The 288,358-nt window shown below is 48.7% G+C and overlaps 7 protein-coding genes across 19 annotated transcripts in view; 3 read left to right on the top strand and 4 right to left on the bottom strand.

Moving 5' to 3' along the window:
- Positions 1 to 8,290, top strand: part of STX10 (syntaxin 10) — a 30,260-nt gene extending 21,970 nt beyond the window's left edge. The window contains exon 8 of the mRNA XM_075346635.1: positions 7,947 to 8,290. Within this exon, the coding sequence (XP_075202750.1) occupies positions 7,947 to 8,029 (83 nt within the window). The 3' untranslated portion in view covers positions 8,030 to 8,290. The remainder of the gene's footprint in view (positions 1 to 7,946) is intronic.
- Positions 8,291 to 18,235: 9,945 nt separating this feature from the next.
- On the bottom strand, positions 18,236 to 46,475 carry NACC1 (nucleus accumbens associated 1). Of its 5 annotated transcripts, none has more exons than XM_075346622.1 (7): positions 46,369 to 46,475; positions 45,840 to 46,032; positions 34,124 to 34,973; positions 33,272 to 33,469; positions 22,894 to 22,999; positions 22,714 to 22,811; positions 18,236 to 22,541 (listed from the first exon to the last, which is right to left on the bottom strand). In XM_075346622.1, the coding sequence occupies exons 3-7, from the start codon at positions 34,962 to 34,964 to the stop codon at positions 22,288 to 22,290; spliced, it is 1,497 nt and encodes a 498-aa protein (XP_075202737.1). In that variant the 5' UTR covers positions 34,965 to 34,973; positions 45,840 to 46,032; positions 46,369 to 46,475; the 3' UTR covers positions 18,236 to 22,287. The 5 variants fall into 5 exon arrangements, with proteins under 5 accessions (XP_075202737.1, XP_075202734.1, XP_075202736.1 ...); XM_075346619.1 differs by having other exon boundaries at positions 34,124 to 35,027; positions 46,369 to 46,474; XM_075346621.1 differs by having other exon boundaries at positions 33,272 to 33,466; positions 34,124 to 35,027; positions 46,369 to 46,473.
- Positions 46,476 to 87,313: 40,838 nt separating this feature from the next.
- On the top strand, positions 87,314 to 136,265 carry TRMT1 (tRNA methyltransferase 1). 5 transcript variants are annotated; one of them, XM_075346616.1, is made up of 17 exons: positions 87,314 to 87,378; positions 89,542 to 89,736; positions 89,849 to 89,904; positions 91,108 to 91,301; positions 91,721 to 91,908; positions 92,453 to 92,568; positions 92,694 to 92,806; positions 93,017 to 93,165; positions 93,253 to 93,336; positions 111,329 to 111,398; positions 111,474 to 111,608; positions 111,794 to 111,876; positions 112,945 to 113,053; positions 113,953 to 114,029; positions 114,141 to 114,260; positions 114,796 to 114,907; positions 115,005 to 115,183. In XM_075346616.1, exons 1-17 carry the CDS (start codon positions 87,371 to 87,373, stop codon positions 115,158 to 115,160), a joined length of 1,965 nt encoding a protein of 654 aa, XP_075202731.1. In that variant the 5' UTR covers positions 87,314 to 87,370; the 3' UTR covers positions 115,161 to 115,183. The 5 variants fall into 5 exon arrangements, with proteins under 5 accessions (XP_075202731.1, XP_075202732.1, XP_075202729.1 ...); XM_075346617.1 differs by lacking the exon at positions 115,005 to 115,183 and adding an exon at positions 135,147 to 136,265 and having other exon boundaries at positions 87,341 to 87,378; positions 89,513 to 89,736; XM_075346614.1 differs by having other exon boundaries at positions 87,341 to 87,378; positions 89,513 to 89,736.
- MAN2B1 (mannosidase alpha class 2B member 1) lies at positions 135,295 to 152,528 on the bottom strand. Its single transcript, XM_075346613.1, is given in 25 exon segments — positions 135,295 to 135,599; positions 137,572 to 137,674; positions 137,751 to 137,900; positions 138,153 to 138,389; positions 138,567 to 138,647; positions 138,768 to 138,855; positions 139,434 to 139,535; positions 139,614 to 139,732; positions 139,834 to 139,951; positions 140,200 to 140,297; positions 140,371 to 140,559; positions 140,856 to 140,972; positions 141,769 to 141,876; positions 142,148 to 142,257; positions 144,055 to 144,133; positions 144,213 to 144,333; positions 144,624 to 144,706; positions 144,785 to 144,901; positions 144,989 to 145,134; positions 145,452 to 145,584; positions 146,876 to 147,069; positions 147,151 to 147,324; positions 147,992 to 148,094; positions 152,380 to 152,406; positions 152,408 to 152,528. Coding segments are annotated over 25 exon segments (2,982 nt in total). The 5' UTR covers positions 152,465 to 152,528; the 3' UTR covers positions 135,295 to 135,471.
- Positions 152,529 to 156,171: 3,643 nt separating this feature from the next.
- WDR83OS (WD repeat domain 83 opposite strand) lies at positions 156,172 to 163,952 on the bottom strand. Its single transcript, XM_075346612.1, has 4 exons — positions 163,808 to 163,952; positions 156,655 to 156,760; positions 156,388 to 156,485; positions 156,172 to 156,298 (listed from the first exon to the last, which is right to left on the bottom strand). Exons 1-4 carry the CDS (start codon positions 163,855 to 163,857, stop codon positions 156,232 to 156,234), a joined length of 321 nt encoding a protein of 106 aa, XP_075202727.1. The 5' UTR covers positions 163,858 to 163,952; the 3' UTR covers positions 156,172 to 156,231.
- Positions 163,953 to 163,961: 9 nt separating this feature from the next.
- WDR83 (WD repeat domain 83) lies at positions 163,962 to 175,183 on the top strand. Its single transcript, XM_075346611.1, has 10 exons — positions 163,962 to 164,086; positions 164,229 to 164,350; positions 165,471 to 165,591; positions 165,950 to 166,055; positions 167,236 to 167,284; positions 167,384 to 167,510; positions 167,696 to 167,763; positions 167,959 to 168,067; positions 171,551 to 171,665; positions 174,987 to 175,183. The coding sequence occupies exons 2-10, from the start codon at positions 164,248 to 164,250 to the stop codon at positions 175,137 to 175,139; spliced, it is 951 nt and encodes a 316-aa protein (XP_075202726.1). The 5' UTR covers positions 163,962 to 164,086; positions 164,229 to 164,247; the 3' UTR covers positions 175,140 to 175,183.
- A 22-nt stretch (positions 175,184 to 175,205) lies between these two features.
- LOC142304328 (deoxyhypusine synthase-like) lies at positions 175,206 to 268,959 on the bottom strand. Of its 5 annotated transcripts, none has more exons than XM_075346606.1 (19): positions 268,873 to 268,959; positions 265,489 to 265,948; positions 263,749 to 263,885; positions 244,607 to 244,735; positions 242,813 to 242,925; positions 229,109 to 229,200; positions 228,698 to 228,846; positions 226,271 to 226,384; positions 225,905 to 225,994; positions 225,760 to 225,825; positions 182,564 to 182,773; positions 181,950 to 182,063; positions 181,744 to 181,865; positions 181,573 to 181,669; positions 181,409 to 181,495; positions 181,171 to 181,276; positions 180,830 to 180,933; positions 178,685 to 178,810; positions 175,206 to 175,666 (listed from the first exon to the last, which is right to left on the bottom strand). In XM_075346606.1, the coding sequence occupies exons 2-19, from the start codon at positions 265,898 to 265,900 to the stop codon at positions 175,568 to 175,570; spliced, it is 2,367 nt and encodes a 788-aa protein (XP_075202721.1). In that variant the 5' UTR covers positions 265,901 to 265,948; positions 268,873 to 268,959; the 3' UTR covers positions 175,206 to 175,567. The 5 variants fall into 5 exon arrangements, with proteins under 5 accessions (XP_075202721.1, XP_075202722.1, XP_075202725.1 ...); XM_075346607.1 differs by having other exon boundaries at positions 268,853 to 268,917; XM_075346608.1 differs by lacking the exons at positions 175,206 to 175,666; positions 178,685 to 178,810; positions 180,830 to 180,933; ... (4 more) ...; positions 181,950 to 182,063; positions 182,564 to 182,773 and adding an exon at positions 221,433 to 222,063.
- Between the last annotated feature and the right edge of the window lie 19,399 nt (positions 268,960 to 288,358).

Here is a 288,358-nt window from a genome sequence, read left to right as displayed (position 1 = left end):
ATTTTGGGCATAAGGACATACATTACATCTGGATCCCCCACACCTATAAAAACCTTTCACTTGCAACCAATGTTGTTTTCGGTTTACTGTGGGGAAAATAGGCTGGGGGAAAGCATGTTTCCCATGATCGACCTCGTCTTTCCTCACACGTGCAACCATTTTTTAGTACCTTTCCCAGGATGTCATCCTGATTGACAACAGGCAAATATTTGAAAATTATTGCTTTTATTTGCTGAAAATGAACACTATGTGCTGTAGAGAAAATTAATCTCTGATTTATATCAGAATGACCCCTGGGAAGATGATGGTTATTATAAAGTGCATTCTGTCTAGAACAATTCCGTACGACATTGCATGTGTGATTTAGGGCAGTAGTGCAGTAACCTCTCTCTTTTAATGTTTTTTTTTTATTATTATTAAACTCTCCCGATCAAAGCTAGCATCACTAGAACATAGGCGTCTTGCCCGCATGAATTCTCCATGTGGTATTGCATTAATTGTGTGACGGGGATGATTGCTTGAAGCAAGGAGTAGAGTATTACCTGCGATTTCTTTCCTATAAAGACAAGAATTAACTGATTTTGTAGAAGGATCACCAGTGAGTGTAATATCCAAAAAAGAAACTTGTGGGCCACCATGACTATAGGTAAAACTTAAATTTTAAATCATTTTGGTACAGAAACTCCAAAAAGTGAGGCACGGCCGCCATGTCGCCCGACCAGACAAAGATCAAGTCGTCTACATAGCGGCCGAACCAAACTATGTCAGCGAAAAATGGATTGGTATCAGCAAAGAGAACTAACTCCTCCTACTAAGCCATATATACTATAGCTAAAGTGGGGGAGAATTTCGAGCCCATCGGGGCGCCCTCTACTTGTAAGAACATAGAAGAATCAAACATGAAAAAATTGCTCCTGAGTAGATAATTTGTGACTTCCAAAACATAACTGATAAATTTAGTACATTACATTACTACAGTAATAACAAAGTGTATAGTTGGCAAAGATCACAGAATGTCTTTAAAAATAAATCTATCTTGAAACATAATCAAAATGGGCCTGAGTTTGACAATAGCGCTAGACATGTTTCGTTTTCTTCATCTGATCATGATTCCACTGACTATGGCTCAGATTTTTCATCTGCTGATCAGGGAGCCATACCAAAAAAACGCCTAGCAAAAAACGGAGTGGTAGACGAGGAGGTAGAAGATCCTCTAGGAAACATCAGGAGGAAAAATCCACCCAGAGGTCCGAAGAAGAGATATTAAATCAATGGCCCAGTGTATGCATATTAACCCCTACTATTCTCTCAAATACTCAGATGAACAGTCCCTGCTAAAGGGTTTAATCTTTTTAAACTATTAGAGACGTGAACAAATTTGCGCGTCTCCTTACGCTTAAGAGACATTTCTTTAAAGAGGAAAATGATTCTATGTCTGCGCCTGTAACTAATGTCATTGATGATGATTCTTCTGATTCCATTGTTCAGAAAACAACAGACGAGATTTTACAATCTGCACTGCTCGCCTTGGAAAGCCTGCATAGTGAGGGCAGCTCACAGCCTCCCCTTGTTTGCTTTGATGGTAATTTGCAATACAAAAATAATACATATTATCCTTTGGAGGCTCGTGTTCCATCGCTGGATCTCTTTTGAGTCCTTAGTTGAGAGGGATCTAGTGAGGTTGCATGAGGAATCCTTTACAGATAATCGGTTCAGAAATGTTGATTAAAAATGAATTTAAAGCATTACATGAATTGCAGCACAATAAAAACATTGTTATACGCCAGAGTGACAAGGGAGGCTGTGTGTGACAAGGGAGGCTGTGTGGTTGTGTTGGGAGTGACAAGGGAGGCTGTGTGGTTGTGTTGGGAGTGACAAGGGAGGCTGTGTGGTTGTGTTGGAAGTGACAAGGGAGGCTGTGTGGTTGTGTTGGAAGTGACAAGTGAGGCTGTGTGGTTGTCTTGGACTTCATTCTTTATGCCACACAAGTCATGTCTATTTTGTCGAATTCTAGAACATATGTACGCCTTTCTAATGATCCCTCAGTGAAATACAAAGAGGACTTAAAGCGGTTAGTGGAGGAAGGTATTGCACTAAATTTTTTTTGAGTCTAAATATAAAAGTTTTTTTGCCTGATCATACTGTAACTCCCATTTTTCATGGGTTGCCAAAATTACACAAAGACATCTTTCCTCCTCCACTGCGACCCATAGTTGCAGGGATAGATTCCATGAATGAGAGTATTACCGTATTTTTCGGACCATAAGACGCACTTTTTTTTCCCCCCAAATGTTGGGGGAAAGTGGGGGGGTGCGTCTTCTGGTCTGACTATAGGGCTGCGGCCGGGAATGTGGGTGCTGCGGTGGAGCGGGCCATCGGGGGCACGAGCAGGCTGCAGCAGCGCCGGCCGTGACCACGTGGGCCCGCTCATTACATATGCACACCCATCCTCCCGCCCATCATCTCTCTGCGAAACCGGCGCTGACAGGTGGGCGGGGTGATGGGCGGGGGGGGTGCACGCATAATTAACAACCGGACGTGATCACCCCTGGCAACTACAGCCTGGAGTGATCATGTGCGGCTGTATTCACTGCCCCCCGTGCATCATTATCAGCGCTGGGAGCAGTGAATCAGTGTACTCACCCGTCACCGTGTGTGGAGCCGTCCCCCTGCAGCATCGCGCAATGTCTTCCTGTCTGTGCTGGTCAGCTGATCTGGACACTAGCGGCGCGCACAGCGATGACGTCATCGCTGTACGCGCCGCTAGTGTCCACCAGCTCAGCTGAGCGGCACAGCCACAGACAGGAAGACATTGATTTGCGATGCTGCAGACAACGGTGACGGCTCCACATACGGTGACGGCTCCACACAGTGACGCTGCAGCTGAGACAGAGATCGGTGCTTCAGGGAGTGAGGAAAGGTGAGAATAAACGTTTATTTTTTTTTTTCTGTGCCACAGGCCATATACCAGGATGGGGGTACTTCATGAGCAGGATGGATGGGGGTATATCATGAGTAGGATGGATGGGGGTATATCATGAGTAGGATGGATGGGGGTATATCATGAGCAGGATGGATGGGGCTATATCATGAGCAGGATGGATGGGGGGGTATATCATGAGCAGGATGGATGGGGGGTATATCATGAGCAGGATGGATGGGGGGGTATATCATGAGCAGGATGGATGGGGGGGTATATCATGAGCAGGATGGATGGGGGGTATATAATGAGCAGGATGGATGGGGGGGTATATAATGAGCAGGATGGATGGGGGGGTATATAATGAGCAGGATGGATGGGGGTATATCATGAGCAGGATGGATGGGGGGGTATATCATGAGCAGGATGGATGGGGGGGGTATATCATGAGCAGGATGGATGGGGGGGTATATCATGAGCAGGATGGATGGGGGGTATATCATGAGCAGGATGGATGGGGGGGTATATCATGAGCAGGATGGATGGGGGGGTATATCATGAGCAGGATGGATGGGGGTATATCATGAGCAGGATGGATGGGGGGGTATATCATGAGCAGGATGGATGGGGGTATATCATGAGCAGGATGGATGGGGGTATATCATGAGCAGGATGGATGGGGGGTATATTATGAGCAGGATGGATGGGGGGGGGTATATTATGAGCAGGATGGATGGGGGGGTATATTATGAGCAGGATGGATGGGGGGTATATCATGAGCAGGATGGATGGGGGTATATCATGAGCAGGATGGATGGGGGGTATATTATGAGCAGGATGGATGGGGGGTATATCATGAGCAGGATGGATGGGGGCATATCATGAGCAGGATGGATGGGGGGTATATCATGAGCAGGATGGATGGGGGGGTATATCATGAGCATGATGGATGGGGGGGTATATTATGAGCAGGATGGATGGGGGGGTATATTATGAGCAGGACGGATGGGAGGGTATATTATGAGCAGGATGGGGGTATATGAGCAGGATCATATACAAGGCAGGAGGATCCTTACCAGGATGGGGTACCTTAGTAGAGGATTTGGGGACATTACCCCCATAACAGTGTCAGCAGCAGATCCTCTCCCCATAACAGTGTGTCATGACCATATTTTTTGGTTAAAATTTTATTTTCCTATTTTCCTCCTCTAAACCCAGGGTGCGTCTTATGGTCAGGTGCGTCTTATAGTCCGAAAAATACAGTAATTCATGGCTGGATGGTGTTTTACAGCCATTAACCCATAGAGTCCCTGGCTTTCTAAAGGACACCAGTGCAGTGCTGAAATGCTTTGATAATTTTGTTTGGCAACAGCATTATAGATTTTTGACATTTGATGTGGTGAATTTATACTCCGTTATACCCCACCAACTAGCGGTACTGGCTATTGGTCACCATTTGAGGAAATACGGTAATTACAGTGAGGAATTTATCAGTTATGTTTTGGAAGTCACAAATTATCTACTCAGGAGCAATTTTTTCATGTTTGATTCTTCTATGTTCTTACAAGTAGAGGGCGCCCCGATGGGCTCGAAATTCTCCCCCACTTTAGCTATAGTATATATGGTTTAGTAGGAGGAGTTATTTCTCTTTGCTGATACCAATCCATTTTTCGCTGACATAGTTTGGTTCGGCCGCTATGTAGACGACTTGATCTTTGTCTGGTCGGGCGACATGGCGGCCGTGCCTCACTTTTTGGAGTTTCTGTACCAAAATGATTTAAATTTAAGGTTTACCTATAGTCATGGTGGCCCACAAGTCCCTTTTTTGGATATTACACTCACTGGTGATCCTTGTACAAACTCAGTTAACCCTTTCAGCCCCGGGGCACTTTCCGTTTTTGCGTTTTTGTTTTTTGCTCCCCTTCTTCCGAGAGCCGTAACTTTTTTATTTTTCCGTCAATCTTGCCATATGAGGGCTTGTTTTTTGCGGGACAAGTTGTACTTTTAAATGAAACCATAAGTTTTACCATATGGTGTACTGGAAAGCAGCAACAAAATTCCAAGTGTGGAAAAATTGCAAAAAAAGTGTGATGGCACAATAGTTTTTGGGATCATTTATTCACGGTGTCCACTATATGGTAAAACTGATGTGTGGGTATGATGCTTGAGGTCGGTGCGAGTTTGTAGACACCAAAAATGTATAGGTTTACTTGTATCTAAGGGGTTAAAAAAAATTCACAAGCTTGTCCAATAAAAGTGGCGTACGTTTTGCGCCATTTTCCGAAACCCGTAGAGTTCTCATTTTTTGGGATCTATGGCTCAGTGATGGCTTATTTTTTGCGTCTCGAGCTGATGTTTCTAATGGTAGCATTTTTGCGCAGATGCTATTTTGATTTTGATCGCCTGTTATTGCATTTTGCGTAAAACTTGCGACCAAAAAACGTAATTTTGGCGTTTGGATTTTTTTTGCCATTACGCCGTTTACCAATCAGATTAATTGATTTTATATTTTGATAGATCGGGCATTTCTGAACGCGGCGATACCAAATATGTGTATATTTTATTTTTTATTTTTTTAACCCTTTAATTTTCAATGGGGGGAAAGGGGGGTGATTTGAACTTTTAGGTTTTTTGTTGTTTTTTTTTAATTTTTTAAAACTTTTTTTTTTTTTTACTTTTTTTATTTTATTTTATTTTACAAGTCCCCCTAGGGGGCTATAGCGATCAGCAATCCGATCGCTGATCGCTATCTGCTGATCACAGCTATACCGCTGTAAACAGCAGAAATAGTCACTTTCTTTTTTACTCTGCTCCGTGCCGAGGAAAAAGGAAAGTGAAACTTCTTAGCAGCAGGCGTCATCACATGACCCTGTGCTACGATGGCAACCACCGAACGTCACGTGACGTCCGGAGGGGGCGACGGTAAGTAGAAAACATGGCCGCGCGCATATAGATCTCGCTGCCAGACTTTGGCAGCGAGATCTAAGGGGTTAATGTTCCGGGTGGAATGCGATTCCACTCGGAACATGTAGGCACACATGTCAGCTGTTGAAAACAGCTGATATGTGTGCCGATCCACGCCACCTGCCCGCGGCAGGGGGCGGGGCTTACAGGGACACGATCCATGACGGAAAGATCCGTCCATGGTCGTGAAGGGGTTAAAAAACAAATTTCCAGGAGGTATGAATTATAGAAATGATTTATATATTATATATATATATATATATATATATATATATATATATATATATATATATATATATATATATATATATATATATATATATTGAATAGAAAAAAAAGGGAAGGAGGGGAAAGAGGGAGGGAAGGGAAGAAGGGAGAAAGGAAAAAGAAAAAAAAAAAAGAAAAAAAATCTCCCTTTTTTTTTTTCTCTCTCTCCCTCCCTCCAATGTGTTCAGTCACACAGTTCATTGCAATGAGATTAAATATGACTTGCTCTATGTCGTTGCTGAAATACTATTAATGGTACTTTATATGAGATACTCTATAGTATGGTGTTTCACACAATCCCTTCCCCCTTCTTTTTGTCCAATCCTACTTTTTGTTTTTAGTGTGTGATTTTTAATCATGTGTTACTGATTGTCTCTAACTATATTGTTGATCTTTACCTATAAATGTCTAGAGCTCACTAAAAATGTTAGCCTATGACTAAGGACGCTCTTTTGCGTCGGAAACGGGTCAGGGTCTTCTGAATATGGATGGACTTTTTTAACACTTTTTTAACACTATGTGAAAATAAAGAAAGAAATTATTTTACGTTGGTTGTGCCGATTTATTTTTTCCTCTTATTCAAAATATATAATTAAAGTAATCAACCATCAATTAATGATTACAAGTTATTTGAGCGATGAGGCAAAGAAAAATGCAAAACCTAAATGGTAAAATTACTATTTTTTTTTTTTTTTCCATTCCCACCCCCCACCCCTAAAAAAAAATATAAAATTGTTTAAAAAAATAAAACTAAATGATGGTGTATATGCCCTAAAAAAACAAATCCCATATACAATGGAACCTTGGATTAAGAATAACTTGGTTTGAGAGCGTTTTGCAAGAAAAGCAAAGATTTTTACAAATTTGTAACTTGGTTTAAGAGCAATGATTTGCAATAAGAGCAAATCCTCACCGCGCACACGTCTGGTTCTGTCCATTCACCGCACTCTGATCCGCTCTGGAGGTAACTTTCTGTACTTATATGCTTTCTACTGTACACAGTACAACATTGCACAGTACACTATATAGCATGTCTATCAATTTGCTTTTGTGGATATAGTATTGTACTGTCTTATTGATAACCAGTGCAGCACATTGCTTGTACTGTACCTCTCGCACACCAACAATTCTATTGTAAGCTAATGTGCAGTTTATGTTTTTACTGCACTGTACAGTATTTGTATTAGTGTACTGTAATAATTTTATATGAATACATTTTGTATTACTGTAATTAGTTTGTAGAAATGCAGTAAATATTTTTGGGTTCTGGAACGAATTCTCTGTGTTTCAATTATTTCCTATGGGAAAAGTCGCTTTGATATAAGAGTAACTTGGTTTAAGAGCACACTCCCGAAACCAATCATAATCGTAATCCAAGGTTCCACTGTAGCTATAATAAAAAAAGTTGATTGAATAAAAAAAAACCTTTGCTCACCTTTTTAATCCCCTGTTGTTACCATTGCTCTCGCTCTCTATCTTGCCCAGCAGTGATGATGTCATGTACAGTCACATGATTGCTGCATCCAATCACTGACCGCCAAGGCTAGTGAGTGGCTGCAGTGATCACATGACTGTACGTGACATCATCACTGCAGCAAAGTAAACCCAGAGCAGCGGGGAGTACAGAACCGGTGGGGAATTTAGCAGATTGGTTCTTTTAGCATTGTACCTGCTTTTTTTTTTATTTATTTTTTTTTTTTCATCTTTCTAATCCTGAGAGAATCCTAAAATCTATGCATCGGTGTGACCCCTCTTTTTATATTGGAGTAACGGCAGATGTTTCTCTCCTCCGCAGACCGCCGGCAATGGTGCGCCATCATCGCCCTGGTGGTTATTCTTTTTATTGTACTGATTCTGCTGCTCACATTGCCATCCTGAAAGGACGTCCCCCACCCGAGTGATCGGAGCCTCGCGGTGCGGTGTACATGGAGACTGCAAGTTACACGGGGACGGAAACGTATTTCCCTCTCTGGAAAATGAAGATGGATTGTGCCTTTCTGTAAGATGCCAAACGATTGTCACTCGCCTGCTGATTTATACGGCGCTAATACAATTTTGACAAATTGTTTTTGTCTTGTTGGTTAAATCTGTGACTTGTCCATCAAATTCTTAAAAAAATAAATAAATAAATAAAAAATACTGACAGTGGGGTAACCAGCATTTTGCCAGAGGGGAGAAGCTACAGCCAGTCATGCATTTTCCCTGAAGTGGCCACTTAAGGGGGAAAGGTAGTATTATACAGGGAACCATTCATATTAATGGTCGACCGACTAATATGGCAACAGCACAAGTCCACCATTCTGTACAAAGTGGAGCGGGATCCCGAGCAGGAGATGCCGGGCTTGTGCCCTAGTAGGGTATGTAAGACAATATACTATCTAAACTTTTGACTAGTTGTCCCCCTCAACATGTTATCGTGTTCCTATGGGCATGATAACATAATTTGCAACAGCTATCATCAGCTTTCTGCAAATCGCGCACATACCCGTGACTTTCTTTTCCACAGGTCATTGCGCCTCTGAAGCCGAGTGTACGCTCCCTAGCTTTAGAATCGTACAGCGCGGGTGAAGACCACAATAGCAGCAACTCCTTCCCAAGCAGTGTACAATGACAAGCAAAAGGGTAACAATATTTTGACCCTTTGACTTTCAGGCTCCAACTACAGCTGTGAGCGTGAGACGACCTTCATTTTATAGACAATTATCTTGGCTATCTCATACAGAAATTTCACTTGCAACTAATTAGCATATGATTAGTTATGCAGATTCTTGTCAGGTCACTGCATTGTTACTGTTTTGCTCCTTTTTCTTTCTGTATACTACAAATTACAACCTGTCCTCACATTCCCTAATAGCTCAGTGTGTTATTAGGCTTATTCCCAAGTGAAAAGTCTCTGGGTCGAATTGAGGAGCAGCCATGAGGAAGATTTCACAAGGAAAGAGAAACATCATCATCCGGCTCATCAATAGTGGTCTCTCTGCCAAGAAAATTACCAAACAGCATCATGTGAGGCCATGACAGTAGGAGGAATAAGATATGAAGTCCGTCCATCCATTCAAAAGCCAAGAGGTAACGTCCAGGAAAATATCGGAGTCAACAAGTCGTCTCTTCACATAGTCGATCAATTCTGGTGACACCCGGCAGTGGAGGCGGCTCGTATGCTTCATAATAGTGAGATCATAGACGTCCATGAAAGCACCGAGCGGTGCGCGTTACACAAAGCTGGAATGGTGGCCGAAAAAAGGTGAAGAAGCTTCTACTTCAATATTGTTATAAGAAGCGTCGGCTCGAGTTTGCAAAGAAGGATGAAAAGTTGAAGATTGGAAACAGGTGATTTGGAGCGATGAGATGAAAGTCAATGGACGGCTCTGATGGGGGCAAAGGGTCTGGAAGACACAAGGGAAAAAGAGGCTAACAGATCCAGAAGCTGTAGGAACTGTCATGTTCGGTGGAGGAAGCCTGATGATATGGGGGGTTTCACAGCCAAAGGTGTTGGATACTTGACCAGTAGTGATGGCGGTCTCAATGCTGAGCTCTATGTGAGTATCCTACAACACAAGTTTCTTCATACACTTGAGTACTATGGGTATGAAAAGGACGACATAGTGTTCCAGCAGGACAATGACCCCAAGTATACGGCGAGATTGGAGAAGAAATGGTGCAATGACAATGAAGTAGAGGAGCTGGATTATCCCCACAGTCCCCAGACCTCAACCCAATCCAACACTTGTGGGTGAAGAAATAGCTGTATACATCCCCAAGTGAGGCGACCAGTATACACAGACATTGGGAGCGTATGGAAGACCTGGGATTAGATTTCAGTCTAGATAAGCTGGAATCTGCTCGAGAGCCCAGAAGGATTCAGGCAGATATGAAAACCAAAGGTGGATTTACAAAATACTAACAAAATAATAAAAATAAAAGTTTAATTTTTTTTTTAGGCGCAAAACAGTAACAATGCAGTGGCATGACAAAATGAATCAGAATGAGATAGCCAAGATGATTGTCTATAAAATGAAGGTTGATGATGAGATATGGAGCTTGAAAGTCAATAATTCAAAACATTGTTACCCTTTTGCTTGTTAGTGTTTATGCCCCCAGCCTCTTCATTTTGATACAAGTAAAATATATCTTTGTACCGTGTTAGCCAGTAGAGATAAAAAAAAAAAAAATTTGTCACGAACAGCCGGGGAAGTCCCTCAGAAATCCGCAGCTGTTCACTGATTTGTTACACACGACTACTCTCTAGCGCCCCCCTTGTCTGCAGGCCACTTTTGGTACTGCAGGACAATGCATAAGATGAGGCTGCTGAGCTGATAATGCCAAATATTGGAGGTCTCACAGCAAGGGTAAATGTATATCTCTGATTCCTGCTAATGGAATATTTATATACCTCGGTACCCTTAATGATAGCACTCCAATAATTCTATGCAATAACAATTTTTTTTTTTTATCCCAGCCTCTTCAGTGATTTACAGTTAGGTCCAGAAATATTTGGACAGTGACACAATTTTCGCGAGTTGGGCTCTGCATGCCACCACATTGGATTTGAAATGAAACCTCTACAACAGAATTCAAGTGCAGATTGTAACGTTTAATTTGAAGGTTTGAACAAAAATATCTGATAGAAATTGTAGGAACTGTACACATTTCTTTACAAACACTCCACATTTTAGGAGGTCAAAAGTAATTGGACAAATAAACCAAACCCAAACAAAATATTTGTATTTTCAATATTTTGTTGCGAATCCTTTGGAGGCAATCACTACCTTAAGTCTGGAACCCATGGACATCACCAAACGCTGGGTTTCCTCCTTCTTAATGCTTTGCCAGGCCTTTACAGCCGCAGCCTTCGGGTCTTGCTTGTTTGTGGGTCTTTCCGTCTTAAGTCTGGATTTGAGCAAGTGAAATGCATGCTCAATTGGGTTAAGATCTGGTGATTGACTTGGCCATTGCAGAATGTTCCACTTTTTTGCACTCATGAACTCCTGGGTAGCTTTGGGTGTATGCTTGGGGTCATTGTCCATCTGTACTATGAAGTGCCGTCCGATCAACTTTGCGGCATTTGGCTGAATCTGGGCTGAAAGTATATCCCGGTACACTTCAGAATTCATCCGGCTACTCTTGTATGCTGTTATGTCATCAATAAACACAAGTGACCCAGTGCCATTGAAAGCCATGCATGCCCATGCCATCACGTTGCCTCCACCATGTTTTACAGAGGATGTGGTGTGCCTTGGATCATGTGCCGTTCCCTTTCTTCTCCAAACTTTTTTCTTCCCATCATTCTGGTACAGGTTGATCTTTGTCTCATCTGTCCATAGAATACTTTTCCAGAACTGAGCTGGCTTCATGAGGTGTTTTTCAGCAAATTTAACTCTGGCCTGTCTATTTTTGGAATTGATGAATGGTTTGCATCTAGATGTGAACCCTTTGTATTTACTTTCATGGAGTCTTCTCTTTACTGGTGACTTAGAGACAGATACACCTACTTCACTGAGAGTGTTCTGGACTTCAGTTGATGTTGTGAACGGGTTCTTCTTCACCAAAGAAAGTATGCGGCGATCATCCACCACTGTTGTCATCCGTGGACGCCCAGGCCTTTTTGAGTTCCCAAGCTCACCAGTCAATTCCTTTTTTCTCAGAATGTACCCGACTGTTGATTTTGCTACTCCAAGCATGTCTGCTATCTCTCTGATGGATTTTTTCTTTTTTTTCAGCCTCAGGATGTTCTGCTTCACCTCAATTGAGAGTTCCTTAGACCGCATGTTGTCTGGTCACAGCAACAGCTTCCAAATACAAAACCACACACCTGTAATCAACCCCAGACCTTTTAACTACTTAATTGATTACAGGTTAACGAGTAAGACGCCTTCAGAGTTAATTGCAGCCCTTAGAGTCCCTTGTCCAATTACTTTTGGTCCCTTGAAAAAGAGGAGGCTATGCATTACAGAGCTATGATTCCTAAACCCTTTCTCCGATTTGGATGTGAAAACTCTCTTATTGCAGCTGGGAGTGTGCACTTTCAGCCCATATTATATATATAATTGTATTTCTGAACATGTTTTTGTAAACAGCTAAAATAACAAAACTTGTGTCACTGTCCAAATATTTCTGGACCTAACTGTATATACAGCAGTAGCAGCATCTCCTATGTGATTTATATAATAGGTGAAAAAAGTATTGAACACACCCATTTTTTAAGTAAATATATTTCTAAAGGTGCTATTGACAAATTTCTCACCAGGAGTTGGTAACAACCCATCCAATCCACACAGGCAAAGAAATCAAACCATAGATGTCTAGAAATTGTGATATGTAATATTGAGAAATAACAGAGAAAAAGTATTGAACACTTACTGATATTTAATCTATATATATAATTGCCTTATTCTGACTGTCTGTCTTACTCCAAAATTGTGTCACCGTGAGAGTGTCGATACAGTGACAACTGTCGGATTGGCCGCTGGGCTCGGCCTGGCCCCGCCCCCCCCCCACGGATTGGCCGCTCGCCTAGGCCTGGCCCCGCCCCCCGCATGGATTGGCCGCTCGCCCCGGCCCTCCGCACGCATCGCCCGCTCCAGCGTACACCGCTTCCTTTAGTTACCCGATGTGTATCATGGTTACCAGCGTACACCGGCTCCCGGTACACGTGCAGGGAGCCGGCATATGCTGACGCCTCGCCCGCTCAGCCCTGCCCCCGGCATACGTTGCCACGCTGGGACCCGCCCCCGGCGGCCCCAGCATGGGGGATGGGGCACGATGGGGGGTGTGCAGCATGTAGGATGGAGCACGATGGGGGGGGGTGCAGCATGGAGGATGGAGCACGATGGGGGGTGCGCAGCATGGAGGATGTAGCACGATGGGGGGTGCGCAGCATGGGAGATGTAGCACGATGGGGGGTGCGCAGCATGGGAGATGTAGCACGATGGGGGGTGCGCAGCATGGGGGATGGAGCACGATGGGGGGTGCGCAGCATGGGGGATGGCGCACGATGGGGGGTGCGCAGCATGGGAGATGGAGCAAGATGGGGGGTGCGCAGCATGGGAGATGGAGCACGATGGGGGTGCGCAGCATAGGGGATGGAGCACGATGGGGGGTGCGCAGCATGGGGGATGGAGCACGATGGGGGGTGCGCAGCATGGGGGATGGAGCACGATGGGGGGTGCGCAGCATGGGAGATGGAGCACGATGGGGGGTGCGCAGCATGGGAGATGGAGCAAGATGGGGGGTGCGCAGCATGGGAAATGGAGCAAGATGAGGGGTGCACAGCATGGGGGATGGAGTACAATAGGGGGTGCGCAGCATGGGGGATGAAGTACAATAGGGGGTGCGCAGCATGGGGGATGAAGTACAATAGGGGGTGCGCAGCATGGGGGATGAAGCATGATGGGGGTGCGCAGCATGGGGGATGAAGCACGATGAGAGGTGCGCAGCATGGGGGATGGAGCACGATGAGGGGTGCACACCTCCCCCCAAAACACACACACACCGCCACACGCGCACGGCACAACACACCACACACACACACACACACACACACACACAGGGAACCACAAACACCGCCGTACACAGACACCCACACACACACACACACACACACACAGACACCCACACAGACAATGCTGCACACACACAACACACAAACACCGCGGCACACACAAATACATTGCACAAAATATACCTCCCCCCAAAACACATACACACCCACACAAACCGCGCAACAAACACAGCACCACACACACACACAACGCTACAGACACACAGCGCTCCACAAACAACGCAACACACAAACAACACCGCTCTCACCCCCCGCCACACCCAGACAACACCCAGAACATTTACAGCGCCCTACACAAACACTTGGCAACTACACACAACAACATCTATCTATCTATATATATATATATATATATATATATAACAAAAATCATACATTAACTACACAATACGTAAATTCTAGAATACCCGATGCATTAGAATCGGGCTACCTTCTAGTACTTCATATAAAATCCTTTGTTGGTGATGAAGCTTCAGGACGCCTCCTGTATGGAGACACTAGTCACCTGCATTGTCAGGTGGGATTTTGGCCCATTCTTCCACACACTCTTCACATCCTGCAGGTCCCGGCTTCTATGATCTTTAGAAATATATTTGCTTAGAAAATTGGTGACATATTCAATACTTATTTCACCCACGATATGTTATGTTTCAGCTCCAGTGTCTTCTATGTGACGTACTGTATATACTGCAGCCCTCCCATTGCTTGAGTTCTATAAATGTAAGGTAGTGATGGATTTCCCACTGTGAAGAGTCATGCAGTGTAATATACAGGCATGGCCAAAAGTGTTGGCACCCTTGAAAGTGTTTCATTTGATACTCGTTCCAACTCACCTGTGGCTAGTAACAGGTTTGGGCAATAAGAAAATCACACCTGAAACCAGATATAGGGGAGAAGTTGCCTCAATGTTTGTATTGTGTTTGTGTGTGCGCCACACTAACATGGAGAACAGAGAGGAGAAGAGAACTGTCCGAGGACATAAGAACCAAAATTGTGGAAAATATCAGCGATCTCAAGGTTACAAGTCCATCTCCAGAGATCTTGATGTTGCTTTGTCAACAGTGTGCAACATAATCAAGAAGTTTACAACCCATGGCACTGTAGGTAATCTCCCTGGACATGAACAGCAGAGAAAGTTGATGAAAGGTAGCAACACCGGGTAGTCTGGATGGTGGGTAAGTAGCGTCAATCAAGGTCCAAAGAAATTCAAGCTTTCCTGGAGGCTCAGGGTGCATCAGTGGCAACGCGAACTAGCCGTCTACATCTGAATGAAATGAAACGCTATGGAGGAGACCCAGGAGGACCCCACTGCTGACACAAAGACATAAAAAAGCTGGACTGCAGTTTGCCAAAATGTATGTGAGTAACCAAAATCCTCCTGGGAAAGCGTCTTGTGGACAGATGAGACCAAGATAGAGCTTTCTGGTAAATCACATTATTCTGTTTACTGAAAACATAAGGCCTACAAAGAAAAGAGCACAGGACCTACAGTCAAATATGGTGGAGGTCAGAGATGTTTTGGGTTGTTTTGCTGCCTCTTTGCGCTGGATGTCTTGACTGTGTGCAAGACATCATGAAATCTGAAAACTACCAAAGGATTTTGGGTGGCCAGTGTCAGAAAGCTGGGATTGTCTCCTAGGTCATGGGTCTTCTAGCTGGACAATGACCCCAAACACTTCAAGAAGCCTAGGAAATGGATGTAAATAAAGTGCTGGAGAGTTCTGAAGTGGAAGCAGAGTCCGGATCTAAATCCCATTGACACCTGTGGAGAGATCTGAAAAAATTGCTGTTAGGAGAAGAGAAGACGCCTTCAAATATGAGACCTGAGCAGTTTATAAAGAAGAGTCCGAGATTCCAGGTGAGAGGAACGCAAATCTTGAAAAGCAGTTGTGAGAAGCAACTTCATCACTACCACCCAACATCACAGCTGCACCGACGAGAATCAGCTCCAGCCTCCACATTAGGGGCGAGTTGTTTGACCAAATATTTTTATTTATTATAGGACCATTTATTCCATGGCGCTTTAGGCTAGTTTCACACTTGCGTTGAATGGTATCCGTTGCATTGCGTTGTGTGATGGATGCAACGGATGTGTTGCATATAGTGGCACAACGGATGCAATAGATCGTACAAAACAACGGAATCCGTTTTGATTTTTTTTTTTTTTTTTTTTTTTTTACAGTTTTACCGGCAGCAGACTATTGTGAACGATCAGCTGATCGCTCCCAGTAGCCGACCGCCGGGTGATCAGCTGATCGCTCCCAGTAGCCGACCGCCGGGTGATCAGCTGATCGCTCCCGGCCGCCAGGTGATCAGCTGAGCGCTGTCACTTGCCGGCCGCCGGGTGATCAGCTGATCGCTCCCAGTAGCCGACCGCCGGGTGATCAGCTGATCGCTCCCAGTAGCCGACCGCCGGGTGATCAGCTGATCGCTCCCGGCTGCCGGGTGATCAGCTGATCGCTGTCACTTGCCGGCCGCCTGGTGATCAGCTGATCGCTCCCTGCAGCCGGCCGCCGGGTGATCAGCTGAGCGCTCCCTGCAGCCGGCCGCCGGGTGATCAGCTGAGCGCTCCCTGCAGCCGGCCGCCGGGTGATCAGCTGAGCGCTGTCACTTGCCGGCCGCCGGGTGATCAGCTGATCGCTGTCACTTGCCGGGTGATCAGCTGATCGCTCCCTGCTGCCGGGTGATCAGCTGAGCGCTGTCACTTGCCGGCCGCCGGGTGATCAGCTGATCGCTCCCTGCAGCCGACCGCTAGGTGATCAGCTGAGCGCTGTCACTTGCCGGCACCCGGGCATGCCGGCGGGCGCTTAGCTGAACGTTCGGCCACCGAGAGCCAACATAAAGTTTGTGACTTAAAAAAAAAAAAAAAAAAAGAGCATGTGCAGTGAAATCCAGAGGATTCCACTGCTCAAAACAACGTTACATGCTGCGTTCCTCCCGCTGGGCGGGAGCAACGGAGCGTCACCCAGCGGAAGCAACGCAGGTCCTTTTGGTACAATCCATCAACCACACAAGTCTATGGGAAACAGTGAATCCGTTAACGGATTACGCTGTTTTCCAAAAGGGCGGATTGTAACGGAAGGAAAACAACGCAAGTGTGAAAGTACCCTTACAAGTGAAAAGGGGTATACATAAGAGACAAGTACAACAATCATGAACATTGCAAAAACAAATACAGGAGGAAAGAGGACCCTGCCTGCGAGGACTCAGTCTACAGCGGAATATCACAGGATAATTTAAGTTTAGAATTTTGTGTGGCCCCAAATGATGTTATAAATATCCAAATAACCAAGAAAAAAAAGGTTCCTCGCCCCTGGTCTAAAACATATAGGGGACTCCCCACTGTCTGCCCAACAGATGATGTTGGCAATAGATGGCGGAGCAGAGTGCACCTTTGCATGGAGTTGTGAGATATCCCTATTGGCGAAAACTATAGTGCGGTCAACATCTATCAAATGTGTATAGAGGCTTTAGTATTTATCTTTCAGCTATCTCGGAACACCAAGCAGCAGATTTGGACACCGATGTAATTTGTTGCTATACGTTTTGCACTTCTAGCCCTTTTGGTGACTTGTGTTGTCATCTAGGAGTTCAATGTACAGAAGACTTTGTTCTAACGGCTGCAAGTCACCTCAGACCCACGATCAAGAGGCACATGCAGTAAATGCACCAATAACTGCCCATATAAAAGGCACCTAAAAGGACATCTCCAGAGCGCCACTTAAAAACCTCTTAAGACGTGGTCGGTGGGTAAATTCAATTTTCTATCATAGAATTTCTCAATTCTATTTATCACCTTCATTCCCTTGTAGGCTGGCTCCATTTCTTTCAATAAGGAACAGAGTATAACATTTGAATATCTGAAATCCTTTACTTAATCCCTGCCATCCTCTATTTCGTCCCTGACATCCTTTACTTCTTTCTTGCCATTGTCCGCTTCCTCCCTGCTGTCCTCCACTTCCTCCCTGTCCTTTACATCCTCCCTGCTATCCTCTACTTTTTCCTCTCTCCTTACCATTCTTCCTGCTATCCTCCATTTCTTCATTATCCTTTACATCTTTTCCCTGCTATCCTCCACTTCTTCCCTGTCCTTTACATCCTCCCTGCTATCCTCCACTTCTTCCCTGCCATCTTCCACTTTCTCTCTGCAGCCATCCACTCCCTCCCAGCTGTCCTTTATTCCCTCCCTTCCGTCCTTTACTTCCTCCCTACCATCCTCCACTCCCTCCCTGCCATCCTCCACTTCTTCCCTGCCATCCTCCACTTCTTCCCTGCCATCCTCCACTTCCTCCCTGGCCTTTACTCCCTCCCTGCTGTGCTCCACTTCTTCCCTGTCCTCCACTTCCGCCCTACTGTCTTTTACTACCTTCCTGTCCTTTACTTCCTCCCTGCCGTCCTTTACTTTCTCCCTTCCTGACTATAAGCGTTGATGGCTATGATATGAATGATAGGAGTAGTAGTTTCTTTGAAGGGCAGATCCAGATTAGCGACATCAGGAAATAAAACGATAACACATTTTCCTATTTTGTTAAAAACGTTTATTAATGTTTTCAGATTTTTTTTTTTATTTTTTCCATAATGTGCAATGCTCCTGTCTCACAGTAAAAGGGAACACACAGCGATATCTTGGCACTTAAAGAGAGCAGAAGGGAACGGGGACATGTAAAGTGAGCGATCTGGAAAAAATTGAGACAAAAAAAATATTCCCCACCCGCTGCGCATTGGCCAAAGGGGGGATGGGGAAGGTCTGTCAAGCATCTGCGATTCACAATCAATAGTGTGCAATTAGTGAAGTTGGTTATGGCAGAAGGAAATATGTATTTTTTTTAGTTTTTTTTGCTTTTCAATTTTTAATCTTCTACAGTTAAAAAATAAAATTATTAATAATAATAAAAAAAAAAAATCACCAGCCCAAGGGGCAGGGGAAAAAAAAACAAAGCAGTGGAAAGTGTGCAGCCCTCCTCTCTGCTAGTGTAGCATTCTAAAGTTTACCAGTCTGTCTGTGAAAATGCCATTAAATATTGCCAGCTAACAAGGGAGGAATCACTTTTATCCTTCATCAAAACCATATTTTATAGGTAAAGGGGCGTAGTACCTTCTGGTAGCCACTAGATGGTGTACTAAAGTTCTGCATAAGGTAAACTGCACCATCTAGTGGCTGAAATCCGGTACTGCGCCCACTGGCTTTTCTATAAAATACAACTTTAAAAACGTGAAATCTCCCTTTTAAAAATGACTATGGTGAGAATGTGGTCTCTGAATATCCTACAAAACGAAAAAAAGAATAAGTCAGCCTAAAAAATAAGAAAAAAAAGGGGTATATACATTGTGCCACCCCATGCACTTCTGTATATACACATACACACAACGGATTTTTTTTTCTTACCCCGAGGGCTGCTTCTTTCAGTCTCTCCATTCCCACCCCCTATTGCCTGCAAAAATATTAATTCAAATATTTACATCCCATTACAGCCCTACTACATGGGAAGAGAGGGGTCACTATATATACATATACACATATATATGTACATCGAGATCATGCACGCACAGGCGAGGTATAGTTCAGACTCGTCGGCAGCCCTTGTACTGAATTAATCCGTCACTGTATATTGAGGATTGGTAAAATACCCTTGTATACCCCCCTCCCCTCCCCCATACAGACAGTATTCCTTAACACACAATGGGTTATACATGATGGAGGGGAGAAGATAAGAATCATGGGGGAGCGGTATGTTTACACCGCTCCCATCAGCGTATACAGTACGTATACCGTACGATTGTGCCATATAGTTCCCTCTCTATCCCAGAACCTAGAAACTACAGGCCTCCTACAGGATAAAGCTATCCACATATTTACAAAAATAAACACGTAATCGCACGCCCCAGCAGGGGGCGCTGTGCAATGACACACCAACTCTCCCATAGGACTCAAGAAAGGGGGGAGGGGAATCAAGTGGGATTTTGCGTATAGTATTTAATATAAAAGCACCAATCATTGGTCATAGGGACAAGGCTGTTGGGTATACAGCAGAAGAGACTTATAAGGAACACTCCTTACAAAAACAGCGCCACTCCTGTGTACAGGCCGTGCCTGGTACTGCAATTTAGCCCTATATATCCAGGAGAGTAAACATGATTTGTAATGTCAAGGTAAATCCTACAAGCCGCTGACTTTAAAGCTTATTGTTTGATGCATTATTCATCAAGGGGCTGATGATCTCAGATTGCTGGCGGTCTGACACCCGATATTGGTCAGCTTGGGAGTCCAAAAAAATGTATATGGAGCCGTACATCGTACAGTGGTCGCTCCAGGGTACTAAAGCTCAGCCCTATTGGCCTGAATGGGAGCTATGGAGCTGTGCTGAGCTACACCGCACATTGGCCGCTCCTGGTACTACAGCTCAGCCCTATTGGCTTGAATGGGAGCTACAGAGCTGTGCTGAGACCGCACAGTGACCGATCCTGGTACTAAAGCTCAGCCCTATTGCCCTGAATGGGAGCTATGGAGCTGTGCTGAGCTACACCGCATAGTGGCCACTCCTGGTACTACAGCTCAGCCCTATTGGCCTGAATGGGAGCTACGGAGCTGTGCTGAGCTGGCTACATACACTTTTTACATCTAAGATCTGAAAACAACTATCTAGATGTCAGATTGAAAGGTTAGTTCATCAATAATGTGAGTCTGGACAATCCGTTTAATTAACCCCATAAATATTTATGATAATCAGAAATGGTGGTGTCCTGGAGATAAGATGCCCCCCGCCCCGCCAGGGCTCCTGAGTTGTTATAGGAGAGCGGGTAATGGTTAGGGGCACAGCGCCCCGGCCTGGCATGAATGGAAGCGCCTTACTCTATGTCTGCCCGTTTCACCGGACAAAAATCACCCCGACTGGACACGGCTGACATAGTGGAATACTAAAACAGTCTGAACCGCAGAAGCTGACGCTCCCACCTACACGATTAAAGCCGCTCTACATACGTACATAGCAATTAGTGTGTGTCGTCTACTGTAAAAATCAATACTTCTAGGGAAATCGCTTAGAAATCCGCCTTGTGCTACCATCATGTTAACGAGCCGTTTAATGTTACATGCGCCTAATAAAAAAACAAACAAAAAAAAAAATAAAACACTGGGTAATGTGAGAAACCACCTCCAGGGGGCGACCTAATCCATCATGATAACATTACCGGGTGCTCGTCCTTTATAACGGAGGGCAGCCAATATGTGGGCTCAGGTGTGTAGTAAAACTGAAGGGTAGGGGGTGAGGACAAGGTTTTTTTTGGGGGGGGAGGTGGGCGGGGGGAGAGGACAAGGTTTTGTGGGGGGGGCGAGGACAAGGTTTTGTGGGGAGTGAGAAGGAGAAGGGGTGGGAGGGTGACTAGAAGGGGTGGGAGGGGTGAGGAGAACGCGGGGTGAGGAGAACGAGGGGTGAGGAGAACGAGGGGTGAGGAGAACGAGGGGTGAGAGGGTAAGGAGAAGGTTTTGGGGTGAGAACAAGGTTGGGGGGGTGAGGAGAGGGGCAATCCAAATTCTTCTTATTATTATTATTATTATTATTATTAATGGGTGACTACGCTGGCCCGTCCCACCTAATAACATAAGCTACAAAAAAAAAAAAAAAACACTTTACTGGGAAAGCTAGTCCGTCCATAATGCAATTATCAGAATACCTGCCCCCCATAAACTTCTAATACCATGCTAGAAAAAAAAAAATCTAAGTGAACCCCTCCCCACCACCACCCAAAAAAAAAAAAAAGATGATCACACAGACAAGACAAAACAGGAACAGGGGGACACTAAAAAAATAAAAAATGTGCAATTAGTAGCTGTGCAAATAAATTGTCCGCGGCCACCAATCGAATTTTGGTCGCTCTGGACATAATCATCTAAAGCATTGATCTCCCGTCTGCCGCTCTCTGGCCGGAGCCAAACTACAACCCCCATCATGCTGGGTGTTGTGGCGACACCGGCGCGGACCCTCCGGGTGCTGGCGGCGACCTCCTTTCCAGTGCGCACGTGGGGAGAGGGTACAGGGGGTTATTTGGGGATTTTTTTAAATGTAGCAAAGTTATTAAAAAAAACAAAAAAAAAAACAAAGTCTCTCTTGTCCCAGGAGCTGGGATATCAGAGGGCCGGTGAGATTACGGGGGCTGTACCCCGGCTGCACCATACGATAATGCAGAGTATTTACAGGTTCCCCCCCACAAGCGTTGGATGACAGCGATGGCGAGTATCTCTATACACTGATAATGGAGGCGCTATATAATGACGCTGCGTAGTATACCTGCAGGCGGATAATGGAGACGTGGCGCTGTATAAATGAGTATCTCATGCAGCAGTGTATAGTGATCGAGTCCCTCCGCACCTCTCCCGAGGTAGTGCAGCAGCGTACAGTCATACTTAGCACCACCTACTATGGCGTACAGACGACAGCCCGTCTCCTGGGCGCCATATTGTCCTTCCTCCCTCCCCACCTTGTTGTGCACAAAGGGGGAGGGATGTTTACAATTTTTTTTATTATTTTCTTTTTTGGGAAAGGGGTTGGGGGTGGGGGTTTTCGTGCAAAAGGCCCCATCAGGGCATTCCCTCTCCCGGCTCAGCCTCGAAGCCCGCACTGTGATCTGCGGGGGTGCCTCCGCCCATCAGGTCTGGCTCCATTTTGCCGGTGTCATTAATAAAGGATGTGTAGGCGTCTCCTTCGGCCATCAGCAGCTTCAGTTTGGGGATCCAGCTCTTGCGCACCACGCGCCGGGCGTTCGTACACATGTCCGCTGCGATGGCGTTCATCTCACTCTCCTTGAAGTTCGGGGCAAAATTCTGACAGTAGACTAAGAAGGAAAAAGAGACGTGGAGAGGTTTACAATCGGTGCAAGGACAGATGGGGGCTGTGATGTGGCCACGTGCTGAGCCACGAATAGACAAAAAGTGTGTGGGAAGAGAGAAGACGAGTGGGTGGCCTGCAAATAAAAACATGGCTGACTACACGGAGATGGAGCTTACATTTCACGGCATGCAGCACCCGGCTGTCCAGGGGCTTCCTGCTGGGGTCATTGGTGGAGGAGCGGATCCCGGTGCCGCAGCTGTTCGCCAGGGTGTTCCTGAAGATAAACAAGTTGCAACATTTACGGTTCCAGAAGGTGGGGGGCAACTACTTCTATGTATAAGGGGGTCTCCTCTTACCTATCGAAGAAGGACGCCAGCAGCCGGCGCAGCAGCACCTTGTGGCGCGTCCCTGCGCTGATGTGACAGTTCATGAGTTGAGCGCGGGTGATAAACACATTGGTTCCTGAAAAGTGAAGGAAAGAGATCAGAAGTTGTCAGGATGCGGGAGGGAAGAGCAGGGGGAATTACGATAGATAGATAGATAGATAGAGATATATATATATATATATATATATATATATACACACACACACACACACACACACACACACAGAGTGCCTACAAGTAGTATTCAACCCCCTGCAGATTTACACATTCGGAATTAACTTGGCATTGTGACATTTGGACTGTAGATCAGCCTGGAAGTGTGAAATGCAGCAAAAAAGAATTTTTTTTTATTTTTTTTTTAAATTGTGAAAAGTTTATTCAGAGGGTCATTTATTATTCAACCCCTCAAACCACAAGAATTCTGTTTGGTTCCCCTAAAATATTAAGAAGTATTTCAGGCACAAAGAACAATGAGCTTCACATGTTTGGATTAATTATCTCTTTTTCCAGCCTTTTCTGACTAATTAAGACCCTCCCCAAACTTGTGAACAGCACTCATACTTGGTCAACATGGGAAAGACAAAGGAGCATTCCAAGGCCATCAGAGACAAGATCGTGGAGGGTCACAAGGCTGGCAAGGGGTACAAAACCCTTTCCAAGGAGTTGGGCCTACCTGTCTCCACTGTTGGGAGCATCATCCGGAAGTGGAAGGCTTATGGAACTACAGTTAGCCTTCCACGGCCTGGACAGCCTTTGAAAGTTTCCACCCGTGCCGAGGCCAGGCTTGTCCGTAGAGTCAAGGCTAACCCAAGGACAACAAGGAAGGAGCTCCGGGAAGATCTCATGGCAGTGGGGACATTGGTTTCAGTCAATACCATAAGTAACGTACTCCACCGCAATGGTCTCCGTTCCAGACGAGCCCGTAAGGTACCTTTACTTTCAAAGCGTCATGTCAAGGCTCGTCTACAGTTTGCTCATGATCACTTGGAGGACTCTGAGACAGACTGGTTCAAGGTTCTCTGGTCTGATGAGACCAAGATCGAGATCTTTGGTGCCAACCACACACGTGACGTTTGGAGACTGGATGGCACTGCATACGACCCCAAGAATACCATCCCTACAGTCAAACATGGTGGTGGCAGCATCATGCTGTGGGGCTGTTTCTCAGCCAAGGGGCCTGGCCATCTGGTCCGCATCCATGGGAAAATGGATAGCACGGCCTACCTGGAGATTTTGGCCAAGAACCTCCACTCCTCAATCAAGGATCTTAAGATGGGTCGTCATTTCATCTTCCAAAAAACAACGACCCAAAGCACACAGCCAAGAAAACCAAGGCCTGGTTCAAGAGGGAAAAAATCAAGGTGTTGCAGTGGCCTAGTCAGTCTCCTGACCTTAACCCAATTGAAAACTTGTGGAAGGAGCTCAAGATTAAAGTCCACATGAGACACCCAAAGAACCTAGATAACTTGGAGAAGATCTGCATGGAGGAGTGGGCCAAGATAACTCCAGAGACCTGTGCCAGCCTGATCAGGTCTTATAAAAGACGATTATTAGCTGTAATTGCAAACAAGGGTTATTCCACAAAATATTAAACCTAGGGGTTGAATAATAATTGACCCACACTTTTATGTTGAAAATTTATTAACATTTAACTGAGCAACAAAACTTGTTGGTTTGTAAGATTTATGCATCTGTTAATAAATCCTGCTTTCTCCATCGTTTCATTGGGGGACACAGGACCATGGGTTATGCTGCTGTCACTAGGAGGCTGACACTAAGTAAACAGAAAAAGTTAGCTCCTCCCCAGCAGTATAACCCCTGAGCCAGAGGCGGACTCAATCAGTTTTTTGCTTAGTGTCGTAGGAGGCTGATGTGGGCCGACTGGGCCCTCTTCAGCCACTTGATTTTTTGCGTATATTTTTTCTTTTTTCTCTCGGCGACGCTCGTCGCTCTCATCTGTTGGAATTTTCTTTTTCTGCAGGTATCGTTTCTCTACCTCAGCCCTCGTGGGTACCGCTCCCCTGGGTCGCAGAAGCTTGAGTTCTCGGGCCCTCTCCCCCGTCCAATTCCACGGTACCACTCCCGGGTTGGCACGCTGGGCTAATCCTTCCGGGGCACCTCCTATTCACCCTGCGGTATCACCCCAAAGGGTGCAAGGACATACAGCAGGGACTGGACCTCACAGCGCGTCTGGATGATGATGGGGCCCGCAGCGCTGCTTCAGGGGGCTCCCTGCCCCCACCGGCGTCCACCATCCCTGCCTGCCTGCCTGCCTGCCTGCCTGCCTCATCCTTCTGCGGTCCGCAGCCTGCACACTGGCAGAGGCTACGCCGCCGACCAGGTAGGACACCCCCTCCTACTTTCCCCCCAGGCGGTTACAAAATATGGGCCCCGGTCCGGGCCTACTCACCGGGCGCCCCGGCCACGTCCTCTCCCAGCGCTGGAGTCCGCACTACGGCCGGTGCACGGATGTCGCTGCCGCGCCGCCGCCCCCACAGGTAGAACCGCCGGTTTCTACATAATCCGGCGCTGGCTGCTTCCTTTTAGGCTCCGGCCTGGGCCTAGTCACCGGACGCCCCGGGCCGCATCGGGCGACAGAGCGCACGCACTGCCGCCATCCGGTCTTCGCAGCTGCGCCGCAGCCACCGGACAGCCGGCCGGTACACTCCATCCTCCGGCAGCCTTCAAAATTTAGGCCCCGGCTTCGGCCTTGTCCCCGGCGTCCTAGGCCCGCCTCCTGCCGCAGCGCGATTGGCCGCCGGCCGCTCAATCTCCACCCTCCTCCCAGCCCCAGGCATCACAGGAGGGGGCGGTGGAGGTTTTTTCCCGCTCTCCTCGGCCCCCCCCCCCCACTCCCACCCCAGCATTCATTTTAAAAAAAAAAAAAAAAAAGAGACTGATTATAGCAGTCTCCCTAGTCTGCGGATTGCTGAGGCTACAGCAACCACTCATAGGGGGGAAAAGTAGCCAACATTAGCCACTGAACGGTAGTGGTTGTTCTGTTTTTTTGTCATGGGCTCAGTTTATTTCAATATGTAAATTGCTCTTTTTATTCTTAGTAAGGACATACTTTTTGATATTTACAAAAAGTACATGGTTGCATTCTAGACTCCCCCTTTTTTTTTTTTTTTTTTTTTTCTCTTTGTGTTCAAGGTTATTGTTTGAGTCTGCAATATAAGTTCTAAATAATGGAAAGCTGGAAGTGGTTTTTCTATGTACATATATATATATATATATATATGTATATATATATATATATATATATATATATAGATTATGTATATTAACTCTTACGAGCTCTTATTCGGGTTCTTGATTTGCATAAGAGGTACAGTTGGTTTAGGGCTGTTCTCTCAGTTATGAATTGCCCCGAACGTTGTCACATTAGTACTCCAGCTTCCGCGGGCCCTGGCACTGCACGCACCGGTATCCCGCACCGGCAGGCGGGTTGCCGCTCTCTCTCTCAGACCCCGCATACCCGTGCTGACGTCCCTCGGGTGGGTGCGCATGCGCTGCGCCCCCGGGCTGTCGCTCTGCCGTAACCGTCCGCAAGACTGGCGCCTTCCCCCCCGGTGAGTTGGGTCCCGTACTAAGGATCTTTTCCTCTGCCCAAGGCGGACCCGCCAGGTCTCGTCTTCTGCGCTCCCAGGGTTCACCTTACTCCTCAGGTCCAGACTGCCTCTCCTCTAGTAGTCTTTCGACCTTTCGGGGATGGCCCAGGCGTTTCCACCTCTGCTGGACTTCGAGCAGGAGTACCGGGATGTTTGGCGCATGACTAATAGCCGGGTAAGGATGGTGAGTCAAGCCTTAAAGGTACGGACAGTCCTTCTCTACGTGCACGCACCGGGGGAGGTGAGTCCCGTACCAGGGACCTCACCCGCTGCTCGAAGCGTACCCGCCAGGTCTCGCCTTCGGCGCCTCCCCCTGGTTTTTCCTTCATTCCCAGGTCCAAAGCTCCCGCTCGTCCAGAAGCCTTCCGACCTCTCTGGGGATGACCCAGACGTACCACCTCTGCTGGATTCCGGGCAAGCGCCGAGCTTCAGCGCATGACGATTAGCCTGGAAGATACGGTGAGTCAGACCATAAGGCCAAGGATAGTTCTCTTCTCCTCTCTGAGCACACAGGTCTCCTTGAAGACTTTTCTAGAGGACCCAGGATGTTTGTCAGTGGACATCCAATAGTTCGCAGAGCTACTGCTCCTTCACAGACATCAGCCAGACTGGACGTTACCAGCGGTAAGTCTTGTTATTCTCTTTATTCATTCTCCAAGGGGCTCCGGAGAGAAGTGGCATGCCCCCCTGCGATCGACTCGCCAGGTTGCCTCTTGGCTGATCATCCCTAAGGTGACGTCTCTCAGGGACCACACGGTCTCCCTACGCAGAGGACTACATTCCATATCTGCCGATCAGAACTGGTTGACATCTTCGGTAAGTCCCTTCTCATCATAGCCCTGGCACTTTCACAGCTTCACGGTCTGAGCCTATAGCAGCAGTGTGACCACACGTCGAGGCCTCATGCCTCAGGAGCGGGATCGCGGAGGCGACATCTAAAGAGTCGCTGACCTTCCTTCCGCCTTTAGGTGAACATACCTTCGGACATAGGTTAGTCCAGTGGATCCCCTAGACTACGTGAGGGAAGTGTGCATCTCTCCATAGGCTACGTGAGGGAAGGGCACATCTCTTCCCAGCATCGGCCCAGACGCTCAGGATCGTCGCCTTCACCGCTCGGCTCCTGTCCGTTCGAGCCGCAACCGTCAGGGCGCCTCTATTTCTCATCGTCATTTCTCGCTACTAGGGCAGCTGTTCCACCGGTTGGAGTCCTTTCAGATCTCGGCCCGGTAGATCATCCCCTTAGGCATGTTTTTCGAGTCCGCCATGGGAAGTTACTCTTCACGCTGGAGTAGTTTTTCCTTCCCCGCACCAAGTTAGGTTCGATACGTTACTCCGCAGCGGCTGGGGGAGGTGATAGCGGTGGTACACTTACCGGTGTTCATCCTTGCCCTTCCAGAGGTCCCCACTGAAGAACGGGGATAAGTAACCTCCGTCGGCCCCGGGGGATCCGCCTTTCCCTTCCTAGTGGACCAGCTTTCGTGTCCGGTCCCTGGGAAGATCCCCTCTCCGTCTCCTCTGGCGAATAGCATCAGCCATTACCAGTCTCCTATGCTAGGGTGGGCTTGTCCACTTTCCACAGCACGATCCCTAGGAACACCCCCTATGTGTGGTCTCCCCTTCAGCATTCCAGGATTTCAGATCCATCCGGTTAGACTGGTTACGTTTTCTTCACTGGGGCGAGGTTGTTCCAATCAGGTCCCAGTCGGACCATGCCACAGCGGTGGCGTGCATCATCCACCAGGGAGACGCAGGAAGTGTCGTGAATAAGGAAGAGGTCAAGAAGATCTTGCTCTGGGCCGGATCTCGCGCTCTCTAATCTCAGCAGTCCTCTTCCCTACCGTGGACGTTTGGACGGCCGTTCTTTTCTCAGCAGGAGGGGCCTCGCCTAGGCAGAATGGCTCCTCAACCGGGTAGTCTCCAGCCAGATCTACGACGAAGGAAGACCTCCAGTAGTGGTCCTATTTGCCCCCCGATCCAGCTTCTAGTCAACGGCGCACCTAGGGTGCCCCCCTTTTCTGCGCTAGGTGACGACGCCCTCGCCCGGCTGTGAGGCCGGTTCATTTTTTCATTTTCTTGGGCATCTGCCTACGGCTTCCCATGATCTCGAGCTTCTCAAGAGGGACCGAGGCAGAGGGTGGCTATGGAGGGGCCCAGGCGAGCATAGTTCACAGAGGTCACTCAATCCACTCGCAGAGGCCCTGTGTCGCTTTCCAGACCGTCCAGTTCTTCCGTGTCGAGCCCGCTCTGACACCAGGACTTAGAAGCCCTAAGTTTCCCGACCTTAAGAGCGGATCCCGGGTTCTTGCTCGCACAGGCCGGTTGGCAAGAAGGATGCAGACAATGTTGGAGACCGGGGAGCTGGTTCCCTCGAAAATGTATTACCACACGTGTGGCATTCATCCGGGGGGTAAAAGAGCACATCTTCTTTCCTCTCTCTTTCTCGCTCCTTTCCTGCACTACTGCCATGCTGACAGTCAGATCTGGATGCGGCTTTCTAGCGCGTCCCTCTAGGGGCCTGGTGTCGACGCGGTCATTTCAGTTCAGAGGCTTATCACTTATCGTCCCACGACCAAGGTGTTTCACGCAGAGAAGCGTCCATCTGGCTCAGCGGTATCGCCGTCCACTAGTGACGTGGGACCTTAATCTAGCGATGGGTTCACCTCACGGCTCTCGGTTTGAGCTTTTCCGAGGGCTTCTTACTCCCACATGTTTGGATAGGTGGGCTCCTCGTGACCGTCTCCTTGTCTCAAGGGGCATCAGGGCGGACATCTCTCTCTTGTTGCCTTTGTTCCCCCCCTGTTTTTCCAGGTCCTCCAGTAGGGCAAGGGGGGTGCTCCGGCCGCTACCCTCCCTTCGGTCCAAGGCAGCCCGCCTTCCTTCCAGATAAGGTGTTTGGAGTTTCGAGTTCGGTTCTAGTACCTTCTCTCAGCCTGAAAAGAGCCTAGTCCGGACCGCACTTTTCGGTATACTCAGACAGTCAGTTCATCTTTCAGGGCAGTTCCTCTTTTCAGCCGGTCCCAGGAGGCGCATGCTGGCGCCCAGGGCTAAGATTTCCATAGAGATCCTTCCGTCATAGGTGAAGCCTATCGCATGGAAAACGGACCTCCGCCGTTTTTTTCTACCGTCCAAGGAGGGTTTCTTGGATGATTGGACTACAGACGTTGACGGACCGAGGTCTGCCGAGCCTCCTACTGGTCTAGTAGGCAGACCTTTCCTAGTTCCTATCAGGTCACACCCAAGCTTTGGCAGTGGCCAGTCTTGCCGTTATCTTTGCGGGCGGCAGTAGCACACCTGTAACAAGGTAGGTAATTGTAGGTCTGGGTCAAGCCCGACTGGAGGTAGCGGTTTCCTACCGATCTCCGGTGATGGTTCTCTTCCCACCCAGGGACTGCTTTTGGACATCCCATGGTCCTGTGTCCCCCAATGAAACGATGGAGAAAGATAGATTTTTGTGTACTCACCGTAAAATCTCTTTCTCTGAGTCTTCATTGGGGGACACAGCACCCACCCTGCTTGTGTTATGTTTGAGTTACATTTTACCGGTCTGTTGCCTCAGTGGCCTTATTCCCAGGCCATTGGTCGCACGTCTATTTGGTTAAGGTTTTTTCCTTGTCTTATTCCGGATTGTTTGGTTCTCCTCCTACTGCTTGTGCACTAAACTGATTGAGTCCGCCTCTGGCTCAGGGGTTATACTGCTGGGGAGGAGCTAACTTTTTCTGTTTACTTAGTGTCAGCCTCCTAGTGACAGCAGCATAACCCATGGTCCTGTGTCCCCCAATGAAGACTCAGAGAAAGAGATTTTACGGTGAGTACACAAAAATCTATCTTTTGTTTGAAGTTTGCAGGCTCTAACTTATTTGCATCTTATCAAACCTGCTAAATCTGCAGGGGGTTGAATACTACTTGTAGGCACTGTATATATTATATATATACACACATACATACAGTGGAACCCTGCTTGACGAGAACAATCCGTTCTGGGACTGTGCTTGTTAATCAAGGTACTCGTTCAGCAAAGCAAGATTTCCCATAGGAAATCATTGCAATGCAGACAATTCGTTCCACAACTTCTAAAATGTCCCATCCTGGTGCCCTATTCTATCATTCCACACACAAACACAAACAAACTCACAAACAAACGCGCACATATTATGCTCACCTTACCTTCCGTTCCATCGCCGGTCTGCTGGGACTTGCTGTTCTCTGGTACGGGGCCGGGCTGTGTAACGCGTTACCATAACGACGAGGCAGGAAGTTCCCGGCCAGAGCGCTGACGTCAAAGGCAGAGCCGCTTGCCTCTGATTGGCCAGCGCTCTGCCTTTCATTAGCAGTGACAGGAAGTTCCTCCCTCGTCGCTATGGATACAGATACACAGCGTGGACTGGAGCGCAGCAGCGCACTACAGCACCCAGGAGGCCGGCGATGAAACGAAAGGTAAACATATTATGTTATATTATATACTCACCTTACCTTCCGTTCCATCGCATGCCTCCTGGGTCTTGTAGTTCGCCGCGAGGACGTCGCGAGGTACCCGGGAACTACAAGAACCATGAGACCGGCGGTGGAACGGAAGGTAAGGTGAGCATAATACTGTATGTGCGTGTGTGCGTGCTTGTGTGTTTGTGCGTATATGTGTGTGTTTGTGTGGACTGCAAGTGCGGGTCAGAGTGTGGTGGATGGACGAAACCGGAAGTGTGTGCGGTGAGGATTTCACTCGTACAGCAAAGCTTTCTCGTAAAGCGGGTTACAAATTTACAGAAAGCTTTGCTTGTTAAGCGAAATTCTCGTTAAGAGGGTTACTTGTTATGCAAGGTACCACTGTAATATTATATAAATATTTATATATATATTTATATATATAATATTACAGTGGTACCTCGCATAACAAGTAACCCTCTTAACGAGAATTTCGTTTCATTGTATCATTTAGCTTTGATTGTGTGCGCGTGTAAAATATATATATATATATATATATATATATATATATATATATATATATATATATATATATGCGCACACAATCAAAGCCAAACGATACAATGCACAGACAAGTAGTGCCAAGGGTCCTAAATATCACTAGAGAAAAGCAAGGACTAAAATATAACTTTTACTATGTACCTATAAAATCATTCAAAGACAAAACATAGAGTGCAGTGCAATAACACAAACAGCAAGTAGAATAATTATAGATCTCACCCGATCCTTCTCCAAAGTGGACCATGCACCACCAGATGAGGGTAAGTATACAAAACTAGCCCCTGTCCTGCCCCATGTAAATGCTTCCGCCGTGACAAGGGCCACACCAAAGAGTAGTTACTGTCCCCAATATCAATCAGAACCTACACTTGGGGGCTGCCCTTGTCACGGCGGAAGCATTTACATGGGGCAGGACAAGGGCTAGTTTGGTATACTTACCCTCATATCTGCCAGCAACTCTTCCGACCTGTGTGAGTCCATCTATCTGGTGGTGCATGGTCCACTTTTGGAGAAGGATCGGGTGAGATCTATAATTATTCTACTTGCTGTAAATGCACTGCACTCTATGTATTGTTTTTGGATGATTTTATAGGTACATATTAAAAGATAAAAAGAATGTGTGTGTGTGTGTGTGTGTGTGTATATGTGTGTATATATATATATTTCTCTCTCTAGTGATATTTAGGACCCTTGGCACTACTTGTCTGTGCATTGTATCGTTTGGCTTTGATTGTGTGCGCGTATATATAATATATATATATATATATATATATATATTAGTAGGTGGACAAGGTGGACAGTATATGTACTAGGGTTATCAAACATGGTGTAAAGTGGAACAGACTCAGTGTCCCTTAGCAACCAATCAGATTCCACTTTTCATTCTTCACAGACTCTTTGGAAAATGAAAAGTGGAATCTGATTGGTTGCTAAGGGCAAGTGAGGCAGTTTCACTTTACACCATGTTTGATAACCCTATTACACATACTGTGCACATACTTTTGGACCACCGTGTATGTGTATATATATATATATATATATATATATACATACACACACACACACACACACACATATATATATAGACACGCATATATATATATATATATATATATATATATATATATATATATATATATATATATATATATATATATATACATATACATACCCTCGCTGACTGCAATTTTTTATTCCTCCAATGTCCCCCATGTGCTGTAAGGCAAACCCTGCACACATACAAAGCTGGTCTATTGCACGGCAGATCAACACCAGTTACAATTCCCAAAGCAGAGACTTAAAGGGGAACTTCTGCCCTGAATTTGGCCTTTCTGCACCCCTGACTCACTTATCGGCCCCTCCATGAGGGTTCAGCGGCAGCCTCCCAGGGGAGCAGGTCCTATACCCCGATAACCAGGCACATAATGGGGCCACAGCAGTACAGCGTGCCTAAGGATAACCTGATTTGTGCTGCATAAACCACAGGAAGCAGATACTTTCTTTTCCTGAAATGCTCTGGTGTTTCTGAAACACTACAGTTAGAAGATCTGGCCGGGGACCGTAGGGCGAGACGACACCAGTCCTAGCCGTCTTCTCCCACTCTGCTAAAGGTGCGAGACCTGTGAATCCCCCGGAGCAGTGAGCGCGCGGGGGACGGTGCCGGGGTGTTTTCAAGAACGATTCCCCTAGCTGCAGTCGTACAGCCGGGCTTGGATTGAGTGGCCGGGTGACCGGCTCCCCACGTCCCCCTGGGTCAGTACCTGTCACCAGTTCTATCTTCTCTGCCGGGTCTCCTTCCTCGTACAGTTTTGGATGGCAGCGGTTGCCGATCTGACTGATGAGCTCCGCTGGAAGGGTGGCCAGGTCCTGCTTGACACGGACGCGGTTCCTGGAGTCTGAGAAGACGGGGTCCGGCAGAGCCTCCACCTTCTCAGCTGAAGAATTCAAAGAATATTCTACTGACAAGAGGATAGGTACACGTTATATCATACAGCAGGGGGGATATATATATACAGACACCGCCACACATACCCCCTAAACCCAGAGAACATCCGCCGGGTGTACATGGCACCAATAGAGATTAAAACTATCAGTATAGACTATAATGTATAAAAAGGCTGAATTATACTTCAGAGCTGACATCATTACTAACCACCAAAACTAAATGTCTTTGTGTAACCCCCTCTACAAATCCGTCCATCTTGTTTGGTAAGTTTAGTAAATGAGTGGGGTCTGACACCCGTTACCCCCATCTATCAGGATGTCTGCAGGTCCGGTGCGGCCTGATGTACACAGAGCCGAAGCAGCACAGCGCCGCATACCATATAGTGGCCGCTCTCAGGTACTGCAGCTCAATGAATAGTAGCTGAGCTGTAATACCCAAGAACGGCCACTATATAGTGTGCGGTGCTATAACCATCCAATGCTGCACACAGGGGTGACGTGGCTGACCCCACCGATCTGATATCAATGATCTATTACCCTCATGATAAGTTAGCAATGTCTAAGTAATGGTCACTTCTATTCCCAGAATGCATTGCTGAGCAGAATTATGATTGCAGCTCTGGGTGGGCGTGAGGAAGAGGATATATAATGCACACACAGGCTCTTACCAGTTTGGTTTACGTTCATCATGCTGTACATTGTATACATATTGCATATCTGCCTGTATTGCTCCTCGGTGCCGTCCTCTCCGACCTCTTCCTCCTCATCCTCCTCGTTGTGGTAAGACCCCGGGCTGTCACTTGTGTATGCGCTGGACGTTCCTGGGCTCGTCCTCTCTGACCCTAGTGGGGCCACGGCTCCGGATGGCCCTCCGACCGCTCCTTGAGAAAAGCGTGGCACTTTTCTACTCGCCCCTCCGGCCTCTTTCTGCCCCCCGTCCCAGAGTCTCTTGGCCACTGGTGTGCACTGCACCGAATCGGACTCTTGGGTCTCTGTTTTCACCCGGGGTGGCCGGGACATATTGTAAGAGGATGACGATGACAGCGAGGCCACCGCTGTGGCTGCTGCCGCCACTGCTGCCGCCGCCGCTGGGCTGGGGGGTTCGGAGTTGGGAGCTTCTTCGGGGTGCAGACCTTGGGAGTCACAGCTGGGAGAGCTCACCTTTAGGAAGAACTCTGTCCCCTTCTCCATGATCTCCTGGATCTGCAGGAAGCCGGCCGTGTACATGAGGAGGAACTGATCTCCTACGTTCATGCTGAGCCGCCCGGTGTAACAGAAGCTGAGGATCTGCTGGAAGGACTGCGGCTGGACCGACCCGGGAAGCTCCACCACCGGGTTCTTGCTGCTGTGGAAGAGGTCCCTGAAGTAGGAGCTGCTCGCTGCCAGGACGGCCCGGTGGGCTTTGAACTGGTGTCCGCGGACCACGACGGCGACATCACAGTACAGGCCCTGCAGCCGCTGCTCGTTCAGACACTCCAGGATACTATTCCCAAAGTTTGGGATCTCCATTTGCAGAGTCTGAGACATGACAATAGATCAGGGGGAGAAAGTGAGAGACGGAGGATATAGAGGCTGCGGGGGGAAGGGAATAAGAAAACAAAAGTTGAATAAAAAAAAAATTAAATTAAAATATTTAAGATAAAATATAAATGATGACTGTGACGAGAAAGACATCTTTCTAATAGGCTTGTAGCTTTAGCTTGTTCCCATTTTCACAATCAGTAGTTGCTGTCACCCGGGCCGGTACTGGATCCAGATAACAAGCCTCGGCACAGGCACCCGGCCCGGTACTGGATCCAGATAACAAGCCTCGGCACAGGCACCCGGCCCGGTACTGGATCCAGATAACAAGCCTCGGCACAGGCACCCGGCCCGGTACTGGATCCAGATAACAAGCCTCGGCACAGGCACCTGGCCCGGTACTGGATCCAGATAACAAGCCTCGGCACAGGCACCCGGCCCGGTACTGGATCCAGATAACAAGCCTCGGCACAGGCACCCGGCCCGGTACTGGATCCAGATAACAAGCCTCGGCACAGGCACCCGGCCCGATACTGGAGCCGGATAACGACCCTTGGTACAGGCAACGCACCCGGGTCATCACTGGAGCCAGATAACGAGCCTCGGCACAGGCAACGCACCCGGGTCATGACTGGAGCCAGATAACGAGCTTCGGCACAGGCAGCACCCGCGGGTCATTACCGGAGCCCCGTTAACAAGCCTCGGCACAAGCAGCGGTGGCAGCTCCCCCCTCATGTTGTCTACATTATTAAAACAGTTATGGGGGCACGGGGCATCTCCCTAGCTCCAGGACTGGCGCTTGGCTAGTCTGGGGCCCCCACAACTCAGACTGACCACCACTTCCCTATTCAGCTACACCAGTAGGAAGTTCACAAAGCTGATCCCTTCCCCGAAGATGGACACGACCACACATCTGACCTGTGGGTGCACCACTTTAATGTGGTGTTCAAGGTAAATGATATAATTTAACCCCACAGAAAAAATGGGCTCGGTCCTGAAGGCGTATCCCAGTCTCCAATTATCAGCTATCCACTATATAGGTCAACACTGTGACATAAGTGGGGGCCTCACTAGTCACCAGAACAGGGCTTCTTAGGCTGCTTTCACACATCCGGCTTTTGCAATGCGGCACAATCCGGCACTTTGCAGGAAAACCGCAACCGGTTTTTTTTGCTGCCGGTTGCGTTTTTCCTGCATAGACTTTAATTAGTGCCGCATTTTGCCGCATGGGCTTGCGTTCGGTCCGGTTTTTGCCGCATGCGGCAGATTTAGCCGATGCGGCGGCCGGATGGAACGTTCCCTGGCACGTTTTTTGCTCCGGAAAAAAAAAACGCATCGCGCCGCATCTGGCCGATGTGGCGCTTTTCCCAATGCATCCCTATGGATGCCGGATGCGGCGTGATGCGGCAAAAGCCGCATCCGGCCGCCTCATGCGGTTTTTGCCACTGCGCATGCTCAGTAGCATGCCGCAAGCGGCAAAAACCGGACCGGCCGCATGTAAAAAACTTATGCAAAGGATGCGGTGTTTTCACCGCATCCGTTGCATAGGCTTCACAGCCGGATTGAGCCGCAGTGCTCAAACCGGATGTGTGAAAGTAGCCTTACTCCTGTTTTCCCTGGGCCGCATGACCACCAACCTAAGGATGTGAATGGTGCAGCTGGTCCTACACGCTCCTAGTCGCCCTACTCACTGAAGAGGCAGCCAAGAATGGAGCTGCAAGGAGTGCGTGCGACCGGCCGCTCTATTCACTTCCCCCTGGATTCGGTAGTATGGCCGGGGCAGAACAGGACACTCGAGCACTCCATTGTAACGATCAGTGGGGGTCTCACTCGAGCTGATCGACCCCACCCTGCATTTCGATTTCAACAGTACACAGATACAGTTGAAAACAATGGTAGAATGGGACGTCACCTGCTCTCAGCGCCATCAGTCAGCCCGAGTCTCTGCACAGCAGGCGCAATGTCATCACTGCATCGCTCCTGATGTGTGGAGCCTCAGGCCATAGTTCCGGGCACCAAATCGGTAAATATAGGCAACTAGGCGAGGGACAGGCGTCCTATTGTGTGAGCAGGAGCGTCATACTATGGAGAATGGGAGGGTTGGGGGGGGTGGATGAGAGTGGAGGTATGTCATTACACATGGCGCCCCATAATTTCTATGTACACCCCAGGGTAACAAGAGGGTACATTTCAATGAAGATCTCTGCTGGTATCCTGTGAATGAAAAGCTTCTTTATTTCGAGAGCTCGCACTCATCCAGTGATGACCTCGCAGGAAGAAAGGAAGGTTCCCATTCACCACCAGCAAGCAGAGATCTCGAAAATGACGATAAATTTACACAGAATATATTAGGAAGTTGCAGAACATTTCTTGGGTTTGTGGATGATCTTGGCATAGTTTCTTTTGAGATTGGTGACCTAATCTACTACTAAGGGCAACACCCCATTAATTAGGGGCCTTCACACAGAGAATCACAAAGGTAGGTCTCATACAGTCATATGAAAAAGTTTGGGCACCCCTATTAATGTTAACCTTTTTTCTTTATAACAATTTGGGTTTTTGCAGCAGCTATTTCATATATCTAATATCTGATGGACTGAGTAATATTTCTGGATTGAAATGAGGTTTATAGTATGAACAGAAAATGTGCAATCCGTATTTAAACAAAATTTGACCGGTGCAAAAGTATGGGCACCTCAACATAAAAGTGACATTAATATTTTGTAGATCCTCCTTTTGCAGAAATCACAGCCTCTAGTCGCCTCCTGTAGCTGTTAATGAGTTCCTGGATCCTGGATGAAGGTAGATTTGACCATTCCTGTTTACAAAACAATTCCAGTTCAGGTAAGTTTGATGGTCGCCGAGCATGGACAGCCACTTCACATCATCCCACAGATGTTCAATGATATTCAGGTCTGGGGACTGGGATGGCCATTCCAGAACATTGTAATTGTTCCTCTGCATGAATGCCTGAGTAGATTTGGAGCGGTGTTTTGGATCATTGTCTTGCTGAAATATCCATCCCCTGCGTAACTTCAACTTCGTCACTGATTCTTGCACATTATTGTCAAGAATCTGCTGATACTGAGTTGAATCCATGCGACCCTCAACTTTAACAAGATTCCCGGTGCCGGCATTGGCCACACAGCCCCAAAGCATGATGGAACCTCCACCAAATTTTACTGTGGGTAGCAAGTGCTTTTCTTGGAATGCCGTGTTTTTTTGCCTCCATGCAAAACGCCTTTTTGTATTACAAAACAACTCAATCTTTGTTTCATCAGTCCACAGGACCTTCTTCCAAAATGTAACTGGCTTGTCCAAATGTGCTTTTGCATACCTCAGGCGACTCTGTTTGTGGCGTGCTTGCAGAAACGGCTTCTTTCGCATCACTCTCCCATACAGCTTCTCCTTGTGCAACGTGTGCTGTATTGTTGACCGATGCACATTGACACCATCTGCAGCAAGATGATGCTGCAGGTCTTTGGAGGTGGTCTGTGGATTGTCCTTGACTGTTCTCACCATTCTTCTTCTCTGCCTTTCTGATATTTTTCTTGGCCTGCCACTTCTGGGCTTAACAAGAACTGTACCTGTGTTCTTCCATTTCCTTACTATGTTCCTCACAGTGGAAACTGACAGTTTAAATCTCTGAGACAACTTTTTGTACCTTCCCCTGAACAACTATGCTGAATAATCTTTGTTTTCAGATCATTTGAGAGTTGTTTTGAGGAGCCCATGATGCCACTCTTCATAGGAGATTCAAATAGGAGAACAACTGGCAAGTGGCCACCTTAAATACCTTGTCTCATGATTGGATACACCTGCCTATGAAGATCAAAGCTCAATGAGGTTACAAAACCAATTTAGTGCTTCAGTAAGTCAGTAAAAAGTAGTTAGGAGTGTTCAAACCAAGAAATTTATAAAGGTGCACATACTTTTGCAGCGGTCAAATTTTGTTTAAATGCGGATTGCACATTTTTTGTTAGTACAATAAACCTCATTTCAATCCAGAAATACAGTCAGGGCCAGAAATATTACTCAGTCCATCAGTTATTAGATATATGAAACTGAAATAGCAAAAACCCAAATTGTTATAAAGAAAAAAGGTTAACATTAATAGGGGTGCCCAAACTTTTTCATATGACTGTAAGTGATGAATTAGGACTAGGATATGTCGTTTATGATCGGTTGGGGTCCGACTTCTGGGAGCTCCAACAATAGAGAATAAAGGGGTGGCAGCTCTGCAACCTCAGACCCCCGCCATGCAGGTAAAGTTAGGAAAGGGACGCCGCTCTAACATCAATCAGTGTTAGGACAAGTGGTGGTTCCAGAGCTCAGACCTCCCCCGATCTTAAAAAGACGACTAGAGATGAGTGAAAAGTGTGGGGTAATACACACACAATGTGGCAAAAGCGGAGCTGCGGATGCCGGCTCCCATCCATAGGCCACAAACTACTGCTGCAGCCACTGGACCTGGGCCTGCACATGCATCCGCTCATCTCTAGTTCTGGCATATTCCATCCTCCTATGGCACTTCAGCTGCTGGGAAACTACAACTCCCAGCATGCAGTAGACTGCTGACCCCTGTGAGATCAGGGTCTTGGTAACAGTATGGCAATCCCCTTCAATCCTGTCTCAGAGACCTTGTTGCCAATATAGGCTTGTGCAAGGGCGCAGATCCAAACCAAAGAGGAACTCTATGTTCCACAGGCTCCGGCATAAACTATAGGGACTGCTCCCTGTTATAGGGTAATGTGGGGAGATATTACACATTACAGGGACTTCATATATTGCAGCAAAGATCCCATAAAACAGGTACAGACAGGAGCCCGCCGGCAGCTGCCACATTATAAGTTATTACACAGCGGCCTCTTTATATGGGGATCCTATAGGTAGTCTAGGGAGGGGTGCCCTATAAAAGATGAGGTCTGGGCTGGCCTTTTACGTGTATCACACGCCCTGAACGATATAAGCCCAGATATTAACCCCCTGTATGATATAACCCTGTAAAATAATCCTGCTGTATATTTCCCTGGTTATTACATTCCTGTAAGATATAAAACTGATTACTACTCCCTCTTTATGATACAACCCTGGTTATTACATCCCCTATGATAGAACCCCACAAATTATACCCCCTGTATCACAGAATCCTGCACATTACACCCCCAGTGGGATATAGCCCCGGTTATTACACCCCCAGTGGGATATAGCCCCGGTTATTACACCCCCAGTGGGATATAGCCCCGGTTATTACACCCCCAGTGGGATATAGCCCCGGTTATTACACCCCCAGTGGGATATAGCCCAGGTTATTACACCCCCAGTGGGATATAACCCCGGTTATTACACCCCCAGTGGGATATAACCCCGGTTATTACACCCCCAGTGGGATATAACCCCGGTTATTACACCCCCAGTGGGATATAACCCCAGTTATTACACCCCCAGTGGGATATAACCCCGGTTATTACACCCCCAGTGGGATATAACCCCGGTTATTACACCCCCTGTGATATATAACCCCGGTTATTACACCCCCTGTGATATATAACTCCGGTTATTACACCCTCTGTGATATATAACTCCGGTTATTACACCCTCTGTGATATATAACTCCGGTTATTACACCCTCTGTGATATATAACTCCGGTTATTACACCCCCTGTGATATTTATTACACCCCCTGTGATATATAACTCCGGTTATTACACCCCCTGTGATATATAACTCTGGTTATTACACCCCCTGTGATATATAACTCCGGTTATTACACCCCCTGTGATATATAACTCCGGTTATTACACCCCCTGTGATAAATAACTCCGGTTATTACACCCCCTGTGATATATAACTCCGGTTATTACACCCTCTGTGATATATAACCCCGGTTATTACACCCCCTGTGATATATAACCCCGATTATTACACCCCCTGTGATATATAACTCCGGTTATTACACCCTCTGTGATATATAACTCCGGTTATTACACCCTCTGTGATATATAACTCCGGTTATTACACCCTCTGTGATATATAACTCCGGTTATTACACCCCCTGTGATATTTATTACACCCCCTGTGATATATAACTCCGGTTATTACACCCCCTGTGATATATAACTCTGGTTATTACACCCCCTGTGATATTTATTACACCCCCTGTGATATATAACTCCGGTTATTACACCCCCTGTGATATATAACTCTGGTTATTACACCCCCTGTGATATATAACCCCGGTTATTACACCCCCTGTGATATATAACTCCGGTTATTACACCCTCTGTGATATATAACTCCGGTTATTACACCCTCTGTGATATATAACTCCGGTTATTACACCCTCTGTGATATATAACTCCGGTTATTACACCCCCTGTGATATTTATTACACCCCCTGTGATATATAACTCCGGTTATTACACCCCCTGTGATATATAACTCTGGTTATTACACCCCCTGTGATATATAACTCTGGTTATTACACCCCCTGTGATATATAACTCCGGTTATTACACCCCCTGTGATATATAACTCCGGTTATTACACCCCCTGTGATAAATAACTCCGGTTATTACACCCCCTGTGATATATAACTCCGGTTATTACACCCTCTGTGATATATAACCCCGGTTATTACACCCCCTGTGATATATAACCCCGATTATTACACCCTCTGTGATATATAACTCCGGTTATTACACCCCCTGTGATATATAACTCCGGTTATTACACCCTCTGTGATATATAACTCCGGTTATTACACCCCCCGAGATATTTATTACACCTCCTGTGATATATAACTCCGGTTATTACACCCCCTGTGATATATAACCCCGGTTATTACACCCCCTGTGATATATAACTCCGGTTATTACACCCTCTGTGATATATAACTCCGGTTATTACACCCTCTGTGATATATAACTCCGGTTATTACACCCTCTGTGATATATAACTCCGGTTATTACACCCCCTGTGATATTTATTACACCCCCTGTGATATATAACTCCGGTTATTACACCCCCTGTGATATATAACTCCGGTTATTACACCCCCTGTGATATTTATTACACCCCCTGTGATATATAACTCCGGTTATTACACCCCCTGTGATATATAACTCCAATTATTACACCCCCTGTGATATATAACTCCGGTTATTACACCCCCTGTGATATATAACTCCGGTTATTACACCCCCTGTGATATATAACTCCGGTTATTACACCCCCTGTGATATATAACTCCGGTTATTACACCCCCTGTGATATATAACTCCGGTTATTACACCCCCTGTGATATATAACTCCGGTTATTACACCCCCTGTGATATATAACTCCGGTTATTACACCCCCTGTGATATATAACTCCGGTTATTACACCCCCTGTGATATATAACTCCGGTTATTACACCCCCTGTGATATATAACTCCGGTTATTACACCCCCTGTGATATATAACTCCGGTTATTACACCCCCTGTGATATATAACTCCGGTTATTACACCCCCTGTGATATATAACTCCGGTTATTACACCCCCTGTGATATATAACTCCGGTTATTACACCCCCTGTGATATATAACTCCGGTTATTACACCCCCTGTGATATATAACTCCGGTTATTACACCCCCTGTGATATATAACTCCGGTTATTACACCCCCTGTGATATATAACTCCGGTTATTACACCCCCTGTGATATATAACTCCGGTTATTACACCCCCTGTGATATATAACTCCGGTTATTACACCCCCTGTGATATATAACTCCGGTTATTACACCCCCTGTGATATATAACTCCGGTTATTACACCCCCTGTGATATATAACTCCGGTTATTACACCCCCTGTGATATATAACTCCGGTTATTACACCCCCTGTGATATATAACTCCGGTTATTACACCCCCTGTGATATATAACTCCGGTTATTACACCCCCTGTGATATATAACTCCGGTTATTACACCCCCTGTGATATATAACTCCGGTTATTACACCCCCTGTGATATATAACTCCGGTTATTACACCCCCTGTGATATATAACTCCGGTTATTACACCCCCTGTGATATATAACTCCGGTTATTACACCCCCTGTGATATATAACTCCGGTTATTACACCCCCTGTGATATATAACTCCGGTTATTACACCCCCTGTGATATATAACTCCGGTTATTACACCCCCTGTGATATATAACTCCGGTTATTACACCCCCTGTGATATATAACTCCGGTTATTACACCCCCTGTGATATATAACTCCGGTTATTACACCCCCTGTGATATATAACTCCGGTTATTACACCCCCTGTGATATATAACTCCGGTTATTACACCCCCTGTGATATATAACTCCGGTTATTACACCCCCTGTGATATATAACTCCGGTTATTACACCCCCTGTGATATATAACTCCGGTTATTACACCCCCTGTGATATATAACTCCGGTTATTACACCCCCTGTGATATATAACTCCGGTTATTACACCCCCTGTGATATATAACTCCGGTTATTACACCCCCTGTGATATATAACTCCGGTTATTACACCCCCTGTGATATATAACTCCGGTTATTACACCCCCTGTGATATATAACTCCGGTTATTACACCCCCTGTGATATATAACTCCGGTTATTACACCCCCTGTGATATATAACTCCGGTTATTACACCCCCTGTGATATATAACTCCGGTTATTACACCCCCTGTGATATATAACTCCGGTTATTACACCCCCTGTGATATATAACTCCGGTTATTACACCCCCTGTGATATATAACTCCGGTTATTACACCCCCTGTGATATATAACTCCGGTTATTACACCCCCTGTGATATATAACTCCGGTTATTACACCCCCTGTGATATATAACTCCGGTTATTACACCCCCTGTGATATATAACTCCGGTTATTACACCCCCTGTGATATATAACTCCGGTTATTACACCCCCTGTGATATATAACTCCGGTTATTACACCCCCTGTGATATATAACTCCGGTTATTACACCCCCTGTGATATATAACTCCGGTTATTACACCCCCTGTGATATATAACTCCGGTTATTACACCCCCTGTGATATATAACTCCGGTTATTACACCCCCTGTGATATATAACTCCGGTTATTACACCCCCTGTGATATATAACTCCGGTTATTACACCCCCTGTGATATATAACTCCGGTTATTACACCCCCTGTGATATATAACTCCGGTTATTACACCCCCTGTGATATATAACTCCGGTTATTACACCCCCTGTGATATATAACTCCGGTTATTACACCCCCTGTGATATATAACTCCGGTTATTACACCCCCTGTGATATATAACTCCGGTTATTACACCCCCTGTGATATATAACTCCGGTTATTACACCCCCTGTGATATATAACTCCGGTTATTACACCCCCTGTGATATATAACTCCGGTTATTACACCCCCTGTGATATATAACTCCGGTTATTACACCCCCTGTGATATATAACTCCGGTTATTACACCCCCTGTGATATATAACTCCGGTTATTACACCCCCTGTGATATATAACTCCGGTTATTACACCCCCTGTGATATATAACTCCGGTTATTACACCCCCTGTGATATATAACTCCGGTTATTACACCCCCTGTGATATATAACTCCGGTTATTACACCCCCTGTGATATATAACTCCGGTTATTACACCCCCTGTGATATATAACTCCGGTTATTACACCCCCTGTGATATATAACTCCGGTTATTACACCCCCTGTGATATATAACTCCGGTTATTACACCCCCTGTGATATATAACTCCGGTTATTACACCCCCTGTGATATATAACTCCGGTTATTACACCCCCTGTGATATATAACTCCGGTTATTACACCCCCTGTGATATATAACTCCGGTTATTACACCCCCTGTGATATATAACTCCGGTTATTACACCCCCTGTGATATATAACTCCGGTTATTACACCCCCTGTGATATATAACTCCGGTTATTACACCCCCTGTGATATATAACTCCGGTTATTACACCCCCTGTGATATATAACTCCGGTTATTACACCCCCTGTGATATATAACTCCGGTTATTACACCCCCTGTGATATATAACTCCGGTTATTACACCCCCTGTGATATATAACTCCGGTTATTACACCCCCTGTGATATATAACTCCGGTTATTACACCCCCTGTGATATATAACTCCGGTTATTACACCCCCTGTGATATATAACTCCGGTTATTACACCCCCTGTGATATATAACTCCGGTTATTACACCCCCTGTGATATATAACTCCGGTTATTACACCCCCTGTGATATATAACTCCGGTTATTACACCCCCTGTGATATATAACTCCGGTTATTACACCCCCTGTGATATATAACTCCGGTTATTACACCCCCTGTGATATATAACTCCGGTTATTACACCCCCTGTGATAAATAACTCCGGTTATTACACCCCCTGTGATATATAACTCCGGTTATTACACCCCCTGTGATATATAACTCCGGTTATTACACCCCCTGTGATATATAACTCCGGTTATTACACCCCCTGTGATAAATAACTCCGGTTATTACACCCCCTGTGATAAATAACTCCGGTTATTACACCCCCTGTGATAAATAACTCCGGTTATTACACCCCCTGTGATATATAACTCCGGTTATTACACCCCCTGTGATATATAACTCCGGTTATTACACTCCCAGAATCCTCTACTTTGGACTTGTCTCCAGTTTATAGACGAGGACTCCTCTGAGAATGGGATAAATAAAGATGGCGGCGCCGGATCATCCCTGAGAACACACAACATAACAGGACACTCACGTACCCGGGTGATGGGTCGGTCCTCCTGCTCTCACCGCGGTCCGCTCCCCCCGGTTCCCGCTTGCGGTGCTCGGGTCTTAGCGGCTCCGGGAGCAGCAGCGGCGGCCATTCATCGCCAGCAAGGGGAGAGCGAGCGAGCGCCGATCACAGCACAGCCACAGGGGAGACACAACGAGCGCCGACCACAGCGAGCCAGACTATGGGAAGAGATAGGAAGGCATCATTAGCCAAGCGCCGAGAGAAGCGAGCCAGACAGAGGGAGGTGGAGGGGGAACAGACGGCGAGCAGGGGAGAGCAATCGAGCGACTATATGAATGAGGCGAACTGTAGACACGATCGATGAATAAAAATATATACCGGGGGGTAAAAAGAAGCATGAATGACGGGTAAAGACGGATCGTGAGCGCGGGCGGGAGGGGCGGAGCGATGAACGCGGGATGGCTTAATAAGCGGGCGGCTACGGACAGGACGGGCACGTCCGGCGGCCACCGCCGCTCAGGAAGAGGCGAGAAAGGGGCACGCACGAGACGTACCACGGAACCGATCCCGGGATCACGACGGAAGGATGATCCGGTGCTCAGACGGCGGCTCGGAGCCCCAGACTGCGGGTCACATAGGCAGGGGAGAGAGAACGAGCGCAGATACAATCGACCAGACAGACTTCCCAGGAGGCAGAATGGATTACCGAGCCGAGGCCAGCTCAGGACCCGCACCGCAGGCGGAACGAGAAGATGACCGAGACATCGAGCAGACTGCATTCCCGAGAGGCGGAGGGAACAGAACGCCGAGCGATCGAGCAGACGACGAGGCAAATGGGCAAGGGCGAGCTAAAGGAGCGCCGATCTACAGAGCAGACACCCAGGGGAAACAAATAGAGCATCGAGCATCCGAGAATAGACAGAAAGGAAAATATGCAAACAAAGGCGTGAGAAGTGGATGGCCGAGCGATGAATCCAGGCAGCGAGGACTGCAGGCACAGGAGAGGAGCAGCGGCTCCTATGGCTGCTCGGCAGGGCATGATAGGCTCACTACAGAGATGGGGACAATAACCCTTTCATTGAGGGATTTATTACTTTTCTTTTTTTTACTTTTGCAACTCCATATTTTAATCTTAATAATAATTTAACATTTATATGGTATCAATATATTTAATATATATCTATAACGTATATGGCGTCACTTTATGTGCAGCCGTTCCACCTTTTTGGGCCACATATAAGTGAGTGTTATTGAGTTGCGCAAAAAGATTTTCCGTCCGTTAGCCCAATGGCCACATTGCTGCTCTGTAGGGTCCTCCGAGCCTCCTCCTACCTCATTGCTGCTCTGTAGGGTCCTCTGAGCCTCCTCCTACCTCATTGCTGCTCTGTAGGGTCCTCTGAGCCTCCTCCTACCTCATTGCTGCTCTGTAGGGTCCTCTGAGCCTCCTCCTACCTCATTGCTGCTCTGTAGGGTCCTCTGAGCCTCCTCCTACCTCATTGCTGCTCTGTAGGGTCCTCTGAGCCTCCTCCTACCTCATTGCTTCTCTGTAGGGTCCTCCAAGCCTCTGCTACCTCATCGCTGCTCTGTAGGGTCCTCTGAGCCTCCTCCTAACTCATTGCTGCTCTGTAGGGTCCTCTGAGCCTCCTCCTACCTCATTGCTGCTCTGTAGGGTCCTCTGAGCCTCCTCCTACCTCATTGCTGCTCTGTAGGGTCCTCCAAGCCTCTGCTACCTCATCGCTGCTCTGTAGGGTCCTCTGAGCCTCCTCCTAACTCATCGCTGCTCTGTAGGGTCCTCCGAGCCTCCTCCTACCTCAACGCTGCTCTGTCGGGTCCATGAGCCTCCTCCTACCTTGTCTGATTAGTAGCATCAATGGCACTGGACCTGGCCGACAGATCAGAAGTGGCGCCCTCGAGAGGCCAGCAGTGAGGACTGCTACTGACTACTGATGTGTTGTCCATTAGAATGGAGTCCTGCAAATGGTTTTATGCAACTCTACTTTGTAATTTTCTTTTGCAGCATGAATAAAAAACAATGTGTAGTTTTTTATTTATTGTTTTATTATTGTAATGCTCCTTTTCACACTAAATAACCTGGCACATTAATTGTTTGGATCGTTACAATCATCAAATACCTGATACAGCTGCTCTTAGACTCAGTTCACATGTTGCACATTTTTTTGTGTTGATTGTCCATACATAACATCCTCAGCGTTTTACAGCAGCAGCAAAGTGGACGAGCTTTAACTTAATCTTATCCGCATGCAGCACATTCTCTTTTTTTTTTCTTTTGTCTCCTAAAATATGTATCAAGCACAATTTCTCTTTCAGAAACGCAACTTTTTTTTTGCAGATTTCCTTTATGCCCTTAAATGTGGACCCTAAATCTGAAGGGTAAACTGCAAGCCTGACATTGTTGTGTTACTAAATATAAGAGTTTAATGTGCTCACCGTGGATTAGCAGCAGCCTCGTATATTGATGAGAACGCCAAGCCACCTGTTGGCAGGGCAATAAGTACAAATCAAGACAAAATTCAGCCGCCATCCACTAGTAAAATCCAAAAAGGTTTCTTTATTCAAGTCATTTTAAAAGGCAAACATGGGGACAGGGCAACAAGTTGACACATTTTGACTCTCAGCGAGTCTTTTTTTTTTCTTTTTTTTAAACTCGTTTTATTAAAGGGTGTTTAAATAGACAGAAATACTTTGTTTCAGATATAAAAGAAAACATAGGATCAAAACATTGAGATTTAGCAATCCAGTTTGAAAGATATTATATATATAGTTCAGTACACATACACTACAGTTCAAGAGTTTGTGGTCACCCAGACAAATTTGTCTTGTCCATGAAAAATCATACTTTTATTTACAAATGAGTTGCATAATGAATAGAAAATATAATTCAGACAGTGACGAGGTGAGAAATAATGATTTTTACTTGAAATAATAATTTTCTCCTCACACTTTGCTTTCGGCACAGAATGCTCCTTTGCAGCAGTTCCAGCTTTGCAGACCTTTGGCATTCTAGGTGTTAATTTGCGGAGGTATCTGGAGATATTTCGCCCCATGCTTCCTCCTCTCACAAGTTGGATTGGCTTGATGGGCACTTTTTGGTACCATACGGTCAAGCTGCTCCCACAACAGCTCTATAGGGTTGAGGTCTGGTGACTGGGCTGCCACTCCATTACAGATAGAATACCAGCTGCTGCTTCTTCCCTAAATAGTTCATGCATAATTTGGAGGTGTGCTTTGGGTCATTGTCCTGTTGTAGGAAGAAACTGGCTCCAATCAAGCGCTGTCCACAGGGTATGGCATGGCGTTGCAAAATGGAGTGATAGCCTTCCTTATTCAGAATCCCTTTTACCTTGTACAAATCTCCCACTTTACCAGCACCAAAGCAACCCCAGACCATCACATTACCTCCACCATGCTTGACAGATGGCGTCAGGCCCTCTTCCAGCATCTTTTCAGTAGTTCTGCGTCTCACAAATGTTCTGTGTGATCCAAACACCTCAAACTTCGATTTGTCTGTCCATAACACTTTTTTCCAATCTTCCTCTGTCCAATGTCTGTGTTCTTTTGCCCATATTAATCTTTTCTTTTTATTAGCCAGTCTGAGATATGGCTTTGTCTTTGCCACTCTGCTCTGAAGGCCGGCATCCCGGAGTCACCTCTTCACTGTAGACGTTGACACTGGCATTTTGCGGGTACTATTTAATGAAGCTGCCAGTTGAGGACCTGTGAGGCGTCGATTTTTCAAACTAGAGACTCTAATGTACTTGTCTTGTTGCTCAGTTGTGGAGCGCGGGCTCCCACTTCTCTTTCTTTTGTGGTTAGAGCTTGTTTGTGCTCTCCTCTGAAGGGAGTAGTACACACCATTGTAGGAAATCTTCAGTTTCTTGGCAATTTCTCGCATGTGATATCCTTGAACAAGAATAGACTGTCGAGATTCACATGAAAGTTCTCTTTTTCTGGCCATTTTGAGAGTTTAATGGAACTAACAAATGTAATGCTCCAGCTTCTCAACTAGCTCAAGGAAGGTCAGTTTTATAGCTTCTCTAATCAGCAAAACTGTTTTCAGCTGTGCTAACATACTTGCACAAGGATTTTCAAGGGATTTCTAAACATCCATTAGCCTTCTAACACAGTTAGCAAACACAATGTACCATTAGAACACTGGAGTGGTGGTTGTTGGAAATGGGCCTCTATACACCTATGTAGATATTGCATTCAAAACCAGATGTTTGCAGCTAGAATAGTCATTTACCACATTATAATCTATAGAGTGTATTTCTGTTTAATTTAATGTTAGCTTCATTGAAAAAAAATAAGGAAATATCTAAGTGACCCTAAACTTTTGAACTGTAGTGTATATCTTAATATTCTCATAATGAGTAAGCTAGTCTGTCACAAACTCTTTGAACATTCCCTCGGTTACTACACAACCCAAGAGTGAACTTAAAGAAACCAGAAATAAACCCAAACTTGATACAAACTGGTGTGGACCACAGAGAACATTATCACTGGATAAGTACAAAGGATACATAGCGAGAATGCAATCACCATATTAAGGGCTTACCAGGTCTCTCATCTGTGACCAGAAGCCCCGATACGTTTCCCTCCGGTCAGAGGCGAGTTCAGCCACCCCTTATACCATATCACACTTCTGCGGACAACCTCAGTGCTCGCTTACCATTAGTGGTAACAATATTCCCCTGTGATGTGTGTATTTTAAGTATAGCAGGGGAGCTATTATTTTGGTGGACTAGAAACGCAAGGCAGCTACTCGATTGGTTCCCCTGCTCAAAATATCTGTTTAGTAAAAAAAGAGCACTTACCATCCGACAGGTCATCCACAAACTTCCTCTCCCTAGAGTTATACTATCTGCCAACTCAGTCTCCTCCCTGGCTGCATCCCGTTTAATGTATGATATGGTGGAGTGACAGCAACCCCTTAGGCTGCGTACACACATCAGTTTTTGGCCATCAGGCGCAATCCGGCAGAAAACATGAAAAACCGCATCCGGCGTCTGTTGACGCCAGATGCGTTTTTTCCCCCCATAGACTTCTATTAGCGCTGGATTGCGCCAGATGGCCTTGCGTTCCATCCAGCTTTCGCCGGATGTGGGAAAATTTGCTTGTCCGGCGGCCGGATGGAACGCAGAGGTGGACGTTTTTGTGTCCGACAAAAAAAAAGTATCTCGCCGGATACGGCGCCGTACAGCATGTTTTATAATGGAAGCCTATAGACGCCGGATCCGTTTTTTGTTTCTGGGCATTCCCAGATGGTGTATAAATAGTCTCTCTCTCTCTGTCGGTCGGTCCGTCGGTCTTTCTTTCTGTCGGTCAGTCTCTCCCTCCCTCCTTTATACTTTATATCACGGCTGTCACACTGCTCTGGCGGCTTCTCTTTTGAAAATGCCGGCCGCTCATTATTCCATCACGTATTCACTGCTTCTCCCGCCCACCCGGCGCCTATGATTGGTTGCAGTCAGACACGCCCCCACGCTGAGTGACAGCTATCTCCCTGCAATCAATCACAGCCGCCGGTGGGTGGGTTTATATAGTGCAGTAAAATAAATAAATAATTTAAAAAAAACGGCGCGCGGTCCGCCCAAATTTTAATAATAATAATAATATATAATAATATAATAATAATTTTTATAGCCAAGGTAAAGCCACACAGCTGATGGCTGGTACTCTCAGGATGGGGAGCTCCACGTTTATGGGGAGCTCACCTCCCTAAAAATATCAGCCAGCAGCCGCCCGGAATTTCCGCATCCATTAGATGCGACAGTCCCGGGACTCTACCCAGCTCATCCCAAATTGCCCTGGTGCGGTGGCAATTGAGGTAATAAGGAGTTAAATGGCAGTTTATAGCTGCCACTCAAGTCCTAGGTTAATCATGGCAGGCGTCTCCCCGAGATACCGTCCATGATTAACCTGTAAGTGAAAGTAAATAAACATACACAACGAAAAATCCTTTATTTGGAATAAAAGACAAAAAAACCTCTCATTTACCACTTTATTAATCCTGAAACACCCCTCCAGGTCCGACGTAATCCACACAACGCTTTCAGCTCTGCTACATGAAGCTGACAGGGAGCGCCGTAGAACACGAGCGCTATGTGTCAGCTCCACGCAGGAACTGAAGTGAGCCGCGCTGTCACCGGAGACTTCACTCAGGTAGTGCCAGGGTGTGTGCGGTGTTGATGATGAGTGCGGTAGTGCCGGGGTGTGTGCGTGGATGATAGGGGTTGTAGTGCTTGCGTGTGTGCGGTGATAGGGGTGGTAGTGCCTGCGTGTGCGGTGACGATGAGTGCAGTAGTGCCGGTATGTGCAGTGATGATGGGGGCAGTAGTGCCGGTGTGTGCAGTGATGATGGGGGCGGTAGTGCCGGTGTGTGCAGTGATAATGGGCTCTCTCTCTTTCTCTCTCTCTCTCGGCATGAAAAAGGGGGGAAAAAAACTGATCCATTTTTTTGCTGGATCCGTCGCATCCGTTTTTACACAATCTGCGACAGATCCGTTGCATCAGGCACACGCCGGATTGTGCCTGATGCCAAAAAACTGATGTGTGAACATAGCCTTAAATATGCCTTAAATGCATCCCAAAACATCAAATGATTTTCTCCATTTTCATTCTCTAACATAAAGACATTAATTTGATCCCAATATAACGCATGGATCTATGTAGCACCGCATCTCCCCAGTTTAGCTGCACAGATATAAGGGAGTGATCAGACACTGCCCGGGTCAGATGGCTAATATTAAGGATCAGCGAGCAGGTCCTGGCGTTCCCACACATGTAATCAATTCGGGATAAGGAATTCTTGAGTGTCTTAAGTGAATTCTTTCAGAACTGGATTGTGAAGTCGCCACATATCCACCCAACCGGTGTCCTGTAAGAAATCGGCCAGTTTAGTGCGAGGTGTCTGTGAAATCGCAGAAGTATTCGATCCAAATCTATCCAACTCAGGATTATGTATCAAGTTAAATCACCCATATGACGCGCCCACGGAGTCGGGGGTTACTCGTCGCCGGGCCGCGGTGCTTCTCCTGAGACGCCACGGTGGCCTTGCACGATTCCGTGACCCCAGGTGTCAATAAAATGGTTGGGGATGGAGAAGATGGGGGTAGGTGCTTGTGACGCCACCTGTAGTGTGCGGCCAGTATTAGCCGCCGCTGCAAGACTGGGGTGGATGACTAGGCAGCTCGGATGATTCAGCTCTCCACAGGCAGAGCTACAGTTAGGTCCAGAAATATTTGGACAGTGACACAATTTTGGCGAGTTGGGCTCTGCATGCCACCACATTGGATTTGAAATGAAACCTCTACAACAGAATTCAAGTGCAGATTGTAACGTTTAATTTGAAGGTTTGAACAAAAATATCTGATAGAAATTGTAGGAATTGTACACATTTCTTTACAAACACTCCACATTTTAGGAGGTCAAAAGTAATTGGACAAATAAACCAAACCCAAACAAAATATTTTTATTTTCAATATTTTGTTGCGAATCCTTTGGAGGCAATCACTGCCTTAAGTCTGGAACCCATGGACATCACCAAACGCTGGGTTTCCTCCTTCTTAATGCTATGCCAGGCCTTTACAGCCGCAGCCTTCAGGTCTTGCTTGTTTGTGGGTCTTTCCGTCTTAAGTCTGGATTTGAGCAAGTGAAATGCATGCTCAATTGGGTTAAGATCTGGTGATTGACTTGGCCATTGCAGAATGTTCCACTTTTTTGCACTCATGAACTCCTGGGTAGCTTTGGCTGTATGCTTGGGGTCATTGTCCATCTGTACTATGAAGCGCCGTCCGATCAACTTTGCGGCATTTGGCTGAATCTGGGCTGAAAGTATATCCCGGTACACTTCAGAATTCATCTGGCTACTCTTGTCTGCTGTTATGTCATCAATAAACACAAGTGACCCAGTGCCATTGAAAGCCATGCATGCCCATGCCATCACGTTGCCTCCACCATGTTTTACAGAGGATGTGGTGTGCCTTGGATCATGTGCCGTTCTCTTTCTTCTCCAAACTTTTTTCTTCCCATCATTCTGGTACAGGTTGATCTTTGTCTCATCTGTCCATAGAATACTTTTCCAGAACTGAGCTGGCTTCATGAGGTGTTTTTCAGCAAATTTAACTCTGGCCTGTCTATTTTTGGAATTGATGAATGGTTTGCATCTAGATGTGAACCCTTTGTATTTACTTTCATGGAGTCTTCTCTTTACTGTTGACTTAGAGACAGATACACCTACTTCACTGAGAGTGTTCTGGACTTCAGTTGATGTTGTGAACGGGTTCTTCTTCACCAAAGAAAGTATGCGGCGATCATCCACCACTGTTGTCATCCGTGGACGCCCAGGCCTTTTTGAGTTCCCAAGCTCACCAGTCAATTCCTTTTTTTCTCAGAATGTACCCGACTGTTGATTTTGCTACTCCAAGCATGTCTGCTTTCTCTCTGATGGATTTTTTCTTTTTTTTCAGCCTCAGGATGTTCTGCTTCACCTCAATTGAGAGTTCCTTAGACCGCATGTTGTCTGGTCACAGCAACAGCTTCCAAATGCAAAACCACACACCTGTAATCAACCCCAGACCTTTTAACTACTTTATTGATTACAGGTTAACGAGGGAGACGCCTTCAGAGTTAATTGCAGCCCTTAGAGTCCCTTGTCCAATTACTTTTGGTCCCTTGAAAAAGAGGAGGCTATGCATTACAGAGCTATGATTCCTAAACCCTTTCTCCGATTTGGATGTGAAAACTCTCATATTGCAGCTGGGAGTGTGCACTTTCAGCCCATATTATATATATAATTGTATTTCTGAACATGTTTTTGTAAACAGCTAAAATAACAAAACTTGTGTCACTGTCCAAATATTTCTGGACCTAACTGTATGCCCCATGGATGATGGTGGTGGTAGAAGTCTCTCAGATGCCAATAGTGCTGGGGGCACCGGTAATAACAGGTCGACACAAGCGGTGCAGTTCAATGTCTCTTTACTGACTGCTCACACCTGCAGCTGTGGGAAAGTGCCGATCCCTGCTGAGATGGGCTCCAGCCGATCCCGGATACTTTGGAGGTTGCGACTGGCGGTCCCTTGTGTTAGTCTCCTTTCTCTTGTCTTCCTCCGCCCCAGCTCCTGGGCCATGAAACAGGTCACGGGTGCCTGCTGCACTCCCCGTGAACCCTGGGATTCCTCTTCTTTTCCTAAGAACCCGGGTCAAGCTTCCAGCTCCAGACCACGCGCCCCGAACTGTTCGTGGTTTGCTGCCCCTCCCAAGTGCGACCTCACACGGACACTGTCCGGTGCAGACTGCCTATTGTGTGTCTCAGGACACTGTCCGGTGCAGACTGCCTATTGTGTGTCTCATGGCTCCTAACTTCCCCTGGTGGAAGCCCCGCCTCTCAGGTTACTGACTAGTGGGCATGAGGTCCCATACCTCGTCATGGCTACCCCAGCTCTTACCCTAGCCCGGTCCCAGTAACAGAACCCCGGTGTTATGTGTTGATTGTGGTGTTACCGGGGGTGACCTCCTCCGCATCCAAGATGAATACTGCACCTTTAGTAAGGTTCATTACCCTTGCTCGACTGAAGTCTCAGGGGCGCCACACATACATATAAGTATGTCTTGTGGGAATTGTGAGGCAAATTTTACTGCTTCATGCAACAGCGAGAGATCATCCGTAGGAAGAAGATACTGTTCCATCAAGACCACCATGATGTTATCAATATATGCCTGAATGAAAATATATCTGCTCTCTGAATCCTTTTGAATTCTGCCCTCTTCCCATCTCACCGACCTATGAACCATCACTGAGACACCCAGGAGAATGAGGTGTGGACCGAGTGAGACGACCACTGGATCCAAGGCTTGCTGATAAGTTTCACAGTGTCTGGGTGCAGGTGGGTTTCCTGTAGACAAATTATATGATGGTTGGCTTTCTTTATATGGGAGAATACCGCATTTGGCTTCTTAGGGGTACCCAGTCCCCTTACATTTCAACATAGTATCTTTAGTGTCATGGGTCTAAAACTTAGAACTTAAACACAACTAAAATGTGACTGGTCTAAATCACACAAGCTTCGTCCGAGACTCTAAGGGGTACTTTGCACGCTGCGACATCGCTAGCCGATGCTGAGCGCGATAGTCCCCGCCCCCGTCGCAGATGCGATATCTTGTGATAGCTGCCGTAGCGAACATTATCGCTACGGCAGCCTCACACAGACTTACCTGCCCTGCGACGTCGCTCTGGCCGGCGACCCGCCTCCTTCCTAAGGGAGCGGGTCGTCGGGCGTCACAGCAACCTCACACGGCAGCCATCCAATAGAAGCGGAGGGGCGGAGATGAGCGGGACGTAAACATCCCGCCCACCTCCTTCCTTCCGCATAGCTGGTGGAGGCAGGTAAGGAGATGTTCCTCGCTCCTGCGGCTTCACACACAGCGATGTGTGCTGCCGCAGGAACGAGGAACAACATCATATCTCCTATTGGTGTGACATTATGAAAATGACCGACACTACACAGATCACCGATTTACGACGCTTTTGCGATCGTTTATCGGCGCATCTAGGCTTTACACGTTGCAACGTCGTTACCGGCGCCGGATGTGCGTCACTTTCGATTTGACTCCGATGATATCGCAGTAGCGATGTCGCAATGTGCAGAGTACCCCTAAGACCTGTAACAGGCAACAGTAAGGGTTTGTAACGTAATATATACCGGTATGTGTGATGTATAAAGGGCAACGGGGGTAATCCAAAAGAGGAGCCCGCTCCGCCTCAGAAAACAGCCCCAGCCATGGTGGTAGTTGGGCTGGTACCCTGTATGCCCTCTCCACAGCAAAAGCAGGGGACAGCTTGGCATCTGGAAGCATCTCATGTAGCCATGATTCTGCAAATGCACAGGGGTCCCCACCTTCTGCACGCTCCGGCTTGCCCAGAATGCGTAGATTATTGCGGCGCAGTCTGTTTTCCAGATTCTCCGCTCTCAGGGCCCACATTTCAGCTGCCTTTTCCAGGGAGACAAGCTTCTCGGATACCGGAGCCGCCACATCCTCCAGCACAGAGACCCTGGATTCAGTCTCCTTCACCCGCTCCCGGAGGTTCTGCAGGTCCAGACAGAGGAAATCCACATCATTCTTCACCTCATCTATCTTACTGGTGAGGGACGCTGTAGAATCTTGTACGGCAGACAGGAGTTGCGTCAGTACCTGCTTCAAGGTTGGTTGCTGCTCCTCACTGCTCACCTCCATAGCCACCGCTCCCCCAGCTCTCTCCCTCTCACCGCTTGCAGCAGGGGATCTGGTGCCATTTTGGCTGGTAGGCTGCGCAAACTCCCGGAGCTTCTCTGCCACGGTACTCTGCTTCCTTCGGTACATTACCGGGCTCTGTATCCTCCCCGGGGCAAAGGAAGTAGGATAGAAGTGCTGGGTGCCCGATTTCGGCTAAAAACTGTTAGGAAGCGGAGCCTCTCCTAGATACGACTGCTCATGCCGGCTACAAGCCACTCGCAGCGAGTCTTAAGGCCGCTTTACACGCTGCGATATCATGACCGATATCGCTAGCGTGGGTACCCGCCCCCATCGGTTGTGCAACACGGGCAAATTGCTGCCCGTGGCGCACAACATCGCACGGACCTGTCACACTACTTACCTGCCCTGCGACGTCGCTGTGACCGGCCAACTGCCTATTTTCTAAGGGGGCGGTTCGTTCAGTGTCACAGCAGCGTCACTGAACCGCCGCCCAATAGAAGTGGAGGGGCGGAGATGAGCGGGACGAACATCCCGCCCACCTCCTTCCTTCTGCATTGTGGCCGGGACGCGGGTAAGGAGAGGTCCCTCGTTCCTGCGGTGTCTCACAGAGTGATGTGTGCTGCCGCAGGAACGATGAACTACATCGTTACTGCAGCAGCAACGATATTCAAGAATGGACCCCCATGTCACCGATGAAGGATTTTGCACGTTTTTGCGACGATGCAAAATCGCTCATAGGTGTCACACGCAACGGCATCGCTAAAGCGGCCGGATGTGCGTCACAAATTCCGTGACCCCAACGAGATCGCTTGAGCGATGTTGCAGCGTGTAAAGCGGCCTTAAATCGTTGATAATTGAGTTATGATTAAGAGTCGCTGTGAATCGAAACGCGTCAACTTTTTGCCCTGTTCCCATGTTTGACTTTTAAAATGACTTGAATAAAGAAACCTTTTTGGATTTTACAAGTGGATGCCGGCTGAATTTTTTTCTGGATTTGTACTTATAGTTATGTTGCCTTTGTAGGTTCGGTTCCACAACAAAAACATACATAACAAGACATGCAAGTGCAGATTTTAGATGAATCTGTATCGATTCTTGGTCTCTTCATTTATATTCTATTTAATGCAGTATTACTGCGGTATTGATACCCCAGTACAATTTTTTTTGTGAGATCAAGTGATACGAAGATACCTATATTTTAGTGTATCGACTCAAACCCATACAGAAAGAAAAAAAGAAAAAATATACTAAAAAAATCTTCTGTAGAGACTATTTATTATTAAAAAATTATGTTTTTTGGTATGATCACAATCTGAAAAATAGTATAAAACTATTCAACCCCTTATTGTCTGACATGTAGATACATTTTTGGTCTCTTAATCTATTTATTTATATTTATTATCCTATATTTATGCACTAGCACTTTTTTCATAAATTTTAGATTTTTGCAAAGACCATCCTACACATACAGACATATCAGGGGTTGAATACTTTTTCAGGAGACCAACTTCATAGTTTTTTTATGATATTTATATTGTGAACCTGCATGGACATATTATGTATTACTTTAAAGAAAAAAAAACACTTTGTTTGCCCAGGATATTTTTAAATCATTATCCATCTTTTTGATTTGATTTTAATGTTGTATGTATGTTTAATAAAGAATAAAGAATTTAATGTTTTGATATCTTGGGTCATTTGAATTTTTGGAAGTTCTGGTATTTGGTGACCCTTACAAATTTGTTTAGATAAGCTGGTGATTTTGGCATCGGACTTGCGACCATCTAATGGGCAAGGGGCTTCTTACTGTCTCTTGTTTGCATATGTTGGGCTAGAATAGGATTGGGTAGACTTATTTCAACATGACCAGTCCCTTTGTTTGGACTGGAGACAATCCGCTGCCGGAGGTTCACTCTCCATGCAGAATACAAGCACTGAGCCTCAGGATAGGTCATCAATATTGGATCGGTGGGGGTCTGACATCCAGCAGCCCCACCATTAGTGGTTATAAACAACAGACACATATTGCATGGAACTGAACAGTGCACCTTTATTCATTCTATAGTGGCCACTGCTGAGTACAGCAGATCAGCTCCTATGTAAGACAATTGGTCATAAATATTCAATTCTCAGGCATCTTTTAGGGTACTCACACTTGCGTCGTTTGGCATCCGTCACAATGCGTTGTGTGACGCATTTGATGGATGCGTAGTAAATAGTGTGATAATAAAGGCAACGGATTCCTGTGAAATAACGTGGTGTGTTAGTTTTTTTAGCCGAGAGAGAGAGCCTCCATCATCACCGCACATACACCGGCACTACCGCCCCCATCATCACCGCACACACCGGTACTACCGCCCCCATCATCACCGCACACACCGGTACTACCGCCCCCCTCATCACCGCACACACCGGCACTACCGCCCCCATCATCACCGCACACACCGGTACTACCGCCCCCATCATCACCGCACACACCGGTACTACCGCCCCCATCATCACTGCACACACCGGTACTACCGCCCCCATCATCACCGCACACACCGGTACTACCGCCCCCATCATCACCGCACACACCGGCACTACCGCCCCCATCATCACCGCACACACCGGTACTACCGCCCCCATCATCACCGCACATACACCGGCACTACCGCCCCCATCATCACTGCACACACCGGTACTACCGCCCCCATCATCAACGCACACACCGGTACTACCGCCCCCATCATCACCGCACACACCGGCACTACTGCACCCATCATCACCGCACACACCGGCACTACCGCCCTATCATCACCCCACACACCGGCACTACCGCCCCCATCATCACCGCACACACAGGCACTACCGCCCCCATCATCAACGCACACACCCCGGCACTACCGCACCCATCATCACCGCACACACCCCGGCACTACCGCCCTCATCATCACCGCACACACTGGCACTACCGCCCCCATCATCACCGCACACACGCAGGCACTACCGCCCCCATCATCACTGCACACACCGGCACTACCTCAATGACATCCCTGCTGACAGCGCGATTCACTTCAGTTGCTGCATGGAGCTGACAGAGAGCGGTCATGGTCTGTAGCCGCTCCTGTCAGCTTCATGTAGCAGAGCTGAAAGCGTCGTGGGACCTCTGTGGATTACGTCAAACCTAGAGTGTTATTTGGGGATTTTAATAAAGTGGTGAAACTGGGTGTATTTTTGTGTCTTATTTCAAATACAGGACTGTATGTGTTTATTTACTTTCACTTACAGGTTAATCATGGGGGTGTCTCATAGACGCCTGCCATGATTAACTTAGGACTTAGTGGCAGCTATGGGCTGCCATTAACTCCTTATTACCCCGATTGCTACCGCACCAGGGCAACCAGCCTTCAGCCGTGTGGCTTTACGTTGGCTGGTATCAAAATTGGGGGGCACCACACACCGTTTTTTTAAATTATTTATTTATTTATTGTACTGCACGATATAGACCCACCCACCGGCGGCTGTGATTGGTTGCAGTGAGACAGCTGTCACTCAGCGTGGGGGCGTGTCTGACTGCAACTAATCATAAGCGCCGGTGGGTGGGGAAAGCAGGGAATACGAGATGGAATAATGAGCGGCTGGCATTTTCAAAAGAGGAGAAGCCGCTAAAGCAGTGTGGCAGCCGTGCAGCGCCAGTGCCCGTGATCGGTGAGTATGAGAGAGGGGGTGAGAGGGAGAGACCGATCGACCAACAGAGAGAGATAGAGAGAACAGGAGTGATTTTAAACGATTTAGATCGTTCTGCTGGACATGCTGAGCATGCTTAGTAGAACGTGACGGAATCCGTCAGCGGATTCCGCCGCTTAGCGCGTTGCGACAGAATCCGCCACCATAGACAATCATTAGACACCTTCCAACGGAATCCGCCAAGGTGCGTTGTTTTAACGACACCAAAAACGGCACATGCTGCATTTCCTCCGCCCAGCGCTCAGTCAAAATAATGCCGGCCAGCGGATGCAACGCAGACACTTGCGTCAAAGTGCGTCAATACAAGACTATGGAGCTATTTTCCATAGCTGCGGATTGCAATGAACGCAAGTGTGAAAGCACCCTTAGCGGTATAATGTTGCTCCAAAACTGAAAAAAAAAAATAATTCTGCCATTGTTCTTTTTTTTCTTTATGGCATATAACATATGGTGAAAAGAACTTGGTTGCATGATTCTTCAGGACGGTACAATTTTATTTTATTGCTAAATCAAGAGAAATAAGAGCAGAATACAGGGAAACTCACTAAAACATATACATTTTAAGGTCTCATTAAAAGGTATATACATTGGGTGAAATAAGTACTAAACATGTCACCAATTTTCTAAGTAAATAGATTTCTAAAGGTGCTATTGACATGAATATCTCATCAACATTTCTCACTGGAGCCTTCAGTAGTTTATAAAATCTTCTGTAACCAATGTGATCAGTATATTTTGCACCAATAAGGTTATGACGGTCTTGTGACAGCTCACTGGTTTTACTCATCATGAGATGTTTCTTGTGCGGAACCTTGAAATTGAGACACCTTTTTATAGGCCATCAGTTGCACCAGCTGATATTATATACTAAGTGGCACAATTGCATTCTAATTACTGTGATTTCAGCTGGTGTATTGACTTTCCATGGCTTTCTACACCTTTATTTCTTCATGTGTTCAATACTTTTTCCCTGTGTTATTTCTCATTATTACACATAATTTGTGGACCTCTAAAGTTTGAAATCTTTGCCTGTGTGGATTGGATGGGTTGTTACCAACATCTGGTGAGAAATTCATGTCAATAGCAGCTTTAGAAACATATTTACTTAGAAAATTGTTGATGAGTTCAATACCTGTTTCACCCGCTGTATAATAAATTAAAAAGTTAGAAAAGCTAAAAATACGAAGACACATTAAAAAAATGGTGGGGGAGCCAAGAGAGTAAATGCCAACAAGTGAATAATGTAATATTAAGCTGGGGAACCATTCATAGAATGTACAGTATGTTTATTCTTTTGATAAACAAGAAAAGCTCTAAATAATAGGTAAAGGAAAGAGAGCAAGTATTAGCGGTCACTGTTGACAAAGTGAAATCACCCCGATGAAAAAAACAGATTCCACAAATACCTGAAAAAGTATAGAAGCATAGTATGGTCACAGGTGTGGGTGACGAAGGACCCCTGACAAAGCTTTGGTGAAACGCGCGTTGGGATGGTGGCTGAGCCTTTACATTGCTTTTATAAGATTTTTTTTGCCATTTCTTACATTGAACGGTTTTCTATGTAAGTTTTTTTGTGGCAAGCTGGGTTTTTCTTGATGCAATTTAGCGGTACATGTGACATTTTGATATTTTTTTTGTGATACGTGTGGTGAACGCTGACATTTTGTGTGTTTTTTACCTTTATGGTGTTTAGTGTATGGAGTAAGTACTTTTATATAGAATTTATAGATTTGAACAATTATTTTGTTATGAATTAAAAAATAAAAGAAATTGAGTCTTTTAATTTTAATGTTTAGTCACCTTAGGGAGATTGATCCTTTGATAGCTTGCTCTATCTTCTGCAGTGTATATTCTGTAGTGTACAGTAAAGGACGGTTTCCCATGAAGCTCAGTCTTTGGCTCAGCTTCATAGGAGTACCATGATGGCCTCCAGAAGTGTCAGATGTAGTAAAAACCTATTGAATGTGTTATCTGCTCCTGTTGGGTTTAAGGCTGGTTCATACTTGCCAACACTACACTTATATTAGTGGCCATAAATGGTAAAGGCGGCAAAAATCATGAGCAAATATAATTAAAAGATGGACGCGGGTGCCAATAGTTAGATCCCAATTGATCTAATATTTTGAACCAATATCTCTACCCGACCTCCACCGCTCCTCCGTAACTGTCTGCAGCCTCCGAGCTTCTTCTTTCGATGGGGAAATGGGAGTGGGGCGCAAGGAGCAAAAAAGCTGAAGAGATAGATGTAGGGTATTGTCTCTTCTGGCTCAGATAAAACAAAAATCCTGGAGCCAAATGGCGCCCCCTGCTGGAAGAGGAGGTCAGAAGACTAGCGGGGAACACGGGCAGCAGAATGGAGGATTACAGCAGATATCAGATGCCAGATTAGAGGGATTTCAGTTCACATTGATTATACTTGAACATTTCCATAATCTTCAGGCAAACGTTCCCACGATGAGTATTTGGAGCTTTCCATGTTGCAGGATTTCTGCGCTATTAAATTAAGTTACTAATTTTTTATTTATTTATATTTTTTTTTTATTGCATTTTTTTTGTCTCTTTTTTATGTCATATTTTAAATAAAGCTGCTTTGTTTTAGATACTTTCTGGTATTTGGCTTTGATAAAGCTTTATTGATAAAGTCATGTGCAGATGTAGCAAGGGTGTCACGGCCCTATGTGATCTCAGGGGGGGATCTTGGATCAGAAGGTCACAGCGTATAGTTAATCGCAGATTCTATTTAGCGCCCAATCCTTGTTTACCCTAAGTTGGAGCTTATTTAATTCTATCCGATGTTAAAGGGGTTAAGGTTCCTTTTTAACCTGCTATGATTAAACAAATAGTTGTAATCTCAGCTGCAACCACTTCCTTATGCTATAAATATCCACTACTCACTATGTCGGCTATAGTTCATTCTATACTGTCTACTTTGAAGGAGCCTGTTTCTGGAGAAGCTGAGGTGTTGGTTCCTGTTGCAGCTGAGAAGTTTCCTGCTGGAGAAGCTATGGAGTGCTTTTTGTTGTGTCTTTCCCCACCTGTTTGTCTTATTGCAGTTTGGAGAATAGCGTCTCGCTGGCCTTCACACAAGGTAGTTCGAGTTCAGGGCCAGTGAAGGCCTAATCACGTGATGGCGCATGTTGAGAAGGACCTGTCTAGGGATGTTAGTAACTGCAGGGATCAGCCTCAGGTGAGTGTTAGGAGGTGACCCCGCTCCCCTCTCCCATGCGCCAGGGCCTTCTGTTGTATTGCTTCCATTGATTTCCCATTTGTCTTAGGTCACTTGTGGTGCCCCTGAGGCTTCGGTTTCCATAGGCTACTGCTCCTCACTTAAGGTGCGGTACTCATCCCAGGTCTGGAGGAGGTTGGTACCGGTTCCACATCCATTCTTTCAATACAAACAGTAGGTTGTCCTCCCCACTCTGGACCGGGCTAGGGTCGGGTCTTAAGGTTGTCTACCAAACACTGGCGCTTCTATCCACTAGAGACAGGGACCAACGGGAGGAGCCACCACCAAGGGGGAGCTAGGAGCACAGACACACTGTAGAGAGTTAGCTAACGGAAGCGGACAAGACAGGAGCTGGCTACCGGTAGCTTCTGTGGGACATAGGAGAAAATAAGGTATGCTCCCTGAGAACCGACGCAGTTTAGGGTGCAGAGCCCTCAGGTGGAGTAAACTTCTAGTTGCGCCACCAGAATCTGCTGGACAGGGGGATTTCATGTCCCTCTGGCCACCACAAGATCCCAGAGCACAGTGGCAAATAGAGCCTAGAGTCACGATCATGGTCAGGCCCCACAAAGGAACTCGTGCTGCCGGCAAACTGGACGGGAACTAAAAGACAACAACAGGGGACCCTGTGTAGCTTGGGGACCCACACACACAGTGGAAGAAGGAAGAGCCCACAGACAACCGCACCGGTTCTGACCTTTCGAAGGATCCGGGATCGGCTCAGGCCCATCATGGCAGAGACCAGAAATCTGTGGGTGGCTATAATACAGTGAGTAAAGACCTTGAACCGCAACCACTGTGTCAACTTGTCCTTGCCGACGCTGTCGCTCTGCGCTTCGGCGCCTATGGCCACTACCACCACCATCCTCCTCCCCTGGGGCCTCGCTCTACCTGTGGGGAGCCGAACCATCTGAGCTGCGACACCATCCACCCCAGAGAACAGCACCCGCAGTGATGGCGCATATCACAGGTGGAGTCACGAGACAACTACTCCCAACATCCTCAACCCCTTCATCCTCATCATCCCACCATCCTTCATCCCTTCGTGGACACCTCGGGGTCACGAAACCGGGCAGGGCCACCCGTGACATCACCGGCCCGGTGATGAGTATTTCCCAAGACCACGTGTAGTGCTTCACTCTCACCGTGAGTCCTCTTGCACCCGGTATGATGGCGGATTACATAAGTTTGCAGTGCATACAAGTCAATGGGGAAAATCTACAAAAAACAACAATATTTATCATAAGATAAATTGACATTGTGGATTTCAGACAAGCACTGCAAGACAGGTTACATTGCATAAAAAACATAATAATAATAATAATAATAATAATAATAATAATAAAAAAGCACACCTTTGTATAAATGCCATCCACTTTGCTGGAATTGTAAGCTGCTGCTATTTTTGTGCAAGGAAAATACGCACCATCAAAAACTCATTTTGGGAACTAAAGGCCGCTTTACACGCGTCGATATGTCGTGCGATCGCATGTGCGATTGCACCCGCTCCCGTCGTTTGTGCGACACGGGCAATTTGTTGCCCGTGTCGCACAAAGTCGGTAAACCCCATCACACGTACTTACCTTCCAAATGACGTCGCTGTGGGCGGCGAACATACTCTTCCTGAAGGGGGAGGGACGTTCGGCGTCACCGCAACGTCACACAGCGGCCGCCCAATAGAAGCGGAGGGGCGGAGATGAGCGGGACGTAAAGATCCCGCCCACCTCTTTCCTTCCGCATTGCTGGCGGGACGCAGGTAAGCTGTGTTCGTCGCTCCCGGGGTGTCACATGGAGAGATGTGTGCTGCCTCGGGAACAACGAAAAACCTGCATCCAGGAAATTGATCAATATTTTGAAAATGAGCGACGTGTCAATGAGCAACGATAAGGTGAGTATTTTTGCTCGATCGCAGTCGCTCGTAGCTGTAATACGCTACGATATGTCAAACGATGCCGGATGTGCATCACTACCGACGTGACCCCGACGACATATCGTTAGATATATCGTACCGTGTAACGGGCCCTATAGTATAAAGTTTTCTGATATAACAACTGATGTCTCAGTATTAGAATCCATCCCGAGGACCTGGCCCCCCACTATCCCTTTACTTTGCACGTTGCGACATCGCTACTGCGATATCGTCGGGGTCAAATCGAAAGTGACGTACATCCGGCGCCGGTAACGATGTTGCAACGTGTAAAGCCTAGATGCGCCGATAAACGATCGCAAAAACATCGTAAATCGTCAATCTGTGTAGCGTCGGCTATTTCCATAATGTCGGGTCGACCGCAGGTACGATGTTGTTCCTCGTTCCTGCGGCAGCACACATCGCTGTGTGTGAAGCCGCAAGAGCGAGGAACATCTTCTTACCTGCCTCCACCGGCTATGCGGAAGGAAGGAGGTGGGCGGGATGTTTACGTCCCGCTCATCTCCGCCCCTCCGCTTCTATTGGCCGCCTGCCGTGTGATGTCGCTGTGACGCCGCACGACCCTCCCCCTTAGGAAGGAGGCGGTTCACCGGCCAGAGCGACGTCACAGGGAAGGGAAGGCCGTGTGAAGCTGCCGTAGCGATAATGTTTGCTACGGCAGCTATCACAATAGATCACATGTGCGACAGGGGCGGGGACTATCGCGCTCGGCATCACTAGCATCGGCTAGCGATGTCGCAGCGTGCAAAGTACCCCTAACTGTTTATGCGACGTCACTTCTTTTAAGATCTATGGAGCTACAGAAATGGCTGAGAAACAATATAAAGGGCATAAAGAAAAAAAATACACAGGATATTGAATGGAAAACGGAAATCACTGGCCAGTACACCGGTTACAAGAGTGCAATATATACCGTAGATGCACATTCACATTGCGGCCATTAACAAGACAAAGCCAAGAATAAGAACAATGAATAGATATCTGCAGTAACTAAATAAATTGTAGGAATACATGTAAATAACATAAGGTACCTTGTGTTTGTCACCATTTTGATCAGGAAAGTGTATGAGCCATCCCACAGCAACAACGTGTACCTAATCAGGACAAAAAAGACTGATGGCACTCCCAAAACTGCAATTCGAGCAGGTGCATAACTGAACATGACATAAAATGACAAAAATAGAGACAGTATAACTCCGAAATGCTAAAGCATCAAAACCATGACTAAAGGTGGCTTTACACGCTGCGACATCGCTAAAGCGATGTCGTTGGGGTCACGGAATTTGTGACGCACATCTGGCCGCGTTAGCGATGTCGTTGCGTATGACACCGATAAGCGATTTTGAATTGTCGCAAAAATGTTCAAAATTGCTAATCGGTGACATGGGGGTCCCTTCCCAATTATCGTTGGAGCTGCATGTACGATGTTGTTCCTCGTTCCTGCAGCAGCACACATCGCTACGTGTGACACCGCAGGAACGACGAACATCTCCTTACCTGCGTCCTCCGGCAATGAGGAAGGAAGGAGGTGGGCGGGATGTTACGTTCCGCTCATCTCCGCCCCTCCACTTCTATTGGCCGGCCGTTTAGTGACGTCGCGGTGACGCCGAACGGACCTCCCCCTTGAGGGAGGGATTGTTCGGCAGTCACAGCGACGTCGCTGAACAGGTATGTGCATGTGACGCTGCCATAGCGATAATGTTCGCTACGGCAATCACCACATATCGGCCGTACGACGGGGGCGGGTGCTATCAGATTCGACATCGCTAGCCGATGCTAGCTATGTTGCAGCGTATCAAAGCCCACCTAAGAATATGAATATGCATTACTACTAAAGGAAATCTAAGAAAAATGGAGATATTTAGCATACAAAAATGGCCATTTTAATATCTGCCCACTAGCCACAAATAAACCCAGAGAGAGGCTTCAGTTCAGAGTAGGTACCCATTTACGAGATACGCCTTGATGTGGCTACTGGGCAGATATAAAAATGGACAATTTTGTATGCTAAATATCTGAATTTTTTCTTAGATTTCATTTTGCAGTAATGTATATCTATGTTCTTGATTCATGGTTTTCATGCTATAGCATTTCACATTGCAACTGCCTCTTTTTTTTGTACTAAATCAGGATAATAATAATAATAATAATCTTTATTTCTATAGCGCCAACATATTCCGCAGCGCTTTACAATTCAGGAGGATCATATACAAACAAGTAACAGTTATAGAAATACAATATTTAGAGGGAAAAAAAGAAAAAACACAACCCTGCTCGTGAGAGCTTACAATCTACAATGAGATGGGGGGGGAGGCAAGGTTCAAGTGTTTATTTACAATGACAATCCAACCATCTCACGGCCATGGGGGATAGATAATGGTTTCCTGGACCAGTTGGCCAGAGCCTTGAGATGCCTTTGGGTGCCATGCAGTTTGATGTGGAGTTATGTTGTGAGAAGTTGTAGAGGGACTATGTGAATCGAATCTTCTGATTAGGGAGTGTGATAGGCCGCCCTAAAAAGATGCGTCTTTAGGGTGCGTCTGAAGCTGAGTAAGTTGGGATTTGTCCTAACTTCTTGGGGTAGAGCGTTCCAGAGGGTTGGTGCAGCTCGGAAGAAGTCTTGGATCCGGGAGTGGGAGGTTCGAATTAGTGTGGATGTTAGTCGAAAGTCGCTTGCAGAGCGTAGAGAACGGGTGGGGTGATAGATAGATAGGAGGGTGGAGATGTAGGGGTGTGCCGCACTGTGGAGAGCTTTGTGGGTGAGAACAAGCAGTTTGAATTGGATCCTGTGATATATGGGCAGCCAGTGCAATGACTGGCACAGAGCAGAGGCATCCGAGTAGCGGTTAGCCAGATAGGTGACCCTGGCTGCTGCATTAAGGATGGACTGTAGAGGAGAGAGTCTAGTTAGGGGGAGACCAATTAATAGAGAGTTACAGTAGTCAAGGCGAGAGTGGATCAGGGCCACGGTGAGGGTTTTAGTCCCTAACTCTAGCATTTCACCTCGCCATGTGCCAGTAGGCCTCAAAATAAATGAAGGGCGAGGATCTGACTGTGTGTCCAAAGCCCAAAAATGGAAAAATACTGTAAATATACAAGGTACACAGCCCAAAGGAGAGCACACTCTTGTATCTGGTACATTTGTGGAAGGGCCATCCCCACATGGGCTCTCCAACTTATCTATTTAGCTTTTTATAGCTTGGATTTGCCTTTATTTAAACATTTTATTAAAATTATTCACCCAGTGCTAACCATTACAACACAGTAGGAAAACAATATCATACAATTTACAAGGGTTTTTTGGAGAGATTTTTCTTGAAAAAAATTTTTTTGAAAAACTTCTCCTTAAAAAGTTTTTAAATTTTTTTTATTTTTATATTTTTATAAATATAGAGGAGCTTAGGACAATCACTAAGGGGTACCTAATTCATCCTAAGGGACCTGTCCCTGCTTACCAATGGAGGGTAAGACACCCTAGCTTTTCGGGCGCCCCCGTTCCACGTCAGCTAGCTCTCTCTAAAACCCTGTAACAAGAGTGGGTCAAAACCTAGTCCAAGTTGTTTGTCTGGGTTGGGGTTCAGGAATACTGTACTCACACACACTTATATTTGAGAGAGGAACATAGGCGTACAGATTACACACAATTAAAGTAACGCAGGAAAGAGAAATTTAGACTTGTATTAAACAGATGCTGTATCTTTAACTATAATTCCAATGTTTCCTATGTATAGAATAAGGGGTACTTTGCACGTTGCGACATCGCTCCTGTGATATCGTCGGGGTCAAATCGAAAGTGACGCACATCCGGAGCCAGTAACGATGTCGCAACGTGTAAAGCCTAGATGCGCCGATAAACGATCGCAAAAGCATCGTAAATCGGTGATCTGTGTAGCATCGGACATTTTCATAATGTCGCACCAATAGGAGATATGATGTTGTTCCTCGTTCCTGTGCCAGCACACATCACTGTGTATGAAGCCGCAGGAGCGAGGAACATCTCCTTATCTGCCTCCACCGCCAATGCGGAAGGAAGGAGGTGGGCAGGATGTTTACGTCTCGCTCATCTCCGCCCCTCCGCTTCTATTGGCCGCCTGCCGTGTGACGTCGTTGTGACGCCGCACGACCCGCCCCCTTAGGAAGGAGGCGGGTCGCCGGCCAGAGCGACGTCGCAGGGCAGGTAAGTGCGTGTGAAGCTGGCGTAGCGATAATGTTCGCTACACCAACAATCACCATGATATCGCAGCTGCGACGCGGGGGCTATCGCGCTCGGCATTGCTAGCATCGGCTTGCGATGTCACAGCGTGCAAAGTACCCCTAAGTGTCAGTATCTGGTACAAAGATCCTAATAGGTTCATAACCTCAAAATATATACAGAAATGACCATGAAATTTTTTTTACTTCAAATATTCATTGTGTGCACTATAAATCCGGTCACCCTCATTATTTCAAAAGGGGTGTATTCGCTCAGTTAATTACAGAGGAATCACATATATATATATATATATATATATATATATATATATATATATATCCAATGTATAGATACAGTACGTATAACATGCTATGCACGCCTGATTTTGGTTTGCAATATATTCCTCCTGTTGGTAGCTGTTTACATCCAGTTGCCTCACCCTCTCCACAGGCATTGCTGATAAAGCACCATACTTGGATCTGGTCCGCCTTTATCAATGGTTGCTGTCTGGCACTGGGAGGGTCAGTTCTGATATAGTCCTGGTATGTGTGGGGCTTGCTCCACATGCTGGGACCTGGGCTGGCCTCTATCCACAATTGCCTCTTTTGCAACATAGGAGCGGTTATATATACAGGTTACAGGTATGTGTGCTCCATTATGGTTCTGCTTTTATCTAGGAGGCCGCATGGCACATGAAATACAGAATATAGTGTAGGACCCCCCTATTGAGATTTGCTGTGACGTTGGCAGGTGTAGCAATATGTATATGCTGTATGTCCCCTAGGGGCCTCTAGGGTCTCTCTTCTTGTATGTGTTTACAAGCAAGTGGGAACTCGCTGGTACTGCAGACAGTGCAGGCAGCAGAGAGATGTTATGGCTGACAATACCACCTAATAAATAGCCTGAAGATCTCCACTGAGTGTGATTACTGAGAGACACAACAACAGAACAGGCAGGGGTGGCTCAAAGAATTGATCAATTATTTGATAAAAATCTCATTTATATTACAGTACAGTTGGAATAAATCTGTGAATTTGCACTTTTTATATGATGCATGCCATTTTCAGATCGATCCCAATTCATAAGAAAAGTAAAGGTCCCGTTACACGCAACGACGTATCTAACGATATATCGCCGGGGTCACGGATTCTGCGAAGCACATCCAGCCAGCATCGTTAGCGATGTCGTTGTGTGTGACATGCACGAACAACCGTTAACCATACCTCCCAACTTTTAAAGATGGAAAAGAGGGACAAAGTTTGCGGCAAATTTTTAGGCCACGCCCCCTAACCACACCCATTTCACAGTCACGCCCATATCCACTCCCCATCCACACCCATTCAGCATGGACACGCAGGCAGCCGGCGGGCCTCCAGCATGGACACGCAGGCAGCCGGCGGGCCTCCAGCATGGACACGCACGTGGCCGGCGGACCTCCAGCATGGACACGCAGGCGGCCGGCGGGCCTCCAGCATGGACACGCAGGCGGCCGGCGGGCCTCCAGCATGGACACGCAGGCGGCCGGCGGGCCTCCAGCATGGACACGCAGGCGGCCGGCGGGCCTCCAGCATGGACACGCAGGCGGCCGGCGGGCCTCCAGCACAGAGAGGCGGCCGGCCGCCCGCACAATGAGGCGGCGGGCCGCCCGCACAATGAGGCGGCGGGCCGCCCGCACAGACAGGCGGCGGGGGGCGCCCGCACAGACAGGTGGCGGGCCGCCGCACAGAGAGGCGCGGGCCGACCGCACAAAGAGGCGGCCGGTCGCCTTCACAGACAGGCGGCGGGGGGCGCCCGCACAGACAGGCGGCAGGGGGGGCGCCCGCACAGACAGGCGGCGGGGGGCGCCCGCACAGACAGGCGGCAGGGGGGCGCCCGCACAGACAGGCGGCAGGGGGGCGCCCGCACAGACAGGCGGCAGGGGGGCGCCCGCACAGACAGGCGGCAGGGGGGCGCCCGCACAGACAGGCGGCAGGGGGGCGCCCGCACAGACAGGCGGCGGGGGGCGCCCGCACAGACAGGCGGCCGGCCGACCGCACAGAGAGGCTCCGGCCGGGAGGGGAGGGGAGGGGAGGGCAATCAGCGCTGGGGAGATTCTACATACCTTAGCAGCAGCACAGAGACAGAGACTAGTTTCGGGCAGCGCGCTCCTCTCTGTTCACGTGTTAGGATGGTAGGAGGGAAAAGCAGGGAGGCGGGGAGAGAGTGGGTGAGCGGAGCCCGGGAGACGGCCGTCCCGCTCGTGGCAACGGGACAAACAATGTAAAGCGTGATAGTCCCGCTGTATCCGGGACGGTTGGGAGGTATGCGTTAACTATGAAAAATACTCACCAAATCGTCCATCGTTGACACGTCGTTCATTTTCATAAAATCGTTGATTGTTGAGGGCGCAGGTTGTTCATCGTTCGCGAGGCAGCACACATCGCTGTGTGTGACACCTCGGGAACAACGAACTACAGCTTACCTGCGGCCGCCGGGAATGAGGAAGGAAGGAAGGAGGTGGGCGGGATGTTACGGCCGCTCATCTCCGCCCCTCCGCTTCTATTGGGCGGTCGCTTAGTGACGCCGCTGTGATGCCGCACGAACCGACACTTTAGAAAGGAGGCGGTTCACCAGCAACAGCGACGTCGCTAGGCAGGTAAGTCCGTGTGACGGCTCCGAACGATATTGTGCGCCACGGGCAGCGGGATGCCCGTGATGCACAAACGACGGCGGCGGGTACGCTCGCTAGAGATATCGCAAGTGATATCGCTGCGTGTAACACCCCCTTAAGGGTTAGAGCAAGACACAAAAAACATCATGTGATCAGTTAATTGAAAAATGCTCCGTCTCCATACGCTATAGGGTTAAATATAAACAACCCAGCTATATGTGGGACCGCTGGTAAGTCGTTCTGTGTGACTGGGCCTTTACAGACCGTCCTGATTAGGTACACCTCATCATGCTGGCCTGACTTTGATGCTCTTGATTGAAAAAATGACAACCAAGTACCCTATTTGACTTACATGTATTACATTATATACAAAAAGTGAGTACACCCCTCACATTTTTGTAAATAATAGAATATTTATTATATTTTTACATAGGATAACAGTGCAGATCTGACCCTGTGATACAATATACAGTAGTCAATGTACAGTTTGGTGTCCTCTACATAACTCAACACAATGGCATTAATGTAAAAAAACACTAAAAAAAAAAAGTTTCACATTGTTATGAAACACCTAAAAAAAGAGGAAAATTCTGCAACATTAAAAATCCATAGCATGCACTAAATTCATTTTGTATTTTTATCCGTATGTTGAGGCTTCTGAAATCCCATATTTTATGTGTTGTACTGCAAACCAATGATGTGCAGTGACAAATCCACCAGTCACCCCAGTATTACACCCCAGAAAGGGTCCTCCGTGGCCCTTGGATACAGTATTTGGGTGCCATGATCCCAAGGATGCTGCTTTTTAGGGTGATTTTCAGCACGTCCTATCTACAATCTGTGTATATTGTTAAAGGATGTGAATAAATTAACCATTTTCTATAACCACCCAATAATCCAGAATCTAATTTAAAAAGCTGAGTGTATGTATGTATGTATGTATGTGTGTGTGTGTGCGTGTGTGTGTGTGTGTGTGTGTATTTGTGTGTATGTACAGTGTGTCCGCTAAAGGACTCTGCACCGTCGCATATACAATCATGAAATTTTGCACAGACACCCCATTTGACTCAGGGAATGTCATAGACTATGTTTTGAGGGGAAATTTTAACCCCGCACTTTACAGTTATTTGCCAAAAAACTGTCTCCATTAAAGTCAATGGAGATACTTCTGTGATGCCCTGGGCAAGCCAGGGGTCACAGGCCATAACACCACCACACCCTACACCCCAGTTAGGAACACCAAGGCTAACCAAAAATCTTTGTTGCCTTCCTCCAGGGGGTGGGCCAGGCGGTTGGCTCCGCCCACCGAGGAGTTCACAGCCCTGGAGGCGGGAGAACTAGGCAGATCAGTTTAGGAGGAGGAAGTAGAAGGAAGTGGTAAAGGAGGACAGTGAGAGGAGTGACAGAAAAGGAACGGTTTGTAAAGCCTGAAGCTGGTCCGGGTGTGTGCCCCGGACAGAGACAGCAAGGTCAGCAGACGGCGGTGACTGTCTGCAGGGGTGGCTGTTTGGAGGTTGCCGAAAGGACCGCGGACGGGTGGTGGCCCGGCGGTACCGGAGCGGTATACGAAGAACAGTCAGCACCAGTGGCAGGGGCCTTTCGGATCCCGGCAAGGCTAGGAGTCGCCGTGAATTTGCCAAATCCGTTAGTGAAGGGGACCTCTGGGTCTCCCAACAAGCAAGTCCCGATTGAAGGCAACAGTCCAACCGTTACAGAGAGACACCGCCACCGCCAGGGCACCAGTTTCTCAGGGCCAGCGCCTGTGGGCAAAGTAGGGCTCCTCCGGCACATTTCCAAGTCGGGGAACGGGTTACCGGTGGGAACCCATCGCCACCATCATCATCTTAGGTGCAGGAAAAGGGACCGTCACCGTCAACTACTGGGGAAAGCAAGTGCAGCCGTCCGTGGGAACTGTCTTTCCAGCCGTGTGTTTTACCGAGAACTGTGTCATCGTCTCAGGCTGAGTGAGTACCACAGTGCCGCAAGGCACAGCGCTGCCCCCGCATCCCTGCACCCCACCAAGCCCAGCATCACCCACCTCATCACTGGGCCCCGGGACAACTACCCCCTACCCACGGAGGGGAGAACCAACAACTTTGCTGCTCCCTGTCATCAGTCCCCGGGATCCCCATACAGAGCAGCGGTGGTGTCAACAAATCACCACAACCGTGGGTGGCGTCACGGACAATAAACTATCTCAAAAACCAATCTCCTTTCACTCACGGGCGAGGAGCGCCGCTCGAGTCCCCGGGATCCGGCCCATCGCTCGAGCCACCGAGCAGCAGCAGCAGGCTGCGGCAGCAGCAGGCTGCGGCAGCCGCAGCGGCAGCCGGACCCGAGCAGTGGGAGAGCGCGGCGTCCCCTCCTCCGCCCGCGACAACTTGGCGTCACGAACAGGATCTTACCGCTCTGCCGTTGGGTAGAGGTGCGCCTTGTGACCGCCGGAGGTATCCGGCCGGAAAATTTCAGAAGTCGCCATCTTTGGCGCGAAAAGTTCCCGCTCGAGCGTCTTCTCGAGTAGTAGAGGCGCGAAGGCCAAAACCCCGCCCTGATAGAGGAGGGGCCGGAAAGAGGCTGAAGGAGACGGAATGGCGGATAGCTGCATGTGAGCACGGCTATAAAAGCAGGGACGCCAGGACCCTGCAGCCATCTTGTTCCTGGGAGAGGCCGCCAGCAACATGTTCATGCCGTCCCGCAGCACCGTAGCCCCCGCGCCTGGAACCGCGGCGTGGGTGGAGATCCGGACCGCGCAGCTCTACCAGAGGCTGCAGGTCAAAATGCAGCTCCTCATGGAGGAGTGGGAGACCGACATGGCGGACGTCATAGCGACCGTGCGGAGACGCGAGGAGGAAGCGGAGAAAGGGAGGGTGAGTGACCCACGCCCCGATGCCCTCGAAGGGCCGGTCATCGCGGCTGCGGGACCCGGTCCAAACCCTCTCCCCCTGCTGCCTCCTTCGCCACCCGTTCCGGAAGCAGTGACCCCGCCACTAGGCCCGCTACCACCGCAACCGGTAGCGATACCCAGCATGTCCGCCCAGGCGGACCGACCTGCAGCCGGAGCCCGTAGTCGACCGGAGGTGCTGCCCTGGAAAGCCCCGAAAACCGAACCGGAGGCGTCCCCCAAGAAAGTCCCCGAGCCGGAGCCGATGACCCGCTCCGTGCCGAAGGCCCAACCGTGGAAATCCCCTGTGCCCATCCCCCACACCTCGGCTGAGCTTGCGCCGGGTTGCCGATGCAAGGCAGCGTCTAAGGCCAAGTCACCGCGGGACCTGATGCCCAGAGTACCAGCAGTGGGCAATGTCCAACAGGTCTCGCGGGGCCCGACCCGTGCGCCGGAGCTCGCAGCAGCGCCGTACTGGGACAGGGAGCTGGTACCGTTGGGCCCGGAGATTGAAGAGAGGGAAAGAAGGAAGGCGGAGTTGGTGGCCCGTGCAATCCGGGAAAAAGAGAGCCTCCGTCAGGCAACTTTCCGTGTCCGGGGCCCGCTGTACGAAGGGCAGGTGAGGCGGTTTGATGTCCGCCGAGGCTATGGGTTTATATATGAACCGGGCCTGGAGGCCGAAGTGTTTATAGCCCGGCGGGATGTAAATGCCCACCTGCCTGAGGAGCATCACGGTCGTAACCTGATGCCGGGCGACATCGTGCAGTACACCCGGCACTGTGGGGAGAGGGGGTGGTTCGCGCTGGATGCTAAGTTAAGGGGCAGCCAGGAGTCCCGTGTGAGCGCCGCGCCCCCTCCCTCAGGTGATGGTGAGGACTCTGAATAACGGCAGCGGAGCACCGTTGCACCGTCCCCGTTGGGACCACCAGTCTGAGTATGTTTACAAGTTGAAAAAGGTTTTGCAAAAATGAGAATGATAACCGAAGATTTACCTGATTGTCTACCGTGATTAGAAACCGGCCGTTGCCGACACCGTTGTCCCCGTGGGGACCCTTCAAAAAAAAGCTGTTTGCATAGGAACTCCTATGGACAAGCCCGTGAACTTGCAGGGCAACCACAAACGTTAAGTGGCTTGTAAATATAAATCCGTTGTTGCAGCTAACCGTAACTGCCTCCGGAGAGGCAGGTTGGAGGGAGGGCCCGCAGTGGAGCAGGCTGGGGCCCAGCCACCACAGGAACCGGTGGCTACCCTCTGGAGGGGAAGGACAGATCCCGCTCGGGTAACTTGTGCAGGACTGGGGTCAAGGGGTGCTGCCTGGGTTTTAGGGGCAGCATCAGGGCCAGGTTACTTGGGTGGGAGAGAGTGGCAGCCGCAACCGTTTAAAATGTTTGCAACGTTTAAGTACCGAACCTCCCGATGTGGGATGATGTCATAAGTTGTATTATGTTTACCTTTTATATATTTTTCAGAAAATAAAACCGGTGTTGGACGGGCAGCCCGCGGACGGGCTGCATTTTGCTAAGGGGGAATGTGACGCCCTGGGCAAGCCAGGGGTCACAGGTCATAACACCACCACACCCTACACCCCAGTTAGGAACACCAAGGCTAACCAAAAATCCTTGTTGCCTTCCTCCAGGGGCTGATGTCCACACCAGGGGGTGAGCCAGGCGGTTGGCTCCGCCCACCGAGGAGTTCACAGCCCTGGAGGCGGGAGAACCAGGCAGATCAGTTTAGGAGGAGGAAGTAGAAGGAAGTGGTAAAGGAGGACAGTGAGAGGAGTGACAGAAAAGGAACGGTTTGTAAAGCCTGAAGCTGGTCCGGGTGTGTGCCACGGACAGAGACAGCAAGGTCAGCAGACGGCGGTGACTGTCTGCAGGGGTGGCTGTTTGGAGGCTGCCGAAAGGACCGCGGACGGGTGGTGGCCCGGCGGTACCGGAGCGGTATACGAAGAACAGTCAGCACCAGTGGCAGGGGCCTTTCGGATCCCGGCAAGGCTAGGAGTCGCCGTGAATTTGCCAAATCCGTTAGTGAAGGGGACCTCTGGGTCTCCCAACAAGCAAGTCCCGATTGAAGGCAACAGTCCAACCGTTACAGAGAGACACCGCCACCGCCAGGGCACCAGTTTCTCAGGACCAGCGCCTGCGGGCAAAGTAGGGCTCCTCCGGCCCATATTCAAGTCGGGGAGCGGGTTACGGGTGGGAACCCATCGCAACCATCATCATCTTAGGTGCAGGAAAAGGGACCGTCACCGTCAACTACTGGGGAAAGCAAGTGCAGCCGTCCGTGGGAACCGTCTTTCCAGCCGTGTGTTTTACCAAGAACTGTGTCATCGTCTCAGGCTGAGTGAGTACCACAGTGTCGCAAGGCACAGCGCTGCCCCCGCGTCCCTGCACCCCACCAAGCCCAGCATCACCCACCTCATCACTGGGCCCCGGGACAACTACCCCCCACCCACGGAGGGGAGAACCAACAACTTTGCTGCTCCATACCATCACTCCCGGGATCCCCATACAGAGCAGCGGTGGTGTCAGCAAATCACCACAACCGTGGGTGGCGTCACGGACAATAAACTATCCCAAAAACCAATCCCCTTTCACTCACGGGCGAGAAGCGCCGCTCGAGTCCCCGGGATCCGGCCCATCGCTCGAGCCACCGAGCAGCAGCAGCAGGCCGCGGCAGCCGCAGCGGCAGCCAGACCCGAGCAGTGGGAGAGCGCGGCGTCCCCTCCTCCGCCCGCGACACTTCTCTTTCTTGTCTATGATAAAAATTTAAAAAGAACGGACCCGTTCGACAATTTGTGGGGTTGGCTCAGATGCTAGTGATTTTGTATTGAGATGTATTCTCCCAAACTCTGTTCAACTGTTTTTGTCTATTTTGCCAACTGACTGCTTTATGGTTTGTAAGGGTCTGCTGTATAAATAAAGAATTTAAAAAAAAAAAAAAGTCAATGGAGATGGGAGCCAAGATGCAGCTAGAACGTCAGAAGAATGTTGGCGTCACAATGCAGCCAGGTGAAGAGACAGACAGAGACAGAGACTGACAGACAGAAACAGACAAAGAGACAGACAGACCGGGAAAGAGACAGAGAGACAGACAAGGAAAGAGACAGACAGGAAAAGAGACAGACAGACAGGGAAAGAGAAAGTCAAGGAAAGAGACAGACAGGGATAGAGACAGAAAGACAGGCAAGGAAAAGAGACAGACAGGGAAAGAGACAGACAGAGACAGGCAGACAGACAAAGAGGCAAACAGACAGATAGACATAAAGAGACAGACACAGACAAAACAACAGACAGGGAAAGAGTCAGGGAAAGAGACAGACAGAGACAGGCAGGAAAAGAGAGAGACAGACAGGAAAAGATATAGAGAGACAGACAGAGACAGACAGGGAAAGAGACAGAGAGACGGAAAGAGACAGACAGAGAGAGAGACAGACAGAGTCTGTGAGAGAAACAGAGAGACAGTTACTATCCCGGGCAATGCCAGGTACTACAGCTAGTATTTGAAAAACTGGCATGTAACAAGTCATTGAAGCCAGATAGAGGAATGTGATCAGATCACCTGGAAGGAGACGATCTCAGAAGCCACAAACACGTCATCAAGAAGACCTGAACACAAAGCAAGACACCAACACTGTACATAATATAGAGGAGAGAATAATTGGACCAGATGGTATTAGGAGGATGACGTTTGTACACTTCATGCCTTATCATATGGGCATTATATGGTTTATATCATATGCACACTCATTTCAGACGCCGCAGCTTATTACGCACTAATTCCACTTTATATCACAGAGGCACTGATATTTAGGGATCATATCACTTATTATTGGGCACAGGATATTGGATTAAATTCTGTTTTTAGTTTTTTCCTTCCCAGAACTTTTTTATTTTACCATCCACATAGACATTTAAGGGATTGTGTTTTGTGGGACGAGTTGTACTTCTAAGTGACACCATTCATTTTACCACATAGTGTAATGTAAAATTGGAAAAAAAAAATTCCAAGTGATGTGAAATTGTGAAAAAAAACAATTCTGACATGATTTTGGGATTTTTTTTTTACAGTGTATATTGTGTGGTAAAAATGACCTGGCACTCAGGACACTTACGGTAATAAACTTGTCCAGTTTTGTGGGTGTTTTTTTTTTTTTTTTTCATTTAGAGTTAGAAAAAGTAAATCAGAGAGTTGTAAAAAAAAATAAATTAATAAATTAAATAAATAAAAAAATAAATTTATTGTGTTGTCATTTTCCGAAACACATAACATGATCTTCTGATTGGTCAATAGCGCTGTGTGAGAGCTTTTGTTTCTGCATGGAAACCAACAATTATATTGACACCATTTTGGGATCTTTTAGATCTTTTCATAGCTTCTTAAAACATTTATTTGCAGTGCGGCGGCCAAAAGAAAAAAGCAACATTGCCGCTTTGAATATTTTTTTCTGTTTACGGTGTTTACCCATTGGGTTAATTTAATATTTGGATAGATCAGACTTTTATGAATGCGGCAATACAACATATGGATTTTTAAAATATTTTTTTTTACATTTTTTTTACTTTTTATTGTTATGGTTGATCCAATTGTCTGATCGATTGAACGATACAAAGCAATATCGCAGTATTACTGGATATGGTAAAAAATCATGGTTTCCTTTGAAGCTCGGCCACAGGCAGGTTTCAAAGGAGCACTGTATTGACACGTACTGAGGTCGCCGGCTGTCATATTATCCCATCAGCAACCCGCAATTACGTCACGGGTGCCAATAGGCGCTTAGAATGGCACACCCCCATGCCGGCGCGTGTTAAATCCAACTGTTAAAGTTTGACAGTGGGATTGAACAGGTTAAAAATCGCTGGCGGATCTCTGCTCCACCCACAATTGTTAGAGGCAGGTTGGCTCCATACACCCCCCTCCGACTACTGCCGTACATGTTCAGCAGATATTGTGAAGAGGTTAATGGCCAACACTTAAAAGGGCTTGTAAAAATAACAACTTTGCTTATTTAGTTTACTGCTTAACAAGAATGGAAGAATTTTTAATTCTGTTTTGTAATGAATTAAGGGGGAGGACGGCTGGCCCAAACTGTACAGAAGTAGTTTGCCTCTGCAGCACTGGAGTAAGGGACACCAAAGCTGGCCGATTCCAATGATCCAGACAGGGCCAGATCAGCGCTTACAAGCTGTGTTGGAATTAATTTGTAAGCACTGAGCTCCTTGCCTAGATGACCAGTCTCCACTGATAGACTGCAGTGGTAGCAAGCAACAACGGCAAGCAGCTCAGGGTTTACAAGGTCTTTCCAATAGAGCTTGTAAGTGCTGCTCTGAATAGTTGGATGAGGCTAGTGTCAGCGTGCCTGCGCTGCTCCAATGCTGCTGAGGCAAGGTTACCTCTGCATTTGACCTCAGAGAAAGAGCAGTTCAGACCAACAGGGCGGTGATACCTTTGATCTGAACTGTCAATCAATCAGCAGTGCACCAGCTCTCAACAAGCAGGAAGCAGGCAAAAGAGGGGTGCACTCCTGAAACTAAATGAGACAAACCCTTGAAAGGGAATCTGTTACCAAGTTTTCGCCACCTAATCTGAGAGCAGCATAATGTGGATACACAGACCCTGATTCCAGCGATGTGTCACTTACTGGGCTGCTCAGTGTAGTTTTGATAAAATCACTGATTAGTCAGCAGTGGATTCTCATTACAGGACTACTTGGTGTGCATCAGGTAGTCCAGCATATTCATCAGCTCTGTATAACTGCTAGAGAGAAAACGTTGATTTTATCAAAATGACAGCGAACGGCTCAGTAAGTGACATATCAAATGCATTTTTAAGGACCATTTGGCTGCTATACGTCAGAAATTTTTTTATTAAATTAATTTCTGTATAAATAGTCTTGTCTACTGCGCTTGTTTATAATGAAGCGAAAAATAAGATCTGTTAGGTTTTTTTTGTGTTTGATTACGTGAGTTTTGCCGATTTTTTTATAAAATCACATCCGCTTTGTTTGGACGTTAAAAATCAATGGAATTTCTGTACATAAAAAAAACAAACCACGGCATTTACCCTACCTGTGATCATGGTGCAACTGTCCAAGCAAAGTGGATGTGATATCATTAAAACGCTGCCCGCTGTGCGTCTATAGACACCACTGAACTGAGAGGTATTGGTGTATTTTTTTATCTCTAAAGGCTTCTATGTGGAGCCTGAAAAAAAAGGATTTAAAAAAAAAATATAGTCAACAATATGGACCCATTCATATTACTATAGGGGGCCATAAACTACCGTAATTAATATTAAACAACAAAAGAAGACATAACGTGTAAGGCCTAAAATATTTGATTTTTATTTACAGTAAATGACTTAAAACCCAATAAATAGTGAAAAAAAGAAAGAATATGGTGATACAGGTATAGGGACCAGACGTAGGGATGTAAATACAGCATTTAATGGATATACAGATATCAATTGTGACCAAAAAAGGATAGAAAAGCCCAGAGTATCAGAACTATGTTAAGGATATAGACTACTGCCCTCATGCAATGTAAAGATAAACATAAATATTTAGCTGATTAGGTACTTACTATAGAAGTGTTAAACTACCAGTGTGCAGATATCCAGAGAAAAAAATGTATCAATAATAGATCTATTACACAATTAAATTAATAGATGGAAGCCTATTTATAAAGCTGTACAAGGTATCAATGTATAATATTGCACAACTGCGGCTGAAAAAGTCACCATAAGGTAAAACACATGGAAGGTTAAAGGGAACCTGTCAGGTGCAATATGCCCCCGGACCGCGAGCAGTTCTGGGTGCATATTGCTTTTGTAGCGCCCCTGAAGCCATCAGGGAGCTACAAGGTACTGTATCTCCACCAGGATGCAGGGCCTACACAGAAGATCAGTGCCAGTAACACACAAACACTCCAGGTAATCCCAGTTTTCCCCAACAATGCCCCATACAATGGTACAAGGCTAGGGTTGGACCAATGGATGGCCATCCAGAGGTGGAGCCAGTCCAGTTCACTAGACAACCAGTTGGAAGGGGCAGATAGTAGACAGTCAGACAGTGTGAGGAGACAGTGGAAGTGAGCATATGCACTGCTGAGTGCCCAGGCGGTTAGTTGCCGGTGGTGTACGGTGGAGTACACCCGGAACTACGTACCAACGGGGTACAGGACCCTAGGACAGGCAGAAGCTCCAGGCAGGCCTGATAACACCTGCACAGTGAGGGGACCATCAAGGACCTCACTGACCTTGAAGTTCGGGACTCAGTAGCAAAGGGAGAACCGGGGACAGGACCATAGACTCCAACCCGACAGGGTTCACGCTACCGTGATATGGACTGCAGTGAAAGACCACCAGAAGGGGAACCCCAGCTGCTCTACGCCACGGGGACCCACCAATCAGAGACAGGTGCAGGGGAAGAAGCCACCAGGTCACTAAACCGGCACTGGGACTAAGGGGACCTTTAGGTGAAACCAGCCGGCATCGGGTGACCAGTTACCACTAGAAAGTGAGTAAAGAACCAGTTGCACTGAAACCCTTGTGTGGACTACCTTCTTCTGACACCTGTCACACTACCTACCCTCTGGGTCCCGGCCCTGCTTGCGGAGGGCCTATCATCCAGGCTGCCACTAACAACAGTCCCAGTAGTGAACATTGTGCAGTGGCGGCTCTATCTACATAGCCGCAACACCGCAAGTGGCGTCACGTGTGAACATTATTCTAATCCCCTGTAAATATTCCCCTTTTTAAAAAGCACCCAGGGCACGGGAGCGGGCAACGGCCACCAAAGTGACATTCCCGTTATTTACCGCCCGGGACCGAGTACCCCAAAACCCTGGGCGACACAGTATTCCCTGCCTAACCGTCCCTCTATACACTAGCATAGATAAAGAGATCTTTAGAAAAAGTATTTCTAAAGATCTTTTATCTTATGCTAATGAGCGCAGGGACTAGTCCCAAGGGAGTTATATCCCCCGACTAACTGTCCTCTTAGCATGTTAACGTGCCCACAGGGGTGTACTAACATGCTATTCAATGCAGTCACGAGCGGTGCCATGTGTACCTGTGTTCGCTGTCAACACGCTTCTGAATGCTGAGCACTTCCGGTCATGCACACTAGCCCTCTCTGAAGCCGGGACATGTACACCCTGCTTCATACTTGCGCATGACCAGAAGCGCGGTCACAGCAAACACAGGTACGTTTGTCACCGCTGGTGACGCTGCATTGAATAACATGTTGGTAGGCCTCTGTGGGCGTGCTAACATGCTAAGAGGGCGGCTAGTCGCTGGATATAACACCCTTGGGACTAGTCCCTGCGCTCATTAGCATAACATAAAAAATCTTTAGAAACACTTTTTCTAAAGATCTCTTTATCTCTGCTACTAGAACCAGGCAGGGATTAGCAATATGCACCAGAACTGCTCGTGGTTCTATATATATATATATTGCACCTGATTTCTTTCTTTGTCTTAAAGGGAGCCTACAGTATGTCTATGTGGATGAGACAAAATGTAGCTCAGAAGCTGATCTACAGTTGCACTCAAAAGTTTACATACCCAGCAGATTTTTTCCTTTCTTGGCCTTTTTTCAGAGAATATGAATGATAACACAAATTCTTTTTTTCTACTCATGGTTAGTGGTTGGGCGAAGCAATTTACTGTCAAACTACTGTGTTATCTCTTTTTAAATCATAATGACAACCAAAAACATCCAAATGATTCTGATCAAAAGTTTACATACCCCAGTTCTTAATACCATGTATTGAACTCTCTAAGATCAATGACAGCTTAAAGTCTTTTTGTGGTAGTTGTGGATGAGGCGCTTTATTTTCTCAGATGGTAAAGCTGCCCATTCTTCTTGGCAAAAAGCCTCCAGTTCCTGTAAATTCCTGGGCTTTCTTGCATGAATTGCTCGCTTGTGTTCTCCCACAGTGGCTCAGAGATATTGAGGTCAAGAGACTGAGAGGGAGGCCACTCCAGAACCTTCACCTTGTTCTGCTGTAGCCAATGACAGGTCGACTTGGCCTTTTTTTTTTTGGATTGTTGTGATGTTGGAACATCCAAGTACATCTCATGCGCAGCTTCTGGGCTGCTGAGTGCAAATTTGCCTCCAGTATTTGCTGATAATGTGCTGCATTCATCTTTCCTGCAACTTTGACCAAGTTTCCTGTGCCTTTGTAGCTCACACATCCCACATCATCAGCGATCCACCTCCATGCTTTACAGTAGGAATGGTGTTCCTTTCATCATAGGCCTTGTTGACACCTCTCCAAATGTAACAATTATGGTTGTGAACAAAAAGTTTGATTTTGGTCTCATCACTCCAAATTACATTGTTCCAGAAGTTTGGAGGCTTGTCTCTGCACTGTTTGGCGTATTGTAGGGGAGATACTTTGTGGCATTTGCACAGTAATGGCTTTCTTCTAGCCACTCGATCATGCAGCCTATTTTTCTTCCAGTGCCTCCTTATTGTGTATCTTGAAACAGCCGCACCGCTAGTTTTCAGTGACTCCTGTATTTCAGCTGATATTATATGTGGGATTTCTTTCCATCCCGAACAATCTTCTTGGCAGTTGTGGTCGAAATTTTTGTTGGTCTACTGGATAGTGGTTTGGTTTTTACAAAGCCCCAGTTTAAACACTGCTGACTGGCATTATCAATACCTTGGATATCTTTTTGTATCCCTTTCCTCTTTTATACAGCTCAACTATCTTTTCCTGCAGATCCATTGATCATTCTTTTGCTTTCCCAATGACAATCCAGAAACAGTGGCTGGATGAAAGATGCAAGAGTCTGTCTGGATCCCAGAAACTCATTCAGCTTTTATGCACACACTGATTACAAGCAATTCAAACCCATTTGTGTCAACCTCTGTGCATGTTATCAGGCTAAAATCACCAGGGGATGTGAACTTTTAATCAGGGTCATTTGGGTGTTTTTGGTTGTTATTATGATTTAAAAAGAGATAACAGTAGTTTGACAATAAATGGCTTCACCCAACCAATAGTCATGAGTTGAAAAAATGATTTTGTGTTATCATTCATATTCTCTGAAAAAAAGGCCAAGAAAACGAAAGATCTGCCTGGGGATGTAAACTTTTGAGCACAACAATGTATGTAGTCATTACAAGTGACAGAGTAAATGCTAGATAAAGAGGCAAAGCCACATGAGCTGAGCGCACATAAGAATAAAAGAGGGATGTTTGTCATGTCCGTCTGTCCCACCGTCTATGAGAGCTTTGTTCTGGCTCTCATAGACTTGTATTGAGCACTTGTGATGTAACTTTTGACTTCCGGCCTTCCGAAGTTCCAGGCACAAGATGGCAGGACCGGCGTGGCGTCGGTAACAGGTGAAGATGCCGGAAGGTGAATGTATGACCGGGGACTTCGATTTATAGCGCCATTCCAACTCTGAAAGAAAAATAAAACTCTGGTGTGGTGCTTTAACACTGCAGCCTGTGCCTCATAACTTTTGCCGCTGCCTCCCATGCTACAAGTTGGAAGTTCAAATCATGGGTAGACTAGACTTCAAGAAAAGAGAAGACTAGTCGAGCCAGTGTTTCTGTTTACAGTGCACAGACCCCAGAGGAGGAAGAACTATGGAGCAATAAACAAAAACAGTAAAGACTTCGCTGACAGTGAGTGACAGTCGGGACATAGCCCTGACCTTCTGGGACGTTTCCTCTAAATTGGGACTGTCCGACTGGTTCCGGCATGGTGAGGAGCTACGCCAAACTGGTCATGCTGGATGATGTTGCCGGCAATATAACCTTCACCGTGGAGTCTCCAGACTCTTTCCCACCTATCACATGGGCTCAGGGTGACTCTGCCATCATCTGTGAAGAAAACGGGACATCAATGGTGGACCTGACAATTCTGGTCTCCTCTGGTAAATGCCAATCAAGCTGCCCGATGCTGCACTGTAGATACAGGTCCGACTACAAGACGTCGGACCCTCATGGAGTCTGTCTGACAGTTTGGACACTAGTGGAGGTCATTTTGTAGGGCTCTGGCGGTCTCGTCCAAGCACAAAGGAGCGGACACCGGTCCTGCTGGGCTGATACTTTACTATAGGTCGTTTCCCTGAGACAAAATCCGCAGTGTGGCCCTAAATGTGAAATTTATGTGTGAACAGTCCCTTGAAGCTCTGAAGCCACAATAGATCTGTACCAGTCTCACCGCCATGTGTGGGGTGTAATAACAGTGACGTCTATGTGGCCGAGCAGCGCGATTGTGTAATGTCCGATAATCAGATACTTTTGGGGTCCAAAACGTGGCAGATAAGCAGGATTTTCCAGTATAAGTATATATGGATGATGACTAAGCCCCCGGGGTGCGATACTGACACATCAATCACATTCAGGACCTCTGCCTCACATATGGACACCCTCATGTGATGTTCCAATGCTTCAATGACTATTCCAGTCAATGTTTGGGCTGTGCCAGGGTAGAAATGACTGTATAACGAGACACAATGATTTCAGCTTTCTACATGCTGGCACCTATGGTTCTACAAGAGGAGTAAGGTGCAAAATACACACACACAAAGATATATACATATATTGTAAATCGCGCTAGAAGAAAGTTTGATCCTCTTCGAATTCCGTCGCACTCCAATTTGATTGGTTAGAAGGTGTCACGTGATGCGTCGGCAGCCGCGGGGCAAGATGGCGGCGCCCTGGTGAGCATGCTGCAGTAAGTGGCAGAGAGGTAACTGTAGGAGTGGGCGTAATGGGGGCGACTGTAGATATCGGGGGGCAAAGTGAGCGTGCATAGCCCGAAGGGAGGGGGCGGGATAACCTGCGTGCTCCAATCCAGAGAGCCTCAACCTCTCTGTGTCCAGGAGTTGGAAACCCAGAACTCCCAGCATGGACTGATAACCCTCAGCATGATGGGAGTTGTAGTGTAGCAACAGCTTGAAAGCCACAATCCGGAGAACCCTAATTTTTTATATATATATATATATATATATATATATATATATATACACACATATATACATACTTTCAGCTAATACACGCGCTATATATATATATAATATATTTCTAGAATCTCTAATAACCTGTATCCATGGCAACGAGGAGACGCCGTACACTCCGTCCAGCTGCGGTTCTGATTCTTCCTCTGTTGTGATCTACGTTCTTCGCTCCTCATCTTTCCACGCGGTTTAATTGTAACTATTTGTTATATCCCCTGGACATTGTTCCTGCTGCACACAGATCCATTGGTCGATCACGGCCGGACAGGAGGCACAAGTGCACGGTAGCAGCAAACGCTGCTAATTCCAGGCTCCTGCTGTTTCTTATACAATTTACTCCTTTTTTTTTTTTTCCTTCTCCATTTGCACCCAACAAATGACAAGTAATTTCTCAGTGCAATAAAAGGAAATGTGAACACTGACCTGCAGCCATTATAATCTACGTAACAGAAAAATGAATAAAATCCCCCCATAAAAGTACAGAAAAAAAAGTTTGTACTTACCATTAGTGGTTCACAATAGCAATATACTTCCAGATGCAGACTGGTCCCAGGGATGAAAAGCAAAATAATAATATAATATTTATTCATTTATATAGCGCTATTAATTCCACAGCAATTTACATACATTGGCAACACTGTCCCCATTGGGGCTCACAATCTAGGTTTCCTATAAGTATGTTTTTGGAGTGTGGGAGGAAACCGGAGAACCCGGAGGAAACCCACGCAAACACGGGGAGCACATACAAACTCCTTGCAGATGTTGTCCTGATGATCAGGCACTCACACATCGGTCCTCCATTCTCTGGGGGATGGGGCCTCAGCTGCAGAGTATTAGTCTGCTGACTGACCACGGGTGTCTTGATCCGAACTTAGCAGCCAGCGTCTTTCCGCACCAAATTTCCTTCAGGCCTCTTTCACACATCTGTGCATTTAACGCACATGTGACAGTCCTTGGTCAGTATGTTTGTCCATGTGTATGTTCTCTGTGTGACATGTGGATAGCATACGGACAGCATGAGTTGGTATAATTACCTGTCCCGCCGATGCTGCTGTTAATTCCGGGTCCACGGTCACTGCAGTGAATATGCATGAGGCATAATGAGAGGGACTCGGAAGCAACAGCACCACTGGAGACAGGTAAGTATAATTTTTTTTTTTTTTTTTTAAAGGGACAGGTCTTTTCTCCAGTACGCAAATGCATATTTTATCTGTATATTTTCATCATTTCATTCAAGTCTGGGGAAAAGAACACAATTAGGGCTCATGCGCACGTTGCCGAATTTCATGCATTTACGCTGCGTATTGCACTGCAGCGTAAATGCATGCGACCTGCGTCCAATGCACAATCTATGAAGATTGTGCATGAGACGTCCGCATGTTGCGTTTGAGAGCGCAGCGATTTGGATGCCAAAATTTTGTTCCAAATCGCTGCGTTCTGAAAAGCAACATGTCAATTATTCCGTGCGCTTTGGTGCAGCTCCTGCTCTGTCTATGGTGGGGGCTTTTTTTTCTGCAGAAACACCACATTCATTCTGCAGTGTTTTTGCAGCGATTTGACGCGCACATGTGCTGTCAAATCCCTGCAGAAATTTCTGCAGGGACACGACGTGACGTGCGCATGAGCCCTTAAAATGCACATTTACCGCATGAGAATTTGACATGTTGCAGTTTGAAAGAAAAAGGCACCGCAGGTTAATTTCCACAACGTTAACAGATATCAGCGTGGGCATGAGATTTACAGACATCTCATCCACTTTCCTGGAACTAATAGAGAGCTTCACAGAGAATCTCCAGGAAGATTCCCCCTACTGCTATAACCAATGCTACTACTTTTTATTTCCCCATCCAGGTCCATCTGATGATCTCTATCGCTTATAGGCTCCATTCTTTTCCACGGACGCTTTCATCCTTCATATTTAAATACCTGACAAGGATTCCCCGTACATTCACGATGGAGGGGGCTGCACCCACCCAAGAAGAGACTGTTATCACAGAGGGGAAAGCCAATGTCATCTATCCCAGCGCCAACCAAGTGTTTTATAACCCAGTGCAGGAATTCAACAGAGACCTGACGTAAGTGGACATCTGCCTGCAGGGATTATATATATGTATCATGTAGTCAAGGTATATATCGTAGTTTATAGAGGTCACTGGTCTGCATTATATTCTTCTATTTTATCTGCAGATGTGCGGTCCTCACAGAGTTTACTCGTATGCAGCTGGCGGAGAAAGGCATCGACCGTGAGTATGAGGTTTCTGCAATGCTCTAACACATGGAGGATTTACTGCAGGATTTGGCTGGGCACCCCCATCCTCCACATGTATATACGCACGGACATTTACATGCATATTCACATTGAGCGCACGTACATGCAAATGCACACAAGCATTGTCACTGTATATCCAGTTTATTTACAAATTTGTGCTGTTTTGTTTTAAAAAGAATATGATTATTGTGGTTGTTTTTTGTTATTTTCAGTAATTTGATAGTAAAAAACAAACAAAAATCCAACTTTAATTTTACCCCTAATGTACAGGTATTTAGAGATGTATATGTATATAGAGATGTATCTATATGTACCTGTACAATATGCCTGTAAAGAAGAAGAAGAATACGGTTTAGATCTTTAGGTAAATCCTTCTCTTGCGACTTATTAATAGGCTTACTGCCTGCCATGCTAGAGGTTGTGAGTTGGTTGTGAGTGCTCCCTCGGTGTGGCCGAGCAGTTCGGTGCTCCCTCGGTGTGGCCGAGCAGTTCGGTGCTCCCTCGGTGTGGCCGAGCAGTTCCCAGCTACTTGTTTTCCATGTGAAAAAAAAACAAACAAAAACACATTATTCACATTCAGGTCTGTTCTGACCCATGGTAAGGTTTAGTTTAGCTACCATCCTGATTTGGGTACACCTTGTCGCGGTGGGATGGCGGTATGCTTTTTTGATTAAAAATAGTGTTTACTAATAAGTACCTTATGTTATTTAGATGCACTATTGCTTTTTACTTATTTTTAGCAGGTTATACGTCCATGTTATTTTTCTTAGATTTTTCTTTTTTTAACGGCCGGGTGTAAACAATCCCTTATAATTTGTTCTTACTCTGGCTCATTCTTTCGATTTTGTTTTCCATCTATTTCCACCCTCCGCGGTCTCCTGTAACATCAGAGCTGTCAGTCAAGGAATGGAGGGCGGTGAGAGATGAGAAACATGTAGGTGGGAAAGTGCACTGAACTGGTTGGCCACATCGAGGGTGCACCGAATCCACGTGCTTGGTTTGAACAGTCACTCAATGTTGACAGACTCTCCTTAATTTATGTCATTAAGAACTACCACAAATTTGCTTCATTGACAATATGAGTACTGGTTCTAGGATTGCGTCCTGCACATTTTGGGTTGGATGACTGTCCCTGTCTCCTTACACTTATGTGTCTGTATCTTCCTGTGCTTTGCAGTGTTGGTGCCGGGGGAGAGGGAGCAGCACAAAGTGGTGGTGGATCTCTCAGATAATGGAGAGGACTGTGAGACTCCCGCCCCTGAGGAGACTCCCGCCCCTGAGGAGACTCCCGCCCCTGAGGAGACTCCCGCCCCTGAGGAGACTCCCGCCCCTGAGGAGAGACGCACGGTGACTGTAGGAGAGGCCTGTCCGGTGAGTGCTCCATTATTATAGCCGGAGGGCGTCTACAATGTCAGTGCCCAATTATCTGATCACCAAATGCCACATTGTTCTTTTTACCTTTAATGTTTTTTTCCACTGATTATTTTTATTATATATTAAAAATGGACCCATGGGGGTAATAAGAACAAAGAACTGGAAACTCACCTATCCTCCGATATTAGATGGGGGATGTGCAGTGCGGTTAGGTTAACCCTTTACAATAACAGCTGTATATTTTAAGAAATTGCTCTGGGCAACAAGTAATATGGCCGCCATGTAGCTTCCACATGGGTTGTCATTTAGCTTTCCAAATGGCTGAATAGTAAAGCATCCTAGAAAAGCAGGCGGCACCACCAGGGATGAGTGCACTTCTCTCAGCCTAATTTCTGAGCTATGTCTCCCTCTGTCAGGAGGGTCTGCGGGTCCTGGAGGGTCTGGCAGCTTCTGGGCTGCGCTCCATCCGTTTTGCCCGGGAGGTGCCGGGGCTGCGGAGCATCGTAGCCAATGACTTCTCTGCCAGTGCGGTGGAGCTGATCAAGAGAAACATACAGTTCAACGGCGTGGAGCAGCTCGTGACGGCCAGCTATAGTGATGCCAGGTGAGTACACGGGGTTAACGAAGCAAATAATAATTTATCCAAAAATGGCAGACGGGGGGGCACAGTTTTTGGAAAGGGGTCCATGCTTTTTTGGTAAAGCTTATACAGTGGTTGCAATTGGGGACAGTATATTCCTGCCCCTATTTTTACCTGCTTGCATGGGGCAAGACACCCATTTGCTGACTCCTAATTGGTGCTGGGGAGGTCTATTTTTGATGGGGGCACAAGACCCCTATTGGAGTGCAGGTGAAGTATTGCTTACCTGCTATCGCAGCCATTGCTGTGGGACAGTGCAGGGATATTTTGGACTCTGCCTGAACCAGTTATTACCCGGGCACATTGTTAGTATTGATAGGAATGTGGCTATGTTGCTGACTCACCCTGGAATTAGGTATAATTGCTGTTTATTCCTCATGCAATGGGCCCTACTTTCCGGCTTTAGATTGTACCTATTCCTGCAGCCACCACTAGGGGGAGTGCAGACCCCACTGATCTCTGCAGTAACTGCTCCCTCTGGTGGTGACTGGGTGTCATTTCCATGTAGGATGCTGATGTATAACCGTATGGGGAAACACGATCGCTTCGATGTTATCGATCTGGATCCCTACGGCAGCCCCGCCATGTTCCTGGATGCAGCGGTGCAGAGTGTCGGTGAAGGAGGTAGGGGGCGCTGTTTGATCCAGGATCCCTTCCATTTGTGCTGTGAAGTTATAATGGAGGAGCATAAATCCTTACAGCCATTCTGTGTCATAACCACGGCGTTATGTATTCTCTCCCCTCCACAGGGCTGCTCTGCGTTACTTGCACTGACATGGCCGTGCTCGCAGGTAACAGCGGGGAGACATGTTACGGCAAATACGGCTCCATGTCCCTGAAGTCCAGATTCTGCCATGAAATGGTGAGATGCGGCTGTGTGCATGGCATGATTTGTAATATTACATTGTGGTCCGGTTTATTTTTTTTCAGACTTTTTTGCTTCCCAGTGTTTTTTTCCCTATATTAAGGCCACTAGGTGGCGCTGTCTATGGAGAATATAATACCATTCTGCACTTCTTTCATTCTCGCACTACATTGTGCATGATGTTCCTATATTTTCCGCCTTCTCCAGGCCCTGCGGATCCTTCTACACAGCTTAGATCTCCGCGCCAATTGTTACCAGCGTTACATCATCCCTCTGCTCAGCATCTCTGCCGACTTTTACATCAGAGTGTTTGTGCGAGTCTACACGGGTCAGGCCAAGGTAAAGATGTCCGCCAGGTGAGTGCTGCTCTGGAGGGTGCAGAATTGCATTTATAAATAAACACCAGATAAACCCCTAATCCCCCCCCCCATTTATCTCCATAGTAAACAAGCCCTGGTATACCATTGTGTGGGCTGCGGAACGCACCATCTGCAGCGCATGGGGAGAGCCGTCGCTCATGGAAACAAGTGAGTTGACTGGAAAATCACTGGGAAATTTGCGAATGTTACAGAAATTACATGAGGGAAGTGAATAAGGAGACCCTAAATATCCTCGAGTTTTGAGGAACGCCTTTAAAGTGTCTTAGCCCATGGGAAGCCTTCCCATCACATAGACGTCACACATCGGACCCGGCTGTCAGGGACTTGTGGATGGAAAACACTCGAGAAGCTTCTAATCGCTTGATCGATTGTGCAAAGCGCATTTTTTAACAGTGCCCATAGGATGGGGTGTGATTGTGAGGTGCCAATGGGTTGCCATGGCAGTGAGACCTATTGAGGCCTACTGTGCCACCATATTTGTACTCCCATGAAGCCTGGTTATAGAGACGAGAGGTCGTCAGTTCTTCTGTATACTGCAGCGATATTCCAGTATATAGTACAAGTCATCAAAAGTCCCTTAGAAGGACAAAAAATAAAATAGAATTTTTGTAAACATTTTATTTATAATCTATAAAAAAAAAGTTTATTTGTCCCAAATTTTCCTTATCCAAAAATAATAATACTTAAAAAGGAAAAAAATATATAAATAAATATATAAGAAAATAAAAAAATAAAATTGAATACATTAAAAAAAAAAGAAAAGTAAAATGTGTGTGTGTACAGTGATATGAAAACGTTTGGGCACCCCTATTAATGTTAACCTTTTTTCTTTATAACAATTTTGTTTTCTTTTTCGCTCCTAATTGGGAGACCCAGACAATTGGGTGTATAGCTACTGCCTCCGGAGGCCGCACAAAGTACTACACTCAAAAGTGTAAGGCCCCTCCCCTTCTGGCTATACACCCTCCCGTGGGAGCACGGGTCCCCCAGTTTTTTGCTTTGTGCGAAGGAGGTCAGACACGCACGCATAGCTCCACTGTTTAGTCAGCAGCAGCTGCTGACTATGTCGGATGGAAGAAAAGAGGGCCCATACAGGGTCCCCAGCATGCTCCCTTCTCACCCCACTTTCTGTCGGCGGTGTTTGTTAAGGTTGAGGTACCCATTGCGGGTACGGAGGCTGGAGCCCACATGCTGATTCCTTCTCCATCCCCATTAGGGCTCTGGCTGAAGTGGGATTTTACCGGTCTCCAGGCACTGAGACCGTGCTCCATCCGCAGCCCCTGGAGAAGCCGCTGGATATGGAGCTGAGTATCGTCAGGGACAGGGCCCTGCTCCGTCAAGGTACTCTGTGTCCCCGTGCATACGCGCGCACACCGCAGCATTGCTGGATGTGTTAGTGCGCCGGGGACATCAGCGCTGCTGCGCTTGTGCCATTTCCTCACTACAGCTCAGCTGAGTGGGTAGACTAGGGCGAACGGTCGCGCCAGGCCGCTGGGGTCAGTCGCACTGCGACACTGCTGTGACTTGTGGTGCGCCGGGGACTTCCGCGCTGGCCGTGCATATTTCACGGCCGCGCTTATTACTACAGTCCCCGGCTTTTGCGGCCTAGTTTGTCTCGTTCCCGCCTCCGCACCTGCCAGTCAGGAGGAGGGCGGGACGCTGTATAGAGCATCAGCGCTGAGGGCTGGAGTCTTTTTTACATACTCCAGCCCTCACACTAGGCACAGGGGGACGCAGTTTCCCGCACTTTTGTTTGGGCACGCCCACGGTCCGCCCCTCTGCACACAACGCCGGCAGCCATTCCTGCCTGCACGCTGAGCTGCAGAGGGAAGACTGGGAGACCCAGACACGGGATTCTGCGGCCTCATACCCGCTGTTCAGCGGGCGGTAAGCAGCCCTCAAGGGCTCACCCCCACTTGTGCCGTTTGTGTACTTGGTATTTTGTGTTTGCAAATACTTTGCACTGTGCGGTCGCTGGTGTTTTTTCTCGGCTATATACCCTCCTAGATTACAAGGAGGCAACAGCATGTCGTCCGCAAAACGCAAGGGTGCCAAGGCACAGACGTTATATGCTGCCTGTACCGCATGTGGGGCTGCTCTACCGGCAGGTTCCGCTGACCCCCATTGTGTGCAGTGCTCGGCCCCTGTGACACTTGCACAGCCGGGGCCTCTGCTAGACGTGACCCAGGGGGTTCCACCTGTGAATGCTGTCCAGGTGACAGGAACAGAGTTTGCAGCTTTTGCTGACAGATTGTCTATGACTATGTCTAAAATTCTTGAAACATTACAGTCTAGACCAGTTACTCAGACCATGGACACTGTTGAATCATTGCTCCCTGGTCCCCCTCAGCTGGAACACTTCCGTGCTCCAGGGGTGTCACACGCACCCCAGGGTGACGACTCTGACTCGGACGACAGTCCCAGACAACCCAAACGGGCTCGCTATGAGGGGCCCTCAACTTCGTCTCAATGGTCAGGATCCCAGCGGGATGAATCTATGTGTGATGAGGCGGATGTAACTGATCAGGATTCTGATCCTGGGACCGCTCTCAATCTAGATACACCGGATGGTGACGCCATAGTGAATGATCTTATAGCGTCCATCAATAAGATGTTAGATATTTCTCCGCCAGCTCCTTCTGCGGAGGAGTCAGCTTCACAGCATGAGAAATTCCATTTCAGATATCCCAAGCGTAAATTAAGCTCTTTTCTGGACCACGCTGACTTTAGAGACGCAATCCAGAAACACCACGCTTATCCTGATAAGCGGTTTTCCAAAAGGCTTAAAGATACACGCTATCCTTTCCCCCCTGACGTTGTCAAGGGCTGGACCCAGTGTCCCAAGGTGGATCCTCCAATCTCCAGGCTTGCGGCTAGATCCTTAGTTGCAGTAGAAGATGGAGCGGCACTTAAAGATGCCACCGATAGACAGATGGAGCTCTGGTTGAAATCCATCTATGAAGCTATTGGAGCGTCGTTGGCGCCAGCATTCGCAGCCGTATGGGCACTCCAAGCTATTTCAGCTGGTCTTACACAGATTGACACGGTCACACGTACATCTGCTCCGCAGGTGGCACCATTGACCTCTCAGATGTCTGCATTCGCGTCTTACGCGATTAATGCTGTCCTAGACTCTACGAGCCGTACGGCGGTGGCGTCAGCCAACTCCGTGGTTTTACGCAGAGCCCTGTGGTTGAGAGAATGGAAGGCAGATTCTGCTTCCAAGAAGTGCTTAACCAGTTTGCCTTTTTCTCGTGACCGACTGTTTGGTGAGCGTTTGGATGAAATCATTAAACACTCCAAGGGTAAGGATTCATCCTTACCTCAACACAGACAAAACAAACCCCAACAAAGGAGGGGTCAGTCTAGTTTTCGGTCCTTTCGAGGCTCAGGTAGGTCCCAATTCTCCTCGTCCAAGAGGACTCAAAAGGATCAGAGAGGCTCAGATTCTTGGCGGACTCAATCACGCCCAAAAAAGCCAGCAGGAAGAACCGTTACCAAGACGGCTTCCTCATGACTCTCAGTCTCCTCTTTCCGCATCCTCGGTCGGTGGCAGGCTCTCCCGCTTTGGCGACATTTGGCTGTCACAGGTCAAAGACCGTTGGGTGAGGGACATTCTGTCTCACGGGTACAGGATAGAGTTCAGCTCTCGTCCTCCAACTCGTTTCTTCAGAACTTCTCCACCGCCCGACCGGGCCGATGCTCTGCTGCAGGCGGTGGCCGCTCTAAAGGCGGAAGGCGTGGTGACTTCTGTTCCTCTTCAAGAACAAGGTCACGGTTTTTACTCCAATTTGTTTGTGGTACCAAAAAAGGACGGATCGTTTCGTCCCGTCCTGGATCTAAAGTTGCTCAACAAACACGTAAAAACCAGGAGATTCCGGATGGAATCTCTCCGCTCCGTCATCGCCTCAATGTCTCAAGGAGATTTACTAGCATCAATAGACATCAAAGATGCTTATCTCCACGTGCCGATTGCGCCAGAGCATCAGCGTTTTCTACGCTTCGTTATAGGAAGCGAACACCTGCAGTTCGTAGCGCTACCTTTCGGGCTGGCAACAGCCCCTCGGGTCTTCACCAAGGTCATGGCAGCAGTAGTAGCAGTCCTGCACTCGCAGGGTCACTCTGTGATCCCGTATCTGGACGATCTACTGATAAAGGCACCCTCTCAAGAGGCATGCCAACACAGTCTGAACGTGGCACTGAAGACTCTCCAGAGGTTCGGGTGGATTATCAACTTTTCAAAGTCAAATCTAACCCCGACCCAATCACTAACATATCTTGGCATGGAGTTTCATACTCTCTCAGCGATAGTGAAACTTCCACTGGACAAGCAGTGCTCGCTGCAGACAGGGGTGCAATCTCTCCTTCAGAGCCAGTCGCACTCCTTGAGGCGCCTCATGCATTTCCTAGGGAAAATGGTGGCAGCAATGGAAGCGGTCCCTTTCGCGCAGTTTCATCTGCGCCCCCTACAATGGGACATTCTCCGCCAATGGGACGGGAAATCGACGTCCCTCGACAGAGACGTCTCCCTCTCTCAGACAGCCAAGGACTCTCTCCGGTGGTGGCTTCTTCCCACCTCATTGTCAACAGGAAGGTCGTTTCTACCCCCATCCTGGGCGGTGGTCACGACAGATGCGAGCCTATCAGGGTGGGGAGCAGTGTTTCTTCACCACAGGGCTCAGGGTACGTGGACTCAGAAAGAGTCCACCCTTTTGATCAATGTTCTGGAAATCAGAGCAGTCTATCTTGCCCTTCGAGCCTTCCAACAGTGGCTGGAAGGCAAGCAGATCCGGATTCAGTCGGACAATTCCACAGCGGTGGCGTACATCAACCACCAAGGGGGAACACGCAGTCGGCAAGCCTTCCAGGAAGTCCGGCGGATTCTAACGTGGGTGGAGAACACAGCATCCACCATATCCGCAGTTCACATCCCAGGCGTGGAAAACTGGGAAGCAGACTTTCTCAGTCGCCAGGGCATGGACGCAGGGGAATGGTCCCTCCACCCGGACGTGTTTCAGGAGATCTGTCGCCGCTGGGGGACGCCGGACGTCGACCTGATGGCGTCACGGCACAACAACAAAGCTCCGGTTTTCATGGCACGGTCTCACGATCACCGAGCTCTGGCGGCAGACGCCCTAGTTCAAGATTGGTCGCAGTTCCGGCTACCTTATGTTTTCCCACCTCTGGCATTGTTGCCCAGAGTGCTCCGCAAAATCAGGTCCGACTGCCGCCGCGCCATTCTCGTCGCTCCAGACTGGCCAAGGAGGTCGTGGTACCCGGATCTGTGGCATCTCACGGTAGGCCAACCGTGGGCGCTACCAGACCGTCCAGACTTGCTGTCTCAAGGGCCGTTTTTCCATCTGAATTCTGCGGCCCTGAACCTGACTGTGTGGCCATTGAGTCCTGGATCCTAGGGACCTCAGGTTTATCTCATGAAGTTGTTGCCACCATGAGACAGGCTAGGAAACCATCCTCCGCCAAAATCTACCACAGGACGTGGAAGATATTCCTATCGTGGTGCTCTGCTCAGGGAGTTTCTCCCTGGCCATTTCCATTGCCTATTTTTCTTTCCTTCCTGCAGTCTGGGTTGGAAAAAGGTTTGTCGCTTAGCTCTCTTAAAGGTCAAGTCTCCGCGCTATCCGTATTTTTTCAGAAACGCCTAGCGCGACTTCCTAAGGTACGCACGTTCATGCAAGGGGTTTGTCATATTGTCCCCCCTTACAAGCGGCCATTGGAACCCTGGGATCTGAACAAGGTTCTAATTGCTCTCCAGAAGCCGCCTTTCGAGCCTATGAAAGAGATTTCCTTTTCTCGGCTTTCTCAGAAAGTGGCTTTTCTAGTGGCGGTCACGTCTCTTCGGAGAGTGTCAGAGCTGGCGGCGTTATCTTGCAAATCTCCCTTCCTGGTGTTTCACCAAGACAAGGTAGTTCTGCGTCCAATTCCAGAGTTTCTTCCCAAGGTGGTATCTTCCTTTCATCTCAATCAGGATATCACTTTACCATCTTTGTGTCCGCATCCAGTTCACCAATTTGAAAAGGGTTTACATCTGTTGGACCTGGTGAGGGCACTCAGGATCTACATTTCCCGCACGGCGCCTCTGCGCCGTTCGGATGCACTCTTTATCCTGGTCGCTGGTCAGCATAAAGGGTCGCAAGCTTCCAAATCCACCCTTGCGCGGTGGATCAAGGAACCAATTCTTCACGCCTACCGTTCTGCTGGGCTTCCGATTCCTTCTGGACTGAAGGCCCATTCTACCAGAGCCGTAGGTGCGTCCTGGGCATTACGGCATCAGGCTACGGCTCAGCAGGTGTGCCAGGCGGCTACCTGGTCGAGTCTGCACACTTTTACCAAGCATTATCAGGTGCATACCTATGCTTCGGCAGATGCCAGCCTAGGTAGACAAGTCCTTCAGGCGGCGGTGGCCCATTTGTAAGAAAGGGCTGCTTGACAGCCCTATCACGAGGTATTCTTTTACCCACCCAGGGACTGCTTTTGGACGTCCCAATTGTCTGGGTCTCCCAATTAGGAGCGAAAAAGAAGAAGGGAATTTTGTTTACTTACCGTAAATTCCTTTTCTTCTAGCTCCAATTGGGAGACCCAGCACCCGCCCTGTTTTTCTTAGGGTATTGGTTTTTCGGGTGCACATGTTGTTCATGTTGATAAGTTCTGTTCTCCGATATTGTCTATCGGATTGAATTTGTTTTTGAAACAGTTATTGGCTTTCCTCCTACTTGCTTTTGCACTAAAACTGAGGGACCCGTGCTCCCACGGGGGGGTGTATAGCCAGAAGGGGAGGGGCCTTACACTTTTGAGTGTAGTACTTTGTGCGGCCTCCGGAGGCAGTAGCTATACACCCAATTGTCTGGGTCTCCCAATTGGAGCTAGAAGAAAAGGAATTTACGGTAAGTAAACAAAATTCCCTTCTTTTGCAGCAGCTATTTCAGTCTCATATATCTAATAACTGATGGACTGAGTAATATTTCTGGATTGAAATGAGATTGATTGTACTAACAGAAAATGTGCAATCCGCATTTAAACAAAATTTGACAGGTGCATAAGTATGGGCACCCTTATCAATTTCTTGATTTGAACACTCCTAACTAGTATTTACTGACTTACTAAAGCACTAAATTGGTTTTGTAACCTCATTGAGCTTTGAACTTCATAGGCAGGTGTATCCAATCATGAGAAAAGGTATTTAAGGTGGCCACTTGCAAGTTGTTCTCCTATGTGAATCTCCTATGAAGAGTGGCATCATGGGCTCCTCAAAACAACTCTCAAATGATCTGAAAACAAAGATTATTCAACATAGTTGTTCAGGGGAAGGTACAAAAAGTTGTCTCAGAGATTTAAACTGTCAGTTTCCACTGTGAGGAACATAGTAAGGAAATGGAAGTACACAGGTACAGTTCTTGTTAAGCCCAGAAGTGGCAGGCCAAGAAAAATATCAGAGAGGCAGAGAAGAAGAATGGTGAGAACAGTCAAGGGCAATCCACAGACCACCTCCAAAGACCTGCAGCATCATCTTGCTGCAGATGGTGTCAATGTGCATCGGTCAACAATACAGCGCACTTTGCACAAGGAGAAGCTGTATGGGAGAGTGATGTGAAAGAAGCTGTTTCTGCAAGCACGCCACAAACAGAGTCGTCTGAGGTATGCAAAAGCACATTTGGACAAGCCAGTTACATTTTGGAAGAAGGTTCTGTGGACTGATGAAACAAAGATTGAGTTGTTTGGTCATACAAAAAGGCGTTATGCATGGAGGCAAAAAACACGGCATTCCAAGAAAGCACTTGCTACCCACAGTAAAATTGGGTGGAGGTTCCATCATGCTTTGGGGCTGTGTGGCCAATGCCGGCACCAGGAATCTTGTTAAAGTTGAGGGTCGCATGGATTCAACTCAGTATCAGCAGATTCTTGACAATAATGTGCAAGAATCAGTGACGAAGTTGAATTGTTTGTAAGCAGGAATGGTCAAATCTACCTTCATCCAGGATCCAGGAACTCATTAAAAGCTACAGGAAGCGACTAGAGGCTGTTATTCTTGCAAAAGGAGGATCTACAAAATATTAATGCCACTTTTATGTTGAGGTGCCCATACTTTTGCACCGGTCAAATTTTGTTTAAATGCGGATTGCACATTTTCTGTTAGTACAATAAACCTCATTCCAATCCAGGAATATTACTGAGTCCATCAGTTAGAAATAGCAAAAACCCAAATTGTTATAAAGAAAAAAGGTTAACATCAATAGGGGTGCCCAAACTTTTTCATATGACTGTATATTTATAACTCTGGCCATGACAGGGTTTTGATGTGGTGGCCCTTCATCCACACATTGATTGACCTAGCTGTGTGGCATGGTGCATTGTCCTGCTGGAAAAAACAGTCCTCAGAGTTGGGGAACATTGCCTGAGCAGAAGGGAGCAACTGTTTTTCCAGGATAACCTTGTATGTGGCTTGATTCATAAATCCTTCACAAAGTTTTATCTGAACAATTCCAGTCTCTCTGAAACATCCCCAGATTATCATCATCACTGATCCTCCACCAAACTTCACAGTGGGTGCATAACACTGTGGCTTGCATGCCTCTCCAGGTCTCCGTCTAACCATTAGATAACCATATATATATATATATATATATATATATATATATATATATATATATATATATATATATATATATATACAGTGCCTACAAGTAGTATTCAACCCCCTGCAGATTTAGCAGGTTTACACATTCGGAATAACTTGGCATTGTGACATTTGGACTGTAGATCAGCCTGGAAGTGTGAAATGCAGCAAAAAAGAATGTTATTTCTTTTTTTTATTTTTTTTTTAAATTGAGAAAGGTTTATTCAGAGGGTCATTTATTATTCAACCCCTCAATCCACAAGAATTCTGTTTGGTTCCCCTAAAGTATTAAGAAGTATTTCAGGCTCAAAGAACAATGAGCTTCACATGTTTGGATTAATTATCTCTTTTTCCAGCCTTTTCTGACTAATTAAGACCCTCCCCAAACTTGTGAACAGCACTCATACTTGGTCAACATGGGAAAGACAAAGGAGCATTCCAAGGCCATCAGAGACAAGATCGTGGAGGGTCACAAGGCTGGCAAGGGGTACAAAACCCTTTCCAAGGAGTTGGACCTACCTGTCTCCACTGTTGGGAGCATCATCCGGAAGTGGAAGGCTTATGGAACTACTGTTAGCCTTATACGGCCTGGACAGACTTTGAAAGTTTCCACCCGTGCCGAGGCCAGGCTTGTCCGAAGAGTCAAGGCTAACCCAAGGACAACAAGGAAGGAGCTCCGAGAAGATCTCATGGCAGTGGGGACATTGGTTTCAGTCAATACCATAAGTAACGTACTCCACCGCAATGGTCTCCGTTCCAGACGAGCCCGTAAGGTACCTTTACTTTCAAAGCGTCATGTCAAGGCTCGTCTACAGTTTGGTCATGATCACTTGGAGGACTCTGAGACAGACTGGTTCAAGGTTCTGTGGTCTGATGAGACCAAGATCGAGATCTTTGGTGCCAACCACACACGTGACGTTTGGAGACTGGATGGCACTGCATACGACCCCAAGAATACCATCCCTACAGTCAAGCATGGTGGTGGCAGCATCATGCTGTGGGGCTGTTTCTCAGCCAAGGGGCCTGGCCATCTGGTGCGCATCCATGGGAAGATGGATAGCACGGCCTACCTGGAGATTTTGGCCAAGAACCTCCGGTCCTCCATCAAGGATCTTAAGATGGGTCGTCATTTCATCTTCCAACAAGACAACGACCAAAAGCACACAGCCAAGAAAACAAAGGCCTGGTTCAAGAGGGAAAAAGTCGAGGTGTTGCAGTGGCCTAGTCAGTCTCCTGACCTTAACCCAATTGAAAACTTGTGGAAGGAGCTCAAGATTAAAGTCCACATGAGACACCCAAAGAACCTAGATAACTTGGAGAAGATCTGCATGGAGGAGTGGGCCAAGATAACTCCAGAGACCTGTGCCGGCCTGATCAGGTCTTATAAAAGACGATTATTAGCTGTAATTGCAAACAAGGGTTATTCCACAAAATATTAAACCTAGGGGTTGAATAATAATTGACCCACACTTTTATGTTGAAAATGTATTAAAATTTAACTGAGCAACATAACTTGTTGGTTTGTAAGATTTATGCATCTGTTAATAAATCCTGCTCTTGTTTGAAGTTTGCAGGCTCTAACTTATTTGCATCTTATCTATATACACAAATACAAGGTTGGTATGACTGAAATCATACTGATCCAGAGAATCTCATTACCAGGTCATTTTTGTTGCACAATAAATGCTCCCACCCCCCAAAAAAAAGGTGAAATTGCATTTTTTAGGTGGGGGGTTTCCACCATACTTGGAATTTGTTCCACTGTTCTTCATTGTGTAATATGGTAGTATAAATACTGTCATGCAATATTACAATTCATCCCACAAAAAAAAAAACAAGCTCTCGTACAACGATGTTGGCGGGAAAATAATAATGTAATGGCACGTGGACGAAGGGAAGAGAAAAAAAACTAGAGTGCATAAAAAAAGCCTGAGCATGCAGAGGTTAAAGCGTAACTAAACTTTGAAAAAAACTTTTGACATGTTTGAAGAATAAGTTCAGATTTGTTGGCCGGTTTCTGATATGACGGGCAGAAGAAGTCTGATATGACGGGCTGATCCCCGGAGCGGCGAGGTTGTCATTGTGAAGGCGCAGGGGCTCTACAGAACTGCTCATGGCTCTGCTCACCCTCCAAGGGTCAACCGAGCAGAGATAAAGGGGGTCAGCTATCATCCGAGGGTTTATGGCAGGGTGGATAAAAATCTTGATTTTTTTAAAAAAATCAAAAAAATCAGATTTTTTTGATTTAAATCAGATTTTTTTGATTTAAATCATTTGATTTAAATCAGATTTTTTAATCAAGTCGTACACAAGCAAAACTTTGTCTTTTTGCAAATCTAATTGTTTTACACAAATAAAAATATTAAAACAGTTGATTATGAAACCTAATAATTTTTATTTGCACTATTAAACACTCAGAATTGAACTACAGAGAGTAAAGGTCCAGTCACACTAAGCAACTTACCAGCGATCCCAACAACGATAGGGATCGCTGGTAAGTTGCTAGGAGGTTGCTGGTGAGATGTCACACAGTCAGACGCTCCAGCGATCCCACCAGCAACCTGACCTGGCAGGGATCGCTGGAGCGTCGCTACACGAGTTGCTGGTGAGCTCACAAGCAACCAGTGACCAGCCCCCAGCGCCGCGTGGAAGATTCTGGGCTTGGTAACTAAGGTAAATATCGGGTAACCAACCCGATATTTACCTTGGTTACCAGTGCACGGAGCTACACGTGCAGAGAACAGGGAGCACCGCACACTGAGCGCTAGCTCCCTGCTCTCCTAGTTACAGCACACATCGGGTTAATTAACCCGATGTGTGCTGCAGCTAAATGTGCACAGAGCAGGGAGCAGCGCACACTGAGCGCTGGCTCCTTGCTCTCCTAGTTACAGCACACATCGGGTTAATTAACCCGATGTGTGCTGCAGCTAAATGTGCACAGAGCAGGGAGCAGCGCACAATGCTTAGCGCTGGCTCCTTGCTCTCCTAGTTACAGCACACATCGGATTAATTAACCCGATGTGTGCTGCAAGCTACATGTGCACAGAGCAGGAGCCGGCACTGACAGTGAGAGCGGAGGAGGCTGGTATCAAAGGTAAATATCGGGTAACCAAGGACAGGGCTTCTTGGTTACCCGTTGTTTACATTGGTTACCAGCCTCCGCAGATGCCGGCTCCTGCTGCCTGCACATTTAGTTGTTGCTGTCTCGCTGTCACACACAGCGATCTGTGCTTCACAGCAGGACAGCAACAACTAAAAAATGGCCCAGGACATTCAGCAACAACCAACGACCTCACAGCAGGGGCCAGGCTGTTGCTGGATGTCACACACAGCAACATCACTAGCAACGTCACAAAAGTTGTTCGTTAGCAGCGATGTTGCTAGCGATGTTGCTTAATGTGACAGGGCCTTAAGTACTTTTTAACAATAGCCTATCTCTAACGTTTGAAGTAAGCAAACATCTTCAGTGAATACATCAGTCCTTTAACCCCATTACGACCGCGTTACGTTTTAAAACGGCACTAAAAAAGGGTACTTATTCCTTTCTGCCGTTTTAAAACGGCGGTCGGAAAAAAGGGTCTAGCGCCCCCCAGAGTCAGAAAATTTCCGGGGTCTCAGCTGCCGGGGGTAGCTGAGACCCTGGAGATCATGATTCGGGCCGGTTTTTCCGGTCCCCGCTCACCTGATGACCGGTATACACCGTATACCGATCATCAAGTTATAGTAAATGACCGCGCCGGTAAAAAATCATTTATCTCCCATCTGGCATGATCAAACATGCCAGATGGGAGATAAATCTTTTTCCCGGTTCCCTCCGGTCCCCTCGGTATCCCCAAAGTGCCCCCCCCGACCCCCAACCCCCTCCCGAAAATCCAAGATGGCCGCGCGCACCGGCGATCACAGCAGCGCGCCGGCCGCATTTACACTGTTCCTATGGTTTCTGTCGTATGTGCCATAACACATACGACAGAAACCTGCTCCCTAGGCCCTGCCGGGATCCCCCCTACCCCCCCCCTGGTGTTCCCCGGTGTCCCCCGGTGTCATACATACCTGTCGCAGCTCTGATCCCCCGCGGCCCCCTCCTCCGGCTCCTTCTCAGCAGACTCCGGTCACATGTGCAGAGCGCAGCTGTCAGCTTCCTGTGTTCAGGACGCTGGCTGCTCAGCACTGTGCAGCTGTGACCCGGGGAGGGTGGGTGCAGCTTTTTGCACCCACTCTCCTCAAATGGAGGGTCTGCCCTCCTAGAAAATGGGGGATACGTTCCCTGAACGTGTCCCCCATATTCTAGAAGGTCCAGAGGCGACGTGGGACATCCAAATGGATTATAGTGGATTTTTTTTTTCTTTTCAATAAATTGGTCAATCAGGGAATGTTTTGGGGAGTGTTTTTTCAAATAAATTTTTTTTTGTTGTCAATTTTTTTTCTTATTACTGTCAATTAGTTATGTCGGGTATCTGATAGACGCCGTGACATAACTAATTGCTGGGCTTGATGCCAGGTGACATTACACACCTGGTATCAACCCCATTCATTACCCCGTTAGCCAACGCACCAGGGCGCGGGATGAGCTGGGGCGAAGCGCCAGAATTGGCGCATCTAATGGATGCGCCACTTCTGGGGCGGCTGCGGCCTGCTATTTTTAGGCTGGGAAGAGTCCAATAACCATGGCTCTTCCCATCCTGAAAATACCAGACCCCAGCTGTCAGCTTCACCTTGGCTGGTGATCTAATTTGGGGGGACCCCACGTTTGTTTGTTTTTTTTAATTATTTATTTATAAATAATTAAAAAAAAAAAAACAGCTTGGGGAGCCCTCCAAATTGATCACCAGACAAGATGAAGCTGTCAGCTGTGGTTTGCAGGCTACAGCTGTCTGCTTTACCCTAGCTGGCTATCAAAAATAGGGGGGACCCCACGTCATTTATTTTAATTTTTTTTTTTTTTTTTTTGGGCTAAATACAAGGCTAGGCATCCTTTAGTGTCACATGAAAGGCACTAAAGGGCGCCAGCTTAGAATATGCAGGGGGGTGGGACGTTATATATGTTTGACATCTATCCATTCATCCACTGTAGCATTTTACGCTGTGTGCCCACAATCAGGGTTTGCAGCGTTTTGGGCGCAGAGTGTTTTCCCTGCGTCCATAACGCTGCGTTGTGCAGTAGAAGCACAGTGGCAGGATTTTTAGAAATCCCGTGCCCACTGTGTTTCTTTTCTCCGCAGCATAAACCGACCTGTGGCGCAGCTTCCCGAGCCTCAGCATGTCAATTTATGCTGCGGAGATGAGTGTTCTTTGCAGGTAGAATAAAACTAAAGTCCACAGCAGCCTGAACCCAAATCGTGGGCATGGGCAGCTGCGTTCTCCCGTGGACAACACTCACATTTCTGCAGGAGGCTGACACTGGGTACTAGACGCCGTGTCGCTGGATCATGGCCACATAGCCTAAAGGCTACTTTACACGCTGCGATATCGGTCCCGATATCGCTAGTGTGGGTACCCGCCCCCATCTGTTGTGCGACACGGGCAAATCGCTGCCCGTGCCGCACAACATCGCGCAGACGCATCACACATACTTACCTGCCCGGCGACGTCGCTGTGACCGGCGAACCGCCTCCTTTCTAAGGGGGCGGTCCGTGTGGCATCACAGTGACGTCACTGAGCGGCCGCCCAATAGAAGCGGAGGGGCGGAGATGAGTGGCCGGAACATCCCGCCCACCTTCTTCCTTCCTCATAGCGGCCGGGAGGCAGGTAAGGAGAGGTTCCTCGTTCCTGCGGCGTCACACATAGCGATGTGTGCTGCCGCAGGAGCGACGAACTACATCGTTACTGCTGCAGTAACGATAATCGAGAATGGACCCCCATGTCACCGATGAGCGATTTTGCACGTTTTTGCAACGATGCAAAATCGCTCATCGGTGTCACACGCAGCAACATCGCTAATGCGGCCGGATGTGCGTCACCAATTCCGTGACCCTAACGACTCCGCATTAGCGATGTCGCAGCGTGTAAAGCCCCCTTAACAGTGAGAAATTTGTTGCTACAGCAACATTTTTGTGAAGTACCTGTGGATTCAAAATGCTTACTATACTCCTGAATAAAATCCTTGAGGGGTCCAGTTTCCAAAATGAGGTCACTTGTGGGGGGTTTCTGATGTATAGGTACCCAAGGGGCCCTGCTAATGTGACATGGTGCGCGCAATTTACTTCAACTTTTCCAAAATTCAAATGGTGCTCCTTCCATTCCAAGCCCTCCCATTTATCCAAACAAAGGTTTTTGGCCACATGTGGGGTATCCCTGCGCTCACAAGAAATTAGATAACAACCTGTGGGGTACACGTTTTGTTGTTGCCTCTTGAAAAAGTGAAAAATGTGTCGCTAAATCAACATTTTTGTGAAAAAAATGAAAATTTCAATATGGCAACCTAAGCTTATCAAATTCTGTGAAGTATTCGTGGATTCAAAATGCTCAATATACACCTAGATTAAAGCCTTGAGGGGTCTTATTTCCAGAATGGGGTCACTTGTGGGGGACCTCCACTGCTTAGGCACCTCAGGGGCTCTCCTAATGCAACATGGCGTCCGCTATTGATTCCAGCCAATTTTGCAGTCAAGTTGCACTCCTTCTCTTCTGAGCCCTGTAGTGTGCCCAAACAGTTGATTTCCACCACATACAAGATATCAACAAACTCAGGAGAAATTGCGCAATAAATTTCATGGTGATTTATTTCCTGTTACCCTTGTGAAAAAAAAAGCTACCTGGTTGAAGTAACAATTTTGTGGTAAAATTTTATTTTTTTATTTTCATGGCTCAACGTTATAAACTTCTGTAAAGCACCTGGAGGTTCAGGGTACTCACCAAACATCAAGATAAATTCCTTGAGGGGCCTAGTTTCCAATATGGGGTCACTTGTGGTGTTTTTTTGCTGTTTACGTACCTTAGGGGTCCTCCAAATGCGACATGGTGCCTGCAATCTTTTTCAGCCAAATTTCCTTTCCAAAATTCAAATATTGCTCCTTCCGTTCCAAGCCCTCCCATTTCTCCAAACAAAGGTTTCAGACCACAAGTGAGGTATCACCGCGCTCATAAAAAAGTGGGTAACAAACGTTGGGGTCAAATTTTTGGAATTACCTCTTGAAAAAGTGAAAAAATTGATGCTAAAGCAACATTTTTGAGAAAAAAATGAAAATTTTCAATGTGACAACGTAACGTTATCAAAATCTGTGAAGTACTTGTGGATCCAAAATGCTCACTATACCCCTAGATAGAAGCCTTAAGGGGTCTAGTTTCCAAAATGGTGTCACTTGTGAGGGGTTTCTGCTGTTTAGGTACCTTAGCGGACATGTAAATGCAACATGGTGCCCGCAATCTATTTCAGCCAAATTTGCTTTCCAAAATTCAAATATTGCTCCTTCTGTTCCGAGCCCTCCCATTTGTCCAAACAAAGGTTTCTGACCACATGTGGGGTATTGGCGCGCTCATAAGAAAGTGGGGAACAAGTTTTGGGGTTCATTTTGTTGTGTTATTTCTTCTAAAAGTGAATAAATTTGGGGTAGAGCAACATTTTAGGTAAAATTTTATTTTTTGCTTTTTTTCATTCCACTTTGCTTTAGTTCCTGTGAAGCACCTGAAGGGTTAATAAACTTCTTGGATGTGGTTTTGAGTACTTTGAGGGGTGCTGTTTTGAGAATGGTGTCACTTTTAGGTATTTTCTGTCACTTAGGCCTCTCAAAGTCACTTCAAATGTGATGTGGTCCCTAAAAAAATGGTTTTGTGAATTTTGTTGAAAAAATGGGAAATTGCAGATGAACTTTGACCCCTTCTAACTTCCTAACCCCAAAACATTTTGTTTCAGAAATTGCGCTAATGTAAAGTAGACATGTGGGAAATGTTATTTATTAACTGTTTTGTGTGACATAACTCTCTGGGTTAAGGGCATAAAAATTAAAAGTTTGAAAATTGCAAAATTTTCAAAATTTTCATCAAATTTCCGATTTTTTCACAAATAAAAGCAAAAAATATCGTTCTAAATTTATCACTATCATGAAGTACAATATGTCACGAAAAAACAATGTCAGAATCACCGGGATCCGTTGAAGCGTTCCAGAGTTATGACCTCATAAAGTGACACTGGTCAGAATTGCAAAAAATGGCCTGGGCATTAAGGACAAAACTGGCTTCGTCCTTAAGGGGTTAAGCCTACTGTTTATTTAGGACTTTTAATAGGAAAACCAGTTGTCCTGCTTTAGCAGTTCCTAAGCGGCTTCGGACTGTTGTGTGCACAAAACCAAATGAAGACCTACCTATTGCCATATAGTAAAACAAAAAAGATTTTTACTTACTTTGGGGTCCCCCCCTCACCCTGGCGTTAGATCGTTGCCCCTAGTTTCGTCCGTGTAACTATGGGCGCACATGCACACTGCTCTCACTTCTCATTTTAATCGTGATTTATATTAAAAAAAAACCTTTTGATTTAAATCAGTGATTTAAATCATGATTAAAATCATGATTTAAATCGATCCGATTTAAATAGAAAAAAATCTTTTGATTTAAATCGTGATTTAAATCATGATTTAAATCGGCGTGATTTAAATCAATCCACCCTGGTTTATGGTCCATCATTTCAGTGATAATGGGGTGTCCAGACCCAGACGCCTACAAATCACAAGTTTTGATATATCAGAGTGTCAAGGGAGGAATTTTGGTGAAGACTGCTAACGGAGTTTTCGTTTGGGATATTCAGAGACTGTGCCGTATTAGCTGTATATCAGTGCCAATATATCAATTTATATAAGACAATGAACACACATCTACATTTTGATTATTTATATACACAGATATTCTTATTACGTTTGAACAAACAAGCTATAGCTTAGTGCCACCTCCACAAGAGGAACATGTTAACATTTTGTCAATGTTTATTTACTCCTTAAAGGGGTTGTCATTTTTTTTAAATCTTTGTTTTCTTGCTTAAATGCATGTATTTTGGAGTGAAAAATATTTTTTTTATAATTGAGTTTCATTTAAAAAAAAACCCAAAACATTGTTGCCTTCTGTAGCCTGTGCATTGCACTGTGTATTGTTGGCTGAGTTAACTGAGCATCTGTCAGTGAGCTCGTTCTAATGTTCTGGCTGCAGAGTTTCTGATTCTTATCTGACTTTTTCTGAGCTCCTCTCAGCTGAGATCACATCAGTATTGAATGTCAGGGGAAACAAAGAGCCTGCAAAAGCAAAATGGTGCAATATTTTGAATGAAAACTAATTGGAAACATGTTTTAACTCCAAAATAAAATGTCTCCAAAGGTGGACAAACCCTTTTTAAGACTTCCTTCTGTAAGAAAACATTTGGTGAAGGTATTAAAATTAGAGGAAATTTCAATCCTATTGAAAAGCATTACCACTAGCCTGAAATGGCTGATAACAGGGAGCAATAGCGAACTCAGATAGGAGACTGCAGATTCCTAATAGACGTTGGTGCTGTAGTTAATGGATGTATCATGTCTCACTGAGCAGTATGAAGTACTCGGCTGGGACCGGACCTCCTGTAGGAACGAGCTGCGAGTTTTGCCATCAGAAGCATCAGGTAGGGAGACCGCCCATTATGTGGCGTCCACCGGTCCTGCACCTGCCCCGTGTGACACTGTGCTTGTGTTTCAAGGTCGGAGGACCCATCTGGGCTGAGCCCCTCCATGATGTAACTTTTGTACAGAAACTTCTGACCGCGTCGGAGAAAAACCCAAAACGCTTTAAAACTTCGGACAGGATAGAGGGAGTGCTGAGCATGGTGACTGAGGTCAGAGAGCGCCCCCTTCTGGCCATTGTTTGTACAGACATGCACCTGCCACTTCTTTGTTATTAGGTGTAATGTAAGATTTGCCATACAGAAGCATTGGGAAAGCTGTTTGTCCGGCTATTCCTGGCAGAGCGATAATTCTCTCACCTGTCAGCTGATGGCATTTACACTTCTCTTCTCATCAGGAGCTGAATATCCCATTATACTACACCCTGGACAACCTGAGCAGCACCATCCGCTGTAACACTCCCTCCCTGCTGCAGTTCAGGTGAGTTTCTGATTTCCTTGCATTTCCTACATGCCTTCTTTTATGTTTTCAGCAGGGCTTGTGCAGCTCCTTTTATGTCTGCGTGCAGCTCCTCTTATGTCTGCGTGCGGTCCTCTTACATCTGCGTGCGGTCCTCTTACATCTGCGTGCGGTCCTCTTACATCTGCTTGCGGTCCTCTTACATCTGCTTGCGGCACCTCTTATGTCTGCGTGCCGCTCCTCTTACGTCTGCGTGCCGCTCCTCTTACGTCTGCGTGGGGCTCCTCTTACGTCTGCGTGGGGCTCCTCTTACGTCTGCGTCCAGCTTCTCTTACGTCTGCGTGCAGCATCTCTTACGTCTGCGTGCAGCATCTCTTACGTCTGCGTGCAGCATCTCTTACGACTGCGTGCAGCATCTCTTACGTCTGCGTGCAGCATCTCTTACGTCTGCGTGCAGCTCCTGTTACGTCTGCGTGCAGCGCCACTTACGTCTGCGTGCAGCGCCACTTACGTCTTTGTGCAGCGCCACTTGCGTCTACGTGCAGCGCCTCTTACGTCTGCGTGCAGCTCCTCTTACGTCTGCGTGCAGCTTCTCTTACGTCTGCGTGCCGCTCCTCCTACGTCTGCTTGCAGCATTTCTTACGTCTGCGTGCCGCTCCTCCTACGTCTGCTTGCAACATCTCTTACGTCTGCATGCAGCTCCTCTTACGTCTGCTTGCAACATCTCTTACGTCTGCATGCAGCTCCTCTTACGTCTGCGTGCAGCTCCTCTTACGTCTGCGTGCAGCGCCACTTACGTCTGCTTGCAACATCTCTTACGTCTGCGTGCAGCGCCACGTGCGTCTGCGTGCAGCGCCACTTACGTCTGCGTGCAGCGCCACTTGCGTCTGCATGCAGCGCCTCTTATGTGTGCGTCCGGGTTTCAGACACTGCTTCATATGGGCATTGTTTTCTCGTCAGTCAGATATCAAGTCCTTGAGTTGAGATGAATAAGACATGTGCATGATACCTAACGGGCATTTATCATTTAGCCACCTCTGTCAGTTCTGAGTGACGATACACAACCTCTTTTAACCCCTTATCTTCCAGGTCGGCCCTGCTGCATGCCGGGTACAAGGTCTCACTGTCTCACGCCTGTCAGAATGCAATAAAAACCGACGCGCCGCCCTCCGTTATCTGGGATATAATGAGATGTTGGGTAAGGGACTCAACATGTATCTCTTCACCTGCACAAATTTTTAATGGGTTTTCCCTTCCCTGGGCTGTCCTTCACAATTGTGGGGCTAACTAGGTGCCATTTTATTGTAGCCCACAGCTGTGTTCTGAGCTACAATTTTACCATCACCTTTCAAATAGTGCCCAGGGGTGAGAAAATAATCAGGGGCAGTGATAGTGAGTACAGGTCGGGCAGCCTGACATTGCACTACTACGACCAGGCTACCAATCTGTTCTCACAGCTGGAAGTCCCCGCCACGGGGCTGCTCTGAGCTCCAATGTTGGTGAGCTGAGCAGCTCCGAGCTTGCTGCTGAGCTCAGTGATCGACTGCAGCGTTGACTATGCAATGTTCATGCTGCAAGCAATAACAGTCACCAGGAGCAGCGGTGGAGAGTCAACCCTGGACCTGGGAAAGGCGAGTGAAGCACAAAAAATATATATCTGAAGGACAGGGGACAGGAGTTTTCCGAAACTGGAAATCCCTTTTAAAAATGTTTCTACCACCGACGATATCCTGCACTTTTATCTGTTACCGGGAAAGCTGGGTGACGACCAGTATGGCCTTTATTATTGGGGTTTTCTGGGGTCTTAATAATATAGGGACCTTCCAAGTTGGGTAGATGTCTCGGTGATCACCTCTTCTGCCCATATTGATTGTCAGCAAGCAAATTAGCTGCTGCAGAACCTCTTCAGCAAGAGAAAGGAGAGCTTCAATATTAATGAAGGAGTCACACAAGAGTCCCATGTGAAGCCATATTAACAAAGTCAGGACCTTTGACCATTCCTATTGACCTGACATGGAGCTATATACCGGAATATCAGGATATAGGGACCATAAAGTGCCAGATTATAGAGTTCTAAATAGATTCTATCCCTAATAGGAGCAACTGAATCCAGTTAAAAGGGAGAAACTTTCGGAGACGAGCCCGGCCCATCACATCCTCGGTACAGAGCCCAGGTAGGTGTGTGACATAACGGGGCTGTAGAGTATAATCTCTGATGGCCGTTTCTTATAACAGGAGACCCCCCCCCCCGCCCTCCCCATCTCTTCTGCGTTAATTCTTTGCAGGATTGAGGCCAATTTTGAAGTCAGACAGGACGCAAATCCGAACTCACGGCGGATGGGGCTAAAGAGGTTCCAGGAAAATCCGGAGGCCAACTGGGGACCAAAAGCCAGAGCCAAGGCCGGGTAATTACAGAGTCCGGCACGTCGGTCTAATGGTGGTGACATAACTGCTGCTGCATCGGTTGGGCAGGGCTCAGCCGCTGCCATGCTGGGTACACGTAGTGTGAGGGTAGCCTGGGCTATAGATTATTTGTTTAAATGTAATAAGATTATCTGTGTATGTTTATAATCAAAGTATAGATGTCATTGCATAATTATCTGTGTGTCTATATGACAATTGCACAGACGCCATAATGTATCTGCGCAGATAGATAATTTGGACCCGTCCTTTGGATTTGCCCTGAACAAAGACTCCCTTAGCAGTCTTACCTAAATTTCTCCCTTGACACTGGCACACAGCTCGTAAACTAGGCCACGTAATGATCGTGAGTCACATCACGTCTCCAGTCACATCCAAAGCTGCGCTCCAAAATCTATTACAGTACAGCTCCTAGCCAGTGGCTCTCCAGCTGAGGATGATGAGGGTTGTAGTTTTTTCTTCACAGTCCAAGGCTCCTAGTATTGTGTCTTACTAGAATCACTGAATTGTCTCCTGCAGGGGAGGGATATCGACGTCTCTGGACGAGAGGAGGAAACATAATCAAAACAAGAGAAAAGTCGCCCCGGAAGAGCCGAGCCTCAAACAGTTCACGTGCAAGAAATACAAGCAGGTGAGTGCTGAGACTTGTGGTGCGAGTACCTGATGTGTACGGTCATAGGTAGGTGCTGAGAACCACAGCCTCCAATACATTATATGTACCCCAGTAGTACTCATCCCCTGCCAGCAGAGGGCACTGTAGAGACCGAGCGGCTGAAGGAGCAGCCGTGTGCAAGAAAGGAATGTCACAACTTACCCGAATTTTTAACGCAACGATTCTTCAGGTCGGTGCGATTTCCGGTGGTACTAAACATGTAGTCAGATAATAAAAATGATTAATAAAAATTATGAACTTAAAAAAAAAAAAAAAATTACAGATCTCTGAATTTTATTTTTTTTTTGCGTGGCCAGCTGTAGTTTCTATTGGTCTTTTTGGAAACATACGTATGTCGTCTTTTTTTTTTTTTTTTCTGGTTACATCGATCTCATTGGTATGTTTTATTAGATACTAGCTGTACTACCCGGCTTCGCCCGGGTTAATAACTGCTGTTAACAAAATAGAATGTATTAACAAAAATGTATTCTGCACACAAAAACCACAAAACAGAAATAAATGTAATTATGTCTGTCTCCCCGTCTGTATATATCTCTGTCTTTCTCTTTGTCTGTCTCTTTCCCCGTGTCTGTCTCTTTCCCTGTCTCTTACCCTGTCTGTCTCTTACCCTGTCTGTCTCTTACCCTGTCTGTCTCTTACCCTGTCTGTCTCTTACCCTGTCTGTCTCTTACCCTGTCTGTCTCTTTCCCTGTCTGTCTCTTTCCCTGTCTGTCTGTTTCCCTGTGTCTGTCTCTTTGTCTGTGTCTGTCTCTTTGTGTCTGTCTCTTATCTGTCTATGTCTGTTTCTTTCCCTGTCTATCTCTTTCCCTGGCTGCATTGTGACACGCCAACATTCCATATAAGGGCGTGGCTGCGCATTCTTCTGAAGTTCTGGCTGCACTGTGGCTCCCAGCTTCATTCGCCTTAATGGAGGCAGGTTTTTTTGCGAATAACTGTAAAGAGTGGGGTTAAAATTTCCCCTCAAAACATAGCCTATGACGCTCTCGGGGTCCAGAAGTGTGAGTGTGCAAAATTTTGTGGCTGTAGCTGCGACGGTGCAGATGCCAATCCCGGACACACACACACACACACACACACACACACACCTTTATATATTAGATTTTCCTGCTTGTCAGTTTAAGGTAAACCAGAAGGCCAGGCATGTGATTGGTAATTAGAGTAACACAATCATTCCATTACACTTGGGCCTCCATTAAGCCATTGTTCTCTCAGCCACTAGTCCTTAGTACGTGGATGGGAATTGTAGACTCAGTGGAAACGACACCAAAGGGGATCTTACATGAAGTCCCAGGTGAGGGGGCTCTGCCTCAGGAAAATACAGTTAGGTCCAGAAATATTTGGACAGTGACACAATTTTCGCGAGTTGGGCTCTGCATGCCACCACATTGGATTTGAAATGAAACCTCTACAACAGAATTCAAGTGCAGATTGTAACGTTTAATTTGAAGGTTTGAACAAAAATATCTGATAGAAATTGTAGGAATTGTCACATTTCTTTACAAACACTCCACATTTTAGGAGGTCAAAAGTAATTGGACAAATAAACCAAACCCAAACAAAATATTTTTATTTTCAATATTTTGTTGCGAATCCTTTGGAGGCAATCACTGCCTTAAATCTGGAACCCATGGACATCACCAAACGCTGGGTTTCCTCCTTCTTAATGCTTTGCCAGGCCTTTACAGCCGCAGCCTTCAGGTCTTGCTTGTTTGTGGGTCTTTCCGTCTTAAGTCTGGATTTGAGCAAGTGAAATGCATGCTCAATTGGGTTAAGATCTGGTGATTGACTTGGCCATTGCAGAATGTTCCACTTTTTTGCACTCATGAACTCCTGGGTAGCTTTGGCTGTATGCTTGGGGTCATTGTCCATCTGTACTATGAAGCGCCGTCCGATCAACTTTGCGGCATTTGGCTGAATCTGGGCTGAAAGTATATCCCGGTACACTTCAGAATTCATCCGGCTACTCTTGTCTGCTGTTATGTCATCAATAAACACAAGTGACCCAGTGCCATTGAAAGCCATGCATGCCCATGCCATCACGTTGCCTCCACCATGTTTTACAGAGGATGTGGTGTGCCTTGGATCATGTGCCGTTCCCTTTCTTCTCCAAACTTTTTTCTTCCCATCATTCTGGTACAGGTTGATCTTTGTCTCATCTGTCCATAGAATACTTTTCCAGAACTGAGCTGGCTTCATGAGGTGTTTTTCAGCAAATGTAACTCTGGCCTGTCTATTTTTGGAATTGATGAATGGTTTGCATCTAGATGTGAACCCTTTGTATTTACTTTCATGGAGTCTTCTCTTTACTGTTGACTTAGAGACAGATACACCTACTTCACTGAGAGTGTTCTGGACTTCAGTTGATGTTGTGAATGGGTTCTTCTTCACCAAAGAAAGTATGCGGCGATCATCCACCACTGTTGTCATCCGTGGACGCCCAGGCCTTTTTGAGTTCCCAAGCTCACCAGTCAATTCCTTTTTTCTCAGAATGTACCCGACTGTTGATTTTGCTACTCCAAGCATGTCTGCTATCTCTCTGATGGATTTTTTCTTTTTTTTTCAGCCTCAGGATGTTCTGCTTCACCTCAATTGAGAGTTCCTTAGACCGCATGTTGTCTGGTCACAGCAACAGCTTCCAAATGCAAAACCACACACCTGTAATCAACCCCAGACCTTTTAACTACTTCATTGATTACAGGTTAACAAGGGAGACGCCTTCAGAGTTAATTGCAGCCCTTAGAGTCCCTTGTCCAATTACTTTTGGTCCCTTTAAAAAGAGGAGGCTATGCATTACAGAGCTATGATTCCTAAACCCTTTCTCCGATTTGGATGTGAAAACTCTCATATTGCAGCTGGGAGTGTGCACTTTCAGTCCATATTATATATATAATTGTATTTCTGAACATGTTTTTGTAAACAGCTAAAATAACAAAACTTGTGTCACTGTCCAAATATTTCTGGACCTAACTGTACCTCTACAATGTAAAGTTAGCTTTAGGGGGGCTCTATCCCGGGGGGTGGCTTGAGGAACATGGAACACTGACAAGTGGATGGGAGGGGTGTTGTTGCCAGCTGGAGCTGGATACACGTGCTACAGTCATGGTATCTATCATCTGAAGAAGCATAGGCTGTGACTAGACTACAGTGTGTCCACCACCATTAACTTGAGAACGGCGGCAGCTATAGGCATAGAAGTGGTGTCTAGGTATAGTAAAGTAGCCATGCGCTACACAATGAAACCTCTTATAGCACCACCTGTTGGAAAACAATGGAGTTAGCATTTTTATCTCAAAAAACGGAACGAGATAAAGAAAAAAAAGTGAATTACAAAGTTTTAGGACATCATCAATTCAATATGAATCGACACCTTGCATACAGAAATGCTATGATTAGAACGTGTAAAACTCACAAGGCTGCGGACGTGAAGCGATACCTCATGGAGACCTTCCTACAAGGCATTGGGTATGGTGGCTGTGTGGAGTGGCCTCCGCTCACCTGACCTGACCCCATTGGACTTCTTTCTGTGAGGCCACATCAAACAGCAGGTGTATGCGACCCCTCCACCAACATTGCAGGACCTACCACCACGTATCACAGATGCTTGTGCAAACGTGTCCCCTACCATATTGCACAACGTGCAGCAAGATACAGTATGCTGTGCAGAGCCCAGATGTGCATTGCAGCCGACGGGGGCCACTGAGCATCAAAGTTATATGAGCGCCATATGCGTGACCAGCATTCAAGAAAAAAAGTTAGCTCCTCCATACCATGATATACCACCCCCCCGAGAGCACAGTGTGGGGTTGTGTCACTACTGTATCCTCTCTGGTCTGTGAGGCAGGACATCTGAAGAGTGTTTGGGGCTTTCCAGACAGATTGGTCCTTGCCATCATACCCCTGTCCGCACGCCCCTCAGAGCCCGACTGTGCAGGGAGGGAAGACTGAACAGGTACCTTCCAGACAGCACCAGCGATGTCTGATAGTCTTCCATGTTCATCCTGCGAAGAAGGATTCCAGGATCTTCAGGACAGGTATCCCCTGCTCTATTGTTCTTCTCTTTACAATTACCGACCGTTCTCAAGATCGTGATAACCTGTCGCTCATGGAAAGATAAGCAGGTCTGCATGAATAGGATGTTATTGAATTGGGCCCAGGTCCCGGGAATATTATTTAGGTAGTATTTAGTTCAATTATTCCCAAATAATCTTTATTTATGATATAAAAATCACACCACCAGTGTACAATATAAATATAGTGACCAATTAGGTCGCTTGCATATAGACATATTCCAAGACAAATTGAAAGATAAACATCGATATTTATCAAACGTGAGGGTTCACAGATAAGGGATCACATCAGAGCCCAGGACTTAACTTAGGGGCCGTAATTCGGTTATTCAGGCAGCGCCACACAGTATGACGGGCATTGACGCGTTTCCCCACATAAAGGACATGTGTGGACGCCTCTCTGGACTGTGGCAGCATCATCTTTTCAGCATTGCCTGTCTTGCTATGGATCCTCTCTGACTGGCGCCATGGACCTGCATATCTGATACCATATCTCTTTGGCCTCCTGATGAACCACATGTCCTTTATGTGAGGAAACGCGTCAATGCCCGTCATACTGTGTGGCGCTGCCTGAATAACCGAATTACGGCCCCTAAGTTAAGTCCTGGGCTCTGATGTGATCCCTTACATGTGAACCCTCACGTTTGATAAATATCTATGTTTATCTTTCAATTTGTCTTGGAATATGTCTATATGCAGGCGACCTAATTGGTCACTATATTTATATTGTGCACTGGTGGTGTGATTTTTATATCATAAATAAAGATTACTTGGGAATAATTGAACTAAATACTGCATGAATAGGATCCCTTGTTTTGTTTCCTTCTCAGGCTGGTCACTGGTTTAGGACCAAGACGGACAGGCCTCACCTCACACTCCCAGTACCAGTTTCCTCAGGCTGAGCTTGTCTTCATCTGTCTTCTCTCTTTGCAGTTTTCTCTCATATGCTGGAAAAAAAAAATCTCCATTTTCTATGAAGATTCCTTTCTCAAGCCAGTTGCACTCTGCTGCCCAAACAACTAGTTGGTTGTTTCCATCTCTTCTTCTGCCATTCAGGAGTTATCATCCTCGGTGTCTAACATTGTTGCCTTGCATCATTGGGTCCTGGTTTCAGACTCCACCATGGACAGCTCCGCCGGGAGTTTGTATGTTTTCCCAATTTTCACTTAACTTACGCCAGTACCTCAGATTTTCTCTTCTACATCTATTCTTGTCCATGGCTGGACAGTACCGCTCGCACTCTTCTGCATCTCCAGTTTTCTTCATCGTTCCTTATGGGAGACCCAGACCATGGGTGTATAGCTTCTGCCTCCGGAGGACACACAAAGTACTACACTAAAAGTGTAGCTCCTCCCTCCGAGCATATACACTCCCCGGATGACAAATCCAACCAGTTCAATGCTTTGTGTTCAGGAGGTCACACACACACATGCATCCTCTGAATTTTGATTTTTGATTTCAAAGATTTGGAAGAAAAGCGGGTCCAATCTGGACTCCCGGCATGTCCCTTCTCACCCCACTGTGTCGGCGGTGCTGTTAAGGTTGATTTTACAAGGCTGGAGCCTTCACATGCCGCGCTCCTTCACCATCCCCTGAGGCTCTGGCTTGAAGTGGGAGCCATCACGGTTCTCACTGCTTTGCAGGAGACCGGTCTCCATCCGCAGCCCTTTTTCAGGATCCTGCCGGACGGATCGCTCACCCCCCAGGGACCTGGCACCTGCGTCTCACAAGCTAAGTACTGAGACGTTATTACCACAGACAGTGGTCTTTCCAGGGGTCCCTTGTACTTTATATGTTGGGGAGAGTGTGTTATCTGACTGTGTTAACATTTCCGGCCGGTTCTCCAGTTTTCACTGGAGAACCGCGCCGATGGTGCCTGCACGCTGGCCGCATGTTTAAATCTAGGCCCCGGCTTCGCCTGAGGCCTAGTTTCGATTCACTACCCCTGCATGTCAGTCATGCAGAGGGACAGTGTGGCTCCGCCCAGCGGCTGTTCAGCACAGGGAACGGACACTCCTCACTGAGGAAAGATTCCCTCCCCTGTATACCTCATTTGCCCTCCAGATCCTGCTCTCAGAGTAGGCCCCGCCCCCTCTCCTCGCTCCGGCGCCATTTTCTCAGCGTTCTCAACGTCTGCATAATGTGACAAATGGAGGCCTGGGCTGGGGGATCTGGAGGGCACAGAGATGTCCCTATGTTAAACGGTCTGGCAAGCCACAACCTCCGGTTGTGCAGCTGCTTATATACTCTGTTTATATACTCTGCTGGGGGTCATTCTGGACAGAGCCCCCACTTCTGCAGCATGTCTCACATCAGAGCAAAGCTGCAAGGCTGTTCTTATTATGCACTGCATGTAGACTCGTACTGCCTGTACCGAGCACATAACCACATTGTGATGCTTGCTCTAACATAGTGGTCTCTCAGCCTGGATGCTTGGTCCCTCCAGCTGCTCCGGCTCCGGTGGCTGATCCCCCGGTTTGGGCAGAATCCCTCTCTCCAGGGGACAGCTGTCCCGGACACTGCTGAGCATGCATCAGCCCCCTTCTCAGGGCGCTTCTGCTGCTACGGCTCGCTCAGCAAAGCTCACAGAGGATTCCTCATCTGGTCTCAGTCCCCGTCCTCCTAAAATGGAGTCGCAGGGTCCCCTTTCCTTCCTCGTCCCGCAGCTCTGATTCACGAGCTGTCTCGCAGGACGAGGAGGATCCCTTTACTAGGGGCTCGGACGCTACTTCATGTACCCCATTGATCTGTCCGAAGGTGACGCAGATGCTAATGATTTGATTGCGTCCATTATATTGGTACTGGACCTCAATCAGCCTGTATCAGGGGTGCATTCCACTCTGGCAGAAAGGCATTAGTATACCTTAAGAGAACAAGGAGTGTGTTCCTTAACCACTCCAGTTTGTCAGCCCACTGTGACCAAGCCCAGAGCCTGTCCTGACAGACGCTTCCCAAAGCGTGGTTCTGATGACTGTTTTCCCCTTCCACCAGAGGTGGTCAAGGAGTGGGCTCATTCACCAAGGGTGGACCCTCCGGTGTCTAGGCTTTCAGCCCGGACAGTTGTTTCAGTGGCTGACGGCTCCTCTCTAAGGATCCCACTGTCCGCCAGGTTGTCCTTCTGGCCAAATCTATATATGAGGCGGCAGGGGCCTCGTTCTCCCCATCTTTTGCAGCAGTGCGGGCTCTCAAAGCCATCTCTGCTTCTCTGGAGGAGATGCATCCCCTCACCTAGGGACTTTATGCCCGAAATGGTTGCCTTAACTTCCAGGCTTCAGTCTTTTCATCCTACGCCATGTCTGCCATGCTGGAGACTGTCACCGCACTGCGGTGGCCTCGGCTACTTCCCTCGCTATCCGCAGGCTCCTGTGGCTTCGAGAGTGGAAGGCAGATGCTTTTTAAGAAGTTCCTTGCTGGGTCCCCTTTGCTGGGACCAGTCTATTCGGTGAACAACTGGATGAAATTATTACGGAAGTTTTTTGGCAGGAAGAGTACTTCCATGCCACAAACCCAGGAAACCTGTCCAAGGCAGGAACCAGTCGAGGTTTCGTTCCTTTCGTTCCTCTAACTGGTCGTCCTCTAAGCCCTCGGCCTCGTCCACTAACTCAGCCAAGGTCCGTAAACCAACTGGCGCATGAAGCCGCATCCTCAGAAGTCCGCAGGAGCTGCGGCCACCAAGGCAGCCTCCTCTTGATTATCTGGCCGCGCCAGCAACGTCCTTGGTCGGTGGCAGGCTCTCCCTCTTGGGCGACGTGTGGTTTCAACACGTCTTCGATCAGTGGGTGTGGGTTACCATCTCCCACGGCTACTAGAATAGAATTCTATCCAGCCCGCCAAACAGATTTTTTCTGTCAACTCCCCCCTGCTCCAAGGCCGCCGCCTTCTCACAGGCCGTGGCATTCTTGCAGGCCAATGGAGTAATTGTACCAGTTCCCGACTGGGAACGGTTCTGAGATTTCTACTCAAATCTCTTCCTAGTCCCCGAAAAGGACGGTGCTTTCCGACCTGGATCTCAAGCTTCTCAACAAGCATGTCAGGTGCAGCATTTTTGCATGGAATCTCTGTGATCAGTCAATGACCCAAGGAGATTTCTTAGCATCCATCGACATCAGAGATGTCTTTCTGCTTGTGCCAACCGCAGTTTCTCACCAGCGTTGGCTACGTTTTGTAATCGGAGAGGAACATTTCCAATTCGTGGCTCTCCCCTTCGGGTTCGCCACGGCCCCTCGTGTATTCACAAGGTCATGGCAGCAGTGGTTGCGGTTCTGCACCTCCAGGGGTTGGTAGTGATTCCTTTCCTGGACGACCTTCTAGCAAGGCTTCATCCAGTGCAGACTGTCAGTGGAGTGTCTCGCTCACTCTCAGCGGAGTGTCTCGCTCACTCTCGCCACGCTTGCAAGTCCACTCTGACTCCGACCCAGGACCTTGCGTCCCTAGGGATGCAATTCGAGACTCTGCTGGCACTTGTGAAGCTGCCCTTAGTCAAACAGCAGTCCCTTCATCTGGCGGTTCGCTCTCTGCTGAGGCTCCGCCGTCATTCCATCAGGTGCTGGGTCAGATGGTGGCGTCAATGGAAGCGGTTCCCTTTGCCAGTCCCATCTGCGTTCCCTGCAGCTGGACATTCTCCGCTGTTGGGACAAGCGGACCTCTTCCTTGCACAGGCTGGTGGCTCTGTCGCCACAGACCAGGAGCTCTCTTTAGTGGTGGCTTCGGCCCCTCTCTCTGTCCCAGGGACGCTCCTTTCTGGCCCCGTCCTGGGTGATTCTCACCACGGATGCCAGTCTATCCGGCTGGGGAGCAGTGTTTCTCCACCACCGAGCACAGGGCACTTGGACTCCGTCCGAATCAGCCCTCTCAATCAAGGTGCTGGAAATCAGAGCTGTGCTCCTAGCTCTCGTAGTTTTTCACCACCTGTCGGTGGGCAAGCACATTCGAGTCCAGTCAGACAACGCGACAGCAGTTGCCTACTTCAATCACCAAGGCGGGACTCGCAGCCGCCTAGCAATGTTGGAAGTTCAACGTATCCTTCAGTGGACGGAGGACTCCAAGTCCACCATATCCGCAGTCCACATCCCAGGCGTTGAAAACTGGGAGGCAGATTATCTCAGCCGTCAAACCGTGGACAGCGGCGAGTGGGCCCTGCATCCGGCAGTGTTCCGGTCAATCTGCCGCAGGCGGGGCACTCCGGAAGTGGATCTAATGGCATCCTGGCACAACAACAAGGTCCCGGTTTACGTGGCTCGCTCCCACGATCCTCAGGCCTTGGCAGCGGACGCGCTGGTTCAAGATTGGTCCCAGTTCCGTCTGGCCTACGTGTTTCCCCCCTAGCTCTCTTGCCCAGAGTCCTGCGCAAGATCAGAATGGAGGGCCGTCTGGTCGTACTCATCGCCCCAGACTGGCCCAGGCGAGCTTGGTTCCCAGACCTGCTCCGTTTGTCCGTAGAGGTGCCGTGGCATCTCCCGGACCGGCCAGACCTTCTCTCACAGGGTCCGTTTTTCTGCCAGAATTCTGCGGCTCTCAGATTGACGGCGTGGCTCTTGAGCCCTGAATCCTTACGGCTTCAGGCATTCCTTCCGAGGTCATCTTCACTATGACTCAGGCTCGGAAGTCTTCCTCGGCCAGGATTTACCACAGGACTTGGAGAATTTTCCTGTCCTGGTGTCGTTCTTCCGGCCATGCTCCTTGGCCTTTTTCCTTGCCGACCATCCTGTCCTTTCTACAGTCCGGTCTGCAGCTAGGACTGTCCCTCAATTCCCTCAAGGGACAGGTCTCGGCTCTGTCAGCGTTGCTCCAGCGGCGTATCACCCGGCTGGCCCAGGTGCACACCTTCATGCAGGGCGCATCTCACATCATTCCGCCTTACCGGCGGCCTCTGGATCCCTGAGACCTTAATCTGGTGTTCACGGCCTTACAGAAACCCCCCTTTGAGCCTCTTAGGGAGGTTTCGTTGTTTCGTCTTTCACAGAAAAGTGTTTTTTCTGGTGGCCATAATTTCTCTCAGGAGAGTCTCTGATTTGACTGTGCTCTCTTCGGAGTCACCCTTTTTGGTTTTTTTCACCAAGACAAGGTGGTTCTCCGTCCGACTCCGGGCCTTCTCCCTAAGGTGGTGTCTCCTTTCCACCTTAACCAGGACATTTCATTGTCTTCCCTTTGTTCGGCCCCTGTGCATCGCTTTGAGAAAGCGTTGCATGCTTTAGATTTGGTGCGGACGCTCCGGATCTCTGTGTCACGCACTGCTGTTCTTAGGCGGTGCACCTCTCTTTTTGTGCTGACCACAGGTCAGCGCAAGGGTCTCTCGGCTTCTAAACCGACCCTAGCTCGTTGGATTAGGTCGGCCATATCCGATGCCTACCAATGTTCTCAGGTGCCTCCCCCGCCGGGGATTAAGGCGCACTCGACCAGAGCTGTCGGTGCCTCTTGGGCTACGGCTCAGCAGGTCTGTCAGGCTGCCACTTGGTCTAGTCTGCACACCCTTTCGAAGCACTACCAAGTGCATGCTCATGCTTCGGCAGATGCGAGCTTGGGCAGACGCATCCTTCGGACGGCTGTCGCCCATTTGTGAAGTTAGGTTTTGCCTACTTCTCTGTTTCTGTTTATTTCCCACCCATGGACTGCTTTGAGACGTCCCATGGTCTGGGTCTCCCATAAGGAGCGATGAAGAAAAAGAGAATTTTGTTTACTTACCGTAAATTCTTTTTCTTATAGTTCCGACATGGGAGACCCAGCACCCTCCCTGTTGCCTGTTGGCAGCTTTCTTGTTCCGTGTGTTTTCACCGGCTGTTGTTGTAGACAGAGGTTCCGGTTATTCCGGGTTTTACTCTATCTCTACTTATGGGTGGATGTCCTCCTTCAGCTTTTGCACTAAACTGGTTGGATTTGTCATCCGGGGAGTGTATATGCTCGGAGGGAGGAGCTACACTTTTAGTGTAGTACTTTGTGTGTCCTCCGGAGGCAGAAGCTATACACCCATGGTCTGGGTCTCCCATGTCGGAACTATAAGAAAAAGAATTTACGGTAAGTAAACAAAATTCTCTTTTTTGTACATGTGTTCTCATACGCCTCAAGTAGGAGTCTGCGCTCTCAGTGTTAACCGTAATGGAACAGATAGGGCTTCTTCCACTTGGCGGCGGTCTGTAAAGATGCCTCATTTGACTTACCTTTTTTAGCTTGCCAAACAGTTCTACAATCTCACGATCCGGTCTTGGCGTTCCCCTTTGGCTTAGCCACTACCTCAGTGTCCTTCCAAAGATCTTGTCAGTGGCATAACCATCCTGTGCACCAATGGGATCTTAGTCTCCCTTATCTAGTCTTTAGAGTTCAAGGCTTTTGGTTTTCTTCATAACTTTTAGTTTGGGGTCGCTTTTAATCAGGTCATTTGCCTCCTATCTCAACCCAGTGTCAAGTCATTGGATCACACAGTTTCTCATTTCACACAAGCAAAGAGTCCTCCTCTCTATAGAAAGGATCTCCACCTTTCTTAATCGATCTCTGGGACCTTCCGGTTCCATGTTCCTTTTCATCCTTTGCAAGACACTTTTCCAAAGCACAAGAAAATCTTGTTGGCGGTCTCCAATATATTCAGTAATGGTACTTTACTCCAGTATCTTCTACCAAGCATCTATTAAGACTACACCACGGCATTCTTCCTACAAGGTGGAATCCTATCATGGCAGATGCCTCTGGCCATGGACTGTACAATGTGTGCCGGTGTCTTCAGCTGCTCACATCCTTGGATCAATCTCTGGACTGCTGGCTTTCTACCTGCCAAAGGCCTTTCACTGGAGAGTGCTTGTCTCATCAGATGGTCTTCATCCATAGCTGATTATGGTGGAGTATTTCCCAACTTCTGATGGCATCCAGTGTGCTGCAGGGTTCCTCAATTCGTATTCAGCACCTCTGACCCTATAGAGGTGGTCTCTGGCGCTCTGGTGGCCTCCTGGACTACCCATCCTCCCGTTTTCTTTGGGCTTATAGAGGTAGACACCTCGTGGAAACTTCCATATCTGTTTCTCAGGGCTCACTTTTTTTTCTCCCCACCAGAATTTAATTCTCTCAGGTTAGTGGCTTTGCTAGGAAGTTGCAGCGCTTTTATTTATTTATTTTTTTTACCAATCAGGTCATCGATCATGATCAAAACAGGAAAGAATTTACGCACTATTCACATGCTAATAGCTCCTGGTCTCGCATTGACTACTTTCTTATTTCAGGGAACCTGGTACGTGCGCTCCACTCAGCTACTATCCAGGATTTGGTGATTTCTGACCATGCCCCGGTGGTGCTAGACCTAGCAAACATTTATCCCAGAGGAACGGACTATCTGTGGAGATATCCTTCCTTCCTTAAAGATAACGAAGATTTTTCCTTGAAATTAAAGGAATGGTGGACGGAATTTATGGTACATAATGATCAACATAAAGACACACCTATGTTATTATGGGACACGGCGAAGGCAGTATTACGGGGCAGAACGATAGCACATGTTTCCTATTTGAAGAAAAAGGCTCATCTTAAATTTACTGAAACCTCCCATAAATTGAGGGAAGCATATACTTCTTTTCAAAAGCATCCTGATAGGGACCATAGAGATAGATGGGTAATAGCCCAAAGAGCTTTTAATGAGTGGGCGGAAAAACGGGAACAAATGGCTAGGTCAATGCAAGAAGCTACATTACATCGCTTTGGAAATAAAGCAGGGAAAATACTGGCCAACTTAGCGAAAAATAGGATTATAACTCAGGGACCCATGGAAATAAAAAATCAAAAGGGGGAGATACACAAAAACCCTAAGACAATAATTGAGACTTTAGGCACGTATTATAGAAACCTTTATTCGTCGGAAAAGCGAGACAAATTTCCTGATAATAATCTTTTATCTAAAGTGACACTACCTCGACTCACAGAAGAGCATCGCACTTTTCTGAATGCCAAAATTACGGGGGAAGAAGTATTGGGGACAATCAACTCCATGCATAATTATAAAGCCCCTGGCCCTGACGGATTTACAGGAGAATTCTATAAAACAGTAAAGGAAGAGATCTTACCTACATTACTAGAGCTGTATAATAGCATACTAGACGGTAATGCGTCTTTCCAAAATAATAACCGGGCATATATAAAATTGATCCCTAAACAGGGGAAGGACCCGAAGGAGCCGGGTTCGTATAGGCCCATATCACTTATCAACCTAGATATGAAGATAATGTCAAAGATTATGGCAAATCGTCTAGCTATAATTCTTCCCCAACTGATTTCCCCAGCACAGGCCGGTTTCATTCAGAAAAGATCAGGGACACTAAATATTAGAAAAGTTCTTCTTGTCCTGGATAGGGTTAACCTTCGGCCTCTGAAAGGAGAATCTCCCGCTTTGCTTACAATAGATGCCGAGAAAGCCTTTGACAATATTGAGTGGTCATGGCTTTATAGAGTTCTAGATGAAATGCGTTTTTCGGGGTCATTTTATACCTACATTAGAGAAATTTACACAAATCCGAAGGCTCAAGTTTACATTCCAGGATATCTGTCAGCCCCTTTTCCGTTACTGAAAGGAACCAGACAGGGTTGCCCCCTTTCCCCATTACTTTTTAATCTGGCTCTGGAACCATTGGTACGATTGTTATCTACACATAGCACCTTCCAGGGTATTTCTGTAAATAATAGACAAATTCAGTCAGCTTTTTTTGCGGATGACATTTTGCTTTTCCTTTCGAATCCAGCTCAGCAGGTCCCCGAGATTTTACAAATTTTGCGAGAGTTTGGAGCGTATTCAGGCTTCAAGATTAATGCGTCAAAGTGCGAGCTCCTATACCTGGGAGGGACAAATGTTCAAACACGGGAGCAGAACCCTTTTGAAGGAATTACAGTGGCTAAGTCATATATCACATACCTGGGAGTTAAAATAGGTAAGGTTCCGGCAACCCTTTATAGTCTAAACTATCCACCCCTTCTGAGCCAAATAGAGCAAGATCTTAAAAGATGGCACGACCTTCCATTGAACATAATTGGTAGAGTCCACCTAATTAAGATGATGTCGATATCAAAATTAATGTATCATCTTCAAACACTTCCCCTGCTTCTCAAGCATAAAGATATTGTCCAGCTAAATAGAGCTTTTTCACACTTCATTTGGAGGGGGAAACGCCCTCGTATAGGGCTTAAGAAGCTGATGGCATCTAAGGTTCATGGAGGTCTGAGTTTGCCGAACATTCGGGGTTACAATATAGCCTGTTTGACTAGATATATATTGGATTGGATTAAAGGCTCTAGGCATTATTCAGCGTTGGAGCTTGAGAGAGACTATGCACAACCTTGGGATCTGGTGGCATTGCTTCATACTAGGCAGGCTAATCTCCCAGTGAAAATCAAGCACTCTTCCTTATTTAAAGACACGATTGCAGCGTGGAAGGCGTTGAGGAAAAACTACAAACTTCCCCATAAAATATCCAAATACTTGCCTATATGGGGGAATCCAGAGTTTGTGCAGGGGACAAGCAATAAGCTGTTTGAAGAGTGGAAGGTGCGGGGTATAAGGACTGTTGCTCATCTCTTGCACACCTCAGAGCCTAGATGGTTGAGTAGAGACGAAATTATAGCGCAGTATGGCCTGGGGCCTAACCAAGTAATCCAATATGACCAAGTGAGATATAGTATTATGACTCAGTTGCATGATGTGACCCAGGAGGTAGTATTTAACTCTTTTGATTGTCTGGTAAAGAACTCAATAACTTCATCATCTATCTCTTTTCTTTATGGAGCCATGCGTGATCTATTAATAGGACAGCACCCAGAAGGTTTATTTAAATCTTGGGAAAAACAATTTGAAGACCCGTCTATGGGGGTAAAAATTAGGGGAGGGTGGAATGCTCTTCGTAAATCAATTTTAAATGAGAATTGGCGAGAAACCCAATTTAGAATTATGCACAAGGCAATTTATGGTTTTAATCTCCCTCCATCAGCAACAAAGCCAGACAGGCTTACGTATTGCCCTAAGTGTAAGAGTAGTGGAACTGATCTCCTTCACGGGTTGTGGTCCTGCCCCCATTTGAGTCCATTATGGTCACAGATCAAAAGTTGTATACAAAAGGTGTGGGGTCTTGAAGTTCGGCTCTCACCTGGGTTCGCTATTTTTCACCATTGGGAGGAGGGGAACGATACCAAAGGGAAGATGACTAACCCACCCAGACTTATACATGTGATACTTCTGGCAGCCAAGAGAGCGATACTAAAAAATTGGTTGGAGTCTAGGGTCCCCGCGATTGAAGAGATCTTGGGTCAGCTCATGCATCTTCTTGAAATAGAAGGATTGGATGCAGAAAGGAGGGCGGATAGAATACGACAGCACTTTAACAAATGGAAGAAATTCATACTGGCCTATTGTACTCGGGAGGAGATAGTCAGGATTATGTCACCTTTCAAAGACACAGTCTGGTATCATACTGAAAAATTGAAGGATACATTGGATGGCTTGGAGGTGGGGGAGGAAAGGCCGAAAGCTGACTAAAAGGAGAGGGGGAAATAACCGATTTGAGTGGGACTTCTTTATTGTATGTCATTACCATGTTCACAAGGGTTCAATGGGGGGAATGATAAGAATGATGGGTTAAGGGGTCGCTGCTTTCCTTTGCTTTATCTTGCCATGTTATGGTTATTGATTTTAAAAATTGGTATGGAATTTGGGATGATCAAACATGACAATGTAATGTTGAATTTACAATGCTGAATTCGCTTATGCCAATGTTATGTTATTGAAAAATTTGAATAAAAATATAGTTAAAAAAAAAAAAAAAAAAAAAACAGGAAAGGCCCTCTTCTTTCTTCTTTTTGTGCTTTTCTCTTGGTAAATGCCTTTCCCAAAGGACCTTTGTCCGGTTTGTCCCTTAGTTCTCTCCTGGGTCCGGTTACTGCTTCAAGATCTTCTATGTATCTGGCTTACGTTCTCAGATTGAGATTACCTGAGGTGGGCACACTTAGTAATTTTCTAGCAGCTTCCCTTTGTTTTCTGGGACCTCATATGGTGTTCAACACTCTCTACAGATCTCTCAACAACTCCTCTCTAGTTATGTCTCCCTGTCCCTTGGAAGGTTATTCCCAATAACGATCACTTCCATGGGGTTTCTTCAGAACTAGCAACTCCGACTCATTGTCCTTTCACCTGGCTATGATGGTTCTGTGTCCGGTTCCCTCTTTTCTCCTCAGGTGGTTTTACAACCTCTCCCTACAAGGGAAAGCCTCTCCTTCCCCTTCTCTCTCTTCTGATGGGTCTCTAAAAAAATAATTGCATCTGGTCAGAGTACATCTGTGGCCCTTTCAGGCTAGGACAGAGGCCCTCAACCTCTCTGACCTTGAGAGAGACATTCAGCACAGAGAGAGGGTTGCGAGAAACATCCATCTTCTGCTCCTCTTAGGAGTAGTGACACCCAGAGGCTCCGCATTACCGATATAACGACAGCCAAAAGATTATTTCCATAGAAATCATACAGGCCATACCATGATCCAGGGGTTCCTACCTTACCCTTATACAGATCTGCTCTTCTGTTTGGGACTACTCACAAAAGTCCCCAACTGTAGACCTCCTCTTCATAGCACCAGGTCTACCAAAATGCTAATGCACCAAGCTGGAAAACAGTGGCAAGCCACTCAGCACGGGAGCCTGAGCCACGGGTTGTAAACACCTGGTCTAGGGCATCTTCGGTTGATAGAATTCCTGCTTGGTAATCCAAAGAGTCATTCTAGTGGTCTTCCTAACTTTAGGGCTACTATTGCTGTTTGATCCGCTCAGCTATTGATTCTAATTGGGCAAGGGAGCCAGCGCTCCCACAGAGTACCAAGTTCTACAGAGCACTCTTTATTCCTTCTCCTTGGCAGAACTACAATGGCTGGGTTCCTACCCGAGAATCTCACTTTCCTTCCCACCCTTGGCAACCGCTTTAGGACGTACCATAGTTTTCTGTGTCTCGAAATGAAGCAAGAGAGAAAAGAAGATTTTTGGTACTCACCGTAAAAATCTAAGAGCCTTCATTGGGGGACACAGCACCCACCCTACTTAAGTGCTCCTCCTCACTATGCTCCAGGACACCGTTCTTTCTTGGTTCTCCTCTTACCTCTCTGACCGCTCATTCACTGTATCCTTTGCCGGCTCCTCTTTCCCTTACGGTCGGGGTTCCTCAGGGTTCAGTCCTAGGCCCCCTCCTGTTCTCTCTATACACAGCCCCTATTGGACAAACGATCAGCAGATTTGGTTTCCAGTACCATCTCTATGCTGATGACACCCAACTGTACACATCTTCTCCTGACATCACCCCTGCACTATTACAAAATACTACCGATTGTTTGTCCGCTGTCTCCAACATCATGTCGTCCCTCTATCTAAAACTGAATCTATCAAAAACTGAACTTCTCCTGTTTCCTCCCTCCCCTAACCTTCCGAAACCCAATATTACCATTTGTGTGTGTGGCTCTACCATTACGCCCCAGCAGCACGCCCGCTGTCTTTGGGTTATATTTGACTCCGATCTTTCCTTCACTCCCCACATTCGTTCACTTGCTCATTCTTGTCACTTCCACCTCAAAAACATCTCTAGAATTCGACCTTTTCTTACCGTCGACTCTGCAAAAACGCTTACTGTCGCTCTCATTCATTCTCGCCTGGATTATTGTAATTCTTTACTAATTGGTCTCCCTGTTACTAAACTCTCCCCTCTCCAATCCATCCTGAATGCCGCAGCCAGGATCATTTTCCTCTGCAACCGTTTCACTGATGCCTCTGCTTTTTGCCAGTCATTGCACTAGTTGCCTATCCGCTACAGAATCCAACATAAACTTATCACTCTCAAAGCTCTCCACGGTTCCGCACCACCCTACATCTCCTCCCTCATCTGTCTATCACCCCACCCGTACCCTCCGCTTTGCTAATGACTAGAGTTGAGCGGATCGCTTATATTTCGGGTCAGGCGGTTCATTGTCACGTTGACACAGAAGTCCGAGATCCGATCCGGAATCCGGCCAATATATGTCTATGGGGAGCGGAATCCGGGACACGAGAGAGAGAAAAAAAAATCCCAAATCCGGGTCGGACTCGGATCTGCCGCTCAAACCTCGCGGATCCGGATTTTTCAGGTTCGGGTCCGCTCAACACTACTAATGACTTAAGACTGACATCCTCAACAATTCGAACCTCCCACTTTCAAGATTTCTCACGAGCTGCACCTATGCTCTGGAACACACTACCAAGAGCAATCCGATTAATTCCCAACAGCCACACATTTAAGCGGGCCCTAAAAACTCATTTCTTTAGACTAGCCTATCACCTCACTGCCCTGATCTAATCTAGACCCTTTCTGCCCTTCATAACAAAATGTACTTCCAATTCTTGTCCCCTGTACCTGCATAAATTCTGGCCAATGACAGGTTAATGCAGCTACTTTTGAATCCCCTATTAAATCGATAGCTGGACCATATATGACAAGCTTTTCTCCCCCCCATTCACCTTTTGTGTCTCCCCTATTTCCTCATAGACTGTAGCTTATGAGCAGGGCCCTCACTCCTCCTGGTATCTTAATTTTATTTTGTATTGTCTCTGTCTGTACATGTCCCCTCTGAATTGTAAAGCGCTGCGGAATATGCTGGAGCCATAGAAATAAAAAATTATTATTAATAATTAATAATAAGTGTCTGTTAGGACAACCCCAAATTAAATAAAATCCAATTTATTGCAAAATTATGTAAAATCCATGTCTGGTCAGAGCACGTGGATTTTAAATAATAATTTTGCAATAAATTGGATTTTATTCATTTGGAGATTTCAGTTTTTCCTTGCAATATTGGACCGACAGCCCAGACCCTGGATCAATCTCCGACTAATGTGGATAATGTTTTTTTCCCATTCAATTATGGTGAGCCTCAACTTTTCTCTTTGGTATTTGTCTGTTAGGACTGTCTATTTTCGGTTACTTCTCCTGCTGATTTCACACTAATTGATGGACTTGGCTCCGGTCGGTGGGTGCATCCTACTGAGGAGGAGCCAACCCCCCCCCCCCCACTTGTATACACCCATTGTTTCTTTATCCCCCATGAAAGTAGATTTTAATGTGAGATTTTGGTGTTGCTGATCTGTACCCACCGTAGATCTGTTACTATCTATGGTCTACGCTAACAGGGATCTTTTTTGGGGGGGGGGGGGGGCGGGGCTGTATGAGAATCTTTAAAGGGAATATGTCGCCTTGTTTTTGCCACCTAATCTGAGGACAGCATAATGTAGGGTAAAGCGGGCTTTACACGCTGCGACATCTTTATATATCGTCGGGGGTCACATCGTTAGTGACGCACATCCGGCGCCGTTAGCGGCATCGCAGCGTGTGACACCAAGGAGCGACGATTAACGATCGCAAAGACGTCAAAGATAGTTATTCGTTGACTCGAAGGTGGTGCATGCCGCTGGTTGTTCGTCGTTCCTGCGGAGCACACATCACTATGTGTGATACCGCAGGAACGACAAACATCTCCTTACCTGCGTCCACCGGCAATGAGGAAGGAAGGGGGTAGGCGGGTTGTTCCGGCCGCTCATCTCCGCCCCTCCTCTGCTATTGGCCGGCCGCTTAGTGACGTCGCTGTGACGCCAAACGCACTTCCCCCTTGAAGGAGGGATTGTTCGGCGGTCACAGCGACGTCGCTGAACAGGTATGTGCGTGTGACGCTGCCATAGCAGCAATAACCAAATGTCGCACGACATCGCTATCTCTAGCGATGTCGCAGCGTATAAAGCACCCTATAGAGGATCCTGATTCCAGCAATGTGTCACGTACTGGGCTGCTCTGTGTAGTTGTGATAAAAAGCACTGATTAATAAGCAGTAATTATCATTACAGGACTACTTAGCTTGCTGCAGGTAGTCCAGCATATTCATGAGCGCTGTATAACTGCAGCAGAGAAAACATTGATTTTATCAAAATAACACTAAACTGCTCAGTAAGTGACACATTGCTGGAATCAGGGTCTCTGTCTCTACATTATGCTGCTCTCAGATGGGGAAGCAAAAACCTACTGACAGATTCCCTTTAAGTGAAAACTTAAAGGAAAATTTAAAATTCTCCCCAAAAAGCGCTACTATTTGATTGTTTTTTTTCTCCCCGTCTTCTCCAGGGAACCTGTGACTTGGGCAACACCTGCCGTTACTCTCATTCACTTGAGGACTCAGAAGAAGTGGGGACACAGGACACCCCTCAATCAGAAGAAAATACAACAACCTCCTGAGGGCGCTGTGATTTATTCAACCACTACTAGGACTGTGGAAGTTTCAGTTTTGTTTTATTTTTAACATTTCTCTGGAAGGAAAATTAAACTTCTGGAGTATTTTATTTTCTTTGGAAAATAGATTATATTTGAGCCCTGTCACACAGGGTACAATGCATTGTCAGTAAGGCACAAGGTTTCCAGCTGCGGAGGTTCCCTCCCATAGGGGGTGCAATCAACTACCCCAACCGGAATATTTTCTGTACTGGACGGTAGCGAGGAAGGTGCGGATCTCCATGGGGTTCAGTGTGACGTTTGTAGGGTCCAGGAACAAGGAATTGTCTCCTCTGGGCAAATCGGAAGCTGCAAAAGGGGAAAAACAGATTGTAAAATATTAGAGCAAAATCTGCTTCATTAAAAGGGTATGAATACTTTTGCAATCAGAGTTTTTAAATGGAATGCATCAAAAATATTGTACAGCTATGAGGAGGAAATCTTACCCAGGGAGGTGCAATGCTCTGCAGACCTAAACCAGTGTTTTGTTTTCCTCTACAAACTATTGACCCCCCCCCTCCCCCCGGATGCAATATAGTTGTAAAAGTATTCATACCTGTGATCTTTTTCACATTACACTCAAAAACTTAGTGTTTTAATAGGCTTGTGTGTGATATGCCAATTTTGCGTTTTCAATAACAGGGCTGGTGCCGGCACAGCCTCAGTCAGTGCATAGCAAAGGGCGCTTGTAATCGTGCCCCCGGCCATGGCTGACATTGGTCTCTAATGCCGAGCCGGCTGTCAGGGCGACGCAGTTACAAATGCCGATCGCTATGCAAGGAGCAGTGACTTAAGCAGCGTCAGCACCACCCCTATTACTGAAAATGCGAGGCTGCCAGGAGGAATATAGTTAATTTCCTCCTGGCACTGGGGCTCTCAGTGCAGACACCGGGCAGCTCCAGAATGCTATTAACGTTTTTTGTTTTTTTTTTTTGGTTTACACACCAGACAGGTTCCCTTTTAAAAAAAAATTAAAAAAAAATCTAAATCTGAAAATTGTGATGTGCATTTGTTGACGTTTTTCCCCTTCTTTGCACACTCGCTCTGTGAGATTGGATGGAGACGTCTGTGATCAGCAATTTTCACATCTTATCACTGGGATTTGGGTCGACTGGGCCGCTCACACACAGAAATATGCTCTGATCTAAACCCCCCATTGTAGCTCTGGTAGGAGGTTTAGGGTCGTCGTCCTGCTGGAAGGTGAATCTACACCCCGGTCTCAAGTCTTTTGCAGCCTCTAACAGGTTTTCCTCCAGGATTGGCCTGTATTTCGCTCCATCCAGCGTCCCTGCCCCTGCTGAAAAGCCTCCCCACAGCAGGATGCTGTCTCCACCATGTGTGACGGTGGGGATGGTGTTTTCAAAGTGATAGGCAGCGTTAGTTTTCCATCACACTTTCATTTACCCCAAATTCATCTGACCAGATCACCTTCCACATGCTCGCCGTGTCCCCCTACATGGCTTTTTGCAAACTACAAACGGGACTTGTTATTTTTGCTTTAAAAATGTCTGCCTTTCTTCTTGCCACTCTTCCATAAAGCACAAATTTGTGGAGTATATGACCAATAGTTGTCCTAAGGCCAAATTCGCCTCTCGGCTGCTTCTCTAATTAATGCTCTCCTTCTTGGGATATCAGTTTAGGTGGACGGCCATGTTTTAGGAGTAAGGCACAACTGCAAAACTACTATTTTTGGATGATGTATTGTACAGTGGTGCTCCATGAGATGTTCAGAGCCTGGGCTATTTATTTTTTCTTTTTTAATAGAACCCTTCTTTACAACTTTAACTCTGACCTGGCTGGTGTGTTCCTTGGTTTTCATGATGCTGTTTGATCCTTAATTTTCTCAATCAAACCTCTAAGACCTTCACAGAACATCTGTAGTTATATTAAGAAATTACATATAGGAGGACTCAATTTACTAATTGGGCAACTTCTGGAGGCAAATGGTCACTCAGGCTTTTGTTTAAGGGCATTAGACTACAGGGGGTTGAATACAAATGCACATCACAATTTGTTGATTAATATTTAGAAAACTTATTTCATTTTACACTTCAAATACTTGCTACTTAGTTGGTTTCTCACATAAAATACATGTAAATGTGGGTGTAACGTGAAAAGTTCACAGGATATGAATAAGTTTGATCACTAAACTTGCCTCAAACTATTTTTCACTGTATAAATCTTTCCTTAATTTAATTGTACATTATGGTTTATATAACCCCGGAGCTGTATTCAGAATTCTGCATAACCATTTCTAAATTTTAGCATCTCCGGCTCTCACCTCCGTCCGCTCTCCATTGCAGACGATTCATTCTACTCTTTGGCAGATTTGCAGATAAAGTCATCTCTTCTACTTCGGATAAGACGAGGGTGGAGAACAGCTCCTGTAGGATCAGACACCATATTATATACTGCCATATTATATACCGTACGGATACACACCATGGGCTGAGGACTCACCTGGAGGTTGATGGTGACGGGCTGGGAGTAGTTACTGCTCTCGTGTCCCTGGAACGGATGCTCCAAGCGGAGGAGAAGCTTGTTGGGTTCGTGTAGGGCGAGGGTGAGGAGGTGGACGTTGGTGGGGAGCGGGGACCGCAGGGCTGAGAACTTCGGGGGAAAAAAAAAAATTAAACGAATAAGGAAAATATATTGTATAGTATAATGGACCCAAAGCGCCATGGAATAAATGGCGCTATAATAATAAATAATAATAATAATAATAATAATAATAATAATATGTGGCTATGGAATATTCCATATAGCTGCACCACTGGTTACATATACGGTAATCATACAATAATGTCACAGAGAGGGCAATCCCTTTATCAAAACCCCACCATATGAGCCAGCGGCACTTACTTGGGTGGCGGGGCCCTGCTCCGAGCTATAGGGAACCCCATCCCCAGAGGAAAGGATGATTTGGGGCGACATGTATTCTTGTAGCGCCAGAGTCCGATGCAAATCAGCAGAATCTTGTGGGGTGTCCAACAGCAGCAAGTGTCTCCCCCGCACTACAATCCCCTCTCCGTACGGCCCGGGCTCCAGCAATGGCTCCCCCACCCCACGTGCATCGTCATACAGGAGGCGTCTGTGAACCTAGAAGGAAAGAAGAGATTGTACATGTCATACCGGGAACATAGCGACTACTCGGACACTTGGTGATGGCTGACAACTACCACCTCCAACTACTCACCATCAGCTCCAATTACTCACCATCAGCTCCAATTACTCACCATCAGCTCCAATTACTCACCATCAGCTCCAATTACTCACCATCAGCTCCAATGAGCCATCAGTGATGCTGGATCCTCCCTGTGATCGGTCCGTCAATACCGTGAACTGAATATTTTTGTCCTGCAAGACAGAGGAACATCTTAGGTTATTAGAGAGGGGAGGGGGAGGAATGTTATATAGTATCTATATTGGTTCTCACCCCCTCCAAATTATCCTCCACCAGCATTAAACATAGTTTACCTTAATATATATCCGGCTGGTCACTGGGTAATAGTTTCCAGCTACGGGTTCAGTCTGCACCAGTGGCCAGGTTTCCCGAAAGTCTCGCCTATGTGGGGAGAGAAAAAAAAAAAAAAGTTGGAGGTATAGCCGTGACACATGGTGGCTGCTCCTCCCTCCTAACGTGTGGTAGGAGGAGCAGACTCCAATGTGATAGTCAGGAGGGAGGGGCTACAAGGTGATAAAACGGAGGAGCCATGTGGCTTGGCGTCAGCCCCTCCCACCACAGTGAGTCAGAAGGGAGGAGCCATGTGGCTTGGCATCGGCCCCTCCCACCACAGTGAGTCAGAAGGGAGGAGCCATGTGGCTTGGCGTCAGCCCCTCCCACCAGTCAGAAGGGAGGAGCCATGTGGCTTGGCGTCAGCCTCTCCCACCAGTCAGAAGGGAGGAGCCATGTGGCTTTAATACTCCTCCCACAACAGGGTGATGGAATCTGCTCTCTCACTTCACCACACACAGGGTGATAGTCAGAAAAGAGGAGCTAAGTGACTTGGATGTGCTCCCCCCACAACAGGATGGAGGGAGGAGCTATGTGATGTGTTTACTCCTCCCACCACAGGGTGATACAGTCAGAAGGGAGGAGTTGTGTGACATGGACTCCGCGCCTCGCACCATAGGGCGAGTTACCTCCTCTGCAGGATTTGTCTTCCGTTTGCATCAGTATAGAACATGCCGTTAGTCTGTAACTTGGAGTCGAATCGGCTGATCACTTCTTTGCCTTTGCCGTCACTGAAATAAAAAGTCAATTATAAACAAATCTTAAATGAGCAGCGTGGAATCCCCTCTCCAAAATGAGTGTGCACTCACCTCAACGGAATAGGCCCCACCGTCCACTCCAGCTCCACGTAGCGCTGGTCCGAGTACAGTCTGACCACTTGTGAGCACCAGGAGGAGAAGTTCTGGTAGACCTCCTGCACCAGCGAGTTCTGCACACAATCACACCGCACGTATCAGAGGCCAACCACCGCATAAAGAGGCACGAGCTGTAAGATCTCTGCTTGCTTAATAATAAACAAAGACTTCCCACCTGCACCAGGTAACTGCGGACGGTCTGCGTCATAGGTAAAGGGGTTGACTGGTTGGGTCTGAAGATGTACGCTCCAGAGGCCTGCGTGCTGTCATCATTGCCAATACTGGCGTTATACCTGCAGGAGAATAGGGGTAGCAAAACAGCAACATTAATCTATATCACAGGAGAGCAAAACTGGCCGTGGCAGGAGTCCTTCGTATACCATGTCATGGCAAAACAATGGCTCCCTGTGATGCCAATGGCATTCGTTGCACGTATATAGATACACAGACTGGGAGAAACGCTGGGGTTTCTCCAGGAAAAGAATTATAGCTTAGATCTGGAAAGGATTCCCTTCCCTTAAAGCACAGGAAGGGTTCTCACCAGTAAAAGTTGTGGGTTATAGGTAAAGAGATCCCCTTCTCCAGATTATGAATGCCTGATATAAAGCCGGTCTCCGGGTGAAATTCCACTCTGTAATACTGGAGAGAGCAGAGATAGTCAGCGGATCACGGACACGAGCAGCCGAGGAGCACCTTTAACGTTAGAACGCACTTTATTCTCGATCTTTGCCGGACTCGTCCTCTGGTTTGGCTTTGTGAAGAATCTCTCCTGCACAGACACTTTCTGAACGGTGAACTTGCTGAAACCTAGCGGAGGGATCTGAGCCCGGAATAGGAGCTCCCGCTCGGCTGCTCCCCGATCTCTGCGGACCGCCTTTGTGAAATTAGATACCGGAGTCACCTGCAAATTGGAAGATGAAATCATATGAATAACCAAACAACAACAACAACCACCACCCCAACAAAAATCAATTACTCAAAATCCCAACATTCCGCTCCGGAACTCAGCATTCCCGGCAGCTGGGGCAGAGAACAGCTGATCGGTGGGTGCCGGACCCCGGCCGACCAGACATTGATGACTTCTCCTAAGAAGACGTCATCAATGATTAAAAGGTTGTTCTCTACTTAATCTTAGAAAACCGACCACAGGTAGAACAAAGTAATTCTGAAATTTAGAGGAAAAACCTCACATCTCACCTCACTGGGCACCACGTCCCCCGAGGAGCCCTTTACTGTGTAGACGACACCATTGACCGGAAGACGAACGATCCACGTTACTGCACGGCCCAGGGGGTTATACAGGAATACATTAAACTGTAAGAAAGTGATAAAATAATGAGCTAAAAAGTGCATTACAGGAAACCCAAATAATATAGAACAATCAAATGTGCAGAGTTAAAGGAAAGGCATATTACTTAGACTATATTATATCCAGAGCTGCACTCACTATTCTGCTGGTGCAGTCACTGTGTACATACATTACTGATCCTGAGTTACATCCTGTATGTACACAGTGACTGCACCAGCAGAATAGTGAGTGCAGCTCTGGAGTATAATACAGGAGGTAACTCAGGATCAGTAATGTATTATACTCCAGAGCTGCACTCACTATTCTGCTGGTGCAGTCACTGTGTACATACATTACATTACTGATCCTGAGTTACATCCTGTATTATACTCCAGAGCTGCACTCACTATTCTGCTGGTGCAGTAACTGTGTATATACATTAAATTACTTATCCTATACTAAATTCTGAGTTACCGCCTGTATTATACTCCAGAACTGTACTCACAATTCTGCTGGTGCAGTCACTGTGTACATACATTACTGATCCTGAGTTACATCCTGTATGTACACAGTGACTGCACCAGTGAAATAGTGAGTACAGCTCTGGAGTATAATACATTACTGATCCTGAGTTACATCCTGTATTATACACCAGAGCTGCACTCACTATTCTGTTGGTGCAGTCATTGTGTACATACATTACATTACTTATCCTGTACTGATCCTGAGTTACCTCCTGTATTATACTCCAGAGCTGAACTCACTATTCTGCTGATGTTATTCTGTCCATACAATACTTGACTTATTTTGTAATGGACTCACACTCTTAGCCTGCTCGGTGGTCGGACACACACTGATGTTCAGTAAATTGCAAAATGTGAAACTTTCCTTGGCCCCGGTCAGACTGGAGAGAGCGTTACTGATCACAACCTGCAAGATAATAATGAGAGAAAAGATGCTGGGAGGAGACAAGGCAGGACAATGTAAGAAGTGTCTGCTCTATGTGTGCTATCGTGCCAGCTAAGCGTCCTAAACGTGTAGGATTAACTAATAAAGGAAATGTATCAAAAAGTTTTAACATAATATCATCACTGGCCCTTTAAGAATCAGTGCGATCCATTCACAAGACCTAAATGAGAAGAACTCTCTCTTTCAATTTGAAAATCCATATAAAGCAAATCCTCCAAAGTGAGTGACGAACCTGACACGACTCCCATCCTCTGTACAGCCGCAAGGTGTAGTCATCATTCACCTGCTGCTTTGCGGTTCCAGTGACCGCATCATGGTGCTGAGCTACTCCCATAGCACGTCCTAAAGAGTAAAAATTACATCAGGAGCCGGGTTACTGTAATAAGAGGTTACAGGGGTAATAAGAGGATCAGGAGCCGGGTTACTGTAATAAGAGGTTACAGGGGTAATAAGAGGATCAGGAGCCGGGTTACTGTAATAAGAGGTTACAGGGGTAGTAAGAGGATCAGGAGCCGGGTTACTGTAATAAGAAGTTACAGGGGTAATAAGAGGATCAGGAGCCGGGTTACTGTAATAAGAGGATACAGGGGTAATAAGAGGGTCAGGAGCCGGGTTACTGTAATAAGAGGATACAGGGGTAATACGAGGATCAGGAGCCGGGTTACTGTACTAAGAGGTTACAGGGGTAATAAGAGGGTCAGGAGCCGGGTTACTGTACTAAGAGGTTACAGGGGGTAATAAGAGGATCAGGAGCCAGGTTACTGTAATAAGAGGTTACAGGGGTAATAAGAGGATCAGGAGCCGGGTTACTGTAATAAGAGGTTACAGGGGTAATAAGAGGATCAGGAGCCGGGTTACTGTAATAAGAGGTTACAGGGGTAATAAGAGGATCAGGAGCCGGGTTACTGTACTAAGAGGTTACAGGGGTAATAAGAGGGTCAGGAGCCGGGTTACTGTACTAAGAGGTTACAGGGGGTAATAAGAGGATCAGGAGCCAGGTTACTGTAATAAGAGGTTACAGGGGTAATAAGAGGATCAGGAGCCAGGTTACTGTAATAAGAGGTTACAGGGGTAATAAGAGGATCAGGAGCCGGGTTACTGTAATAAGAGGTTACAGGGGTAATAAGAGGATCAGGAGCCGGGTTACTGTAATAAGAGGATACAGGGGTAATAAGAGGATCAGGAGCCGGGTTACTGTAATAAGAGGTTACAGGGGTAATAAGAGGATCAGGAGCCGGGATACTGTAATAAGAGGTTACAGGGGTAATAAGAGGATCAGGAGCCGGGTTACTGTAATAAGAGGTTACAGGGGTAATAAGAGGATCAGGAGCCGGGTTACTGTAATAAGAGGATACAGGGGTAATAAGAGGATCAGGAGCCGGGATACTGTAATAAGAGGTTACAGGGGTAATAAGAGGATCAGGAGCCGGGTTACTGTAATAAGAGGTTACAGGGGTAATAAGAGGATCAGGAGCCGGGATACTGTAATAAGAGGTTACAGGGGTAATAAGAGGATCAGGAGCCGGGTTACTGTAATAAGAGGTTACAGGGGTAATAAGAGGATCAGGAGCCGGGTTACTGTAATAAGAGGATACAGGGGTAATAAGAGGATCAGGAGCCGGGTTACTGTAATAAGAGGATACAGGGGTAATAAGAGGATCAGGAGCCGGGTTACTGTAATAAGAGGTTACAGGGTAATACGAGGATCAGGAGCCGGGTTACTGTAATAAGAGGTTACAGGGTAATACGAGGATCAGGAGCCGGGTTACTGTAATAAGAGGTTACAGGGGTAATAAGAGGATCAGGAGCCGGGTTACTGTAATAAGAGGTTACAGGGGTAATAAGAGGATCAGGAGCCGGGTTACTGTAATAAGAGGTTACAGGGGTAATACGAGGATCAGGAGCCGGGTTACTGTAATAAGAGGTTACAGGGTAATACGAGGATCAGGAGCCGGGTTACTGTAATAAGAGGTTACAGGGTAATACGAGGATCAGGAGCCGGGTTACTGTAATAAGAGTTACAGGGGTAATAAGAGGATCAGGAGCCGGGTTACTGTAATAAGAGGTTACAGGGTAATACGAGGATCAGGAGCCGGGTTACTGTAATAAGAGGATGACGCAGGGTAACAGGACACTCACTCAGTGTCAGGCTGCTGCCGGTCCCGTACGGTCCATGTGCGGCTGCGGCTCCGGTTATGGCCTCCAGTTGGTTGCAGACCTGATTATATACAATATAATGCTCATATCTCCGGGGGTGATATCTCCTCTGTGATATGTAACATATGATATATTGTCACCTGGAGGAAGTTATTGCTCAGCCTTTCATAGCGCTTGAACGCCGGGCGGCTGGTGAAGTATCCGGTCCAGAACATGTGCTGACCATCCGCATACGGAAAGAAGTCGTCCATCTTCATTGGCCTGAGGCAAGGAGGGAGCAGGGAGCAACACTGAGTGCGGACACCACAGGCAAGAGCGGAGCCTGTGCGCAGGCAGATTGGGCTATAAGTAGAGCCTCAGTGCAGGAAATCCTCCGTACAGCCGCGGACCCCCGGCTCCTGCATTCACATATGCCCCCTCACCCACACACCACAGATTCCCCTCCACCCCCCCCCCCCCCCCCGACCCCTCCTTCCCTTGGCACACACAGACCCCCTTGGCTTCTACACTCGTAGATGTCCCCTCCCCCCCACCCCCCCCCCGGCACTCACCAGCTCAGGTTGGCTTTGTGTAGTGCAGTCAGGTAGCAGGTCGGTGTGGAGTAAATCACGTTCACTTTGCTGCCATTCACTTGCTATAAAGTAAAAAACACAAGTCAGTGATCCCGCACCGACCCCCCCAAAGATTAAGAGAGGCTTCACTGTGGCCGCACCTGAGCATTCACCAGATTTATGAGTTTGTCCATGTTCTTGTACCACAGCATGGCGTTCTCATACTGAAAATCGGAGCCCATGGTCATCACTAGGTGATTGGAGCGATACTTGGCTGCCTGAGGGGACAACATTACAATTAATACCGCCACACACCAGTGCACACATCCCCTCCGCACAGCACTGAGTGCGGCATTATACATTACCTGCAGGTCCACAGCCTTCAGGAATGATGACAACACGGTGTCCACATTATTGTCCTCCATCTGCGGATTATCCATGATCGGGGGATCCGCGCACAACTGGTCCCAGCAGAATCCGTCCGGAGGGTTGTAACCATTGGGCAAAACACCTGGTGACAATGGAGACATGGCGGCCGGTATCAGCACAGCTCACACATTGCTCGACTACTGGCGGATGTAGCAGAGCTGGAATGGTCACACAGCTTTTATAGGTTGCCATGTTGTATGAATCTGAGCCTGTGCATCCGATACATGCGGCTCCTTGTGACGGCACACTGACAGCTGCAGTCCTATGTAAATTGCAGATGGAAGATAAATCTACTTATCTGCTAATTACATTTCTCACTGCATTAGGTCAGGAAACGTTGGGAACCACAAGAGAAATTTACTGTATGACACCATTATGTAATTCTATCACGCCACTGACCGGTGAAGAGGTCGGCAGCGGGCGCAGGCAGGTCATCACTGCCCCTCCAGATCATCTCCATCTTTTTGGTGCTCCCACGATTCAATTTGTCCTGATAATCCAACCGCCCGAAGAACAAGCCATCATATCCCATCTACATGAGCAAAGGAAGACCGTATTACAGCATAGTACAAACACACATAGGGGCAGTATTATAGTAGTTATATTCTTGTACATAGGGGCAGTATTATAGTAGTTATATTCTTGTACATAGGGGGCAGTATTATAGTAGTTATATTCTTGTACATAGGGGGCAGTATTATAGTAGTTATATTCTTGTACATAGGGGGCAGTATTATAGTAGTTATATTCTTGTACATAGGGGCAGTATTATAGTAGTTATATTCTTGTACATAGGAGCAGTATTATAGTAGTTATATTCTTGTACATAGGAGCAGTATTATAGTAGTTATATTCTTGTACATAGGGGCAGTATTATAGTAGTTATATTCTTGTACATAGGGGGCAGTATTATAGTAGTTATACTCTTGTACATAGGGGGCAGTATTATAGTAGTTATATTCTTGTACATAGAGGGCAGTATTATAGTAGTTATATTCTTGTACATAGGAGCAGTATTATAGTAGTTATATTCTTGTACATAGGGGCAGTATTATAGTAGTTATATTCTTGTACATAGGGGGCAGTATTATAGTAGTTATACTCTTGTACATAGGGGGCAGTATTATAGTAGTTATATTCTTGTACATAGAGGGCAGTATTATAGTAGTTATATTCTTGTACATAGGGGCAGTATTATAGTAGTTATATTCTTGTACATAGGGGCAGTATTATAGTAGTTATATTCTTGTACATAGGGGGCAGTATTATAGTAGTTATATTCTTGTACATAGGGGGCAGTATTATAGTAGTTATATTCTTGTACATAGGGGCAGTATTATAGTAGTTATATTCTTGTACATAGGGGGCAGTATTATAGTAGTTATATTCTTGTACATAGAGGGCAGTAATATAGTAGTTATATTCTTGTACATAGGGGCAGTATTATAGTAGTTATATTCTTGTACATAGAGGGCAGTAATATAGTAGTTATATTCTTGTACATAGGGGGCAGTATTATAGTAGTTATATTCTTGTACATAGGGGCAGTATTATAGTAGTTATATTCTTGTACATAGAGGACAGTATTATAGTAGTTATATTCTTGTACATAGAGGACAGTATTATAGTAGTTATATTCTTGTAAATAGAGGACAGTATTATAGTAGTTATATTCTTGTACATAGAGGACAGTATTATAGTAGTTATATTCTTGTACATAGGGGCAGTATTATAGTAGTTATATTCTTGTACATAGAGGACAGTATTATAGTAGTTATATTTTTGTATATAGGGGGCAGTATTATGATAGGTATTTAATATACCTGAGCAAAGAGAAGTGCTTGTTCTCTGGAGTGTCCAAAGGGATCGATGTGCCAGGCCACGCGTGGTCTACCACATTCACCAAATGCGGACTGTAAGAACTGCAATCCGAGGGTCATCTGGTCAATAATTGGACTGTAATGTGCGGCTGCTTCGTCGTTCATTGTCCAACCTCCGTTGATAAACTCCAATCGACCTATGACGTAGAGGGGGGGGGGGGGATATGGTCAATAACCGTGAGTGCACACAGGTCACCACAGCGCCCTCTAGTGCTCACCTTCCTGTATAAGCTGAACCATATCTCTCTTTGCAGACTCCCCCTGCTCCTGCCACCACAGCCAGAAAAAAGCGCTCTCCACGTAGATAAATCGTCTCCGGGGGTCCGCAAGAAGCTGCTGGACGACCGAATCGAGGATATACTGCACCCCGGCGTGCTGAATGTTGTTACGTGCTGCAAAGCATAAAATGTGAGTGTGAACTGCACCTACACAACTGCATTACAAGGAGGTTTTGGAGAAGCAGAGGCACAATATTGGTGGGAATCCAGGTTTTTAAGACTTTTTTTTACATCTGGAAAGCCCTATTAAAAAGAAAAGTCAACTTCAGAGTTACAGTCTGCATTTTGGGGAAGCGATAAGAAGTGACACTTCCCTCTTGTAGAGGATTTCCTGGGTCTTGTAATTTTTTATCTTGTGATAAGGCTAAGTGTGAAATACTCAAGATGGATGATTGACGTGAATAGTCAGGGGAAGGGCAGAGGCCTGGGATAGTCGCCGGCGGTGGGGCAGAGGCCTGGGATCGTGGCCGGCGGTGGGGCAGAGGCCTGGGATCGTGGCCGGCGGTGGGGCAGAGGCCTGGGATCGTGGCCGGCGGTGGGGCAGAGGCCTGGGATCCTCGCCGGCGGTGGGGCAGAGGCCTCCGATCCTCGCCGGGGCAGAGGCCTCCGATCCTCGCCGGGGCAGAGGCCTCCGATCCTCGCCGGGGCAGAGGCCTCCGATCCTCGCCGGGGCAGAGGCCTCCGATCCTCGCCGGGGCAGAGGCCTCCGATCCTCGCCGGGGCAGAGGCCTCCGATCCTCGCCGGGGCAGAGGCCTCCGATCCTCGCCGGAGGCTTCTTACCTCCATAGTAATACTGATCCACCGTCTTCAGCCAGCCCACGTCATTGTGCGTGTGAGGGATGAGGTGCACGTTGAGGAAGCCATCGGGGGCCGCAGGGCAGGTCTGTAGGAAAATCACCATGAAGATTTAATGAGGATCCAGGTCCTACATGACCATCCCTCCCCTCCTTCGCCGTAGACCGCACCGCTCTCCGGCACTAGAACTCTCACCGTCATCACCTCCTCCAAACATCCAAGGTGATGACCTGAATGACCCTCGCCCCCCCCCCCCTCCATCACTGAATGAGGAAGAGGAGAACTGAGCATTAGTTATCAGGAGATGTGAGTGTGGACATGGCTGACGACACTGCGAGATACGGGCGTTGAAGCTTTCAGGTGCACTGAAAAAAAAGTCGCAAACTTTTGGTGGAACTCAAAGTTACAAGGAAAGCCACTGGAGAGGGTATACAGTATATAGAATCAAAGATAGCTAGGTATCCCAGCAAGACTCACGCCTAAAATTTAACTTTTAATATAATATGGTTAAAAAAGACAAAACAAATAACGCATAGGACGCGCCAATTAACATGTCACTCTCTGCGCTGCTGCTTCTTAGATTTTTGAAGCTTAATCATAAACACAGGAAAACAAATAGAGAAGCAGCAAAAAATTCCCATATAAAGGATAAACCATACCCAGGGAAATAACCAGTCTTCACAACAATGTAGGTGGGCGTTCCTTAAAACTTGCCAGTCTAGTGTGACCACGTAATAGATCCCCCGATCCTCCCAGGTATTCAAAAAGGATCCAAACAATAGGTCATAGAAGACAATGCAGGACTTCACTCTCAACGCGTTTCAAAACATCCTCAGGAGAGTATGAAGTACGTCCAATAGCTAATCAGTGTCCAGAAAGGACCCGACACGTGGCACGCATAGATGCTGGAACTCAAACTTAGTCCAAAACTGTGCAACCTTAGGCAATGTCACGCCAGATTCTCCCAGCGCCACCAAAATAGACGAAGCCGGGGAGAGACGCCGCAACGCGACTCATGCTAGAAAGCTTCCTCCAATCTCAGACTGCAGGGAGATTTCTGGGGTGACGCTCACAGACGCCCCACATCCTCTGACTCCACCACAGCCATTATCCAGAGAACCGGTGACCGCACTGCTACTGCTGAGTCCAGCCCCAAGGTCCTAGGACACTCGCCTCCCTATAATCATGCAGCTGCGATCACCCAACAACGAGCAAAACGCCGCTCATCAGGGAAAACGGGTTTTGGTTTCCTCAAACAAATCTTCATTCTCGACAACAAAATATCCTGTGTAATAACGACCTGCGCTGCTGAGAATAATGGCAACGTATGCGCACCGAGAAATCACAACCACAGCACCTCAAACAGTGCAGCCTGCCGGTATAAGCAGACTGACAAATGACCCCATTACACTGCGCCCATCTCTCCCCCCCCTCCCTCAGTACACTGCGCCCATCTCTCCCCCCCCTCCCTCAGTACACTGCGCCCATCTCCCCCCCCCTCAGTACACTGCGCCCATCTCCCCCCCCTCAGTACACTGCGCCCATCTCCCCCCCCTCAGTACACTGCGCCCATCTCCCCCCCCCTCAGTACACTGCGCCCATCTCCCCCCCCTCAGTACACTGCGCCCATCTCCCCCTCCCTCAGTACACTGCGCCCATCTCCCCCCTCCCTCAGTACACTGCGCCCATCTCTCCCCCCCCTCCCTCAGTACACTGCGCCCATCTCTCCCCCCCCTCCCTCAGTACACTGCGCCCATCTCCCCCCCCCCCTCAGTACACTGCGCCCATCTCCCCCCCCCCCTCAGTACACTGCGCCCATCTCCCCCCCCCTCAGTACACTGCGCCCATCTCCCCCCCCCCCTCAGTACACTGCGCCCATCTCCCCCCCCTCAGTACACTGCGCCCATCTCCCCCCCCCCTCAGTACACTGCGCCCATCTCCCCCCCCTCAGTACACTGCGCCCATCTCTCCCCCCCCTCCCTCAGTACACTGCGCCCATCTCTCCCCCCCCTCCCTCAGTACACTGCGCCCATCTCTCCCCCCCCTCCCTCAGTACACTGCGCCCATCTCTCCCCCCCCTCCCTCAGTACACTGCGCCCATCTCTCCCCCCCCTCCCTCAGTACACTGCGCCCATCTCTCCCCCCCCTCCCTCAGTACACTGCGCCCATCTCTCCCCCCCCTCCCTCAGTACACTGCGCCCATCTCCCCCCCCCCTCAGTACACTGCGCCCATCTCCCCCCCCCCTCAGTACACTGCGCCCATCTCCCCCCCCCCTCAGTACACTGCGCCCATCTCCCCCCCCCCTCAGTACACTGCGCCCATCTCCCCCCCCCCCTCAGTACACTGCGCCCATCTCCCCCCCCCTCAGTACACTGCGCCCATCTCCCCCCCCCCCTCAGTACACTGCGCCCATCTCCCCCCCCCCTCAGTACACTGCGCCCATCTCCCCCCCCCCTCAGTACACTGCGCCCATCTCCCCCCCCCCCTCAGTACACTGCGCCCATCTCCCCCCCCCCTCAGTACACTGCGCCCATCTCCCCCCCCCCCTCAGTACACTGCGCCCATCTCCCCCCCCCCTCAGTACACTGCGCCCATCTCCCCCCCCCCCTCAGTACACTGCGCCCATCTCCCCCCCCCCTCAGTACACTGCGCCCATCTCCCCCCCCCCCTCAGTACACTGCGCCCATCTCCCCCCCCCCCTCAGTACACTGCGCCCATCTCCCCCCCCCCCCTCAGTACACTGCGCCCATCTCCCCCCCCCCTCAGTACACTGCGCCCATCTCCCCCCCCCCCCTCAGTACACTGCGCCCATCTCCCCCCCCCCCTCAGTACACTGCGCCCATCTCCCCCCCCCCCCTCAGTACACTGCGCCCATCTCCCCCCCCCCCTCAGTACACTGCGCCCATCTCCCCCCCCCCCTCAGTACACTGCGCCCATCTCCCCCCCCCCCCTCAGTACACTGCGCCCATCTCCCCCCCCCCCCTCAGTACACTGCGCCCATCTCCCCCCCCCCTCAGTACACTGCGCCCATCTCCCCCCCCCCTCAGTACACTGCGCCCATCTCCCCCCCCCCTCAGTACACTGCGCCCATCTCCCCCCCCCCTCAGTACACTGCGCCCATCTCCCCCCCCCCTCAGTACACTGCGCCCATCTCCCCCCCCCCCCTCAGTACACTGCGCCCATCTCCCCCCCCCCCCTCAGTACACTGCGCCCATCTCCCCCCCCCCCTCAGTACACTGCGCCCATCTCCCCCCCCCTCAGTACACTGCGCCCATCTCCCCCCCCCTCAGTACACTGCGCCCATCTCCCCCCCCCCCTCAGTACACTGCGCCCATCTCCCCCCCCCTCAGTACACTGCGCCCATCTCCCCCCCCCCTCAGTACACTGCGCCCATCTCCTCCTCCCCCCTCAGTACACTGCGCCCCTCTCCTCCTCCCCCCTCAGTACACTGCGCCCCTCTCCTCCTCCCCCCTCAGTACACTGCACCCCTCTCCTCCTCCTCCCCCCTCAGTACACTGCGCCCCTCTCCTCCTCCCCCCTCAGTACACTGCGCCCCTCTCCTCCTCCTCCCCCCTCAGTACACTGCGCCCCTCTCCTCCTCCCCCCTCAGTACACTGCGCCCCTCTCCTCCTCCCCCCTCAGTACACTGCGCCCCTCTCCTCCTCCTCCCCCCTCAGTACACTGCGCCCCTCTCCTCCTCCCCCCTCAGTACACTGCGCCCCTCTCCTCCTCCTCCCCCCTCAGTACACTGCGCCCCTCTCCTCCTCCCCCCTCAGTACACTGCGCCCCTCTCCTCCTCCCCCCTCAGTACACTGCGCCCCTCTCCTCCTCCTCCCCCCCTCAGTACACTGCGCCCCTCTCCTCCTCCCCCCTCAGTACACTGCGCCCCTCTCCTCCTCCTCCCCCCTCAGTACACTGCGCCCCTCTCCTCCTCCTCCCCCCTCAGTACACTGCGCCCTCTCCTCCTCCCCCTCAGTACACTGCGCCCCTCTCCTCCTCCTCCCCCCTCAGTACACTGCGCCCCTCTCCTCCTCCCCCCTCAGTACACTGCGCCCCTCTCCTCCTCCTCCCCCCCTCAGTACACTGCGCCCCTCTCCTCCTCCCCCCTCAGTACACTGCGCCCCTCTCCTCCTCCTCCCCCCTCAGTACACTGCGCCCCTCTCCTCCTCCTCCCCCTTCAGTACACTGCGCCCCTCTCCTCCTCCCCCCTCAGTACACTGCGCCCCTCTCCTCCTCCCCCCTCAGTACACTGCACCCCTCTCCTCCCCCCCCTCAGTACACTGCACCCCTCATACACAGTCACCAGGGATATCACTTTGTTTCCTGTTAGTGGTGAGCCGCCGGTAATATGACATTAGTCCTGAGTACTCGCCTCCGGGCCGCAGCCGCTCCCCCGGTGCAACCGCTCCCAGCAGCAGCAGCAGCACGAGCAGCCCCCGGTGCCGGCAGCTCTCCATCACGCACTGTCACCGTATTACCGGTGCGGGAATTTACACCATCATGTGATTCTCGCTGGCCACGCCCCGATGCTGTCCGCTGGCCAAACAAACCCAGTGACATGTCACATGACCAGACAACCCATAGTACACAGCGCAGTACACAGCGTCTGCCACCAGAGGGCGACCACGAGCAGCGCTGGTCATAGTGAGCAGCGGACCTTTGGATATTCGGGTTCACTGACCCAAGGGGATGGGGGGGGGGGGGGTGTGTGGAAGATAAATGGTAGTTATACATGCCGTGTATCCCAGAGGGTAATGCTGTAGTCACACTCTCCCGCTTATTATCGTTCATGAATATTTACTGCTTCCCCCGCCCACCCTCTGTGTCCGTGTCAGTGATTGGTTGCTGACTGCTATACATGCGCTATACCCTGTGTCCACGTACGTGATTGGTTGCAGTCAGATTACTATCTAGTAGTATAAAAAAGAAACACATAAGCGCCCACCGTATTTTTATATCCAGCACGGGTAAAGCAACAGCGGCAGCCCCCACCTGTGAGCTCTACCAGTGGCTGGATATCAAAATAGAGGGTGGGGATGGGGAAAGACCTGGGAACCCCCTCATTTTTTATATCCAGCCAAGTAAAGCAGAGTGGGGGCTGGTCTTATCAGAATGGAAGGCGCCATGTATATGCCCACCCCCCCCCAGCCTAAAAATACCAGACTGCAACTTCCCAGAACTGTCGCATCCAATAAATGCAACAATTCCAGGCTTTACCTGGCTCAACACGATTGCTCCGCTGCGGCAGCAATTAGGGTAGTATAAGAGGTTTATGAGGGGGTCACAGCTACCACTAAGCCCTAGATTAGTAATGGTAGGAGTCTAGTCTATGAGAACACCCTTCCACAATTATTAACCTGTTAGTGGAAAAAAATAAATAAATATGAACATAAAAAAATACTTTATTTGAAATAAAACACACACACTTTCTCCCCTTTATTAAAATCAAAAACACCCTTGATGATCCAACATAATCCATACAAAGTCTCACAACGATCCCGGCCCTGCTACATCCGGAGCCTGGAGAGAGGGAAAACACTTCCACTCTCTGCAGGCTCTGACAAACACTGACAGAAAAAGGAGAGTCTGGGTGTGAGCAGTGACGTCACTCAGTTCACCGGAAGTCACAACCGGGTTCCCACGGTATTCGATCCATTGACCTAACTGCCTCCTTGTCGGACTGCAATACACGGCTGTGGCCCACAATCCAACATTCGGGAAGTGGCTTCAAAGTGAAAGCGAAAGTGCTGCTCGTCCAACAGTCCGGCAACACTTTCACTTTCAAGCCACTGTCGGACTGTTGGATTTCAGGCCATCTCCATTCACAGCTGCAGCTCAGTCAGTCTCTGTATAAAGCCGCAGCATGCAGCCATGTTCTGTGCCAGCACGCTGTGGCTTCAGTATTTATCAGAGCCAGGATCGTCGTGGGACCTCATGTGGATAACATCGGAACTGGATGTTTGGGGTTAATAAATTGGAGAAAGAAGATGTTTTTTTTGTATTTTATTTCAAATAAGTGATTTTTTTTTCAGTGTTTGTTTCTAGCCACTTACAGTATTAGTAATGGAGAAGGTCTCAGACTCCTCCCATTACTAATCTAGGGTTTAGTGGCAGCTGTGAGTTGTCATTAACCCGATTGCCACCACACCAGGGATTGTCGTATCTAATGGATGTGACAATTCTGGGCGGCTGCAGACTGATATTTTTAGGCTGGTGCGGGACCCCATAACCATGGGCTCCGCAGCCGGAGAATACCAGCCCGCACCTGTTGTCTTTATTATGGCTGGGTATCAATATCGAGGGGTACCGCACACAGTTTTTTTTCTTAATTTAAATAATTAAAAAAAACAACAACAAAAAACACATGTGGTTCCGCTATTTTAATACACAGGAACCATGTAGAAAAAAAGTCCAGCAGCACACTAAATCTCCGGTAAAAAAAACCTTTCCTTTTTTTTTAAATTAGACGGTGCATATTAAAAAGGCAGTGAATGACCGGGTGCAGGATCCCTCATAGACGACGGACGTTTTGCATTAAACATGCTTTCACATTGGACCCATGGAAGAGTGTTTAAAACGAAACAGCCGTCGTCTGAGAGGGATCCTGCACCCGGTCATTCACTGCCTTTTTAATATGCACCCCGAAGATTTGGTGTGCCGCTGGATTTTTTTTCTACATGGTTCCTCATACCTACAGCTGTCCTGCTTCATCAGCGAGCACCCAGAACCGGAGCCTTACTAAAGGAATACTTCTTCTAATCCGCTCCTCCCCAGGATTGTGGACAGGTCGTATAGTGTTTGGTGCAGAACCACATCTATTTTTTGCACTTATTTTGATACACAGCCAAGATAAGTGCACGGTTGGACGCTGTAGCCATATGCTTTATTAGCGCTGGGCATCTATATACGGGGGACTCTACGCCCTCTGTGAGGGGAACGAATCAGAGACGGTGGCAGTCTGACTGCAGCCAATCACAGATGCTGTCTCAGATGGTGGGTGAGTGAGGTAGTGAATGTGCATGAGGGATAATGAGCAGACCTAGAAGAAGTGTTACAGCCGCGCCGCCAATTATATATATATTATTTTTTTAAAAACAGTGATTTCCCTGGACAATCTCAGCTACGCCTATACTTGGCATGGCTGTGATAGCTCCGGAAGTGCTCACAGCCTAAAAGCTTGCTTATTGGCTGCTTGGTAAGCCTTCAACAAGCTTTATTCAGGTGACAAAACCTGAACAGGATCAGGACATACAGTCAAAAGTTTGTGTTTCGTGTTCAGCACCGAACATAAGGTGTTCAGAACGAACAGCGAATTTTACAGTTCAGGTATAGTCGTGGTATATACAGGAATATGGGGCGGCATGGTGGCTCAGTGGTTAGCACTGCAGTCTTGCAGCGCTGAGGTCCTGGGTTCAAATCCCACCAAGGACACCATCTGCAAGGAGTTTGTATGTTCTTCCCGTGTTTGCGTGGATTTCATCCGGGTTCTCCTGTTTCCTCCCACACTCCAAAGACATACAGATAGGGACTCTAGATTGGAAACACTGTCCCCATTGGGGCTCACAATGTATGTAAAGTGCTGTGGAATTAATAGCGCTATATAAATGAATAAAATTATTATTAATATCTGTGCCTGAGGCACTGCGCCTGCGGCATCACCACGATACCCAGTCCTTTTCGTTCCTTACCTGTCTTGACCCAGGCAGAACTGGATGAACAGAACAGCCATCGTCTTTGTCCTGTACGTCCATCTTTATGGCAGATATCAGACTCTGCTCTGCCAAATCCCATCAAGAGTGCTGGGATGTGAAACTACAACTCCCAGCATGCCCTGGCAGACATATCTTTGCTCTTCCCAGGTCAGGAAAACAATTCCAGAACTGCAGTGACACTGACACACTTTGCAATGTTACGGATACCATTCACCGCAGTAATCACCCACACGGCGGCCCTTCACCCCATCGTGTCAAAAATTTTTGTACTTTTTTTTTTTTTTCTTTTTTCCAAGTCATATAATTTTTCTCTGCCACCATATAAAGTCATGTTTTCACGCAAGAGAAGGGCTGGCTATAAACACAACTCTTCAGCACTTCCAGTTCCTGCCACCAGGGGGAGCAAGGCGTCAGCCGCATCCTACATTCGAAATAAGACTCTGTACACACAGTGCGATCAGCAGCTTTTATTTCTTCTAATGACTAATGGTAAAGAAACGCGGGAGCGGCCGTCACCACGGAGGAGACATGGGCTGCGGGTTCTGTAGATAGGACATGACGACGGCGGAAATGGATAACCTGGTGAGAGAGAAAGCAGAGAAGTAATGAGAGGGGTGGAGGTGTGTGTGTGGGGGGGATGGACATGATGACCCCCACCCGCCACTCACATGAAGCTGCTCATCATTTGCTTGGTGTCTTCGGAGCTCCGGGAATTCGCAAAGCTGATGAAGGAGCAATAGACGGCGATCCAGGCGCACCACTTCAGCTGCAAGACACCATGTATAGATATAGTATCTGTATGTGAACAATGCTTATAGAACTACAACTCCCAGCATGTCCTGACAACTGAGTATAATCCATATTACCCCCCTCCCCCCAAAAGTACCATGACCAAGCAACCAACCCCCAAATCCTCCACCCTTCCCATCACTCACCTTCAGCATCAGGCCGCACATACTGAAGATCATTCCCAGCAGGTTCATGTAGTCTGGGGTTGGGTCGTCCAGGGTGGGAGAACTCTCCGTGGTGGGGGGTTTATACCTGGATGGAGGAATCAGACAGAGGTAATAATTCATGTAACGCTCTCCTTCATTCAGAGTTAAAAATATATGGTTGTTTTCTTCTATAACAGCGCCACCCCTGTCTGTATCTGATATTGCAGCTCCAGTGTAAGCTGTAATACCATACCTGACCTGGGGAGAGGGGTGGCACTGTACTGGAAGAAAGCAGCCATGATTTTCTAAACTGTGATTTATGGCCACATGATATCTCTGAAACACGGCCAGATATATAGGAATAATGGGATTTATGAGAGACCCTGACACGCAGCATCCGGGGGGCTATGGTGTGTAAGGGGTCTCCCATATTATACACTGGAAAATGGGGACTAGAGAGATGGAAGGTGCAGAACAGCTGATATGTCACACAGTAATGCCTTCTGTCATTCTCGCCCCTGCCGGAGATGGCTGATAACAGGGAGCAATAGCTCGGGTTGCCAGCACAGCAGGTGGGCAATAGACATATTATATTACAGCCTGGAATAAAGAGATAAACCGGAGCTGCATCATCTGTCTGAGGCCATGAAACACCCGTGCGGGGGCTGAGAGGGAAGCCTCGTATTAATATACATTTCCAAACTATTCCTGGAAGAGCAGGGTCACCGCGCACCACGGATTATGTGTCCCCACAGGAGACCGGAGGGATTACCGGGGAAAGTAATCAGAAAGGACGGAGACCGGATCCTCACACTGTGCCATAAAGAAGAACACTGCACAGAACCCCCCACACACCGTATAAAACGCCCCAGCACAGAACCCCCACCCCCGCCCTGCAAAGGAACATCCCCGCACTGAACCCCCAACCTCACACAGGACACCGCACAGATCCCCCCACACTGCACTGAACCCCCAACCTCACACAGGACGGCGCACAGATCCCCCCACACTGTACAGAGTCCCTAACCTCCCACAAGACACCGCACAGATCACCCCACACTGTACAAAGCCCCTAACCTCACACAGGACGCCGCACAGATCCCCCCACACTGTACAGAGTCCCTAACCTCCCACAAGACACCGCACAGATCACCCCACACTGTACAAAGCCCCTAACCTCACACAGGACGCCGCACAGATCCCCCCACACTGTACAGAGTCCCTAACCTCACACAGGACGCCGCACAGATCCCCCCACACTGTACAGAGCCCCTCACCTCACACAGGACGCCGCACAGATCCCCCCACACTGTACAGAGCCCCTCACCTCACACAGGACGCCGCACAGATCCCCCCACACTGTACAGAGTCCCTAACCTCCCACAAGACGCCGCACAGATCCCCCCACACTGTACAAAGCCCCTAACCTCACACAGGACGCCGCACAGATCACCCCACAATGTACAGAGCCCCTAACCTCACACAGGACGCCGCACAGATCACCCCACAATGTACAGAGCCCCTCACCTCACACAGGACGCCGCACAGATCACCCCACAATGTACAGAGCCCCTCACCTCACACAGGACGCCGCACAGATCACCCCACAATATACAGAGCCCCTCACCTCCCACAAGACGCCGCACAGATCCCCCCACACTGTACAGAGCCCCTCACCTCCCACAAGACGCCGCACAGATCCCCCCACACTGTACAGAGCCCCTCACCTCCAACAAGACGCCGCACAGATCCCCCCACACTGTACAAAGCCCCTAATCTCACACAGGACGCCGCACAGATCCCCCCACACTGTACAGAGCCCCTAACCTCGCACAAGACGCCGCACAGATCCCCCCACAATGTACAGAGCCCCTAACCTCGCACGAGACGCCGCACAGATCCCCCCCCACACTGTACAGAGCCCCTAACCTCACACAGGACGCCGCACAGATCCCCCAACCTCACACAGGACGCCGCACAGATCCCCCCACACTGTACAGAGCCCCTCACCTCACACAGGACGCCGCACAGATCCCCAGACACTGTACAGAGCCCCTAACCTAGCACAGGACACCGCACAGATCCCCCCACACTGTACAGAGCCCCTCACCTCACACAGGACGCCGCACAGATCCCCCCACACTGTACAGAGCCCCTCACCTAGCACAGGACACCGCACAGATCCCCCACACTGTACAGAGCCCCTCACCTCCCACAAGACGCCGCACAGATCCCCCCACACTGTACAGAGCCCCTCACCTCCCACAAGACGCCGCACAGATCCCCCCACACTGTACAAAGCCCCTAATCTCACACAGGACGCCGCACAGATCCCCCCACACTGTACAGAACCCCTAACCTCGCACAAGACGCCGCACAGATCCCCCCACACTGTACAGAGCCCCTAACCTCGCACGAGACGCCGCACAGATCCCCCCCACACTGTACAGAGCCCCTAACCTCACACAGGACACCGCACAGATCCCCCCACACTGTACAGAGCCCCTAACCTAGCACAGGACGCCGCACAGATCCCCACACACTGTACAGAGCCCCTAACCTCGCACAAGACGCCGCACAGATCCCCCCACACTGTACAGAGCCCCTAACCTCGCACGAGACGCCGCACAGATCCCCCCCACACTGTACAGAGCCCCTAACCTCACACAGGACACCGCACAGATCCCCCCACACTGTACAGAGCCCCTAACCTCACACAGGACACCGCACAGATCCCCCCACACTGTACAGAGCCCCTCACCTAGCACAGGACACCGCACAGATCCCCCCACACTGTACAGAGCCCCTAACCTCACACAGGACGCCGCACAGATCACCCCACAATGTACAGAGCCCCTAACCTCACACAGGACGCCGCACAGATCACCCCACAATGTACAGAGCCCCTCACCTCACACAGGACGCCGCACAGATCACCCCACAATGTACAGAGCCCCTCACCTCACACAGGACGCCACACAGATCACCCCACAATATACAGAGCCCCTCACCTCCCACAAGACGCCGCACAGATCCCCCCACACTGTACAGAGCCCCTCACCTCCCACAAGACGCCGCACAGATCCCCCCACACTGTACAGAGCCCCTCACCTCCAACAAGACGCCGCACAGATCCCCCCACACTGTACAAAGCCCCTAATCTCACACAGGACGCCGCACAGATCCCCCCACACTGTACAGAGCCCCTAACCTCGCACAAGACGCCGCACAGATCCCCCCACAATGTACAGAGCCCCTAACCTCGCACGAGACGCCGCACAGATCCCCCCACACTGTACAGAGCCCCTAACCTCACACAGGACGCCGCACAGATCCCCCAACCTCACACAGGACGCCGCACAGATCCCCCCACACTGTACAGAGCCCCTCACCTCACACAGGACGCCGCACAGATCCCCAGACACTGTACAGAGCCCCTAACCTAGCACAGGACACCGCACAGATCCCCCCACACTGTACAGAGCCCCTCACCTCACACAGGACGCCGCACAGATCCCCCCACACTGTACAGAGCCCCTCACCTAGCACAGGACACCGCACAGATCCCCCACACTGTACAGAGCCCCTCACCTCCCACAAGACGCCGCACAGATCCCCCCACACTGTACAGAGCCCCTCACCTCCCACAAGACGCCGCACAGATCCCCCCACACTGTACAAAGCCCCTCACCTCCCACAAGACGCCGCACAGATCCCCCCACACTGTACAAAGCCCCTAATCTCACACAGGACGCCGCACAGATCCCCCCACACTGTACAGAACCCCTAACCTCACACAGGACACCGCACAGATCCCCCCACACTGTACAGAGCCCCTAACCTAGCACAGGACGCCGCACAGATCCCCACACACTGTACAGAGCCCCTAACCTCGCACAAGACGCCGCACAGATCCCCCCACACTGTACAGAGCCCCTAACCTCACACAGGACACCGCACAGATCCCCCCACACTGTACAGAGCCCCTAACCTCACACAGGACACCGCACAGATCCCCCCACACTGTACAGAGCCCCTAACCTCACACAGGACACCGCACAGATCCCCCCCACACTGTACAGAGCCCCTCACCTAGCACAGGACACCGCACAGATCCCCCCACACTGTACAGAGCCCCTAACCTCACACAGGACGCCGCACAGATCCCCACACACTGTACAGAGCCCCTCACCTCACACAGGACGCCGCACAGATCCCCCACACTGTACAGAGCCCCTCACCTCGCACAGGACGCCGCACAGATCCCCCCACACTGTACAGAGCCCCTCACCTCGCACAGGACGCCGCACAGATCCCCACACACTGTACAGAGCCCCTCACCTCACACAGGACGCCGTACAGATCCCCCCCCCCCCACTGTACAGAGCCCCTAACCTCACACAAGACGCCGCACAGATCCCCCCACACTGTACAAAACCCCTAATCTCACACAGGACGCCGCACAGATCCCCCCACACTGTACAGAGCCCCTAACCTCGCACGAGACGCCGCACAGATCCCCCCACACTGTACAGAGCCCCTAACCTCGCACAAGACGCTGCACAGATCCCCCCACACTGTACAGAGCCCCTAACCTAGCACAGGACACCGCACAGATCCCCCCACACTGTACAGAGCCCCTAACCTAGCACAGGACACCGCACAGATCACCCCACACTGTACAGAGCCCCTAACCTAGCACAGGACACCGCACAGATCCCCCCACACTGTACAGAGCCCCTAACCTCACACAGGACGCCGCACAGATCCCCCCACACTGTACAGAGTCCCTCACCTCACACAGGACGCCGCACAGATCCCCCCACACTGTACAGAGCCCCTCACCTCACACAGGACACCGCACAGATCCCCCCACACTGTACAGAGCCCCTCACCTAGCACAGGACACCGCACAGATCCCCCCACACTGTACAGAGCCCCTAACCTCACACAAGACGCTGCACAGATCCCCCCACACTGTACAGAGCCCCTAACCTAGCACAGGACACCGCACAGATCCCCCCACACTGTACAGAGCCCCTAACCTAGCACAGGACACCGCACAGATCACCCCACACTGTACAGAGCCCCTAACCTAGCACAGGACACCGCACAGATCCCCCCACACTGTACAGAGCCCCTAACCTCACACAGGACGCCGCACAGATCCCCCCACACTGTACAGAGTCCCTCACCTCACACAGGACGCCGCACAGATCCCCCCACACTGTACAGAGCCCCTCACCTCACACAGGACACCGCACAGATCCCCCCACACTGTACAGAGCCCCTCACCTAGCACAGGACACCGCACAGATCCCCCCACACTGTACAGAGCCCCTAACCTCGCACAAGACGCTGCACAGATCCCCCCACACTGTACAGAGCCCCTAACCTAGCACAGGACACCGCACAGATCCCCCCACACTGTACAGAGCCCCTAACCTAGCACAGGACACCGCACAGATCCCCCCACACTGTACAGAGCCCCTAACCTCACACAGGACGCCGCACAGATCCCCCCACACTGTACAGAGTCCCTCACCTCACACAGGACGCCGCACAGATCCCCCCACACTGTACAGAGCCCCTCACCTCACACAGGACACCGCACAGATCCCCCCACACTGTACAGAGCCCCTAACCTAGCACAGGACGCCGCACAGATCCCCCCACACTGTACAGAGCCCCTAACCTCACACAGGACACCGCACAGATCCCCCCACACTGTACAGAGCCCCTAACCTAGCACAGGACACCGCACAGATCCCCCCACACTGTACAGAGTCCCTAACCTAGCACAGGACACCGCACAGAAGCCCCCACACTGTACAGAGCCCCTCACCTAGCACAGGACACCACACAGATCCCCCCACACTGTACAGAGACCCCAACCTCGCACAGAATGCTTTTGCTCCAAACCCCTTTGCGCCATACAAAACACCTCTGCATAGGGTGCCGCACAGAACCCCCCCCAAAACAAAACCCCCACCCCACAGAGAACCCCTTACTTCCCCTCCCCTACTACTGATAGACCGTTCTCAGCTGTATGTCTGCAGCGCCTGCCATGACGGCACCAGGGGCGTCCTGCGCGGAGGTCTGCCGGGCACGCACAGCGGGCAGCACAGGATCAGGGCAGCCGCCTCCTATACGTAGGATATCATGTGTTATATAAGAACAATTTCTTCAGATCTGATAGTTTTGATGTCTTTATTCTTTACGCCTGATGTGACTACCCGCTCTGTGCACCGCGCTGTCACCACCACGCCGGCTGCCGTCACATCTTCAGGAAGAGTCAGCAGAGAGCGCCCTCTCCTGGCTGCACATACACAATGAAGGCAGGAGAGTCAGCGGCTGCCAGATACGCCTACCGGACGCTTATCTCCTCTGAGATCAAAAAGACTGGGTGCTGAACATCAGCATAAATAATCCGCATCCCCCGACATCCCAAAATACAAACGGTCGGTCCGACAGTTGTGCTGAATTGTGCGGACCTTGCTCCAATTAATATAGGGGTCTTTAAAGGGATAGTCCAGGCAATATACAATACTGTCAGAGGACTCGGAATCTCTGAAAATATCCATCCCTCTCATCCTCATCTAGTGACACCCCCGCAGATTTGTCCTGTGATTGGCTGCAGTGGTCAGGTGACTTGAACCATGTCAGTCAGGACTTCATGGCTGATATCAGAGGATTCTCCTACCCTGGCAGTCATAGAAGTAACCTTCTGTCACCAGACAGGTCAGCATTGGTACAGGGGTTATATTACAGCGCTACCGGGGGATTCCCAGAGCCAAAAGGTATCACCAATACATACAACATCGATTATACTACAATGGGCCCTTTGGGGTTACATTTTAATGGACATCCCCTTTAAGCCAAAATCCTTCCTAATGATTTCATAGAGCAGCCTCAATAGACTGTAAAAATCCCGGCTTAAAGGGGATGTCCACGGAATTAAAAGTGAAAAAATAAAGGAGCCCTGACATTGTCCTGCACCTCCTGGCACTGAGTGCTCTGCCCTCTGACCTCCTGGCACAGTCACTGTGTCATGTGATCACTGAAGCCAATCAGAGTCCTGCACACCAATGAATCCCTGTGACCGGCATTAACCCCTCCGCCCCCATCCTCAGGCAGCAGCCCGCCCCCTCACCTCTGCACCTTCCCCGGCCTCCGGGGGTCGCTGCCGCCGTTCCCGGTCATGTTTCCTCCCTTCCTCTCCGTGTAATAAGACAAATCTCCTGCTGATCAGGGAACTTCCGGAGCCGGGACCGGAAGTACAAAAATAAACTCTCCCTGAACCGGAAGTGTCTCCGGACCACGTGGTATTGTTTACACCCTCGCGCGGGTAGGATCACATGGTCCGGTCATCGCATTGGCTGCGCGCACTACACTACCCATAATCCTCAGCTGCTCCCCGAGACTCATGAAGGTGAGCGGAGGACTACAAGTGCCAGCATGGCCGGTGTTCAGTGCAGTGCATAGTCCTGAGTGGCTCACGCTGGGCCTGTAGTCCTGTGCTATGGCCGCAGCTCCTGTCACCGCTGACCCCTCTGTGTGTCCATTATTTACAGGAGGAGCTGCTCCTGCGCCATGTCCTTCCCGGCACCGAAAACCAGACCCCCGGAGCTGCCCCGACATCTGCACCGCAGGCTGCCGTGTAACCAGGGGGCAGTGCGGGCCGTGCGCTACAATGGTGAGTGACCCCGACATCTCTCCGCCCTATTGTCATTACAGCATTGCTCCGCCCTATTGTCTCACTTTGACAACATCACATAACTCCTCCCCGTTGTCTGTATGTCTCTGTGGTGGGAGGGGTAGACTACATGTCACACAGCTCCTCCTTGTTGCCTCAGTAAAACTATGCTTGGAGGGGTAGATGCTGTCGCTTAGGTCCTCCCTGTTGTCATGTCCTCCTGTGGTGGGGAAGCCTGTCTCTTAGCTCCTCCCTATTGTACATGTTCCTCTGGTGCGCTGGGCAGACTTTCTCTTTGCTCCTCCCTATTGTACATGTCCCTCTGGGTGGGGCTGACTGTCTCTTAGCTCCTCCCTATTGGCAGTGCCCCCATGGTGGGTGGGGCACATTTTCTTATAGCTCCTCCCTGTTGTCAGTGTCCCCTGTGGTGGGTAGGGCAGACTCTTGGCTCCTCCTTATCAGTTCCTCTGTTGTGGGCGGGGAAGACTGTTAACTCCTCCCTGTTGTAATATCTCCTGTGGTGGGTGGGGCAGACTGTATTAGCTCCTCCCAGTTGTCAGTGCCCTCCTGTAGTGGGTGGGGCAGATGGTTTCTTTTAGCTCCTCCCTGTCGTCAGTGCTCCCCTCACCTGAGGTGGTTGGGGCACACTTTGCTTCCTAGCTCCTCCCTGTTGTCAGTATCCCTGTTGTGGGCGGGGCAGGCGTTGCTTCGTAGCTCCTCCCTATTGTCAATGTCCCTCTGTATTGGTCAGGGCACACTTTGCTTCCTAGCTCCTCCCTGTTGTCAGTGTACCTCCTGTTGTGGTTGGGGCACACTTTGCTTCCTAGCTCCTCCCTGTTGTCAGTGTCCCTCTGTGGTGGTTGGGGCACACTTTGCTTCCTAGCTCCTCCCTGTTGTCAGTGTCCCTCTGTGGTGGTTGGGGCACACTTTGCTTCCTAGCTCCTCTCTGTTGTCAGTGTCCCTGTGGTATGCGGAGCAGGCGTTGCTTCATAGCTCCTCCCTATTGTCAATGTGTCTGTATTTGTCAGGGCACACTTTGCTTCCTAGCTCCTCCCAGTTGTCAGTGTTCCCCTGTGGCAGGCTCTGTGTGATGTAACCCTTCTCTCCTTGTGGTCGGCAGTGGACGGTAATTACTGTATGACGTGTGGCAGTGACAAGTCTCTGAAGCTGTGGAATCCGCACAAGGGCGCGCTGCTGAAGACGTACAGCGGGCACGGATACGAGGTGCTGGACGCCGCAGGGTAACCGTCCGTCACTACAGGTCTTATAGCGTAAATAGTGGATCCATTATGTGATCTGTTGGATCCCACTGCCTGGATCCCCGGATCCTCCAGATCAGGAGCCACACAGGAAATGAACTGATAAATGATTTCCCTTTTCCAAGGTTATTTTCTTATTTACAGACCAAGGCTGAAAGATTGACGTGTTCAGCGTTTGACACATTTCTATTTGGGGTTGTGCAGTTTTCTGTGTTCCCCAATAATCAGGACACCCCTCACCGCCAGCTCCGCCATCATCTGCTGGTGGCACCATTGACTGGCTCCTCTCGGCCCCCGCTGTGGTGGCGGGTTGGGGTTTCTCACTTTACGTCTCTTACAGGTCATGTGACAACAGCCAGATCTGCTCCTGCAGCTCAGACAAAACTGTGGTCCTGTGGGACGTGGCGCAGGGTCAGGTGGTCCGGAAGTTTCGAGGACACGCGGGGGTGAGATGTACTTTAAATTATTGATGTAGGAGTTAATAAATGACTGGATTCAATGGACGTGGATAGACATCCCTGGCAACCAATCAGGACGTTGCTTTTATCCCTATGAAAGCTTTGCTTGAGCGATTGCTCCAGATTTGTCTCTGGCGGTGAGGAAATCTCCCCCAAACTTAGCCATTACCAACACAAAGCTAAATCCTGCAATATTCCATCCCCTGTATATATGGTAGCAGTCATCTGATTGCAGCACATCCCCTGTATATATGGCAGCAGTCACCTGATTGCGGCACATCTTCTGTATATATGGCAGATATCATCTGATTGCAGCACATCCCCTGTATATTTGGCAGCAGTCACCTGATTGCGGCACATTCCCTGTATATATGGTAGCAGTCATCTGATTGCGGCACATTCCCTGTATATATGGCAGCAGTCACCTGATTGCGGCACATTCCCTGTATATATGGTAGCAGTCACCTGATTGCGGCACATCCCCTGTAAATATGGCAGCTATCACCTGATTGCGGCACATTCCCTGTATATAAGGCAGCAGTCACCTGATAGCAGCAGATCCCCTGTATATATGGCAGATATCATCTGATTGCAGCACATCTCCTGTATATTTGGCAGCAGTCACCTGATTGCAGCACATCCCCTGTATATTTGGCAGCAGTCACCTGATTGCGGCACATTCCCTGTATATATGGTAGCAGTCATCTGATTGCGGCACATTCCCTGTATATATGGTAGCAGTCACCTGATTGCGGCACATTCCCTGTATATATGGTAGCAGTCACCTGATTGCGGCATATCCCCTGTAAATATGGCAGATATCACCTGATTGCGGCACATTCCCTGTATATATGGTAGCAGTCATCTGATTGCGGCACATTCCCTGTATATATGGTAGCGGTCACCTGATTGCGGCACATTCCCTGTATATATGGCAGCGGTCATCTGATTGCGGCACATTCCCTGTATATATGGTAGCAGTCACCTGATTGCGGCACATCTCCTATATATATGGCAGCAGTCACCTGATTGCAGCACTTCTACCCCTTTACTCTCAGCAGCTCCTCGATGTCTGGGGTGGACTATTACTTTGTGGGTCACGTGCCGCCCCATCCTCTGTGTGGTGATTCGGTGGTGTTGTGACATTGGCCTGTTCCTCTCTCTGCAGAAGGTGAACTGTGTGGCGTTTAATGAGGAGTCCACTGTGATAATGTCAGGTACCGGCCATTGTTTCCTGGGATATGTCAGCGTTTCTGCAGAGTCTCCTGCACGTCCTGTGATTTGCTCCTCTGATTCTCTGTTCTCTGACCTGTCAGGGTCTATAGACTCTTCTATACGGTGCTGGGACTGTCGGTCCCGCAGACCGGAGGCCATACAGATACTGGATGAAGCCAAAGACGGGATTTCCAGCATCAAAGTGTCTGACCATGAGATCCTGGCCGGGTGCGTCCCTTTATCCTCCTTTATGTCTGTGGCCCGGTGGTGGGAGGAGCGGACGATTCCATTGCCCCTTTGTGTCTCCCTCCACGTATTTCGGCTGTGCCCTCCAGCCTCGCTGCCACTGATCCTCTGTCTTGTGTTGCTTGTGGCACCGGTTGGCACACTCCTCACTCGGTGATTTCTCTTAGGTCCGTAGATGGGAACTTACGCCGGTACGACCTGCGAGCGGGCGAGATGTGTGCGGATTACGTTGGCAGTAAGTCCCTGTTTATTTTCCAGCCTCGAGAGCAGTCAGAACTGGACATGTATAAGTGTGCAGCCATGTTTTATGCCTCATTCATGTCCTTGGAGGGAAGGACACCTCACACACAGGAGCGGTCACAGGCCATGAGGGGATTACACATCAAGCATTTACCTGTAGTGACCAGTCCATGTTATTACTTTCCATCAGGTCCCATTACATGTGTGAGCTTCAGCCAGGACTCGCAGTGTCTCTTGGCCTCCTCCCTGGATTCCTGCCTTCGCCTCCTGGATAAGGACACGGGAGAGCTGCTCGGAGAGTGAGTGACGTGCGCTGGGGTCAGCCGTGTCCTGTGTAGTCACATCATGTTTCATGTCACATCTTAACATGGATCGCCCCTATACTTCCAGCATAGTCCGGATTTTAGACCCACCATAGTTTTGCTCTCCTCGCTATAGCCCTGCGCTCCTCGCTATAGCCCTGCGCTCTCGCCGTAGCCCTGCGCTCTCGCCGTAGCCCTGCGCTCTCGCCGTAGCCCCGCACTCTCACTATAGCCCTGCGTTCTAGCCATAGCCCCGCGCTCTAGCCATAGACCTGCGCTTTCGCTATAGCGCTGCGCTGAATATAATACAGCTGTCCCAGTATCGACCTGCGTTCTCGCCATAGGCCTGCGCTCTCAATATAATCCAGCTCTCCCATTATATAGCCCTGCGCTCTCATAATCCAGCTCTCCCAGTATAGCCCTGCGCTCTCATAATCCAGCTCTCCCAGTATAGCCCTGCGCTGTCGCTGTAACCCTGCGCTCTCGCTATAGCCCGGTGCTCTCATTATAATCCAGCTCTTCCAGTATAGCCCTGCCCTCTCATTATAATCCAGCTCTCCCAGTATAGCCCTGCGCTCTCAATATAATCCAGCTCTCCCAGTATAGCCCTGCGCTCTCCATATAATACAGCTCTCTCAGTATAGACCTGCGCTCTCATTATAATCCAGCTCTCCCAGTATAGCCCTGCGCTCTCAGTGTAATCCAGCTCTCCCAGTATAGCCCTGCGCTCTCCATATAATACAGCTCTCCCAGTATAGCCCTGCGCTCTCCATATAATACAGCTCTCCCAGTATAGCCCTGCGCTCTCCATATAATACAGCTCTCCCAGTATAGCCCTGCGCTCTCCATATAATACAGCTCTCCCAGTATAGCCCTGCGCTCTCCATATAATACAGCTCTCTCAGTATAGCCCTGCGCTCTCCATATAATACAGCTCTCCCAGTATAGCCCTGCGCTCTCCATATAATACAGCTCTCCCAGTATAGCTCTGCGCTCTCAATATAATCCAGCTCTCCCAGTATAGCCCTGCGCTCTCAATATAATCCAGCTCTCCCAGTATAGCCCTGCGCTCTCAATATAATACAGCTCTCCCAGTATAGCCCTGCGCTCTCCATATAATACAGCTCTTCCAGTATAGCCCTGCGCTCTCCATATAATCCAGCTCTCCCAGTATAGCCCTGCGCTCTCCATATAATACAGCTCTCCCACTATATAGCCCTGCGCTCTCATAATCCAGCTCTCCCAGTATAGCCCTGCGCTCTCCATATAATACAGCGCTCTCAGTATAGCCCTGCGCTGTCGCTGTAACCCTGCGCTCTCGCTATAGCCCGGTGCTCTCATTATAATCCAGCTCTCTCAGTATAGCCCTGCGCTCTCCATATAATACAGCTCTCCCAGTATAGCCCTGCGCTCTCCATATAATACAGCTCTCCCAGTATAGCCCTGCGCTCTCCATATAATACAGCTCTCCCAGTATAGCCCTGCGCTCTCCATATAATACAGCTCTCCCAGTATAGCCCTGCGCTCTCCATATAATACAGCTCTCCCAGTATAGCCCTGCGCTCTCAATATAATCCAGCTCTCCCAGTATAGCCCTGCGCTCTCAATATAATCCTGCTCTCCCAGTATAGCCCTGCGCTCTCCATATAATACAGCTCTCCCAGTATAGCCCTGCGCTCTCAATATAATCCAGCTCTCTCAGTATAGCCCTGCGCTCTCCATATAATACAGCTCTCCCAGTATAGCCCTGCGCTCTCAATATAATCCTGCTCTCCCAGTATAGCCCTGCGCTCTCCATATAATACAGCTCTCCCAGTATAGCCCTGCGCTCTCAATATAATCCAGCTCTCTCAGTATAGCCCTGCGCTCTCCATATAATACAGCTCTCCCAGTATAGCCCTGCGCTCTCAATATAATCCTGCTCTCCCAGTATAACCCTGCGCTCTCAATATAATACAGCTCTCCCAGTATAGCCCTGCGCTCTCCATATAATCCAGCTCTCCCAGTATAGCCCTGCGCTCTCCATATAATCCAGCTCTCCCAGTATAGCCCTGCGCTCTCCATATAATCCAGCTCTCCCAGTATAGCCCTGCGCTCTCCATATAATCCAGCTCTCCCAGTATAGCCCTGCGCTCTCCATATAATACAGCTCTCCCAGTATAGCCCTGCGCTCTCCATATAATACAGCTCTCCCAGTATAGCCCTGCGCTCTCAATATAATACAACTCTCTCAGTATAGCCCTGCGCTCTCCATATAATCCAGCTCTCCCAGTATAGCCCTGCGCTCTCCATATAATCCAGCTCTCCCAGTATAGCCCTGCGCTCTCCATATAATACAGCTCTCCCACTATATAGCCCTGCGCTCTCATAATCCAGCTCTCCCAGTATAGCCCTGCGCTCTCCATATAATACAGCTCTCCCAGTATAGCCCTGCGCTCTCAATATAATCCAGCTCTCTCAGTATAGCCCTGCGCTCTCATTATAATCCAGCTCTCTCAGTATAGCCCTGCGCTCTCCATATAATACAGCTCTCCCAGTATAGCCCTGCGCTCTCCATATAATACAGCTCTCCCAGTATAGCCCTGCGCTCTCCATATAATACAGCTCTTCCAGTATAGCCCTGCGCTCTCATTATAATCCAGCTCTTTCAGTATAGCCCTGCGCTCTCCATATAATCCAGCTCTCCCAGTATAGCCCTGCGCTCTCATAATCCAGCTCTCCCAGTATAGCCCTGCGCTCTCCATATAATACAGCTCTCCCAGTATAGCCCTGTGCTCTCCATATAATACAGCTCTCCCAGTATAGCCCTGCGCTCTCCATATAATACAGCTCTCCCAGTATAGCCCTGCGCTCTCCATATAATACAGCTCTACCAGTATAGCCCTGCGCTCTCCATATAATCCAGCTCTCCCAGTATAGCCCTGCGCTCTCCATATAATACAGCTCTCCCAGTATAGCCCTGCGCTCTCCATATAATACAGCTCTCCCAGTATAGCCCTGCGCTCTCCATATAATACAGCTCTCCCAGTATAGCCCTGCGCTCTCCATATAATACAGCTCTCCCAGTATAGCCCTGCGCTCTCCATATAATACAGCTCTCCCAGTATAGCCCTGCGCTCTCCATATAATACAGCTCTCCCAGTATAGCCCTGCGCTCTCATTATAATCCAGCTCTCCCAGTATAGCCCTGCGCTCTCCATATAATACAGCTCTCCCAGTATAGCCCTGCGCTCTCATTATAATCCAGCTCTCCCAGTATAGCCCTGCGCTCTCATTATAATCCAGCGCTTCCAGTATAGCCCTGCGCTGTAGCCCTGTACTCTCAATATAATCTTGCACTTCCAATATAGTCTTATGCCTCGTGCTGCAGTATTATTTGTAAGTAGTTGTGGGATGGCGTTTGAGACACCTGGTGGCCAACAGCCAGTATTACAGTTTGCCCGGCTGCCCTGTACACAGCCATTCTCTTTTCTGTATCAGATACTCCGGGCACAAGAACGCGAGCTATAAACTGGACAGCTGCCTCAGTGAGAAGGACACGCACGTGGTGAGCTGCTCCGAGGACGGCACCGTCTGCTTCTGGGACCTGGTGGAGGTGAGGACCCTCGTAGCAACATATTCAGGATTACAGGCGGCCACTGCTTGAAACCGTAACGTAGAAGTTCAGTCGAGGATTCTAAGTGATAAGTGAGAGACAACTGCATGAAGGATAATTCCTTGAAGTCTAAGATCTCATCAGAGGCTCCTGACAGCTGCGGATTATTATGAATGGGCTGTGGCCTCTCCTATGTCGGTCTAAGCAACTCTAGTTACACCCTACACAGATCACATCTGACTCTCCACAAGACATACAGTCATATGAAAAAGTTTGGGCACCCCTATTAATGTTAACCGTTTTTCTTTATAACAATTTGGGTTTTTGCTATTTCAGTTTCATATATCTAATAACTGATGGACTGAGTAATATTTCTGGATTGAAATGAGGTTTATTGTACTAACAGAAAATGTGCAATCCGCATTTAAACAAAATTTGACCGGTGCAAAAGTATGGGCACCTCAACATAAAAGTGACATTAATATTTTGTAGATCCTTCTTTTGCAAAAATCACAGCCTCTAGTCGCTTCCTGTAGTTTTTAATGAGTTCCTGGATCCTGGATGAAGGTAGATTTGACCATTCTTGTTTACAAAACAATTCCAGTTCAGTTAAGTTTGATGGTCGCCGAGCATGGACAGCCGCTTCACATCATCCCACAGATGTTCAATGATATTCAGGTCTGGGGACTGGGATGGCCATTCCAGAACATTGTAATTGTTCCTCTGCATGAATGCCTGAGTAGATTTGGAGCGGTGTTTTGGATCATTCTCTTGCTGAAATATCCATCCCCTGCGTAACTTCAACTTCGTCCCTGATTCTTGCACATTATTGTCAAGAATCTGCGGATACTGAGTTGAATCCATGCGACCCTCAACTTTAACAAGATTCCCGGTGCCGGCATTGGCCACACAGCCACAAAGCATGATGGAACCTCCACCAAATTTTACTGTGGGTAGCAAGTGCTTTTCTTTGAAGGCCGTGTTTTTTTGCCTCCATGCATAACGCCTTTTTGTATGACGAAACAACTCAATCTTTGTTTCATCAGTCCACAGGACCTTCTTCCAAAATGTAACTGGCTTGTCCAAATGTGCTTTTGCATACCTCAGGCGACTCTGTTTGTGGCGTGCTTGCAGAAACGGCTTCTTTCGCATCACTCTCCCATACAGCTTCTCCTTGTGCAACGTGCGCTGTATTGTTGACCGATGCACATTGACACCATCTGCAGCAAGATGAAGCTGCAGGTCTTTGGAGGTGGTCTGTGGATTGTCCTTGACTGTTCTCACCATTCTTCTTCTCTGCCTTTCTGATATTTTTCTTGGCCTGCCTCTTCTGGGCGTAACAAGAACTGTGCCTGTGTTCTTCCATTTCCTTACTATGTTCCTCACAGTGGAAACTGACCGTTTAAATCTCTGAGACAACTTTTTGTACCTTCCCCTGAACAACTATGTTGAATAATCTTTGTTTTCAGATCATTTGAGAGTTGTTTTGAGGAGCCAATGATGCCACTCTTCATAGGAGATTCAAATAGGAGAACAACTTGCAAGTGGCCACCTTAAATACCTTTTCTCATGATTGGATACACCTGCCTATGAAGTGCAAAGCTCAATGAGGTTACAAAACCAATTTAGTGCTTTAGTAAGTCAGAAAAAAAGTAGTTAGGAGTGTTAAAATCAAGAAATTGATAAGGGTGCCCATACTTTTGCACTGGTCAAATTTTGTTTAAATGCGGATTGCACATTTTCTGTTAGTACAATAAACCTCATTTCAATCCAGAAATATTACTCAGTCCATCAGTTATTAGATATATGAAACTGAAATAGCAAAAACCCAAATTGTTATAAAGAAAAAAGGTTAACATTAATAGGGGTGCCCAAACTTTTTCATATGACTGTAGATGCTGGGTATTACTCATACAAATACCTGCAATGAAAAGTTGTGACATAATAGGAGCAGTATTATAGTAGTTATATTCTTGTACATAGGGGGCAGTATTATAGTAGTTTATATTCTTGTACATAGGGGGCAGTATTATAGTAGTTATATTCTTGTACATAGGAGCAGTATTATAGTAGTTATATTCTTGTACATAGGGGCAGTATTATAGTAGTTATATTCTTGTACATAGGGGCAGTATTATAGTAGTTATATTCCTGTACATAGGGGCAGTATTATAGTAGTTATATTCTTGTACATAGGAGCAGTATTATAGTAGTTATATTCTTGTACATTGGGGCAGTATTATAGTAGTTATATTCTTGTACATAGGGGGCAGTATTATAGTAGTTATATTCTTGTACATAGGAGCAGTATTATAGTAGTTATATTCTTGTATATAGAGGACAGTATTATAGTAGTTATATTCTTGTACATAGGGGGCAGTATTATAGTAGTTATATTCTTGTATATAGAGGACAGTATTATAGTAGTTATATTCTTGTACATAGGGGCAGTATTTTAGTAGGTAAAAAGGGAGACGATAAGTCACTCGACATTGGACTTAGATCACCTGGACCATGATTAGGTCGCTTTAAAAATCAGATACAAAGTGAAATCCAGCTAAATGCTTTGAGTCACTATTTCTTCATGAAGACATTACTGTGGAGTAGAATAAGGATGCAAGCGACACATTTTTTGAAGCGTTTCGAGCTTCACAAACAGACACTAATAGTCATACAAGATTTTATTACACTGTGATGTTTTTATGAAGAAATAGTAAACCAAAGCTGTGAGCTGGATATGGAACGCTAGTTTCCTAATTTTTTTGGCGTTTAGTAGTTGTATTTTTGTACATAGAAGTATTATAATACTTATTCTTGTACATAGGGGGCAGTATTATAGTAGCTATATTCTTGTACACAGGGGGGCAGTATTATAGTAGTTATATTCTTGTACATAGGGGCAGTATTATAGTAGTTATATTCTTGTACATAGGGGGCAGTATTATAGTAGTTATATTCTTGTACATAGGGGGCAGTATTATAGTAGTTATATTCTTGTACATAGGGGCAGTATTATAGTAGTTATATTCTTGTACATAGGGGCAGTATTATAGTAGTTATATTCTTGTACATAGGGGCAGTATTATAGTAGTTATATTCTTGTACATACGAGCAGTATTATAGTAGTTATATTCTTGTACATAGGGGCAGTATTATAGTAGTTATATTCTTGTACATACGAGCAGTATTATAGTAGTTATATTCTTGTACATAGGGGCAGTATTATAGTAGTTATATTCTTGGACATAGGAGCAGTATTATAGTAGTAGTGTTGCGGCTCAGCGTCTGCTTCCGTCACCCGCCATCTCTTGTACCATGCAGGGATCTCTGACGCTCCGGCTCCCGGTCAGTAAAGGCGTTGTACAGTCCCTCTCCTATCATCCCACTGAGCCATGTCTGCTGACCGCCAGTGAGGGAGAAGTCCAGGTTTGGAGGGGCGAGGCCCCGGAGGACGGTGGCAGCGGATCACAGTGACTGTTTTTATTTAATTTTGTTCATAATAAATAAAGTCAGTGACATTTTGGAAACAATCCTTTATTCTTCCCTCCCCCGTTCCCCGCCCTCCTCCCACAGACACATAACTTAAATACATAATAACATTAGTTGCTGTATAACATTACAGCCCTGCTCATCATATTCTAGGACTACACCTCCCATACACTCCAGTCACCAGAGGGGGAGCGATGGGTGGCTGAATATTTTCCTACACAGGTATACATGTGCTGCGCGGACACAGCGCGGTATAGCTACACACGGTAACATGCGCTAATCTGACGCCTGGGTCATCTCTATGTCACTTCCGCGAGGCAGCAGAGGATGGAAGCTCAATACGACGGACGGATGGACAGCCAGGAGCGCAGCATGCAGCGTGCAAACCGGAACGGACACAGGTCTGTGCATCATCAGTCCTGCTCCTTCTCTCGACCGGATAAATCCGCGTGTCTCTGGGCAAATGTCTGTGCGACAAGCAAGGGGAAGACCAGGCTGGCATCAGCGTACACCTGCAGACGAACATTACAAGAATTATACCGCTCTATGGTGAAATCTTTAATCTATGAAATCATTAAATAGGTTCATGTACTTTCACTAATATAGGTGTAATAGGATAGCAGTTGTAGTGTTGTACACGGGGGGAGGCAGTATAAAAATCACATGCGGGGCGGTATTATATTAGTTGTATTCTTTTACATAGAAGGGGGCAGTATTAAGGTATGTGCGCACGCTGCGTTCTGTCAAGTACAGAAAAAAATGCACCATCTGGCAGACTGATGCATTTTTGACAGTGCGGTCCCACTCAGCTCTGCTACATCCCCATAGAGCATGGCTGGCTGCGAGACAGAACCGCGCAATCATAATGAACTTCATTGTCATCACGCGGCTCTGTCTGTGTGCTGCAGCCTGATTTGCGGTGACCGCAAGTCCCGAGTGACTAAAGTGAGCCGTGCAATCAGCGGTGCCATCACTCAGGTTACCCACAGCCAGCTGGAGTCCTCCACCCGAGACCGCAAATCACCTGAGTGAGAGCATCGCTGATTAAGCAGTTCACATCAGTCACTTGGGCAACTTGCTGTCACAGTTCGAGGATCCAGCAGTAGCCGCAGGTAACCTGAGTGACGTCACCGCTGATAGCGGAACTCACTTAAGTTGCTGCGTGGCGCTCACAAAGAGCGGTCGTGTTCTATGGCCACTCCTGTCAGCTTCATGTAGAAGAGCTGAAAGCATCGTGGGACCTCGTGTGAATTACCTGGAAGGCTGTTTGGGAATTAAAGTGGTGAAAGAGGGTGTTTTTTTTAAATTTCAAATAAAGTTTTTTTGGTGTTTATTTACTTTTCACTACAGTTTGGTATGAAAATTGGGGGGGACCACAAGCCGTTTTTTTTTTTTTTAATTACCGTATTTTTCACTTTATAAGACGCACCCCAAATTTAGAGTAAAAAAAAAATAAAGGTAATAAAAATGGGGTCCGTCTTAAACGCCAGTGTTGTCTTACCGGAGGGGGGCCGCAGTGGTGGTGAAGCGGGGTCACAGGAGGCAGAGGCTGTGCTGGCAGGCACGGCGGCAGGTCAGTAGCGGCAGCAACAGCAGGTGAGTGTCCCAGTGTCCGCGCTCCCGATTCAAATGATAGCGCCTGGAGTAACGCATGCGCAGATGGAGCTCTCATCCAAGGGCTCCATCTGAACACGCGCTGACTCCCAGAGCGGCGCGTGCGCAGATGGAGCTCTCATCCAAGGGCTCCATCTGCACACGTGCTGACTCCCAGAGCGGCGCGTGCACAGATGGAGCTCTCATCCAAGGGCTCCATCTGCACACGCGCTGACTCCCAGAGCGACGCATGCGCAGATGGAGCTCTCATCCAAGGGCTCCATCTGCACACGTGCTGACTCCCAGAGCGGCGCGTGCACAGATGGAGCTCTCATCCAAGGGCTCCATCTGCACACGCGCTGACTCCCAGAGCGGCGCATGCGCAGATGGAGCTCTCATCCAAGGGCTCCATCTGCACACGTGCTGACTCCCAGAGCGGCGCATGCGCAGATGGAGCTCTCATCCAAGGGCTCCATCTGCACACGTGCTGACTCCCAGAGCGGCGCGTGCACAGATGGAGCTCTCATCCAAGGGCTCCATCTGCACACGTGCTGACTCCCAGAGCGGCGCGTGCACAGATGGAGCTCTCATCCAAGGGCTCCATCTGCACACGCGCTGACTCCCAGAGCGGCGCATGCGCAGATGGAGCTCTCATCCAAGGGCTCCATCTGCACACGCGCTGACTCCTAGAGTGGTGTGTGCGCAGATGGAGCTCTCATTTAAGAGCTCCATCTGCACCCGCTCCCAGCGCCATCATTTGAAACTGGGACCGCGGAGACACTGGGAAACCTGCCGCACAGTCGCCCGCACTCAGAGTGGCAGCCAGCACCAACAGGCACCCGGCTGCCGCCTGCACGCAGGCACAGGCACCCGGCCATCCGATCGCCGCACAGACAGGCCCCCCAGGTAAAGCTATATTCGAATTTTAAGACACACCCCTCATTTTCCTCCCAAATTTTTGGGAGGAAAAGTGTGTTTAAATACAGTATTTTTCGGATTATTTTTATTGCACGATATAGACCCGCCCACTGGCGGCTGTGATTGGTTGCAGTGAGAAAGCTGTCACTCAGCGTGGGAGCTCGTCTGACTGCAACCAATCATAGGCGCCGGTGGGCGGGAGAAGCAGGAAATACGAGATGGAATAATGAGCGGCCGGCATTTTCAAAAGCAGAAGAAGCCGCCGGAGCAGTGTGGACGCCGTGCAGCGCCGCGCCCGTGATCGGTGAGTATGAAAGTGGGGGTGAGAAGGAGAGACGGACCAGCGTTTTGTTTGTCAAAAAAGCATGCAGAACGCAACAAAAATGCAGTGCAAGCGCACAGCTAAACATTTTGTTGAATTATGACACACCTCATTCATTTCTATGGGTGGAAAATGCAAGCAAAACGCACAAAAGAAGTGACACTCTGCTTTTTTAAACGCATTGATTTTATCAAATATTTGGCATCCAAAACGCTGCCTAAAGAAAAAAAAAAAAAAAGCACCGTGCTCATGGAATTTGCTACATTCTCAGACTTTGCTGGGGAAGCAGAACACATGCATTTTGACTATGACATGCTGCAGTTTTAAACGCAGCCAAAACGCAGGAAAAAACGCAATGTGTGCACACAGCCTTATATATAATATATAAATAGTTATTATAGTTATTCTTTTACACAGGCGGGGGTGGTATTACAGTAGTTCTTTCATATAAGAAGGGGCGGTATTATATTAGCTGTATTTTGTTACATAAAAGGGAACAGTGTTATAGTACTTGCATAATTTTACATAGGCGGGGGCGGTATTATAGTGTTTGATTCTTTTACATAGACGGGGGCGGTATTCTAGTCTTTAGTAACTTTTCTGTATAACACTACAGGCGAGGGTTTTATGTTGAGGGCAGTAGACATATTGCTCCTCTTTCATGAGGGTAGAATAGAGTCAAGTAACACGTCCTTACCTTAACCGGATTAGCATCCATTCGGATCTTTCCCCAGGACACCGCCTCGTCTGGTCTCGCTCCCGCGTCCGATCCATCAAATTCCTGGGCTGTGTTCACATAAACAGCATAATCTGCGCCATTTCTCTGCAGAAAAAGGAAAAAACATTAGGGATGATGGCGAGTTGCTGCTTGCGGAGTATAAGTCTCCACTACAGATAGAAAGCTCAGAACTTGCTTTTCCATCAATGGGTTTTGATCTAATAGATAAGAACTAGAACCCACTGACCCCAGAATCCCCCAGCTGGCCTCATACACACACACATTTTATATATATATATATATATATATATATATATAATATTTTCTAATAATGTAATTAGAAAATATATATTATAAAATATTATATATATATAAAAAATATTTTATAATAATATAATTATATATATATATATATATATATATATATATATATATATATATATTAGAAAAATATTATATACAGTGCCTACAAGTAGTATTCAACCCCCTGCAGATTTAGCAGGTTTGGTAAGATGCAAATAAGTTAGAGCCTGCAAACTTCAAACAAGAGCAGGATTTATTAACAGATGCATAAATCTTACAAACCAACAAGTTATGTTGCTCAGTTAAATTTTAATAAATTTTCAACATAAAAGTGTGGGTCAATTATTATTCAACCCCTAGGTTTAATATTTTGTGGAATAACCCTTGTTTGCAATTACAGCTAATAATCGTCTTTTATAAGACCTGATCAGGCCGGCACAGGTCTCTGGAGTTATCTTGGCCCACTCCTCCATGCAGATCTTCTCCAAGTTATCTAGGTTCTTTGGGTGTCTCATGTGGACTTTAATCTTGAGCTTCTTCCACAAGTTTTCAATTGGGTTAAGGTCAGGAGACTGACTAGGCCACTGCAACACCTTGATTTTTTCCGTTTGAACCAGGCCTTGGTTTTCTTGGCTGTGTGCTTTGGGTCGTTGTCTTGTTGGAAGATGAAATGACGACCCATCTTAAGATCCTTGATGGAGGAGTGGAGGTTCTTGGCCAAAATCTCCAGGTAGGCCGTGCTATCCAACTTCCTATGGATGCGGACCAGATGGCCAGGCCCCTTGGCTGAGAAACAGCCCCACAGCATGATGCTGCCACCACGCTTGACTGTAGGGATGGTATTCTTGGGGTCGTATGCAGTGCCATCCAGGCTCCAAACGTCACGTGTGTGGTTGGCACCAAAGATCTCGATCTTGGTCTCATCAGACCAGAGAACCTTGAACCAGTCTGTCTCAGAGTCCTCCAAGTGATCATGAGCAAACTGTAAACGAGCCTTGACATGACGCTTTGAAAGTAAAAGGTACCTTACGGGCTCGTCTGGAACGGAGACCATTGCGGTGGAGTACGTTACTTATGGTATTGACTGAAACCAATGTCCCCACTGCCATGAGATCTTCCCGGAGCCCCTTCCTTGTTGTCCTTGGGTTAGCCTTGACTCTTCGGACAAGCCTGGCCTCGGCACGGGTGGAAACCTTCAAAGGCTGTCCAGGCCGTGGAAGGCTAACAGTAGTTCCATAAGCCTTCCACTTCCGGATGATGCTCCCAACAGTGGAGACAGGTAGGCCCAACTCCTTGGAAAGGATTTTGTACCCCTTGCCAGCCTTGTGACCCTCCACGATCTTGTCTCTGATGGCCTTGGAACGCTCCTTTGTCTTTCCCATGTTGACCAAGTATGAGTGCTGTTCACAAGTTTGGGGAGGGTCTTAATTAGTCAGAAAAGGCTGGAAAAAGAGATAATTAATCCAAACATGTGAAGCTCATTGTTCTTTGTGCCTGAAATACTTTTTAATACTTTAGGGGAACCAAACAGAATTCTGGTGGTTTGAGGGGTTGAATAATAAATGACCCTCTGAATAAACTTTTCACAATTTAAAAAAAAAAAAAAAAAAGTAACATTCTTTTTTGCTGCATTTCACACTTCCAGGCTGATCTACAGTCCAAATGTCACAATGCCAAGTTAATTCCGAATGTGTAAACCTGCTAAATCTGCAGGGGGTTGAATACTACTTGTAGGCACTATATATATAATATTTTTTCTTAATATATATAAAATATATATATATCACATGCTCAGCTCTATGGGTGCCAGACTACACGTACCATAAGGTTGGCATTGCAGATGTGATGCTTCACCAGTCCTCCTCCCAAAATAATCATTCCCGTCTTCTTAGCAAACACCACCGAAGAATTCAGCCGCCGAATGTCTAAGAAAAAAACAGGAACAATGACCCTTACTGTAATATATATCAATATTCTAGGTTTAAAGGGGCAAGAGGAGCGCCCCCCCCAGGGTACTGCGCGCAGTACAGGTGATCTGTATCTGACCCTCCATAGACAGAATACAGACCACCATAAACAGCTCCAGGTGGTTCCTTGCCCCCTACCATGGGTACAATCAGGCTTGTGAGCGAGGTTATTAATGAGAATATCGGGAACGTCACCTTCAATAATGTCCAACTTCAACCCTGGGTTCTTGTAGGAGTGAAAATACAGCATGTCCCCCAATGATCCGTCTGTGAGGGCCGGGCTGTATACCGGAATATTGTTCTGCCAGAGAGAGAAAATCATCATCAGATAAGCGGGATATGGCTCCTCCCACTGGACTCCATGTCCTGTATCTCAGCCCTCCCGCCGCTCCGTAGGTTCCACACTGCACATCTCTCTTTTTCTAAGATTTACCTTTTGGGCCCAATAATATACAGAATCGGGGTGATTAATTTCCTTTCCTAGTCGGGCGATCATCTGAGACGGTGTCCACTTAGTTCCCTGCAGAGAAGCATGTTAATGAGCTGAAGGTATAGATCCAGGATCCCTCCCCGCCCCGGAGTCCATCCTGCCCTCACCTCCGTGTCTTGTTCTAGCACCATCTGATCTAGTATCGGCGTTATCCATTCCTCGAACAGGCAGTAATTATTATTAGGAACCAGGAGATTACCGATCCTGTGAGAAATTGGGTACAAGGTCAGTAATGGCGGGGTGAACCCCGAATCTGCCCCTGTTTGATGCACACTCACCTATTGATGCCCTTTGGCCTCAGCTCTGCCCCTTTCAGGCTGAAGTCTCCTAGATATGTAGGTGCGAGACATTTGATCAAGTCCTCCTCTATCCCACCAGCGGTGGTGACAATAATATCCACCTGGACAGAAAACGGACCGTCATATATACATATATATATACACATGCATACAGTATTTAGATACGGATGTGTCCATGCGCTCACCATCTTGTGCTCCGCCAGGTACCGGATAGTCTCCCGGACCCCCGAGCTGATCAGGTTGGAGGTGTACCCCAGTAAGATGATGCATCCGCCAGGGGAGGACAGCTTAGTGTCAATCTGTACGAAGAAACAAAAAATTGTAATAAATGCCAGTTATCCCTGCGCTCTCTACTTCCTGGTCCCGCCTCTACACACAGGAAATGCTGCTCAGCCAATAAGTGGAGGAGGCGCGTCCCAGCTGCAGCCACTGATTGGCAGAGCAGGCATTTCCTGTGTGTGGAGTTGGGGACAGAAAGTAGAAACAAATGGCGGGGAATCGGGGAGGTCAGTATTGATCTGCTGATCACAGACTCCTTCCAGCATTGTGAACACGTTGCAGGGTTTGGAAGACGTTACATTAAGTATTTGTGAGGATGCATGCTGATGGGTGGCATTCATTTTTTTTACGAATATTTTCCGCATTGTTTTTCCTGCCAGCAATGCATCTTTTGCAGAAAAATCTGCTGCAAATACTAAACCTGTGCACATGGCCACTGGGTCATGAGATGTCGCAGCTATACATTTGGATGCATCTGATGTCAGGGGAGGCCCGGGGTCATGACGCTTCAGACACTCACCATGTTGTTGACCTCCCGCACCGCCTGCCCATAGTGTGTGGCCTGAAATCCGGTTGTCAGGTAACTCTGCAGCAAGGCCTCGTAGTTCACCCCACGATTAAAATCGTATCCGCGGATCTGGGGAGTTCCTTCTGGCAGGGAGTCGCTGGGCATTAGCACCGCCCCTTTGGCATCTTTGGGCAGCTCCTCAGCCATGGTGGTGATCTGGGCCTGAGATGAAGGGGAAAAACACAAGATGTCTGATAACGACGCTCCACCCCAGAGCTGAAAGCAGAATGCAGCACAAATCTCCAGATGGGAGGTTTCAGGGATCAGTACTGAAATGTCAGCGCTCAATGTCCCTGTACACACTTCACATGTATATATAATATACTAGCTGTAGTACCCGGCGTTGCCCGTGATAGTAACTGTCTCTCTGTCTCTCTCCCAGTCTCTCTGTTTGTCGCTGTCTGTCTGTTTCTATCTCTCTGTATTTGCATCAGTCTATCTGTCTCAATCTCTGTATCTGTCTGTCTCTCTCCGTCTCTTTGCCCGGGCTGTCTCTTTGCCCGGGCTGTCTCTTTGCCCGGGCTGTCTTTTGGGCATCTGTCTCTTTGCCCGGGCTGTCTTTTGGGCATCTGTCTCTTTGCCCGGGCTGTCTCTTTGCCCGGGCTGTCTTTTGGGCATCTGTCTCTTTGCCCGGCTGTCTCTTTTCAGGGCTGTCTCTTTGCCTGGTCTGTCTTTCTATGTCTGTCTGTCTTTTTCTGTCTCTCTCTATCCTATCTTATACTAACAGTTTATTTTGTTCCTATAGCAACCACTGACAGTTGCTATTTATAGCCTACTATAGCTCCCAGCTACATTCAGTTTAATGGCTGTAGTATTTTGTAACGTAACTGGAAAGCGCGGGGTTAAATTTTCCCGCCCAAACATAGTCTATGACGTTCCCTGAGTCACATGGAGTGTCTGTGCAAAATTTCGTGATTGTAAATGCGACGGTGCGGATTCCTTTAGCGGACATCCATACACACACACACACATATATACACACACACACACATACATACACTGAGCTTTATATATTAGATACACACATCACATATATATCACAGATTCATACATATCACACAGTATACATATACCACAGTATATACACACATACAGTATATACATGCAACAGATGCACACAGTATATACACACATACAGTATATACATGCAACAGATGCACACAGTATATACACACATACAGTATATACATGCAACAGATGCACACAGTATATACACACAACACAATGCACACACAATATATACACACTACCCATACAGAATACACACACATCACACAGTATATACACACATACAGTATATACATGCAACAGATGCACACAGTATATACACACATACAGTATCTAGTATTAGGGTCTTCTGAATATGGATGGAGTGTTTTAATACCATGTGAAAATAAAGAAAGAAATTATTTTATGCTGGATGTGCCGATATCCTTTCCTTCTATTCAAGTAATAGTCCACCTGGCGGACTTCATATCGTTGCACTCCATGGATGTATGGTGACCTATTCCATTGGGCGTGTCAAGCTTTCCTCCACTTCGTCTGTTGTTGTACACATACAGTATATACACGCAACACAATGCACACACAGTATATACACACTACCCATACAGAATACACACACATCACACAACACAGATATATTACACACACCCACATCTCACACAGACATATATACACCACACATACCGTATATACATCGTATATACATACAGTCTATAGACACACAGTATACAAATCAAATACCGTATATACACAGTTTACACATCACATACATACAGTATATACAAACAGTATATACACACACATAGTATATACATCACATATACATACACACAGGATATACATACATTAATTATACTCACAGTATATACATCACATACACACAGTATATACATACAATATATATTTATACACACATACAGAAAACACAAAGTATAAACATCACATATACACACAGTATATACAGTGTATATATATATATATACACACACACACATACATTAATTATACACAGTATATACATACAGTATATATACACACATACAGTATACACACAAAGTATATACATCACATATACATACAGTATATACATCACATACACACAGAATATACATACAGTATATACATCACATACACACAGTATATACATACAGTATATACAGTATATACATCACATACACACAGTATATACATACAGTATATACATACAGTATATACATCACATACACACAGTATATACATACAGTATATACATACAGTATATACATCACATACACACAGTATATACATACAGTATATACAGTATATACATCACATACACACAGTATATACACACAGTATATACAGTATATACATCACATACACACAGTATATACACACAGTATATACATACAGTATATACATCACATACACACAGTATATACATACAGTATATACATCACATACACACAGTATATACACACAGTATATACATACAGTATATACATCACATACACAGTATATACACACAGTATATACATCACATACACACAGTATATACACACAGTATATACATACAGTATATACATCACATACACACAGTATATACATACAGTATATACATCACATACACACAGTATATACATACAGTATATACATCACATACACACAGTATATACAGTATATACATCACATACACACAGTATATACATACAGTATATACATCACATACACACAGTATATACATACAGTATATACATCACATACACACAGTATATACATACAGTATATACATCACATACACACAGTATATACACACATTATATACATACAGTATATACATCACATACACACAGTATATACACACAGTATATACATCACATACACACAGTATATACAGTATATACATCACATACACACAGTATATACATACAGTATATACATCACATACACACAGTATATACATACAGTATATACATCACATACACACAGTATATACACACATTATATACATACAGTATATACATCACATACACACAGTATATACACACATTATATACACACAGTATATACATCACATACACACAGTATATACACACATTATATACACACAGTATATACATCACATACACACAGTATATACATCACATACACACAGTATATACATACAGTATATACATCACATACACACAGTATATACATACAGTATATACATCACATACACACAGTATATACATACAGTATATACATCACATACACACAGTATATACATACAGTATATACATCACATACACACAGTATATACATCACATACACACAGTATATACATACAGTATATACATCACATACACACAGTATATACATACAGTATATACATCACATACACACAGTATATACATACAGTATATACATCACATACACACAGTATATACATACAGTATATACATCACATACACACAGTATATACATACAGTATATACATCACATACACACAGTATATACACACATTATATACATACAGTATATACATCACATACACACAGTATATACACACATTATATACACACAGTATATACATCACATACACACAGTATATACAGTATATACATCACATACACACAGTATATACATACAGTATATACATCACATACACACAGTATATACAGTATATACATCACATACACACAGTATATACATACAGTATATACATCACATACACACAGTATATACATACAGTATATACATCACATACACACAGTATATACATACAGTATATACATCACATACACACAGTATATACATACAGTATATACATCACATACACACAGTATATACATACAGTATATACAGTATACACATCACATACACACAGTATATACATCACATACACACACCGTATGCACATCACTTACGTCCATCGCACTGAGCCGCTCGCATGTCTCGCTCTCCTCGGTACGGATTACGGAAGCCGGTGAGGCCGCGCGGGCCAATGGGCGGAGCTAGTACAGATCGGCGCTGTAAGATTCGACGAAATCAGGTAACCACGCCCTGGATTAGCCGGGTAACACCAGGGGGCGGAGCTTACCTAGTTTCCGGCTCTCTAGCTCCTACTTGTTGCCCGGCAACCACTCTATGGTCCCGCGGTGAGGAGTGCGCTCCCTGCTGCCGCACTCTTGTCCACTTGCACCTGGTGGTGCGGAGCTGAGGGCAGCACATAGGGGGGCCGCTGCCCAGATACTGTGGGGCACAAGTCTTATCCCCTAATCTCGTGGTGCCAGGTACAGGCAAAAGTCCCATGATGTCTATGGAGCGGCCACTGGTGAGACTCACCATTCAGCAGCACTGCCAGCACCGGTGCCCGTATATTGCTGCCATGAATGTGAGGGCATGGTTGCTATGGGCAACACGAGGAGCCATAAGTGCCCGGCCCTGCACCATCTCCCACATAGGCACTGTACACCCCGGCATTGCCAATGCAATGATTAATCACATTAAGTTTGTGCACCCTTCAAAATTCTCCACATCTATAAATTTGACCTAAAATAACATCAGATTTTCACACAAGTCCTAAAAGTAAAGAACTAAGTTGCCTCACAAATATTAGAGGGAAATGATCCAATATCACGTGTCTGAGCCAAAAGTATGTGAACCCTTAGGATAAAAGGCGATTGAAAACACCAGACTAATTTCACCATCCATGCAGTGCTGTACCGTCAACGGCGGCAGACCACGCGGGGGTCCATCAGTCAGGGGAGGAACCAGGGCCAGCGCCGGCACCAGGCCTCCTGCCCACATCGCACTGTCAATTGTATCAACATCGCGGGAGACCCTGAAAGAAGAGGGATGGACCAAAGTCTGATCAAGAGTATCACAAGACGAGCAAAGGAGCTTTCTGAAGACTAGAAAAGGTGCCAAAACCATTTGCAAAGAGTTTGGACTCCCACAGTCCATAGTCAAATTATATAAAAATGGAGAACGTTCAAGACTATTATTACCTTACCGAGGAGTGGAGTGGTCAACCCACAAAGATCACTCCAAGAGCAAGGCATATAATAGTAAAGGAACCCAAGGTTACCTCTAAGCAACTAAAGGCCTTTCTCACATTTCCTAATGTTCACAAGTCCACTATCAAGAGGTCCGTGAACAACAAGAGTGTTCATGGCAGGACTGAAGGAGGAAGCCACTGCTCTCCTAAAAGAACATTGCTGAATGAGCAAAGAGTGTCCTGGGACACATCTATTCGCCACCAATATACTTTTACAGGGCAGGGAATGGAGGGCAATGTGCAAGAGATAAGGGAATCAATCCATTCATCACAGTGAAAAGAAAAGGGGTGGTCATCAGGTTCCTCAAACAAGGGGTGGGACAGAGCTCAATTGAGGCTCCGGGTGATAACTAGGGTGGCAGTGCAAGTGGGATCCAGGAGCAAAAGGAGCTGTCTTTGAGCTTCAGTAAATGAAGGCCACCAATCCCTGACGTTTGCTGTGGCCTTCTGGCCCTGAGGATTGGGTACTGACTTGAAATTCCCCATACATCCCAACCTTGTGCATTTCATTTTGCACTTGCATCAGGAAAGTCACATACTCAGGATTGAAAAAATGTGACAGCAAAGGTTAGGACGTAGGGAAGTATCTGAACTGATCTTTGAGGGAGCATTTAAGATTGGTTAGATGCGGGTAATATAATAATAATTATTATTTCAATAGCGCCAACATAGTCCGCAGCAATATATGACTCGGGGTACTTGTACAAACACTATGAGACTTTACAGACGAACATATAGTTCAATGTATTCCAAGAGGAGTGGGGGCCGACTTCGCAAGCTCATAGTCTATGAGGAAATAGGGGTAACACCAAAGGTTACAAAAAAAGAAAAATGGTTCAGCTATCAGTATAGTAAATAGAGGCATTAAAATAACGCCGGATGAACTGGTCACCAGCCAGGACTTCTACAGTAGAGGTACAAAGAGCTACCGAGTGTTACGAGGGTACCATGACGGAGAGTGGTCCCTTCTATTTCTGGCGTCAGGAGATCACAGCGCAGGGCTTCATACACAATTGCTCAGGTTAATACTGTTGGCTGTACAGATTCTTCTTTTTCCAGCTCTGCTAGGGTTAAGTAGATCCTCTGGTCTCCCGAACTCTAAATGAAAGTTATAGTCAGCTGTTATCTATTGCTAATTAGCTCTGCTATAAAGACTTCCCTCCTAGCTTAGGTAATTGCTGGTGATAGTTTCTGCTTAGCTTGCCTCTAGAGCAGACCTGGGCAATGGGCGGCCCGCGGGCCACATCCGGCCCGCCTGCTCTCTGTGACCGGCCCGGCCGTCTTCAGCCGGTGCAGTGGAGCCGGGCTGCAGCATGCCGAGTAGGGAGAGATCCTGTGCAGGTCCGCACAGTCAGTGCAGGAGAAGGAGCAGCACAGCAGAGCAGACGGAATAATTCATCTTCCAGGACCTGCGATGATGTCACGCCCATGTGACTGTGTGGGAGGAGACAGGATTGCCGGGGAGAAAGCAAGACATGCTGAATGCTGAAGGAGATGTGGACACATGATGACTGGTAATAAGAAAAGAGGGGACATGAGGGGGAGGGGGGCTGCAGGGTGAGTGCATATGAGGGAAGATGGAGCTGCAGGGTGAGTGGCATATGAGGGCTGCAGACTGACAAAAGGATGTGAAGGGGTGCAGAGTGTTTGAGAGGGGTAAGTTGGGGGTACAGGCAGGGTGAGATATGTGGGCAGGGTGTGTGACATATGGGGGTGTAGTGTGTGTGATATGGGGGTGCAGGCTGTATGGGGTGTAGTGTGTGTGATATGGGGGTGCAGGTGTAGTATATTACAGGTGTGCTATATGGAGGTGTAGTATATTACAGGTGTGCTATATTGAGGTGTAGTATATTACAGGTGTGCTATATTGAGGTGTAGTATATTACAGGTGTGCTATATGGAGGTGTAGTATATTACAGGTGTGCTATATTGAGGTGTAGTATATTACAGGTGTGCTATATGGAGGTGTAGTATATTACAGGTGTGCTATATAGGGGTGTAGTGATGTAGTATATTACAGGTGTGCTATATGGAGGTGTAGTATATTACAGGTGTGCTATATTGAGGTGTAGTATATTACAGGTGTACTATATGGAGGTGTAGTATATTACAGGTGTGCTATATTGAGGTGTAGTATATTACAGGTGTATATAGGGGTGTAGTGATGTAGTATATTACAGGTGTACTATATGGGATGTAGTGATGTAGTATATTACAGGTGTGCTATATGGAGGTGTAGTATATTACAGGTGTAGTATATGGGGTGTAATGATGTAGTATATCGGAGGTGTATTATATAGTGGTGTAGTATAATACAGGTGTATATGGGGGTGTAGTATATTACAGGTATATGGAGGGAGTGTAGTATAATACAGGTATAGTATATAGGGGTGTAGTGATGTAGTTTATTACAGGTGTAGTATATGGAGGGGGTGTAGTGATGTAGTATAATACAGGTGTAGTATATGGAGGGGGTGTAGTGATGTAGTATAATACAGGTGTAGTATATGGGGGGTGTAGTGATGTAGTTTATTACAGGTGTAGTATATGGAGGGGGTGTAGTGATGTAGTATATGGGGGGTGTAGTGGTGTATTTTATTACAGGTGTAGTATATGGAGGGGGTGTAGTGATGTAGTATAATACAGGTCTAGTATATGGGGGGTGTAGTGATGTAGTTTATTACAGGTGTAGTATCTGGAGGGGGTGTAGTGATGTAGTATAATACAGGTGTAGTATATGGAGGGGGTGTAGTGATGTAGTATAATACAGGTGTAGTATATGGAGGGGGTGTAGTGATGTAGTATAATACAGGTGTAGTATATGGAGGGGGTGTAGTGATGTAGTATAATACAGGTGTAGTATATGGAGGGGGTGTAGTGATGTAGTATAATACAGGTGTATTATATGGAGGGGGTGTAGTGATGTAGTTTATTACAGGTGTAGTATATGGAGGGGGTGTAGTGATGTAGTATAATACAGGTGTAGTATATGGAGGGGGTGTAGTGATGTAGTATAATACAGGTGTAGTATATGGAGGGGGTGTAGTGATGTAGTATAATACAGGTGTAGTATATGGGGGGTGTAGTGATGTAGTTTATTACAGGTGTAGTATATGGAGGGGGTGTAGTGATGTAGTATATTGGGTAGAACTGAGGTAATTATATTAGTCCGGCCCTCTAAACCAATCCCAATTTCTCATGCGGCCCCATGGGAAAATTAATTGCCCACCCCTGCTCTAGAGGGAATCTATGAGCTGTGGACTATTAGGCTATGTGCGCACGTTGCGTAATTACATGCAGTTACGCTGCGCTTTGTAGCGCAGCGTAACTGCATGCGTCCTGCGTCCCCTGCATAATCTATGGAGATTGTGCAGGAGACGTGCGCACGTGGCGTCTTAGAGCACAGCGCTTTGGCTGCTGCCCGAAGCGCGCGTTCTAAGAAGTGACATGTCACTTCTTCCGTGCGCTATGCCTGCAGCCCCTGCTCTGTCTATGGCAGGAGCTGCAGTCAGAGCGCGTGGAATCAGCTTTTTTTTTTCACTACGGATATTTTCTGCAGCGATTTGAAGCGCACGTGTGCTGTTCAGATCTCTGCAGAAATTTCTGCAGTGACTGTACGCAACGTGCGCACATAGCCTTAGGAAGACTTTCAGAGATCATTTGCTGTGTGAAAGTTGTGTTGAGTTTTTCCCTTCCTTTGTCCTTTTTGGTTTTGCCCCTCTGGTCCGTTCCTCATTATTACCTCTTGTTGTTTGGAGTATTGTATGATTACTGTTTATTTTACCCTTGTCTGTCTAAATCCTCTATGTGTCTATAACCTAGAGTGGGAATAGTGTTCCCGCTGACCTGCTCACTATACAGGGCTGAGTCCAGGGAAAGACAGGGATAGGCACGTGATCGGCGACAGGGTGTAAGAACCTGTATAGGGACGTTAGGGAGTGCAGGGATCAGTCTCAGGTGAGTTTAGGAGGTGACCCTTCTCCCCTTTTCCTAGCCCCAGGGTCCATCATTGTATCATGTACCCTGTGTGTTGCAGCACTTGCCAGGGGTTCCTGTGTACCTTGCGTAACCCCAGTAGTCACTGCGTGACACCGACTGAAGGGAAGAGAAAACGGGATAATTAAATGAGTGAGGTACGGTGATAGCCCTATCCACAGAAATGTGTTTTTAGGGGGTGCTTGAAACTGTAGATCCTGGGAACAAACCAGATTGTTAGGGCTAGTGCATTCCAGAAAACTAGTGCAGCACGAGAGAAGCCCTATAAACGAGAGTGTAATTGGATTAAGGAGGATGTTAGTCTTAGGTCATTAGCGGAACAGTGGTAGGGTGATAGACATAGATGAGGGAGCAGATGTAGGATGGTGTAGAACTGTGGAGAACTTTGTGGGTGAGAGTGATAAGTTCATATTGGACTCTAGCGGATGGACAACCAGTGCAATGACTGGCACAGGGAAGAGGCATCGGTGCAGCGGCTGAAGAGGGATATTATTCTGGCTGCTGCACTCAGGATGGATTGGAGAGGGGAGAGTTTAGTGAGAGGGAGACCAATCAGTAGAGAGTTGCAATAAATCCAGATGGGAATGACAGCCGTAAGAGTTTTTGCAGGGTGAAAGGTAAGAAAGAATCGAATTCTAGAGATGATTTTGAGGTGCAGGTGACATGAGCGAGAGATCGAATGTAGGGAGTGAAGGAGAGATCTGAGTCAAATATAACCCAAGGCAGCGGGTGTGCTGCTGGGGCGTAATGGTACAACCATAAACCGAAATGGTAATTTCAGGTTTCAGTAGGTTAGTCGAGGGAGGAAACACGAAAAGTTCAGTTTTTGACAGATTCAGTTTCAGATAGAGGGAGGACATGATGTTGCAGACAGCAGATGGTATTTTGTAATAGTGCAGAAGTGTATTATTGGGCATCACCAGCATACAGATGATACTGGAAACCAAATCTACTGATGGTTTGTCCAATAGATGCAGTGAATAGCGAGGAGGGGGCCTAGGACTGACCCCTGAGGAACCCCGACAGAGAGGGGGAGATCAGCCGGCAAAAGATACAGTGAATGCATGGCCAGAGATATAGGAGGAGAACCAGGAGAGAGTGTAGCATGGTGAGGAGGAGCTGGTGATCCACAGTGTGGAATGAAGCAGAGCGATCCAGGAGATTCAGCAGGGAGCAGCGACCATTAGATTTAGGGATAGCTAATTAGAAAGGGCTGACTAGGTCAAAAACTGACCAGATGGAGAATACCTGGTGAAGGAGGTAAGAAATGGCGGGCTGGGTTCTTCCTTTATACAGAAGGCTGGATTTCATTGATGAAGTTTTAGAGAAGGCCATACAAATGGTAGCAGCAGGACGCCACATCATGGTGATAGACTCTCAATCACTGGTGCATTTGTGGCGCCCCTGAGGCTTCAGTCGCCACAGAGGTACTGCACCTCATGCAGAGATGTGGTGCTCCATCCTGGGTAAGGCAGAGGTCATTCACCGGTATGCACACAAAACACACAACACTCTAAATTAGTAGCTCCCCACCGGGTCAGGGTTAGGGCTTGTTCCATTAATGCTATGTATAGCCACCACTGGTGATGGTACCTCCTTCCCCCTAATCCAAAAGAGCCTGAGGATGGAGTCTAGTTAGTTGGAGACACTGTAGTGTCAGGGAGTCTAGAAGGAGCAGCAGTGGAGGAGTGAAGACCTGTGGTCTGGAGCTGGTGCAGCTCGACCCAGGCACAAGACAGAAAGGGTCCTAGAGCCCACTGGAAGTGCACCATATTCCCGTGGCCTCGTTCTACATACGACTGTGACGCCCTGGGCAAGCCAGGGGTCACAGGTAATGACATCACCACACCCTACACCCCGGTCAGGTACACCAAGGCTAAACCTAAAAATCCTTGTTGCCTTCCTCCAGGGGCTGATGTCCACACCAGGGGGTGGAGCCAGGCGGTTGGTCTCCACCCACCAAGGAGTTCACAGTCCTGGAGGCGGGAAAACCAGGCAGTTAGAGTTTGGAGGAGAAAGTGAGAGGAGCTGAGGAGTAGTGCAGTGAGAGTAGTGACAGAGGAAAGTGACAGTTTGAAAGCCTGAAGTTGGTCCGGGTGTGTGCCCCGGACCGAGACAGCAAGGTTAGCAGACGGCGGTGACCGTCTGCAGTGGAGGCTGATCGGAGTTGCCGTAAGGACCGCGGACGGGTGGTGGCCCGGCGGTACCGGACCGGTACACAAGGAGAAGCCAGCACCATTGGCAGGGGCCTTTCGGATCCCGGCAAGGCTAGGAGTCGCCGTGAATTTGCCAAATCCGTCAGTGAAGGGGACCTCCTGGATCTCCAAACAACTAAGTCCCGATTGAAGGCAACAGTCCAACCGTATGAGAGAGACACCGCCACCGCCAAGGCACCAGTTTCTCAGGGCCAGCGCCTGCGGGCAAAGAGGGGCTCCTCCGGCCCATATCCAGGTCGGGGAGCGGGTTACCGGTGGGAACCCATCGCTACCAACATTGACTTAGGTGCAGGAAAAGAGACAGTCACCGCTAACTACCGGGGAAAAGCAATAGCAGCCGTCCGTGGGAACCGTCTTTCCAGCCGTGTGTTTTACCGAGAACTGTGTCACCGTCTCAGGCTGAGTGAGTACCACTGTACCCCCGCGACCCTGCACCTCACCAAGCCCTGCACCGGCCCTGCCATCCCTCATCCTTCACCTCATCACTCGGCCCCGGGACAACCACCCCCTACCCACGGAGGGGAGAACTAACAACTTTGCTGCTCCCTGTCACCGCTCCCGGGATCCCCATACAGAGCAGCGGTGGTGCTATCAAAGATCACTACAACCGTGGGTGGCGTCACGGACAATAAACAATCCCAAAAACCAATCCCCTTTCACTCACGGGCGAGGAGCGCCGCTCGAGTCCCCGGGATCCGGCCCATCGCTCGAGCCACCGAGCAGCAGCAGGCCGCAGCAGCAGCGGCGGCCGGACCCGAGCAGTAGGGAGAGCGCTGCGTCCCCTCCTCCGCCCGCGACAACTTGGCGTCACGAACAGGATCTTACCGCTCTGCCGTTGGGTAGAGGTGCACCTTGTTACCGCCGGAGGTATCCGGCCAGAAAATTTCAGAAGCCGCCATCTTTGGCGCGAAAAGTTCCTGCTCGAGCGTCTTCTCGAGTAGTGGAGGCGCGAAGGCCAAAACCCCGCCCCGATAGAGGAGGGGCCGGAAAGAGGCTAAGGGGGACACGGATGGAGGAATGGCGGCGTCCTCGAATTGGAGCGCGGGGATACCCGCTACCGGGGCATCCAAGCTCTGGGGAAAAAGAGGAGGAGTAGCCTTTGAAGAATGCAGCCCGGGTGAGCTACCCGCCGGGACCGCTGAGTGGCTGGAGCGGGAATTGGGTCGGTTCTGTGTGAAAGTGAGGGCGCAGAGCCTGCAGCAGTTGATGGATTGGAAGGTGGAGATGCGCAAAATGGTTGCCGTAGTGGGGGCCCGTGAGCAAGGGGCCGCTGCAGCCGTGCCACGTCGCGATCAGTCCACCCAAACCCCAGAACAAGCCCTGAGTGAGTGGGAGACGGACATCAGCGTCGCGGCCGGGGGTCCGGAGAGAATGCCGCTGATGGAAGAAGAGGTCCCAAGTATGTTGCCTCCGCCGCCGTTCCTAACGGCTATCCGTGGTACGGGGTTGAATTGCCGATGGAGGGAGAACCCCATGTACCGTTCGCTCCCTGAGTGGGCCGACCCCCTGCGGTGGTAGCCGCCTCAAGGGCAGCGGAGCACCGTTGCCACAGTCCCCGTTGGGACCACTTGTGTGTGTTTAAAGTTTAACCCCTTCAGCCCCCGGGCACTTTCCGTTTTTGCGTTTTTGTTTTTTGCTCCCCTTCTTCCGAGAGGCGTAACTTTTTTATTTTTCCATCAATCTTGCCATATGAGGACTTGTTTTTTGCGGGACGAGTTGTACTTTTAAATGAAACCATAAGTTTTACCATATAGTGTACTGGAAAACGGCAAAAAAATTCCAAGTGCGGAAAAATTGCAAAAAAAGTGGGATTGTACAATAGTTTTTGGGATATTTTATTCACCGTGTTCACTATATGGTAAAACTGATGTGTGGGTATGATGCCTCAGGTCGGTGCGAGTTTATAGACACCAAACATGTATAGGTTTACTTGTATCTAAGGGGTTAAAAAAAATTCACAAGCTTGTCCGAAAAACGTGGCGCACGTTTTGCGTCATTTTCCAAAACCCGTAGCGTTCTCATTTTTCAGGATCTGAGGCTCAGTGATGGCTTATTTTTTGTGTCTTGACCTGACGTTCTTAACGGTACCATTTTTGCGCAGATGCTACGTTTTGATCGCCTGTTATTGCATTTTGCGCAAAATTTGCGGCGACCAAAAAACGTAATTTTGGCGTTTGGAATTTTTTGCCGCTACGCCGTTTACTGATCAGATTCATTGATTTTATATTTTGATAGATCGGGCATTTCTGAACGCGGCGATACCAAATATGTGTGTATTTTTTTATTTTTTTAACCCTTTAATTTTCAATGGGGTGAAAGGGGGGTGATTTGAACTTTTAGGTTTTTTTATTTTTTTTAATTTTTTAAAACTTTTTTTTTTACTTTTTTTTTTATTTTACTAGTCCCCCTAGGGGGCTATTGCGATCAGCAATCCGATCGCTTTGCACAATCTGCAGGTCTCAGCTACTGAGCTGAGAACTGCAGATTTGCTGCTTCACTTTCAATGCCGGCTGTATTCCGGCATTGAGAGGAAGTGACTCATGTTAGCCACAGGCGTCATCACATGACCCTGTGCTACCATGGCAACCGCCGAAAGTCACGTGATCATGTCACGTGACTTCCGGCGGGGGCGGGGTAAGTCACTGTCATGGCGGCGCCCATATACATATCGCTGCCAAGACTTTGGCAGCGAAATGTAAGGGGTTAATGGCCGCGGGTGGAAGCGATTCCACCCGCGGCTAGCAGGCACACATATCAGCTGTTGATAACAGCTGATATGTGCGCGTCTCGCCGCCGCCCGCCGGCGGCAGGGGGCGGGGCTTACCGGGACACGATCCATGACGTATCTAGTACGTCATGGGTCGTTAAGGGGTTAAAAGTTTTGAATGAGAAAAATGAAAATGATCAACCGAGGAAGTAATCTGATTGTCTACAACCGTGATTTGGAACCGGCCGTTGCCGGCATTGTTGTCCCCGTGGGGACCATCCACAGTTTTTACATAGAAACTTCTATGAACAGGCCCGAGAACTTGCAGGGCAACCACAAACGTTAAGTGGGATGTAAATAAAAATGTTTTTTTGCAGTTAACCGTTAACGCCTCCGGAGAGGCAGGTTGGAGGGAGGGCCCGCAGTGGAGCAGGCTGGGGCCCAGCCACCAACGGAACCGGTGGCTACCCTCTGGAGGGGAAGGACAGATCCCGCTCGGGTAGCTTGGTTCAGGACTGGGGTCAAGGGGTGCTGCCTGTTTCTTAGGGGCAGCATCAGGGCCAGGTTACTTGGGTGGGAGAGAGCGGCAGCAGCAACCGTTAAAACCGTTACCGTAACGTTTAAGTAAAGTGCCTCCCGTTGTTGGATGAAGTTATTATCATTGTATTATGTTTTTATCTTTTTTCAGAAAAATAAAACCGGTGTTGGACGGGCAGCCCGCGGACGGTCTGCATTTTGCTAAGGGGGAATGTGACGCCCTGGGCAAGCCAGGGGTCACAGGTAATGACATCACCACACCCTACACCCCGGTCAGGTACACCAAGGCTAAACCTAAAAATCCTTGTTGCCTTCCTCCAGGGGCTGATGTCCACACCAGGGGGTGGAGCCAGGCAGTTGGTCTCCATCCACCAAGGAGTTCACAGTCCTGGATGCGGGAAAACCAGGCAGTTAGAGTTTGGAGGAGAAAGTGAGAGGAGCTGAGGAGTAGTGCAGTGAGAGTAGTGACAGAGGAAAGTGACAGTTTGAAAGCCTGAAGTTGGTCCGGGTGTGTGCCCCGGACCGAGACAGCAAGGATAGCAGACGGAGGTGACCGTCTGCAGTGGAGGCTGATCGGAGTTGCCGTAAGGACCGCGGACGGGTGGTGGCCCGGCGGTACCGGACCGGTACACAAGGAGAAGCCAGCACCATTGGCAGGGGCCTTTCGGATCCCGGCAAGGCTAGGAGTCGCCGTGAATTTGCCAAATCCGTCAGTGAAGGGGACCTCCTGGGTCTCCAAACAACTAAGTCCCGATTGAAGGCAACAGTCCAACCGTATGAGAGAGACACCGCCACCGCCAAGGCACCAGTTTCTCAGGGCCAGCGCCTGCGGGCAAAGAGGGGCTCCTCCGGCCCATATCCAGGTCGGGGAGCGGGTTACCGGTGGGAACCCATCGCTACCAACATTGACTTAGGTGCAGGAAAAGAGACAGTCACCGCTAACTACCGGGGAAAAGCAACAGCAGCCGTCCGTGGGAACCGTCTTTCCAGCCATGTGTTTTACCGAGAACTGTGTCACCGTCTCAGGCTGAGTGAGTACCACCGTGCCGTGAGGCACAGCGCTCCCCCGCGACCCTGCACCTCACCAAGCCCTGCACCGGCCCTGCCATCCCTCATCCTTCACCTCATCACTGGGTCCCGGGACAACCACCCCCTACCCACGGAGGGGAGAACTAACAACTTTGCTGCTCCCTGTCACAGCTCCCGGGATCCCCATACAGAGCAGCGGTGGTGCTATCAAAGATCTCCACAACCGTGGGTGGCGTTACGGACAATAAACAATCCCAAAAACCAATCCCCTTTCACTCACGGGCGAGGAGCGCCGCTCGAGTCCCCGGGATCCGGCCCATCGCTCGAGCCACCGAGCAGCAGCAGGCCGCAGCAGCAGCAGCGGCCGGACCCGAGCAGTAGGGAGAGCGCTGCGTCCCCTTCTCCGCCCGCGACACGACATATTGGAGTGGAGGGACATGGCCACAGAACGGGGACTGGTCCCTAGACTAGAGGTGAAGAACCAACGTGCTCTGCTAGTAAAACCAGAGGCTAAGGACACATCTAGTACCAAAGCCAACTCCACACACGAATCCGCTGGAAGGTGACCACATAGGGCCAAGGGATAGAGCTTTAAGCCACCCGACAGGGCCCGCGGACACCGGCTCAGGGCACTGTATGCGTAGGCGCGGGACAGGTGGGTGAGAAGTCAGTGCAGGAAGACGACCAGGGAAGATATGAAAGAGAGGTGACAACAAATGGGCAGACTGGTTAAAGAGCGGAAGGCAAAACACTAGATGGGATCATGTACAGTATCTAAGGTCTTGGAAAAAAAAAGAAGTGTTTGGAGGTCAAGTTGGTTTCGTCTGAGATGATAGAAATGAGGCAGTAAAGGAGTGCGGCATCATCCAAGATGGTGCAGAGAAGAAGGACAGAGGATAGCATGGCTCTGAAGTGTACTGTGGTGGCTCTCGGTAGACTGGTGGCACACCATGTGGAGATGGGCTTTGGATATGATGGAGCATACAGAGGGGATGGGATGGATTTCTCACTTCAGCCTCCAGGAGATGGTAGAGGTTTAGGCTCATGTACTTAAATGGTTTGGGTTCTAATGTAGGGGAAATGGACGGAGCCTACTTCTTTGCAGTAGAATTTGTCACATTTGGTAAGTATGGCCAATGGTGAGCAAACCACAGTTCCACAGTTTTTTTGTATTTGTGGGCAATAAGGGGTATACAGACAAGTTCCTGTTCAGACAGATGAAAACAAAGTTTTCTCAAGAAAGATAGAGGGAGGTTGCGCACCAATATTTTAGACAGTAGCGCACAGAATGTCAGCCGTCCGGCCGCGCCCTCATTCGCTTGCAGCATAAACACTACAAACTGGTTGTTACTTGCTGCATTGACAATTCTCATGGGAACATTCTTGAAGGGTCAGAACTACGACCCTTGCAATATACTTGCCAAAACTGTTAAAAGTGACACCTGCAAAACTCGAAGAAATGTCTTATTAAGGCTACATTCACATGACCGTTACGTTTTTGCGGTCCGCAAAAAAGGTCCGTTTTTTTCACAAATGCATCCATGTGACATCCGTTCTGTTCCGTATATGGTCCGTCTGTCATCCGCGTGCCTTCCGTTTTTTTGCGGACTGCAAAACACGGAAGCAGCTAGATAGATAAATAGATATAGATAGATAGAGGGAAAAATAGAGTGATGAATGAATGAATGAATGAATGGAGGGATAGATAGAGGGATAGATAGACTGATAGAGGGATAGATAGATAGAGGGATAGATAGAGGGATAGATAGATAGATAGAGGGATAGATAGATAGATAGAGGGATAGATAGATAGATAGAGGGATAGATAGATAGATAGATAGAGGAATAGATAGATAGATAGATAGAGGGATAGAGGGATAGATAGATAGAGGGATAGATAGATAGATAGATAGAGGGATAGATAGATAGATAGAGGGATAGATAGATAGATAGAGGGATAGATAGATAGATAGATAGAGGGATAGATAGATAGAGGGATAGATAGATAGATAGATAGAGGGATAGATAGATAGATAGAGGGATAGATAGATAGATAGATAGAGGAATAGATAGATAGATAGATAGATAGAGGGATAGAGGGATAGATAGATAGAGGGATAGATAGATAGATAGATAGAGGGATAGATAGATAGATAGAGGGATAGATAGATAGATAGAGGGATAGATAGATAGATAGAGGGATAGATAGATAGATAGATAGATAGATAGAGGGATAGATAGATAGAGGGATAGATAGATAGATAGATAGAGGGATAGATAGATAGATAGAGGGATAGATAGATAGAGGGATAGATAGATAGAGGGATAGATAGATAGAGGGATAGATAGATAGAGGGATAGATAGATAGAGGGATAGATAGATAGAGGGATAGATAGATAGATAGAGGGATAGATAGATAGAGGGATAGATAGATAGAGGGATAGATAGATAGATAGATAGATGAGAAGGACTTATATAATGTCCCACTACCCCAGCATTTTGCACCCTTTGGTGCCTTTCATGTGGCACTAAAGTGTGCCTAGCCTTGTATTTAGCCAAAAAATAAATAAATAATTTAACAAAACCCGACATGGGGTCCCCCCAATTTTTTTTTGCTAGCTCTTGTAAAGCAGATGGCTGCAGCCTGCAGACCACAGCTGGCAGCTTCACCTTGGCTGGTAATCCAAAACAGAGGGCACCCCATGCTGTTATTTTAAATTAAATAAATAATTTTAAACAAAATAAAACGTGGGGTCCCCCCAAATTGGATCATCAGCCAAGGTAAAGCGGACAGCTGTGGTCTGGTATTCTCAGACAAGGGAGGTCCGCGGTTCTTGGACCCTTACTAGCCTAAGAATAGCAGGCCGCAGCCACTCCTAAAGTGGCGCATCCATTAGATACGCCAATCCTGGTGCTTTTCCCAAGCTCATCCCAATGCCTTAGTGCAGTGGCAAACAGGGTAATATATGCGGTTGATACCAGATGTGTTATCACCTGGCATCAAGCCCTGGGTTTAGTGATGTCACAGCGTCTATCAGATACAGACATCACTAACCCAGTCAGTAATAAAAAAAAATAGACAACAAACTAATTTTTATTTGAAAAACACTCCCCAACACATTGCCTCATTCACCAATTTATTGAAATTAAAAAACAAATCCAGTCCAGCGTAATCCAATAAGGGGGTCCCACGACGATCAATACTCACTGTTCCAGTCAATGAAGAACAGAACATTCCCCATTGGCTGGGAGAGCCGTGCAGTGATCTGAGCTAACCTCATGAGGTCATCCCAGGTCACTGCAGGGTATGACCAACGCTGACTCCAGGAGGTTAGCTAGGTACATTACCTGCAGTGATGAATTCCTGCACTCCTGACGTCAGCGCTGGTCACTGACTTCTATGTCCGCCTCGTTCTCAGATCACCTCTCACGAGCAGCCCGTGACGTCACCGCTAGTCACAGTCTCGGGCCACCCGTGAGAGGTGATGTGCAAACGTGGTGGTCAGTGACAAGCGCTGACGTCAGGAGTGCAGGATTTCATCACCGCACGTAATGAACTTTACTAACCTCCTGACGGCAACACTCATCATCCCCGTGGCTGTTCAGACTGCAGTGCGAGAAGCTGCGGGGCTGGAGCGGGAGCAGGACACAGGCTGCACGAGCACCGATGGAAGTCAAATGGAAGTGCTTCTGTGCGGCTTCCAGGGATTTTGCGGGCCCACTTGTATTGCGTCACGGTCCGTTATTACGGAACAGACTAGGACATGTTTCATAATAACGGAACGGACATCCGATGTGCTTTTTTGTAGGACTTGACTTACTTCCATGTGTCATCCGATCCTACACAAAAGACATTGAAAAGATGCGACTTGTTGGGTCATGTATTGGCTGTCACCAATAAGTGATCGATCGTTATTCGTCAGGATGTCATATCACTCTCCAGGAACAGCGGCGTCAACTTCCAGGAACAGCGGCGTCAATGTTCCTGGACCAGCGCTGGTGTGGGAGCAGGATATGGGTTGTTTTTATTTTAATTTGGGTCCTGAATTAATTAAGCCGGGGGTGGTGTCTAGTAGTGGACAACACCTTTAAGTGCTGCCCATTTTTATAGGGCATTTCACAGGTACTCCATATGATAACCATTAAAGCTGGAAAACTGGGTTCGGGAATTGTCCAAAAACGCAGATGTGAACTCCACCTTAACACACCCCAAAAATATAGCTCATCACACCAGACCACCTAATTTAATACAGTCAATATTCCAGACACCTGTATTAGTTTTTAGGGGGGCTGAGAAGCTATATTTTTGGGGGTTCACACTTGTGTTTTTGGACAATTCCCGAACCCAGTTTTACAGCTTTAATGGTTGTAATATGGACTGTGACCTGTCCTATATAAATGGTTGGCCAGTGTAGGTACAGCGAGCAGGATAAGTGGAACCACTGGACCACAGTGAGAACCCAGGCTTATCCTTTAGTGGGAGGGGTTTAACTAATTGCCCACCGCAAGAAGGACTCCAGGAACTGCTCCCAGGTCAGTGATCGAGACTGTGGCAGCTGATCCCCAGGACAGGACACGGAAAAGGGTACGGACACAGATACAGATACAGGTACAGGTGAGAAGACCGGGGCAGATAGGCAGGTACGTACAGGTATTGTGGGCACAGCAGGGACAGACAGGTATAGAAAGGCCTGGTGACAGGGTGACGGACACAGGGATAACAGGACCTGACAACTAGCAAGCTAGCAGACTGAAACACTGATTAGGAGTGATGCACAGGCACCTCCCCTAATGGGAGGGTGCCTTAAATACATAGTGATTCTCAGCCATAGGCTGAGAAGCATTTCCTGGAAAAAAACATGTTGCCCTTTTTAAGAGGAGGTCTGGTGTATGTGCGTGCGTCTTAGGTGCACTCCCTGGAACCCTGTGCGGCATGTACAGGGTCTGGGAGAAGAGGAAGGCAGGAGAACACGTTGATGGCCGCCCAGCATCAGGAAAGAATGGGACCCGGCCAGGGCGGTGAGTAAGTCAGCGTCCCTGCAGGGATGCCAGCACTACATTCAGTAGAAGAGATGGGTGCCGGTAAATAACATAAAACGTCTTTCTCCTTATCGTCAATTTATTAAAGGTTCTAAAAGATATTTCAACATTTTTTTAGGGAGTCGGTCATGAACTTTATGGCCACTAAAGTAATTTCAGAGCCAAGTGGGCAGGTAAAATAAAGAAAGCACACATAGCTTAGTGTCCGCATCTATACTTGAGCTGGTTATAGTCACCAAATAGTTGTCAGATGAACTATCATTGAGTTGACAGATCTCTTTCCCGACTCCCCCATACACAGGAGTGCTTGGCTTTGTGTTGCCGAGCTCTCCATGAGAGACCCGCAGCCAGATCGGTTTATCTCACCACCAAGCAAGATGATTGTGGAACTGGATTCTAAATGCCCTATCTCTGCTCCCTGACAGATCACTTCACATACTCGAGAGGCCCCCATACAAATGTGGCTGATCCGTCTTCCTTGAATTTGGCAGGTTTGGTCAACTTATCTAAATGTATATATGGGCCTCGACTTTTTCAGAGAAACTAAATTTGATCCATTGTGCAAATGAGATGAAAAGTTCTACAAGGGCGTTTTCATTCCCAGCAAGTGCTCCAGGCCTTAGTGGTAAAGCCGCCAAATACTGAAATTCTGTGGCTCTGAAACTTTGAGCAGGTGCCATTCGTATCCACCCTGGGGCATGCACATGGACAACATGACAGCGAGCCTATTGCCCATGGCAAAGAGAGTACAAAGCATGCAATGGGCAGAGAACACACATGGCACATGCACAAGATTTCAGGCACAGTAAAAGGTTCTATAAAAGGCCAACCTCAGAAAGCCAAAGCCCTTGTTGGGAATGGAGATTGGGACACCTCTTTGACACCGTAAATCAAAATTAATTTTCTCTGCAATACTAGGTCCATATGGGGCCAAAATATATTGTTTGCTCTAGTGTTTTACTACCTGGCCATATAATGCTTTAGTGGTCAAAAAGCTCACAACAGATGCCCTTTCAATACTTTTGGAATCTGAAGACAAGGTACTAGACTTAACTTATTCCCACAAACCCATTTAGTCCACAACTGAACTATCCCCATTCCTGGGGTCCCAATAGTCTGTGCATTTCTCGAATACCATAATTGGAGCTATAATTACTTTAATGGCCAATGGCCATAACGACTCAGCATCTGGCCACTTGTGTGAGTGGTGCACAATTCTTAATTAGGCCAGATGTATAATTCCTTTGTTTGGTATATCAAGAAAAGTTGACCGTTGTCTCATGTCAGACTGATCGGAGCCCTATTGTCTGTTAAATGCGGATTGCCTGTGAAATGAGAATTGCCTCAGCCCTTTTTACTACATAATTCAGAGGAAAATCATGCAGTTCGATTGCACTAGTGACTAATGAAAGAACAGCGATCTCCCACCAATCCTACAAGACAATACAATACAATACCCTGAAATTAGAACTGAGGAGTATAAAAGGGGCATTCCTCCTGTCACCAGAATCATATTGTATTTCAGCCTAGGATCCACAGTTCCAGCTGAAGATTCACAGAACTGCTTCAAGATTCATTCATTCTACAAGACTTCAGCCTATGACCCACAGTTCCAGCTGGGGGATCACAGAACTGCTTCAATGCATTCATTCATTTTACAGGACTTCAGCCCAGGATCCATGGTTCCAGTTGGAGGATCACAGAACTGCTTCACTGCTCAATGCTGAGCCCACAAATTCGCTTGGAGAACCCAGGTTGGGACAATTTGGTCACCTGGCTACATATCTTGCTGTGTTCGTTCAGCTTTATAAGCTTGCCGCTATCTCCTCTCAGTGAGTGCCCACCAAAAACGGGGTGCTGCTGGCTGGGATAGTGGCCCTAGAAGCCCCAAAGTCACAAAGATTCTAATCCCTGGGGGGCTAGCGGAAGGGTGAGACTGTCGCTTGTGCCATCTTGTGTTCTTGCTGGGAATGTACAATGTGTTTTTGCCTGTTGGTGAACCAATAAAGTCTTACTAGTGTGTGGTTCCCGCACCCTGCATTGTCTGATTAGTGTTTTGCCCACGCTGAAGCAGTGCGGGTGTTCAATGAGATGAACCCTGGTCCGTGCGGTCTTTCTGAAGACAGCCAGGCCAAAGGACGAGAGCACCCACTGACCCACATGTCTCCACAGTGGCCATAAAACGTTTGGTGGAATATCTTGCAAAAGACTATTTCCGATACACATCACTTTATCTTCTGCTCGAACGTCTGATTTGGGCGAGCGTTCCGGGCTACTTGCCTGTGTGAACACATCCACCAAGCAAACGAAAAATGATCAAAATTATCTTTTCAAGCAGATAATGTGCCTGTCCTAATGTACGATCACTTTTTGGGTGGAAACGCTTTACAACTGCATCCGTAAACTGTAAAGATCATCACTTTCTCTGGAGGATCCAGCAACTCCATCCAGTGCCCAAAAATCGATGGCTCCCACAGAGGATTGTGCAAAGCTTTACCTTCTCTGCAGGGAATCTGACAATCGGAAACTAAGTTCACCAACAAATTATCGGTGAAAGCCAAGGACCAGCCTATGTTCATTGCATCACGGATGGCCCTTCCTACAGCGAGGGATTGTCCAACAACCCCACCTTTCTAATTAAAGGCAGCACATGACCTCTTCAGTATTTCTACAAATCTATCCAAGCCTACCTCATCTGATACGGTCTGCTATTACCATATAACATAAGTGTATTTTATGTATCCCACTCGATGGTGAAAAGGGTGTAAGCAGTTACCAGACACCTCCAGTGATGGCTTATATTATGTGAGTAAAAAAACAAACTGGACATGTTGAAATCCAACATGCCCCATCCTTCCTTCCACTGACATCTCCTGTCAGGGGAGATTATGGTCTCCGCCATACACATTCGATTGTGCCTGGTTTCACTGAAATTGCTGAGTTCATCCAATATCCATTTGTTTAACCTGTGGCCCCCACAATGACAGGATTGGGGGTCCCATCTGAATGAAGCAGTACTGTGAGGAGCTTCTTTAACCATTTTCAGGCTCGGTGGTCACTCGTGCTCTACAGCTCCCGTAGATCAAAAGTTAAAAAGAGGTCACATGTACTCCATCACTACATTCACACGCGGAAATGGGACCCCCATTCTCGTAATCCAACATTGACCATCTATCCGGTGGATATGGCCTAAGTGTTGTTTGTGGGATAACCTCTTTAAGACTGTATCATACATACATTAATGATATACATGGCTACAGACCTTCTGCATAATAGCAACTGTCCGAATCTCTCAAGCAAAAAAAAAAAGCCGGATCCGAGTCTGAGGCACGGTGAGGTCAGACGTGGGTGAGCTGGATTCCTTCACAAAAAAATGTTATCTGTGGTCTGAAATAAATCCCCCACTTGTCACTGTATCCTCAATACTTGTCCTAGATCCCCCCACCTTACCCTCCATCCATCATCATACTGACCGTCCTGTCCTGGTGCACACACAGCGCCGTACATAGGACCGGTGTACGAGCAGACATCAGGTCTCGGGAGCCCGTTGACTTTGGTCATAAACGGCCCAGCACCGGTGAAACTGGACACGTCCACACGGGTGGTCTTCCCAAGTGTCCTAACCTGACACTAGTCGTTCAATATGGAGATTTCTCATTTTTTTCCCATCCATCACCTCCAAATCGCCATATTACACCCCATATCCACACAGTTAGGTTCTGTCTGACCACTCGTAACATCCATGTCCACACAGATCAGGTCCACACGGGTGGTCTTCCCAAGTGTCCTAACCTGACACTAGTCGTTCAATATGGAGATTTCTCATTTTTTTCCCATCCATCACCTCCAAATCGCCATATTACACCCCATATCCACACAGTTAGGTTCTGTCTGACCACTCGTAACATCCATGTCCACACAGATCAGGTCCACAATATCTGCTGCATCTAAGCCTATCATGTAGTCAAGCCTATATACGATACAGTCATTATATGATCCACTATATAAATGGGTACAGACCTTCTCCAGCGCAGCAGCGTCTCTCTCCAATGTGATCTGCGGCCAGTGTTGTGGGACAATTAGTTCTGAGATGAAACCCCCTCCTCCCACTTGTCATCCTCGAGACTTGTCCTAGATTTCCCCACCTCCCCCTCAGGCTGTTAGCTGCAGAGCAACAATTATCTCTGTGCAAAAGTCTTAACAAAACTTGCCGCACACATAAGGTGCACACATGTTATACCCCACCCGAGTCCCCAACGCATAATTAACACAAACGACAGAGCAGACGTGGCAAAAAAACACACAAAAAATTAGTGACGGAGCGACACAACACCCGCTGTTGGAACGGGCACTGATGAGCTTCCAGTCAGACAAGGTCAGACCAACGTTTGTGGCCACACAAGCCCAACCAATATGGCGACCTGTGTCCACCAATCGATGAGCTACCCTGACACAAAGCCAGAGATATGCTTGACCTGTCCTCTAAATCAACACCCTTAGGCATCTGTGCCGCCCCCATGCCAGCAGCCGGCGCTGCTCGGATCCGGTCCTTCAGGGGTGGTGGCTCGAGGGTCTCCGGACCTGGGGGTCTTGCGGACACGCTGAATAAAAGAGGGGGACGTAGATGTACGGGCTAGGCCGTATTAAGTTCGTGATACCACCCACGGTGTGTGGTGAGGTGAGACACCACCGCTGCCGTTGTGGAGCACCCGGGGGAGATGTTGTGGCAGCTAGTTGTTAACCCCTCCGTGGGTAGGGATGGTGGCCCCGGGACCCGGTGACTCAGGTGCAGGGTATAGTGACGACAGGGGAATGCTTGTTTACTCACAGTCAATAAATCACACAAGTCTCTGGTAAACCAAGGTGCTGGTGGCCGGTGCCGCGGCCGGTTGCATTCGGGTCCCCTACCCAGGCTGGTGGTCTCTATCCTTTTCCTCTGCACTGACTTTGTGTAAATTGACTTCCTAGTTTGGAACTCAGAAGTCCGCTCCCGGCTGGATGTGGCCTAAGGAGCCGTGCCCACAGACGCTGGGATCTATGTGCCCTGGCGGTGACCTCTTATCCCTATCGGTGGGCTGTTGTCTTCTATGATGGACTTTGGGTGGGACAGAACCTCTAGTCCTGGCCTCAATCGGTTAATTAACCAGTTCCGCTTGATTCCGGTCCTGGCGTCAGGGTCCGAGTACCCCCCTTTGTGCTCCGGTTTCCGGGTCACTTCCCCGTGTCGGTACCGGCGGGCTACAACCCTGTCCCGGTCCACCTCGGTTCTGCCGAGCTGTCTTCCCGTCTCCTGCTGACGGAGACCACCGTCTGCCTCCTAGCCAGTGGCATCAGGGATCCTACCGTGGTACCGTTTAACTTGAACTTTCCTGCTGGAGCTACACTTAGCTCCAGCCCACACTCCTCTCCAAACTGAACCACAGACTAATCTGCTTTGCTTTCCCGCCCCGGGCTGTCTGGACCCCTGGGTGGGCGTGTCCCAACCGCCTGGTCATGCCCACTGGTGTGTCTATCTTTCCCTAAGGGGGGGGTGACTAGGGTTTCTGGTTGGCTGTGTGTTTCCTAGTGAGGGAAGGTGTTATGTGGGGGCCTATTTGTGACTACCTGGTTTTGCCACGGAGTCACATTCCCCCTTGGTTAAACACAGACCGTCCGTGGGCTGTCTGACCACCACCATTTATTTAACTGGAAAAGATAAAAAGATGAACAGTTACAAGTATAATGACATATTTACAATTAAGTATATTTTGTTTTCTTCCCTTACGGGAGGCATGTTACTTTAACGTTGCACATTTAACACCGGGACGGGACGGACCGGGTCCTTCTCACTTCACCCACCCAAAACAACCTGCCCCCTGGTGCCACCACTAAGCACTGGTGCGTACCTCTTGCCCAAGTCCAGGGTAGGTCCGGGTGTTGCCGAAACGGTCGGGTAAAAAGTTCCTTACCCGGCAGTCCTTTTTCAAGGGCCCCACATCCAGGGGACCCCTGACCCGGAGGGTAGTCACCGGTTTTGCTGGTGACAGGGCCTCGGCCGACACTACAGGCCCATCCTCCAACCAGCCTCTCCAGAGACTGCGGCTTGGTGAGAAGGTTGGTCAGGGATTATTTACAAGACCCAAAAGTTTATGGGCTGGCTCGCAAGTTCAAAGCCATTGTCTTTGTTAATTGTAAATGGGTACTAGAAAGCACACACGGTCCCAACGAGGACTTTAACTGAAGGTAGCCGGGAACTGCTACCTAAACACTTCAATCTTCATACTCGGGACTGGAGAGTGGCGGACAGGGGTGGACGTGCAGCTGGGCACCCATTCTCACCCTCCTTCTGACGTCAAGGGCACACCACCCCCTTTCTCCACAATGCCGGGTGTAGGTCACTAGCTCCCCGGGCTCCAGGTCCTGGTCGGGGTGGCCAACAGGCAGATGAGGGGCCACGTCCTCTGGGACACAAATATTTCGGCCTCCATGCCTGGCTCGTATATAAACCCCCATCCCTTTGGGGGTTAAAATGCCGGACCTGGCCTTCATACGTCGGGCCTCTCACCCGAAAAATGGCATTCCTTAGGTTGTCCTTTTCCGTATAGGCCCGGAACAAGACTTCCGCCTTCCGTTTTTCTCGAGCGGCGATCTCTTTTCCCAGCTGGCGCCGCTGCCGCTCCCAGTACGGAGCGTCTGCTGCCTGCTCCGGTTCAACCTGCGCGGGGGGCGGGCCCAGCCGGAGTCCCTCAGTGCCGGCTACGACCGGCACATTCGGCAATGGGGGACTCCGCTGTGACGTGGCCCACTCAGCTGCCTTGCAGCTGCATCCCCGCTGTGCCTCAGCCGAGGCCGGGAATCTGGGAGTGGCCAGCGTTGCCTGCTGTGCTGGCTTCTGGTCGGGGACCGCCTCCGCCGTGGCCGGGCGGACTGCCGGGGCCGTTATTGTCTTAGGTGTGGCTTATCCCGGGACCGGGATCGCTGTATTATAAGGGGGAAACTGTGTGGGGGACTGTGAAGGCCACCCCATTGAGTAGGGACGAGAGGCTGGGGGTTCCATAATACTGTGTGTGGAGAGGCACTATGGGAACATACCTGTTTGGGGGGAATGTACTGTACTGTGGGAACATTATACTCTTTTGAGAGGCATTATATGAGGTGGAAGCTATTACACTGTGTGAGTGGGTTGAGGGAGCCCACCATACTGTGTGGCATCACCATATGTGAGGGACATCATACTGGGCAACATGGTGGTGCAGTGGTTAGCACTTGCAGCGCTGGGGTCCTGGGTTCAAATCCCTCCAAGTAGAAAATCTGCAAGGAGCTTTTATGTTCTCTCCATGTTTGCATGGGTTCAACCGGTTTCCTCCAACAATCCAAAGACATAGTGATAAAAATTTTAGATTGTGAGTCCCACTGGGGACAGTGATGATAATGTTTATAAAGCGCTGTGGAATATGATTGCGCTATATATGTAAAAATCATACTGCGGAAAGGTGATTCAGGGGGCATGTTATTGTGACGAGGTACTGATAGGGAATCGTACTGTGTTGGGAGCGCTGTGGGGTCTGGGGGCATATTATTGTGTTGGGATGCTGTGAGGTCTGGGGGCATATTATTGTATTGGGGTACTGGTGGGGAATTATACTGTGATGGGGGTGCTGTGAGGTCTGGGGGTATTTTATTGTGTTGGGGTGCTTGTGGGGAATCATACTGTGTTGGGGTGCTGTGGGGTCTGGGGCAAATTATTGTGTTGGGGTGCTGGTGGTGAATCATACTGTGTTGGGGTGCTGTGGGGTCTGGGGCATATTATTGTGTTGGGGTGCTTGTGGTGAATTATACTGTGATGGGGTGCTGTGGGGTCTGGGGGTATATAATTGTGTTGGGGTGCTTGTGGGGAATCATACTGTGTTGGGGTGCTGTGGGGTCTGGGGCATAATATTGTGTTGGGGTGCTGGTGGGGAATCATACTGTGTTGGGGTGCTGTGGGGTCTGGGGCATATTATTGTGTTGGGGTGCTGGTGGGGAATCATACTGTGTTGGGGTGCTGTGGGGTCTGGGGCATATTATTGTGTTGGGGTGCTGGTGGGGAATCATACTGTGTTGGGGTGCTGTGGGGTCTGGGGCATAATATTGTGTTGGGGTGCTGGTGGGGAATCATACTGTGTTGGGGTGCTGTGGGGTCTGGGGCATATTATTGTGCTGGGGTGCTGGTGGGGAATCATACTGTGTTGGGGTGCTGTGAGGTCTGGGGCATATTATTGTTTTGGGGTGCTGGTGGGGAATCATACTGTGTTGGGGGTGCTGTGAGGGATTCACTGTGGTATCATACTGTGTGTGAGGGCATTTCTGTGGCGTCCATGAAAAGGACATTGTAGTGGATGAAAACCAGAGGTTTCAGTAGCGACACAATTACTGTGCACGTGCCACCATCTATGTTTCTCACCCTATCTTTAAACTTGGAGGTGACTGCACCTATGAATCATGACCCCGCCAAATAATATATATTTATTTTTGGGAAGGAGGGGATCGGGGGCTTTTGCTATGGGGTCCCATGATTTCTAGGTACGTCCCTGGAGAAACAGTCATGATTTGTTGGATGGAAACTCATGTGTCAATATTTAAAAATTGAAATGTGGAGCGCACCCGCACCCAAAAAACACCATCAGCTCTCTACAACCCTATACCAGCTCTCAACAGTCTATTAATATTAGAAAATTAGTGACGTGTTCAATACTTATCTCACCCGCTGTATACGTGTAATATTAGAAGTGTGAAAAATGATAAACATTCAGATATACAGAGGGTGAAATATCACCAATTTTCTACATAAATATATTTTTAAAGGTGCCATTGACATGAATTTCTCACCAGATGTCGGTAACTACCCATCCAATCCAGGCAAGCAAAGAAATCACACCATAGATGTCCATAAATTTAGTGATGTATAATAATGAGAAATGACAGAGGGAAAAAGTATTGATCACGCTTACAGAAATGTATTTAATACTTTGTATTTGTAAGCCTTTGATAGTGATGAAGCTTCCAGGCTCCTCCTGGATGGAGACACTAGTCGCCTGCATTGCTCAGGTGGGATTTTGGCCCATTCTTCCTCATACACTCCTCATTTCCTGCAGCTCCCGGCTCCTTCTATGATCTCTGAGCTTTAGTTCCTTCCATACATTTTCTATTGGATTCAGCTCTGGTGATCGGCTCGGCCATTCTAGCAGCTTTATTTTCTTTCTCTGACACCAGAGAGTTTCCTTGGCCGTGTGTTTGGGGTCATTGTTTTGCGGTAACGTCCTCCCTCGTTTCACCTTCATCCTCCTGGTAGATGGCAGCAGATTTTTATCAGGAATGTCTCCGTACATTTGTCAATTAATTCTACCTTCAATTGCATGATGTTTGCCAGAGACGTATGCTGAAGAACAGCCGCACACCATGATGTTCCATTTCCACACTTCATGGTTGGTGTGTTTGGGGTGATTTGCCTTTTGACCTCCAAACATGGTGAGTATTATGGCATCAAAGAGTTCAATTTTGGTCTCTTCTGACCGGACTATAGTCTCCCAGTATTCCACAGACTTGTCTAAATGTTGTTAAGGAAACTTTAAAAGTGGTTGAACATGATTTTTGTTCAGCAATGGAGTCTTGCTTGGTGAGCATGCATACAGGAGTGTGCATACAGGAGCATGCATACCGGAGCATGCATACAGGAGCGTGCGTACAGGAGCGTGCATACAGGAGCGTGCATACAGGAGCGTGCATACAGGAGCGTGCATACAGGAGCGTGCGTACAGGAGCGTGCGTACAGGAGCGTGCGTACAGGAGCGTGCGTACAGGAGCGTGCATACAGGCCATAGAGGCCATAGAGGGGGAGGGCATTTTCTTTTAAAACGCACCAATCACCAGGATTTTCGTATATAACCTAAAGCCAGTGCTATACTGGCACTATCATGCTGATTCTCTTCATACCTGTAGTGATCAGCTCGGATGTTTAGGTTTTGAAATCAAAGAAAGTAAAGTTTATAAAATCAGAAGCTTCTTGAGTGACAGCAGCTGAGGATCAGATAATATCTGTGGGCGGGGTATGCATAGTTATCCCCTCCCCCTGTTAGAATTAGCATAAGTATTATAAAATTGACCTAGCAGGACCTGTGGTGAGGTCATACCCATGTGACCAGAAGGGGCGGGGCCTCATCCAACAAAGCTGATATCAGGAACCAACATTTTTCTGTTGGCTGAGGCCCTGCCCCTTCTGGTCACATGGGTATGACCTCACCACAGGTCCTGCTAGGTCAATTGTATAATACTTATGCTAATTCTAACAAAGGAAGGGGATAACTATGAATTCCCCTCCCACAGATATTATCTGATTGTCAGCTGCTGTCACTCAAGAAGATACTGATTTTATAAACTTTACTTTCTTGGATTTCAAAACCTAAACATCTGAGCTGACCACTACAGGTATGAAGAGAATCAGAATGATAGTGCCAGTATAGCACTGGCTTTAGCTTATATACGAAAATCCTGGTGATTGGTTCCCTTTAAACAATTGTACCGGCTGATTCCAGGTCTTTCTGTAGTTCTACACATGTGGTTCTTTGCTCTTTGACAACTCTTCTGATAATTCTTTTCACTCCTCTGTCTGAAATCTTGCGGGGAGCACCTGGTCATGGCCGGTTTATGGTAAAAGGATTGTTCTTTCCACTTCTGGATTATGGCTCCAACAGTGATCACTGGAACCTTCAGTAGTTTTAGAAATTCTTCTGTAGCCAATGCCATCAGTTTGTTGGTCTTGTGACAGCTCACTGGTTTAACCTATCATGAGATGTTTCTTGTGTGGCACCTTGGTAATGAGACACCTTTTCATAGGCCATCAGTTGAAGCAGCTGATATTATTTTTCACTAAGTGGCAGGATTGCTTTCTAATTACTGATAGATTTCAGCTGATGTCATGACTTTTTGTAGAGAAAATTTTTTATCCTTATTGTATCTAACTGCAATCTCATGCTAAAACCCACCGCTATCACCCTGCACGCAAAATTCTTACAACCACCTCCATTAGTACTTTTCTTGCGAGACACAAGGCCCATGATTGATGATGTGGAGCTATTGGGTTGCTGTGGATTTGTTGTTGGGCTAAACTGGGGAGCGGAATTTAGGATAATCCCTGGATTTCATCCTTTTACCCCCCACAAAGAGATTAGGACTGACCGATAGGGCACTCCCCCAGGTGGCTATCCCCGGAGTCAGCTCTGTTAGCCATGGTTGCCATGATACCACCACAATGGAAGACAAAAGTGTAGTCAGACAGGCCATTATATTAGACGGGGCATTATATTACAATGATTCACTGAGAAAAAGGTCAGTAAAGGCAGAAAACAAAAAAAGATGTGAATAAAGGAAGCTGGGTCAGCAAGAAAACAGGAATAACTCGTAGTCAAAAGACTTAAGAACCAGAAGAACCAAATTACTTAGGCAAGAAGAGATAAAGGACCGGTCCTTAAGAAGCCCCAGGCATTGACTGAAGACAAGTGCAGGTAAAGATCACTAACCCTCAACGAGGCAGGGACCTGTGTGCACATAGGACTACCAGAGAATAAACGTGTCCACCAAAAAAGTGGCAGCTCAGGTGGAAATCCCATGCCTGGAGACCGGTGAGACCGCATGGCATTACACCTGGCAACCTACGCCCACCCACTGACTCAACCTCTGCAACTAAATCCAACCACCTCAGCTTCACAAATACCGCCACAAACTTGTCCAGCAGAGCGCCACATCCCACTGAATCCGGTGGACCTCAGGCTAAAATGTGGGGGAGGCTACTTTGCAAGGAAAAAAAAAAAAAAATATATATATATATATATATATATATATATATATAGGAGGATGCAGACAGGTGTATAATGTACGTTGTGTTTTGGTGCGATTTAGCCACGTATTGCAGCAAAGACCTTAATCAAAACACGATGTGCAATGATCCCAAATGTTTACGACCTGTCACTGTTGAAAGGTCCTTAAGCCAGTGAATGAACCTGTTCTGGGCAGGTATTTGGGGGTCTGGTTTTATTTAAGGGGTCTTATGTTTCTTTGAAGTCTATGCAGGTGGCAGCTTTAGGCTTAATAATAGTCTTCCCATGGTCACTTGTGCAGACACGGTAATGTGGCTCCGCATGGAGTGGAGATAGACTGTGTTTGGCATGCCGGAGAGTGTGTAAGTCACTGACCTGTCAGAAGGCCTCTTGGGACATGCCTGGATTTGATGCAGCAAATGTAGAGTTTCTTGACGTCCATGGAGTCCTTGGGCGTGGTGCATTTATTGTTAGAAGTACCGTGTCCTGGTGTATCCCGGCTGAGCGGTTCCCTAGAACTTCACTGTTGTAGTGCAGTAAGCTGACCAGCTGCAGCACAGCCTACGTAACCTGTATGGGAGGCTACAGATCTGGTATCCAGTAGAGGCGGACGCTGAATCACCCCCAGTGTGAAAAAGATCGTATCTGATCAGGGCCTTCAGCTGGCCAGCATTAATCATTGGATATCAGTGAGTTGCATACTTGAAATCACCAACCTAATCTGTCCATAAACTGCAACCACCCAGCATCTATACCAAGGATCCATAGCTGCCAAGCATCTGTGCCAAGGGGCCATAACTAAGATGAATCTATGCCATGAGGATGTAACCGTCAATCATCTGCGTCAAAGAGCCATAACTGCCAACCATCTGAGCCAAGAGGAGGTAACCGATAATCATCTAAGCCAAGGGGCCATAAGTGCCATGTATCTGTGCCAGGGAGCCGTAACCGCCATGTATCTGGGCCAAGAGACGGTAACCGCCAATCATCTGTGTCAAGAGGAGGAAACCGCCAATCATCTGTGCTTAGAAAAGGTAACCACCATGCATCTGTGCTAAGGGGTCATAACTGACATGCATCTGTGCCAAAAGGAGGTAACCGCCATGCATCTGTGCCAAGGGGTCATAACTGCCAAGCATGTGTCCCAAAAGGAGGTAACCGACATGCATCTGTGCCAAGGGACCATGACCGTCAAGCATATGTGCCAAGGAGCCCTAACTGCCAAGAGAAGGTAAACCCCATGTATCTTTGTTAGGGGCCGTAACCACCATGCCTCTCTGCTAAGGGGCCATAACCGCTATGTGTGACAGACTCTGCATCTGGCCACTTGTTTGGTGGGTGAAGTGTTCTTAATTAGGCTAGATATATGGTTTCTTTATTAAACCAAGAGAAGTTAAGGTACCGTCACACATAACGAGATCGCTAGCGAGATCGCTGCTGAGTCACCGTTTGGTGACACAGTAGCGATCCCGTTAGCGATCTCGTTATGTGTGACATCTACCAGCGATCAGGCCCCTGCTGTGAGATCGCTAGTCGTTGCAGAATTGTCCAGGCCATTTTCTTCAAAGGCGATGTCCTGCTGGGCAGGACACATCGCTGTGTGTGACACTGTGTGACAGGGTCACAGTGACTGCTGAGATCGTTATACAGGTCGCTACTGCGACCTGTATTGTTCCTGCATCGCTGGTAAGATCTGACTGTGTGACATCTCACCTGCGACCTCCCAGCGACTTACCAGCGATCCCCATCAGGTCACATCGTTTTCGGGATCGCTGGTAAGTCGTTGTGTGTGACTGGGCCTTTAGTCATTGTCTCATGTGAGACTGATCGGAGCCCTATTGTTTGTAAATGTGGATTGTATTTTAAATGTGTTTTGTCTCAGTCCTTCTGACTGCATAGTTCACAGAAAAATTAAGCAGTCGGATTGAACTAGCGACCAATGAGAGGTCAGCCATCTCCACTAATCCTGTAAAATAACTGAGTGGTATAAAAGGGCCTTGCTTCTGTCACCGGATATATATTCTACATGACCTCAGCCGAAGAGCTACTGTTTCAGCTGTGGGATCACAGAACTGCTTCAAGATTCAGGGTTATTCACCAGGACCTCAGCCAATGAGATACGGTTTCAGCTGTGGGATCACAGAACTGCTTTACTTTGGATATTCTACAGAACTTCAGCTTAGGAGCTACGGTTCCAGCTGGAGGATTACAGAACTGCTTCACTGCTCAACTCTGAGCCCACAAATCCGCTTGGAGACCCCAGGTTGGGACAATGCGGTCGCCTGGCTACATATCTTGCTGTGCTTGGTCAGATTCCTAAGCTTACCGCGATCACCTATCAGTGGGTAGCCGCCAAAAGCAGGGTGCTGCTGGCTGGGATAGTGGCCCTGGAACCCCCAAAGCCACAAAGATTCTAATACCTGGGGGGCCATGAGAAGGGTAAGACTGTCGCGTGTATCATCTTGTGTTCTTGCGGGGAATGTGCAATATGTTTTTGCCTGTTGGTGAACCAGGAAAGTCTTACCAGTGTGTGGTTCTCTCACCCTGTGTTGTCTGAGTAAATGTTCTGCCCCTGGGGAAGGAGTGTGGGTGTTCAGCGAGATAAGCCCTGGGCCGTGCGTCCTTTCTGAAGTCAGCCATGCCAGCGGAGAAGAGCACCCGCTGACCTTTGTGTCTCCACACCATGCATGTGGGCCAAGAGGTAACCGCGAAACATCTGTGCTAAGAAGCTGTAAACACCACTCATCTATGTCTGTAGACCATAACCTGGCGTGTTTGTTAAGGTACCATAACTACCGAGGACCTGTATTATTCAACTGCAATGCCGCAACTTCCAAAAATCTGCGCCAGAAATCTAACCACCAAGCACCATTGTTGTAACTATAATGTTTTTGCCCTCTCTCGGGTAAAGTTTACGCTATCCTCTGTTAAACTGTCGTGTCTGCCTCATTTTACTACACCGTAGAGACTCATAATATGGACAAAAGGCCACCTACCCAAAACCGACCCTCTTACAATATGACAGTATCGCCACCATCCCGCCATGACGTGTACACATCATCTGACATTGATCCTGAGTTCTGTCAGACGTGGCTGTGATTACACAGGGGGAGTTATCACGAGTTGGGACATCTCATTACCGTCTGGCTGATTTCGTGAATTTATGTCAGAGACTAACTGGATTACCGTCCGCTGCCGCTTACGGGGATAGTCACTTTAATCTTGTTTCATTAAATAAAGGGCACAAGCTGTAGCGAATGTAAAAGCATGTGAGATATTACCAGAAGCGGGGACCAAACCTGCTCCTGATCCAAAAACACCAAATTCGCCTCCCTTGGTCCTTCATGGTTCACTTGCTAATTCTGAAAGGAAAATCCGGATGTAAAATCTGCTGTGAACCTTCCCCAAATTGTCAGAGACAAGAAATCACTAGGGATGATCGAATACCTCAAATATTCGGCTTCGCGAATATCCGACGAATAGGTCGCCGCTATGCGAATATTCGATGTGCAATGTAAGTCTATGGGAAGCCCGAATAGTTCCGAGTAGTTGTTATTCGGGTTTCCCATAGACTTACATTGCACATCGAATAGCGGCGACCTATTCGGCGAATATTCACAAAGCCGAACATTTGAGGTATTCAATCATCCCTAGTAATCACTCTTCAGCCCAAATACTTAGAGCAATCTTCTGTTCTTCGGGCTGCAGGCGGACGTCACTGCGCCTCGTGGCCATTTGTGTAGATGCCTACAGCTCAGACATTGCTTACACGACCGTTCCAGATATCAAATACAGGGAGCAGAAAATCACGGAAATCATGTTGCGGATGTACAAAGCAGCTCCTGCCTCTCGGTGGCGGGTGAATTCATTTCCTGACGATTGTGCTTGTACTGTACAGAACGGAGCGAGCAGTCATTATTCCTAAGTGGTTTCATGAATCTCCTCCTTTGTGTTTGGTGACTCTCACGCGACACGGAGACTGATGACTTTGCAAACACGCGACATTCAAGAAGACTTGTTTTTATAGAACATTGATATCTTCAAATTTGGTTTTCCTCCACATTATCTACAGAACCCAGGGCCCATTTATCTAACTTTAACATGGTGCAAGAGCCGCTGTATACTGGGAGCACCCTGCAAGACCTGCAGTATGGTGAAAACACAGCGCAAGAGTCACCGTGTACAGGGAACATCCTTCAAGACCCGCCGCACACCAAGAACACCTCACAAGACTCACTGTATACCAGGAACATCCCACAAGACTCACTGTATACCAGGAACATCCCACAAGAGCCTCTGTATACCGGGAACACCCCACAAAACATGCCGTATACCGGGAACACCCCACAAGACCCGTCCTATACTGGGAACACCCCACAAGACCCGCCCTATACCGAGAACACACCACAAGACCTGCCGTATACCGGGAACACCCCACAAGACCCGTCCTATACCGGGAACACCCCACAAGACCTGCCCTATACCGGGAACACACCACAAGACCTGCCCTATACCGGGAACACCCCACTAGACCTTCCGTATACTGGGAAAACCCTACAAGACCCGTCCTATACCGGGAACAACCCACATAACCTGCAGTATAACGGCAACACCCCACAAGACCTGCCCTATACCGGGAACACCCCACAAGACCTGCTGTATACTGGCAACACCCCACAAGACCTGCCCTATACCGGGAACACCCCACAAGACCTGCTGTATACTGGCAACACCCCACAAGACCTGCCCTATACCGGGAACTCCCCACAAAACCTGCTGTACACTGGCAACACCCCACAAGACCTGCCCTATGCGGGAAACACCCCACAAGACCTGCCCTATACGGGGAACACCCCACAAGACCTGCCCTATACGGGGAACACCCCACAAGACCTGCCCTATACGGGGAACACCCCACAAGACCTGCCCTATACCGGGAACACCCCACAAGACCTGCTGTATACTGGCAACACCCCACAAGACCTACCTTATGTGGGGAACACCCCACAAGACCCATCCTATACCGGGAACAACCCACATAACCTGCAGTATAACGGCAACACCCCACAAGACCTGCCCTATACCGGGAACTCCCCACAAAACCTGCTGTATACTGGCAACACCCCACAAGACCTACCCTATGTGGGGAACACCCCACAAGACCCGTCCTATACTGGGAACACCCCACAAGACCTGCCCTATGCGGGGAACACTCCACAAGACCTGCCCTATACGGGGAACACCCCACAAGACCTGCCCTATACGTGGAACACCCCACAAGACCTACCCTATACCGGGAACACCCCACAAGACCTGCTGTATACCGGCAACACCCCACAAGACCTGCCCTATACCAGGAACACCCCATAAGACCTGCCGTATACCGGGAACACCCCACAAGACCTGCCGTATACCAGGAACACCCCACAAGACCTGCCCTATACCGGGAACACCCCACAAGACCTGCTGTATGCCGGGAACACCCCACAAGACCTGCCCTATACCAGGAACACCCCACAAGACCTGCCCTATACCAGGAACACCCCACAAGACCTGCCCTATACCGGGAACACCCCACAAGACCTGCCACTTTGAGATGATTAGGCAACGGGGTCAGAACATCTCCAATTTAGGTCTCATCACGCAGATTCTTACACTCACTCAATTGTCCTGCTCATCTGGCATCATCTTCAAGAAGTAAATTGATGATGGCTTCTGATTTCCAGCCGGATATGTGCATCCCTGACAGACGCCACGGTCACCAGATATTAGGATCTGATCACACTCTCACAAATGCATGTTCTCTGCAGGGAGATTCTACATTTTCCCTTTTAAGGCCCCTTTACACTAAACAACTTACCAGCGATCCCAACAACGATACAACCTGATAGGGATCTCTGGTAAGTTGCTAGGAGGTTGCTGGTGAGAGGTCACACAGTCAGACGCTCCAGCGATCCCACCAGCAACCTGACCTGGCAGGGATCGCTGGAGCATCGCTACACGGGTTGCTGGTGAGCTCACCAGCAACCAGTGACGCACTGAAGCGATGCTGCGCTTGGTAAGGTAAATATCGGGTAACCAACCCGATATTTACCTTGGTTACCAGCGCACGCAGCTACACGTGCAGAGAGCAGGGAGCAGCGCACACTGCTTAGCGCTGGCTCCTTGCTCTCCTAGTTACAGTACACATCAGGTTAATTACCCGATGTGTGCTGTAGCTACACGTGCAGAGAGCAGGGAGCCGCGCACACCGCTTAGCGCTGGCTCCCTGCTCTCCTAGTTACAGCACACATGGGGTTAATTAGCCAATGTGTACTCTGCTACACGTGCAAGGAGCAGGAGCCGGCACTGACAGTGAGAGCACCACGGTTCATGACCGGAAAGGGAACCTATAGTATTCGGGACTATGGAGGAAGATCACGAGACACTGACTCCAAGACGATTTCAATTAAATTTTATTTTTTATATTTTCATATATTGAAAATGGTGACTAAAAACCTGAGTATGGAAACCTGATCTACAGAGGTCAGGAGAGGAGATTTGGTTACATCAGTGATTGCCAAACTGCGACTCTCAGAAACTACGACCCCCACCATGCCGAAGGCGGACAGGCATGCTAAGAGCTGTAGTTTAACAGCAGCCATAGAGCCACAGATTGGAGGCCACAGACCCACGGTTGGTCCCACTCTGTCCGGTTTGGCGTTGATTTGGGCATCCTACCATTAGTGACCCAAGGGTCATGAGAAGAGGGTTTAGAGCAAAGCTGCCTCAAGTGCTCCGGTTCTGGGCGGTGAAGGGTGTGATAGCACCTTTAAGACCCTTCTCCTGTAAGTGCACATGTCAGCATATAGATCACATCACGGGGGGGGGGGGGGGGGGGGGGTAGAACAAAAACTATGGAAGCTGGAGCAGCCGCGAGCCCGGGGACATATTCCCCCTTTTATATTCGCATGGCCGATCAGAGACAGAGGATGAGTGTTACTGGTGATGAGCGTTATTCTGGAAATCTCCAAATCTCCACCGTCTGTCCCCCGGAGGCTGCAGCCACCGTGCGCCCGGACACACACACCTGGTGAGAAGAAACATGGACATGAAGAGAGGTCCGGGGAAACAAGCATAGACAATATAATGTGGATACCAGTAATCGTGCGGTCAGTACTCCTCCATAGTGGGGGACTCGAGTGACAATCTGGTGGTCTCCTGGACGGACGCATCAAGGAGCATCTACTACCGAGGAGCGCCCAAGACACCTCAATGTTAAAGAACACCCGGCAGACACTTGGCGTCACAGATTAGAGCGTATCTGTACCTTTCCCTCAAAATCTATAGACAAACATTGTAGTGCGGCCCTCACCATCCATAACAAGATAAAACAGTTTTCTAATATGTCCAGGAATTGTCCCTGATCTTTTGCTTTGCTACTTGCAATCCATGTTTTCTTTTTGTGGGTGGTTCCTCTTCAACAGCATTCTGCCAGCACTATAAGATCTGGAACTTCCTTTCCCCTCATTTCATAAAATGCAAAGTTCTTAACATTTTCCAATGATTTTCCCACTCAACTAAAAGGCCGGCTCTCTGCTATACCTGTTGCAACTTGAGAGACATGACAGCAAGAGGAGGCAAAGACTTCACATCCCCTAGAGAGGGACAAGGAGCGCCCCCCACTTCTCCTACAAAAGGCACAAAAAACTGCCCCCACTTCTCCTAGAGAGGGACAAAGAGCCGCCCCAACTTCTCCTAGAGAGGGGCAAAGAGCCACCCCAACTTCTCCTAGAGAGGGACAAAGAGCCGCCCCAACTTCTCCTAGAGAGGGACAAAGAGCTGCCCCAACTTCTCCTAGAGAGGGACAAAGAGCTGCCCCAACTTCTCCTAGAGAGGGACAAAGAGCCGCCCCAACTTCTCCTAGAGAGGGACAAAGAGCTGCCCCAACTTCTCCTAGAGAGGGACAAAGAGCCGCCCCAACTTCTCCTAGAGAGGGACAAAGCCGCCCCCACTTCTAGAGAGGGACAAAGAGCCGCCCCAACTTCTCCTAGAGAGGGACAAAGAGCCACCCCAACTTCTCCTAGAGAGGGACAAAGAGCCGCCCCAACTTCTCCTAGAGAGGGACAAAGAGCCGCCCCAACTTCTCCTAGAGAGGGACAAAGAGCCGCCCCAACTTCTCCTAGAGAGGGACAAAGAGCTGCCCCAACTTCTCCTAGAGAGGGACAAAGAGCCGCCCCAACTTCTCCTAGAGAGGGACAAAGAGCTGCCCCAACTTCTCCTAGAGAGGGACAAAGAGCCGCCCCCACTTCTCCTAGAGAGGGACAAAAAGCCGCCCCCACTTCTCCTAGAGAGGGACAAAGAGCCGCCCCAACTTCTCCTAGAGAGGGACAAAGAGCCGCCCCAACTTCTCCTAGAGAGGGACAAAGAGCCGCCCCAACTTCTCCTAGAGAGGGACAAAGAGCCGCCCCCACTTCTCCTAGAGAGGGACAAAGCCGCCCCCACGTCTCCTAGAGAGGGACAAAGAGCCGCCCCAACTTCTCCTAGAGAGGGACAAAGAGCCGCCCCAACTTCTCTTACAGAGCTTAGAGAGGGACAAAGAGCCGCCCCAACTTCTCCTAGAGAGGGACAAAGAGTCGCCCCAACTTCTCTTACAGAGCTTAGAGAGGGACAAAGAGCCGCCCCAACTTCTCCTAGAGAGGGACAAAGAGTCGCCCCAACTTCTCTTACAGAGCTTAGAGAGGGACACAGACCCTCCCCAACTTCTCTTAGAAAGGGACAAAAACCCGCCCCCACTTTTAGAGACACCAAGACCTGCCCTAACTTCTTCTAGAGACACCAAGACCCGCCCCCACTTTTCCTAGAGAGGGACAAAGACCCACCCCCACTTTTCCTAGAGCGGGACAAAGACCCGCCCCAACTTCCTGTAATCCCTTGCGGGTCTCTGCTACAGACGGATTGCACTTGATGACAGGCAGTAGACAGCAAGTTAGACATAAGGCAGCCATCCAGCAGCTGACACTGGAGAGAGTTTCAAACGAGAAGACAACACAATCCTTTAGAATGTGAATGTAACAATGTGTAACTTGTGGAGAAAGCTGCAACTTCAAGGGGTATTCCAATCTCCAACATCCTCTCCAAATATAGAAGGTATAATATTAGCAAAGACCTCCAATTAGAAATGTAGTTTAGCTATCCTGATATAGCCGTGTCTTTTATCTCATGTGGAGGGCATTGCAGTAGCTTAGGTATCCATGGTTACGACCGCAAGCAAACTGCAATGCCCTGCACATGAGGTAAGACACATGTCTATATCAGGAGATCTATACTACATTTCTAATTGGAGATATTTGCAAATATTATTATTATACCTACTACATTGGTGTCACGGGTGTGTCATGGGTGACAGACAGTCATGTGGTTTCTGGCCATAGAAGGTCACAGCTTCACATGTTTTTTTTGTCTTGATTTAATCAGCCCTTCCTTCCTGGGACTGGTGCTGATGATATTTTCCAGTCCATTCAAGCCTTGGTTGCGAGCAGGTGGCTTGTGCTCCTCTGTGGTATCGTTGCTGAACTTCTGCTTGAGTCATAGTAGTTTATGCATTTTCCCCAGTGTGTCCTCCTTGTGTTTTCTATAGTGTCTAGTTGGGTTGATGAAGAGCTCATTCCATCCATTCCCTATTTAGGGCCCTAGGGTCATGTATCCGGCTCGGCGCATAGGTGCGGAACCTATCTAGGGTGGTGAGCAGTAGGTTTGGTCAGGGGTCACCATCTTCCCTTTCCCTAGACACAGGGTTTCCCTTCCTTTTCATTGTGCGCTTGGTACTTCCTTTGTGTCTTTTTTTTTTTAACCTAAGTAAGTCTTCCATGACTTTATTCATTTTATGCTACCAGTATAGAATAATCCCGGCAATTCTCCGGGAAAGAGGATACCGCAGTCATGAGGAACAGAGATTGCACGTCACCATCATACACTGCGGGAACACACTTTCCAGTAATGAAGATAAGAGAGGATCCCACACATGATACCTGTTCTGTATTTGCAGGGATTAGCCCAATAATCCGGAATCGTCCCAACATATTCTGAGTGTATCGGGGTGAAATGTGGTGGAGTTCATACAACCTCCAGCTTTTGCTGCGGAGACATGAGACTCTAACACTACAGTCCCTGACAGACGTTCTGTCACTTATCCATGTTATGTAAATAAAAGCTTATAACCTGACTTTAAATTCATCCTTTGGTTTTATAAATTACTCTTTTGAAAGCTGAAACCCTCACATTACTTTCTGTGGGCGACAAAACTTTTGTCTTGCCAAAATCTGACCTTTCTGTGTTCATTAAATGATCAATATTTCAGCTTTGCAGCAACTTTATTTTCATAACCTAAACCAAATTTGGGAGAGTTTCAGCTTTCAAAAGAGTAATTTATAAAACCAATGGAAGAATTTAAAGTCAGGTTATAAACTTTTATTTACATAACATGGATAAGCGACAGAACTTCTGTCATGGACTGTAAATATTTCACGGGTTTTTTTGTTGGTACATTAATATCCAGACTGTTTTGAATCAGGTTTTCCCCAAATGCAGAGAGGAGATCAGAGGAAATTACAAGACTATGATGCCAGCAACGTTAGCCTTAGCCTTGTTGCAGAATTGAGCAAACAGCGCAATGCCGGGTGGTCCCTGATGGTCCCTAACAATACAGTGCCTTTATAGAGATACAAGATGAGGCAGCAGTAATCCAAATACTACAAAGTCATTGCTTACATCACAATGTCCTTACCCCGTTGACGACGTTGCTGTGGGTCTGCGTGCTCAGCGTCTTGGGTGGATCGGTAGGAATGTGAACCTGGGAACAGAGCGCAGCATCAGCATCCATTGTCCTGCAGCCAGAATACAACGTCATACAGGACCCGCCGCGCGCCTACCTTCATGGTCTTATCGGTGGACGTGGTGTATAGCGCGCCTGCCGAACGCCAGATACCGGTGACTTGGGATGCATGACCTACGTCAAAACACTGAGCGGAAGGGGAGAATAAAAAGGATGGGGGGGCAGAGATGAGAAAGAAGAAGTTGAGGTTAGTAATTATATATCCTACATATAAGTCTACTATGCCCCATATACAGACGCTATGTGACCCTCCGGTATCCCTCCCCGCTTCATACTGCATTACTTGGGGCCAGGACAAGTGAGGATCCACTGACCACCATCTACGTATTATTCATACACTAAAAACAGTGGAGATTCTCTAGTAGATGGATCAGCACTGATAGCAAACTGCAATTTCTCGTACCCGCACTTGCTGGAATGTCCCTCCGTGGCTTCCGTACACGTGGATCAGGCCTTGGTTGTCTCCAGCCCAGAGCTGTGGCGCTTCATAGGACATGCAGAAGAGGTAGTTCTCCAGCTGAGGGGGAGAAATGAGAGATTATTCACCCCGTGTCCGCACCGCTGATAGAGAACCTCACCCGCCGCAGCCAGCAGAGCCCTGCACAGCCCTGCTCCATACAGCACCCGCCGCAGCCAGCAGAGCCCTGCACAGCCCTGCTCCATACAGCACCCGCCGCAGCCAGCAGAGCCCTGCACAGCCCTGCTCCATACAGCAGACGCCGCAGCCAGCAGAGCGCTGCACAGCCCTGCTCCATACAGCACCCGCCGCAGCCAGCAGAGCCCTGCTCCATACAGCACCCGCCGCAGCCAGCAGAGCCCTGCACAGCCCTGCTCCGTACAGCACCCGCCGCAGCCAGCAGAGCCCTGCACAGCCCTGCTCCGTACAGCACCCGCCGCAGCCAGCAGAGCCCTGCACAGCCCTGCTCCGTACAGCACCCGCCGCAGCCAGCAGAGCCCTGCACAGCCCTGCTCCATACAGCACCCGCCGCAGCAAGCACAGCCCTGCTCCATACAGCACCCGCCGCAGCCAGCACAGCCCTGCTCCATACAGCACCCGCCGCAGCCAGCACAGCCCTGCTCCATAGAGCACCCGCCGCAGCCAGCACAGCCCTGCTCCATACAGCACCCGCCGCAGCCAGCACAGCCCTGCTCCATACAGCACCCGCCGCAGCCAGCACAGCCCTGCTCCATACAGCACCCGCCGCAGCCAGCACAGCCCTGCTCCATACAGCACCCGCCGCAGCCAGCACAGCCCTGCTCCATAGAGCACCCGCCGCAGCCAGCACAGCCCTGCTCCATACAGCACCCGCCGCAGCCAGCACAGCCCTGCTCCATACAGCACCCGCCGCAGCCAGCACAGCCCTGCTCCATACAGCACCCGCCGCAGCCAGCACAGCCCTGCTCCATACAGCACCCGCCGCAGCCAGCACAGCCCTGCTCCATACAGCACCCGCTGCAGCCAGCAGAGCCCTGCACAGCCCTGCTCCGTACAGCACCCGCCGCAGCCAGCAGAGCCCTGCACAGCCCTGCTCCATACAGCACCCGCCGCAGCCAGCAGAGCCATGCACAGCCCTGCTCCGTACAGTACCCGCCGCAGCCAGCAGAGCCCTGCACAGCCCTGCTCCGTACAGCACCCGCCGCAGCCAGCAGAGCCCTGCACAGCCCTGCTCCATACAGCACCCGCCGCAGCAAGCACAGCCCTGCTCCATACAGCACCCGCCGCAGCCAGCACAGCCCTGCTCCATACAGCACCCGCCGCAGCCAGCATAGCCCTGCTCCATACAGCACCCGCCGCAGCCAGCATAGCCCTGCTCCATACAGCACCCGCCGCAGCCAGCACAGCCCTGCTCCATACAGCACCCGCCGCAGCCAGCACAGCCCTGCTCCATACAGCACCCGCCGCAGCCAGCACAGCCCTGCTCCATACAGCACCCGCCGCAGCCAGCATAGCCCTGCTCCATACAGCACCCGCCGCAGCCAGCACAGCCCTGCTCCATACAGCACCCGCCGCAGCCAGCACAGCCCTGCTCCTTACAGCACCCGCCGCAGCCAGCACAGCCCTGCTCCATAGAGCACCCGCCGCAGCCAGCACAGCCCTGCTCCATACAGCACCCGCCGCAGCCAGCACAGCCCTGCTCCATACAGCACCCGCCGCAGCCAGCACAGCCCTGCTCCATACAGCACCCGCCGCAGCCAGCAGAGCCATGCACAGCCCTGCTCCGTACAGTACCCGCCGCAGCCAGCAGAGCCCTGCACAGCCCTGCTCCGTACAGTACCCGCCGCAGCCAGCAGAGCCCTGCACAGCCCTGCTCCGTACAGCACCCGCCGCAGCCAGCAGAGCCCTGCACAGCCCTGCTCCATACAGCACCCGCCGCAGCAAGCACAGCCCTGCTCCATACAGCACCCGCCGCAGCCAGCACAGCCCTGCTCCATACAGCACCCGCCGCAGCCAGCACAGCCCTGCTCCATACAGCACCCGCCGCAGCCAGCACAGCCCTGCTCCATACAGCACCCGCCGCAGCCAGCACAGCCCTGCTCCATACAGCACCCGCCGCAGCCAGCACAGCCCTGCTCCATACAGCACCCGCCGCAGCCAGCACAGCCCTGCTCCATACAGCACCCGCCGCAGCCAGCACAGCCCTGCTCCATACAGCACCCGCCGCAGCCAGCACAGCGCCCATTCACCACTACCCCGGTAAGCTACATTAGAAATTTTAAGACGCACCCTTCATTTTCCTCCCAAGGTTTTGAGAGGAAAAGTACGTCTTATAATTTGAAAAATATGGTATCTTCTAGGAAGCAAAAGGGAGAAATGGTAGCACAACCCCACCTGTATTCTCTGTAAAACTGCATTAACCCTGCGGTCAAACACAACCAAGGTCCTGTCCTCGCTTCCAGACACGATGTGGCGGTCGTCGGCAGCGAGTGATAACACTGGACTGGAATGGATCTTACGAGACTTTATCAAAGGTGAAGAAGCTGAAAAGAGAATTAGTAGAAAAGTCAGTGTCACCGTACAACAAATATATAACTAATGTATGAGGCGAATACTTCTATAGAGGGGGGCTCTGAACAGGGAGGCGCTGTTGTATTGGTGCCTATGGAAGGTAAGAGCAAAGAGAAGTGGTGGAAAGTGGTACTGCAGGTAATAGATACACATGTACTGTACTGTATATACTGCCATTGTATGTATAAAATATCACTTGCACAAAGTTACAAATCCCCCAACACAGTGTCTCACCTCTTGGGTCATACACACTCACTCTCTTATCATAGGATCCGGCCACCAAGATGTCCGGCAGATAAGCCAGGCAAAGGATTGCCGCTCGCCCCCTGGAAGGAGGAAAAGGGGAAATCAAGTGGATCCTGTTGTGAGACGTAAATCACCGACATATTGTGGTGTTAAAGCTGTTCGGTTGTAGGCAGCATATTACTCTCTGTTATCAGCTATTTAATATATCTAAAAAATAATAATAACAATAATAATAAAAATAATAAAAATAATAATAATAATAATAATAATAATAATACATTTCCTTCTCGATGATGATTCCCTCATGTCACATACCTCCAGGCAGCAATATGTATCAACAATCAAAAAACACAAAAACCTGAGCTGAAACAATGTTCAGTAAACATGCAACATTAAGCATGTGAATTGCAGCCTTAAGACTAGAAAAAACCAAGGAGAAAAATTGTATGAAAAATACCCTGAATATAAATAAATAAATTGCAAGTGCTTAATAACAGGGTACTTAGTGTATACATTTTTGCAAAAAGGTAAAAAGCTGTCTCACCTCGTCACGGTGTACCCATCTGAGACAGTCCCTAACCTACTGAAGTTAAAAACATTATCAATACCTGACTTGTGTCATGTCAAACTACAATATGAATGGTGGCAAGTGGTTAGCTGTGTCCCAGATAAAATACACAGCAAAGTGAGACGCAATCAGCTGTTCAAAATGGATACAGCCGCACACTAAATGCCATCAATGTATAAGGGAACTCTGGTACTGCATTACTGCTATATGAAAAAATGAGATTTTTAGTTTATGAATTGGCCAATGCATGTAAGCCCGGAAACCAAACGGCAAGGTAAATCTCAATATTCCGGGTCCCTAACTAAAATGCCACTATCTAGGTTAAAAACATCCTTGTCTGGGCAGCTAGACTAAAAATCTAACTTGAAATGCCACTATCTGGACTAACCTCCATGTCTGGGCAGCTAGGACTCCTGGTATAAGGATTGTGAACACAGCCTGGTTTATAGGGCGGAGTGCTCAGTCAGAAAAAAAAAAAAAAAAAAAAAAAAGTTAGATTTTTAGTCTAGCTGCCCAGACAAGGATGTTTTTAACCTAGATAGTGGCATTTTAGTTAGGGACCCGGAATATTGAGATTTACCTTGCCGTCTGGTTTCCGGGCTTACATGCATTGGCCAATTCATAAACTAAAAATCTCATTTTTTCATATCGCAGTAATGCAGTACCAGAGTTCCCTTATACATTGATGGCATTTAGTGTGCGGCTGTATCCATTTTGTATTTGCTAGGTTTTTTCAGCTGGCACCTATACACACTTGTAGGATGTGCAGGTCAGTCTTTTGAAATATTTGCAGTGAGTTTTTTTCTGACTGAGCACTCCGCCCTATAAACCAGGCTGTGTTCACAATCCTTATACCAGGAGTCCTAGCTGCCCAGACATGGAGGTTAGTCCAGATAGTGGCATTTCAAGTTAGATTTTTAGTCTAGCTGCCCAGACAAGGATGTTTTTAACCTAGATAGTGGCATTTTAGTTAGGGACCCGGAATATTGAGATTTACCTTGCCGTTTGGTTTCCGGGCTTACATGCATTGGCCAATTCATAAACTAAAAATCTCATTTTTTCATATAGCAGTAATGCAGTACCAGAGTTCCCTTATACATTGATGGCATTTAGTGTGCGGCTGTATCCATTTTGTATTTGCTAGGTTTTTTCAGCTGGCACCTATACACACTTGTAGGATGTGCAGGTCAGTCTTTTGAAATATTTGCAGTGAGTTTTTTTCTGACTGAGCACTCCGCCCTATAAACCAGGCTGTGTTCACAATCCTTATACCAGGAGTCCTAGCTGCCCAGACATGGAGGTTAGTCCAGATAGTGGCATTTCAAGTTAGATTTTTAGTCTAGCTGCCCAGACAAGGATGTTTTTAACCTAGATAGTGGCATTTTAGTTAGGGACCCGGAATATTGAGATTTACCTTGCCGTTTGGTTTCCGGGCTTACATGCATTGGCCAATTCATAAACTAAAAATCTCATTTTTTCATATAGCAGTAATGCAGTACCAGAGTTCCCTTATACATTGATGGCATTTAGTGTGCGGCTGTATCCATTTTGTATTTGCTAGGTTTTTTCAGCTGGCACCTATACACACTTGTAGGATGTGCAGGTCAGTCTTTTGAAATATTTGCAATCAGCTGTTCAGTCTCAGTACTAGGAGGGCTGCGCCCCCAACTTGCAACCAAGCAAGAAAACATACAAAAAACACAAAAACCTGAGCTGAAACAATGTTCAGTAAACATGCAACGTTAAGTATGTGAATTGCAGCCTTAAGACTAGAAAAAACCAAGGAGAAAAATTGTATGAAAAATACCCTGAATATAAATAAATAAATTGCAAGTGCTTAATAACAGGGTACTTAGTGTATACATTTTTGCAAAAAGGTAAAAAGCTGTCTCACCTCGTCACGGTGTACCCATCTGAGACAGTCCCTAACAGCCCTCCTAGTACTGAGACTGAACAGCTGATTGCGTCTCACTTTGCTGTGTATTTTATCTGGGACACAGCTAACCACTTGCCACCATTCATATTGGAGTTCTGACATGACACAAGTCAGGTATTGATAATGTTTTTAACTTCAGTAGGTTAGGGACTGTCTCAGATGGGTACACCGTGACGAGGTGAGACAGCTTTTTACCTTTTTGCAAAAATGTATACACTAAGTACCCTGTTATTAAGCACTTGCAATTTATTTATTTATATTCAGGGTATTTTTCATACAATTTTTCTCCTTGTTTTTTTCTAGTCTTAAGGCTGCAATTCACATGCTTAATGTTGCATGTTTACTGAACATTGTTTCAGCTCAGGTTTTTGTGTTTTTTGTATGTTTTTTCTTGCTTGGTTGCAAGTTGGGGGCGCAGCCCTCCTAGTACTGAGACTGAGCAGCTGATTGCGTCTCACTTTGCTGTGTATTTTATCTGGGACACAGCTAACCACTTGCCACCATTCATATTGGAGTTCTGACATGACACAAGTCAGGTATTGATAATGTTTTTAACTTCAGTAGGTTAGGGACTGTCTCAGATGGGTACACCGTGACGAGGTGAGACAGCTTTTTACCTTTTTGCAAAAATGTATACACTAAGTACCCTGTTATTAAGCACTTGCAATTTATTTATTTATATTCAGGGTATTTTTCATACAATTTTTCTCCTTGGTTTTTTCTAGTCTTAAGGCTGCAATTCACATGCTTAATGTTGCATGTTTACTGAACATTGTTTCAGCTCAGGTTTTTGTGTTTTTTGTATGTTTTCTTGCTTGGTTGCAAGTTGGGGGCGCAGCCCTCCTAGTACTGAGACTGAACAGCTGATTGCGTCTCACTTTGCTGTGTATTTTATCTGGGACACAGCTAACCACTTGCCACCATTCATATTGGAGTTCTGACATGACACAAGTCAGGTATTGATAATGTTTTTAACTTCAGTAGGTTAGGGACTGTCTCAGATGGGTACACCGTGACGAGGTGAGACAGCTTTTTACCTTTTTGCAAAAATGTATACACTAAGTACCCTGTTATTAAGCACTTGCAATTTATTTATTTATATTCAGGGTATTTTTCATACAATTTTTCTCCTTGGTTTTTTCATGTATCAACAATCAGCAGCCATGACGCCGGCATTAGTAAGGATTAGATTGGATTTATAGATAGTAGTGACCCTTAAAGGGAACTGGTCACCCCCAGAAACACTTATCTGCAGATCTCATGGTAATCTGCAGGTAATCTCACTACAGACAAAGCAACATGAAGACAATGAAGTTTTATCCTCCCTGCAGCCGATCACTTCCAGTTTGTGATCACTCCCCGCCACTGATTGACAGCCTGGTCTGCGGAGTCTGTGTGCGCAGGGCAAGCTGTCAGTGTGTCAGAAGAAAACTTCTTTTTCTCCCTGTTGCCGCTTCATTAGGAGGGTGGGCAGGAGTTTAAAGTTATTTACCTGCAGATCACCACTATATATTAGTACATATAGGGGTGCTTTACACGCTGTGACATCGCTAGCGATCTCGTTAGCGATGTGACACGCCAGATCGCAGATGTGATCTGCCGAGATCGCACATGTGACCGGCGCGATAAAAACCGACCTATGTGCGATCTCGGCAGATCACATCTGCGATCTGGCGTGTCACATGAGATCGCTAGCGATGTCGCAGTGTGTAAAGCGCCCCATATAGTGTCTCTGGATGTGACAGTTTCCATCCAAAGACTCATATGACAGGATTGATCAGTGATTGCGGTGATCTGTCCTTTGGTCGCTACTTCCATTAATACAATAAACTTAAACCCGCAGGCCGTTGTCAATCTAAGTCTGCCGAGACCGAGACACCCAGAGGCAAATCTCTTCTAGTCACTGGGGTCAGTCCGGCGCCGTTCGTATTCATCCAATGGATCTGTTTCTTGCAGGAATTCTAATTTTCTATTCATTTAATGGAATAAAAAAACCTGAACCCCGAGCGAGAGCTGAGCTTTATCTCCCGTGATCACAGGATGGGACAAATTACTACAAGGAGGCGGTAAAGCCCCCATATACCCAAGAACGACGCATGGTACTGTATACGTGTAAGAACGCAAGGTGGATTCAAGACCGGATATATAGTACAGACCAAAAGTTTGGACACATCTTCTCATCTCTAGAACAACTGTTAAGAGGAGACTTTGTGCAGCAGCCTTCATGGTAAAATAGCTGCTAGGAAACCACTGCTAAGGACAGGCAACAAGCAGAAGAGACTTGTTTGGGCTAAAGAACACAAGGAATGGACATTAGACCAGTGGAAATCTGTGCTTTGCTCTGATGAGTCCAAATTTGAGATGTTTGGATCCAACCACCGTGTCTTTGTACGACGCAGAAAAGGTGAACGGATGGACTCTACATGCCTGGTTCCCACCGTAAAGCATGGAGGAGGAGAGGTGATGGTGTGAGGGGGCTTTGCTGGTGACACTGTTGGGGATTTATTCAAAATTGAAGGGATACTGAACCAGCATGGCTACCACAGCATCTTGCAGCGGTGTGCTATTCCTTCCAGTTTGCGTTTAGTTGGACCATCATTTATTTTTCAACAGAACAATGACCCCAAACACACCTCCAGGCTGTGTAAGGGCTATGTGACTAAGAGAGTGATGGGGTGCTACGCCAGATGACCTGGCCTCCACAGTCACCAGACCTGAACCCAATCGAGATGGTTTGGGGTGAGCTGGACCGCAGAGTGAAGGCAAGAGAGCCAACAAGTGCTAAGTATCTCTGGGAACTCCTTCAAGACTGTTAGAAAACCATTTCCGGTGACTACCTCCTGAAGCTCATCAAGAGAATGCCAAGAGTGTGCAAAGCAGTAATCAAAGCAAAAGGTGGCTACTTTGAAGAACCTAGAATATAAGACATATTTTCAGTTGTGTCACACTTTTTTGTTAAGTATTTCATTCCACATGTTTTAATTCATAGTTTTGATGCTTTCAATGTGAATCTACAATTTTCAGAGTCCTGAAAATAAAGAAAACTCTTTGAATGAGAAGGTGTGTCCAAACTTTTGGTCTGTACTGTATGTCTTGTGGACCTGCCCCAGATTATGGAGCTACTGGAAGGAAGTAGAGGAACATATTGAGAGTGATTGTACCGAGTCCATTGCTGATATGTCCCAGCAGGCAGAGCCACCAGCGCCATCCTGAGGTTATTATGTCAGGCGCACAGGCCCGATCGCCCAACACCCAGACGTTTCTGCACTGTCTATAGGACCTGGATGTTCATCCAAAGTTAATATTGTATTAAACAGTTATTTCTGTCTTCAGGAGCGCACCGTTCATCTTCTTGCTTGCTGGTGGCACTACGCTTTGGAAGACTGGGAACATGACTGCCGCACTGGCACTGTCAAATTCTGCAACAGTGGGAGCATCGGAGCAGCACCGGGGGTCTAAAGCTGGCAGGATGGCAGGTTCTGTCCAGCTTCAGAGCAGCGCTCTCAAGTTCTATAGCAAAAAGCCTGTAAAACGCTCCGTCCTCGGTGACCAACCAACGAGCAGTGCACATTAGAAATAAAAATCCCTCTATTCTTGGAACAGAAGGACATTTTTAATAAGAGGTCATTTAAAAACTGCTTTTTTTTTCCAAACACTTTTCAATTGTAACCATTTACCATGATGATAAAAACCCCCTTAAGGCCATGTTTACACGTTGCTTTTTTTTGGCTTCTTTTTTTTTCTCTTGGCCCTAAAGAAGCTGCTCACAAAGAAGGGAATTTTGTTACTTACCGTAAATTCCTTTTCTTCTAGCTCCTATTGGGAGACCCAGACGATTGGGTGTATAGTACTGCCTCCGGAGGCCACACAAAGCATTACACTAAAAAGTGTAAGGCCCCTCCCCTTCTGGCTATACACCCCCAGTGGGATCACTGGCTCACCAGTTTTAGTGCAAAAGCAAGAAGGAGGAAAGCCAATAACTGGTTTAAACAAATTCACTCCGAAGTAACGTCGGAGAACTGAAAACCATTCAACATGAACAACATGTGTACCCGAAAAACAACCAAAAATCCCGAAGGACAACAGGGCGGGTGCTGGGTCTCCCAATAGGAGCTAGAAGAAAAGGAATTTACGGTAAGTAACAAAATTCCCTTCTTCTTCGGCGCTCCATTGGGAGACCCAGACGATTGGGACGTCCAAAAGCTGTCCCTGGGTGGGTACAGAATACCTCATGTTAGAGCTGCAAGACAGCCCTCCCCTACGGGGAGGCAACTGCCGCCTGCAGGACTCTTCTACCTAGGCTGGCGTCCGCCGAAGCATAGGTATGCACCTGATAATGTTTGGTGAAAGTGTGCAGACTCGACCAGGTAGCTGCCTGGCACACCTGTTGAGCCGTAGCCTGGTGTCGTAATGCCCAGGACGCACCCACGGCTCTGGTAGAATGGGCCTTCAGCCCTGATGGAGACGGAAGCCCAGCAGAACGGTAGGCTTCAAGAATTGGTTCTTTGATCCATCGAGCCAGGGTGGCCTTAGAAGCCTGCGACCCTTTGCGCTTACCAGCGACAAGGACAAAGAGTGCATCCGAACGGCGCAGGGGCGCCGTGCGGGAAATGTAGATTCTGAGTGCTCTCACCAGATCTAACAAATGTAAGTCCTTCTCATACCGATGAACTGCATGAGGACAAAAAGAAGGCAAAGAGATATCCTGATTAAGATGAAAAGAGGATACCACCTTCGGGAGAAACTCCTGAATGCGTCGCAGCACTACCTTGTCCTGGTGGAAGACCAGGAAGGGAGCCTTGGATGACAGCGCTGCTAGCTCAGACACTCTCCAAAGAGATGTGATCGCTACCAGAAAAGCCACTTTCTGTGATAGTCTAGAAAGTGAAACCTCCCTCAGAGGCTCGAAGGGCGGCTTCTGGAGGGCAACTAGTACCCTGTTCAGATCCCATGGATCTAACGGCCGCTTGTACGGGGGTACGATATGACAAACCCCCTGCAGGAACGTGCGTACCTTAGAAAGTCGTGCTAGACGCTTCTGAAAAAAGACGGATAGCGCCGAGACTTGCCCTTTAAGGGAGCCGAGCGACAAACCTTTTTCTAACCCAGATTGCAGGAAAGAAAGAAATGTAGGCAATGCAAATGGCCAGGGAGACACTCCCTGAGCAGAGCACCAGGATAAGAATATCCTCCACGTTCTGTGGTAGATCTTAGCGGACGTGGGCTTCCTAGCCTGTCTCATGGTGGCAACGACCCCTTGGGATAATCCTGAAGACGCTAGGATCCAGGACTCAATGGCCACACAGTCAGGTTCAGGGCCGCAGAATTCCGATGGAAAAACGGCCCTTGGGACAGCAAGTCTGGTCGGTCTGGTAGTGCCCACGGTTGGCCGACCGTGAGATGCCACAGATCCGGATACCACGCCCTCCTTGGCCAGTCTGGGGCGACGAGTATGACGCGGCTGCAGTCGGATCTGATCTTGCGTAGCACTCTGGGCAAGAGTGCCAGAGGTGGAAACACATAAGGGAGCCGGAACTGCGACCAATCTTGCACTAAGGCGTCTGCCGCCAGAGCTCTGTGATCGCGAGACCGTGCCATGAAGGTTGGGACCTTGTTGTTGTGCCGGGACGCCATTAGGTCGACGTCCGGCCTTCCCCAGCGGCGACAGATTTCCTGAAACACGTCCGGGTGAAGTGACCATTCCCCTGCGTCCATGCCCTGGCGACTGAGGAAGTCTGCTTCCCAGTTTTCTACGCCGGGGATGTGAACTGCGGATATGGTGGAGGCCGTGGCTTCCACCCACATCAGAATCCGCCGGACTTCCTGGAAGGCTTGCCGACTGCGTGTCCCCCCTTGGTGGTTGATGTATGCCACCGCTGTGGAGTTGTCCGACTGAATTCGGATCTGCCTTCCTTCCAGCCACTGCTGGAAGGCTAGTAGGGCAAGATACACTGCTCTGATTTCCAGAACATTGATCTGAAGGGTGGACTCCTGCTGGGTCCACGTACCCTGAGCCCTGTGGTGGAGAAAAACTGCTCCCCACCCTGACAGACTCGCGTCTGTCGTGACCACCGCCCAGGACGGTGGTAGGAAGGATCTTCCCTGTGATAATGAGGTGGGAAGAAGCCACCACTGCAGAGAGTCCTTGGCCGTCTGGGAAAGGGAGACTTTCCTGTCCAGGGATGTTGACTTCCCGTCCCATTGGCGGAGAATGTCCCATTGAAGAGGGCGCAGATGAAACTGCGCAAACGGAACCGCCTCCATTGCCGCCACCATCTTCCCGAGGAAGTGCATGAGGCGTCTTAAGGAGTGCGACTGACTTTGAAGGAGAGCCTGCACCCCAGTCTGTAGTGACCGCTGCTTGTCCAGCGGAAGCTTCACTATCGCTGAGAGAGTATGAAACTCCATGCCAAGATACGTCAGTGATTGGGTCGGTAACAGAGTTGACTTTGAGAAGTTGATGATCCACCCGAACGTCTGGAGAGTCTCCAGTGCAACATCCAGGCTGAGTTGGCATGCCTCCTGAGAGGGTGCCTTGACAAGTAGATCGTCCAAGTAAGGGATCACAGAGTGTCCCTGAGAGTGCAAGACTGCTACCACTGCCGCCATGACCTTGGTGAACACCCGTGGGGCTGTCGCCAGACCAAATGGCAGAGCTACGAACTGAAGATGGTCGTCTCCTATCACGAAGCGTAGAAAGCGTTGGTGCTCTGTAGCAATCGGCACGTGGAGATAAGCATCTTTGATGTCTATTGATGCTAGGAAATCTCCTTGAGACATTGAGGCAATGACTGAGCGGAGGGATTCCATCCGGAACCGCCTGGCGTTCACATGCTTGTTGAGCAGTTTTAGGTCCAGAACAGGACGGAATGAGCCGTCCTTTTTTGGCACCACAAAGAGATTGGAGTAAAAACCTTGTCCTCGTTCCCGAAGAGGAACAGGGACCACCACTCCTTCTGCTCTTAGAGAATGCACCGCCTGCAGAAGGGCATCTGCTCGGTCGGGATGTGGGGAAGTTCTGAAGAACCGAGGCGGAGGCCGAGAACTGGACTCTATATTGTACCCGTGAGACAAAATGTCTGTTACCCACCGGTCTTTGACCTGTGGCAGCCAAATGTCGCAAAAGCGGGAGAGCCTGCCACCGACCGAGGATGCGGAGGGAGGCGGCCGAAAGTCATGAGGCAGCCGCCTTGGAAGCGGTACCTCCGGTTGCTTTCTTGGGGCGTGAGTGAGTCCGCCAGGAATCAGAGCTCCTTTGCTCTTTCTGAGTCCCTTTGGACGAGGAGAATTGGGGCTTGCCCGAGCCTCGAAAGGACCGAAACTTTGACTGCCACTTCCTCTGTTGAGGTTTGTTTGATCTGGGCTGGGGTAAGGAAGAGTCCTTACCTTTGGACTGTTTAATGATTTCCGCCAATTGCTCACCAAACAGTCTGTCTCCAGTTAATGGCAAGCTGGTTAAACATTTTTTAGAAGCAGAATCTGCTTTCCATTCTTTTAACCACAAGGCTCTGCGCAAAACTACAGAGTTGGCGGATGCCATTGAGGTACGGCTCGTAGAGTCTAGTACCGCATTGATAGCGTAGGTCGCAAACGCAGTCATTTGCGTAGTTAAGGACGCCACTTGCGGCACTGCTGGACTTAAGAAAGAGTCCACCTGTGCCAGACCAGCTGAAATAGCTTGGAGCGCCCACACGGCCGCGAATGCTGGAGCAAACGACGCGCCAATAGCTTCATAGACAGATTTCAACCAAAGGTCCATCTGTCTGTCATTGGCATCTTTAAGTGAAGCCCCATCCTCCACTGCAACTATGGATCTAGCTGCAAGCCTGGATATTGGAGGGTCCACTTTTGGACACTGGGTCCAGCGCTTGACCACGTCAGGGGGAAAGGGATAACGTGTATCCTTCAGACGTTTGGAAAAACGCTTGTCCGGATAAGCATGGTGTTTCTGGATTGATTCTCTGAAGTCAGAGTGGTCCAGAAAAGTACTCAATTTACGCTTGGGATACAGGAAATGGAATTTCTCCTGCTGGGCAGCTGCCTCCTCTGCTGAAGGGGCTGGGGGAGAAATATCCAACAGCCTATTGATGGCCGCTATAAGGTCATTTACCATGGCGTCACCATCTGGCGTATCCAAATTGAGTGCGGTGTCAGGACCAGACTCCTGATCACCCACCTCTGTCTCATCATATAGAGACCCTTCTCGCTGAGACCCTGACCCGCGTGATGACGTGGAGGGTCTCTCCCAGCGAGTTCGCTTAGGCGGCCTGGGACTGTCATCAGAGTCAGAGCCCTCAGCCTGTGATGCCTGGGACCCCCTTGAAGTACGGATTAGTTCCAACTGAGGGGGACCGGGGAACATAGACACAGCAGTGTCCATGGTCTGAGCAACTGGCCTGGACTGCAAGGTCTCCAGGATTTTTGTCATAGTCACAGACATTTTGTCAGCAAAGACTGCAAATTCTGTCCCCGTCACCGGGGCAGGGTTCACAGGCGTCTCTGCCTGGGCTACCACCACCATAGACTCTGGCTGCCGAAGTGCCACTGGGACTGAACATTGCATACAATGAGAGTCGTTGGAGCCTGCTGGTAGATTAGCCCCACATGCTGTACAAGCAGTGTATACCGCCCGTGCCTTGGCACCCTTGCGTTTTGTGGATGACATGTTGCTGTCTCCTCAGAGCAATATAGGGGTATACAGCCAAGAAGCGACCTTACAGTGCAGTATATATATATATATCTGGTACAGGAAAAAGTACACCAATACAACACTGTGGCACTAGTGGGGCCAGCACTTATGTGCAGCTTACCGCCCGCTAAACGCGGGTGTGTGGTCGCCAGAAATCCCTAGTCTGGGTCTCCCAGAGCCTGTGTCCGTCCTCCAGCCAGACTGCATGCAGGAATGGCTGCCGGCGTCCTGTGGAGGGGGGGGCGGGCCCTGGGCGTGCTCAGACCAAAAGCAGGAAACCTGCGTCCCACTGTGCCTAGTGAGAGGGCTGGAGCATGTAAATAAGGCTCCAGCCCTCGGCGCTGACGATTGCACAGCGTCTGTCCCATTCCCTGAGTGACAGGGAGGGGGCGGGAACGAAGCGGAGCTAGGCCGCAAAAGCCGGGGACTAAATTTATAAGCGCCGCCGCCGAAAAAGCGCGGTCGGCGCTAAGTCCCCGGCGCACTACAAGTCCCAGCCGCGCCGCCGCTCCGAGAGTGGCCGGCGCGGTAGTTCCCAGCACATGAAGTCACACAGCAAAGCTGCTGTGACTCAAACCCCAGCGTGGAGCGCTACTGTCCCCGGCGCACTAACACACCCAGCAAGTCTGGCGTGTGCGTGCCTGTCTGTACGGGGACACAGAGTACCTGAAAGTTGCAGGGCCTTGTCCCTGAACGGTACCCAGCTCCGTATCCAGCAGGTTCACTGGGTCTGTGGATGGAGCCCGGCCTCAGGGCTTGGGGGCCGGTAAGATCCCACTTCCTCAGAGCCCCTCAGAGGGATGGGGAAGGAAAACAGCATGTGGGCTCCAGCCTCTGTACCCGCAATGGGTACCTCAACCTTACAAACCACAAGTGGGGTAAGAAGGGAGCATGCTGGGGGCCCCATATGGGCCCTCTTTTCTTCCATCCGACATAGTCAGCAGCTACTGCTGACTAAACAGTGGAGCTATGCGTGGATGTCTGACCTCCTTCGCACAAAGCAGAAAACTGGTGAGCCAGTGATCCCACTGGGGGTGTATAGCCAGAAGGGGAGGGGCCTTACACTTTTTAGTGTAATTGCTTTGTGTGGCCTCCGGAGGCAGTGCTATACACCCGATCGTCTGGGTCTCCCAATGGAGCGCCGAAGAAGAAGGGAATTTTGTTTACTTACCGTAAATTCCTTTTCTTCTAGCTCCTATTGGGAGACCCAGACAATTGGGTGTATAGCTTCTGCCTCCGGAGGCCACACAAAGTATTACACTTTAAAAAGTGTAACCCCTCCCCTCTGCCTATACACCCTCCCGTGGACCACGGGCTACTCAGTTTTGGTGCAAAAGCAGGAAGGAGAAAACTTATAAATTGGTCTAAGGTAAATTCAATCCGAAGGATGTTCGGAGAACTGAAAACCATGAACCAAAAGAACAATTCAACATGAACAACATGTGTACACAAAAGAACAACAGCCCGAAGGAAACAGGGGCGGGTGCTGGGTCTCCCAATAGGAGCTAGAAGAAAAGGAATTTATGGTAAGTAAACAAAATTCCCTTCTTCTTTGTCGCTCCATTGGGAGACCCAGACAATTGGGACGTCCAAAAGCAGTCCCTGGGTGGGTAAAAGAATACCTCAATAAAAAGAGCCGAAAACGGCCCCCTCTTACAGGTGGGCAACCGCCGCCTGAAGGACTCGCCTACCTAGACTGGCGTCTGCCGAAGCATAGGTATGCACTTGATAGTGTTTCGTGAAAGTGTGCAGACTAGACCACGTAGCTGCCTGACACACCTGCTGAGCCGTAGCCCGGTGCCGCAATGCCCAGGACGCACCCACGGCTCTGGTAGAATGGGCTTTCAGCCCCAAAGGAAGCGGAAGCCCAGAAGAACGGTAGGCTTCGAGAATCGGTTCCTTGATCCACCGAGCCAAGGTTGACTTGGAAGCCTGCGAACCCTTACGCTGGCCAGCGACAAGGACAAAGAGCGCATCTGAATGGCGCAGGGGCGCCGTGCGAGACACGTAGAGCCGGAGTGCTCTCACCAGATCCAAAGAGTGCAAATCCTTTTCACATTAAGCATAAAACTGAGTAGCCCGTGGTCCACGGGAGGGTGTATAGGCAGAGGGGAGGGGTTACACTTTTTAAAGTGTAATACTTTGTGTGGCCTCCGGAGGCAGAAGCTATACACCCAATTGTCTGGGTCTCCCAATGGAGCGACAAAGAAAAGCAGATTTATTGCAGATTATATGGGTCAGTGTTTAATAAAATTAGTTTCATTTACTAAAAATGTATGGTTGGGTTTTTTGCACTTCCAGATTGGGGAGTCTGACGGGTCCACGTTGGCCCGGACTGTGCTACGCTGGCGACTCTCCTCTGTCCACCATCTTTATTATGGGAAGTATGTCAGCCTTTTCAATATGTGTAATGACATTTGCTGTAGGCACTATGTATCTCATTTATTGGAGGGGTCCTGAGTTTGGATTCAGCAGTGAGCCCATGAAGGAACCTCTTACTTGATATCCTGAACCAGTTGACCTTCAGCTCCGATATCCCAGATCTTCATGGTGCTGTCCCAGGACCCGGAGCACACACGATCCTCACAGGCAGCGAGTGACCAGGCCCAGCCCTATAAAGAATGATAACATTATGATTGTAAAGTGCTCATGTGGCGCCCCTGAGTGTCAGGTGCCATAGTGTACTACATCTAACCCCGAATTCCTGGAAGACCAGTGCCGGTAAACACCACAACACACACGCAAATCCACGCACTTTTCCCCAGACTGGGTAACAGGTTAGAGATGGACTTGACGGGTGGCCACCTATTTGGGACGCATCCAATCCACTAGTCAGAAACCTGGGAGGAGGGGGGACTAGTCAATGGAGTGGACGGAAGACAGACATCTTGTCAGATAGGGAAGTAGACGTGCTCACAGAAAGTATAAGTACTCACTGGACCGAGCACCGACGGGGTACAGGGCTCTAGTTCAGGAAGACGCTTCAGGCTCACCTATTAACAATCTGCCCGGAGAGGGGACCATCAAAGACCTTACCAACTTTAGTGTCCGGGGCACAGCAGCAGAAAAGGAACCTAGGAACCTAGGAACGGGGACCCAAGAGAGGTTCAAGCTGCCTGCCGTACAGGCCAAGATGGAAACAACCAGAGGGGACCCCAAAAATGCTCCAATACCACGGTGACCCACCAACTACTACAGGGTGCATGGAGGAAAAGCTCACCAGGTCCCCACACCGGCACTGGAACAAAGGGAATACCGGATTGGTAAAGACCAGCATAAACCAGGAGGCAGCTACTCCAAACCAGTGAGTAAAGCACAAGTTAAACCGCAGCCCCTGTGTTGTCTGAATTCTTCCTATGTGGAGGTCGTCTGAGCTATAGCTTGTTTGTTCAAACGTAATAAGAATATCTGTGTATGTAAATAATCAAAATGTAGATGTAGTTGCATAATTATCTGTCTGTCTATGTAGCCATCGCATAGACCCATAGTATAATTCAAAGTTGTATAGTCATGAAGGAGTTAACCAAAGATAATGAAGCCAGAATGTGAAGCTGCGAAAGTGTTATCAGTAGCTTTCACATAGAAAGAATGTACAAGAAACAAACTGCGCTGTGAGAAATTAAGGAGTAAAAGTACTCCCTGTTTAGCTTCAAGGTTAGAGATGCAAACTGTATAATTGGGTGTCTTGCAATACACGAGTTCAGTTGATGATGCTGGCTCAAGGAGAACATGTCTCATGTATTCATTGTCTGATACATTATACAGCTAACACGGCACCGTCTCTGGATATCCCAAAGGAAGACTCCATTAGCAGTCTTCAACCCAAATTCCTCCCTTGACACCTACACCTCTGCACTTAGATACTACTACCACCATCATCCTCCCCTGGGGCCTAGCTCTACTTGCGGAGAGCCATCACACCTAAGCTGCCTAATACCACCATCCCCAGCAGTGAGAGACTTTGCAGCGGCGGCTTCCCCTATATAGCTACATACCGGAAGTGGGGTCACGAAAACATTTTATTTTATTTTTCCTTTGTACAAAACCCCTTTTAAGCGACCCCCAGGGTCACAGAACTGGGCAACGGCCACCCAGTGAACTATCCCAGTAATATACAGCTCGGGACCGAGTACCTCAAAGCCCTGGGGTGATTCAATAGCTTATAACTATGGGCCCTTGTCCATGAATACCAGGTCAGGGGCCCAGAGCAGACACCACCCTGGTGCTTGCATGAAGGATCTTACACCTTTGAGTGTCCTCTGATGTAACATTAGTGAACTGCAGGGTCCATACCTTATGAGTACCGGTCTTGTCAGTCCCTAAGGGCTTCACTGGGACTTTCTCTTGGTCTTTTCCCAGGTTTCTTAGATTCCAGAGACAGACATTTCTGTCCCGTGACCCAGAAACACATAAAGATCCGTTCTGCGGAGAGAAGTACAAGAAAGGAGTCAGTGCATGTATACGAAGCAAGGCGACCTCTGTGATCAGCCCATAGTGTGAAACGGTGATCCCGGTGTATGTCTGGCAGCGTCCGCACCACGTCACGCACAATACACGTGTCTTATTTGTGAAACAAGAAGAAATGATCCAGCTTCCAGATTTATTTTCTAATAAAATTCACCTTTAAAATCATCCAAGACAATATCGCGTGATTCATGAGTAATATAGCAGGTCCACCTAATATATAAAGATGAATGTGTGTGTGTATGTATGTCCGGGATTGGCATCTGCACAGTCACAGCTACAGCCACAAAATTTTGCACACTCACACGTCTGGACCCCGAGAGCGTCATAGGCTATGTTTTGAGGGGAAATTTTAACCCCGCTCTTTACAGTTATTCACCAAAAAACCTGCCTCCATTAAAGCGAATGGAGCTGGGAGCCACAGTGCAGCCAGAGCTTCAGAAGAATGCGCAGCCACGCCCTTATATGGAATGTTGGCATGTCACAATGCAGCCAGGGAAAGAGACAGACACAGACAGGGAAAGAGGCAGACACAGACAGGGAAAGAAGGGAATTTTGTTTACTTACCGTAAATTCCTTTTCTTCTAGCTCCAATTGGGAGACCCAGACAATTGGGTGTATAGCTACTGCCTCCGGAGGCCGCACAAAGTACTACACTTAAAAGTGTAAGGCCCCTCCCCTTCTGGCTATACACCCCCCCCGTGGGAGCACGGGTCCTTCAGTTTTAGTGCAAAAGCAAGAAGGAGGAAAGCCAATAACTGTTTCAAAAACAAATTCAATCCGATAAACAATATCGGAGAACGTAAGTTATTAACATGAACAACATGTGCACCCGAAAAACAAATACCCTCAGAAAAACAGGGCGGGTGCTGGGTCTCCCAATTGGAGCTAGAAGAAAAGGAATTTACGGTAAGTAAACAAAATTCCCTTCTTCTTTTTCGCTCCTAATTGGGAGACCCAGACAATTGGGACGTCCAAAAGCAGTCCCTGGGTGGGTAAAATAATACCTCGTGATCGGGCTGTCAGGCAGCCCTTCCTTACAGGTGGGCCACCGCCGCCTGCAGGACTTGTCTACCTAGGCTGGCATCCGCCGAAGCGTAGGTATGCACCTGATAGTGCTTGGTAAAAGTGTGCAGACTCGACCAGGTAGCCGCCTGGCACACCTGCTGAGCCGTAGCCTGATGCCGTAATGCCCAGGACGCACCCACGGCTCTGGTAGAATGGGCCTTCAGTCCAGAAGGAGTCGGAAGCCCAGCAGAACGGTAGGCGTGAAGAATTGGTTCCTTGATCCACCGCGCAAGGGTGGATTTGGAAGCTTGCGACCCTTTATGCTGACCAGCGACCAGGATAAAGAGTGCATCCGAACGGCGCAGAGACGCCGTGCGGGAAATGTAGATCCTGAGTGCTCTCACCAGGTCCAACAGATGTAAACCCTTTTCAAATTGGTGAACTGGATGCGGACACAAAGATGGTAAAGTGATATCCTGATTGAGATGAAAGGAAGATACCACCTTGGGAAGAAACTCTGGAATTGGACGCAGTACTACCTTGTCTTGGTGAAACACCAGGAAGGGAGATTTGCAAGATAACGCCGCCAGCTCTGACACTCTCCGAAGAGACGTGACCGCCACCAGAAAAGCCACTTTCTGTGAAAGCCGAGAAAAGGAAATCTCCTTCATAGGCTCGAAAGGTGGCTTCTGGAGAGCAATCAGAACCTTGTTCAGATCCCAGGGTTCCAATGGCCGCTTGTAAGGGGGAATGATATGACAAACCCCTTGCAGGAACGTGCGTACCTTAGGAAGTCGCGCCAGGCGCTTCTGAAAGAATACGGATAGCGCAGAAACTTGTCCTTTAAGGGAGCTAAGCGACAAACCTTTTTCCAACCCAGACTGCAGGAAGGAAAGAAAAATAGGCAATGCAAATGGCCAGGGAGAAACTCCCTGAGCAGAGCACCAAGATAAGAATATCTTCCACGTTCTGTGGTAGATCTTGGCGGAGGATGGTTTCCTAGCCTGTCTCATGGTGGCAACAACATCATGAGATAAACCTGAGGTCCCTAGGACCCAGGACTCAATGGCCACACAGTCAGGTTCAGGGCCGCAGAATTCAGATGGAAAAACGGCCCTTGAGACAGCAAGTCTGGACGGCCTGGTAGCGCCCACGGTTGTCCTACCGTGAGATGCCACAGATCCGGGTACCACGACCTCCTTGGCCAGTCTGGAGCGACGAGAATGGCGCAACGGCAGTCGGACCTGATTTTGCGGATCACTCTGGGCAACAATGCCAGAGGTGGGAACACATAAGGTAGTCGGAACTGCGACCAATCCTGAACTAAGGCGTCTGCCGCCAGAGCTCGGTGATCGTGAGACCGTGCCATGAAAACCGGGACCTTGTTGTTGTGCCGTGACGCCATCAGGTCGACGTCCGGCATCCCCCAGCGGCGACAGATCTCCTGAAACACGTCTGGGTGAAGGGACCATTCCCCTGCGTCCATGCCCTGGCGACTGAGAAAGTCTGCTTCCCAGTTTTCCACGCCTGGGATGTGAACTGCGGATATGGTGGATGCTGTGTTTTCCACCCACGTCAGAATCCGCCGGACTTCTTGAAAGGCTTGTCGACTGCGTGTTCCCCCTTGGTGGTTGATGTACGCCACCGCTGTGGAATTGTCCGACTGAATCCGGATCTGCTTGCCCTCCAGCCACTGTTGGAAGGCTCGCAGAGCAAGATAGACTGCTCTGATTTCCAGAACATTGATCTGAAGGGTGGACTCTCTCTGAGTCCACGTACCCTGAGCCCTGTGGTGAAGAAACACTGCTCCCCACCCTGATAGGCTCGCATCTGTCGTGACCACCGCCCATGATGGGGGTAGGAACGACTTTCCTTTTGACAATGAGGTGGGAAGAAGCCACCATCGGAGAGAGTCCTTGGCTGCCTGAGAGAGGGAGACATCCCTGTCGAGGGACGTCGACTTCCTGTCCCATTGGCGGAGAATGTCCCATTGTAGAGGGCGCAGATGAAACTGCGCGAAAGGGACTGCTTCCATTGCTGCCACCATCTTCCCTAGGAAATGCATGAGGCGCCTCAAGGAGTGGGACTGGTTCTGCAGGAGAGATTGCACCCCTGTCTGCAGAGAGCACTGCTTGTCCAGTGGAAGCTTCACTATCGCTGAGAGAGTATGAAACTCCATGCCAAGATATGTTAGTGATTGGGTCGGGGTTAGATTTGACTTTGAAAAGTTGATAATCCACCCGAAACTCTGGAGAGTCTTCAGTGCCACGTTCAGCCTGTGTTGGCATGCCTCTTGAGAGGGTGCCTTTATAAGTAGATCGTCCAAATACGGGATCACGGAGTGACCCTGCGAGTGCAGGACAGCTACTACTGCTGCCATGACCTTGGTGAAGACCCGAGGGGCTGTTGCCAGCCCGAAAGGTAACGCTACGAACTGCAGGTGTTCGCTTTCTATAACGAAGCGTAGAAAACGCTGATGCTCTGGCGCAATCGGCACGTGAAGATAAGCATCCTTGATGTCTATTGATGCTAAGAAATCTCCTTGAGACATTGAGGCTATGACGGAGCGGAGAGATTCCATCCGGAACCTCCTGGTTTTTACGTGTTTGTTGAGCAGCTTTAGATCCAGGACGGGCCGAAAGGACCCGTCCTTCTTTGGCACCACAAACAGATTGGAGTAAAAACCGTGACCTTGTTCCTGAAGAGGAACGGAAGTCACCACTCCTTCCGCCTTTAGAGCGGCCACCGCCTGCAGCAGAGCATCGGCTCGGTCGGGCGGTGGGGAAGTTCTGAAGAAACGAGTTGGAGGACGAGAGCTGAACTCTATCCTGTACCCGAGAGACAGAATGTCCCTCACCCAACGGTCTTTGACCTGTGACAGCCAAATGCCGCCAAAGCGGGAGAGCCTGCCACCGACCGAGGATGCGGAGAGAGGAGGCTGAGAGTCATGAGGAAGCCGTCTTGGTAACGGTTCTTCCTGCTGTCTTTTTTGGGCGTGACTGCGTCCGCCAAGAATCTGAACCTCTCTGATCCTTTTGAGTCCTTTTGGACGAGGAGAATTGGGACCTGCCTGAGCCTCGAAAGGACCGAAAACCAGACTGACCCCTCCTTTGTTGGGGCTTGTTTTGTCTGTGTTGAGGTAAGGATGAGTCCTTACCCTTGGAGTGTTTAATGATTTCATCCAAACGCTCCCCAAACAATCGGTCACGAGAAAAGGGCAAACTGGTTAAGCACTTCTTGGAAGCAGAATCTGCTTTCCATTCTCTCAACCACAGGGCCCTGCGCAAAACCACGGAGTTGGCTGACGCCACCGCCGTACGGCTCGTAGAGTCCAGGACAGCATTAATCGCGTAAGACGCGAATGCAGACATTTGAGAGGTCAATGGTGCCACCTGCGGGGCAGATGTACGTGTGACCGAGTCGACTTGTATAAGCCCAGCTGAAATAGCTTGGAGTGCCCATACGGCTGCGAAAGCTGGCGCCAACGACGCTCCAATAGCTTCATAGATGGATTTCAGCCAGAGCTCCATCTGCCTGTCAGTGGCATCTTTAAGTGCCGCTCCATCTTCTACTGCAACTAAGGATCTAGCTGCAAGCCTGGAGATTGGAGGGTCCACCTTGGGACACTGGGTCCAACCCTTGACCACGTCAGGGGGAAAAGGATAGCGTGTATCTTTAAGCCGTTTAGAAAACCGCTTCTCAGGATAAGCGTGGTGTTTCTGGATTGCATCTCTAAAGTCAGCGTGGTCCAGAAAAGTGCTTAATTTACGCTTGGGGTATCTGAAATGGAATTTCTCCTGCTGTGAAGCTGCCTCCTCCTCAGTAGGAGCTGGCGGAGAAATATCTAACATCCTATTGATGGACGCTATAAGATCATTCACTATGGCGTCACCATCCGGTGTATCCAGATTGAGAGCGGACCCAGGATCAGAATCTTGATCAGTTACATCCGCCTCATCACCCATAGATTCGTCCCGCTGGGATCCTGACCAGTGAGACGAAGTTGAGGGCCCCTCATAACGAGCCCGCTTAGGTTGTCTGGGACTGTCGTCCGAGTCAGAATCGTCACCCTGGGGTGCATGTGACACCCCCGGAGCTTGGAAGTGTTCCAGCTGAGGGGGACCAGGGAGCAATGATGCCACAGTGTCCATGGTCTGAGTTACTGGTCTAGACTGCAATGTTTCAAGAATCTTTGACATGGTCATAGACAATCTGTCAGCAAAAGCTGCAAACTCCGTTCCTGTCACCTGGACAGCATTCACAGGTGGTACACCCTGGGTCACGTCCAGCAGAGGCCCCGGCTGTGCAAGTTGCACAGGGGCCGAGCACTGCACACAATGGGGGGTCAGTGGAACCTGCCGGTAGAGTAGCCCCACATGCGGTACAGGCAGCATATAATGTCTGTGCCTTGGCACCCTTGCGTTTAGCGGACGACATGCTGTTGCCTCCTTGTAATCTAGGAGGGTATATAGCCGAGAATCACCAGCGACCGTACAGTACAAAGTATTTGCAAACACAAAATACTCAGTATACAAACGGCACAAGTGGGGGTGAGCCCTTGAGGGCTGCTTACCGCCCGCTGAACAGCGGGTATGAGGCCGTAGAATCCCGTGTCTGGGTCTCCCCGTCTCCCCTCTGCAGCTCAGCGTGCAGGCAGGAATGGCTGCCGGCGTTCTGTGAAGAGGGGCGGACCGTGGGCGTGCCACAAACAAAGAGCGGGAAACTGCGTCCTACTGTTCCTGGTGTAAGGGCTGGAGTATGTAAAAAAGACTCCAGCCCTCAGCGCTGATGCTCTGTACAGCGTCCCGCCCTCCTCCTGACTGGCAGGTGCGGAGGCGGGAACGAATGAACTAGGCCGCAAAAGCCGGGGACTGTAGTAATAAGCGCGGCCGTGATATATGCACGGCCAGCGCGGAAGTCCCCGGCGCACCACAAGTCCCAGCCGCGTCGCAGTCCCAGCGGCCGGCGCGACCGTTCTCCCCGAGTCTACCCACTCAGCTAAGCTGAAGTGAGGAAATGGCACAAGCGCAGCAGCGCTGTTGTCCCCGGCGCACTAACACACCCAGCAATGCTGCGGTGTGCGCGCGTATGCACGGGGACACAGAGTACCTTGACGGAGCAGGGCCATGTCCCTGACGATACTCAGCTCCAAATCCAGCGGCTTCTCCAGGGGCTGCGGATGGAGCACGGTCTCTGTGCCTGGAGACCGGTAAAATCCCACTTCGCCCAGAGCCCTAATGGGGATGGGGAAGGAATCAGCATGTGGGCTCCAGCCTCCGTACCCGCAATGGGTACCTCAACCTTAACAAGCACCACCGACAGAAAGTGGGGTGAGAAGGGAGCATGCTGGGGGCCCTAGTATGGGTCCTCTTTTCTTCCATCCGACATAGTCAGCAGCTGCTGCTGACTAAACAGTGGAGCTATGCGTGCGTGTCTGACCTCCTTCGCACAAAGCAAAAAACTGAAGGACCCGTGCTCCCACGGGGGGGTGTATAGCCAGAAGGGGAGGGGCCTTACACTTTTAAGTGTAGTACTTTGTGCGGCCTCCGGAGGCAGTAGCTATACACCCAATTGTCTGGGTCTCCCAATTAGGAGCGAAAAAGAAGAAACAGACATAGACAGGGTAAGAAACAGACATAGACAGGGTAAGAGACAGACAAAGAGACAAAGAGACAGACTGACAGGGAAAGAGAGAGACAGGTAAAGAGACAGACACAAAGAGACAGACAGACACAGGGAAACAGACAGACAGGGAAAGAGACAGACAGACAAAGAAAGAGAGAGACAGAGAGATATATACAGAGGGGTAGACAGACAGAGAATGGGAGAGAAACAGAGAGACAGTTACTATCCCATATCCCAATATCCCAAAAAAGAGCATGCGCAGTGAAATCCTACGGATTGCGCTGCTCAAAAAAACGTTACATGCTGCGTTCCTTCCGCCCGACGCAGTGTCAAAAAAAGAGAATTTTGTTTACTTACCGTAAATTCTTTTTCTTATAGTTCCGACATGGGAGACTCAGACCATGGGTGTATAGCTTCTGCCTCCGGAGGACACACAAAGTACTACACTAAAAAGTGTAGCTCCTCCCTCCGAGCATATACACCCCCTGGATAACCAAATCTAGCCAGTTTAGTGCAAAAGCTGAAGGAGGACATCCACCCACAAGTAGAGACAGAGCAAAACCCGGAACAACCGGAACCTCTGTCTACAACAACAGCCGGTGAAAACACACGGAACAAGAACTGCCAACAGGCAACAGGGAGGGTGCTGGGTCTCCCATGTCGGAACTATAAGAAAAAGAATTTACGGTAAGTAAACAAAATTCTCTTTTTCTTCATCGTTCCTTATGGGAGACCCAGACCATGGGACGTCTCAAAGCAGTCCATGGGTGGGAAATAAACAGAAAACTGAGAAGTAGGCAAAACCTAACTTCACAAATGGGCGACAGCCGCCTGAAGGATGCGTCTGCCCAAGCTCGCATCTGCCGAAGCATGAGCATGCACTTGGTAGTGCTTCGAGAAGGTATGCAGACTAGTCCAAGTGGCAGCCTGACAGACCTGCTGAGCCGTAGCCTGGTGCCTGAAAGCCCAAGAGGCACCGACAGCTCTGGTCGAATGCGCCTTGATCCCCGGCGGGGGAGGCACCTAAGAGCACTGGTAGGCATCGGATATGGCCGACCTAATCCAACGAGCCAGGGTCGGTTTAGAAGCCGAGAGACCCTTGCGCTGACCTGTGGTCAGCACAAAAAGAGCGGTGCACCGCCTAAGAACAGCGGTGCGTGATACATAGATCCGGAGTGCCCGCACCAGATCTAAAGTATGCAACGCTTTCTCAAAGCGATGCACAGGAGCCGGACAAAAGGAAGGCAATGAAATGTCCTGGTTAAGGTGGAAAGGAGACACCACCTTAGGGAGAAAGTCCGGAGTCGGACGGAGAACCACCTTGTCTTGGTTAAAAACCAAAAAAGGTGACTCCGAAGAGAGCGCAGCCAAATCACAGACTCTCCTGAGAGAAGTTATGGCCACCAGAAAAACGACCTTTTGTGAAAGTCGAAACAAAGAAACCTCCCTAAGAGGCTCAAAGGGGGGTTTCTGTAAGGCCGTGAGGACCAGATTAAGGTCCCAGGGATCCAAAGGCCGCCGGTAAGGTGGAATGATGTGAGATGCGCCCTGCATGAAGGTGTGCACCTGGGCCAGTCGGGCGATACGCCGCTGGAACAACACTGACAGCGCCGAGACCTGTCCCTTAAGGGAATTGAGGGATAGTCCTAGCTGCAGACCGGACTGTAGAAAGGACAGGATGGTCGGTAAGGAAAAAGGCCAAGGGGCATGGTCGGAAGAACGACACCAGGACAGGAAAATTCTCCAAGTCCTGTGGTAAATCTTGGCCGAGGAAGACTTCCGAGCCTGAGTCATGGTGGAGATGACCTCAGAGGGAATGCCTGAAGCCGTCAGGATCCAGGACTCAAGAGCCACGCCGTCAATCTGAGAGCCGCAGAATTCTGGCGGGAAAACGGACCTTGTGATAGAAGGTCTGGGCGGTCCGGGAGATGCCACGGCACCTCTACGGACAGACGGAGCAGGTCTGGGTACCAAGCTCGCCTGGGCCAGTCTGGAGCAATGAGTATGACCCGACGGCCCTCCATTCTGATCTTGCGCAGGACTCTGGGCAAGAGAGCTAGAGGGGGAAACACGTAAGACAGACGGAACTGGGACCAATCCTGAACCAGCGCGTCCGCTGCAAAGGCCTGAGGATCGTGGGAGCGAGCCACGTAAACCGGGACCTTGTTGTTGTGCCGGGATGCCATTAGATCCACTTCCGGAGTCCCCCACTTGCGGCAGATCGACCGGAACACTGCCGGATGCAGGGCCCACTCGCCGCTGTCCACTGTTTGACGGCTGAGATAATCTGCCTCCCAGTTTTCTACGCCTGGGATGTGGACTGCGGATATGGTGGACTTGGAGTCCTCCGTCCACTGAAGGATGCGTTGAACCTCCAACATTGCCAGGCGGCTGCGAGTCCCGCCCTGGTGATTGATGTAGGCAACTGCTGTCGCGTTGTCTGACTGGACTCGAATGTGCTTGCCCGCCAACAGGTGGTGAAAGGCTACGAGAGCTAGAAGCACAGCTCTGATCTCCAGTACATTGATCGAGAGGGCTGATTCGGATGGAGTCCAAGTGCCCTGTGCTCGGTGGTGGAGAAATACTGCTCCCCAGCCGGATAGACTGGCATCCGTGGTGAGAATCACCCAGGACGGGGCCAGGAAGGAGCGTCCCTGAGACAGAGAGAGGGGCCAAAGCCACCACTGAAGGGAGCCCCTGGTCTGTGGCGACAGAGCCACCAACTTGTGCAAGGAAGAAGTCCGCTTGTCCCAACAGCGGAGAATGTCCAGCTGCAGAGGGCGCAGATGGAACTGGGCAAAGGGAACCGCTTCCATTGACGCCACCATCTGACCCAGCACCTGCATGAGGTGCCTGATGGAATGACGGCGGGGCCTCAACAGAGAGCGCACCGCCAGCAGAGTCTCGAATTGCATCCCTAGGTACGTAAGTTTTTGGGTCGGGGTCAGAGTGGACTTGGGCAGATTGACAAGCCACCCGAATTGAACAAGAGTGGCGAGAGTGAGCGAGACACTCCGCTGACAGTCTGCACTGGATGAAGCCTTGACAAGAAGGTCGTCCAGGTAAGGAATCACTGCCAACCCCTGGAGGTGCAGAACCGCAACCACTGCTGCCATGACCTTGGTAAATACTCGAGGGGCCGTGGCTAACCCGAAGGGGAGAGCCACGAATTGGAAATGTTCCTCTCCGATTGCAAAACGTAGCCAACGCTGGTGTGAAACTGCAATTGGCACGTGCATATAGGCATCTCTGATGTCGATGGATGCCAGGAAATCTCCTTGGGTCATTGAGGCAATGACCGATCGCAGAGACTCCATGCGAAAATGCCGCACCTGAACATGCTTGTTGAGAAGCTTGAGATCCAGGATGGGCCGGAAGGAACCGTCCTTTTTGGGGACTAGGAAGAGATTTGAGTAAAAACCTCTGAACCGTTCCCTGGCGGGAACCGGTACAATTACTCCGTTGGCCTGTAAGGATGCCACGGCCTGAGAGAAGGCGGCGGCCTTGGAGCAGGGGGGAGTTGACAGAAAAAAAGAGAATTTTGTTTACTTACCGTAAATTCTTTTTCTTATAGTTCCGTCATGGGAGACCCAGACCATGGTGTATAGCTACTGCCTCCGGAGGACACACAAAGTTACTACACTCAAAACGTGTAGCTCCTCCCTCCTAGCATATACACCCCCTGCTAGCCAGTCCTAGCCAGTTTAGTGCAAAAGCTGAAGGAGGACATCCACCCACAAGTAGAGATAGAGTAAAACCCGGAATAACCGGAGCCTCTGTCTACAACAACAGCCGGTGAAGACACACGGAACAAGAAACTTGCCAACAGGCAATAGGGAGGGTGCTGGGTCTCCCATGACGGAACTATAAGAAAAAGAATTTACGGTAAGTAAACAAAATTCTCTTTTTCTTTATCGTTCCTATGGGAGACCCAGACCATGGGACGTCCCAAAGCAGTCCATGGGTGGGAATAAACAGACAACTGAGAAGCAGGAAAACCCCACTTCACAAATGGGCGACAGACACCTGAAAGATGCGTCTGCCGAAGCCCGCGTCTGCCAAAGCAAGAGCATGCCTTGGATAGAGCTTCGAAAAAGTATGCAGACTAATTCGAGCTGCCGTCTGACAGACCTACTGAGCCGTAGCCTGAAAGCCGAAAAGGCACCGACAGGTCTGATCAAATGTGCTCTGATCCCCAGCGGGGAAGGCACTTGAGTACACTTGTAGGCCTCGGAAATGGCCGACCTAAGCTAACGAACAAGGGTCGGCTTAGATGCCGAGAGACCGCTACGCTGACTAGCAGTCAGTACTAGAGAGAGGTGCACCGCCTAATAACGGCGGTGCGAGACACCTAGATCCGGGGCGCCCGCACCAGATCCAGGATATGCAACGCTTCCTCAAGCAATGAAGAGGAGCCGGACAAAAGGAAGGCAGGAATATTGCCCCGGATAAGGTGGAAGCAGTAACCACCTTAGGGAAAAAAGTCCGGAGTCGGACGGAGACCACCTTGTCTTGATGCAAAAGACCAAAAAAGGGGGTAACTCAGAGAGAGTGCAGCCAGAACTCCCTGGCAGGAAATTATAGCCACTAGAAAGACTACTTTCTGTGAAAGATGAAACAAAGAAACCTCCCTAAGAAGCGCAAAGGGGGGTTTCCGGGAACCGGGAGGACCGGATTAAGGTCCCAGGGCTCCATAGACCGCCGGAAAGGCGGAATGATGTGAGACGCGCCCTTAAAGGAGCGCACCGGAGCCAGCCGGACGATACGCCGCTGGCACATACCGACAGAACGGAGACCTGTCCCTTAATGAGGGATAGTCCTAGCTGTAGACCGGACTGTGGAAGGGACAGGAGGGTCGGCAAGGCTAAAAAGGTCCAAGGACACCTTGGAGCTCGAGTCATAGCGGAGATGACTTCAGGAAGGATACCAGAAGTCGCCAAGATCCAGGACTCAATAGCTACGCCGTCAATCCGAGAATCCAGAATTCTGACGGAAAAACGGACCTTCTGAGAAAAGGTCTGGACGGACCGGAAGATGCCATGGCAATCCAACGGACAGAAAGAGCAGGTCAGGATACGAAGCCTGCCTGGGTCAGTCTGTAAGAGAATGACCCGACGGCCCCCTTCCCTGATCTTGTGCAGGGCTCTGGGCAAGAGGTAGAGACGAAGCTGGGATCAAACATGAACCAGTGTGTCTACCGCAAAACCTGAGGATTGTGGACCACGGTTGGACAGCTGAAATAATCTGCCCGCAGTTTTGACATCTAGGATGTGGGCTGCGGATACGGTGGACTAGGAGTCCCTTGTCCAGTGAAGAATGTTGAGGCGCCAAGATTGCCAGGCGGCTGAGTGTCCCGATCTGGAAATTGATGTAGGAAAACGCTGTAACGTTATCCGACTGAACTCGAATGTGCCTAGCCGCCAACAAATGGTGAAGGCTAGAGAGCTAGAATACAGCTCTGATTTCTAGCCCATTGATCTAGAGGGCTGATTCGGACAGAGTCCAAGCGCCCTGCGCTCCGCGGTGGAGATATAATGCTCCCAAGGCGGAAAGACCAGCACCCTGGTGAGAATCACCTGGGACGGGGCCAGGAAGGAGCGTCCCTGAGACAGAGTGGTCGAAACCACCCCTGAAAACGAGCCCCAGGTCAGTGGCAAAGCCACCACCCCGTGGAAGGAGGGAGTTCGCGTGTACAGCGGACAACATCCAGTCTCAGAGGGCACAGGAGAAACTGGGCAAGGAATGGCTTCCATTGACGCCACCGTCTGACCAGCACCTGTATTTGGTGTCTGATAGAACGACGTCGACCGCCAGCGGAGGGACTACTTATCGACTAAGAGTGGCTTCACAAGAGCCGACAGTCTCGAATTGCGTCCTTGAGAGCCTCTGGTTCGAAGTCAGAGTGGACTTGAACAGAATGACAAGCCACCCGAATAGGTTAGAGTGGCGAGAGTAAGCGAAGTACTCTGCTAAGAGTCTGCACTGGATGAAGGCCTAAGAAGAAGGCCGTCTAGGGCAAACGATCACTGTCAATCCCTAGGGGTGCAGGACCCTAATCACAGCAGCCCCAATGAGAATACTCGAGGGGCCGTGGCCAACCCCAAGGGAAGAGCCACGAATTGGACCACTCTGATGGCAAAACGCAGTCAACGCTGGTGTGAAACTGCGATTGACCGTTGCAGAAAAGCATCTCTGATGCCGAAGGCTGCGAGGGAATCTCCTTGGGTTCTTGATTGATCCGGTGAAAAAAAACACACGGAACAAGACAGAGACTCCATGTGAAAACGCCACACCTGACCATGCTTGAAAAGCTAAAGATCCAGGTCGGAAGGCTCCGCCCTCTTCGGGGACTAGAAATAGATTTAAACAAAAATCTCAGAACCGTTCCCAGACGGGATTCGGTACAATTACTCCATTGGCCTGCAAGAAATGCCACGGCTTATGAGAAGGCGGCGGCCTTGGAGCCGGGAGGAGGTAACAGAAAAAATCTGTTTGGCGGGTGGACAGAACTCCATCTTGTAGCCATGGGAGATATAATCCCGCCCCCACTGAACGGAGACGTGTTAGAACCATACGTCGCCAAGTGGAGAGAGCCTGCCACCGACTAGGAGGAGGTTGGCGTGGCTAGATAGCTCGGAGGGAGCTGACTAAGTGGCAGCATCTCCTGCGGTCTTCTGAAGACGCAGCTTCAAGCCAATTGGTTCTATGAACCTAGGCCGAGCTAGAGGACGATCAGATGGAGGAACGGAAACCACCGAAACCTCAACTGATTCCTGCCCTGGACAGGTTCCCTGGTTTAGGTTTGTGGCAAGGAAGAACTCTCCCCGCCAAGAGCTTCCTAAATTTCATCCAGTCGGTTCCGAAGAGACTGGTCCCACCAAAGAGGAGCCCAGCAAGGAACCTCTATAGAGGCATCTGCCCTCCATTTCCGAAGCCACAGGAGCCTGCGGACAGCGAGGAAAGTAGCCAAGACCACCGCCGTGCGGTGTCCAGCATGGCAGACCTAGGCAGAGGATGAAAAGACTGAAGTCTGGAAGTTCAGGCAACCGTTTTGGGCATAGGGTCCCTGTGAGGGAATGCATCTCCTCTGAGGAGCCATCAGCCACTGACTTAACGGTCCGGGCAGAGCCACCTTAGGTGAATGAGGCCACTTCTTGACCACTATTGGTGGACAGGGGAAACACAGTCCTCAGAATCACGCTTCATGGGAAGCGACTGTCAGAGCGGACCCTGGGCTGGTCACAGGGACCTGAAAACCGGAGTGGTTAAGGAACACACGTTGTGTTCACCTAGATAAGGTAACTCCGGCGGATTGAGGTCCAGTACAAAATTAATGTACCGTGGGATCCTTATAGAGGTGCCGTCAGCCACTGATACAACTATCCGGGCTGAAAGTCTAGACACCGGAGTGGCCACCCTTGGCGAATGAGTACACTCCTTGACCACCTCTGATGGGAGGGGGAGACAGGCAGCAGAACCCCGTTGTGGGATCTGCAGGACAGGCTGTGGGCTTGGACGCCTGAAAACTGGAGTGGTTAAGGAACACACTCCTCGTCTTGTTAAAGGTATACTGATGCCTTACTGCCAGCGGGGAATACTCCCCTGATACAGGCGGATGGAGGTCCAATACAAGTATAATGGACGCAATCCAATCAGTCGCATCCGCGTCACCTACGGACGGATCAAAGCACCTAAAGTAGCGTCCGTGACATCCTCCTCGTCCAATGAGTCAGCTCGTAATCGGAGCTGCGGGACGGGGAGGACAGGGGACCCTGCGTCTCCCTGTCAGGAGGACGGGGTCTGAGAGCTTTGCTGAGCGAGCAGAAAACGCCCTGAGAAGGGGGCTGCATGCTCAGCAGATGCCGGGACAGGCCGACCCCTGGAAAAAAGATTCCCCCAGGGGTCAGCCATCGACCGGAGCAGCTGGAGGGACCCTGAATGAGCCTCCAAGCTGAGGGGCCACAGTGGTTATGAGCTCGGTACAGCCGTACGAGACTACCAGCAGTGGATACTAAAAACAGCCTGCAGCCTCGCTCTGTGAGACATGCTGCAGAGGTGGGGGGCTCTGTCTAGAATGTCTAGAAAACACAAGACAGGGGTTCAGCCTGGGGAGACTCCAGGCTGAGGCACCACCACCTAAGAACCATGACAGTATGGGTCTGTGCCGGTTCAGGCAATATGAGCTTACATGCAGAACATGTAGTGTACAGCCTTGGAGCTTTGCTCCTAGTGTGAGACATGCTGCTGAGGAGGTTCTATAATAAAGAATTAACTCCCTCAGAATGCCGTGATCGTGTATAAAAGTGCACAGCCAGAGGTTGTGACTTATCAGGCCGCTATTATGAGTGCCCCCTCAGGTTCCAAGCCTGGACCCCCAGCCAGATATCCACTCCCTCTGCTGCAGAGCAGCCAGCGCCGATCAGCGTACTAAGAACGCTGAGAAAATGGCGCCAGAGTGAGGGGGGGGGGGGGGGGGCGGGGGTTAACCTAGGAGCGGGAATCGGAGGGCTAAGGCATGTACAGGGGAGGGAATCATCTCCTAAAACGGAGTGTCGTCCCCTGTGCAGAGCGGCCGGCGGGCGGCGCTGCAGTGTCCCCTTGCATGAGTAACATGCAGGGGAACAAAACGAAACTAGGCCGCGGCTGAAGCCGGGGCCTAGAGTTATACATGCGGCCGAAAATCAGGCATCATCGGCGCGGTACTCAGTAAAAACTGAGAAACCGGCCGGAAAAACTGTAAAAAGCAGCATTATCAACATAAATCACTGTCCCCTCAATAAATCCACATTGTAGAAGGACCCTTGAACAACGTCTCTATACTTAGCTTTGAGACGCAGGGTCCAATCCCTGGTGGGGTGGGGGTCCAGTGCTCCGTCCAGCAGGGTCCTGCCAAAGGGCTGCGGATGGAGGCCGGTCTCCTGCAAGGCAGTGAGAACCGTGTGGGCTCTAACTTCAAGCCAGAGCCCCTAAGGGATGGTGAAGGAGCGCGGCATGAAGGGATTTCTGCCCTGAAGTCAACCTTAACAGCACTGCCACCAGGGGAGTGTGAAGGGACATGCCGGGAGTCCAGTGGACCCGCTTTTCTTCCAAATCTTTAGAAAAAATGAAAAATCAAAAAAGGATGCATGTGTGTGTGTGATCCTCCTGACACAAAGCTTGAAACTGGCTAGGACTGGCTAGCAGGGGGTGTATATGCTAGGAGGGAGGAGCTACACGTTTTGAGTGTAGTAACTTTGTGTGTCCTCCGGAGGCAGTAGCTATACACCCATGGTCTGGGTCTCCCATAGGAACGATAAAGAAAATCTGTTTGGCGGGCTGGAAGAGAACTCTATCCTGTAGCCGTGGGAGATGATATCCCGCACCCACTGATCGGAGACGTGTTGAAACCACACGTCGCCAAAGTGGGAGAGCCTGCCACCGACCAAGGACGTTGCTTGCTCGGCCAGATAGTCAAGAGGAGGCTGCCTTGGTGGCAGCGGCTCCTGCGGACCTTTGTGGACGCGGCTTCTTGCGCCAGGTGGGCTTCTGGTCCTTGGCTGAGTTAGTGGACGAGGCCGAGGGCTTAGAGGCCGCCCAGTTAGAGGAACGAAAGGAACGAAACCTCGACTGGTTCCTGCCCTGGACAGGTTTCCTGGGTTTAGTCTGTGGCAAGGAAGTACTCTTCCCGCCAGTAGCCTCCTTAATAATTGCATCCAGTTGTTCACCGAACAGCCTGGACCCAGCAAATGGGAGCCCAGCAAGGTACTTCTTTGAAGAAGCATCTGCCTTCCACTCTCGCAGCCACAAAATCCTGCGGATAGCGAGGGAATTAGCGGAGGCCACCGCAGTGCGGTGAGAAGCCTCCAGCATGGCAGACATGGCGTAGGCTGAAAAGGCTGAAGCCTGGGAAGTTAGGGCAACCAATTCAGGCATAGAGTCCCTAGTGAGGGAATGCATCTCCTCTAGGGAAGCAGAGATGGCTTTGAGAGCCCACACTGCTGCAAAGGATGGGGAGAACGAGGCCCCTGCCGCCTCATAGACAGACTTGGCCAGGAGGTCAACCTGGCGGTCAGTGGGATCCTTAAGGGAAGTGCCATCAGCTACAGATACAACTGTCCGGGCTGAGAGTCTAGACACCGGGGGGTCTACTTTTGGTGAGAGAGCCCACTCCTTGACCACCTCTGGTGGAAAAGGGAAACGGTCATCAGAACCACGCTTTGGGAAGCGTTTGTCAGGACAGGCTCTGGGCTTGGACACAGCGGCCTGAAAACTGGAGTGGTTAAAGAACACACTCCTTGTTCTCTTAGGCGAGGTAAACTGGTGCTTTTCTGCCAGAGAGGCTTGCTCCTCTGATACTGGCGGATTGAGGTCCAGTACAGAATTAATGGACGCAATCAAATCACTAACATCTGCGTCACCTTCGGACAGATCAATGGGGTACATAGAGGTAGCGTCCGAGCCCCCAGTAAAGACATCCTCCTCGTCCTGCGAGTCGGCTCGTGAATCGGAGCCGCGGGACGAGGAAGGAGAGGGGACCCTGCGTCTCCTTTTAGGAGGACGGGGTCTGGGAGCAGATGAAGAATCCTCTGTGAGCTCTGCAGAGCGAGCCGGAGCAGCAGAGGCGCCCTGAGAAGGGGGCTGATGCATGCTCAAAGTCCGGGACAGCTGTCCCATGGAGTCGGCAAAGGACTGGGAGATAGCCTTAGAAAACGATTCTACCCAAGCCGGGGGTTCAGCCACCGGGGCCGGAGCAGCCGGAGGGACCATTGGGGAGACTCCAGGCTGAGGCACCACCATGTTAGAGCAGGCATCACAATGTGGATATGTGCTCGGTTCAGGCAGTACGAGCTTACATGCAGTGCATATTGGGTACAGCCTTGCTCCTAGTGTGAGACATGCTGCTGAGGTGGAGGCTCTGCAGTAAAGAACACACTCCTTCAGAATGACCCCCAGAGAGTGTATAAGGAAGTCCACAACCAGAGGTTGTGGCTTACCAGACCGTTTTGTGTGCCCTCCGGATTCCACAGCTCGGACCCCCAGAAAGGTTGCAGAGATGCAGCAGCCAGCGCCGATCAGTGTGAGAACACTGATAAAATGGCGCCGGAGGGAGGAGGGGGGGCGGGGCCTAGTCCAAGAGCGGGAACCGGAGGGCCAAGGAGACATCCAGGGGAGGGAAACATCTCCTCAGATAGGAGTGTCCTCCCCTGAGCTGAACGGCCGGTGGGCGGCGCCGCACTGTCCCTCTGCATGACTGACATGCAGGGGCAGTGTAAAACGAAAGTAGGCCGCAGCCGAAGCCGGGGCCTAAATTTTTCCATGCGGCCGACGAGCAGGCACCCTCGGCGCGGTTCTCAGGTGAAAACCAGAGAACCGGCCGGAAATCACAGCAAAGTTAAATAACACACTCTCCCCACAATAAATGTACAAGGGACCCCTCAAAAACGTCTCAATACTTAGCTTATGAGACGCAGGGCCAGGTCCCTGAGGGATGAGTGCTCCGTCCAGCAGGGTCCTGAAAGGGCTGCGGATGGAGACCGGTCTCCTGCAAAGCAGTGAGAACCGTGATGGCTCCCACTTCAAGCCAGAGCCCGAGGGATGGTGAAGGAGCGCGGCATGTAAGGCTCCAGCCTTGTAAAATCAACCTTAACAGCACCGCCGACACAGTGGGGTGAGAAGGGACATGCCGGGAGTCCAGCTTGGACCCGCTTTTCTTCCAACTCTTTAAAATCAGAAATCATATGAGAATGCATGTGTGGATGTATGCCTCCTGAACACAAAGCATTGAACTGGCTAGATTTGGTTATCCAGGGGGTGTATATGCTCGGAGGGAGGAGCTACACTTTTTAGTGTAGTACTTTGTGTGTCCTCCGGAGGCAGAAGCTATACACCCATGGTCTGGGTCTCCCATAAGGAACGATGAAGAAATAACGACGCTGCGTCGTCCAGCGGATGCAACGCAGACACTTGCGTTACAGTGCGTCATCCATACAAGTCTATGGAGAATAGTGCAGTGCGTTAACGGACTGCGCTATTCTCCATAGTGACGGACTCCGCAGAACGCAAGTGTGAAAGTAGCCTAAGACATTCTATTTTGTTAACAGCAGTTATTAACCCGGGTGAAGCCGGGCAGTACAGCTAGCTTTATTATAAAGAAAAGAAATCTGGACGCTGGATCATTTCTTCTTGTTTCCCTTGTTCCTCACGTTGTAGCAGCAGCGGGATCCTTTGCTTTCTATTACAGACAAATCTGAGCAGTCTCCGGGGTGAGCTGGATTCTTTTTCTCCAAACTCCACATGTCTTATACAGAGAGGGGGAAAGGCGCTACAGATATGGGGTGGAAGGACACTGGTGAACATACCTGTAATAGGAGAACTGCGTCCACCGGGGCATAATGGCCATCAGCCAATGAGAAATGTTCTGTCTTCCCATCACCTGACCAATGGGCGAGCTGCTCTTCAAGGTCAATACAGGCAGACGGCCAATCAAAGTTGTCTTCTGTGAAAAGAGGAGGGCAAAACTAAATATATGTCTTGATGTTTGTGTATTAGAAGTCTGTGTGTCCTGATGCCTGTGTATTAGGAGGAGGAGAGGTCTGTGTGTCCTGATGTCTGTGTATTAGGAGGAGGAGAGGTCTGTGTGTCCTGATGCCTGTGTATTAGGAGGAGGAGAGGTCTGTGTGTCCTGATGCCTGTGTATTAGGAGGAGGAGGAGAGGTCTGTGTGTCCTGATGCCTGTGTATTAGGGTGAGGAGAGGTCTGTGTGTCCTGATGTCTGTGTATTAGGAGGAGGAGAGGTCTGTGTGTACTGATGTCTGTGTATTAGGAGGAGAGGTCTGTGTGCCCTGATGTCTGTGTATTAGGAGGAGGAGAGGTTTGTGTGTCCTGATGTCTGTGTATTAGGAGGAGAGGTCTGTGTGTACTGATGTCTGTGTATTAGGAGGAGGAGAGGTCTGTGTGTACTGATGTCTGTGTAATAGGAGGAGAGGTCTGTGTGCCCTGATGTCTGTGTATTAGGAGGAGGAGAGGTTTGTGTGTCCTGATGTCTGTGTATTAGGAGGAGAGGTCTGTGTGTCCTGATGTCTGTGTATTAGGAGGAGGAGAGGTCTGTGTGCCCTGATGTCTGTGTATTAGGAGGAGAGGTCTGTGTGTCCTGATGTCTGTGTATTAGGAGGAGAGGTCTGTGTGTCCTGATGTCTGTGTATTAGGAGGAGGAGAGGTCTGTGTGCCCTGATGTCTGTGTATTAGGAGGAGAGGTCTGTGTGCCCTGATGTCTGTGTATTAGGAGAGGTCTGTGTGTCCTGATGTCTGTGTATTAGGAGGAGGAGAGGTCTGTGTGCCCTGATGTCTGTGTATTAGGAGGAGAGGTCTGTGTGTCCTGATGTCTGTGTATTAGGAGGACGAGGAGAGGTCTGTGTGCCCTGATGTCTGTGTATTAGGAGGAGAGGTCTGTGTGTCCTGATGTCTGTGTATTAGGAGGACGAGGAGAGGTCTGTGTGTCCTGATGTCTGTGTATTAGGAGGAGGAGAGGTCTGTGTGTCCTGATGTCTGTGTATTAGGAGGAGGAGAGGTCTGTGTGCCCTGATGTCTGTGTATTAGGAGGAGAGGTCTGTGTGTCCTGATGTCTGTGTATTAGGAGGAGGAGAGGTCTGTGTGTCCTGATGTCTGTGTATTAGGAGGAGGAGAGGTCTGTGTGCCCTGATGTCTGTGTATTAGGAGGAGAGGTCTGTGTGTCCTGATGTCTGTGTATTAGGAGGAGAGGTCTGTGTGTCCAGATGTCTGTGTATTAGGAGGAGTGGTCTGTGTGTCCTGATGTCTGTGTATTAGGAGGAGGAGAGGTCTGTGTGTCCTGATATCTGTGTATTAGGAGGAGAGGTCTGTGTGTCCTGATGTCTGTGTATTAGGAGGAGAGGTCTGTGTGTCCTGATGTCTGTGTATTAGGAGGAGGAGGAGAGGTCTGTGTGTCCTGATGTCTGTGTATTAGGAGGAGGAGGAGTGGTCAGTGTGTCCTGATGTCTGTGTATTAGGAGGAGGAGGAGGAGAGGTCTGTGTTTCCTGATGTCTGTGTATTAAGAGAGGCTTATCGCATGATTATTACTCACGGTCTACCACGGGGAAGCTGGAGCTGACCTTCTTCTGGACCCTCACCTTCCAGGTTACCTTCTCTGATACAATATCCCGGAGTGTGCGGCACACCAGTGGGAGCACACGGAGGATGAACCGCGCTTCCAGAAATGATAATATGTGCAAAATAAGCTCAAAAGGAAGAAGTAACAGCAGAGACTTCCCCTCTGCATCCTCTCCTGATACAGGAGATTTCTTCAGATCCAGGCCCCCATGCTGGATCCCATCCGGAGCTTCCATAGGCAGAGTGTGCGGCTGTCGACTGCTTTTGTCTTGTAGCGTTATGTTACTTAGGACCCTTGAGACATAATCCATTGCTTGTCTTTCAGGATCTTCTCCGGTTTCCCCATCAGAGTCGTTATCTGACTCTGCCTCCCGGGCACTTGCCATGGTGGTTATGAAAGTGGGCAAAGAAATGATCAAGACCTACCTCGGCATCTACACCAAGGGCAGAAAAGAGGGCAAAAAGAGGAAGCATAGAGCAATTTCAATGCTAAATAATCATAAGGATGAGATCTGCCATCAATCAACAAAAACCTTAATCAGTTTTCCAATTCACAAAACCCGTATTGAAATACAATGTTGGGGATTTTCATAGAGGAGAGTTTTGGGTGCTTTATGCGCTGCGACATCGCTAGCGATCTCGTTAGCGATGTGACACGCCAGATCGCATCTGCGATCTGGCGTGTCATATCGCTAACGAGATCACTAGCGATGTTGCAGCGTGTAAAGCACCCTTTATGCTCTATTTATTGGGTGGCAAATCAACTCTCGTGTTCCAGTCTATCAGTCTAGACGGAGGTCAGCAGCCGATGTATGAGAACCGCCGCTCGCCTCACAGCATCCGCATCTTTTCTTTTGATTAGCCACCCTGACTCAGGTTGGCTAATCAAAAGGCGAGCTGGCGCTCACAAGATTAGCCCACGGGATTCTCACCGCAGTCATGGATGATGCAATAGGATATACCCCAACTCCACTGGCTTCAAACAGTCTCACAATGGAGGACCAGGCGCTTCTGTGTATCACATGGAGAACCCATTGATCACTATCAGAAATGTGCAATGTTTGTTTCCTCCAGTGATGACACTGCAGATAAATTAAGAGATTGCCACTGCGTTCCCCAATAGATTCCAGCTGATCACTGGGGATCCCAGCACTGGGACACTTTTCTTCTTTCAATGCGCTTTTATATGAGGCCCTGCATCGACATACCAGGGACTTTTCCATTCTATGTGCATCACCGCCCTTTGAAAGCAGTTATCCAGTGCATCCGAATAAGTATTATCCATGACGTTGTGAACACACGTACACACACACGCACGCACGCACGCTGACTGTCCATGCATCTCGAGCTATGACATCATCAGCACTCTCACTTCTTATGCAGTAAAGGTGTCAGATGGAGTTGCACAACCCCTTGAAATGCTGCATTTTAACTTATTTAATTTTTTCATGGTTTGTACTAAAGTTGATCTCTGCAGGTTCAGAGGTTATTCTCTTTAATCAGCTCTGAATGTCCCGTGACAGTGAGCGAGACGGTGACATTAAAGAGAACCAATGAGCAGGATTTTCATACATAAGGTAAAACCAATGCTATACTGGTGCTGGGATGCTGAATTTAACCATACATTTTGTACTGAGATTGAATGTTTTATTTCAGAAATATGTGCAAGTAAAGTTCCAGCAATGCACTGCTATTTGACTGACAGGTGCAACAGAGGCGGGAATATGTGGGTCAGGTTTTGCCATCTATTCCGGCCCATCTGCCACCACACCGCCTTGGTAGATGCTAGACTGTGTGGGCTGCATTTTGAACATGCCCCTATCATGTGACAGAAATGACTCAAAGTCTAGAATCTACCAAGGCCAGGAAGGGAGGGGAGGGGGAAGGGAAGGAGGGATAGCAAACCTCAACCCCCATATTCCCGCCTCTGTTGCGCCTGTCAATCAAATAGCAGGGCATTGCTGGAACTTTACTTGCACTTGTTTCTGAAATAAAACCGCCAATCTCAGAACCAAAGCTATGCTTACATTCAGTATCCTAGCGCCAGTATAGCACTGGCTTTACTTTGCATATGAAAGTCTTGCTGGTTGGTTCTCTTTAAAGCCAACCCTCCTGTAATGTGTGAAGGCTCCAAGAACAAGGAGAGACCTTCCAGACCCCTGCGAAGAGTCAGCAACTCATCCAGTCTCCAATGAAGCAGTGAAAAACTTCCTGAGGCTGCTTTCACACATCCGGTATTTGCTGAGCGGCACAATACGGCGCTTTGCAGAAAAAACGCAACCGGTTTTTTTTGCCGCCGGTTGCGTTTTTTCCGCATAGACTTGCATTAGCGCCGTATTGTGCCGCATGGCCTTGCGTTGCGTCCGGTTGCGGCATATTTAGCCCATGCGGCGGCCGGATAGAACGTTGCCTGGCACGTTTTTTTGTGCGGCGAAAAAACCGCATCGTGCCGGATCCGGTGCGATGCGCCGCGATTTCCAATGCAAGCCTATGGACACCGGATGCGTTTTTTGCACTGCACATGCTCAGTATCAAGCCACATCCGTCAAAAAATGGACGGGCTGCATGAAAAAACGTATGCAACGGATCCGTTTTTTTCCCCGCATCCGTTGCATAGGTTTTTGAGCCGGATTGAGCCGCAGTGCAAAAACCGGATGTGTCAAAGCAGCCTGAGTTAGCAGAGAACAGGGCAAGCAAAGGCTGTGGCTGCAACTGACCTCTGCCAGTGAATAAAATGAATTCTCCAGCCAGATCCCTGCCTTGTTGTACTACAGAGGCTGAAGGACTGGATATAAAAGAACAAACCGGCTACCACAGCACTGTGTTATCCACAGACGACATGTCACCGGTCTCTGACAATCTGAACGTGTCCAACAGTGATGAAATCATTTGCTTCCACCTGACTGCTGCGGCCAATCGCAGTACAAGACAGCTGAGGCCGCTAATTGGCCGCAGCAGTCACATGTGTGTATGTGATGTCACTGCTGCTCCAAATTAAACACAGACCACCAGGAAATATAAGAGAAGAGTTGTGATAACATTTCCTGCAGTTTTACTTCTTTGAAGACAACCCCTTTAAGTCACCTGTAATGACACTGCAGTCACAATGCTTCCATTAATCTGCTACATTACTGCAGTTTCCCCATCTATACCCATTATATGAAGGATGAGCAGCCATTTACTGGGAATATGAACCAATATAGAGATATGACATGCTGTAATCAGGGGCAGAGCTATACAGGAGCCCCAAACTGAAGGCAGCCAGGGGTGTGCACAGCACAGAGCGGGTACAGCACCGAGAAATAACCGACATTTAGACATTTCCTTATATTGCTCACCTTCCACCAATTGTACACACCTGTCTCCTAGGACACCGCCCAACATCCGGCGCCTGGCGATGACGTCACGACGACGCGAAAACTCCGCACATCGGTGACTAAGTATAACCATGGAAACAGGGATGGGACCAATAAAAAAAGAGCGGGCGTGGCTAAAATACCTGAGGCGGGGAAATAAGTCGGGATATTAGCTGCCATCGTTTGCTAGGGGAGTGCGCACCCTGCTGGCCACAACGTGGTACAGCATAACAAAATAATAAAATTAAATAAATTAATAAAAATTCTGTATATACAGCCTGTGAGGTCTCTCTCCAGACATTTTATATATATATATATATATATATATATATATATATATAGTGACTCTGTATGTGTGTGTGTGTATGTATATATATATATATATATATATATATATATATATATATATATATATATACAGACCATGTGTGTGTATTTCTATCTATCCATCTATATATATGTATAAAGTGTGTATGTGTGCGTGTGTGTGTGTGTGTGTGTGCGTGTGTGTGCGTGCGTGCGTGTAAAGACCAAGAAAGTGAGCCGGAGTATGAGATGGTATGCATGGAGCTTGTGAGCTCATGTTCACACTGGCCATAAGACAAAGAAACCAAGGGAAAAATTGTGATCAGATACAAGATCAGATGTAAGTAAATAAAAGCATAGAGCATAAAAACATGGGACAGAACCTACACTCCCTAATATTAAAACCTTACCATGGGTGTAAAATAGGCCTCAATGTGACTAAGGGCTGAGAGTGACCGGGTCCCAACAGGATACAGAGTCAGGGGATGCACAGAATGAAATGCCCAGCTCTTATCTATATCTATATATCTATCCATCTATATATCTCTATCTATATATAGCTATATATATCTATATATATATATATATATACATTGTATATACACAGATAGATTGTGTATATATACAGTATATATGTAGATATAGATATATATCTGTTTGTATATTGTGTGCGTGTATGTATATATATATCAATGTTCTAGAGTGTGAGTTTTCCACACAGCCCAATATGGCAGCACATCCGCCAATCTCCCAGACTTGTATGTTTTGATAATAAATCCGTTCTTCGTGCCTTCACCCCTCCTCCATATTAACGAGCGCACAGAGACACATGGACATCAACAATTTTCGGATGTGACAAGCGCAAGAAATGTCAGATTTGTCTGAGCGCAGCCCCCGTCCTTGTTTTACCTGTGCACCAATTTCATGAACTCCTTTAGTCACATAGGGAAGTTGCTGTACATGTTGCGCGCCAGACCGGGCATGACGCTGTCAGAAAACACCAGCAGAGGCGCCATAAAGGACACCACAAGCAGCATACCCCGACAACGTTGATAACGTGTCACAATCGAACGTTTTACAACCCGGTCCACTGAATTAAAAGCAAAGAAGGGAATTTTGTTTACTTACCGTAAATTCCTTTTCTTCTAGCTCCAATTGGGAGACCCAGACAATTGGGTGTATAGCTACTGCCTCCGGAGGCCACACAAAGTATTACACTTAAAAGTGTAAGGCCCCTCCCCTTCTGGCTATACACCCCCCCGTCGGATCACGGGCTCCTCAGTTTTAGTGCAAAAGCAAGAAGGAGGAAAGCCAATAACTGTTTTAAATACAAATTCAACCCGAGAAACAATCTCGGAGAACTGAACTGTTCAACATGAACAACATGTGCACCCGAAAAAAACAAACTTCCTAAGAAAAACAGGGCGGGTGCTGGGTCTCCCAATTGGAGCTAGAAGAAAAGGAATTTACGGTAAGTAAACAAAATTCCCTTCTTCTTTGTCGCTCCTAATTGGGAGACCCAGACAATTGGGACGTCCAAAAGCAGTCCCTGGGTGGGTAAAAGAATACCTCGTGATAGGGCCGTCAAACAGCCCTTTCCTACAGGTGAGCCACCGCCGCCTGAAGGACTTGTCTACCTAGGCCGGCATCCGCCGAAGCGTAGGTATGCACCTGATAATGCTTGGTAAAAGTGTGCAGACTCGACCAGGTAGCCGCCTGGCACACCTGCTGAGCCGTAGCCTGGTGCCGTCATGCCCAGGACGCACCCACGGCTCTGGTAGAATGGGCCTTCAGTCCTGATGGAATCGGAAGCCCAGCAGAACAGTAGGTGTGAAGAATTGGTTCCTTGATCCAACGCGCAAGGGTGGATTTGGAAGCTTGCGACCCTTTACGCTGACCAGCGACAAGGACAAAGAGTGCATCCGAGCGGCGCAGAGGCGCCGTGCGGGAAATGTAGATCCTGAGTGCTCTCACCAGATCCAATAAATGCAAACCTTTTTCAAATTGGTGAACTGGATGCGGACACAAAGACGGTAAAGTGATATCTTGATTGAGATGAAAGGAAGATACCACCTTGGGAAGAAATTCAGGAATTGGACGCAGAACTACCTTGTCCTGGTGAAACACCAGGAATGGAGATCTGCATGATAACGCCGCCAGCTCGGACACTCTCCGAAGAGACGTGACCGCAACTAGAAAGGCCACTTTCTGTGAAAGACGAGAAAGGGAAACCCCCTTCATAGGCTCGAAAGGCGGCTTCTGGAGAGCAATTAGAACCTTGTTCAGGTCCCAGGGCTCCAACGGCCGCTTGTAAGGGGGGACGATATGACAAACCCCTTGCAGGAACGTGCGTACCTGAGGAAGTCGCGCCAGGCGTTTCTGAAAAAATACGGATAGCGCGGAGACTTGACCCTTAAGGGAGCCAAGCGACAAACCTTTTTCCAACCCAGACTGCAGGAAGGAAAGAAAAGTAGGCAATGCAAAAGGCCAGGGAGAAACTCCCTGAGCAGAGCACCAAGATAGGAATATCCTCCACGTCCTGTGGTAGATCTTGGCGGAGGATGGCTTCCTAGCCTGTCTCATGGTGGCAACCACTTCATGAGATAAACCTGAGGCCGCTAGGATCCAGGACTCAATGGCCACACAGTCAGGTTCAGGGCCGCAGAATTCAGATGGAAAAACGGCCCTTGAGACAGCAAGTCTGGACGGTCTGGTAGTGCCCACGGATGGCCTACCGTGAGGTGCCACAGATCCGGGTACCACGACCTCCTTGGCCAGTCTGGAGCGACGAGAATGGCGCGGCGGCAGTCGGACCTGATTTTGCGGAGCACTCTGGGCAACAATGCCAGAGGTGGGAACACATACGGTAGCCGGAACTGCGACCAATCTTGAACTAAGGCGTCTGTCGCCAGAGCTCGGTGATCATGAGACCGTGCCATGAAAACCGGGACCTTGTTGTTGTGCCGTGACGCCATCAGGTCGACGTCCGGCATCCCCCAGCGGCGACAGATCTCCTGAAACACGTCCGGGTGAAGAGACCATTCCCCTGCGTCCATGCCCTGGCGACTGAGAAAGTCTGCTTCCCAGTTTTCTACGCCTGGGATGTGAACTGCGGATATGGTGGATGCCGTGTCTTCCACCCACGTCAGAATCCGCCGGACTTCCTGGAAGGCTTGCCGACTGCGTGTTCCCCCTTGGTGGTTGATGTATGCCACCGCTGGGGAGTTGTCCGACTGAATTCGGATCTGCTTGCCTTCCAGCCACTGTTGGAAGGCTTGTAGGGCAAGATAGACTGCTCTGATCTCCAGAACATTGATCTGAAGGGTGGACTCTTTCCGAGTCCACGTACCTTGAGCCCTGTGGTGGAGAAACACTGCTCCCCACCCTGATAGACTCGCATCTGTCGTGACCACCGCCCAGGATGGGGGTAGGAACGACTTTCCTTTTGACAATGAGGTGGGAAGAAGCCACCACCGGAGAGATTCCTTGGCTGCCTGAGAGAGGGAGACCTCCCTGTCGAGGGACGTCGACTTCCCGTCCCATTGGCGGAGAATGTCCCATTGTAGTGGACGCAGATGAACTGCGCAAAAGGAACTGCTTCCATTGCTGCTACCATCTTCCCTAAGAAGTGCATGAGGCGCCTCAAGGGGTGCGACTGGCCCTGAAGGAGAGATTGCACCCCTATCTGTAGCGAGCACTGTTTGTCCAGTGGAAGTTTCACTATCGCTGAGAGAATATGAAACTCCATGCCAAGATATGTTAGTGATTGGGTCGGGGTTAGATTTGACTTTGAAAAGTTGATAATCCACCCGAAACTCTGGAGAGTCTTCAGTGCCACGTTCAGGCTGTGTTGGCATGCCTCTTGAGAGGGTGCCTTGATAAGTAGGTCGTCCAAATACGGGATCACGGAGTGACCTTGCGAGTGCAGGACTGCTACTACTGCTGCCATGACCTTGGTGAAGACCCGAGGGGCTGTCGCCAGCCCGAAAGGTAGAGCTACGAACTGCAGGTGTTCGCTTCCTATAACGAAGCGTAGAAAACGCTGATGCTCTGGCGCAATTGCCACGTGGAGATAAGCATCCTTGATGTCTATTGATGCTAGGAAATCTCCTTGAGACATTGAGGCGATAACGGAGCGGAGAGATTCCATCCGGAACCTCCTGGTTTTTACGTGTTTGTTGAGCAGCTTTAGATCCAGGACGGGACGGAACGACCCGTCTTTCTTTGGCACCACAAACAAATTGGAGTAAAAACCGTGACCTTGTTCCTGAAGAGGAACAGAAGTCACCACTCCTTCCGCCTTTAGAGCGGACACCGCTTGTAGCAGAACATCGGCTCGGTCGGGCGGTGGAGAAGTTCTGAAGAAGCGAGTTGGAGGACGAGAGCTGAACTCTATCCTGTACCTGTGAGACAGAATGTCTCTCACCCAACGGTCTTTGACCTGTGACAGCTAAATGTCGCCAAAGCGGGAGAGCCTGCCACCGACCAAGGATGCGGAGAGAGGAGGCTGAGAGTCATGAGGAAGCCGTCTTGGTAACGGTTCTTCCGGCTGGCTTTTTTGGGCGTGATTGAGTCCGCCAAGAATCTGAGCCCCTCTGATCCTTTTGAGTCCTTTTGGACGAGTAGAATTGGGACCTGCCTGAGCCTCGAAAGGACCGAAAACCAGACTGTCCCCTCCTCTGTTGGGGTTTGTTTTGTCTGGGCTGAGGTAAGGATGAATCCTTACCCTTGGAGTGTTTAATGATTTCATCCAAACGCTCACCAAACAATCGGTCACGAGAAAAAGGCAAACTGGTTAAGCACTTCTTGGAAGAAGAATCTGCCTTCCATTCTCTCAACCACAGGGCTCTGCGTAAAACCACAGAGTTGGCTGACGCCACCGCCGTACGGCTCGTAGAGTCTAGGACACCATTAATCGCGTAAGACGCGAATGCAGACATTTGAGAGGTCAAGGGTGCCACCTGCGGAGCAGATGTACGTGTGACCGTGTCGACCTGTGTAAGCCCAGCTGAAATAGCTTGGAGTGCCCAAACGGCTGCGAATGCTGGCGCCAACGACGCTCCAATCGCTTCATAGATGGATTTTAACCAGAGCTCCATCTGTCTGTCAGTGGCATCTTTAAGTGCCGCCCCATCTTCCACTGCAACTAGAGATCTGGCTGCAAGCCTGGAGATTGGAGGGTCCACCTTGGGACAATGTGTCCAGCCCTTGACCACGTCAGGGGGAAAAGGATAGCGTGTATCTTTAAGCCGTTTGGAAAAACGCTTATCTGGATAAGCGTGGTGTTTCTGGATTGCGTCTCTAAAGTCAGAGTGGTCCAGAAAAGTGCTTAATTTACGCTTGGGATACCTGAAATGGAATTTCTCCTGCTGTGAAGCTGCCTCCTCCGCAGGAGGAGCTGGTGGATAAATATCTAACATCCTATTGATGGACGCTATAAGATCATTCACTATGGCGTCACCATTCGGGGTATCTAGATTGAGAGCGGCCCCAGCATCAGACTCCTGATCAGTTACATCCGCCTCATCACACAGAGAGTCGTCCCGCTGGGACCCTGACCAGTGTGATGAAGTTGAGGGTCGCTCATAGCGAGCCCGCTTAGGTTGTCTGGGACTGTCGTCCGAGTCAGAGCCGTCACCCTGGGGTGCATGTGACACCCCCGGAGCTAGGAAGTGGTCCAGCTGAGGGGGACAAGGTGGCAATGAATCAACAGTGCCAATGGTCTGAGTTACTGGTCTAGACTGCAATGTTTCAAGAATTTTAGACATAGTCATAGACAATCTGTCAGCAAAAGCTGCAAACTCCGTCCCTGTCACCTGGACAGCATTCACAGGTGGTTCTCCCTGGGTCACCTCTAGCAGCGGCCCCGGCTGAGCAATTGCCACAGGGGCCGAGCACTGCACACAATGGGGGTCAGTGGAACCTGCCGGTAGAGTAGCCCCACATGCGGTACAAGCAGCATATAAAGTCCGTGCCTTGGCACTTTTGCTTTTTGCGGACGACATGCTGTTGTCTCCTTGAGAAATCTAAGGAGGGTATATAGCAGAAAATCACCAGCGACCGTACAGTGTAAAGTATTGCCAGCACAAAATACAAAGTACACTAAGGCACAAGTGGGGGAGAGCCCTTGAGGGCTGCTTACCGCCCGCTGAAAAGCGGGTGTGAGGTCGTAGAATCCCTTGTCTGGGTCTCCCAGCCTCCCCTCTGCAGCTCAGCGTGCAGGCAGGAATGGCTGCCGGCGTCCTGTGAAGAGGGGCGGACCGTGGGCGTGCCACAAACAAAAGTGCGGGAAACTGCGTCCCACTGTGCCTAGTGTAAGGGCTGGAGTATGTAAAACAGACTCCAGCTCTTAGCGCTGCTGGTCTGTACAGCGTCCCGCCCTCCTCCTGACTGGCAGGTCTGGGGGCGGGAACGATACGAACTAGGCCGCAAAAGCCGGGGACTGTAGTAATCTAGCGCGGCCGTCATATATGCACGGCCGGCGCGGAAGTCCCCGGCGCACCACAAATCCCAGCCGCGACGGAGTAAAAACTGACCCCCGCGGCCGGATCGGCCGATCGTACTAAGTCACCTCACTCAGCAGAGCTGTAGTGAGTAACGGCACAAGCGCAGCAGCGCTGTTTACCCCGGCGCACTAACACACCCAGCAATGCTGCAGTGTGCGTGCGATAAGCACGGGGACACGGAGTACCTTGATGGAGCAGGGTCCTGTCCCTGAGGAAACTCCGCTCCGTATCCAGCAGATCCTCCAGGGGCTGTGGATGGAGCACGGCCTCAGTGCCCGGAGACCGGTAAAGTCCCACTTCACCCAGAGCCCTAATGGGGATGGGGAAGGAATCAGCATGTGGGCTCCAGCCTCCGTACCCGCAATGGGTACCTCAACCTTAACAAACACCGCCGACAGAAAGTGGGGTGAGAAGGGAGCATGCTGGGGGCCCTCGTATGGGCCCTCTTTTCTTCCATCCGACATAGTCAGCAGCTGCTGCTGACTAAACAGTGGAGCTATGCGTGGATGTCTGGCCTCCTTCGCACAAAGCATAAAACTGAGGAGCCCGTGATCCCACGGGGGGGTGTATAGCCAGAAGGGGAGGGGCCTTAAACTTTTAAGTGTAGTACTTTGTGTGGCCTCCGGAGGCAGTAGCTATACACCCAATTGTCTGGGTCTCCCAATTAGGAGCGACAAAGAAAAACCTTTTTTGTGACTCCATAAAGATAGTAGCATAGGTATAGAAATGTACTGACACGTTTCAAGTCAATTTAGACTCAAAACGCTTCAGAATATTTCTATGCCTTTCTATATTGGTTGACTGAATGGTGGTGAGCCGCTGTGTACCACAGATATGGCCGCAGCGATTCCACACTGTTGAGGGATAATCCCACAGCACATTTGGCTGGAGAGGCGAATTATGAGGTACATTTGGGGTAACTAAATTGGTGACCAGTTTCCCACTTTTGACATTCACCGCCTCAGTACCGCCCCCGATGCTCAGACTAAACCGTCTTATCAACATATACGAGGGTGTTAAGTTAGGGTCAAGAAATCAGCGCCTGGTCTTTATTCGGGCTGCAAAATACAATCCATCGCTCTTGTTTCTGCAGGTTTTACTTCTCTCAGTGATGTGGTTCATCTCATACGTCTTATTTTTACATTTCATGGGAGACATAGAAGACTATGGCCCCGTAAGCACCATTTCTATGCCCGTCGATGGCTATGGAGTATTTATAGATGCTATATGAAGGATCATCATCCATAATCATCAATGCCAGTCATCATAATCAATACTAATTCATCATCCAGGGGTGGAGCAGATCCTTTTCTCTTAGGTTGTGCGTGTCTTCCATGTAGTAATGGAGTTCTTCATGGCTTGTAGTAAGTTGTCCACCATGCCTCATCCTGGAACCCTCCATCACCCTGGATGGCATCAGTATGCAACTGTGTACTTATATTTACCACCCCTGTCATGGAGTGTGTTACACCTTTCATATTACAGTAACCTATCAAGCAACATTTTTTTATATATATATATATATATATATGTGTGTGTGTGTACATGTATTTGTTTTTATTTCCCATAAATGGTACCGCTATGTCCTTTACCTTCCATTTTATTCTGTAGTGATAAAATGTCCTGCTATGTCTTGGACCTAAATTGGCCATATAATTAGGCACGCATGTCTGTTATATGGAGCATATATTAAAATTGAGGTACTATAGCACCATTTATTCCATGGCACCTTGGATGTAAACAATCCTATATGGACTGTGATGCGCAAGTTTAGGACAGGAGATTGGTGGCCGGTCCAACAGCTACATACACAATGTCAGACAGTTTATGTCAGGAGAACTAGGACCAGAGCAGAAATCATAGTGCAGATCCAAAATAAAGGATATTGGACACTTTCAAGTCTTGTACACTTTTTTTTTTTTTCCTTTTACACATGGTAGTATTGTTGCTTGTGAAGGTCCTTTTCCTCCAACGACGCTATATGCAAATCAACATGGAAGTGCACTGGAGACATATCTATCCATTTGGACATTCCCTCTATCCGTTGGAGAACAGCAGGAGTCCAAGAACTGAACCTTGGGGGACACCATCTACACTTTCGGCCTGGGACAGCTCATAGAGTCCCACAGCTTTCAGTCTCACATCTACGCTGATGATACTCAAATCTACTTCTCTGGACCTGACATTTCCTCCTTACTAACCAAAATCCCACAATGTCTCTCTGCTATTTCATCCTTCTTCTCTGCGCAATTCCTAAAGCTCAACATGGACAAAGAAGGGAATTTTGTTTACTTACCGTAAATTCCTTTTCTTCTAGCTCCAATTGGGAGACCCAGACAATTGGGTGTATAGCTTCTGCCTCCGGAGGCCACACAAAGTATTACACTTAAAAGTGTAAAGCCCCTCCCCTTCTGCCTATACACCCCCCGTGCCTCACGGGCTCCTCAGTTTTGGTGCAAAAGCAAGAAGGAGGAAAAGTTATAAATTGGTTTAAAGTAAATTCAATCCGAAGAAATTTCGGAGAACTGAAACCATTGAACATGAACAACATGTGTACACAAAGAACAACAGCCCGAAGGGAACAGGGGCGGGTGCTGGGTCTCCCAATTGGAGTTAGAAGAAAAGGAATTTACTGTAAGTAAACAAAATTCCCTTCTTCTTTGTCGCTCCATTGGGAGACCCAGACAATTGGGACGTCCAAAAGCAGTCCCTGGGTGGGTAAAGTAAAACCTCGAAATAGAGCCGTAAAACGGCCCCTTCCTACAGGTGGGCAACCGCCGCCTGAAGGACTTGTCTACCTAGGCTGGCATCTGCCGAAGCATAGGTATGCACCTGATAGTGTTTCGTGAAAGTGTGCAGGCTCGACCAGGTAGCTGCCTGACACACCTGCTGAGCCGTAGCCTGGTGCCGCAAGGCCCAGGACGCACCCACGGCTCTGGTAGAATGGGCCCTTAGCCCTGAGGGAACCGGAATCCCAGAAGATCGGTAGGCTTCGAGAATAGGTTCCTTGATCCACCGAGCCAGGGTTGATCTGGAAGCCTGTGACCCTTTACGCTGGCCAGCGACAAGGACAAAGAGTGCATCCGAGCGGCGCAGGGGCGCCGTACGAGAAATGTAGAGTCTGAGTGCTCTCACCAGATCTAACAAGTGCAAATCCTTTTCACATTGGTGAACTGGATGAGGACAAAAAGAGGGTAAGGAGATATCCTGATTGAGATGAAAGGGGGATACCACCTTAGGGAGAAATTCCGGAACCGGACGCAGAACCACCTTGTCCTGGTGAAACACCAGGAAAGGGGCTTTGCATGACAGCGCTGCTAGCTCAGACACTCTCCGAAGTGATGTGACTGCTACTAGGAAGGCCACTTTCTGCGAAAGGCGTGAGAGAGGAATATCCCTCATTGGCTCGAAAGGTGGTTTCTGAAGAGCCATCAGCACCCTGTTCAGATCCCAGGGTTCTAACGGCCGCTTGTAAGGAGGGACTATGTGACAAACCCCCTGCAGGAACGTGCGGACCTGTGGAAGTCTGGCTAGGCGCTTCTGAAAGAACACAGAGAGCGCTGAGACTTGTCCCTTAAGGGAGCCGAGCGACAAACCTTTTTCCAATCCGGATTGAAGGAAGGAAAGGAAAGTGGGCAAGGCAAATGGCCAGGGAGAAAAACCCTGATCAGAGCACCAAGATAAGAATATCCTCCACGTCCTGTGGTAGATCTTGGCGGACGTTGGTTTCCTAGCCTGTCTCATAGTGGCAATGACCTCTTGAGATAACCCTGAAGACGCTAGGATCCAGGACTCAATGGCCACACAGTCAGGTTGAGGGCCGCAGAATTCAGATGGAAAAACGGTCCTTGAGACAGCAAGTCTGGTCGGTCTGGTAGTGCCCACGGTTGGCCCACTGTGAGATGCCACAGATCCGGGTACCACGACCTCCTCGGCCAGTCTGGAGCGACGAGGATGGCGCGGCGGCAGTCGGACCTGATCTTGCGTAACACTCTGGGCAACAGTGCCAGAGGAGGAAACACATAAGGGAGTTGAAACTGCGACCAATCCTGAACTAAAGCGTCTGCCGCCAGAGCTCTGTGATCTTGAGACCGTGCCATGAATGTCGGGACCTTGTGGTTGTGCCGGGACGCCATTAGGTCGACGTCCGGCATCCCCCAGCGGCAACAGATCTCCTGAAACACGTCCGGGTGAAGGGACCATTCCCCTGCGTCCATGCCCTGGCGACTGAGAAAGTTTGCTTCCCAGTTTTCTACGCCCGGGATGTGAACTGCGGATATGGTGGAGGCTGTGGCTTCCACCCATAGCAGAATCCGCCGGACTTCCTTGAAGGCTTGCCGACTGCGTGTTCCGCCTTGGTGGTTGATGTAAGCCACCGCTGTGGAGTTGTCCGACTGAATTCGGATCTGCTTGCCTTCCAGCCACGGCTGGAACGCCTTTAGGGCAAGATACACTGCCCTTATCTCCAGAACATTGATCTGAAGGGAGGACTCTGGCTGAGTCCAAGTACCCTGAGCTCTGTGGTGGAGAAAGACCGCTCCCCACCCTGACAGGCTCGCGTCCGTCGTGACCACAGCCCAGGATGGGGGCAGGAAGGATTTCCCCTTCGACAGAGAAGTGGGAAGAAGCCACCACTGAAGGGAAGCCTTGGCTGCCCGAGACAGGGAGACGTTCCTGTCGAGGGACGTCGACTTCCTGTCCCATTTGCGGAGAATGTCCCATTGAAGTGGACGCAGATGAAACTGCGCAAAAGGAACTGCCTCCATTGCTGCTACCATCTTCCCTAGGAAGTGCATGAGGCGCCGCAAGGGGTGTGACTGGCCTTGAAGGAGAGATTGCACCCCTGTCTGTAGTGAACGCTGTTTGTCCAGCGGAAGTTTCACTATCGCTGAGAGAGTATGAAACTCCATGCCAAGATATGTCAGTGATTGGGCCGGTGTCAGATTTGACTTTGGAAAATTGATGATCCATCCGAAACTCTGGAGAGTCTCTAGAGCGATGCTCAGGCTGTGTTGGCATGCCCCTTGAGTGGGTGCCTTGACCAGCAGATCGTCTAAGTAAGGGATCACCGAGTGTCCCTGAGAGTGCAGAACTGCTACTACTGTTGCCATGACCTTGGTGAAGACCCGTGGGGCTGTCGCCAAGCCGAAAGGCAGTGCCACGAACTGAAGGTGTTCGTCCCCTATGGCGAAACGCAGGAAGCGCTGATGCTCTGGAGCAATCGGTACGTGGAGATAAGCATCTTTGATGTCGATTGATGCTAGAAAATCTCCTTGGGACATTGAGGCGATGACGGAGCGGAGCGATTCCATCCGGAACCGCCTGGTTTTTACATGTTTGTTGAGCAGTTTTAGGTCCAGAACAGGACGGAAGGATCCGTCCTTTTTCGGCACCACGAACAAGTTGGAGTAAAAACCGTGACCCTGTTGCTGAAAAGGAACAGGGATCACCACTCCTTCTGCCTTCAGAGTGCCCACCGTCTGAAGAAGAGCATCGGCTCGCTCGGGGGGCGGCCATGTTCTGAAGAACCGAGTCGGAGGACGAGAGTTGAACTCTATCCTGTAACCGTGAGACAGAATGTCTCTCACCCAACGGTCTTTTACCTGTGGCAGCCAGGCGTCGCAAAAGCGGGAAAGCCTGCCACCGACCGAGGATGCGGTTTGGGGAGGCCGAAAGTCATGAGGAGGCCGCTTTGGGAGCGGTTCCCCCGGCGGTCTTTTTAGGACGTGACTTAGACCGCCATGAATCGGAGTTCCTCTGATCCTTCTGAGGCCTTTTGGACGAGGAGAATTGAGACCTGCCCGCGGACCGAAAGGACCGAAACCTCGATTGTACCTTCCGTGGTTGAGGTCTGTTTGGTTTGGACTGGGTTAAGGATGAGTCCTTTCCCTTGGATTGTTTAATGATTTCATCCAATCGCTCACCAAACAGACGGTCGCCAGAAAATGGCAAACCGGTTAAGAACTTTTTGGATGCAGAGTCTGCCTTCCATTCACGTAGCCACATGGCCCTGCGGACTGCCACCGAATTGGCGGATGCTACCGCCGTACGGCTCGCAGAGTCCAGGACAGCATTAATGGCGTAGGACGCAAACGCCGACGCCTGAGAGGTTAAGGACACCACTTGCGGAGCAGACGTACGTGTGACTGCATTAATCTGCGCATGACAAGCTGAGATAGCTTGGAGTGCCCATACGGCTGCGAATGCTGGAGCAAAAGACGCGCCGATAGCTTCATAGATGGATTTCAACCAGAGCTCCATCTGTCTGTCAGTGGCATCTTTGAGTGAAGCCCCATCTTCCACTGCAACTATGGATCTAGCCGCCAGTCTGGAGACTGGAGGATCCACCTTGGGACACTGAGCCCAGCCCTTGACAACGTCAGGAGGGAAGGGATAACGTGTATCCTTAAGGCGCTTGGAAAAACGCTTATCTGGACAAGCTCGGTGTTTCTGGACTGCCTCTCTGAAGTCAGAGTGATCCAGAAACGTACTCAATGTACGCTTGGGAAACCTGAAACGGAATTTCTCCTGCTGAGAAGCTGACTCCTCAATTGGAGGAGCTGGGGGAGAAATATCCAACACCTGATTGATGGTCGCTATAAGGTCATTCACTATGGCGTCACCTTCAGGTGTATCTAGGTTGAGAGCGGCATCAGGATCAGAATCCTGATCTGCTACCTCCGCGTCATCATCCAGAGAGTCCTCCTGCTGAGACTCCGAACAGTGTGATGAGGTCGAGGGAATTTCCCAGCGAGCCCGTTTAGGCGGCCTGGGACTGCGGTCCGTGTCAGAGACCTCACCCTGGGACCTATGGGTCACCCCAGGAGCACTTTGCTGCTCCAACTGAGGGGGGCCTGGGGTCAATGATTGAACAGTGCCCGTGGCCTGAGTCACCGGTCTGGACTGTAAGGCTTCTAATATCTTAGCAGACCATTTATCCATAGTCTCAGACAGTTTGTCAGCAAATACTGCAAACTCCGTCCCTGTCACCTGGACAGTGGTAGCAGGTGGTTCCACCTGGGCCACCAGTAGCAGAGGCTCCGGCTGAGTAAGTGCCACAGGGGCCGAGCATTGCACACAATGAGGATCGGTGGAACCTGCCGGTAGTATAGCCGCACATGAGGTACAGGTTGCAAAGTAAGCCTGTGCTTTGGCACCCTTGCCTTTTGCGGACGACATGCTGTTGTCTCCTCTGAGTACAATCCAGGAGGGTATATAGCCAAAAATCAACAGTGCGACCGTACAGTGTAAATGTATAGCATATAAGCATATATATATATGTACACTTCGGCACTCAGTGGGGCCAGCACCCAGGTGCTGCTTACCGACCGCTCAAAGCGGTTGTGTGATCACCAGATTCCCTTGCCTGGGCCTCCCAGAGCCGTGTTGTCTCTCCTCTCCAGCGTCAGAAGTGCTGACAGGAATGGCTGCCGGCGTTCTGTGGGGAGGAGGGGGCCGTGGGCGTGCCCTAGAAAGTGCGGGAATCTGATGCCCCACTGAGCTGAGTGAGGGGGGAGGAGGATACAGAGTATGCTCCAGCCCTCAGCGCTGACGTCCTGTGCAGCGTCCCGCCCTTCCCCTGACTGGCAGGCCTGGGGGCGGGAATATGCGATACTAGGCCGCAAAAGCCGGGGACTAAAGTTATAAGCGCGGCCGGCAAATAAGCGCGGCCAGCGCGGTAGTCCCCGGCGCACTAACACACCCAGCAGTGCTGCAGTGTGTATGGCACAAGCGCTCCATGCGCGGTCCCCAAGGGGGACAGAGTACCTCACAGTAGCAGGGCCTTGTCCCTGACGATACCCGGCTCCTGTCCAGCAGATTCCCCAGGGGCTGCGGAGGGAGCACGGTCTCAGTGCCTGGAGACCGATTAGGATCCCACTTCACCCAGAGCCCATTAAGGGATGGGGAAGGAAAGAAGGGAATTTTGTTTACTTACCGTAAATTCCTTTTCTTCTAGCTCCAATTGGGAGACCCAGACAATTGGGTGTATAGCTACTGCCTCCGGAGGCCACACAAAGTATTACACTAAAAAGTGTAAACCCCTCCCCTCTGCTATACACCCTCCCGTGCCTCACGGGCTCCTCAGTTTTGGTGCAAAAGCAGGAAGGAGGAAACTTATAAATTGGTCTAAGGTAAATTCAATCCGAAGGATGTTCGGAGAACTGAAACCATGACCAAGAACAATTCAATCTGAACAACATGTGTACACAAGAAATAATAGCACGAAGGGAACAGGGGCGGGTGCTGGGTCTCCCAATTGGAGCTAGAAGAAAAGGAATTTACGGTAAGTAAACAAAATTCCCTTCTTCTTTGTCGCTCCATTGGGAGACCCAGACAATTGGGACGTCCAAAAGCAGTCCCTGGGTGGGTAAAAGAATACCTCGGTAAAAGAGCCGTAAAACGGCTCCTTCCTACAGGTGGACAACCGCCGCCTGAAGGACTCGCCTACCTAAGCTGGCATCTGCCGAGCGTAGGTATGCACTAGATAGTGCTCCGTGAAGGCGTGCAGACTCAACCAGGTAGTCGCCTGACACACCTGCTGAGCCGTAGCCTGGTGCAGTAACGCCCAGGACGCACCCACGGCTCTGGCAGAATGGGCCTTCAGCCTTGAAGGAACCGGAAGCCCAGCAGAACGGTAGGCTTCAAGAATTGATTCCTTGATCCACCGAGCCAAGTTGACTTGGGAGCTTGCGACCCTTTACGCTGGCCAGCGACAAGGACAAAGAGCGCATCCGAGCGGCGCAGGGGCGCCGTACGAGAAATGTAGAGTCTGAGTGCTCTCACCAGACCTAACAAGTGCAAATCCTTTTCACATTGGTGAACCGGATGAGAACAAAAAGAAGGTAAGAAGATATCCTGATTGAGATGAACAGAGGATACCACCTTCGGGAGAAATTCCGGAACCGGACGCAGAACCACCTTGTCCTGATGAAACACCAGGAAGGGGGCTTTGCATGACAGCGCTGCTATGTCAGACACTCTGCGGAGTGACGTGACTGCCACTAGGAAGACCACCTTCTGCGAAGTCGTGGAAAAGAATATCAATCATTGGCTCGAAGGGTGGTTTCTGAAGAGCCGGTATCACCCTGTTCCGATCCCAGGGTTCTAGCCGACGCTTGTAAGGAGGGACTATGTGGCAAACCCCCTGCAGGAACGTGCGTACCTGAGGGAGTTTGGCTAGACGCTTTTGGACACAACACAGAAAGCGCCGAAACTTGTCCCTTGAGGGAACCGAGAGACAACCCCTTTTCCATTCCGGATTGAAGGAAGGACAGAAAGTGGGCAAGGCGAATGGCCAGAGAGTAAAACTCTGATCAGAGCACCAGGATAAGAAGATCTTCCACGTCCTGTGGTCGATCTTGGCGGACGTTGGTTTCCTGGCTTGTCTCATAGAGGCAATGACCTCTTGAGATAACCCTGAAGACGCTAGGATCCAGAACTCAATGGCTACGCAGTCAGGTTGAGGCTAATGCGTCTGCCGCCAGAGCTCTGTGATCTTGAGAACGTGTCATGAATGCCGGGACCTTGTTGTTGTGCCGGGACGCCAATAGGTCGACGTCCGGCTTCCCCCAGCGGCAACAAATCTCTTGAAACATGTCCGGTCGAAGAGACCATTCCCCTGCGTCCATGCCCTGGCGACTGAGAAAGTCTGCTTCCCAGTTTTCTACGCCCGGGATGTGAACTGCGGAGATGGTGGAGGCTGTGGCTTCTACCCACAGCAGAATCCGCCGGACTTGCTGGAAGGCTTGCCGACTGGTTGTGCCGCCTTGGTGGTTGATGTATGCCACCGCCGTGGCGTTGTCCGACTGAATTCGGATCTGCCTGCCTTCCAGCCATGGCTGGAATGCTTTTAGGGCTAGAACACTGCCCTTACCTCCAGAACATTGATCTGGAGGGAGGACTCTGCTGAGTCCATGTACCCTGAGCCCTGTGGCGGAGGAAGACTCCCTGACAGACTCGCGTCCGCCGTGACCACAACCCAGGATGTGGGCAGGACGGATTTTTCCTTCGACAAGAGTGGGAAGAAGCCACCACTGAAGGGAGGCCATGGCTGCCCGAGAAGGAGCAACGTTCTTGTCGAGGGACGTCGATTTGCTGTCCCATTTGCGGAGACAGTCCCAATAAAGTGGGCGCAGATGAATCTGCGCAAACGGAGCTGCCTCCATTGCTGCCACCAACTTCTCTAGGAAGTGCATGAGGCGCCTCAAAGGGTGTGACTGGGCTCGAAGGAACGATTGCACCCCTGTCTGTAGTGAACGCTGTTTGTCCAGCGGAAGCTTCACTATCGCTGAGAGAGTATGAAACTCCCTGCCGAGATATGTCAGTGATTGGGCCGGTGTCAATTTTGACTTTAGGAAAAAGTGATGAACCATCCGAATCTCTGGAGAGTCTCTAGGGCAATGTTCAGGCTGTGTTGGCATGCCACCCGAGAGGGGGCCTTGACCAGCAGATTGCCTGAGAGAGTAGGACCGCTACCACCGTTGTCATGACCTTGGTGAAGGCCCGTAGGGCTGTCACCAGGCCGGCAGTTAGTGCCACGAACTGAAAGTGTTCGTTCCCTATGGCGAAGCGCAGGAAGCGCTGATATTCTGGTACAATCGGCACGTGGAGATAAACATCCCTGATGTCGATTGATGCTAGGAAGCCTCCTTGGGCCATCAAAGGCGATGGCAAGCGGAGAGATTCCATCCGGAACCGTCAGGTTCTCTGTCCGTTGAGCAGTGTGAAGTCCAGAACAGGGTGGAGTGATCCGTCCTATCTGGTACCACGAACAAGCTGGAGTAAAAAGCCGCGACTACGTTCTTGAATGGGAACGAGGATCGCAACTCCTCCTGCCTTCGGAGTGTTCACCGCCTGGAAACGTGCATCGGCTCGTTCGGGGGACGGAGATGCTCTGAAGCAACGAGTCGGAGGACGAGAACTGAGCTCTATCCTGTGACCGTAAGACAGAATGTCTCCCCTGACCTGGACCGCCATGCAGAAAAGGTTTTCTGTGCACGGCGGAGGATGAAAATACCACCGCCTGAGACGTCAAAGACGCTATTGCGAAGCACAGGATGACCGCATTGATCTGAGCAGAGCAGCTGAAATAGCCTGGAGTGCCCACCCCTGCAAAGGCTGGGGCAACGGACGCGCCTATGGCTTCATAGATGGATCTCATTAGGAATTCTATCTGTCTGTCCGTGGCATTCTTGAGCGTGGGCCCGCCAGCCACTGCTACTACAGATCTAGCCGCCGGTCAAGAGACTGGAGGGCACTTTATGACACTGAGCCCAAACCTGAACAACGTCAGAGGGGAAGGGACAACGTGTGTTATAAGGCGTTCTGTGCTTCTGGACAGTATCTGTGAAGCCTTGAGAGCCACGTCCGGACAGAGTCCTGGGTTGCGACCTCCGCCCCATCCTCTAGAGGGTCCTCAAGCTGAGACCCTTGAAGAAGTTGGGGAAGATTCCAAGCAAGGCTGCTTAGCCGGACTGGGACTGTGGTTCGCGCTGGAGTTCACCACGTAAAAACTAGAGGCCACCCCAGGAACACGCTTCGTCGCAGACCGATAGAGGCCTGGGGCGATCCCGCAGTGCCCGGGGCCTGTGTAAGGGGCCGGGCTGGACTGCAAACTCCTAGTCTCTTAGCAGACCATTTGTCCATAGCCTGAGACATGGATAGTGAAAATGACCCAGAGAGTTTCTCAGCAAGCTGTAACTCTGTCCCTGCCGCCTGGACAGGGAACGCCGGCGAAGCTCCACAGTGCCCCCGACACCGGCTGAGCGAGAGCCACATGGCCCGAGCAATGTTCACAGTGATCACTGAGGATACATATGTACCGCCGAACTGTGAAACTGCATACAAACATTATATATCCATATATACAGTGCATTACATATACAGTTCATCACTCTAGGGGGCCCAGCATCGAGAAGAAGCCCCCTGGTGTACCGACCCTGAAGCATGAAAACATGGCTGTCGGCGTACAGTGGATGGGAAAGCCGTGGGCGTAACCCCAAAAGTGCGGGAATCTGGTGCCCTGAGTGAAACGTGAGGGAGGCGGAGGACAGCCAAGTGTGCTCCAGCCGTCACTGCTAGCCTCCGACTGACCGTCCCGCCCTTCCCCCTGACTGGCAGGGCCAGGGGCGGGAGTTTAAGGCGCTAGGCCGCAAAAGCCGGGAGCTAAAGTTACAGACCGCGGCCGGCAAGCAGGCGCGGTCGGCGCGGTAGTCGCCAAGTCTGAGGCGAAGGTGCTCTCTGCACCGTCCCCAAGGGGACACTGAGTACCTTGCGGGGATCAGTGCCGTAGCGTGAATAGTGAGGGGGGCGGAGGACAGCGAAGTGTGCTCCGGCCCTCACTGTCGGCGTCAGCCCGACTGTCCCGCCCTTCCCCCTGACTGGCAGGTCCGGGGGCGGTAATGATTGAACAGTGCCCGGGAGGACTGTAAGGCTTCTCCTGGAGTAGCCAAAATTCAACAGTGCGACCATACATGTACAGCATATATATATAGATATGTGTGATCACCAGAATCCCTGCCTGGGCCTCCCTGGTGTCTCTCCTCTCCAGCGTCAGAAGTGCTGACAGTAATGGCTGCCGGCGTTCTGTGGGGAGGAGGGGGCCGTGGGCGTGCCCTAGAAAGTGCAGGAATCCAGTGCCCCACTGTGCTGAGTGAGGGGGGAGGAGGATACAGAG

Source organism: Anomaloglossus baeobatrachus, chromosome 4, assembly GCF_048569485.1.
Source record: "Anomaloglossus baeobatrachus isolate aAnoBae1 chromosome 4, aAnoBae1.hap1, whole genome shotgun sequence".
In the NCBI taxonomy this organism is placed as follows: Eukaryota; Metazoa; Chordata; class Amphibia; order Anura; family Aromobatidae; genus Anomaloglossus; species Anomaloglossus baeobatrachus.
The sequence above is the reverse complement of the archived record's forward strand: the minus strand, read 5'-3'. Positions and strand labels throughout refer to the sequence as shown.

What these genes read in the sequence shown, in the direction of transcription:
- NACC1 (XM_075346619.1), bottom strand. Translation starts at nt 34,982, where the DNA reads ATGTCTCAGACTCTGCAAATGGAGATCCCAAACTTTGGGAATAGTATC. An exon ending in GATGAACGTAAACCAAACTG is followed by an intron (nt 33,470 to 34,123) that starts GTAAGAGCCTGT and finishes TCCTCTTGTCAG; the next exon opens with TAGAATATTCTTTGAATTCT. An exon ending in GGTGCTGCATGCCGTGAAAT is followed by an intron (nt 22,542 to 22,713) that starts GTAAGCTCCATC and finishes TTTCCTTCTTAG; the next exon opens with TCTACTGTCAGAATTTTGCC.
- TRMT1 (XM_075346614.1), top strand. Translation starts at nt 89,522, where the DNA reads ATGATCTCTATCGCTTATAGGCTCCATTCTTTTCCACGGACGCTTTCA. An exon ending in GAATTCAACAGAGACCTGAC is followed by an intron (nt 89,737 to 89,848) that starts GTAAGTGGACAT and finishes TTTTATCTGCAG; the next exon opens with ATGTGCGGTCCTCACAGAGT. An exon ending in TTTGCCATCAGAAGCATCAG is followed by an intron (nt 111,399 to 111,473) that starts GTAGGGAGACCG and finishes TTGTGTTTCAAG; the next exon opens with GTCGGAGGACCCATCTGGGC.
- WDR83OS (XM_075346612.1), bottom strand. Translation starts at nt 163,857, where the DNA reads ATGACCGGGAACGGCGGCAGCGACCCCCGGAGGCCGGGGAAGGTGCAG. An exon ending in TGTGCGGCCTGATGCTGAAG is followed by an intron (nt 156,486 to 156,654) that starts GTGAGTGATGGG and finishes GGTGTCTTGCAG; the next exon opens with CTGAAGTGGTGCGCCTGGAT. An exon ending in CAAATGATGAGCAGCTTCAT is followed by an intron (nt 156,299 to 156,387) that starts GTGAGTGGCGGG and finishes CTCTCTCACCAG; the next exon opens with GTTATCCATTTCCGCCGTCG.
- WDR83 (XM_075346611.1), top strand. Translation starts at nt 164,248, where the DNA reads ATGTCCTTCCCGGCACCGAAAACCAGACCCCCGGAGCTGCCCCGACAT. An exon ending in AGTTTCGAGGACACGCGGGG is followed by an intron (nt 166,056 to 167,235) that starts GTGAGATGTACT and finishes CTCTCTCTGCAG; the next exon opens with AAGGTGAACTGTGTGGCGTT. An exon ending in GTGTGCGGATTACGTTGGCA is followed by an intron (nt 167,764 to 167,958) that starts GTAAGTCCCTGT and finishes ACTTTCCATCAG; the next exon opens with GTCCCATTACATGTGTGAGC.
- LOC142304328 (XM_075346606.1), bottom strand. Translation starts at nt 265,900, where the DNA reads ATGGCAAGTGCCCGGGAGGCAGAGTCAGATAACGACTCTGATGGGGAA. An exon ending in GAGTGTGTATGACCCAAGAG is followed by an intron (nt 228,847 to 229,108) that starts GTGAGACACTGT and finishes TTCTCTTTTCAG; the next exon opens with CTTCTTCACCTTTGATAAAG. An exon ending in ACAGCAACGTCGTCAACGGG is followed by an intron (nt 182,774 to 225,759) that starts GTAAGGACATTG and finishes CCTTCATCTCAG; the next exon opens with GCCCAGATCACCACCATGGC.